General features: G+C 38.6%; 11 protein-coding genes and 2 long non-coding RNA genes across 21 annotated transcripts; 7 read left to right on the top strand and 6 right to left on the bottom strand.

Annotated features, from left to right (window-relative positions):
* Positions 1-4747: 4747 nt before the first annotated feature.
* selenoe (selenoprotein e) lies at positions 4748-10059 on the top strand. Its single transcript, XM_040051097.1, has 4 exons — positions 4748-8534; positions 8767-8843; positions 9107-9185; positions 9879-10059. The coding sequence occupies exons 1-4, from the start codon at positions 8427-8429 to the stop codon at positions 10020-10022; spliced, it is 408 nt and encodes a 135-aa protein (XP_039907031.1). The 5' UTR covers positions 4748-8426; the 3' UTR covers positions 10023-10059.
* Positions 10060-10182: 123 nt separating this feature from the next.
* Positions 10183-12952, top strand: zgc:112294 (transmembrane protein 17A). The gene is made up of 4 exons (XM_040051096.1): positions 10183-10728; positions 11105-11211; positions 11619-11732; positions 11978-12952. The coding sequence occupies exons 1-4, from the start codon at positions 10602-10604 to the stop codon at positions 12296-12298; spliced, it is 669 nt and encodes a 222-aa protein (XP_039907030.1). The 5' UTR covers positions 10183-10601; the 3' UTR covers positions 12299-12952.
* A 19887-nt stretch (positions 12953-32839) lies between these two features.
* LOC120745771 (calcium-binding protein 7) lies at positions 32840-59289 on the bottom strand. Of its 3 annotated transcripts, XM_040050916.1 has the most exons (5): positions 58007-58115; positions 40085-40228; positions 39826-39938; positions 38235-38385; positions 32840-35694 (listed from the first exon to the last, which is right to left on the bottom strand). In XM_040050916.1, exons 1-5 carry the CDS (start codon positions 58113-58115, stop codon positions 35564-35566), a joined length of 648 nt encoding a protein of 215 aa, XP_039906850.1. In that variant the 3' UTR covers positions 32840-35563. The 3 variants fall into 3 exon arrangements, with proteins under 3 accessions (XP_039906850.1, XP_039906849.1, XP_039906851.1); XM_040050915.1 differs by lacking the exon at positions 32840-35694 and having other exon boundaries at positions 36237-38385; positions 58007-59289; XM_040050917.1 differs by lacking the exons at positions 32840-35694; positions 58007-58115 and adding an exon at positions 44505-44856 and having other exon boundaries at positions 36237-38385.
* An 893-nt stretch (positions 59290-60182) lies between these two features.
* On the bottom strand, positions 60183-138915 carry nf2a (neurofibromin 2a (merlin)). Of its 4 annotated transcripts, XM_040050691.1 has the most exons (17): positions 138361-138914; positions 138189-138283; positions 136971-137096; positions 136735-136857; positions 133759-133842; positions 123991-124059; positions 123473-123555; positions 121937-122012; positions 121234-121368; positions 120810-120884; positions 120549-120662; positions 120089-120211; positions 119609-119826; positions 118011-118116; positions 116557-116675; positions 111487-111646; positions 107817-108008 (listed from the first exon to the last, which is right to left on the bottom strand). In XM_040050691.1, the coding sequence occupies exons 2-17, from the start codon at positions 138276-138278 to the stop codon at positions 107958-107960; spliced, it is 1752 nt and encodes a 583-aa protein (XP_039906625.1). In that variant the 5' UTR covers positions 138279-138283; positions 138361-138914; the 3' UTR covers positions 107817-107957. The 4 variants fall into 4 exon arrangements, with proteins under 4 accessions (XP_039906626.1, XP_039906625.1, XP_039906622.1 ...); XM_040050692.1 differs by lacking the exon at positions 107817-108008 and adding an exon at positions 60183-63756 and having other exon boundaries at positions 138189-138915; XM_040050688.1 differs by having other exon boundaries at positions 138189-138914.
* A 1171-nt stretch (positions 138916-140086) lies between these two features.
* fbxo21 (F-box protein 21) lies at positions 140087-148632 on the top strand. Of its 2 annotated transcripts, none has more exons than XM_040051160.1 (12): positions 140087-140342; positions 140910-141045; positions 141422-141516; positions 142132-142253; positions 142894-143040; positions 143317-143453; positions 143562-143698; positions 144434-144613; positions 144895-145027; positions 145278-145468; positions 145605-145762; positions 147006-148632. In XM_040051160.1, exons 1-12 carry the CDS (start codon positions 140119-140121, stop codon positions 147245-147247), a joined length of 1902 nt encoding a protein of 633 aa, XP_039907094.1. In that variant the 5' UTR covers positions 140087-140118; the 3' UTR covers positions 147248-148632. The 2 variants fall into 2 exon arrangements, with proteins under 2 accessions (XP_039907094.1, XP_039907093.1); XM_040051159.1 differs by having other exon boundaries at positions 140088-140342; positions 141407-141516.
* Positions 148633-148758: 126 nt separating this feature from the next.
* On the top strand, positions 148759-156253 carry tesca (tescalcin a). The gene is made up of 8 exons (XM_040051164.1): positions 148759-148969; positions 150483-150552; positions 151162-151242; positions 151863-152002; positions 153891-153952; positions 155245-155352; positions 155436-155483; positions 155584-156253. The coding sequence occupies exons 1-8, from the start codon at positions 148909-148911 to the stop codon at positions 155674-155676; spliced, it is 663 nt and encodes a 220-aa protein (XP_039907098.1). The 5' UTR covers positions 148759-148908; the 3' UTR covers positions 155677-156253.
* A 171-nt stretch (positions 156254-156424) lies between these two features.
* On the bottom strand, positions 156425-178182 carry fbxw8 (F-box and WD repeat domain containing 8). The gene is made up of 11 exons (XM_040051157.1): positions 177707-178182; positions 177515-177619; positions 176469-176633; positions 175728-175816; positions 170210-170367; positions 169743-169939; positions 169122-169340; positions 163152-163279; positions 158459-158632; positions 157881-157997; positions 156425-156863 (listed from the first exon to the last, which is right to left on the bottom strand). The coding sequence occupies exons 1-11, from the start codon at positions 178154-178156 to the stop codon at positions 156698-156700; spliced, it is 1968 nt and encodes a 655-aa protein (XP_039907091.1). The 5' UTR covers positions 178157-178182; the 3' UTR covers positions 156425-156697.
* Positions 158235-183804, top strand: LOC120745938. The gene is made up of 4 exons (XR_005698721.1): positions 158235-158248; positions 166008-166013; positions 181669-181672; positions 183629-183804. It is a non-coding gene; the product is annotated as an uncharacterized LOC120745938 (long non-coding RNA).
* LOC120745937 lies at positions 178417-180643 on the top strand. Its single transcript, XR_005698720.1, has 2 exons — positions 178417-179089; positions 179597-180643. It is a non-coding gene; the product is annotated as an uncharacterized LOC120745937 (long non-coding RNA).
* On the bottom strand, positions 180526-192901 carry rnft2 (ring finger protein, transmembrane 2). Its single transcript, XM_040051161.1, has 10 exons — positions 192773-192901; positions 192619-192696; positions 191247-191758; positions 191085-191161; positions 190335-190435; positions 189857-190010; positions 185681-185830; positions 182432-182497; positions 182220-182321; positions 180526-181489 (listed from the first exon to the last, which is right to left on the bottom strand). Exons 2-10 carry the CDS (start codon positions 192663-192665, stop codon positions 181355-181357), a joined length of 1344 nt encoding a protein of 447 aa, XP_039907095.1. The 5' UTR covers positions 192666-192696; positions 192773-192901; the 3' UTR covers positions 180526-181354.
* Positions 192902-192943: 42 nt separating this feature from the next.
* spring1 (SREBF pathway regulator in golgi 1) lies at positions 192944-197456 on the top strand. Its single transcript, XM_040051166.1, has 5 exons — positions 192944-193559; positions 195620-195776; positions 195874-196025; positions 196285-196398; positions 196922-197456. Exons 1-5 carry the CDS (start codon positions 193464-193466, stop codon positions 197003-197005), a joined length of 603 nt encoding a protein of 200 aa, XP_039907100.1. The 5' UTR covers positions 192944-193463; the 3' UTR covers positions 197006-197456.
* A 4606-nt stretch (positions 197457-202062) lies between these two features.
* Positions 202063-227471, bottom strand: castor1 (cytosolic arginine sensor for mTORC1 subunit 1). 3 transcript variants are annotated; one of them, XR_005698719.1, is made up of 11 exons: positions 227107-227471; positions 221121-221191; positions 217175-217368; positions 216454-216589; positions 213077-213200; positions 212443-212553; positions 211207-211289; positions 210483-210577; positions 203278-205932; positions 202916-203064; positions 202063-202263 (listed from the first exon to the last, which is right to left on the bottom strand). XR_005698719.1 is itself a non-coding variant. In XM_040051162.1 (9 exons), exons 1-9 carry the CDS (start codon positions 227262-227264, stop codon positions 205861-205863), a joined length of 1044 nt encoding a protein of 347 aa, XP_039907096.1. In that variant the 5' UTR covers positions 227265-227471; the 3' UTR covers positions 202063-205860. The 3 variants fall into 3 exon arrangements, 1 of the variants encoding a protein (XP_039907096.1); XR_005698718.1 differs by having other exon boundaries at positions 202916-205932; XM_040051162.1 differs by having other exon boundaries at positions 202063-205932.
* Positions 227472-229408: 1937 nt separating this feature from the next.
* nipsnap1 (nipsnap homolog 1 (C. elegans)) lies at positions 229409-238592 on the bottom strand. The gene is made up of 10 exons (XM_040051163.1): positions 238348-238592; positions 235996-236123; positions 235336-235381; positions 234902-234996; positions 234507-234577; positions 234082-234222; positions 232874-232905; positions 232659-232753; positions 230636-230719; positions 229409-229968 (listed from the first exon to the last, which is right to left on the bottom strand). The coding sequence occupies exons 1-10, from the start codon at positions 238392-238394 to the stop codon at positions 229904-229906; spliced, it is 804 nt and encodes a 267-aa protein (XP_039907097.1). The 5' UTR covers positions 238395-238592; the 3' UTR covers positions 229409-229903.
* Positions 238593-250536: the final 11944 nt, after the last annotated feature.

Below are 250536 nucleotides of genomic sequence, written 5' to 3'. Positions count from 1 at the left end.
GAGATTTTTCTTACTCTTTTTTTCTCTTCTCTCACATGGAAGGGTGTGCAAACAGTTGTCTGGGACTTCAAATTGCCCTGAATTTTCCCCCTTTGTCAGCATAATTTAAAGGAACTAGCATATTAGGGGAAATGGTTTGGATGGCTAATAAAAAGCAGATCAGTCAGATTCTTTTTTTTTTTTTTTCATTTTGTTCTCTTTTTCTTTCTTCTTTTTCACAAGCTCTTCTTCTCTTGTATTTGTGCCCATAGCCTGTTTTCCTTCTCCTTCAATTACTCCTTCCCCTTTCTCCCCTTCCCCCTGTCCCATCTATCCACTACCTGAGCAGTAAAGTGGGACTACAGACTTCATAATATGGTTTGGGGTTTCAGCTTTCACATAATTCCACAGACTGACCCAAAATTTTTTGGGTTTTTTTCCCCTCACTGCTTACTCAGTTCATCATAGAGCCGCAAAAAAAAGAGATACTGGGATGGAAAATGAGCACAAGACCCATTGTGTCCGCCCAAACCCAAGGAAAATAAACAGATGGTTTATGTTTTTGTGCAGTGAACCCCAGCTGCCCCGACAATCAGTCCTGTCTGTGACCAACAAACTGTACAGCTTTGTTGTTTGCGATGCTTTCTCTCCATTTTTAAGTAAATGCAGTCACAGGAACAGGCCTGTACCCTGCAGAAACATTTTCCCATTTTACAACCCCCATCAGATTTGTTTTATGACATCTTTGTTTTTGTGAGTCAGAGGCCAAGTCACTGATACTGGCACCACTCTTATCCAGTTGGATAAACACACTTTAGCAACAACCTAAAAAAAAAGAAAGAAATGTTCGCCTAAATGGATGTCAGGATCTATTTACTTTATGTGGCTGCAGTTAGCTGGCATGTGAAAGGAAGTGTTAGCTGTATATTTTCCATCATTCTGACTTTGTGCTTGTGTGTATACACATAGGTGACACACATATGTGACCCTTACAGCCTTCTTCTACTTCATGGGACAACAGTGGAGTCATTATAGGGAGCCATGTGTTTCTGATTACTGAGGCACAGATTAGAGGGAGGGGAGCAGTGCTTGCTGTTTGCTTGCCCACCAGCTCCTCTGATGTGGCTAGTAACTGGACATTGATCGGGGCAAATCCTTTCACCACCCTCACCCCATTTCCCACCTCCACGACAAACCATTTCCCACATCAGTCATGATTCCTCTACCATCTATCACTTTATCCGGTTTCCAGTTGAATTATGCAAATACAAGAGGGACCGTCTGTGAAAATATACCTACTTGACCTACTTACAATTCCAAAAGCTCTCAGTACTTTATTCTTGAAAATGTGTTATTGTTGCTAAATCGTAAACACAGTTGTCTTTTACTACAGAGGACAACAGTATGATGTTTTTGTTGCTTCGGGAGTGTGATATTTGTTTGACCTCCACAAGGATTTTTGTTTTTGATTTCTCCCCCTCGAGGGAATTCAAGGTCAGACACACAACACTGTGTGACAAATTAGAATGATTATTCTCAAGGACACCAGTTTGAATAAAGTTGTATTCAGAGCTTTACATAAAGTCATCATGGGCATGAATATCATGGAAATATGAGGTATTTAATGATGTTTGTATAGTATACATTTTAAATGTCTTTAAGACATTATTCTTATTCATTTTCTCTAATCCACATAGGTGGATTATATATATATATATATATGCACACACATATATACATACACACACACACACAAGCTCAAATATATGCAGATATCCCCACTAATATTTAGCAAAATGTCTCTGCCGTTGTAAAAGCAGACATGTCTCAAAGATTGTGTCCAATGTACATCCAAAAACAGGACCATTAAACTCAAGAAATAGAGAGGTCACAAATAATGATTGTAGCATTTCAGTAATTAATCAAGCTCCATTTGCCTCAACAGTGGTTCTCAGTTCCAACAAACCAATGAAAAAAGTTTTCACAGGAAATTCCAAGACGATACTCAACTCAGCTCTACTTTTCTTTTAATGACTTCAAAAGACTGTACTGAAACCAAGTAATAGAGAAATGCAAAACTGCATTTCTCAAATACAGACTCAATTTATTAAATTTCGACTAAATTAGTTGTATTTTGGACATTTGTCAAAGAAAAGAAAGAGCTTTCAGAAACAAATTAATGTGGACTGCCAGACATTTTGGGGAAATGTCTGAAGAATATGAAACCATATGCAGCTCTTCACTAACAGTTTCACTTCTACATAACTTGTATTTGCAAACAGTTGTTTGAACTGATTAACTTTGAATCTGCACTTTCTTAGAAATGGTCCTAAGAGACCTTCCTAGTTTTCTTAATGTATAATTCTGCTTTCACGTTCATATTTTCTTGGACTTTCCCACATTGTCCTGCCTATTGGTCAATCCAGTGAGTGCTGTCAAAAAAAGCTAATAATTGTAGCCAATCACAATCACCAACAAGACAAAGCTGAGGGCTATTAACAGACAACCAGAAAGTTCAGCACCAAGTGTGCGTATTTGAGCCCGTATGTATACTTTTAAACTTTCTGTGGATTTGAGAAAATCCTAAATAATTTCAAAAGTGTGCACTCAAGTCTTGTTTTTAAAAGATTTGTGTTGTACAATCATTCCACTCTAGAAAACAAACAATTCAAAAAACTTATTACAAGCCATGGCTATAACATTCATGCCCATGATGAGTGAAGATGTTGTCACGGTACCTGACCCCAAACTGTGGGACCTCAGCACTTAACCATTGACCAACAGGCTACACGAAATACACAAGGAATTCATCATCCATCACATGGGATTTTTTTTAAAACAAATCTTTAAATGACTGCATCCAAAAACACAGAGAGAAAAAATGATGGTGTTATTATCTTGACAGATAATCAAACAGTGTTGGCAGTTTTTCAGCTTTTTTATTTCCATTTTCGGCCAGTGGAGTTTGAGTTTCTGCAGGTGTGGATGTTTTTTTAAGCTTTCATCATCCCATCTAATGAACCAGATGGTGTTTAGATGAACCCTTTCCCCCTGATGCATCACAGAACTTTTTCATGAAAGGAATGATTGAATCTTCATAGAATCACCAACATCCAGGATACTAATATGTCCTGTATGTAACACCACCACAAATCAAGGGGAGTGAAGAAAAAAGCAAAACTGTTTCTAATTTAAGAAACAAATGAGGCAGATGCTAATTTAGCTGTATAAGTGTATAGTTTATAAGTTAAAAAAAATTATAAACACTGTTTTAGGTATAAATAATGGGATAGCGATTTGGTGACAGAGCGCTCATTAATGATGTAACCAAGTCAGCTAAGTGAAGCAATTATGGAAATGCCTTGAAGTGCAATGCCACCATTTCAAATAGACTCCCATTCAATAGTCCCAGTCAACTGCTTCATGAAATTGTAAGTAATTTTCCCTACATGTCAATAAGATGTCATTAGCTAAGGTCACTCCTTCCAGTGAGTGTACTAGCTGTCTTCTTCAGAGGAGAGACATATGTTCCCCCAGTCACGTTTCAAGTGTTGCTCACAGTTTCTTCTTCATGTCCAAATACAGCCAAGTCTATCTAATGGAAAAATAAATAAATCAGTGGAATGCAAAATAGGGCAATGCCCACAATGCCAATCTGCTCCAGAAATGGGTGACGTCATGGTGGCTACTTAGGGAAGTAGTTCAGCTTTCTGCTAAACATGCTTATTATCCTTTAACCTTTTCTGAGTTAGATGTGAAGATTAAAGGCACGATCGTATCTGTCCTTTACTTGAAAACAAACAAAACAGTTACCCTGGCTTTGCTGAGGCTATAATCTATCACCACATCCAGACTTCACTAGTTAGTTTATGTAAAAATAAAAAAATGAGACTTTATAAAAAGGAGTGGAGGAGTTCAAGTACCTTGGGGTCTTGTTCGCGAGTGATGGGAGAAGGGAGCCGGAGATCGACAGACGGATTGGTGCGACGGCTGCAGTGATGTAGACGCTGCACCGGTTTGTCGTGGTGAAGAGGGAGCTGAGTGTAAAAGCGAAGCTCTCAATTTACCGGTCGATCTACGTCCCTACCTCACTTATGGCCACGAGCTGTGGGTAGTGACCGAAAGAACGAACGGCGGAAATGAGCTCCCTCTGAAGGGTGGCTGGCCTCTCCCTTAGAGATAGGGTGAGAGGTTCGGCTATCCGGGAGGGGCTCAGAGTAGAGCCGCTGCTCCTCCACATTGAAAGGAGCCAGCTGAGGTGGTTTGGGCATCTGACAAGGATGCCTCCTGGGCGCCTCCTGGGGTTGGTGTTCCGGGCATGTCCCACCGGGAGGAGGCCCCGGTGTTCCCCCGGATAAGCTGGAGGAGGTGGCTGGGGAGAGGGAGGTCTGGGCTTCTCTGCTTAGGCTGCTGCCCCCACGACCCGGCCCCGGATAAAGCGGATGAAGATGGATGGACTTTATAAAAACAGAAAACACTATTGAATCTCACATTAAAGTTTTGTGTGCTTGAAAAGTAATATTATGCAGTAAGTAATCACTTCTCTTTATGGCCTTTGTATTTTATATATTTTTAATACTGTTTTATATTACCTCTGCAGTGAAGCAGAATTTTGAGGGTTACAGCTGCATATATTTACAATTCTAAATACTGCACTGTTTTATTTAAAATGTTCATTTTCAGAGCATTTTTATTCAAAATGTCTTATTAAAAGTATATTAAAGTTGAGCTGCTCAGTAAACATCCTTGAAAGTTTAATTCAATTTACTTGAATAAAAGTATTTATCTACACAGAGAGTGTACATTGTTCAAAACAGTCATTGTCAACTTGTAAACAATTAGTCAGGTATTAAATACTCAAAAAAAAAGCTCTTACTGAAAAGCAGCCATCCTATTTCACTTTCACCATCACGCAGCGAACAAGCTCCATGAACCGTCCTTGTATTTCATGCCTGTACAAGATAGATTCTCTGCCAAGGCCGGCAGCTTCGCACAGCCTTTTGTGGCCTCCTTGCGTGAAGAAAATTGGAGCCACTTATTTTAGGTCGTAGGTTCAAGCTAAACCACAAGCTAAATCAAACTCGGTGACTCCCTTGAGCCGTAAATTTGCTTACAGTTACTGTCACGCATAGACATTTCCCTAGGTTCTCCTGTTTTTATTTCCTAATTCCCTCTTATAGTTTTTAAATTGAACCTTTAAGTTGTGTTAAGCTGCCCAGCGGTAATGACAGAAGCATCGTGGTGAGCAAGTTCTGCCAAACTATTTGATGCTACTGTACAGCAAGGTTATTGTATGTTTGAAGTGGAGCACACTCATTAGCATTATAATCTTTTTAAAAGTCCTCCACATCCTCCTTCACTTCCTTCAATGCTGCCTCTCTTTTATAAGCTGACTCGAGCACAGCAGGCAGGCAGACATCAGACTTTGCAGCAGCTGCCCCACGGCACCAGACAGATAAGCACACACACACACAGAGAGAGAGAGAGCAAGAAAAGACAGAGCTAAACGTTTAGAACTTAATCAAGATACATTTTTAACCATCTACTTTGCTTATTCTTGAACATACTTATAGATATTAGCATTGGAGCACAGAGGAGACACAAAAGTCAAACATTTCTCACAAACACCCACAAATAATTGTCCACATCATAAGAGAACAGACACACAGAGTAATTGTTGGTTGCCGGCTGGTAGGCAGCATCCGGTGCTTTGGAGAAAAAGGAAGTGTGTATCTTTATAACAAGCTCTCTGAAGGAGGGAGGATTGCAGTGAGGTGTTGTAGCTTTTGATCTTTTAACAGCTGCTAGTGTTGCAATTTTTAAAACTCCTACTGGAAAAAGTTGCTCAGTGCGAACTTTGTAAATGTTTTCATCATCTCCCGTCTAAGCTCCATAACCTTCCAATTATTAATGACTGTATTTCCCCTTTGTCAGCAGAGTAATAATAACAACAGCCCCCTTTTGGCATGCACCATGTGATGTAAGCTGAAACATGCTGATTGTGAACACATATGGTATGCATCCACACGTATAGACTGAGGAGTCAGCCTCGGCAAGCTCTCCCCACCCCCACCGCTCATTGTGTGCTTTTCTCTCTCTCTCTCTTTTTCATGTGAGCCATCCTTTTTCTCAAAATTCTTATTTCTCATTCACTTCTTTTGGGTCCAACTTTCATTGTGAAAGAGAGACCTGGAACAGTACGATACAAAGATGCAGACGTAAAACTGCTGCAAGTGTACAAGCCTGTAGATTTACAACAGCTGCCAAGGGGAGGAAACCCTGTTAAAAAAAAGAGGACTGTTTTATTGCCGTTTGACACATAATCCCAAACAGTACATGCAGAGCGCAAGACTCTGAGCTGCAACGCTCTGTGTCTGGAAAAGACAGAGACAGCAAGATGGTTTTCGCTTCAGCATTCCAGGCAGGAATGGTTTATTTTTGTTGGAAACATAATTGTCTGTGGCTAGGATTTGGAAGTACACGTTACCCGCCAAACTGCCAGGAAGTGTACATGTGGGTGTTACCGCCCTCTTATGGTGACCTAATGAATTGGAGTTTTGCACAATACAAAGCAGTAGAGTAAACTTGGAGGGCCGAGATGTTTTCTTCCCCCCAGGGTGTTGACACAGTGCAAATGTGCTATGCTGTCACAAGGCCTGATTTCATTGAGAGAGCACAATGGAATTAAACATTGCATAGAAAGAAAGTTAGAAAAGGGAAAGTCAGAATGAAAAAACAGTGGGAACAAGCCATATACTGCTTTCATGGATCAGAATAGAGCTAGTGTTTTGTTCAACTACATAACTGCAGGATTTACAAAATATGACTTAAGAAATGTGTGTCAAGAGAAACATTCTGTTCAAAATCCTAAACAATGCGGAATAAAAGGATATCGCTGAGACTTAATGGATTAGTCCGATGTTTTAGAAAATATACTTAATAGCTTTTTTGGTGAGAGTTACATGTGAAGATCCCTAACACTGTCATGTCTGTGCAGTAAAGCTCCAGAACTGAACGGTGATAGTTTAGCTTAGTACAATGACTGGAAGTAGGGTAAGGCAGCTACTCTGCCTGTCACAGATAAAAGGATGTATTAAGACTCCATACAATCCCAAAGTGGCTAAAACTGCATATACAGCAGGTATAATGAGCATTGAACACAATACCAAATCCCATGCAGACTGTTTTTGTGTGAAAGAATGGGCCAGTGTCACACCTGAGCAATGCAGCTTCATATACAGTAGGCAAACAATGTAGCTTCTTCTTACAGGAAGCTGTCATCACCAACAAAGGCTTTTGTACAAAGTATGAAATACATTTCAGTAAATGTATTCAATATGTTTTCCCTGCGTCTTTTCTCATTATTAGACATAATTTCTAGACAACTATGATTTGATTTCTTTGCATGTGTGGATTTGATGGGTTGTTAATGACATTCGATGAGAACTTCATGCCAATAGCAGCTTTAGAAATATATTTACTCAGAAAATTGGTGATGTTTTCAATACTTCTTTTACATGCTGTAAATTAGAATTTTTCTCTGTGTCGTTTGAACCTATGCATAGACAGTTGCATTGTGAAACCTTTTACACATCAGATTGAATGGATGGATGCTTTGTCAGTATCAGAATTTTTGCTGCTGCCCCCAAATAGTGCAAAAAGTTGTACTGTATCTGTAGCAAATATACTCAATATTTGGCATTGAAATGTTCTGTACACTCAGTGATCTTTCTAATATTTTACTGTATTAGCGGTTATATTCGTCTTCTATGTAAATGTAATTATAAAGCTACATTACTTGGAAAAAATGTGACATGTGGAGGCCTTTCTGTGTGTTTCGGTGGGTTTTTTTTCTCTTACAAGTCAAAGAAGTGCAAGTTGGGGTTATCAGTTATTTGAAATTGCCCATAGATGTGAATGTGATCATAGGCTAACATTGTCATGTTCTTATTCCTGCGATGGCAGATGGTTTCATGAAGTTTTTAGTCATGAACCAGTTTAGCTGTATTGGGGGAGTGAGTCGGTAGTAACATGTGGTTCTCTGTGACCATTAACCACCTGCAAGTTTACTGCATGGGAAAAAATGATAAGAGTGCAGATGTTCTGTGTTCCCCCAATGACATTTGATCTGGAAGAAACTATAAAATATAAACCTGGGGGCCCCTTTGACATATAGAAAAACACCCTAACAGCTGACTCTGTTGCTGAATAAGTATGTGGTGGTTACCTACTTGGTAAGCTACCAGCCTAATTCTTATACTAACACACAATCTATGACAGAAAATCACAAAAGTGAGATTAACAGCTCAGCCCAGGTGTGCATTGCTCCCCTACAGAGGTGGCCATGGTCTTGCCCACCCTGAAAAAACTGTCCAAGAGTATTAAAGGGTCACTTATCAGTGCTTCAACTCAGAAAAAGGAGCTAAAGATTTTGCCATCTAGTAAAAATGTGGACCTTCTTGGTGCTTACTCTTACCCTCTCTCTTAGGCTATCCGAAGCTAACAATGACACAGTAGGTGAAGAAAAGCTCGTTATAGCCAGAGCTAAACTGCTGGTAAGTATAGAGCAAACTCCTGTGAAGTGAAAAATTAAATCTACACATAATATTCAAAAAACAAGTGAGGAAATAGTGTGCATGGTGATGGATAGGTCTTGTGCTGTCATGGCAGTTTATTTTCTGCTGTAATGTGACACCTTTTTTGTCACCTTTGATCACATAAAGAATGAGATATGTACACTCCTCTTTGTCATGCTGTTTTAACAAATGTCTCTTGTCATCCCTGCAGGCTCCCAGTGTGGTCGGATGAAGCATAAAGAAAATGCCTGAGCTCTATCATTTTCTCATGGAGCGAATGGCTTTATAGTATCCTTGTATTGTTTTCGTGTTCCTCAGGATTCTTTGCTAAGCTGTGAGCTTTCCACAAAAATCACTACTGATTTTCTCATGACCTCTTTTGTAAACAAAACAGTATTCCTAGCAAGCTGCCAAGTTCAGTGCCAGCTCTGTGAGCATTCCAAGTAAAAAAATCATGTTAAGTGAGCCTAAAAATAGCGAAACAGATGGATATGCCTTGTTCTTCACAACCCCTCCTACCTGTTTTCCTTGATCTGCTTTTTCCTGTGTAGCCACAACTTGGAATATGATTCGTCGGAAGAGAAGAAACCCCGTCTGATATTCTACAATGAAAAGGATGAGATTGTTAAGGTGAGAAGTGAGTACAGGGACCTTTTATTCCGCTGCCTTGTGATGGAGCTTATCAAGAGATGTCAAACAGGATTCATGTGGGAAAGTTTCGATATTACTCCATGTGATATCAGATCATCTGTCAGATACCAAGAAAGAGGATGTACTTGAATGAGAGTTAAAAATAAATACATACAGTATATGAACTTGGGATTCTGAGAATGGAGCAATATTTTTTGTACCGAGACAGGAGAGTTGATGTGACTTTGAAAATTGTGTGCCTTGAAAGCACTTCTCACATGTCATTTATTTTTCCAGGGTAGAAAACCCCCCGTTGCAGTTATTGCCCAATTAGCCTCTCCATTAAAACCAATAAAAATGAATTTTCTTAATGCTGGCCTACATCGAAAAAGAGCCAGGTATTACTGCTTTCTTGAGTAAAGCCTTTTAAATTTTCCATCTAAAGCTTCGTTTAGAGGCTAAAGTTTTTCTAATGTGGCTTCTCTGGGAGATTATAATTTGACTTTAGGTAAGGAGAAACAAAAAAATAGCTGGATCCTCTAAATCTGTAGTGGCTAAACACTTCCAAGTAAAAACAGGGGTTTAGTAAATCATGTTATATCTACATATACAGCTAATATACAAGCATTACTGCCTTTAACCACGTTGTGAACCAAACATGTCTGCCCTCCTGTGTATGTGTGTGTGGATCAGACTGTTTCTGTGAAGAAAATGAAGGCAGACGAGATCAGCAGCTTGTTAGACTCACTCGGCTTCTACAAGAGGTCCAAGAAAGGGGAAGAGGTGCCAGAGGAGTTTCAGCATTTTCCCCTGCGCGCACCCAGGGACGAGCTGTGATGACACCTTGTGGCCAAACTCTGTCTCTGCACCATGGTCACAATAATGACGAGTGAGGCCCAAAGGCCAAAATAAGCCAGGCACCACTCTGATGACTCGCTGGCCGGGTGCATTGAGCAGTGTCTTATGTCATTGTGTTTATCTGCAGAATTTAAATAAAAAGACTATAAAATACACCAAAACCTGCCAGAGTGAACCTTCGCTTTAAATATGTGTACAAAGAATGTAGAATTTTCAAACATACTGCAAAGAGTACGTGCAACTTTATCTCTATAAAGTTTAAGTATCTGCTGAATTCCCTAATTAGAAAATCAAATTATCATCATAGATGGACACTAACTTCAAGTAAGCATGCAACTGTTTCAGGCTAATCTTCAGCCCGCCTCCTTCACAATAATCAGATTAGCAGTAGCGTCTGCCAGCATGTGCCTTTATGTGTCCACTTGTATCTCTTCTAGCCTGGTATTGTGCGATTGTTTAACTTAAGACAAAAATGAGCAACGGATACTGAAAACATATTTTTGGAACTGTAAACCTCCTGACTCCTTGGCTCTGTCATGATCACCACCTCTGTCAACAATGCCTGTGTTTTACTCGCCTGTTCCCGAAAACCTGCCGCTGGGTCTGGTGTCTATGGGAGGTTCTGTGTTCACAAACAACAGGACAGCAGACAGTGACTTCACCAGGGAGCAAGAGGATGCATCTGGTTAGTTTGTGCTTCCAAAGACTGTTTGGAACTTTAGTTTAATATGTTTACTATACAGCACAATGCTATCTCGTATTGGAGAATGTAAAGGCAGAGATCAGAGATTGGACAAGACATCCTGTGACTTAATTCTCAAGTAAATCACAGTGCGCATAATCAAGGATTGCTAAAAAAAAAAAAGAAAGAAAGAAAGAAAGAAAGAAAGAATCTTTTCAGTTTCTTAAGGTCGATAACAAAAATGTTTTCAAGCCTAAAACTCAGATTGCTTCTTTTTAGATCTGTTGTAACGTCAGCTATTAAAGGTTTTTCTTCGTTTGGTCAAATTTCACTTCAGTTTTTCAACTTAATGTTTTGTGCACTGTTATTTGTCTTGCAGTGGTCAACGAGCTGGTTTCTCACCTCCCCCTTCAAATGCTCCTGTATTTCAATATGTTTTATTTTCCCTGTTGGTGGTTTTCAGCTGTGTTCATGCTGGAAGTAAAGGTTAGTGCCAAAGTAGTCCATGAAACACACACAAGAGAATAGAAGTATTCCTCTTGAAGTCAACAGTTCAGGTTTTGATGAACCGAATCTATTTATTAAGCCCAGTGTATCAATTGGAAAACGTTTGACTTTGGCTCCATCTAGTGGTGTCTTCAAAATGAACACTAAGCCTCCTCACATAAACTCAGAAGAGGCACAAGCAGTGAACTCAACATCCACTGTCTTTTTGAAAAATAAAACTTGTTTCATCAATATTTTGAAAAAAAAAAGTTTACATAAAAATCTAACATGTCTGTGTACACACACACACACACACACACACACACACACACACACACACACACACACACACACACACACACACTCCTTGATCATGCTCATTAATTACAGCCCTTCACTTTTGCCAGTTCTACTATCTTCCTGGGTACTATCAAGCTCTGCTCATTACTGGGATGATCCTACTAACGGTCATCGAAGTGGTTCGACTTTATCTGGGCTACACTGGCAACCTCAAAGAAAAGGTATTTCAAATTTATATCTTGCACTGAACTACATGAAGCTCTTTTATGAACCCTGAAAAAACACAGAGGAGGAAACTGCGGAGTTTTCTACCTGCTTGTGGCTACAAGTGCCTACTGAGTTTTAGTGAATGTGTGTCTTTGCTTTCATGTGGATTCAACCAGAGCACTTGATGGATGACTGCTGCATCTTTTCATCGTTTGTGCGCGCCAACCCAAATTTTCTCTCTTTTCCTCCCTGTCATCAGGTGCCAGAGCTGGCAGCCTTCTGGCTCCTGTCTTTCATGTTCCAGCTGCCAGTGCTGCTGTTCTTCCTGACCGATGAAGGAATTATCATCCTGCCTCTGGAGAGAGCTGTCCACTCCCTCTATCTCCTCTTCCTGCTCGCCCAGATCCTGGCCTCCTTCTTGGCACTTAGAACCATGACCCGAAAGCTCACCCTGCTCTTCCATCTGCGGCAGCTTGGCAAGGTGGAGAGCTTCCACCACACAGGGATGAGCCCAGTATATGGGCTTTCTTATCACCGCAGTGTGCTGCCAGTGTCAGCCACCCAGGATATCTACAATTAAAGCAAACATCCATCCTTTCCTAATAACATAGGTATCAAATCTAGTGTTGTAGGAACCACATATTTGAAACTTTCCAGAAAATCTTCAACAGCTGCCAAAGCATGAGTGTGAGCATTCATTTATTATTTAAAAGAAAGCATTTAAAAACCACCTATTTTATAAAACTCTGCTGTGCGGGTCTGCGTTTATTATGACTGCATAGAATTCAGAACTTTTTAGGCCACTGTTGTGCTGAAATTTGGGTGCTCCAGATCTTTCTGTATGGCTTTTGATGGTGTATAAAATGACAGACCTTTGAAAAATAAAATAAAAATCACATACTAACTCTGATGCCACATTCTGACATTTACTGATGTTTTTAAAAGATGAAAAACAACATTTTAGCCCAAGCCTCAATGTCAAAACTTGATGCCACGTCAGCCAAACTGTCATGGAGTGACACATTTACAGGGGAGTAAGGTAAAACACACTATCAAACAATAAAATTAGATCAGAAATACAAGGCAGTAAAGTGCTTGTGGCTGCTTTCATCAGTATTATAGTGTTTCCGTTTTTTCCTTTCCTTTTTTAATGATGATGGATGATGGAGCCTGTAGTGTTGGTGGAACGGAATTATTTTGCCGAGGCAGATTACCTTCTTGCCCACAAGAAAAGTTGAGTCTCTCCCCAGGTATATTTCAGCCTATTTCTGGGAGGACTGTGATACTTCAATAAAAAAAGATTTCTAATTTATCTCAGTCATGGCTACAGGATGCTGTATTACAATCTGATAAGTGGGTTGCAGGAATCAAATTTTTTAAACCTTGTACAGTAAAAGAGTGTAAACTGAATTGCAGCAGAACTGTGTTAAGTATTTATGACCACATAGTGGCAGTCAGTGACCAAAAGAGGGATGGGGGATCATCTGACAGTGTTGCAAAGTCCAATGAGTATAGATTATTATGCACCACATGTCCTGATCAGGAAACCCTCTGGCAGAGAACTAAAGGTTAGCCCTGTCTACGTTCGGAAATGAGGTATTTTTTTTAATCGTTTTTAACTCCAAGTCAAGTATACGTGAAAATCAATAACATCGTTTTAATTGTAACCTCTTAGTTCTAATTGTCATTGTATATGCCTGACTGGTTTTTAAAATAACATTGTTGTGTGATTTAATATTTCTTTCCTGGTGAGAAATTATTTAGGGAGTGGTGCATTAAACAGATAAGAACCCGGTTACTTGAGAGACACAGTTTCTGTGATACAACATGCTTATTCCGCTCTACTTTACATTCAGGAAACAACAAGCTGCAGTGGTTGCTGCATGGTTCATGGAGAGGAGGAAATAGAAAAACCTTTAGAGGGTGGGAATTATGCACTGTATGCAGAAGCAGATGCGTAAACGATACCCTAAACATAAGCTTGCATATTACTGCATTTTTTTTAAAAGGATTTGAACCCCTCCCCCCCTCCCCTCCCTAAGAATTCAAGAGTTAGTTGAACATAAACTGTAAAGCCATAAGTTGTATTTATGTATTTATGTAACTTTAGAGAGTTTAAGGAAACAGCCATTAGTACTGATAAGGAAACAGCTTGGTGTGGTGTTTCCACCACAACAGCAAAATAAAGTAAACCACTGATAAAAACAGAAAAAAGTAGTTTAGTCATGATTTTATTATTAGCAGCAGAATCTAAACCCATAAAAAGGAAATAATTTAAAGCTGCTGTCATCTGCAACAGCATAAATATGCACCACACAAGTGATTTATGGCCATATTTAAACATGGTAAATGGCCTGTATTTGTATAGCGCTTTTCTAGTCCCTAAGGACCCCAAAGCGCTTTACACAACCAGTCATCCACCCATTCACACACACATTCACACACTGGTGATGGCAAGCTACATTGTAGCCACAGCCACCCTGGGGCGCACTGACAGAGGCGAGGCTGCCGGACACTGGCGCCACCGGGCCCTCTGACCACCACCAGTAGGCAACGGGTGAAGTGTCTTGCCCAAGGACACAACGACCAAGACTGTCCAAGCCAGGGCTCGAACCGGCAACCTTCCGATTACAAGGCGAACTCCCAACTCTTAAGCCACGATCGCCCTTAAACATGCAAAAATGTGTCCCTGCATCTTTGTAAGCATCTACCTGCACAATATATTTACACACAGTGTTTAAGTGGGGATTCTTTTAAAGACTACAGAAGAAATAATTACCATGTCAACCCTCCGGCATCTTTCTTTTTTAAGTCTAACCAGTGACTTGAGGGGTGATGAGTGTGTGTGTAACTGAAAGTTGGAGCATAGGTTTTTGATAGGAACGTGCACGGACATCTCCACTTATGCCGGGTTGTATCATTAGTCTCTCACTTCATCACCTGATTAGGTTCACCTGCCTGCCTGCCCAGCTGCACCTTGGAACCCATTAGTTTTTCTCAGTTTTTATACATTGGGTAGTGTTCGGTCCCAACTGTTTGAACTAGTGATGCATCTGCTGTGATTATGTGTTCCAGCATTCACACCTCAGACCATGTTTCGTGCTTTGACATTTGAACACTAAAAGTCACTGTCATAAAAATAATCGTACATGAATTCGTTGTGTTTGGCTGAATGATTACAGTGCTGAAATTTGTTTCCTTCAGCACTAGGGAAAAAAAAGAGTTTGAGTAATTTGTCATTACTTTGAATTCCTCCCACATTAACTAGACAATTGTAGAGAGTAGGAGCTGATTGTGGGCTCTATGCTGTTTTGAGTCAGATTTTAAAGAAGAACTACTGTATTACTTCATAGCTTTATAGAACAAGTCAATTCATGTGCACAGTGATAAATCATGTTTATTGTCTTTATTCTCCTCAGTAAAGTCAAAGAGGGACAAAATCATTAGAGAAAAGGTGGACTGAAACTATTAAGAGCTTTTTTTCAATGTATGTATTTTTGCCACAAAACATTCACTGTGGCTACTAAAAGATGTAGTACAACAGTCTTGTTTTCATCTTTATTTTAGCATCATGTTCAGACTTTCCATTCTCCAGAGAGTACTTCATGTTCATCCTACTTCTCTATATATCTGGTTTTAATTATGAACTCCTATTAGGTGCTGCAGAGTGAGATTATTCAGCTGGTGGGGAAGAAATGAAATAGAAATCACCCCCCTGGAGACACAGTGGTCACATCTGAAGCAGCTCCTTGCACCTTTTCCCTCATCAAATTGCCTTTCTTTAGCACGCACCGAACAATAGCCTTTAATAGTCCTGTTGCATTTTCTTTTTCGTCTCACTAAACGAATTGCTTGCCTCGTGCTTTTTATGCTCTTCTGCTAAAGTTTTCTTCTTCCCGTCGTGTCCAAAATTCAGCAGCATAGCTCATCGTCAGCCGTGCATTAGTGAGAATGTCATCACCTTAATTATGATTGGGTACAGCTCAGAGGTAATCACAAATGTGACTGACGAGACTGTGCTAAGCACCAGCGGGAGGCAATATCCGAGACATCACAGGGACATCCTTATGCCTTATTTCAGTAATCCTTCATGGTGGAGAGCTTGCCAGTGCTGCCAAGATGCCTGGAAGTGTTCATGCCCTCTCAATTCCAGGTGCTTATACAATGAACCTTACCCTCGCAGACTATTATAGTCCAGCTTCAATATAAATTATGATGAGAAGTTGTTAGTACCAGTTACTAAATCGTTAGGTTTTTTTTGTTTCTTTTTTTATGCTAATTATTTTCTATAAACATTTTTTGTTGTGATGAAACAATAAATGCTTCTTTGGCTGAAAATATTTTAGTAAAAAGGCTCTATATACTGTTGTTTAGGTAATGTCTGCTTGGGTTTGTATTGAAAGGGCAATCAAAACTCTTCAGCCCTGTTGGTGTTGCTTTCTGAATTAGAGAAAAGCTAAAGCAAAAAAAAAAAGTTTGGGACCTCTATTCAGCACTGAATTTGGTTCAGGTATTACACAGACAGAAATGCCACACAATAAAATTTTCAACTTGAAAAGCAAATCCAGCATATAAAAAAAGGAGCTGTCTCATAGCCTGAGAAAAACAAACCTTTAAAGAACTTTCAAAACACTTCAAGTTTCAGGAGAAATATTCCTCAGAAACAGCTGAGGACAAGGACTTGCAGGTGTGGCTTATGAAGACTGCGACACACTTAAAGTACTTAAACTGTTTTTTCAATTTTACTCACTTTTTTTTTCACGTTCTTGTTTAAAATATTAAAATGTTTAACTGTCTGAAGCCTTCTTGTATTTTGTTTCCCCCTTTTTTTAAAGACTTGTTAAATAAATAGCACATTAGCAGCCGACCCTCCTCTAGAGCACACCGCTATACCTCTGTAACCTGTTTCCATTAAAAATTGAGGGGAATTTCTTTCAAAAATATACAACGTCTAACAGGGGCTCAGTGGTAAATCCTCTGGGACATTTTTCAATCTTGTTTTTTTTTTATTCATTTTCCTAGATACAGTTGGTTAGACCTTAGTGTCTGCAAAGAAGGGGCAATACGATAGTTGATGGAGACACATGTATGGTTCTGTTATTTGATGCCATTGTGATGACCCAGCTGCTTCACCAGTCAAATCAGAATAAGCAGAAGACATTTTATAGAGGACACATATTGCTCAATTACTGACTCTAAATGATATTGGGCCATGAAATTCAAATTTCATTCATAAGCCACTTATATTGTCTCCACCTTTACAGCCTGCAGGAAACGCGACATCACACTGGCAGGCAGGGAATATTGAAACTGGACTGAAATTGGCAGCTGGATATTTTCAATTTGGGGTCTGATTACCTGGGTGAGTGGAATGGCAGGGCAATTCACTTCTCCCTGTGGTTTAAACGGATACTCAGCATACAGTACAGATGGAATATTTTATCTATAGCAGCAGTATTAAATCTGAGGGTTTGATGACATGGGAGAATCTATTGCCTTGAGTGTAAATCGAGGGGCGCTGTTTTTAACAGCCTTACTAAACACTAATTTCCAGCTCTATATTGTTATATCTGGATTCCATTAGGAAGTAAAAAAATTAAATAAATCCTGCCCTCCTGTGATTGGCTGCCCCTTCTCTGAATTCCTATAAGCAGGACCCGGTGCTCTAATGTGAGCATCTTCACTTCCAGATTAAGATTTTGAAAACAAGCTAAGCAATAGTTGCTTGTTTTGAAATGGCTCTTTCTCATATCCATCCATACATGTTTGCATCTGAATTACATGTGATGAGAGTGGATGGTTATCGACAACCAAGATTACAGCAGGGTGTCTGCTGAGTAGATCTTTAAATCTTCTAAGACGATAGTGAATTTTAGATAGTCCAACACTCTTCACTGCTCAGAAAAATGTAACTCTTACATTTGCCAACCAACAGCTGAAATGTTCAGCAGCAGAAGTTGTAAATCCTCTTTCATTACAAATGATATTTAACTACACCATTGAAGCAGTCCATCTGCCTGCCATATTCCTTGCCCTTAGTGTTGTAGTAACAACTGAATACCTCACCATCTGACACACAAACATAAATACAGACGATCTGACAGATGCATTAGCTGCGATATGGTTTGTTTGTTTTTTTGTTTGGAATGGTGGCATAATAATGATCATTGTGGGAATAAATAAATACATAAATAACTGATCTGAGATTTGAAGGCAAATATCATGCGATGAATAGTCCCCCATGCTCCCATATTCAACCACATGTATCTATTGATTTCTTCTGAAACAGCCTAACTTCTTGTGGATGCTGAAGATAATATGGGGAATTAGGGCAAAAATTCCAGGTATGTTCTTATTGCTAAATCTATTTTCACAGCACAATATATTGACAGTATTGGTATTATCTGTGGTCCGAAGAAGCTGATCCAACCTTGGTCCAAATACATTTCCACCCAAATCATATGAGGCGGAGAAGCTTCCTTGATATATGATCCAGTGGAATGAGTGTGATGTGAGGTTGCTAGCAGCACATCTGCAGAATGCAAAAATGCTGCTTAAAATCTGCAACAAAACTTTCAAACCAACCTGGTATTTGTCCCTTTGGCTCTCTTAGTGCTAGACTAGCCAGACAGGTAAACAAAATACCGTGTTTTGAAATTGCATATATTGCCATATATTGTCTGCACAGGTTTTCCAGCTGTTCTTTATCTTTGTTGTCAGCAATTTTCTTTCACTCAGACAAAAGGCAGATGATATTTTTATTTTTTTTTATAAGCATTAATATATATATATTGAAGTATAAAGGGAACGCACCATTAACTGATTTCAATGTCATTGAAAGCAGCATGCTGCCACTTGTATTTTGCAACTGTTGAAGGAGTCCTCAAAGACTTTTTGGCTAACAAGAATGAACTTGGACTGGGGCGCATGACAGCAGGAAGTTGGGGAGTGAATTGAGAGTTACACTCGTCTGGCACAACCTGGGGCCTCACTAGCTCAGCTGTCTTGTTGTATTCACACATGGTGTGACTGGTGACATGCAGCTGCCATCAGGATCCTGGTATGGCTGACAGACTGCTGCACTGGAGGGAGGAGGTTTTGGTTTGTGTTATTTTACAGATTTTCTCTGGCCTTACATGAGCCAAAGCCAGCCAGCCTTTTTTTCCTCCCTTAGCAGACAAAATTCAATAAAAAGCACTCAGAGCCTTGATGAAGGTGAGTGGCTGGAATCCTGTCATATTCATTTTTGGCTTTATTTGTTATAATTCCAGATTTCCATGTTTTTCTTTCTTTCTTTTTTGACCCGGGTTCTAGTTACACATGATGCATGGAAGTACTTCATTTCATTTCTAGAGCCTGCATAACATAGTAGTGTTAATACATGGTCTTCCATATGACTTTCTCAGTTTTGTGTCACAAGCTGCAACCTGTGTAATAAAGGCCCTTGGGTAGTACCTATATTGGAGCTTTATGGTAATTTGCTGCCACTTCTACAAAGTCCATTTAATTTGTAAACAAAGTTATTCAAAGTTATTTCGACAATAAACACCTACAGTGAGTTTGGTTTAAACAATAAATGAAAAGAGGACAGGAATGTTACACTTGGGCAGATGCGAATTGCAGCTGAGCCATTTAACTAATCAAAGGAGCAGTCAACTGATGAGGGTTAGTCATCTCTCTCAAGGGCACTTCCGTTTGACACTTCATGGATATACTATAGTCTTGGCTGTTGAAGAGACTGTACAAATGCACTATTTTTGCTTTCAAGACCTTCGATATTGTCCTGCTCCAGGGAGGTGCCTGAAAAGAAAGAGGTGTAATTGTAAGTTATTTTTCTTATGTGCTTTGTCTGTGTGTGTGTGTGTGTGTGTGTGTGGTGGGAAATGCTCCTCTAAGTATAGGTGAATACACTACCGTTATCAGTGCTGGAAAATGCAGTCTGCAGTTATCCTGACTTTTTCATTATATTAACTTGTGCTTTCTTTCTCCTTCGTGAACTTGAGAATTATTCCCTCTCAACACAGAGAATTTTTCAGTGCTTTAATTGCACCTGGAGGAGTGAGGTGCAGGTTTTAGGAGGAGCTAAGGGAGAGCAAACACTGCTGTAAGTCTCAAATCTCATAGCATGTAATTTAAATGCTGCAACTCCACATTACACTGCAAAATAAACAGATGTGACATAATGCTTTCTAGTTTTGTGTACGTGTATATATGGACCAATAAAGTATTACTAAGATTTTAGTAATTAGTAATACTAAAATCAGTGATGATCATATCATTAATATTAGAAGGCACATGGTGCAATATGAAGCAATGTAGCCCTCTGTCGTGTGTGTGTGTGTGTGTGTGTGTGTGTGTGTGTGTGTGTGTAAGACAACAAATATCATGTAATTAACAGTAGCATTACAACAGGTGATCCAGGTGATTGATATATGTATTTTTTGTCTGCTTATTTTGTTGTTTTTTGGTTTTTGCCCTTTATCCCCGTCCCTCTTCCCCGCTGTTTTTCTTTCCCTCTTTCTTTCTCCCCTTTCTTTTTCCCAGTCAAATCGGTCCTGTATTTAGCAAGTGAAAATAAAATAAAATAAACAATAAAAGGTGAATCAAATAGACCATTACGGCAAGGCTGGGATGGTCCATTTGGTAAAGTAAATTCGTTGGGCATCTTTCTTCGCCTTTAGACAATAATTCTGATGGCAAAAGAGCCAAAACGGGACAGGCAAAAAAACAAAACAAAAAAAAAAACCAGTAGCATTACACAAATCTGCAGCTGGTTTTCATTTGTGTGATGGTGTTTTGCTTAACAACAGTCTAGAAAATCCTAACAAATAACTAGGATGAATAATGTGCAAGTATAATCTTACGAGATAGCTTTCCAATCCCTCCAGATTTAACTATATCACAGTGTGCATGCTGTGAACATTCTTTAGCGTACCTGTAGTGATCCCTGGGTTCTCTTGTTTGGTCTGTGCTGGATTCTTGCTTTTTGATTGTTAGCTTATATATTCCAACCTTAGTTTATTTGTGGTGTTTTGTTGTTCTGGTGTTTGAGGTTCTAACTTTTTGTTTGAATTTTTAGATTTCCTATTAGTTTAGTTTTCTGTCAGTCTTATTCTTGCATTACAAGGTCTTTAGTTTTGTGTTTACTTATTGTGATGAGATTTGCTTTGTGTCTATTTTTATTATAATTTAGTAGAAGTAGCCTCCCCAGCTTTTCTTTTTGGCCTCGCTCTGTCTCATACTGTGTTTATACCTTGGTCCCTTTCATTTCTTTGTCTCATAAATCTTATTTAGTGTTAGTATTATTGTCTCCCTTGGTTATTTTCTGTTGTTTTTCTGTTAGTTTTGCTTCTTTAGTGTTTTCCAATGATCCCCAGATTGTTTTCACCTGTTGCTCACCTGTGTTCCTCTCCATCCTGTTTATCATTAATGAATTGTCCTCTATATGCATATATAATAGTGCAGTGTGTCCTTTTACCCTTGTCAAGTTGTCCTTGGATGTAGGCTGTTCATGTCCTTGGAATTATTTTGCTGTTTGTTTTTCCTGAGGAATCTCAAGGCCAGATGAGATCCTTCCAGAGAGTTCAAAGTAAGGCGCTCTGGAAGCATAAACCAACCAAGTGAGTCATCAGAGACTCAGACTCCAGCTCTTCACTCCATCTGTACAGCCACCTCACACAGATAACAGATTCATAGTGTTTGTATTTGCAGTCTCATTGTTTTGGTCAGAACTCACCATAGGTGAGGGCTGGATTATAGATAAATCGAAAACCTTACCTCCTGGCTCAGGTCCTTTGTCATCACAACAATCTAGTACAATGCCCAGAATACTGCAGGTGCTTTCAAGACCTGGTTTTCCATCTCACATTTTCTTCAAGCTTAATCTTCAATTTGATATCAGCTATGCAACTAATTTTTCAAGATTTTTCAAAAGTTAAATCACTGTCAGCTCTATTTTCTCAAACCTTTGATTTATATTACATATTCTGTATGAAGTTATGGTTCTTCAAATAAATCTCTTGCTATAGTAGCATTTGACCAGCTCTTCCTTTGTTCTCAAAAGAGAGTTTGATGATATGAATATGAGGCTCATTTGGGCACTTGTATTAAAAAAACTGAGCAGCAGAGTTCCATTTCCAAGCTGGGATGAAACAGTTGCAGGCCTGCCAGTTTGATTCAGGCTGGGCTGGTTTCTGTTTGAGGTGTTTTCAGACAAAAGCACTAAAGTCTTTGGTCTGTGAGATTCCAGGAGGATAAGAGCAGTTAAGCTAATTGATCGACAGTATGAAAACATTTGGTGTGCGCGTGTGTGGGTGCGCTTGTACGCCCAAACACAAGAAAATGCTAATTAATTTTTGAATAATAATAATAATAATAATAATTCATTCACAAAGCATGATTTATTTCCCAATCTCCCCTAAAGTGGTTGCTTCTGAACTCTATTTTCTGCATGTTTTGCCTCTCTGTTTTTGTCAGGAGGCAGCAACAGCAGAAACTGGAAGCCACTGAGCTTCTTAGAATTCTCCAAAGGCGCTTATGGGAAAACATGTTTCAACTGTGATAGTTAGCCGGATGATCGAGCTGCCTGCAAGCTGACAAACAGCTGAGGGAAAAACATATCAGAGGGTGCTGACAGTTCTTCAAGTGAGTCCCATATGTATACATATAGTATATGCATATGCATATGCATACACAGAGCTGAAAGACACGCTCATGAAATAGTCATGCAAGCATAGAATATTGATTTGTTTTTATATGATTATTTTTTCTGATTCTGATGTCATGCTACACTTAGAAGAAAAAATATATTGGCACAGTACTGATATTCAGTTGCTATTAGCCTCTTTTAAGCCTCCAGTTAATGCACCCTTAACCGTCTCATGCTTATTCTTAATGCCCTGCTTAGTCATTTCTTTCCACGGACCACTGGTAGACTCCTGGGGAGAGCGGCTTCAATTCAATTAAAACTTGAAGTTCTGTGACTCTTGATCCAATCAAGGTCTTGGCTCTGGTCCATAAGCATGACGTGAATGATAATGACACTGAAGACAACTACAGAGAAAGACAGAAGCAAGACAGTACAGAATCTGGCATCGTGATGAAAACTTATAGAAATGAATTTTTAAAAACGCAAGCATATGCCTGTAAGTCACTGCTGTGTGATGAACAACTGTCTAAAAAGAGACTGTGTTTTACTTCAGTGCTGGAAGAAAAGTGTTTCATCCAAGGCTGTTTTGTGGTTGTGCTGATGTAAGTCCATATTTATTTCCAGTGCTAATGATGTGGAACTATAATCAGAGGAGGAGAAACTCTAGAGTCTGTGAAGCATCTCAGTCATCCAGGTCATCGTAGTCTAAGGAGCTTGGAAAGAAAAGCGTCCAGACGAAAGAAGTCCAGACGCTTTTCTTTCCAAGCTCCTTAGAGAAACTATTGAGAACATTTGCAGAAAACAATAACTAGTGGTCAATAAATTGAAAGAAAAAATGCTGACTTGCCAGTCACAGCTGGTTGATTGCTACAGTTACCTTAGTTTAAGTAAATCAGCGACAAAACTAAATCCCTAAAACTAGCATTAGGATAATATTTGTACTAGTATTAGGACAAGTTATTTGTAACACTCACATATAACTTGTCTTTTAGGCTTCCACTCAGGGAAAGAGAACGATTGTACACTTTGTGCAGGGCCACTCAGAAGGTAGAGCAGGTCATCTACAGGGAGTGCAGAATTATTAGGCAAGTTGTATTTTTGAGGAATAATGTTATTATTGAACAACAACCATGTTCTCAATGAACCCACAAAACTCATTAATATCAAAGCTGAATGTTTTTGGAAGTAGTTTTTAGTTTGTTTTTAGTTTTAGCTATTTTAGGGGGATATCTGTGTGTGCAGGTGACTATTACTGTGCATAATTATTAGGCAACTTAACAAAAAACAAATATATACCCATTTCAATTATTTATTTTTACCAGTGACACCAATATAGCATCTCCACATTCACAAATATACATTTCTGACATTCAAAAACAAAACAAAAACAAATCAGCGACCAATATAGCCACCTTTCTTTGCAAGGACACTCAAAAGCCTGCCATCCATGGATCCTGTCAGTGTTTTGATCTGTTCACCATCAACATTGCGTGCAGCAGCAACCACAGCCTCCCAGACACTGTTCAGAGAGGTGTACTGTTTTCCCTCCTTGTAAATCTCACATTTGATGATGGACCACAGGTTCTCAATGGGGTTCAGATCAGGTGAACAAGGAGGCCATGTCATTAGTTTTTCTTCTTTTATACCCTTTCTTGCCAGCCACGCTGTGGAGTACTTGGACGCGTGTGATGGAGCATTGTCCTGCATGAAAATCATGTTTTTCTTGAAGGATGCAGACTTCTTCCTGTACCACTGCTTGAAGAAGGTGTCTTCCAGAAACTGGCAGTAGGACTGGGAGTTGAGCTTGACTCATCCTCAACCCGAAAAGGCCCCACAAGCTCATCTTTGATGATACCAGCCCAAACCAGTACTCCACCTCCACCTTGCTGGCGTCTGAGTCAGACTGGAGCTCTCTGCCCTTTACCAATCCAGCCACGGGCCCATCCATCTGGCCCATCAAGACTCACTCTCATTTCATCAGTCCATAAAACCTTAGAAAAACCAGTCTTGAGATATTTCTTGGCCCAGTCTTGACGTTTCAGCTTGTGTGTCTTGTTCAGTGGTGGTCGTCTTTCAGCCTTTCTTACCTTGGCCATGTCTCTGAGTATTGCACACCTTGTGCTTTTGGGCACTCCAGTGATGTTGCAGCTCTGAAATATGGCCAAACTGGTGGCAAGTGGCATCTTGGCAGCTGCACGCTTGACTTTTCTCAGTTCATGGGCAGTTATTTTGCGCCTTGGTTTTTCCACACGCTTCTTGCGACCCTGTTGACTATTTTGAATGAAACGCTTGATTGTTCGATGATCACGCTTCAGAAGCTTTGCAATTTTGAGACTGCTGCATCCCTCTGCAAGATATCTCACTATTTTTGACTTTTCTGTGCCTGTCAAGTCCTTCTTTTGACCCATTTTGCCAAAGGAAAGGACGTTGCCTAATAATTATGCACACCTGATATAGGGTGTTGATGTCATTAGACCACACCCCTTCTCATTACAGAGATGCACATCACCTAATATGCTTAATTGGTAGTAGGCTTTCGAGCCTATACAGCTTGGAGTAAGACAACATGCATGAAGAGGATGATGTGGACAAAATACTCATTTGCCTAATAATTCTGCACTCCCTGTATTAATCAGCAGGTCGGTGGTTTGATCTTTTTAGTGTGCATTTTGAAGTGTTCTTAACTGATTCATCCTTTGGATTGTGAGTATGATATTAAGTGCTTAAAGGCATGAAGTGAAGTGTTACATGAATATAAGTGCGAATGGGGAATAAAACTGACTTAGTGGATTCCACTAGGAACATACTGTAGATATTCCAGCTATTGTTATATACACCTGGTTTTTAAGACTTGAGAGAATGCATTCAAATCCTTCTTTTTTGTTTTTGTGATCTTGGGAAAATTCCATTTATATCCTATATATTTTTGCTCATTAATATATCTAGAAGTTATCTATAGTGATTAGGTTATAGAAGCAACATTACAAGCCAAACAGAATGGATAAAAAAAAAATGGAGAGAAAGATTGCTTAGAAAATTTTCAAATCTCGCTAACATAGCTCGATCGCGGGCAGGATTCAACTGCAAACACTAAAAATATTTCTTGTCAAAAACAAATACACAAAAACCAAACCATGAAGAGTAAAAAGAAATCTTGAATAGGACTAAATGTAGCGATCCAGCATCGGCAGTGAACGCTTCATCTGCTATCAGTGTTGACACTGATGGCATCGAATAGGTCTCCTAGATCCTCACTCACACAAGTAAACTGGTCTGGACCTTGGGGTCGACTTGATTGACATCTCTCCTTGGCAGGAAATGCAGCATTGTTTGATTTCCTGAAAGTCTTCTGATTGCTTTATCTCCTGAGCTGTGAACATGCTGGATGAGGCCGGAGGAGGGAGGAAGTGGCTGGCTTGGATGAAAATACATGTTGTTCCAGTGAAATCTAAGTGGAAGTTGGCTGAAGATGAGCAGCTTTCGTGTTTGGCTGTGTGAAACCCTATTATATAACTTCTTTGTTAATTTTCCGCTGTAGTTATTTTACTAAAAAGACCAGACTTATTTCTTGTGAAGATAATCTCCTTGTGTATCTTTTCTGGCTCCAATAATGTGCCATGCTAAAGTCTTTTTTCTCAATAATAAACAACTGCTGCATTTTGCACTCGACCCCACAGAAGAAGGGTTTCCGACTTATTGTTTTCCCCTGTTTTCAACTTTTGTGCATTTAAAAAAATTGATAATATCAAGAAGTAAAATTCATTTACAACATATGTTAAAAAACAAATATTTCAAGCACTTTTTGCTTTAGTTTTGATTATTATGACTAAGAATCATCCAAATTAAAACTTCATGGAGTATGCTGGCTTCACAGTTGTCCAGATGATGATTAATATTCTCCACAAGGAGGGTAAGCCACAGAAGGTCACTGCTGAAAAGGCTTGCTGTTTTACAGAATGCTGTGTCAAACCATATTAATGAAAAGTTGATAACAAGGGAAAAGTGTGCTAGAAAATTATGCATGAGCAAAAGGCATGACTGCAGTTCCTACATTCCTAATATCAAGCATCTGAAGCTGACACAACATCAGAGACATCTTATCTGGGCTAAGGGGAAGAAGACCTGGACTGTTGCTCAGTCCTCCAAAGTCTTCTTTTCAAATGAAAGTAAATTCTGCATTTCATTTTGAAATTTATGATTTGATGTGCCATATCATATGCTGGTATTGGTGGTAGCTGGTAGATGACAGTGCAGTCATCCACAGGAGTGCTTCACGCTTCCATCTGCTGACAAGCTTTACAGATATGCCAATTTTCTTTTCCAGCAGGACTTAGCAGCTGCCAGTGGCGCCAAAACTACTGCCAACTGGTTTGCTGACCATGTTATTTCTGTGCTTGATTGCCCAGCTAACTTGTCTGATGTGAACCCCATAGAGAATCTGTGTGATAGTGTGAAGAGGAAGAAGAGAAACATCCAACCCAAAAATAGAGATAAGTTGAAGTCGTCTTTCAAAGCAATATCGGCTTCAATAAAACCTCAGCGCTGACATAAGCCAATAGCTTGTGTGCCACGTGGCATTACTGAAGTAATTTGTGATAAAGGAGTGCTAATCAAGAATTGAATGAATAAATGAACACACTTTACATAAGTTTGACATTTCTGTAGTGTAATTTTCTAATCATTTCAAATCATAGACTTTAGATTTTTAATTTGCTAAAAGCCATAATTATCAAAATGAAAACATGTAATGAATATCAACATGGTTATTATAGTTTAATATTTCTAATTCGTTTTTTATTTTATATCATTCTAACATTTTCATTACATTCAATTTAATTTCACTTAGTTTCCATAATAGGTTTGCATATTTAAGTTTAGTTGTAATTTAGTATTTGTTAGCTTCAGTGTGAGTTTTAGTGTTTTATTATATGATTTCAAACACAAAGACAGAAACTTAGACTCAAAAGCAGCTTTATTGCTAGACGCCTAACTAAACTTGAAAGTACAAAATAAACTAGGCAGGCGGGCAGACAGAACACACAGCTTGGTGAGGGTACAATACACCACAGCAAGGAAAACACAGGGCTAAAATACACAACAAGGGAATGGGAGACAGGAGGGAAACACAGCTGGGAGATTTCAGAGCTAACAAGACAAGGGGAAGCAATCCAGACACGCTGACATGAGACATGCACTTTCAAAGTAAAACAGGAAACACGACAGGCACAGACTTGACACTGAACTAAACCTATGCTAAACACAAGTAAGAACAAGAAATCACAAACCAAGAAGAACTGGAAAGCAAGAAATACAAAATCGAAACCAAAAACACCAGTAGTCAAGAAACCATGATCAAATCCAAGATCAATAATAATAATAATAATAATAATAATAATAATAATGCAAAAAACTAAAACACTGGGTCACCGACCCAAGACCATTACACCTACTGTCTGTTCAGAGAGGTGTCAGGGAGGACAGCATACTGATTTTATTTTTAATAAATATTTGATCTTGATCTTTGATCTGATTTTATTTTGTCTGTCAGAAAGCCTATTTGTTCCTAGACTTACGGATTTCTCAGACAGTTTTGAAGGAGGCAGGACTGCGGTGAGAGGTTTCGGGTGTGACTGGGTGGCACTGGCAGTTCACATACAAATTAAGAGACACACAACACATTATTTTTCTGTTTTCTAATTTATGTGTGATCAGTGGGGAATTAGGGGATAACTTTAAAATGAGTTCAAACTACTTTTATAGGACTTATAAATAAGCTTGAGCCTAAAGTAAATCGTGTTCTGCACACTGCAAATGTGTATTACAGTTCTGCCTTCTACACCTTTGTTTACTGTTGGCTGGTCTGGATTATTATGACTCAGAAGAAGTATTTAATCATTTCTAATTCTGGTCTTACTAAAATATGGAAATAAAAAAAACCAAAGACTAATGAGCCTATCCAGGGTTTCATCTATGAAGGCTAAACAGGCTCATCAGTAATAGATGAGAAATGTCTCGATTTTTCTGCTGCTGTGAGAACCAGCGCTTTTAATCACTTGCACTCTGTGAGAAATATTGTGGCCTGATGTGACTGCTAATGTCCCTGTTAAAAACAACGTGATCAGATGTTGCAATATGCACTGATATAATTGACAACGCTGCAATTTCATAAAGCTTGCACCAGTAATCTGTATGCTGTATGGGCAGTCCAGTTTTACAATGACTGGCAAACACTACAGAGAGTCCCCTGACAATGAATTTAGTTGGATAGTTTAAATGTGTTAAGCACAATATTGGGGAATGATAATGACCTGTTGTGTACTAAAGGGAGTAGGGTATTTGGAAGAATTGGCTGAAACAAGAATATCCACTTGAATTTAGTATCAAATTCAAATACAAAGAGAACAACACTGTTTGACATTGTTTCCAGTGAAATATCAAAACAAATAGGGAATGTTCCTGCAGTTTCACTCATAGGAGATCCAGGGAACAATGCCAGTCTCATAAAATACAGGAGGTATGTTACAATGTCAGGAGACTGTCTCTGTAATATGTTGCTGATACTGATATGATACTGTCACCAAGGCAAGAGGTCGAATGTGAAGTGAAGCCATAACTAGAAACATTACATGGCTATTATTAACAAACACTATTTAAATGTGTGTTCCTCCAAACAAACCCTATTTAATAGTTTTGGGTTTTCAATTATCAGTCAATACCAGACATTACCAGACTGACATGTTTTTATTTTCTTTTAACTGAAACAAAGGCAAAGTCTTTAAGCTTTCACAAGTTTGTGCCTCAGAGCAACAAAGACACTAGTGATATGCAGAACTTCAGTGAAATCCCCTGTTGGACTGATGCAATAAGAGCTTCTTTTTGCACTGCAGTTGAGCGATAATATTACCGTGAGTCACCAATCCCATAGTAAATCTGCGATAACTCTAGCTTTTCTCTTAAAGGGAAAAAAGTTGGGGGTTTTTAAACAACAAAGCTTCTAACTTTAGCACTGCACCTTCAAGTAGAAACTGAGGAGTGCCTCTTCTTTTTCAACCATGATTTGTGGGTTCATGTGCAGCTTCATTTTCTGACCTCCACTGATCATTAGGTCACAATAATGGTTTGTTGCTCTTCCACTGGTTTGTACTAAGGACTATTTCTTTTCTGTGTCTCGAAGGTTTTTACGTAGCACACAGAAAAGATGAATGTCATACCGGTTATTTCCTTTTGATTACCAGTGTTCACCTTGAGGCATTCGGAAACTGATTAATGTTGAGACAAAAGAAATGAAATACTTTCCGATTTCCTCCCCCTCTGGGATTGACAAACCTGTTACTCACTCAGGTAAGGGCTTACGCTGCTATTTGCTATCTAGTCGGGTTGTAAAAAATGTGGACACATTATAAACCAGTATTAAAACAGTATAAACCTTATTAGTGGAAATGCAAGTCCACGATGGATTAACAAGTGAAAAAGCACGTACATTATTTTGTTTAATTGTGTCTGTAGAGATTTTTATATTTATTCCCCTTGCCTACACATACATTTCTACATACAGGGGAAAAACATGTATATACAAGGATATTCTATTTCACTACTTATATTGCTGTATTTAATAATGTTGAGTATTTCTCAGTATTATTTAAAGTGGTAAGCTCTGTTACTTTGTTTATCAATCATGATACTCCTTTCCTGTTCCAAGGGAATATAAGGCCAATGTCTTCACACATTATGTGCCCTTTATGTAATTTCATAAACACAACTGACATTTGAGAGTTTTTCATGCCAAAGACAGAAAAAAAATCTCAATTTAGGAAACAAAGCCAATACATTGTTATTTAGAAATGAGTTTATTTGAGTCTACTGACAAATACATCCAAGAATGGCTCTGCAGACTAGGTAGTTTGCTAAGGAGCCTATGTCTTCACCAACCTGAGCTTACAAATGAGGCAGAGATCCAAAGTAATTCAAGTGCAGCTTCAAAAAAAGACATAAATTAAAAAATAAAAAAAAAGATTTAATCTGGTCTCCAGCAAACAGCATTACAGTAGGCAATGTCGCAAACACACAAGTATTGCAACACTGAGCATCACTTGTTTCTTCGTAATCGGACAACCATCATACAGCACACAGAGTCATAAATAAAGAAAAAACAATAGTCCTTCATTGTAAAATAAATCGCAGAATAAAAAATATAAAGAATTCTCTTAAAACTTGAAACTAAAAGTTTCAAATGAAGTCAGCGGCACCATACTTATAAATATCTATGTGTGTGTGTGGGGGGGGGGCTAGCATTAGTTCTGTGGGGAACAAAAAATAAAATCCAGTCAGCCTGTGACCCCGCCCACCTTCTTCTTTCATGATTTGTTTAGTGTTGAATGGGTCGTTAAAGGCGAAGTCTGAGTTTCAAAAAAGAAAAGACAGACAAGTGAAAATAAAGCTCATAGCTAAGTCCACATGAAAGAAAGTGCTTGACTTTCCAAGTGTTTGTTAGCTTGCTTTATTTCTAACAGAAATGTTAGCACCAAGCGCCTCTTGTGAGTGTTTTTTTTTTCTACACACTGTTTTTTGCAATCATGCATTATCATTATAAACCACATAAATAGAGCAGTTTTCGAGAAGTGTGCATTGCTCTGCATATAATTTGCATGCTGCGTATGACTGTTGCAGGTGGTGAGAGCTTTCTGAAAGTTAAAACACATTACAACCTATTTGAGTTCCACAGACTCAGGAAAGAAAGGCATTTTACTTGGATATACTTTGTTTAAAAATTGATATCCACAGGATTATTTAAGTTTTATTTGCCAGTACTTATTATTATAAATAAGTATACCATTTTATAGATGAGAATTTAAATGTATTTTGATTCAAAAAGCTAATGTATATTATATTTGTATTTGGTAACAATCAGTGTAAAAAAAAAAAAAAAAATCAGTTCTTCCTCCAGTGAAGCGGCTTTTTCAAAATTTTGGATCTGCCATGCTGAAGATGTCCATCGGTAACTCTGAAACCCTAACTGCGAGCCGCTCCAGGCTAGTTTGCACAATTCAGTTTATTTATTTTTATATAGTGCCAAATCACAACAACAGACTGCCTGAAGGTGCTTTATATTGTGAGGTAAAGACCCTACAATAATACAGAATTGTAAACATACTTCCCTTTTGCTGGAAATCCAATGCGATTTAGCATAAGAAAATGTCAGCCCTAGTGACAGCAATGAAAGAAAGTTTTCTTGGCAATCAGTCTTAATGTTGATAGTGTCATTTTTAAACTGCTATCAAAAGCTGAAACAAAAAATACATACTAATGCATTTTAAAATTTTCACCATCCACAGGGTTTTTTGTTTGTCTTTTTGCAAAAACATAAACAGTAAGTCATGTGGTATTTGGATAGGTTTTGCATCTCAAGATGTCTTTGGAATTTAGCTACTTTACATTGTTGGCTACCTTACTTTACAGACAATTACTGACGTGTCAAAATGATTCAATTGTATGACATGCTGCCGTTTTAGTTATTCAAGACAGTCTTAGATAGAATTGTTTTAAGTCATACAGTAATAGTACTGTAAGTAATTCAGAAAATTCTATTATGTGCATATAAGCCAGCAGGTTATAGTTAGTTACTGTTAGAAATAGTATCCTCTAGACTGCTTGAGATTAGGGCAGCCTGACTATAGCTCTTGGAAATATGAAATATAAAAGGTCATTTTGTCGGGATAAATGTGACAGATGGGGCCAAAACACTCTAAGCCAAAGGGTGTTCCCAAATAGAATAAAGCAATCCATGGATTCAATACACCACAAAAAATCCATCATTTTCTGTGGATTTTAATCTGAAATGTCAGGATGTCGATCAATACCACTGAAACTGATCCACACCATGTCATAGAGTTATCCCGTGGTCTGTGATTGAGGATTTGACAAATCGAAAATGATTTCAGACACAATGTAGACACAGTTGTTATATGGTTTATTCAGGTGAAACACTATTCCACAGACATAGAAGAACATCAGGTGGAGTCAATGAACAGATATCACATGTTCAATAAACATTTTTGCAAGATCCAAAGACAGGTATAAAGTACAGTGCAATGCAGAACATTCAGTAGACTACCAACATGTTTGTACAGTTTTTTTTCACCTGTTAAAAGAAAATAAATATTGGTTTGTACATTTTGCTCTGATGATAAATAATACATCCATGTCTGATGGATTTCTATGTTTGTGTACAATGCCAAAATGTCTCAGAGAATATGGCAACAAATCAAATTAATAACTTTATTCCCCAATGACAATGTTCCCTCGCTGGTAATATAGGAAGTGAATGCAAGCATCTTTTGCCAGTCAGGTAATAATCTATTCATCACATTCTAGTAAAAAAAAAAAAAAAAATAGATACATCTATGGTAAAGTGATTCTTTATGTCTAAATTATTTTTGGAAATTGATGAACAATCATGGCGGTGAGCTGTATTTGTGCGTTGCAGCACATGTTAAAGTGCAAAATGGAAACAAAGGTTTGTCTGAATAAATGGACTTTTATCGTTTTTGTCTGTGTTCCCCTAAGAGCTGACACTTTTGACAAATTGCTGAGGTGCATGTGATAGTCCTTACCCTGCCTGGCTCTGTGAGATAGTTGTGTTTTTGATTCCTGTTTGTGGTTTTGGCTCCTTTTAGATCCAAGTTTGAGGAACAGCCAATCTCCTTGTTAAGTCTGATGTAATAGCCATTACTGGGTCCAAATACTCCCTCAGATCCCAAATGCAAGCAAACAGTGAGGCACCATTTCAGTGGTTATTGTAGCTGTTTTCCTGTGTAGTACAGGCACCCATGAAAAAGAGGATGTATAAGGTTGAGAGAAGTTAGAAGTTGAGTATTTTTAAAACAAAGTATTAGACAAAATATAGATCAGCACTGCTATAACTTTGGGTATTAACAAAAATCAAACTGGGATTAAAGTTAGGCTTTTGGACATACAATTTCATGAAAGTAGCTGCAACTCATTTGGCTAATTGTTGGTGAAATAATTCCTCTGCAAGTGCCCGAAAGCTTAGAAAACACCATCTATAACACAAGGTTAGTCATGATTTCCAAGTTATTGCAATAACGACGTCTCGTCTGCCAAAATAATTTATATAGACATTGTTGTTGAGCAGTATTAGATCTTTTTGTGAACCATTTAAATAGTAGTGCAGGGTACAATGAGTTAAAAAAAAAGCATAACTTAAATGTATGCTAAAAATGAATTTTGCTAATAAGAAGCTGGCAGTGGCAGAATGATGATTTTTTTCCCATTTGACTCAGATCTACTGAATGAGGGACACAGCACTGCAGCACTTAAAACACTCGCATCTCAGACAACACAGTAGAGGCTTGGGCAGAAAACAGTATCATCAAAAGGTCAATACATCACGACTTAACAAGGGATATTCATAAGATCTGTCTTTATATAGTCTTTTTTCAGGGTACTGTGGAGGGCTTTTTTTTTTTTTTTTTAATCTTTGGCTGGTGTTAAATACAAGTTTATAAGAGACTGCAGCATTTCTGATTTCTGTTCAATAATTCAAAATGATCAGATTTCAGAAATTGTGCCCTTATGTGGCCCAGTTCTCCAGTCACAGATTCCTCCTTAGCTTTGGTAATGTTGGCTTATATGTACAATACACATTAATAACAACAGACCGTACCTAATTGCATGCACAACAATCTAAACTACACACTTTGTGTGTTGTTTCACATGTTATTATTTTATTGCAATTCTTTGCCATCCAGCCCCTGTTAAACTTTAACTCAATGGGCAGCTTCAGACATGCAGTCTTCTCGTGCTTGAGCTTTCCATCTCAATGAATAAGACAGTAGTTCCATTTTCCCTTGAACATCACCAAATATATCTGCTCTAGAAGTGCTATAGAAAACTAATGCAAAACAATTTCAAGGATTCATGTCTGTACTGAGTTTTGTGTAACGTCTTGTGTCAATTTCACATACAGTTATTGCTCTTTAGCAACATGTCCAGACATAAAAACACTTAAAAAGAACAAAATACATTGCTTCACATTTTTCCCTATTACCAACCAGATGCATATTCTTTAAATACTTGAGTGATGTGTTTTTTACTCAGTTACTGCCCCGTGAGTGTGTGATGACTTCAGGCCTGGATGTCCATAGCTTAGCAATTCCAAAAAAAGACTTTTTTTTTTTTCCTAGGAGCATACTGTATATTACCACAGCCCTTCTTTTTCATGCAGTTGTATGCTTTATATTTGTTGTGAATGCTGATACCCTGCACCACACACAATTGCTCACAGTTTTCATTAAGGAATCGAAAACAGCTCTAGTACACAGTCATAACAATTAATACATTAAGAAGAACTTTTACAAATGTGTCAAGACGACTGTTTAAATCCATGCATGTCATGCATAGATGATGATCATTGTCTCAAGCCTGCAAAGCAGACAGAGTCGAGTGTTTACTGCATGACCAGTTATTTTCAGCCAGTTGCCTGTCAGTTCAGCATCTTCCCCCCGAGAACAGTTAACCTACTTCACCCTGCACCATCCTGCTAAGACCAAAGCCCCACAGCCTGTGAATGAATGGGAGCATCCACACAGTCACATCCACCGCCCTGCAAACCTATTAAACCCTATAAACTATTATCTCACTTTCTTACCAAGCTATTGTTATTCCCAAGTGGTTTTGAACAATGTTGCACCCCATACAATTTCTGCAGAGCACCGTGCACTCCAGACCTTGCACACATTGACACTTCCCACAATATTTCACAGATTCTTTCTATTTAATATTAACAAACCCCATAGTACACTGAACAAATACAAAACTGGACAGTCACTAAACTCTCTATAGCTGCCACCATACTGAATGCAACACTGCTCAAATGCACATAGCTAATGAATACTAAATGTTGTGTTACGAAGAGTGATATGTGTAGTTAGTTGTCCATTATAAGAGCGCCACTGTTTCTTGGTACGTAAGGTCCAGGTGTCCTTGGAACTGTAAGTTGTCGGCATGTATTTGCCACCAAGACAAATGTCTGTGTCCTTGGGGACTCCAGTTTTTGTATTCTACAGTCATGTTTTATTTTACACGCATGTGATTGTCTGTATTTGTTTTTGAGTTTCATCTTCACAGTCTTTTATGGTAGCCAGTAAATGCTGGTCAAGGCAGAAAACGCCTCAACTCTTATTTCATGCCACTTCGCAGCACCTGATTAGCTGCGATGAGCATGACGCTGATGATGAAAGCAATGGCAAAGGCGCATATCAGGCTTTTGCGCACACAAGTTTGCTTGACTTGCTGCGTCGGGCTGGAGCCTGGGGAAAAGGAAGTAGGAAGAGACACAAGGAAAAGCAAAATGAGCTGAAGGTCCACTGAATCTGATATTATTTAATGGTTGAAAGACATTTGATTGTTATTTCCAAATGAAAAGCTCACCACAAAATCACACAACTACAAGAACACAAATGAAGGGGAGAGTGCACAGCCAAGAAAATTTGCTTTCACACCTGTATGCTACATAATTACATCTAGATTGAAATGTTAATTGGAGTTTTGGAACAATAAACCAATGAAAGGGCACCTGACTGGCATATTAAAGAACAAAACATCATCAAAACTATTGTGAATCAAAGGTGTAATTGTTTAGGTCTAACGCAGATGCAGAATCATCTCCAGTAAAGTTAGAGTTCATATCTGTTGCACCTTTTACATCTCCCCTTCCCCAATAAAAAATAAATAAATAAATGAAAATAGATAAAATATTGTTTAAAAACAATTTACATAGGAGAAAACATCAAATTACTTTTGAGAGAAAATCATCAGCAAATTTCATGTATCTAATAATAAAGAGGCATAATTTGTTTTTTTTGTTTTTGTTTTTTTCCCCCACTGAGTGAGAAGAAAGACAGAGGGGAGTAGAAATAATGTCATATTTTTCATATTACAGAACAGCAGCCTATAAGAGCACAGCAGTTCACTTACTGCTGATAAGCACCTAGAGCACATTTTAATCGAGTGAGCTTGCTGATGGGAGAAACTGGTATCTCCAGTTCTATTCATGTGAGGGCTGAGTTTTGGTGTGTTTTTTTTGTTTGTTTGTTTTTTGTTTTCAAATGCGATTGTGGGGAATTTTGAAGTATGAGAACTTAATCTGAAAGAAATAATAATGTATTCATACTGTTCGACAATGTAAATAGTTGTTACTGTATTATTATTATGATTTGGGACAATATAAGTACAAGCAAACTGAATTGGATGCTGGAAGGCGGAAGCTTAATTCAAAACAAGTTGATTAGTCCAAAAATACAAAGTCCAAAATTTCAGGGCCAACTCGGGAAGGAAGCCAGTGATCGAAAAGACAGACTCGCAGGGAACCAAGCAAGGAGATACTCAGCAATGCAGAGAAGAGAGCTGAAAGATACAGCTATGAGGACATCACAGCACTGAACGAGACAAGATTACACACAGGTTCACAAGTGGAGAGCTAACAGGTGGGATACACAGCTGGAGACACAATGAGAGGCGGCGGGGGGAAGTTAAGCTCAACACACGACACAGAGACCAACAGTTATAAAATAAAACAGGAAGTGTGACACAACAGAATAGGAGAATTGGATTAACTTGACACGTGAAGAAGACAAGAGGACCAGGTGAACACAGAAAGACAAACAAACATCAGACAAAGTGAAACACAATGGAAACACAAAGTGAACTAAATGAAGTTCACTAAATAAACAAGGCTAGAAAATAAGCAATAAAAACCTATACAAAGCAGGAGATAAACAAGACTTAGGACACAAAAGGGAATAACAACAACAACGGCATATATAGAAAAATAAACACTGACAACCAAGATACACAAAAAACCAGAGATAACCTAAAAAGTAGACCTTTAATACTAAGCAAAAATTTAGACAGAGGTTGCTGGAAAGATATAATAATTAACAATATATAGTAAAATACAAAAAATGTCAAGAGAAAACAAAAAAAGAAAAGAACTTGAACATACATTTCTTTACACAAAGCCAAAGGAATTAAACATTTAAGAAAGAAAAAGTACTCAAAGACCCAGAGACCATGATAGGTTTAGCAGATGGTATCGCATTACACAATCCTGGCTTACTTATTGTTGACTCCTTAATCATTCTAGAATTTATCTTAAGATTTTCCTCACTGAAGTACATGACAGAAATACTGACCCCATATAAGCCAGTTTGCAGCTTTGGATCCACAGGTGGAGGCCTCTTGGCTTTTTCAAAGTCAAAGTTTAAATCTAAAGGTGGCTGTGCTTTTTTAGCAGGGCCCCTTAGCTTTGGAGTGACCTGCCTGGGGAGGTAGGGCTCTCAGAATCGTGACTTCTTTTAAATCCCTTCTTAAAAGCCCCATTTTTTCCCAGACTTGCTTTTATGTGTTGTTGTCTTTTCATCTTCTTTCTATGGTCCTTGTTATTGTTGCTTTTAGTGCTTTTACTATTTATACTGGCATTTCACCTTTCCCTATAATTCGAAATCTCATACTTTAGACAAATACATAATCATAGAAAAGGACAGCAGAGCTTGCAAATGTGATGTCATTTACAAGTGAAGATCATTTGTGAAATTAAAAGCAGATATCATTTACAACAATTAATAACCATTTGTGTGTAGAGAGTGTCTGTGATTATCAGCCCAGATTATTAACAGCCCAGAAAACCTTGTGCTTTGTTTACAAAGACATTGTCATTAGCATAAATAATACATTATTATATGTAGTGCCTTGTAAATGTCATATCTTTTAAATACACCATGAAGAGCTATACCATGTTTCATATAGCTTGAGGGACCTATAACCTGCTGAAATATAGGAGGTTCCTTACTGTCTATGTCCACCTGGCAGTCCTCGGGGTTCTCTATGTGATTCTCCTCAGTCATTATGATGTTTTCGATGTCTTTCATGGAAAGATGATCACAGAAGGTGTCATACAGTAGCCTCTTCAGCTCCTCCACTGTAAGCTTCTGCATGTCACACTGGGGATAGACACACCTAACATTAACGTGGACACAGGCTGGAAGGCACAGTAAAAACATACAAATGCAACGACAGAAATCTATAAACACACACAGGCATAAAATATAAAGAGAATGTAAGTGCATAAATAGCACTGCTGTCTTGTAATTTAAAGAAAATGTTTTCTGCAGTGTAGGCTTTACCAGAAGATGGAAAATATGAGTGATATGAATGTGCATTTTAGATTTCTAAATGAATGACATTTAGATCAAAGGAAAATTTGAGTGAGAGATTCCCCAGGTGGATCTGTTACTCAACAAATCCTATTTCTGATTTGAGTGCAAGCTCCTCATTTTAGGTGGAACATGTGCCCCAGATCTAAAATTTTAACCTTGGGATTTTGTGTTTTTTTTCAGTAAATAATAAATATTAGATTATCTTAAATATTTCATAAAATGGAAAACAAATGCAACATAATCGCTGAAGTCAATCTAATAAAGGTGAATAAGGCAGCAAAAAAAGTATTTACTAGCCTTTATCACATCTATGCCACAAAGAATTAAGGCAACCCGGTGCTTGCAAGGTCTACCTAATTAAATGTCTGATGAGTGTAATTACTTTCTAAACTACTATTAATTTCTTATTTCTCATTTTTATGTGCACAGAATTGTAAATGAGAAATTTGTTCACAGAACAATAAAACCATTCTGTATTATGTATTCTTAATTTGACTAACAATGTTTTATTTCTTAATTAGTGATCACTGGTCAGTCTCGTCAGCACCCTGGCATCTCAGACACATAAATGACCCTTTGGTGTCAATATTGTGCATCACTGCACAGACACCAGTCTCACTCCCAGCTTGTCACATATGAATTGAGCTCAGCCTAAGCTCATCTCGCTGTTGTGACTGAAGGCACTGTGTGATCAATCCAGCAGCACATGCTTCATACTAGTATTCTGTTATATAATGTTACACAATGCTATGCAACACTCTCTTGGGCTTCTCGACTCCCTCAGCAGGTGTGATTCTTCTTTTGTGCGCTGAGCATATGAAAAACTCACATTAATTCCCTTTCTTTCAGACTCAGTTTGGAACCTCATTTTTTTTGACAGGCATTTCAATGCTATTATCACACAGCTACAACAAAACCAACCCTGACATGAGCTACATCCCCACTAATTTCTATCACACTGTCAAAATGAACAGCTGATTGTCTAATGAGGTGTCTGTAAATAAATTAATATCTATTTTGCATGAAAAATTGACTTGACTAAGTGATAAGACTGCCGCCACATGCAAACAAAGATCCGGGATTCCATTAACAAATCAGTGGATGTAACAATTTAAACAGCTATTCCTTTAAAGAACCTAAATGTTTAATAGCTTTGAAGTTTACCAAATTAATGATGTCTTTGTCTCCTTTTAATAACAAGAAATAATGTTTTATAATGAGCACCTTCCAAAAAACTGAGTCAAAGTCAGTGCCATTGAATTTGTCTGGTAACCCAGCTGCTGTGAGCTTTGGACCCAGAAGAGTAACAAACTCCTCAAAATCCACCTGGCCGTCACCTGCAGAAAAGAGGAACAGTTAGTGTTCATTATAGCTGATTTTTTCTTTTCTGCAGTAAAGCCTAATTTTGTGGGCAAAAGCAGAACAAAGCATCTGCGCTTTTGTGATTTAAAATAGTAAAATCCAATCTGTTTGCTGGCCTCACCATCCATGTCCAGTCTCTGGATGATGACTTCCAACTCCACCTCATTTGGCATGTAGCCAAGGGAACGCATGGCCATGCCCAGCTCCTGCTTTGAGATGAACCCATTCCCATCGCGGTCAAAGACTTTGAAGGCCTCACGGATCTCTGCAGAAAAAGACACACACACAAACACACACACACACACAAGCTGAACGAGGATATGAAAGTGGGAAATTTTCCACACACCAAAGACACATTTGTTATGCTGCATCACTGCTTGAGTCATAGTTATATGGGGGTTGGCAGCTCAGGAGAACACAAGTTAACTGCCAAAAGAGAGTCAACAAAAAAAAAAAAAACCTTGAACACAACGCAATGAGATCAGGACAAACTGTAAGGGCAGTAGTCTCTGCCTTGTATTTTGATAGGGATGATTTAAACTTATTAAATAACAGAAGTTTTTTTTTTTTTTTTTACTATCTAAAAATAGTGTGTAATTCTGCCACACTGAGAGGGAAAACAGAGACATTCTGGTAAATGCTTTCTGCCAATTCTTTAATAAATGACAGTCAGGTTGAAATGAGATTGCAAACTACCAATGGACCAGCAACTCAAAAATACTGTAAAACTTCTCTGTGTAAGGAATGGCATCATCAGATGAAATAAAATCACTCACTGTAATGTGAAGGAATTGCTACAGTAAAAGTGATGAGCTGATTTTAAACTAGCTCCACAGCACAAACACATACTTATCATTTTGTTAGAAATCTAATTATTGTGGGGTCCAAAGAGACTTGAGATGTTTGTGTCAAAACATTTGGCAGTCCAAATTGAAAACATCTGTTGGATGTGTGGCTTTTTTGTATTTGAGTCTGTTTTGTTATTAAGTATCTTAACAAATGATCAGTTACAGTTTGTATCCAAATGTATGCACTGTCTGTCATCAGTTGAAGAAAAACTACAAATTCAAGTCACATTAAAACCAAACCTCAATTGTAGTATGTTTGGAGCTGTTTCTGTGGAGGAGGAGCTTACCGATGAGACAAAAAAAAAATAATCTTATAAATTCAATACCTTGGATCATGAGACTACAAATTGTTAAGAGCCAGTCTGCATTTCACGCTGTAGCCATGGAGTTTGAACAGCATGGGCCTTTATGAGGCAGGGATGGTCTAACAATGAGATCTTATCAAGATACATCATGGGAATAAGCATTGCTTAAAATACTTTCCCTTCCTCTTTTTGTACGTAGAGCTTCGAGTCCCCAAGCTGTCTAGTTATTTTTTCAGTATTACTAAGAATATTTAGTTGTCACTATAGCTCAGAGTTTCTTGTTCTAAAATCAGTGTTCATTGGTTTATTTTCTCTTTTGACAATTTTAATCTTTTCACTGAAGGAGAGCTGCATTTCAGTTTATGTTTTCACTGTGTATGAACCTGAAACTAGAACAGAGGTCTTTTATTTTTCATTTATCATTGAAGGGTGACTTATTGTAAATCCCAATTCTATATTTCTGTTTGGGTTTCTTGCAGCCTTGCATTATCGCAGTTCCGAATAATCCTTAATCTTATACCATCCCTTGGTATATTCAATTCATCCACTGTCTGAAATGACCTGTTTTAGCTAACCTCGCTTTACCCCTTTGAGCCGGTTATCGTCTCACTGGCTGGCCCTCACATACAGAAGGTTTGAACTACATGTTGGCTGGTATGACTAGAGTAAGGATATCCCCTCCCCACATAGCAAAATTGGTATGGCCCGGATCTGGCCCACACAATGTGCTTACACGTGGCCCACGTACGGCAAAGAATGACGGCCCTTTGGTGGCCCAGATCTGGTTTGCCAGATGTGAAATGCAGACTGGAGGAGCCAGGGATCGAACCACTAACCTTGCGATCAGTAGGGGATCTGCTCTACCGCATGAGCTACAGCCACCCAGTGGTAAACATGAGTAAACCTCACTAGGTTTTGGATAAAGTGTACACTCACAAACCTGTCAAACCTGCATTTGAAACGCTGGCTACCATAGCAGTACAGTATTGCAACATGGCATGTGGATCTTCTAACTAAAATAGGAAAATAGGAACATAAATAGCGCCATCATTGCCAGACCTGGCATACATCTGGTTGACATACACTCTGCCATGACACCAGTCAGTCAGAAGTGCCAGCTTGATGGCAGATTCGGGCCAGACCTGTTTTCTATGATCCACATGACATGTTGCAATACTATACTGCTATGCCACATAACCCAAACCACAATCAAGTCAGATATTGCATGCCATCACATAAACAGCGCCATCATTGCCAGACCTGGCGCACATCTGGTTGACATACACTCTGCCATGATACCAGTCAGTCCGAAGTGCCAGCTTGATGCCAGATCCGGGCCAGACCTGTTTTCTATGGGCCTGGGCCACATGAACGAAACCACAATCGAGCCAGATATGGCATGCCATCACATAGACAGTGCCATCTATGCCAGGCCTGGCCCATATCTGGATGACATACGTTTTGCCAGAAGTCAGCCAGCAGTGCCGGCTTGATACCAGATCCGGGCCAGACCTCCTTGCTATGTGGGTCTCAAGGATATCCCGTCCCCTCTTACATGAATCACATGCAGATTCATGTAATCCAAAGCTTGAGTATTTGGCTCATAGAAATGATGTGTACACAAAATGACCTTATCATGCAATATTTTTAATATATTTGCCATTTTAAAAATGTAATTATAAATTAATTTTAATATAATATTACGATTTTAACATGAGCATCCACCACTTTAACACTGTACAAATACAAATACATGATCAAAAAGCTACCGTTTCTTCTGATTTTTATGATTTTGGCGTACAAAATCTCTGCCTTTTGCTGGTTAATGAAACCATCCCAGTCTGTTGGATCCTCCACTGTGAGTGTTTGGTTTTTAGTGTTTAGAGCAGTAGACGACATACAAGTAGGGGCTGATGAGTCCCTTAGTTTTTAATCATTTCTTTTGATGTTTTTAAAATGTTAACGTATCAAATCTCACCTCCACTGACCAGTATTAACAACAACAACAATGATAATAATTATAAAAATAACAATAATAATAATTATTAGTTTGATAGTGTCATGATCTTGGGCCATGTTGACCCAGCATTCTTAGTTTTTGTGCGTTTTGTATTTTGTTCCTTATTTATGCCTCGGTTCCTAGGTTGTTCTGTTAAGATGTTCCTTATTTGATTTCCCCTTGTGACTTTACCCCCTGTGTGCCCCTCTGTGTATCGGTGAGTCCTCGTCTCCCCTCCTTGTGTTTTATTCCATGTTTCCCCAGCCCGTTATGTCTGTGCTCTCCCCGTGCTTTCTCTCTCCTCCTGTCTGCACCTCTGTGCCCTTCCTGTTTTACTTTGACAGTCTCCCGTCAGTGTTGTGTTTACTCCTGCCGTGTCTCGTTATGATTATCAGTGTCACCTGTGTTCCCCCACTTCCCTCGTTAACCCTCTGTGTATTTATGTCCGCGTCTCTCTCAGTTCTGCGTCGCGTTCTCCCTTATTCATGGCTGTGTGTTTCTCTGTGTTATAGTTTCCCAGTTTAGTTTGCATGGTTTTGCTCTCCAGCAATAAAGCTGTGAATTTTGAGTTCATTCCTGCCTCCGTGAGTTTGCGATTGGGTCCCCATCCTGCCTGCACACTGCCGCATTATGACAGATAGTGTTCAAATTAAGTGCAGCTGAGGCTGAGGTACTCTAAGTGTTTTTTTCCCCCATCACAGACAACTAGAAATCCACACTACAACAGTAAGAAATCAGAGTAATGTGTGTTTTTTTTTTCTTTTGTTTTTAGTATTATTTTTACAGCACTTACTTTAAACATAACAAACAAACTCGACAGCAAAGGGCATTAAGTGTTACTACTCTGTGTCAGCAGAAAGCTTCTTCTAAACTTTGAAACCTTGAGTTCAATCACTATGGGAAATCTTTCAGCAGTTAATTGCTCCTCTTTGCCCCACTGCATATTTCCCTTCATTCTCCACTTGTTTACCTTTCACGAGGGACTGAATCCCTTAATTTATGCAACAACATCCACGACCGAGTCACCTACAATTTGAAACTTGTCACATCCTCGTCTTACAAGCCTGATTAGCACACAAGAGCAGAGCTGGAGATGAATCTTAAAACAGAGACAATACATAGTGCTCAGGAAATCACATGTCAGATTGGCAGTATTTGTAATTCGTTTGTTGAGATGAAATGTATCACTAAAGACCGATGTGATCAGCTACACAGGGGTAAGTCAGTCCATTTTTTTCACTTTATTAGTTTGCTTTTCTTCATTAATATAATTCATTAATCATTTGGTTAAACCTAACACTGATATTATGAGGCGCGCACATAGTAGCATTGTGTGGTTTTTCTAAAATGTTTTGTTATATTAATTATGTTTCTCTTTCTTTGAGTTACCTGGGTTTGGGCGGTGGCTGTTTCCTGTCTGGGCAAAAGGCGTGGCTGAGGACTCTGGGAACAACATGCCTGCTCAGCAGGACCAACCATGGGCTTACCAGGAGCAGGGGTGTTTTAGGTTTAGTTAGGTTATTCTGTGCTTAGTTAATATTAGTGTGTGTTTTTGTTTTCCCCCCTATTGTGTGTAAATGGTTTGGCCAAATCATTATAAAAGCTACCCTCATGTGTCTTTGTAATTAGGTCAGTTTGTGAGTTAAGTTGTGTCTCACTTTGTTTTGTTTAAGTTTCTGGAAATTACTTTTCGTAAAGTTATATTTAGTTGACCTCTTTTATGGGCCTGCTAAATATGTTTTTGAATTTTGTTAATTTTGGACTTTTTGGGGGTTAAAATAAAGAAAACCCTTTTTGAAGATACTTTTTTGCCTGTTTCCTCTTTGCTTTGGCTGCTTGGTCCCTCACAACCAATGATAAATCTCATGCGGACTTTGTAATAAGATTCAGGAACATTTAAATTCCCCACACGTCTGGGGAAGTTTTAGATCAGGTCAGAGTAAAGACAAAGATAATTTAGGTGTGTAAATGAGAAAAATGTTGAGTAGGTTTGGAATGAATAATGGAAACAAAATAAGTGAATGCTGCTACTAAATAATACATAACCTGTCTCTATTATATGATTTAGTTCCAATAAAAGCTTTCTGGGTAAGGAAAATAAAATTGTTTTTTTAAAAATACTTTTCAGCTTGCAGCCAGTAGCTGCTGTTAAATTACTGAACTCTAATGCTAAACGAGTGTACATCATTTGAAGCAGGGTAATGAATAGACAAGCCTAAGGTAATATTGACAGTGTGACAGTACAACAAATTTCTCAGCAGAAAAAAAACAACCATAAAATGTCAGTGATGGTAGAAAAGAGCATATAATTGTGCTGTACTGTATAGTAGTAAATCCAGGAAATAGTCTGTTACAATCAAGTAAGTGCATAGGATAGAAAAGAAACTGCACGAAGGGGACAAGGCTACTTAAAAAAATCATGTTTTTCAACAGATTACATCTGGATATGCAATTTATAAAGCCAAGTCTGGTGACATTCACAGCAGCTGTTTTGACATCAATTTCCACTGCAAAATGTCTAACTGAAGATATATTCTGAATCACCGAGAGCCTCCAGCTGTGTTTTTTCCTTCACTGGGTATGATGTTATTGTTTATAGAAAAAAATAATAGCTCAGTATCCACCTGAGGACCCTGCTCCATCTGTTTACTTTAGAAAGAGGGGCTTTCCAGCAGACACTTGCTGCTAAAACATGTTGGTGCCTCGCAGGAAGCAAGCACATTCTCAAATGAGGTGCCAAAACTGTTTTTGCAAATGATCTCCTTCATGAAAGCCTTTTCATGGATCAAAGGCCAAAGTAGCAGTGTTACTATTAGTAGTTATAGTGTATCATTATATTTGTTATTTAAAAATAACCTGTTGGAGGATGATTTTACGTGGTGACAAACATCATTTACAGAATACTGAAACTGTTGTGTTGTACAGGCTTGAAATATAATGAACGGATTATCGTGTCCTGTGAGATACATGAGCATAAAGCTGGAAAATTTAGAGTTAGTTCAAATATTTTATCAAAACCACTTGGTTCCACATGAAACTAGGCCAGAGTGCTACTTGAATGAAGTAACAAATCTCTGAAGTAAAGAAGACCATGTGTAATCTCCATAGGCTGACTAATCAGTCTCTAAAATAATTAATTTTTCTATTCTTGACCACATTCTATCCAGATAAATAAATTCTCAAAGAGATAGCACTATATCTTAATTTTACCCAGAAGATACAGCTTTATTCTTTCCTTTTAATTTTATTCTTTTGCCCAAAATGGACTGGATTCATATGTATCATGTACTAACTGTACTGTAAAGAAGACACTCTATCTATAACAATAATTAAAAAAAAGAAAAATCAATTAATTAAATTGCACTGCACACTAATCAAAGAGACAAATACTTGTTTAAGTTGAGTATAACAGGTTTTAAATGCTCAGCCTAGCTAGCCTTTAAAATGGCATCATTGTCTCTGGGCACCAGTGCCAGAGGACATTTTTAATGGGAAGATGCAGAAGATCGTGAAAGCTACCGAGCCAGAAGCTCGTCCTTACATTCACCCACTTGTACCTAGTCATGTTTTCACTTTTTTCCTTTGTTTAACTTGTTAACAAAATTCATAAGAAAGCAGCTTTCTGAAATCAGCATATCCTCCTGAGAACTGAGAAAAAAGAACCTTCCCAATGAACTTTTTTGGGAACTTTTTTGGGATTTTCTGCCTCTTTGGAGGCCACCCGAACACATGAAATATCAATGGAAAGCCCAGGATGTCCTCTATTTAGTACATCAGGATTTTGTAAGGTCGCTCATATAAGTCAAAAGATATAGACCAAAAACAGAGGGCATAAATGAATAGGCTGGTTCTCAGGATATGCATAATAAATTTTAAAGATTTAAAAATGAGAAAAAGTTGTTTGTTAATGTCAAATTTGACTTGTTCAAAAATCGACCAGAGGCCGTACAAGTGACAAGCAGTTCCCTTTAAAATGCCATGTTTTTACAATCCCAGCTCAGAAAAACTTGGGAAACTGCATAAAATGTAAATAAATGAAGAGAACATATCAAATTTATGAACTGAGAAACTGTTCTGTATTAAGAAATTTTGAATTTGATGGCAGTAACAAATCTCAAAATGCTGGGATGGGACAATAAAAGGCTTGTACACAGGTCTAAATAAAAGCAGCTGTAGGAACTTTTTGCAACTCATTAGATTCTGAATCACAACAAGTCAGTAACATGACAGGATACGAAAAGGAGCATCTTAGAGGCAGAGTTTCTCAGAAAATGGGCAGATGTTCACCTATCTGCAAAATATATATCTATATTTCTACAAAGTGTGAAACATTGTTCCTCAACATAAACTGTTAATATCTCATCATTAACAGTTTAAAGTATCATCAAAGACTATTAGAATCTAGAAATTTCTGTTCACAAGGCATCCGAAAATTAATATCGGATGCCTGTGATCTTCAGGGCCTCAATGATTTTGTCATGGACTCAGGGACATGTATGTGGACACAGTTCACCATGCTATCCACAAATGTATAGGTTAAATGCTATGATGCAAAGAAATGGGCGTATATGAATATGATCCAGAAACACCACAGTCTTTTCTGGGCTGATCTCATTTAAAAGTGGGGGCAAAGTGGAAACCTGTTCTTTGGTCAGACAAATCTAAATTTAAAATTCTATTTGGAAAATATGGACATCACATTTTCTTCACTAAAGAGGAAAGAGACCACCTGACATGTTATCAGGTCCCTGCATATCTGAAGGTATGGGTTGTGTATTATTGCTTATGGAAGATGCTCACACACATTGAAAAGCACAATAAATGTTGAATGGTTTTAGAGCAACACATACCCCCGTAAAATATTAGGGTCTGGGTGCTGAACCTGGCTTGCAAGCGCTCGAGACCTTTCACCAGCTGAAAACATTTGGCACATCATAAAATGAAAAACACTACAAAGGAGACCCAGGACTGCGGAGCAGCTAAATTCACAACATTCCTCTCCTAGAAGTCCAACAACTATCCTGCAGACTGTTGTTAAAACAAGATGGGATGCTATACATGGATAAATACGCCGCTGTCCCAACTTTTTTGAACCATTCAAGTGTGCCAGTTTAAAAATGTGATGTTTTCTACATTCTTTTGTGAATAAAATATGGGTTTACCATTGAATTGTGTTTATTTATATTTTACACGGCATCCCAACAGTTTTTATTTTTGCTTCCAGCCTTTTAAATTCCGACTAATGTAATTGTCAGCTTCTGCCTTATTAATATACATCATTTACTCGATTTTTTTCTTTTTAAAGCTGCCTCTTCAGCTCTGTTTCTGGGACCATAGCTTCACCAGGGAAGTGTGAATATTTTCGCTGAAAGCATGTGATATTTGCTTTGATGTACAGAGGTGCTTGTTGGCCTTCAGATGCAATGCCACATAGTCCCCTGTGGTGTGATCTGACATAGGATGAAACCTCAAGTTAAGCTCAGCGGCTGAAAGAGCCAAGCTTCTAAAGCAGAACACCCACAAGAGAAAGGTGCAGTGCACTCCCTTTTGCACTACGCTCCCTGTATACTGCTGTTTATCAGTGAATTGAGCTGCATCCTTGCAGCAGCACGGAGTTGCTAAACAGTCTGTACACAGCTCTAAACAAAGTGAGGAACCACTTAGAAGTGGAGCTTATTCATGCATATAAATGGAAAAGGCTCGACAAGGCTCGCAAGTTCCACTTTCTCTGCAATGTTTTCCTTTAAGCAACACTGGGACTTTTTCTTTGACAGGTAAAAGTTAATTAAGTAACATTAATGTCTAATTTATTTTAGTACTAACAAGTTAAGAAATTGATATTAACAGTTGCTATGCTACAGATCTAATATGAGATAAATGGGCCAAAAATAAAGACTTGTTTCCCCCCCTTTGTTTTTTGCTTTTATCCTGTCACACACATTATAGTTTAATACTAACCAAATACACAGCATATTAACATATTAAAGTGCTAAGACAGAAAAAAAAATCAGAAAATAGATTAAACATTGAAAATATTTACTTGAGAGTTTTGAGTGTTTTGGTTTTAACCATTTTCAGGATAAATTTAGCTTCACTTAAAACTTTTGCCAATTACACATGGTGGTTTTTTTTAGCAGAGCAGACTAATGCCAGGGCTTTTGTAACAGCAACGCATCCGTGAACCTAATCCAGGGCTTGTTTTTCAGAGCCAGGGATCCTCTTTGCCTCATTCAGACCTGCATCTGCTTAGGGCTGCTTTGGATCGGTAATTGAAGCACACCCACTCTTTATGTGAGACCTTATCACTGTGAGAAAAACACTGCTCTGCTCTGTGTGTGCAAACCTTGGGTGACTATTTTTAAGCACTCATAGCAACCTTAATCCATCTTTAGCTGGATATGGGCTGACTTGGACATCCAAAAGATTTAAATATTACCATAACAGGCTTCTAATAAGGCTCTTGGGGATTTGAAAGGAGTATATGGTGAAGTGTAAGTTTGTGTGTGTGTGTGTGTGTGCGTGTGTGCGTGTGTGCGTGTGTGTGTGTGTGTGTGTGTGTGTGTGTGTGTGTGTGTGTGTGTGTGTGTGTGTAAAGGGAAAAGCTCGTCTTTGTGTTTGAAATGAAATTCCACCCTTCATTAGAAAATTTAAAGTGCATTAACTTTGCCAATGCAGCACTGAAGTGACCACAGGGAAAAACTTTTTTTGAATGACTGTAGCCAGTGACAGGCAGTGAAATTTTAGTCTGATGTTCAGTTTTTCTTTTCTGAAAAGGGAAAAAAACATGAAGATCTTTCCATCTTTCTTCTCCCACTCTTATTCTTTGCAAAGCATAAAGTTTTCAGTATCACAGATGATGCCAAGCTGAGATGGGCTCGATAGCCACAACACAAAAACCCGTCAGAAGCACTTCAAGCATAGGTCAGTCAGGAAGAATCAAAAGCCTCCACTACCCCCCCATCAGTTCCACCAGGCTAACAGTGCACACTCACTTATGGATGTTGTTTTTCTACCACTATTATTGTGTGATAAAGACTTTTGGTGTATTGTTCATCAAAGGAAAGGAATATTACCCTGGAGAAAAAGCACTTCACCTCCCAGAACTCATCACAGTTCATTTCACAGGTAATAAAGTCTGCAGGATTCACTTCTTTGTGGCAATCAATCAAGATGGAAATAAATGACTTAACTTGAAGCCACCAGGCAGCCATAATCAAAGCATTTCATGATATTCCCCGTTAGTCTGCAGCACATGTTTTTCATCAAAACCCATTTTGGCGTGATAGAATGCCATACCAGATTACACCGACTGATTAACTGAGAATTTATATGAGTATATAGATATTGATGGGATCGAAATGTCAAATAACTAAACTATAACAAGGGTCAGGAAAATAATAAATGTCAGTGTCAAGACTTTAACTTTTTCTTTTCCTCATTATGAAGAAAAGATGTATGCAAAGAAATGAAGACTTGTCTTCTGCTTAGGTAATAAATTGGGGAAAATGCTTTGTTTGTCATATCACCACAAATATTGCATAGAGGAGGTTTTGTTCAGAGAAAAAAATATATATCTGAATACCTCAAAATCTCCCCTTATTTTGTTGATTTATTCAAAAAAGTGTGAAAACAATACATCAGAGTTTTGAATGGAGATGTGATCCAGTCACCTCCAGATAAAGTCAGGCCCATTCCCACCCTGCTTTATGCTTGCTGTTTATGGTACTGATATAAAATTGCTTTTCAACTCCATTACCTCAAAATTAAAATTCTCTTAATCAAATTAACCTTCATATATTTTTCTGGTAGACAATTTTCAAGCCCTTTAAGATTTTTTTGTGTGTGTCTGTGACCTTGTGGTGACACCTGTGGTGCTGGGGCACTTTGCCCTCTAAGAAGAGGCTCATTTGAGGCTCAGTTAACATCTTTTTCACCATCTATGTCAAGTAGAGCTTTTCCATCCAGGCAGGTGATACATTTATGAAATCCATTTTCAAATCCAGTCCTGTCTGCCTGCCTGTTTGTCTTACAGGCTGTGTAAGATGACCCTGCATCTACGCAGAACTGAGAAGAGATGGGAAGGAAAAACAAAGTGAGATTTATTATCCTCAGCCTGATTACAAACAAGGATGGCGCTTTAATGGCCGTCCCAAGTGGCACGCATCTGTCACTTGGGTTTCTCTCCTAAAATTAATTATTTTAATGTTTTTGTCTTGCTTGTGTTTTTTATATATCCTTTTTTATCATTTTTTATAGTAGGCAGGAAAGAGTTTTCCGTAAGATTTTTCTGCAGGTTTTTGATCTTTCTTCTAAACTTACGCAACATTATCTCACCGTCCTTCACTGGTACTCACAAATCCATGTGCATAAAAAATCAAATTCATAATGAATTTGCTGGCTTTATTGGCTTTTTTAAAAAAAAATTTGGAGCAATTGAAAAATTACAGCAGTCTGTGCTGCTGTGCGTCCTTCTTCTTTGTTAATCAACAAAAGCCCTTTTGAGCTTGAGCTTGATGTTTGGCAGACTTGTATCAATGTGAAAAGGACTTGATTTGTGAGTACAAGAGCGATGGTTTCAGCAGTAGAAAGACACTTCATTTATTAGCTTGATTCACTTTATTGTTAATTATTTTTTTCAATATATTTTTTTTAAGAGAAAGTGTTTAGATAAAAACAAACTCTTCTGCAGGAGGGTATGAAAGCATTCATCTGTGGAAGAGGATGCAAGCCATGTTTTTTGGGGGGATCCAATTTAAGGGTAAAACATGGTGTTTTTTTCTGAACGAGAACAATAATTGAGCTAATTTTGGCTTCCTAGGAGAGAGCATGCAAATAGCAGTCGATAGCTGACGTGAATAGGAGAGAAAAATAAGTGTTTGGTTTTGGTAAACACTTCTGGATCGTTTGCACACTCCACACTCCTGAAAATGAGCCAGCGTATCTTCATCTATCAGCACTGGTCATTTGTTATGTCCAAATCTTTTTAGCAATATATATGCTTTAAAATGGTCTCAGTTGACCCCTTAGAAGTACACCCCCGCGACGCCTACTGATTCTGCACCAGCAATACGTTGTACGCATAATTTCTGTCTTTCCGAGCAGATGCCGGTGTCTTTAAATATCTTCATTTGTATTCATGTAAGTATTTCCAAAGGAATGGAAGTCAACCCTCCACCTCAGGGCAAAGAAATGAGTCAATGTTGCTGCTGCAGCTACAGTAGGAGTCGAGCAGAAACATCAACAACGCCTCACAGGCAGTTTATGCCATTAGAAACACAGTGGTGTCGGTGGTTTTTTTGAGTAGCTGTCAGTCAAAACGATTTGCAGTCACAAAAACTCTGCCAAGGGAATGACTAAAAAACCTGAAAAAGAAGCCCCAGTAAATGTTAAATGCCTGGTACTGAGAGGAAAACTCATTGAATAAACTAAATCTGAATATTCAATATTCTAAATGCATTTTGATGAAGTAAACAAGCTCTGCAGTCAGTCCTGTACACTACCACAAAAACGCTGACTTCAGTAGTTTCATCATCCAAATAATCAAAATCTGCTGGTTGTTTGAGGAAGGTTTTACATTCACATCCTCTCTCTCCCACCAGAGTGTCTTTTTCTCTGGCACAAAGCTACATATAAAGCTCCATTTAGTGATATTGTTGTAACCACAAATATATGAAGCAAGTGGTAAATTCTCACCATCATTTTTTTTGATATTTCATAAAATAAAACTAAAAATGTAGTATCTCTAAATCCAGCTTTCAGTCTCACTGATTTCAGTCTCATTGTTCCAGTCACTTCCCGTTTGCACCATCTCGGCTCTGTGCCGCGGGAGGGGTGCAGACGACAGTCGAATCTGTGTTTGATCTTGAGACGAGGAAAGCCCCCTCACTCTGCCACAAGTGTGCACAAATGGAGAGATAACTTTGTAGGCTGCACTGATTTCAATTGCTGTGTAGATGGTTAATTGGTGAGTTTAAAATGCTCCGTGAGAGATTTGTCCCTGCTGGTGCTCTGTGACAGGTTGGGGTCGGGATATGCTTGCATCTTTCCGTAACGGTGATTAAGAGAATCTTTTTCAATACTAATACCAACACAGTGAAAGTAGAAATAAAGACAGGTTTTATTAAAATCTTCAAATACAATGTCTATTCACTGTAAATTCTATGCAAATTATGTCAAATACTGTCTGCTTACATTTCTATGTTTATTTTGCTGCATGTGCTGAGTAATAATACCTGCAAGCATATGAAATAGCTGAAACTAATATGCACTAATATTTTCCTTCTGGTAGCTAGACATGTAGAATATAATGCTAATGTGATATTTAGTTATTTTTGTTATGAATTCATTTACTCCTTCCATAAATAGCCATTATAATGGTCTTGCTTTTAGGCAGAAAATGATGTTATTAGAAAACTGGTGAGTTATCCTTTTGTTTGGCTTTTTGAGCAGTTTGCATAAGTATGTCAAATGGATTAATTTGCCTTAATGCCCGAATTTATTTACTACTGATGAATACATTTAATTTCCAGAGCGTTTTTTCGGGGCGAAGCTTCCGGGAGTCTGTCAGCAACAGAGGAAATTTGGGGCTGATTTAAAAAACGATACAAAAGCACATTTCCTTCCAAAGATGTCCTCACGGTCATAAAACAGAGGGAATGAAGAAAAGATGGAACTAAAAGTTGTGTCAGCAGATGTTTCCTTCAATGTTCTTGTGTATTTCAACAGTGCAGGGGAAAAGGCGGAGGAGATTTCAACTGCAACAATAAACAAACTGTATTATCGCAAGTTTGCTAAGAAAATGCAAACATTTTGCTTCTCTCTTATCGTTTGCGTGTGTACCAGCATCTCCTGGCATCTGTTTACATGAGCCTTTCTCTGGGACCTGATACAAATGCTTAAAGCTCAGCCTTGGGACTATTTTGAAGCTACTTCCAATAGTGCTGTTGTTAGGCTGTGTGGAAATGGGCTACCCACTTAATTCCACCTGCAGTGATATTGACACTGAGCTGTGTGTATATATAAATGTGTGTGTGTGTGTGTGCGCGTGTGCGTGTGTGTGTGTGTGTGTGTAGTGGTGGAGGAGGTCTAAACTATATTGAGCACCTGTAATATGACCAACTGGTTTTTTTCCTCTTGTGTAGGAGGGGAAATGGACAATCTGGAGTCCAATTCAAATTATGGTCACATTACTGTACATTAAAGTAGTTGTTACCACCTCTAAGTTTCTCTCATGCACACACACACACACACGCACACACGCACACACACACAAAGCATTAGAAAAAAATAGAGTTGCTTTTTCTTTTTTTTTTCAATTATAGCTTTGACAGCCTTCTTGGTCAAAAAGTTTGGTGCCACTGGTCCATTCCCTTGGGTGTCCAAGCCAGTAATTGAAAATCAAGTACTTGGTTATGTGTGCCAATAGGGCTTTAGCCTCCTATGCCTCTACATGCGCTCACATACACATATTCACTAATGTGCTATTTCATTTTCTGACAAAGTCTCTGACGGCCAAGCTGATGATTGTGACACCTCACACTTCCAGCCAATTCTCGTCCCTCTCTAGAGAAGAGCCACAGGGTCGCTCGGGTAATGCGTTCCTCATTTACAAGTCATTTCTGAAACGTCACTGCTGTCAAAATTTTATCAAAATATGTTTAATGATGTTACTATATATTTTAAAATTTTTATGTTTTCAATATTTGCAGTGTCTCCAATTTAGGAAATACTTTATCACTGGAAGTTCAGTTTGTTAAAATTGCCTGTAAGTGCTAGTAGCCATATTATTCCAGATATCCATATTTAGGGTTTGGGCATTATTTTTGATCATAATTTGTTAGTTAAGATCCAGAATGAAAATCTTGTCTCCTCGTCTTTCACTTAAAATTTGTCGTTACATAAAGAAGAAAAATTTTTTATCTGTTATTCATTATATAAGCTGCACCCAAATGTGATTTTGTGTTAAAATATGTCACACATAAAAAAATCATGTTTGGCATCTGGAGCGTACCACTCACCAATACTGCAGTGGCATCTTTATACAATATGTATGTCTGTTTTTAATGCAAGAGGTCCTACGACTTTTATTCTTCCTCTTCACTTTCTTGCTACTTTTGACAGCAACATCTAGAAAATAAGGGCGAGTCTGTGCAGTTGTCAGCTGCTCCAACAGTCGTAATAAATTCCAACTTTGGAATAAGACTGAGCGCAAAATGCACAAGCCTTTACGTCACATAGAAACCTCCATCTGAGATGTTTTACATAGGTTTTCTGGCTGTGTGGAAGACGAAGGTGCTCAGCAGATTTGGATTAAGAATATAAACAGAAATAATTTATATTCCTACTAACAACAGGACAGAAGTTGTTTCTTAATAACAGACAATCTCATAGTGACTAATATGAGTAATGAACAAAATGAGCATTAAGTTATATTCACAGAAAACTGAAACTGGCTTCACTTCTTAGACTCAGAGGCTGTTTCAAGCTTTACTGTTCAGTTTATGGGTGAAAGAGGACTCAGAAGCTATGCCCATCTTTTATATACTGTCTACAGCTTAAATAGGAAATGAAGCTATGTTAATACTGGCTAATACACTTTCTAGGGGCTGCAGTGGTTGCACAGAATAAATTAACTCCAGCTTGCGTTACTGCCTTCCATCTCTGCGACACTGAAAACAATAATGAGAGTAATATCAATATTGTTTCCATAGATTTAAAATTTAGTTAACTAAAAGTAAGCACCAATACTGGCACATAACATTTCACATTCTTTTTCTGCTATTATTCAACAAACCATTCAGCCCTGTCATGTTCTATATTATTCTCATTTTGTGCTTTCTAGTGGGAAAAGCTGTGAAGCTGTCACTTGACAACGACAACAACAACAATGTCCAAATCCCTTCATTGACGCTGGCTTAAAAGTCTGCCTCTTTCGCTTTCTCTAAGGCATCCCTCACACAGCATCACAACAGCTGCAAAAGGCTCTGTCACTGCTGTTAACTGTGCATTACCACAGCCTTCTCCAATCAAACTGCCACTATAAGTTGAGCTATAAAACCCAAATGGCTCACTTTGTCTCCTGATACATGTGGCAGATAAGTGGATTTGACTAATTGCAGCTAAAATGAAGTGTTGTTTGTTTATTGCATCCAGAGCTGACAGTAAAGTGGTTGGGTGGGGTGAAAAGAAAACTGAGATTTGTCAGTCTCAACAGTCAAGAGCTACTTCTGAAACCTGAAGTACACATGTTTGACAATAAAGCACTGTGATGCAATGCTAAAATTAAGAGCATAACAGCATGCAAGGATCACTTTTGGCATTGACATGTATCTCTTTGATCTTTATTTTATTTTATTTGTTTTTTGGATTTCAAAGCAAAAAAAAAGAAAGAAAAGAAAAAGGCAATAAGCATTAAATGAACAAGGGAGATGTGTATTGCGTGTCTTAGCTTTTCTGGATATTTCTGGTGTTTTCTGAAACAGAATGTTCAAAATGCACTGGGGCTGTTCTGCCTTTGAATACCCTCTGGGAGTCAAAACCAATATATATTTGGCCTCTTCCACTCAGCTTTTATAATTAACATCAACCTCAGTGTGAAGGTGCCAACCGTATTATGTGTTTACATGTGGTTCTTTGCAAGTATTGCAAATGCAAACCTGTTTATGTGAGACAAAATTTGTGCACCTGCAGGTAACATTAGCAGTTTGCTTCTAGGTGTCTGTGCTCCAGCACTCACAGACAGAAATTTTTCACAAGACCAGGCTTGTCTGTACTTCACACATATACATGAAATGCAGCTGTCAAGAAAAGCCGCATCACTTTTAAAGGTTTGTGTGCCCACTCATCTCTCTGAATCTGTCCAGCGAAGGAGTCGAATTTGTCAGAAATGTGTTTGTCCTTTGTTTTTCAAAGAAAGTGCGTTTAATCATTATGGGGGGGAAAGGATCAGAGGTGCAGGGGACGAATGATTTAGCATTAATATGTCAGCTTACAGCATAAACACACTGAAAACATTGCAGCAAAACAAGAACTTCCTCTAATCACATCCACTTGGGGACTTCAGTCATGTCTCAGGGGCTGCTGTATGATAATGTGCAGATGTCACAGGTTCACATTGCAAGCACTCCTGGCATAAACGCTCTCATGATCCTGAAATACACATTGTCCTGTGTAGCTGTCATTTTTCAGCATGCTTCTTGGTGTTGATATTTAGTGCTGTGGACGTTAACTGTGTTTTCTGATGTTTCAGATGTATTCAACTTTTTTAAAAATGATGGGATTTACCCTGTTACTTAATTTAATAATCTTGCAGATGTGGGACAAATGCTTCACAATCTTCAGGAAAGATGGGGATAAGATACATAAAATATCTCTAAACCATTCAGTGTCAGTGTGGCCAGGTTTAACAGGCCAGTGAATTCCAGCCCTAGCTTCTGGTACTAGATCGAGCCAATGCATCACTAACCTCACAGAGCAACGTTTTATAACAAAATTCCTTTCTTAAGAAATCCTGCTTTGAACTTATGGAAAATAATGATGTGATAATGTGAATAGACTGAAAACAATTTTTTTTTTTGATTCAATCAGTGAAAAAAATCGAAAATGAGGATTATTGTAGCACATTCTGTTTTATATAACAAGATAAAGAAAGGGAGCTGTGAAAATAAAAACTGCCCTTAAAATCCAAATCACTTCTAGTCTCTATACTTGTGTATTAAATCAAAGCTCTCCGAGCGCTGTCCAAGGTCCTGACCGCGCGTCAGTTTAAAGGAACTCCACCGCAGGAGCTGACCGCGGCCACATACACTGCCGCTGCACAAAGTAACACCTCCCGCATACTCACAAGTCCTGATAACATTCAGTTCTATGTGAGCAGGTATCATTATTCTCACCTTCTACTTCGTCTTCAGGCAGGTTCACCGGCGCGCTGTAGGAGAGGATGTCAGGGATGGTGCAGATCCCCCGGTACATCAGCGTGGAGGTGACTGGATGCATCGGCATGGCTGCGACCTCTGGATACCACCTGCGCCCTCGTCATACAGAAATGTCTACAGAGAGGATCCTAACTTCCCCGCTCAGTCACCGACGGAAAAGCAAATCCATGGATGAGGGGCTGGGGGTGCGAAGGGAAAACGTGGATTCCGCAGCGTGTCCGCCTCAATATGTCTTTTGGTCAATGAATGAAGAGCAAGAAAATGTGTGTGGGGGGGCTCTTACCTCTCTGCAGTTGTTATATGTTTAGAAGGAATAACACACAAAGTCAGTAAAAGGAGCAGTGCAGAACACCGACAAAATGCGCACATAGAAACATCACCATCAGCTCAGACAACCTCCACATCTGAGCTAATTAGCACGCTTTCCGTCTCTGCTGTAAACAACAATTGTGATAAAATTGCGGGTTATGAATCCATCGATTTCTTGTGTTTTTTTTAGTCCCGATGATTGTCTGCCGTGATGAAACACATGCATCCACTTGTTGGATACATGCGCTAACTTGACGCACTCCGTCCTCAGGCTCCAGCCAGCTTCATCCACAGAAACGACGTGTTAAAAATATTTTTTTAATGATGAGTGAATAGCATAAAAGATCTAAATGTGTGTCTTAAAAGCCCGATATGATGGCAGGTAAAGTAGGGCGCATCCGGATCCTTACAGACAATAATTACTCGCTGGCTCTTAATTGGTCGTGAGCACTGGGCGCAGTGCAATCCAGTTGTTCAGTCTTCAGTGTTTTTGTGAAAGGAAGCTCTCTGTGTGGATCAGATATGTAGTCTCTCCCTTCTCTGTATCGCCCCCGTCACTCTGTCTCTCACATACATACATGCGCACTTACACACACACTTATACGCTCAGCGTGTGGACGCAGGCAATCCCACAACACAGCACATAAACGCAATACACCCTCCCTGCCCTGTCGGTTTCTCTGATCTTTGTTTTCTTCTTTTTTTCCTTTTAATTACTCTCACCCTGAGCATTCCGGTTGCTCGCCGACATTACACTAAAACCATAAGTGTGATTGATTACCGTGTGAATGGTGGGTGTATGGTTGATTTCCTTCTACCGCTGGAAAGCCGGGGGGATGAATGGCTTGCAACCCCAAATGCCTAAATTATAATCCATAAGGCTGAAGGCATAGCACTTATTATGCACTAGAACCTTTGTAATGACGCAAAGCTGCATACACAATACTGCCAGTTTAGCTGCTCAGACTGCGGTCAGTGTGTAAATTGACACCTGGGAAAACAAGAGTAGGAAGTGATTTATAGTTTTTAAAAGAGAAAGGGAGTTAAAAGTCACTGCAGCTTTTTTGTGTCATCTTCTCCAGTTGGATACTCAGCTGCATAACAGTGCAGAGTGATCCTCTGAAATGAACAGCTGTAGCTTAGCAGTTCTGTGGTGGTTAAGATGTAGCACAATGCTAATTGCTATTTGATTATTTACTGACTCTTTTTTTTTTTTTTTTTTTTTGGTAGAATACCTCAGGTAGGTTTCAAATGCGTTTTTCTTTCTTTCTTGCACCTTTTTCTCGGTGCATTTGAAAATGTTCTTACTTTATCAATATATGTCATTGTACTGTATAGCGTTTATTTATATAGCATTTATTATTAATTTTATCATTATTATTGTTATCAAAGAAAAAAATTGCATTCAAAGTTCACAGTAACTGTTTTAACATTAGTTTTCATTATCATTTTTTTAACCAGACCCTATAATAACAATCCCTATTATCACTGTAGGGGTGGCTAAGAAAAAAAATTACAAAATATAAAAAAAAATGGTTGAAATATTAATAGCTGACTACAAACTGATTGCTTTGTATACTTTAGGACAAAGTTGTTTAGGCTTATGTAGCACTTCCACTGTCCTATAAAATGACGCAACAGTCTAGATAGACATGTTTGGCATTTGGCAGGGCAGTGCTGCCTTTAAGGTGCTGTCAACACCATCAGCAAGCAAAGAGCAAATAAACACGTACAGTAGTTAACCTAGAGATGTGGTCTTAGACACTGTAATACTTCCAAGTTACCAATATTTCCAAGTGGCAACTGACAAAGAGTGACAAAGGTGTTACTGAACTCCACTTTATTAAGTTTATTTCTTTGTGTATCTGCTACGTTCAACCTCACTCGTCTTATCTTTTTGTGTTAAAGTTATAAATACTGTCTGCACCCTTTAACCAACAATTAAAAAAACCATTAAAATGGCGGTGAATGCATATTGTAGCAGTTGAAGAAGCACCTATTTTGGGTCAAAAGACACCTGATCAATTGTAATCTCCAAAGTCTAAAATGTTTCATAAAAGTTGGGACTCCTCCAAACTCAGTCACTCCAAGTGCGCATATAAAAATATCCAAAGTGCTGGCTGGCATTTTCAAATGTTTAACAGACCATTGGTCAGTCTGACAGAGTCAGCAGTGTCCACGAACCACTGGCTGCACACAAAAGGGCACCGCCAACTTTGTATCCTCAGGTGACATGTGGCACCTTTTATTTCTGCAAAAACAGTCCACCTAAAGCTCTCTTGACAGGGGGAAACTTTGAAGGTCAGACCACTTTCAGATCCAATAGCCACAATTTTCTAACTCCAATGCATCACGGGGCTCTTTTGTCACTGAAAATGTTTAATGATTACCCCCTATAAGCTAAGGTCATTCATACACTTTATACACTTTCTGGCACAAGATGTCAGCTGATCCTACAAATCCAGCACCCTCTCACTTTGGTTTTTAAGTACTGCTGTGGATGCGAATATAAATACATGTAAGAAAACATAAATATAACAAAACTAAAATGGGTGCTGTGGAAAAGTTTTTTGAACTTTAACTTCTTATCACCCATGCATTACCATAAGTGAGACTGTTATGGCTCTAGCTGAGCAGGTCTTCAGTGGGCTGTGTGGGTGTGCCCTGTTTCTACCACAGACTCAACTGCCACCCATTTCTCTTGAGGAGCCAGTGCACAGCTGGCTCCACTCAGTAATTAGCCTCCCTGCAGTATAAAAGCTGGTGAAGAGCCATTCAGTCTCAGTGTGGGCCATCTTTAAGAGTAGTGACTTTTAGTAGTGTGGTGTCAGCTACTAGTGAGCAGCTAGTGCCTTTTTCCAGCAGTCTTTTTCTTTGGTTTTCTCAAACATCTATTTTCTTTTCAGCATATTTTAGTCTGTTGGCATCTTTTGCTTTATTACCTGTGGTGGCACAGCTGTCCCTTTAAGTTAACTCCTTTTTAATAAAACCTGCTTATTTCTTTTAATAATCTTCTGTTCAGCTTTTTTTTTTTTTCACCCAGTCTTGTAACTACCTTCACCCTAGCCCTTCTTTGGGGACAGAGGTGTTTGATTATCATAAAATTTAATTCTGTAGCATGACAATGACTCTAAACTCTGTCGGTCAGTGTTCTACATAATAAAGGGGGGAAAAACTCTTAACAGTCCTGTTTTTTTCCTGTGATTTCAGTAGCTTGTAGAACCACCTTTAGCAGCAATAACTTGAAGTAATCATTTTCTGTGTGGCTTTATCAGTCTCTCACATCTCATTAGATAAATTCTTGCACATTCTTCTTTAAGACATTATTGCAGGCATTAGCTTATGCACAGATCCCTTCAAGTCTTGGTAGAGCATTTCAGTGAGGTTGGGGACTAGGCTATGACTGGGCCTTTGCAACATTGTGATTCTTTTTGTTTTCAGCCATTCTATACTAGATTTGCTAGCGTGCTTGATCATTGTCCTGTTGCATGACCCAATTTGGGCAAAGCTCTATCTTTCAGACAGATGGCCCCACATTTGGCTTCTGCAATACTTTAGTAGAAGAGCTCATACTCAACTTTAAACAAGCCCCTAAATCATCACCCCTCTGTTACCACGGCTGGCAACTAAAATAGGGTGTTTGGTTTTGGCCAAACATAGTATTGTGAGTTATGACCAAACATCTCTATTTTGTTTTCATTTGTCCAAATGACATTCCAGGTTCCTGGTGGGAACGCTTGCATACATATTCAATCTTTTTCTAATTGTACCGCCATGAACTTTAACATTTAACATGCTGAGTCCTGTAGAGTCTGTGATGTCGTTCTCAGTATGGCATAGTGTCCTGTGAAAAAAAATCTTTTTTTTCATGACTGTATATCATTTTTGTCAACTAGAACTTTTTGTTCAGGTACTAGGCCTGTAACAGATGGCATGGTTTCCTCTGAATCCCAATCTCAACATTAATGTCTCAGTCTATGATAACAAGATCAAATCCGAAGAGATTCATGCTTGTTCCATGCTTTGAAAATTTCTTGGACCACAATACTTTCTAATTACCTTGAGAAACAAAAACAGAGGAGAGCTGGTGCTGCACTGAGACCTAGTCTTGAAAGCAAATATCAGTCACCCCACGTAATGATTTTTGTGGTGGTGTTTTTGGCACATTATCTTAACAACCAAAGTCCCCGTTTGAATCAGCTGAACATGTTCTTTCTGAGTTCCAAAAGTGTATAAAATGGCAAACAAATGAACCTAAACAGTTTGGCATAATTATCCAAGTCTTCTGAAGCCAAATGATTGTCCAATATTTTCTTCATTAAACCCCTGAATTCTCTCATTCACCATGCTTTACCCTACAGCAGTCTGCCCCTGCTGCCTTCATCTGCTGATAAGCAAGACTGAGAGCTGCAAAACACAAGCCTAAATCTTAATGTGCATTCAAGCACATTTGGTTTCTGTAGAAAGATTTTCAGTGTCATTCATTATTCAATGTAAAGTTTATAACTTGCACTTGAGTTAATCATTTGAAACAATAAAATTCTGCATCCCGTTGCTTAAGGAACGCTGTAGGACCGAGAGTGCCTGAGAATTTCTCATCTTTGATAAAGAAGAAAATGAACAAAAAGAGGAATACAATTAGTCATTGTTTTCACAAATTAACCATATAGAGTAGATTAAAGATCTTTATCAAAGTGGCCTGAAAATATAGTCAGTAGCATTAAACAGGATTTAATTTCCAGATTAGTAGTAACTGATTATGTATGCATGTTGGTAACACAGTAAGAAATAGGCTACTAAGATTGCAACTGCCTAAAGTCAGCAAGAATCTGGTGCCTTTGCTACATTTATCCATCTGGTCAGAGACATAAAGTTTTTTTTTAAAAGAAGACGAAATAAGTAATTAAAGACAAAAATAGTTAAACCACAAGACAAAAAAATCTGATTTTAGATGCAAATTACATTTGTCCATGCCCCATGGTAGCTGTTGGTCATGCTTTTGAAATATACAGTATTAATATGGGATTTCAGTTTATGCAGGCTGCTCTGCCTTCTGTTTTTTCTATAACTACATAATCATCCAGCAGACTTTGGAGCAAATAGATGAGACAGTAGTCATAACAGTACAGAAGGCTAATACAGATTATAGTCATTTGCCTTAATCATGCAAAATCAGAGGTATAAGATCTATTTAAAGCTTTGCTACCACACACAACTGTGGTATGGCTTACATTTTATTATCTGCTACACAAATGGTGTAATGTTACCCTGAGTAAAATCAGGTATATCTTACCTTGACTGTACACCTCTCTGATTTCGTTGTTCTCGTTATTCCCAGCTCACCTGACTGCAATGGAGCCAAATTGAAATCCTCACGCTCCTTTTCCACACATCTCATCCTCAAATGAGCAAAAAGAAAGGCATATAACAAGGATAAAGCACAAGGAAGAACCTGGGTGCACACACAAGCTGCCTGATTGAATTGTTGCAGATTAAAAGTAAATGAAGTGAAAGACTGCAATTCCATGTCAGGCTACCTGTCACAAGTTATTACGTCTGAGGATTTACCTTATCTCCTAATAAATATCAAATAAATAAATGTCTTAAATCACCTGAGTGACAGGGAAAAGGGACAAATAAACAAACCAAGATGCATGTGTAAAATGTGGGCATCCTCGGGCACCATTTTTTATAAGTTGAGGGCTTGTTGTGATGCTGCCCCTGTGGTCAGATCCATCTGCTCTCGTGAAAGATATAAACTTTTCAATTCCGACTACGTCCTTGGCTATTGACCGGCACACAGAAAATGTATTGGAGTGAATAATGGCCCATATTGCAAGCCATTGAGCTGGTCTAGGATTATATGCATGGAGCCAGAGACGGCTAGACACTGAAGGGAATAGATGGAGAGAAAAGCTTTTCCTGTCTGTTTCGGAGAAACAGGAAAGACGAATCTGGTCATTTCTGAAACCCTCTTAACAGGCTTATGTCAATAAAGCTCTGCATTAAAGCCAGTTTATGTAATTAGGTTAGGCATTTTCAAGATGTATGAATGACAAAAAAAGTTCTTTTGGTTGCCTTAAATGCTGACAAAAGTCTGACATTAGTGACTAAGCATTACCATGGATTTCTCCTCCACACTATTCATTCGCACTGCACCACACTGAGATGTTGCATCAGCCTTCTTTGGAGATTACGTGTCTCCCCACGACCAACGTTGTTGGCCTGGTGTTGCCATTCTTAAAAGTTTCTGTGGGAAGAGGAGTTCCAATCTGCGAGGGAATTACGGCTCTCTCAGTAGGCGCCTGCACTGAATCCGCCTCTGAATGAAGCTACAGGATCAACATAAGCTGCACTGCAGGCCCAAACATGTATTCCCAAGGTGTTTTGGCTTGTATCTATCATTGCGTCACACCCTCTTCTCTTTCTTTCCCTAACTGGACAGCCCCAAGCTGGACCCTGTCAACGGTTTTTTGGATGTTGGCGTCTGTTTGAAGTGCTGCTTTGCTATTTGGGGAGCTTCCGCCGGGAGGAGGTGTAGGAGGGGAAAAAAGATTGGATTTAGAAGAAAAGAAAACCTCTTTATTTGTGGAAGAAAGAAATAGCAACCCCTGGTGGCAAACAGATGCAGGCTGGTTCTTCCCTGAAGTAACAGGCTCTTGATGATCCAACTAAAAATCGTGCATTTGAGATGCTGTCATAAAAGACAGGAAATAAAGTCATTTGAACATGCAGAATGGCATTATTCGAAATATTTCACATCTTGTACTATGCTTTGACATTTATGTTTACCTGTCCTGTATTATCTTGTTATTCATAAAGCCTGTTTATGCAAGGAGAAAATATTTACTGATGAATTGGTTTTATAAACATAACTTTATAAATAAAGGCATCAGATTACATGTTTTTTCTGTTAAAAATTACTGTAAAATACAACAACTAAACATACCTTTTCCCTTCATTATTGCTCAAAAACTGCCAACTTCAGGCAATCATGTTGTGAAATAGAGATTTCACATGTCACATGTTACAAAGTAATACAAAACTGTGAGGAACCTTGGTGTGATTTTTGACCAGGATATGTCCTTCAACGCACATATTAAACAAATATGTAAGACTGCGTTCTTCCATTTGCGCAACATCTCTAAAGTTAGAAATATCCTGTCTCAGAGTGACGCTGAAAAACTAGTTCATGCATTTATTACTTCCAGGCTGGACTACTGCAATTCATTTTTATCAGGATGTCCAAAAAACCCGCTGAAAAGCCTTCAGTTAATCCAAAATGCTGCAGCAAGAGTCCTGACAGGGACTAGAAAGAGAGAGCAGATTTCTCCTGTTTTGGCTTCCCTTCATTGGCTTCCTGTTAAATCCAGAATTGAATTCAAAATCCTGCTCCTCACATACAAGGTCTTAAATAATCAGGCCCCATCTTATCTTAATGACCTTGTAGTACCATATCACCCTATTAGAGCACTTCGCTCGTTGTTCCTAGAGTATTTAAAAGTAGAATGGGAGGGAGAGCCTTCAGTTTTCAGGCCCCTCTTCTGTGGAACCAGCTTCCAGTTTGGATTCGGGAGACAGACACTATCCCTACTTTTAAGATTAGGCTTAAAACTTTCCTTTTTGCTAAAGCATATAGTTAGGGCTGGACCAGGTGACCCTGAATCCTCCCTTAGTTATGCTGCAATAGACATAGGCTGCCGGGGATTCCCATGATGCATTGAGTTTTTCCTTTCCAGTCACCTTTCTCACTCACTGTGTGTTAATAGACCTCTCTGCATTGAATCATATCTGTTATTAATCTCTGTCTCTCTTCCACAGCATGTCTTTATCCTGTCTTCCTTCTCTCACCCCAACCGGTCGCAGCAGATGGCCGCCCCTCCCTGAGCCTGGTTCTGCCGGAGGTTTCTTCCTGTTAAAAGGGAGTTTTTCCTTCCCACTGTCGCCAAAGTGCTTTTTCATAGGGGGTCATATGATTGTTGGGTTTTTCTCTGTATCTATGAAGCGCCTTGAGGCGACTTTTGTTGTGATTTGGCGCTATATAAATAAAATTGAATTGAATTGAAAAGACATCCTCAATACTGATTTCGTATTGGATGCTTCTATAAGTTTAAGTTAACATCTCGATTTTGTGTTCTCTCATTAGCCTTCAGCTGAAGTTTAGTTCATAATGTGTGTAAAACACTCAGTTTTTAAGTTTAGTTTAGTTGCCTGCAGCGTCTTGGCCTAAAAGCACAAATTTTGTGTAATATTAGTCAAAGCGTAACAATATTTTTTCTAAACTTGTCATTATTGTTCTAGAACCTTAACTACAAAATAGTGTTCATGCACAGATATTTTTTAAATGAACTTACTTGCTTTAGGGTTTGAAGAATCGAACACTACTGTGTGTAATTTTGTGGAAAAGTAATTTCACCATTCAATTTCTGTTGAATCATTTTTCAGTACATTCCAGTATTTGATTAGTCTTTTTAATCACTAGTTTCTGAACTATGATACCTCAGGGCTTACAATATTGACACCAGCTGACTCCAAGCTAAGCGCAAGAGGCCAGAGTGACCAGTTTTAAATGCATAACTAATACTCTGCATGCATTTTATTACCCAGGCCACTATTCGTAAAAATCAGGAAACCTGTGCTGCCAGTCATGGAAGGGTTATCCCCCAGGCGTTTTATGAAATTTAATGTTCCATTAAGAGTACATCAATCATATTTTAAATGGTTTGGATGCCCATTAGTCCTTATAAAGCCCCAGAACTGAGAGTAATGCAGGTGTTATGATATCGGAGAGATATCATCTTTTGAAAGGGCAGCACATATTTGTCCTCCAGTTTCTCAAAAAGGATGTCTGATGTCAGATTGACTGTTACCAGCAGCCAGAGGCAACTAAACAGCAAGAGAATAATCAGAAGAGGACTCAAAATTTGTGACGGACTGCTTTAAGCTCCTAGGTTAAGGGAAATCAGATCAACACAGCACGAAGCTCACCCTCCCTCCAGAATGTTAATGCCATCTCCCAAACATCAAAGTTGTGGAAACTAGGGTAATAAAGCCTCGTCATGTTTACCTCCTGAGTGAGCTGCTGAGTGTTTACACACCTTTTCTACAGGAAACGTTTCGACACATCAAAAACGCCCCAGTCTGTTTTCCCTCTCATGACCCAGAAATGAAAGACAACACTGAAGGCGGTGGAAAGAGAAACCACAGGGGAATGTAGCCTTTTGAAAAAAGTTAAGCAAACTCCAAGTTCAGTAAGAGTGAGGTGAAATCTGATTAGATAACCGTGACACCAGTGAAAATGTTCTTTGTTGTCTTTTTTGGGGGGTTATGTTTTTGCTTATTTATTTCTTTTTGCACCAGTTATCCTGAGGGCATAAAATGTTCCAGCAAAAGTCCTTAAACATGGCAATATTCTGATTTCTTAAACATTTCTGGTGCATATCATCTACTTAGTATATTGCAAGCCTTGCTTTAGTACCGTGTTACTTTAAATGTTGACATCTAAGTGAACGCGATAAAATTTCATTCAGATTTCTCACGGAAACTTGATATTATTTCGCAAATTCCTCGGGGGAAAAAATCCTAGGCCTACAAAGTGTACTTTCTCAAACTTTGGTGAAGTGTTGCAAGTATCAGTCAACTATTGAATCACCTCCTCGAAACTCTCCTCTATATGGAAATGGGGGGGGGGGGGATGCAAACGTCTCCCTGGTTAAAATCAATTATTCACAGTCATCTCAAGGGATGTGGAGGCCCCGGTAGTCTCCTAAGATGATTCAAAGTGTGTAAGTGTTTGAGTACGTGAAAGGTTCGAGCTTGGCTTTATTATAATGTGAGTAACATTTGAGATGAAGAGTGAAGAGTGTATTTGGGAAAACCCTCTCTGCCACTACCATCTCCTCCATGACTGAACTCCGCTGAGAAAATGGGCCTCTCAGACAGGTCTGCAAGAGCAGATAGGAAAAGGTTACAGTGTCTCTTTAGTGTAGAGTCTTCCCACTGCTGACAAGTTGTGAATCTTTCATAGAGAATGGTGGTGCACTGTTTTTTCTGTGTGCTTTATGACTGGAAGTGTTTCCTCTAAAGCTTCCTCTTTCTCTGTTGTACCATATGCCTCCATCTGGAATTATTAGCACACATCTAATGTTATATCAGCTGACAAGAACAAAATTTTACTATAGTTATTGCTAAATGGTGACAAATTTAAGAGAGAACCTAAACCCTGAGCCTCTACAATAATGGGATCCACTGGCTCTGTTATTTTGTGGGGAGTTTTTGGCTTCGTCCAGAGAAAAAGATACACTTAAATTGTTCTGGTCTCAAATGTTGCCCTTAAAAAAGACATGTATACTACTAAAACACCTAAATCTGAACTGTATGCACTGAATATATTTTCAATTCTGTTTGAAGATATATTCAATTCTGGGATAGGCTCCAGCGCCCCCCACGACCCTGGAAAGGATGAGCGGACAGATGGATGGATGGATAGCTTCCACATACATTAGGGCTTGAAAATGTACTATAGTCCTATAGTTATCTTGTTCATTTTCCTCCTCCAAATTTATTAACCACTCCAATGAGCAGTCTGTCCCAACACAGCCTGTAACCAAAGTCTGAGGTAACTGCCTATTATATAAAGACACCCCACAAATTGGATAAGATGAATTTAGCCAAAAGAATAAACAGAAATTAAATTGTTAGATGACATAGAGATGTAGTAGCAGTGCTGTCTCCAAGCAAGAATATTTTATATTCAGCCGAGGCCTCTCTGCGAAGAGTTTTAATGCCTTTACTGCAAGTAAAGAACTTCCAGGTTCTCCCTGTGCCTGCACGGGTTTGCTCTGCATGCGTTGGCTTCCTCTGCAAGAATGTTGGGTTAATTGGTTAGTCTAAATTTACCACAGGTATAATGTGAGCATGAATGGCTGTCTGTCTTCGTTAGCTGTTGGCTGAGTCTCACACAATGTCAGCCATGTTTTGTGCATATCCCACAGAAAAAACTCACTGTATATATATGACTTCAGAATGTGAAGTTCAATAAATGACCATACACAGATGGTAAATTGTTGTGAAGTGCCACATAATATGTCTGAGGGTACTTCTGCACTTGCTACTCCATACATAAGTACATTTAACCCTTAAGTTCAGGATGCTTAATAAGCTTGAACTACATGTCTGCTGACTGTACTACATTTTCAAACACTCCCCCAACGAACTCTTCTTGCTAGAAAATCCCTCACTTAGAAGTAATACAGTCCAGGGTTCTTTTTGACTATGTAATAAAGTTAGCTCTAGCAAGTACATAAACTGGAAATTACTCTAAGTTTGCTTACACATGGGATATTTGTGGTGGTGGTGGTTAAAACCAAAAATTTAGTATTGCATGAAAACCTGGTGGAATCTTGGGCTACTTCAAAAGGAAAAGGAAGGCATTTGGTGTATAAATGAAACCAGATGAGATATTTTCTTTGAGCTCACTTTTGTCATTTTCTAATAATTCTTCAATTAAGCTCCCAGGAAACAGTCTTTCACTCATCTCAGTCTGATAACAGTTTAAGATCTTAAAATGCTTTTTGATTTTCATCTTACCTCACCAATCTTTATTTGTCTGAACTAATCAGTGATATTCAAAATAAAACTTTATTGGCTTATAAATGAGACTCCACAATAGCTAATATTTTTTTTGCTCAGTTATCAAATTCATGGCTTAATACTTTATCTCCTGTTTTTCCCTTCTTTCACTTGTTATTCTCAAACCGTACAGTATAATTTGTTTTAAATTGATTTATTCATTGCTCACTATTTCTCCTAAGGGAAATTATAAGAAAAACAGGTCAGGAAATCCCCCAAAAAGAGATGATTTATTACTGACTATGAGTTAACAAGAAGACTGTTGTGTGCAGCAATATTTTTCCTCTAGGTGCAGACATCAAATGAGGTTGAGTTTCTCCATAGACTCTAAATAAGATTTATGTTAATTTCTATGCAGCAAACCAACAAATATTGGCTCCTTAGAGTAAGATAAGTTGTGATTTTCAGTTCCATTCCATATTATGTAAGAGCTTAAAGTTTTTATGGTTTCTATGCATTATGCTAACAAGTATGGGTTTACTGGGTTTCTCATTTACAAATGCGAATTTCAAATACAGCTGGAATGCTGTGTAAGATGTAAGTAAAGACACAATGTAACCACTTTAAATCTCATAAGCTTACTGTTTATTTTCTTCACAGTAAAACACAGAAAACTTATCAAAACTTGTTTACACAGAGAAAATGTATCATTTTAAGTTGGTACAGGGCATGTTTACCACTGTGTAATCTGCTCACGTCTTTTAACAACACTTTGTAAACATCTGTGAGATTAATGTTGTCAAGTTCTTGTCCGATACAGGAGTCTATTCGCTCAACAGTCCTTGATCATCTTTGTTGTAGTTTTCTTTTCATGACCAGAGATGGGCAGTAACTGTAATCCCATTACTTTTTTCAAGTAACGAGTAAAGTAAGGGATTACTATTTTTTTAAAGTAATTAGATTACTGTTACTTCCCCGGAAGCATACTGCATTACTGAACAGTGATTTCGTTTGTGAGAGTGTCTCATGACAATGACGTCAGACGTGTGTAGATCAACAATGGATGGAGTGCGGGAAAGAGTACGACCGTGCAGCTTTTAAAGCTTGGAAGTACTGACATTACTCTGACATAAAGATTAGCGTCCTCTGTACACTCTGCGTGGGAAGAAAATGTCTTTCTACAGTGAAAAATTAAACTTCAAATCTGAGCAAGCACCTAGCACGCCACCCCGGGAATGTGATCCTCCCACTGACATGACCGCTGCAGCACCGGGCAAACCTCCAGCAGCCTCACTCAAACTAAACAGGTGAAAATAGATTTAAGAGCAACAGGACTCAGTGCCACTGAATATTTGATTTTATTTATTTATTGTTGTGTTTTACTTGCATCTATTTGAAAGAGTGAGTGTAAACACAAAAAAATATTTTATTTTGTAGATTAAAACTAATAAAACAAGTTTTAAAAAGAGACTTTTTCATTTGATTCAATTTTATCTGATGGATTATGCAGAAAAAATAGAACTCGGCTGAAAGGTCTATTGCTTTATTACGTATTCAGGATGTGTATCATGTTTTTAAAAAGTAACAAAGTAATAAGGTAAAAAAATACTTTTGGATATAAGTAATCAGTAAAGTAATGGGATTACTTTCTTGGAGAAGTAGTCAGTAATTAGTAACTCATTACTATTTTCAAGTAACTTGACCAACACTGTTCATGACACACTAAAAAATGTTAATTAGCGACAGCTCTCTACTTTAGGCCACTCTGTTCAGGAAGTCTGCCTTGTGTTTAAGATGTAGTATGTGGTTTACCTTAGTTCTGGGTTCAGTATGCGAGGCCTTCCCTGAAAAAAGACGTCACCTGAATGGGACCGTAAAATGTGTATTTACCTTTCAGCACAGATGGTGCCTTTCTAAATGCGCAAGCTACCAATTCCATAGACTCAAAGAAACCCCCATGCCATCAGAGATGCAGGCTTTTAAAATGTGTGCTGATAAAAAGAGTTGATGGTCTCACTGCTCTTTAGCCCTGAGGATGTGGTGTCCATGTCTTCCAGAATTTCTCTGCTTTGCATAAAAAAGCTTTGACCTGCATTTGTGGACGGCACCGTAAACTCTCTTCACAGAGAATGATTGGAGGAACATGCAGTGGCCCATTGCAGAATTCACATCTGCTCGTTGTGACGACGCCATCGAATTCACGATGAGCTAATCTTTTTCGTGAAATAGAAAAAATGTTTGAGTTTAAACACTTGCTATGTTTTCTATGTTCCACTGTGAATAAACTATTATAAGATTTAAAAATCATTGCATTTATTTACATTTTACAGTGTTTGACTGCTTTTGGAATAGGGGTTGTAAAAGCCATACAAAAAAACTACATAAGCCCCCGGGTAACATTAGTAATTGGCTTGCAGCATAACTTTCTCATTAAAACACTATAATACAACTATATTCAGAAAAAAATGAAGAAAATCTTCTTGCCATATTAATTTATAGATCAGAACAATGACCTACAAAAGTCATTTATAAGTGAAGGTGGATGTAGTATAATAATATCCAGTATTATTTTTTGTTGTAGACACTGAAAAATGGAAGGAACTGCTTATTGCTTTTGCTACTGTGGTTATGTATGAACGCTTTTAACAGAGAAATCTGTCAGTTTCTTGTACTTCGCTCCTAATCAGCTTAGCCTCTCTGCTTTACTCTTATTTAGAAGTAAAGCATGTTTTATTTACAGTGTAACCCTGAGGTTGATCACAGCAGTCAATAAAGCCTGACAGACACATACTTTCACTTGTTTGCTTGCTGTCAGTCCTCTCCACTTCACCGCACAGGATACCAAACCTCCTGAATACCAAACCAGTGATGCTCTTCTGCTTCTTGCGTCAGTATCTTAATGGTACATTATTGCATTGCTGCATGACCAATAAAGCTAAAGAAAAGTGGATCTGAATGCTAACCTGCCATGGAATCTTTTTTTTACGGCCTTTCTTAAGATTTCCCGACCCCCCCCTTCCTGCTCTGTGAGGTAGAACCAATAGACCGTGACAAAAGAAATGGAAGAGAGAAATGGTAGCTGATGGTTCTGGTTCGTGCCAAACATAATGGTATGCAGCTCACCTGTCAGTTTATTTTAATGGACATGAAGGAAGATAATTGTGTGACTTCATTGCAACATTTATTTTTGAATTCCGTATTTTTTCTTCTTATTAAATGTCATTTTCTACTCATTTGTTGGTGAATGATAGTCATCATTAAAATAATAAATTCATATTGTAAGTAATAAGGCTGTCACATTTATCTTGCTTTTATGAATTCATTGTTTTACCTGTGGTTGTAAGGTGATGGTTGGAATAAATTAAGCCCAATGAGGATATTTTTATATAACTCTCTTTATTTGTCTTATTTCCTGTTAGAGATACACCCATAATATCTACTTTGCAATTCTGCTACACATAGTGAAATCTCCGGTTAGATTACTCCAGAGTCCTGCATTACTGCATGCATACATTATGAAAATTTAGCTGTAAAATGTAAATGAGCCACATAACTCATTTAACTCATTTCTTTAATGTCTTTCACATTCAGAAAAGTATGAGTAATATTCCTTTCCTCTGACTGCCATGAGAAGACTTTCACTGCAGTGATTCTATTTTTACCTCCTTGAATTAGCTTTGTTGAATCATACTTGGTGATTTCATGACGGAGAGGTACATATGTGAAATCACTCCGCACTCAAAGGTTTGTGAGGTTCCTGTCGGAAGTGCAGTCAGAGAAAAGAAACTCTGCTTTTCCCCACACTGATGAAGGGCATCCTGGTGTCCTTGGCGTGGCTGGATGTGTTGCCAGTAGCCAAACTGGAGGCAATAAAGGCAGGTATGACAGACAGCTGGGAGTGCCACCCTTAATTCCTGCTTGATTTTACAGATGCCATGACACACCATATGCAATCACACCTCCGATGCAAACACTTCTAAAAGAGCAGTAGTTCAAAGGAGCCGTTCAATAGGTCCTGTCTATCAATCTGCCCATCCTCCCGCCCCAAGTCTCTCCTCACAAAAGCATTTCTTCCAAGTAACAGCTTGTGGTCGATACTTCCCTGCTGTGAAACACTCTATTTGCCTGTGACACTACGAATATATGCTCACACTCAAGTATCGACACAGATGGACCCGGCGTTATCTTTTTTTTCCATTACTTGTAAATTGTTCTGTGCTGGATAGTAACATGTTGTGTAACTGTGACACATTTGGCCCCGCAATCATTCATTACATCACTGTCATGACTTCATGCTGCCTGTAGTCTCCAAAGAGTGTTTTGTATTTTTTTTTTTACGCTGGTGAATTTGTTAATCAAATTAGAAGTGAAACATACAAGTTAAGTACACATTAGAAAAAAATGCTTTGTTCTCCCTCTTTTCAAAATGGTTTTAGAATCATGGCAATCATAAAACAAACTCAAACTGCAGAAACAGTGAAAGAATCCAAAGTGTTTCTACGGAGTGAAAAGAATACCCGTTAATTTCCCCAGAGAAACTTCCAAAGGATCAAAGGCTGCATTCACACAAAGACAGCAGGGTGTGTCAGAGTCTTGCCCCATTTATAAAATTCCAGGTCAACGTCTTTGCTTTGTTTTCTAACTTCTTTTTATTCCACCCTAGAGGTCACGGGTACCATCGTTTCTTGCACTGCTATAGCAGCAGTCAGTTTTTTTTACTGACCATAGTTTTTGAAGAGGAAATAAATCTTAGCAAATGCTTGCACAAACATGAACACCTGTAAAAAGGCAAATACCTGTTGCGTAGATCCTTTTTCTTGTTCGAATGAATTTGTCACAAGGGAGCCAGCAAACCTCAGATAAGAGCTCAAGAGCCTTTCATTTGTCTTCTATACAGATGGATGACAAATGAAAAACCTTTTACAAGGTTTCTTTACAGGGTGATGGTGAACCACAGATTCTGTGGGCTGCAAATGGAAATTAGCTGGTTGCTAAATCTGGCACAAGGCAGCTTTTGAGTTTTTCTGTGTGGTGCCTGCCAAAAAAAAGAATAAAACCAAACCTACAATGTAAGCACTGTAAAGTTATTGGATGGATGAATGCAATCGTAGATCCTGAATGTTGAATGTAAACATTCTAGTGACACGATGCTCAAATTCTGATGGATGACATAGAGAAAACACCATTTTCTGTGTCTGCTGTATATCTTTAAGAACAAAAAATGTCTTTACTCCTGTCACTGTCAGTGATGGCGAGGACAAGACCAAAGCAAAAACTACAAAAACAAAAACACTTAAATACGCTGAGCTTCAATTTAATCCTTTGATTGAGCTACTTGTTGTGGACACATCCATACACTTCTACTAAAGACTTTTGACACTAGACGGCTCTGATGTTTCTTGTCTATGAATGGTAACAGCAGCAGAAATATAGTATGATATATCAGTCTTTGTGACTTCTGTTGGAAAGGTGAGAATATGTTTGCATGCATTGTGAATGTACACTACATCATAAGCTTGTCATTTCAAGAGATGGATTAAGGGACTGTAGAGGGATTGAAGAGTCCACATGACCCGAGAACCTTATCAAGATTGGCTTTACAGCAGTCATGATGAGCGAGGAAGATAAGAGAGCAGGAACAGTGCCAGAGTCACCAAGGTCAACAGCAGACTAACGGTCACATCTTCAAAGACAAGCTGAACATCAGACAAACACAAACCTGCCTTTGGGAGACATGATAAAATTGTCCTACGTGTTGGCTATAGTAGTTTTTTTTTTTTAAATTTAGCATTATTGCTCTGAAATAATAATACAGAAACAGAATAATTAACTGGGAAAGAAAAGATTACACATAAATTCGTGCCAGCTCGAATGCACACAGTAAAACAAATTTACAGTGAATACTTGATGTAATACCCTGTTTCTCTTATTACTCTCTCTCTCTGTGTGTCAGGTCCTGTTTGTGGTGCTGCCCTGCTATTATAACCCAGCGCTGATTGTAACCAGTGAACCACAAACATTACTCAGGCCGCATACAAATATGTTATGCTAGCTGTTGAAAGGTGGCCAGAAAATGAATCATAAATCTTCCCTTATCTACTGCTGTTCAAATAAATCACTGAGTTAGGAGACGAAAAAGGGGTAATTTTTTTCATATTATGGCCCTTTATGGATTTTTAATGCCTGGCGTTTATTACCATGTGATGTACTATTTGCATCACTGAAAGGGGTAACTTCAGATGTCAATAAGAGGTTCACAATAAAGGAAAAGTGTGGGATTCTCATTCAATCCTGATCCCACTATGCTCCCTCCACGACTCCATGTCTGGCTGTGTTATGCTGTCAAATGGGAAATGGACAGACAGAGGCTAATGTAGTACTGCCTGTTGAGAAATATCAAACTGTGTCCACTGCGGGAGGGTAAAGAGCCTTCTTTAGACTATTTAAAAAAAACTATCCCTCATCTTTCCCAGCAACACCATCTGAAATTGGCAGTCCTCTCCATGCTTGAGAAGAGATTAGGGATTCCACGGCTGGAGGATTCAGGTATCTGATAATCCTTAATATTTTAGGCAGGCACCTCTAAAGTTAGATATACAGGTTTGTATCAGCAAAGGTTCTTATTAAAGATGAGCAAGGGATGTGTTTGCATATAAATACATCAGGGAACTGCCCCAAATATGTCATATCTTTGCCTAAGTAGTATATCAAAAAGAAGAGATCAGCGAGAAATATAAAAATGCTTATTAAGTTAGCTACCGATAAAGACAAAGGCAATTAGACCTCATCAGTGTGAGGCATCCTCATAAAGCACATAGACTCATAATGATAAGAGAGAAGACTTGATCCCACAGAGTCTAGAAATCTGTTGGTGGTCAAGTTAGTAAAGAGGAAGGATAAATTCTTGAAGGTACCAACAAAGCAGTTTTGTATTCATCATTAAATACATATTGATGGTTTCACCAACCACAAGTTTTCCATAATTAATGTCAACTTTAATCATTCATTACCAATTAATGTTAAATTATTGTAGTGCGCTATTATTGTAGTGTCATTGTAGTGTCTTTACCTTACTAACAACTGTTGTTGTGATTTGGCACTATATAAATAAAATTTTATTTAATTCATTTCAATACAAATACCTTTTAAAAGTCCTAATAAAGTTTTATGTCTTTATATGAAAGTATCATGTGCTTTGGAATTGCTTTTCAACAAATGTAAGACTTCCCTTGCTATTCAAGGTTTCGATAGTCATCTCTGGCCACTGTAACACCTCAACAATAAATCCTGTATTCAACAATTCATACCAAAGAATGGAATAGAAGCAGAATGTTCTTCAGACACCTAAATTGCTTGTTCTTCAGAAAGATAGTTGTAACTCCTGAAAAGTTAAGTTCTTTTGTCAAAAAGAATTGGGTGATGGGTCCTTAAAAATCTGAGCAATCTTACTCTTTTGGGTAAAGGATGAAATGCATTAAAAGGGTTAAGAAGGCTACACTCATGCATTAAATTTATGAATCAAATCATGGTGTGAAAATTACAACTAACTAGAAATAACTGGAAATGGCAAAAAGTGTAGAAAAGTAGGATAAAGCACAATGTTTCTCTCCCAAATGTAGAGGAGATTAGGTTAAAAAAGACAACATTAATAAAACTGTTTGCCTACTTCCCTCCATTGGTTTTACCAGCCCCAAGCATCGATTAGCTTACAGACGGGGCTGAACTGGTAATCTCGAAAACCAGGTATTTACCCGGTGGGCTGATCCACTTTTGGGCAGATGGGCAGACCTTTGCTGTGCGCTCATGCACCATGTAGAGCAGAGTAGTGTGGAAGAAGTGATGAAAAGATGGAGCTGAAAAGCTAAAGGATTTGAAGAAAAATAAGCTAAAAAGGCTTAAAACTTTCCTTTTTTGATAAAGCATATCGTTAGGGTTGGATCCTGAGTCCTGCCTTAGTGAGTGAAAAAGCTGATTAAAAAAGAAACACTCAATGCATCATGGATTCCCCCAGTAGCCTGCACTTGACTATATCTTTATACACCTCCACATTTAATTGTTAGTTTTTATTCATCTCTGCAAACTTTTGGCAAACTTTTGTTATTATAAGCAATGTCCTCCCACGACAATATTAATGCATTAATGCAATCCCTTGTATTTATCCTTTGTGTCTCTACCGTATATCTTTGCCACAGTACATTGATATTACTGCAATGGAAACATTCTGCAAACCTATCACTCTTCACAAATAATTGCAGTGTTGCACCCAGATGAACGTAGCTAGTTTCTAATCTTCTTATCTCAAACAACAAACACTGATCAATTTTAAAAGCAATACAACTATATATCATGCTACTGCTGTTGTTCATGGTTCCTTCATGGGTGGGAAACATAGTTTAGAAGTTCTGGTAAATTCTCTAGCTAGCAAGATATTAGCTGCTTTTAATATTATTAGAATGAAGTCATGTCAATAACTTAGTTCTAGTGCGGAAAATGCATTGGATCCCAACAATGTTTACACAGGCCTTTCATCCCGCAGTCAAGTCAATTCTCCATCTGACAAGTCACCTGACAGCCATGGTTATGGAGCGATGGCCTGAGCTGGTCATGCCTAAGTGATCTTGATTGATTTGATTCTGCCTACAGTCAATGTTTCAGTTCCGGCGTCAGAGCCCGCATGCGGCAGCACTGTCAATCACAGCTTGAGACAAGGCCTTTGCTAAGTTTGCTGCTGCAAATCAATACAACATCACAGACTGGTATCATGGGATAAATGAAACCCTTGTGAGGAAGTAAGGAAGACAGAGAGGGATGTATTTGACATAGTAGCTTTAGTCTAGCCACGGGAGTGATTATGTTGACATATGGGAAGATTTAGGTCCACTTCCTGATACCAGAGGAAGCGTCGTTTGGTGTTGAAAATGTGGAAAACAAGTCAAGATTTGATTCCAAGAAAGAATAATTTAAAGGAAAGAAGATGAAATATTGCTAAAGTTTTGACATCCATCTTTGAAGCAGAAGAGGCAAATGCTGTCGTCCTTTCTTCAGAAAGAAAACAATGACTGTGACTTAGTTTCAGAAACAGACATTTCTTTGTATTTGCACTACTAAAGTCTGAAATGTAATGTTGGACATACTGCAGAAGCAGCTTTGTCTATTCATATATTAACAGATAATCAGATAATCAATGCACAAGTCTGGTTAATTTTTAACTGTTGCCTGTGAAGTGTTTAGTTGAAAGCTAAGTAAATGATGTGTTTTTGATTATGCATATGCTGAAATTCTTGGCTTCAAAACTTAATTATTATATTCTTATATTATTATTTTAAAACGTATTACTTATTGTCCAAGATGTTGTCCAAGATAAGGACAATACTGGACAATACCTGCTACCCATCCACAATGTGCTGGCCAGTCACAGTTCAGTGAGAGATTGAGGTTACCCAAATGCACCACTGAACAACATAGGAAATCATTCCCTGTACAACTCCCCCATCTAATGCACCATGCACAGTGTAATAGTTACACCCTTTTACACATTCTCTACAGTGAAAATAACAAAATAAAAGTTTTACAGTTTACATTTTAGAGTAAAATGTCAACCATATATATCTCTGTAATATTCTGGATATTTATAATTGAGCTATATATTAGAGCTTTTTTGTATATTTTGTAACTTTGTAAAATGTTGTATTATTAAATGTAGTTCAGTCTGTTACTGTTCTTATTGTCTTAGAGCAACTTGAACCACATAATTTCCTTAGGATTCTGATTCTGATTTCTTAGTAGATAAATTTCATTCTAACAATGATCACAGTCATCTATTCATAAATTCCGAGCATCTTAAATCTTTTCTTCACAAAGACAAAAGCTTTTGAAAAGCTTGCAGAGTAGAAATTAACAATACTTTTGGGACAAAAAGTAACCATTAGGAGGCCAAACTACACAAAGAAACATTTATGGTTAATTAATTTAATGTAATACATCTTAAAGCATATTATATTATCCTGTAATATTTTCATGTATAATATGCTATTATATATCATGTACTGATCCTATATTTGCAGAAAAAAAACACAATTTGTGCAAATCACACATTTAATTTCACACAGTGTGTAGCTGATATTACCCTTAGTGTCATAACTGTCGTGCTGTGAGGACTGATAGCTAAAGGTTATTTTAGACAGAGTTGAAGATTGAACAGAAGAATGTCGGTGTTCAGCTGTCAGTTGTTCTCCTTCTGATTTAAATTTGCAAAAGATTACTGGAAATCTCTCCTTTACAACGATTGTGTCTTATACTATTTAAAGCCAACTGGAACAAACCGCTACTATATCAATGACTGAATAGCATAAATCCTTATTAGTAAAACCTGCAATAGCTTTGGCCTTTTAAAGCCATCTTTTTTTTTCTTTTTTTTTGCCTGTCCTGTTTGGCTCTTTTGCCATCAGAATTATTGTCTAAAAGCGAAGAAAGATGCCCAATGGATTTACTTTACCAAATGGACCATCCCAGCCTTGCCGTAATGGTCTATTTGATTCAACTTTTATTGTTTATTTTATTTTATTTTCACTTGCTAAATACGGGACCGAGTTGACTGGGGAAAAGAAAGGGGAGAAAGAAAGAGGGAAAGAAAAACAGTGGAGAAGAGGGACGGGGATAAAGGGCAAAAAACAAAAACCAACAAAATAGGCAGACAAAAAATACATATATCGATCACCTGGATCACCTGTTGAGAATGAAAAAAGAGAAAACAAGCAGAAGAAAAAGAGAGCAATACAATAAACAACATCACGATAATATATGGGAATATAACAGTAAATACTAAATATTAAACATTATTGTGCAGCACGTAAGATCGACAGCGCACAGTGTGCTTTGAGGTAGGAGCCAAAAAGGGTGTAGTTTGTGTGTGTGAGCACCCGTGTGTACACCTGTGAGCATGAGCGCGCTTGTATTTAAAAGGTTCCTTCATGATCTGCTAGAGGGTGTGGGGGAGCCACAGCCCCGTCCTCCAGGGCATGAAGCAGGTATGGAGGAGATCAAAACTCCAGACATCCAGAGGCCCTCAGAACACAAGAGACCAAGGAAGACCAACAGAGGGGCAGCCGTGCCACTATCCCAGAAAGAGCTGAGGAGAGTCCCAGATGAGGGGTCACTCAGCAGCCGCGGAGCAGAAGCCAGGGGGGGTTGCAGTGACGTGCCAGTGAGCTCCACCGGCAGCCAGCTGCGCCAGAGTGACGGAGCCCCAGGCCGAGAGGCTGAGGGCACCCCACCCCCGAAGTGGCCCGAGCGAGCCCCAGGCTCCAGGCCCCGACAAGCTGCCACCAAGGAGTGAGCCAGTGTGTACCTGGACGCCCATCCCCGGACACAAAGAACCACCAATGCACCGATGTCTGAGGGCGTCTGCCACTGGCAGGGGAAGTGGTGGTAGGGGGAGATAGGCCTCCATACCTTGGAGGACCTGAGATGTCCCTAGAGAGGTGGCGTCTGATACCCAACCTGACATATAGACACAGACATACAGGCACACACAGATACAAACATCCATTCCCACCCTCATGCTCTCGTATGCAATTAAATTTTAAAGCCATCTTTAAACCCCGAGAAATTCGGAACTTGAAATTTTGTGCTCTTTATTTTCTATTAATTGTGAGTCTAACTGCTTCTGAAGTCAGTGTAGCAGTGAAGCTGATTTTTATCTGCTTGAAGAGTACAGGGAAAACCATAAGTCTAAACAAGATAAGAAAAGAGACACTGATGTGCATCTTAGACTGTGAGGATGTTATCACATCTGACGGCTAGACAACTGACCCACCACACCAACATCTGTCAGCGGGATATTACACTTTAGGGGAGCAGTCGCAAATTATCTCTGGCATGAGAGTGATACATATTATGTGCTTTCCCAATATTGTCGGATCAAGTTAAAATGTTTTTTCCTGGTGTGTACAGCACCAACCAGCATTCACCAGCTGGATCACAACAACTTCAGCTAGGCAAATGAAAAAGACACCTCTTCCAAACTCATTATAATGGAACAGCTGTTCCAGTGGGGACTTTCCAAAATCAACAGTCACTTCCTGGACAGCTTGTGACAGCCACTGCTTGGTCTTGTAAGAGAGCTGAAGACACTCTGGCACTGCCTTTTCTCATTCTTAACACATCTCAATTTGGCATGCTACTGTGGTATCCTACTCTCATACCAGCATGTGTAGAAAGTTGGCAGTTCTTACTAATGTTTTATGGCAGTGACGACGGGAGGAAAAACAGCAAATTTGAACTGATGAGGTTCTCGTTTTGTGGTGCTGGAAACTAGAGCGCAGTTAGTTTCTTTCTCCCTGGGGCCACCTGTGCTGCAATTAATGCACATGACCACCTATCCAGCAAATGGGACATGTATTCTACTGAGAGTTTGCAGCCTCATGTTTATTCAGTCGCCTTGCTGTTGCATGTCATGAATCAAACCATTACTTGACAACTAAATCTCATTAGGGGGATATTTGTTTGTTTGTGTGTGTGTGTGTTTGTGTGCATGAGAGAATGACTGACTGAGAAAAAGATAAAAGGACAGAGTAAGGACAGTCTGGCAGCCTGGAGAGGGATAAGTAACAGTGGGATGGAGAACGTGGCTTCCTGACAGATGTTCACCATCGCAGTTGTCCAGGTCAGCTAGCACAGCCTAATGGGTGTCCAGGTGTTGTGATCGGTTCTCAGTGGACACACATGTGGGAAAGTAGGCGCACAGATGTCCAGCTCCAGTTTGTGTTGATTTACACCCAGATTGAATATAAGAAAAGAGGACAGTGTATTATGACAGTCATGCTTGTGTGTGCCAATGAGCTCTAGTTTGCACATACATTTGTTACATACAGTATGTATTTGTCCAGGTTCTGTATACATCTGTAACATGTGTGGCTGGGTAGGGGAAACTATTTAATGATCCAACACTTCAAACAGGTTACTAGAAATCTGCCAATATTCAATAGAGCTTCACAACCAGGGAACCAGAGATGATTTGTGGCAGCAAGATTGTAATGTATGAATGTAGTCATCAGTCCAGCAGAGATTTACCCACACAATGCATTTAATTAAATGAAGTCCTGCTCAGTTTGCTCCAGGTGTGGACAACTTTAATTTCTGAGAGAAATATACGGAAAAACCACACTGCAAAAATAATACACAGAGACATTAGCGTGCACTGCTTAGGTAGATAGTAAGCTCAGAAACAATTGACTCTTTTTTTTTTTGTATTCATTTTCAATTGCTACCTAATCAGTGCTTGCTGGGTAGTTGCATTAATTCACTAAAACAATGCATTATAAAAGGCGCCACCAAAGGGAATAGAAAATGGAATATTTTTCTGTCCAAACTTTATAACATTTCAATCACAAACTCATTGCACCTGCAGTATGAATAAACTTGTAGCTTATTATTCAGCGAAGATTAAACTTTTTAATTATTTCTATCCTCGGAAAACAGCAGTCCGTGTATAAGTGGTATGTATCAGTCATATGATTGGAATTTTCTTTCGCTCAAGAACGAACTCATAAATAAAAAAAAGTGTGTGTGTGTGGGGGGGTGTATCTTTATATTCATATTTCTTCTTTCTCGTTTACTTTAGTTCCCCTTTTGCATCCAGTCAATTTCTATTCTGAGTCTCAATGTGCATATGTGTGCGTGAGGGTGTGATGTTTAGTTTTAATTCCCTTGTCTTGTCAGTCACATTCTATTCAGCTGTGATCCCCCAGGTGTGTCCACTCTGCCCTAATGCCCTTCTGTGTATATATCGTCCACATGTCCCTCTGTTCTTTATGTCCTCCCTCATTGTGGTTGTAGCTTCTGTCCATCAGTCTTCCTGTCAGTCAGTCAGTGCCCTGTTATAGTTTTGCTTGTGTTTTCGTCACCTCTAACTAGCAATAAAGCTGTGATTTTGAGTTTAGTTCCCTCATTCCCCATTTCACATGACAGTATGCTGATCAGATATTTTTTTATTTTAAAAGGCATACAATGTATACAGCAGTCGTTCACTCATAAAGTAGGAAACAATGTTTTTTGCTTATATTTGTGTTCTAGCTAATTAGGAGGTAGAAGCACTTCTAATAAGAAGGACCTCTTCTAGTTTAACTTATATACAGTACTCAAGCGACCTGTCTAATTACCTCTAATATCATCTCAACAGGTGTCCCTTAATCCCCCCCACTCTGTGGTCTTGTGACTAATTGTTGCTTCCTTTTCAATCTAAACAGCCTAATATGTCATTATGCAAATATGCACTTATGAATGTGTTTGCCCTGCAACGTTGTCAGGAGTTCCTGAATTCCAGCAGTCAAGAAGAAAATGCCAGCAAATTTATCAATGTGCAGAAATAGAATTCAGTTTCAGAGAGAGGAAAGCGGTGCTTTCAGTGCTGTCACACTTCTGCCTTATTTACAGGAAACTAAATCTCTCTCTGGCTGCAGTTTAATGAGGCGATGGAAATATTTTTTTTTTCAAATAGTGAAATAATTTTTGTATTTCTGAATGGATATACTGATAGGTCTGTGCTTCATAGTTAATTTCATTTTTTTAGGTTGCATAATTAAGTAAGGCAATCTGTTGTCTGTGATGAAAAAAGTGTCATAAAATGAGCTAATTACATTTTGCATTGATTTTTTTAATTATTATTATTTGTATATTTTTAGATAAATATACATAACCTCTATTAAAAGTGACTGAGTTACACTGGCAATATTAATTTAAATATCTTGCAAACTTTAATTACTTTTATAATTAATGTTTTAAGGGCCTTGATAGTATAAAATTATTTACCTGAGAACAAAAATGTTATTTTGTATCTGAGGCAGGTATAAGTCAGGACAGCTCTTTGAATTATGTATGTAGCCTCCCACAGTTTATTCAGCAGCTCCACCTCAGCCATCTAGACAGCTTCACTCCCTGAGTTGTTTTTGCTTGTTATTCAAAGCTGTCTCTGATTGTCGGCATAGTTAAAATTGTCATATAGGGCCCTATTTTAAATTTGCAATTGCTTAGGTATGTGGTGCACCAAATAGTGCTGTTCATACACTAAAGGTGCAACTTCCCCAGAGTGCTTCTCAAAAACACTCAGGGGACATGTATTCAAAAAATGCTGATGTTTCTCAAACTTTAAACTAGCTATGTCACTGTTGTTAGTGAATATATCTTAATATGCAATCTATAAGATAGCTACTGTGAAAATATATTAAGTGCTGATGCTTGTATGGAAATCTTAAGCCTCCAAGCCTCAACATTTCATCTCCTAAGACCCTTAGCTACCTACTGTAATGCCTCCTTGTGACAAGTAACTATAAGTAGCTTTAAAAGTAGTTGAACAAACTAATACAATATTGAATATAAGGATTGTTTTTAATAATTGTGTGAAAATCCTTTACAATCAATAACTACCTGGAGTCTAGAAGCTATAGACATCACTAAATGTTGTTTCTTCCATCGCTGCTTTTTTGTGGGTCTTTTTACCTTCAATTGGCTTTTACTAACCAAAAAGCATGCTGAGAAACTCCTGGGTTGCTTTTCAGTTTGCTTTAAAGGGTAATTATCCATGTTCATTGTGTGACTACTTCATTTGGCTGAACAAGAGTTGAGAGTGTAGCCATATACAACTCAGAATACATCCTGTGATTTTTTTGCCTAGAGTTATATGGGGGGCATGCCATCAAAACAAGCAAATTTAAAAATTAACATAAAATGTACCAAAGTAAAGCAATCTCTCTCCTTTCACCTCAGGCAGCACTGTCAAAAAGTGCCATCTTGTGGCCACAACTGGCTATTGTTGCTAAAGGTTTGGCTTGTTTTGTATTCTTAGGCAACTATAGCTCTCTCCATTTTATATTCACTCATCTCCCATTAATAATAGCTTGAGCTGGGCAGGCTGGAAGGCTACCAGCTTTTTTCTGGTGGTTCGTGCATACGCATAAACTTCTAGTCTTTCACAGTAAACTGACAGGAGACCAGCATGTGAGGCAAGCTGCTGCGTCCTCTGCTTTCACTGATTTGAGATCAGTTACAATCTGCACTTTGTATGGAAGCATAGCTAGCCTTAGCAAGTAAATAAGCTTCATTGATTTATCATCATATCAGATGAGCTAGTTTCCTTATGCTAACCACCTTGGCCAACATGTGTGATGTAGAGAAGACAGTATATAAAAGCTGTTAATAACTCCTCCAGTACATCAGAGGGGAAAAGCTTTGGTGATGATAGAGAAGAGACGGCAGCTCTATGTCTAATAAAACAGGCAAGTTAACCAGATGCAGACTCAACCTGTACTTTGACATTAAGATCTATGATAAATTATTTAGTTGACTGAATGTAATAAATTTAACCAGATGTTTTGCTAACATTCCACCTTAATCTGTCATTAATAATGTTTAATATTAATAATTAACATGCTGCTCAAGCCTTTTAATTCAACTAAAGTTTTCTTTGTTATTAATCTATTTGAACATACTTTTTATATTCTTACTTTTTACTCAGGCAATACAGTTTTGTGTGTAGTAAATGGTTTCATAGTGTTTTATTGTTTCCTTTCCTAAAAGAATATTTTGAACATCTTGCTGTAAAAGTCACCATACACCCCTAATTCAGATCATCAATAAGCCCTAGTGACCCAGTTCCATGTTGTGGTATGCTTTGGATCACAAACTGTTTCTATTCTTCTCTGTGCTTTTCTTTTTCCATCATTAAATACAAAACGTGGCTTTGACTGTCCAAAGAACTTTTTTCAGAATCGTGCAGGCCTGTCAGTGTAATGACTGCCCTCCCTCTTACGGTTCCCTCTTTTTGGCGTTCTTTTCCCCACAGTGCATTGCAGTAGTTAAGAAATAGGGAAAAATGCCTGTAAATAACTAATATGAAAAATTCCTTCACATTTATGCACATTGTACTGTATTTTTATGGATTTTTTTTTACAGTATAATTTGTCATACTTGCATGTTTTAAAACATCGAAGAACCAATAATAACCAAAATACGAAATGCATTTTTTTAAATAATAATTTCATTTATTAAGGGTGAATAAAAACTTTTCAAAGTTACCTGGTCCTATGTGGAAATGTAATCAGTCTTGTTTAATCAGGAATTAACTGTGATTCAGTTTGACTGGCCAAATTACTGCTAGACATGTTGAATTAATAGTACAGAAAGAAATATGGAAAAATGTTTTATTGTCCCAAATCCCATAGAACAGTTTAAAATTTTTAAAAGCACCACAGTTTTTACATATCTCTGTAAAATGATATGCATGAAGTTCTTTTCTACTGCTATAAAAAAAACATAATTGCGACTGTATGAAAGAAATTACAATAGCTATATGTTAGTTAATTTATGTAGCCCACTTAACAGTGCTTATGCTCATTTTTTAGATATAGTTGTATACCAGCTTAACATAAGCTGATAACAAGTGATTTAGACTACACAGCAGACACTTCAAATGACAACATTTATATATTAAAGTGGGACACAAAAGCAAATAAGTCTAATTTGCAAAAAATCTCCCCTGTTAGCAGTTTAGTTTTTCTCAGGATTATTTCTCCTTAATAAAGTGGGTCAGAAATTGTTAAAAAAAAAAATCTTTATTTGACTAAACTAAAATTATTTTAGTGAGAAAACACCAAACCCAACTGTGACATTTAGAATACAGACTGAATATACTGTATTTTCTATACTGTTCCAACCTTTGGCTGCTGCAAATATTGGAAAATTGTCTTCGAAAGCAAGTGTTTGAGTTGACGTTACAATTCCCATACTGAGTGACTCCCAACAGTGCATGCCAGTGCATGTTTCACTGTCGACTGATTAGATAAAACCCTATCTCTGCTGGCCAAACAGCAAAAGTAATGCGCTATCAGTAGTAGATAATAGGATATTGATTGATTAAATTGCTGTCAGCACAATTTCTCTCTCTCTCTCTCACTGTCTTGCAAATATAAATACACAATTTGAGAAGCATGTTATCTGCTTCATCTGCTTCAGGGTGCTTTCCCTCCCTGAGTAGCTTAGGAATGTGTAAGTGTTTATGTATGCGTGTATGTGTGTGTAAGTGTCCTTTATGTCTGAGGATTTGGATGGAAAATCCCCATATCTGACAGCAGAGTCCATTAAGATTCTGCACAACACGCCTGTTGAGGTTTCACTCAAGGGTGGAGGGGGTATTCTCTAGCTTACTCGGTCTCTCTCTCATTCTCTCTATTCTCCACCTTGCTGCTCTCTCTTCTCCCTGCTCCCTTATATTAGGTACACACACACACACACACACACACACACACACACACACACACACACACACACACACACACACACACACACACACACACACACTGCTACAGTCTACTACACCTTCCCTACCCAAATGCCTTCTCTCTGTTTCTCTCTCTTTCTCTCTCTTTTTTATTCTCTCTCTGCAACACACTTGTTTCCAACCTGTCATTTGAGCTGCAATGGTACTGCAGCACAGTCAACTAAGGAAATGTCTTCACATGCATACCCCTACCCAGCAAAAAGAAGAAAGAGAAAAACCTCTGGCATGGCGGCACTGGCAACAGAGAATAAAAGAGATGGCAGCAACATGGAAAAGTGAGGAATGCATTGGAGAGAATGGACACAGAATGGATGCTGGGAATTTATATTTTACCCTCATGCGTTGTTATTTATAGTCAAAAATACAAATCACGTTCCACTTGCATGCCTCGATTCTATACCTTGCCACTTTGGCCTAAAAGCTCTGTCATTTTTAACTCTGACCTTGGCTGACAGAGATCTTTGAATGTACAACTAAAAAGATAACAGCTGGCATCAGGATTACTATGAAGTGACTTGCAATTGAGAAAAAACTTTAACTCTGTGTGTCAGAGTTCAAAGAACTGTGAAGCAACATCATTCAAGAAAATTATCTTGAAAAGGAGAAATAGTAGGACATAAATGTATGTGACTTCCAAAAAAAAACTTGTGCACTTGACCTGTTTAGTAACATCAAGGTATTATTTGTAGCTCACTTGTATTACCTATATTTGATATTTTAACTTGCACTCTGCATGCTGTCTTTTATGTGGATTAGGGCCAGGGCACTACAATTGGTGTGCCTGAAAATGTCTTTGTTACTTGATGAGTGATGAGTGCTGTCATCACATAATCACAGAACAACAAAGGCAGCAAAAAAAATCAAAAAGACCTCTTTTTATTTGGCCCCTCAGTCACCTTCAGCAACAGATTCTCCTCATCTTTGTGTGCAAGGTATGCCTAATGAACAAATCTACATTTCACATAGACTTACCTATCACAGAGTTGTGCTGGTACAGCATTACACAAAAATGTATTGATGTTCACTATCTCTTGGTATGTCTCTCTGTGTTAGCCCTGCAATGGATTGGTAAGGCTTTATGCCTCATATGACAGCTGGTATATCCTCCAGCTAAGCTGGACAGGCAGTTGACAGAATTGATGAATGACATCGATTTAACTCAACTTATTTATATCATTGTACTGATTTTAACATATCTCCAGGATGTTCAATGTGACCTGGATTCTTGCCTCTATGTTCATACCACTAGATGTCATGAAAAAGTTCAGTATAGGTCTGCTTTTTTTTGACAACCTCTCATACACATCTCACACATATTTGTGAGAAAAGCAAATTCATGATCGCAAGATGTTACCTCCCAGGGTTCTGGCGCGTCACCATTCTCAGGGACACGTTCCTTTTATATATTTTCATCTGAGGCCTATCCCCTTGTTGCCTGATGTTTTAGGAAGGGAAATATTTATTGCATTAAAAAGGCAGATAAAACACTCCAGGGTGCCCCTAATTGGTAGTGGATAATCGTTTAAGATAATTTTGTCACCGTATGCTCAGCCTTTGTTGGGCCCAGGAGTCCAAGATTTCCACACGGATATAAATACGGTCTAGCAGTTTGGATTAATAAACAGGAAGCAGCTAATGTAGTGCCAGAGAAAAAATACATTTGGGATTAAAAACTAACTATAAAAATGTAAGAATTCTTCTTCTGTGGACACTTTGCTAACCAGCCTAACCATAAATATAATTGCCTCCAAAATCATTCAAGTACATTTTCTATTTTAATAAGGCCATTAACAAGGCAATATTATAGACAGTGCATTTGACAACATGACTCATAAGATGTGTCACAGTAGAGAAAACAGTGGTTTGAGACTATTGCATGACCAGAAATTATTGCATGCTTTCATTGTGTGCTATGAATTTGTGATCTTGCTGCTTCCAAAAATAAGAAACAGGTCTGTGACCATTCGCAGTCACCTGGTCATCAAAGTCTTGGCTCCATTAGCAGACTGACTCTGTCTTATTGCACCAAGTTTGCAATTACATGCAATCTGTTTGCAACAATACAGTGATTGTCTTTGATAAATCAGTGACAACTGTAAATCTAATGCCATCTAAATACATGTAAAAACCACGTTAAACATGAATTCACATTCATTGCTTACATTCAATTAAAGCCACAACCGCATCGATTTTAAATAGAAATTCCTTCACAAATAGTGACAGAATATAACCAGAACACAACCAGTTCTTAGCCAGCTAAATCAGCTCCCCTGTTGGTAAGAGATGTACCACAGATGAGTTCTATTAATGCAGACTCTCTGCATTTACAAATTAGATGTCAACCTTTATCTGTCTTAGAGTGACTGCAGTCGGTCTGAGTTGGGCCACAATTGTATGGAGACAGGTTGCATCGTAATAGGTAACCTGTGCAATCACCTTGCGATAGGAAAAGGTCGCCCAACTTTTGTGGTCAAACTGCAGTCGGTCAGTGAATACAAAAAAACAAGGTGGCTGCAGTCATATTTTGTTCTCTAGTGGGACTGAACATTAGATGCCATTAACCATTAGATATATTTTATTGACTTCACCTGTGTTTTGAATGTTGTGGCTCATTATCTTTAATTGAAAAATTGTGCTTTTTTGTTAGAATAAATGTTGAGTGCTAACATTTCCTAGTAAGAACAGCCTGTTTTTACAACATATAAACGAATGCAGCAATTTAGAACCATTTCCCACTACTGATCCATCTATCAGTGGTGCATTAAAGGGGTAATCAGGAGGTAACTCTTTAGACAGATGTCATCCCTTTAATTCACCTTGAACACAAAACAAATTACAAAAGAACAAGTTACATTTTTAAATCAGGGACAAGGCTGTAAACAAACATGTTGTTCTAACCGGACGCATACAGTACATCACCACACAAACCAAGAAGAGCGCTTCTGCACTCATTCTGGCTCCTGTTAGCAGGCAGTGGAAAGATAAAGATGCCTCAAGGCCATATCTATCTCTCTGATATCTGCACTTCAGGATCTTCTAATGGCATCGCTATGCTTTCCGTGCATAACTTTAAGTGCAAAAATATCCTCAATATGTTTGCTTTTTAAGGATCTGAATGTTTTTGGCAGTCTGCACTACAGTGAGATGAAAGCTTCAAGACACGTTGTGAAACATATTATGCCAGCAGATGGTAACAGAAACAATTCCTGGGACTATTTTGTCAGCATAAAGAGTATACCAAAACTCACATGAATCTCAGAGACTACTTAGCTGTTCTGAAAAACCCTTATCAGCTAATTAGGTTTTAAAAATCATAGAAATCAACCATAAATGTCCACATTCACCCAAATATGTTTCACATCACAATGATATTTCACAGCAGTCGTCAAGTGAGTGATAGTGTTGCATGAAAACTACGACAACATAACTTCATTATGATTGTGATGAATTAATTAGCTTTACTCCTCAACATGAGCAAACAGCTGGAGTGTGAAATAGACACAAACACATCTTAATCCTTATTTAATTGCGTTTCCACATCTTTCCCCCCAAAACACACACACGGTATCTATTGTTTTTGAAATTAGACACATGGCATTTCACGTGCAATGATTGCTTGGTGTGAGGGGAAGAAAAAAAAAGTGTAGAAGGACACAAAAGGACACTTTGGGCCTGGAGTGCTTTCTGGAAATGTCTTTGAAGTCAGATATCTTTGTTAGAGAGAAGTGAAAGCTGCAAAAAAAAAAAGGTGGGACTTACAGAACTTATGTAAGTCTCCCAGATGGTACTGACTGCATTTGATCGATGACAGTGAGGCTATTCTGGAAAGAAATTTGTGATACGAGTTTCATCACAAATATTGCTTTGTTGTCACACTAAAAAGAATATTTATTACTAGCTCAAGACTGTGTGTATGTTTTAATATTTTTATATCTGGAAATCTCGTCACAAGGACATCTGCATATGTATTTTCACAAATCCACAAATACATGCAGATGCATACACGGTGTCAACCTGAGGATTTTTGATGCAAAGCCTAACTTAAAACAAAAAAAAAAGAGAGTGAAAGAAAATAAAAAGAACAGCTTCACACATTTTCTGTTAAAGCAATGTTCACCCAACCATAGAAGCCGGACAGCAGGAGCTCCTTGTAACACCCCTTCGGCTTTGTCTTTTTCACCCCGCATTCTCATTCATCTCACCTTGTTTATTTTTCCACTAGTTCTGAGGGTAATGGAAACAGGCAGGAGAGCCAATTGTAGACGATCCCAATGAAATTACCCCTGGAGAACAAGGCACGCATCAGTTCCCAAGCCGACTAGGTCTCGGTATTGATAGCCCCAAGATGAAACTGCTTCCCAATTAAACTCACTCATGTGTTAAAAAAAAACAAAACGTGAACTAATACAGTCCCTTTTTTGACAGACCCGCACGGGCCACAGGGAGGTAAATCGCAATTTCACCCAGTGCACTTTTTTCTTTCTCTTTTCTTGTCTAGTTTTACTCAGAGGCTTGCGGTGAATAATTGACTTTTGGCATCGGTTAACAAACAGTAAGCCTGACTGCGAGAAGCAAGTTTCACAGGACAGAAACAAAGATGCCCTGAACAAAATTTGTAATGTGTATTAATGATGTAATTAGAGCCGCAATGATTGAAGAAAAAATTGCCTCTTTGTAAAAGCCGTTTTCACTGCATTAAATATGCGTAACTCTTCCTCTGCTAAAACGTATTCCAACTTTCTCACACACACATTTTTCAACATGTCTCAAAGTGACTAAAAATGAAAACACATATTTCTTTTTGTTGGAATAATTTGATAGTGACACAGCTTCCAAACATAAGTTATTATAATCAGCTGTCATCTCAGACCCAACCCTTGTGAGAAATTACTCAAATTAGTTTAACTTTGTTTATACAGCAGTGATGAATTCACAGAGTTCAACGAAATATGAAATAAATACTGTGTCATCTACAAATATTTGTGTAAGGAATGACATTGAAGAACTTGTTACTAAAATCTATGACTATAATGTCATAGAGAGGCCATCCAATACATAACAAAAACACATTTTTAATCAATGTAAAGAAGCCTCTGGTAGTAGAAGTTTGAAATAACCTGTATAATAACAGACTGTCAGTGCAGTTTTCTTTCTTTTAAATTAAATATACTGTAAACATAATTAACCCATTTACCATCTGCAGAAAATGTGTCACGCAGAAATCTGTCCATGTATATAGTCATGTCAAAAAGAAAATCTTCACAGAACTCTATGTAGTCCTGCTAAAAACTACATACACCCATAAGAATTCATGGGGTAGGCAGCATGTGTGACCATCTCTATTAAAGCAGACATTTTAGCAAAATGTTAACACAGTATTACAATCTTCTGAGGAATAGAGGTCCCAGAAAATTCATCCTAGTGTCTGACCAAGCAATGTTCAGAAAAACTGCAAAACTCTACAAAACTCTACAGGTTGCAGTTAGCATGTTAACTGTTCACATCATGATGGCATATTAAAAAAAGACTGACCGATTGCTTGTCTGGAAGTGATGCCAAGCATCTCTAACAGCATGACTTAGGTTTGCAAAGTGGCATCTGAAACCATAAAACCTCTGGAACAATGTACTTGGACAGATGAGCGAAACGTGCATATGTCTGCCCATAACGCACAGATCCATGTTTGGCAAAAACTAAACACAGCATATCAGAAATCATACCTCATAACAACGGCCCAGCATGGAAGTGAAGGAGTTATGATTTTGGTGTTGTATTGCAGCCAATAATGAGCCAACCATGAACTTCTCTGTAGTCAAAGAGTCAAATATGAAGCCATGTGTCTGACAGCTAAAGCTGAAATTTGGTCATGCAACAGGACAATGATCCCCAGCAATAAACCTACAACAGAAAGGCTGAAAGAAAAAAAAAATCAAGGCAATCAATGGCCAGACCTCAACCTGATTAAAATGCTTTGACAAGAACTTAAGAGAATTATGCATAAAGAAAATTACAATTACAATGAATGTAAAGAAAAAACTACACAATAATGTGGGAGACTGATAAAGTCATACAGAAAACAATTGTTTCATCTTATTGCTGATAAAAGCTACTTAATCATGGAGTGTATTTAGTTCTCCAACAGGATTCCCAGACATTCATGACAAACCAATAGGTAAGCAGAAACCTGAAAAGGTGCCCCTGGCATCAAATGGCTGGACTATCGAGAGCACCTGCTTCAGTGCTCAGTGGGCATGAAATTGAACAGAATAGTAGTGACACAGGGTATCATCATGCATCCGTTTATTTTGCCAGAGTGTTTTTTGCGTGCTTCCATGATTTTGTAACTGTGAGCAATGTTCCCCTGTGACAATGTGCCAGGGCACTGGTGTTTTGTTTTTTGTTTCTGTTTGTAACCAAATTCATATGTGAAGGGGAAATGAAAGAATTGCTTCACAGCACTCATTTTCTGTGAATTTTCCGCTTTTGACCAGCTTGTTGATGAATACAAATAATCCAGGACTTGGCAATGGAAGCTTCAGGAATTTAAAAATACAAAAAGTTCTGTGAGTTGTATTGTGAGTAATATTGGGTTGTACCGAGTGACCCACTGCCAGGTTCACAACGCTCTAGGAGGTTTAATGCAATTAAAAGTTTCGCTGTTTTGATTCATTTCCCAACAGTAGTCTTTCAACATTCTAATGCAAAAATTAGAGAAAATCTATAGTATAGTTAAAAAATATATGAGCTACTGGGTGATACAATTTCAGCAAATCCTTAACTTCATGCTTCGTTTTACATTTCAAATAACAGTGGCTTATCCAATTTCTGTGGTCTTTTATGTCTATCCAGAATTAATAGCCCAGAGGACCCCTCTATAAATGAGCGACCTCCTTATTAATAAAACAACAGTGCTGCTCCAGTACTCAGGAACTGAGATGGCACTCAAATCTCACTCTTAAGAAACCTTGGAAGACTGTAAATATGAGCCAAGGGGGGTTAACCATTTTCCTAACATGCTTTCATCACCTTTATTAAAGCTGCATTTGGCTTTTTTTCCCTTTTTTGGAACCTGTACTGGAATATTGCCACGCCAATAATTACAGTATTCCACTGAAATTATAACCCATTTTCTAAAACCCTAATCCCTCAAAGAAATTGTCCAAACCTAGCTCAGTAACTAGCCACTGTAGCAAAGCACAGCAGGTTTCTGGGGTTTTCTTTAATGTATTTGGGGAATTTTACACTTTCAGAACTTCTATTTTACCCAAACTGTAGAAATTTTAACCCGTACTCAAAACAGCCTTTTTCTTTATTACACTAAAAGCAAAAATATAGTTTTGAATTGAATATATATAATAACAACCTTCTTGAATTGCCATATTCATTTTTTTTATTGGTCATGTTCTTTAATTTTATATCATTAATTGCACTCCTTTGTAACAGTTATTTAAATTATTCCACGTTCTGCAATACTTTCATACTGGTAGACCAAGCTGCCAGTACCTTAATGTACATTAATTAGCCAATTTATTAGGTCAGCCTAATGACCTTCTTGTTAACACAGATATCTCATCAGCCAGTAACATGACAGGAACTCAATGCATTTAGCCATGCAGACATGACAAAGATGGCCTGCTGAAGTTCAAACTGACACTGAGCATCAGAATGGGTGGAAAGTGGGATTTAAGTGACTTTGAACATGGCATGGTTGCTGGCGCCAGACAAGCTGATCTGACTATTTCAGGGAATCCTGATCTACTGGGATTTTCGCAAACTACCACCTGTACTGTTTATAGAGAATGATCTAAGAAACAGACAATATACAGTGAGCAGCAGTTCTCTGAATGAAAATGCTTTATTGACGTCAGAAATAAAAGGAGAATAGACTGACTCCTTCAAGCTGACAGTAAGGCAACATTAACTCAAATTACCACTTGTTATAACCAAGATATACAGAAGAACATCTTTGAATGCAGAAATACACATCATATCAGCTCAGAACAGGAAACTAAGGCTACACTTTGCATAGGTTCACAGAGAAGACTAGGAAAATGTTGTCTGTTCTGTTGAGTCTGTGTTTTTGTTGTAATATTCAGATGGTAGGGTCAGAATTTAGCAGTGTGAGGGATATTTTCTTGGCATACTTTGGACCCAATACTACCAGTTGAGCATTGCTGCTGAGCATGAGGGTCTCTTTATGACCAGATCATCTCAGACCCTTGAGTGTGACAGTGGGCTCTCATTGTGCTCAAGTGGTTTACACAACCAGTAGATCTCAGTCCAATAGAAACCCTTTGGGATATGGTGGAACACGAGATTTGCATCATGGATATGCAGCTGACAGATCTCCAACAACTCTGTGATGCTGTCATATCAATATGGAACAAAATATCTGAGGAATATTTCCAGCACCTTGTTGAAGCGATACCATGAAGAATTACAGACGTTCTGACGGCAGAAAGGTGTCCAACCCAGGACTGGCGAGGTGTATATTCTCTATAACACTTTTGCAGTTGAGACTGCAAAAGTGTTTACCGGTCAATTCTGGCTATGGTTTTATATAGAAACCACACAGACTGAGTAATGAGGTGTCATCTATGACATAGACATCTATGCAAATCAGTGACATCTGTAGAAAGCAAAGAAGTGACAAGCCTGAAAATGTTACACTCTCAGAGAAGTAGGTCACGAAACCACAACCTAGAATGTGGTGGAGGGGGGGGGCATGATTCACATCACAGACAAAGGGAAGAGAAAAGCTGAAAAAAGGGACATATTGACAGTAGCTGCTGAGTCAAGTAATGGCTACGAGGGGACAGTCTAATTATAACACTGTAGACAGGCTCATGCTACTTCACAATGCATGTTTTTGTTGTGGCGAAGTGAGTCATATGACAATTTTTAGTGGCATTTTTTCTTTGAGGTCTTTGTCTAATTTGCTGTTTTGGTGGCCGCAGAGAATTGGGCAGCAATGGGGAGAAAAAGAACAGCAGAAAAGAAGAAAACTCACAGAAATATGGAGATGACAAGTCTGAAGGACGAGAAAGATTCCATGCACAAGTATAGATTTTAGACAGAAAGGGAAATGCATAAAGCAGAATTGAAATGTGACGTTTGACTGCCAGCCTAAAAACAAGGGCTCAGTAGGAGCACTTCCAGAGCTGACAGTGTTTTGAGTTATGTTTCTTTTGTTGTTAAGAAACAGAGAAATATGAACATCAAGAGAGAAGAACCCTGTGCCAAGTGTGTGAACGTCTTACACTCAACGAGGGATATTGGGATGTCTGCCACAAGGGTGTTAGAAGGCTAGCAGCTTGGAGAGACAGAGTGAGGCACATGAATGAGCAATGCAACTCACATAACTCCAGTGCAACACAGCCTTCTGCGCTGCATTCTGCCCCAATCTCTGCTCGTTACATAACACCATATTACATCCAAATTCCCCAGAGTACAAATGAACCAAAATTGGCATACTTGGATTCAATAACACTTTCTTATTTTTCCATTTTGATTTCATACCAAAATAGAAATCAGTCCTGAAAGGATTGGGCTGGCATTTTTATTTATTTATTTATTTTATTTCAAAGACTCCATGGTAAAAGACAAAATGTTAGCTTGTTTCTCCTCTACCCCAAAAGCCACAAATTCCTTCTGAAACATATCATTTAAACATGTCAAATAAAAATTAAATAAATACAATATACTTTAGACTTTTATAATACACTCTCTTTGTAAGGCATTGTATATATAAATATAACAGGATTCCCATCCATGTTGTCAGCCTATTATTAGATGGCCAACCGAACACAGCAGCCCTGGCTGTAGGTTTAATCAAATGCAGCTTTTTAATGTGTGACTTCTAAAGTAGAACTTGCCCTACATTCTAAGAAACATCCACTACACCATGTCTGAATGCAAGATTTATATTGCTGTCCTTTAAAGACTGGTGGGAAAAATCAAGGTATAGCAACATAACAGCTGGTATAGTCACTTGTGTAGAAACTCAATTCCAGAAATGTTAGGACTAAATGAACTATATTATTGCAAATCTCATAAATCAATACTTTATTCAAAGACATAGAAAACAGAAACTGAGAAAATGTGGTATTTTATGAAAAATATGAGCTTATTTGGAATTTGATGGCAGCAACATGTCTAAAGCAAGTTGGGACAGGGCCATGTTTAGCATCAACTCTTCTGTTAAAAAGAGTCCATAGAAATCTGGGAACTGAGTTTATGTACTTTTGGGAGGGAATAATTGTCCATTGTTCTTGTCTGGTGTAGGATTGTAGCTATTCAGCAATTCAGGGCCATCTTTATTTTATTTTTTATATCATCATGTGCCAAATATTTTCAGCTAGTGAAAGATTTGGGCTGCAGGCAGGCCAGTTCAGCACCCGGACTCCTTACCCTGACAAGTCAAGTTGCTATAATAGATTCAGTATGATGTTTATCATTTTCTTCTCCTGAAAAATACAAAATGTAAATGAGCATATGTCGCTCTAAATCTGTACAGTATATATCTTCTAGCACTGATGGAGTCTTTCCAGATGTGCCAGCTTTCAATTCCATAGAAACTAACAAACCGACATACCATCAGAAGTGAAGACTTTTGAGGTAAATAGTGATAATAAGCCAGATGTTTGCTCCCCTCTTTGTCTGGAGGTTGTACTGTCTATGTTATCCAAATAATAATTTAAATGTTTAAGATTGACTGCAGAACAGTTTTATACGCTTCAGTCTATTTTAAATGATCGTTGGTCCAGAGAAGGCAGCAGTGTTTTTATATCATGTTCAATCTGGTTTTTTATTTGAATGATTTGGTTTAATGTGCATTCGTAGATGGCAAGGTGAACTGTCTTTCTGGTGTGTTCCTGAGCCCATGCAGTGATTTCAATCATGCCTGTTTTAATGCAGTTCTGCTTGAGGGCCCAAAATTAATGATCCTGTATTGATTTTAGGTCGTATCCCTCACACACAGAGATTTCTCCAGATTCCCAGTCTTTTGATGGTTTTATGTACTGTGAGTGATGATATATTCAAAATCTTCCCAATTTTGCATTTAGGAAAAATTTTCTGACACTGTTACACAATTAGCTGTTTACTATGAACGCTTTAAACTGAGGTATACATCAACAATTTACAGTCTTTTAAGCATATTTAGGTTGTGTTGGGGAAAAAAGGAAATTTGTCAAGTCCTCTATTTAGCTGCTGTGCAACCTTTTCAAATGCAGAGCACAACATTAGTTGCCTGTCAGCCAAACAACAAAACACAACAATAGAGCATCCCTCCTGGTCAAATCTAGCACCAACAAAAGAGGCGACAATTAGGTGACCGTGAGTCTGCCTAACTGTAAAAGGTGCCTCACTGCAACTTAATCATGACACTTTTTTTGGCACAAAAAGTAGCTGCATTCACACACACACGCGTGTGTGTGTGTGTGTGTGTGCGCATTGACCTTTTCATTTCAAATATCCTAAACTGCACTTTCATTTGTAGAGCGAGTACAATGGATACCTGCAAACAAATGCATCTGAAAATCTACCATTTCAGACTCCTAAGATCCACTTGCTTTTACTCCAAGAATTTAGATTTAGGTGTTTATAAATTTTGAACAATTCTTAACAGATTTTCATTTGTGACTATCTGCTTATATTTTATGTGAATAGCCATGCTTCCAGTAACAAACTAATATTATTTTACTAGTTGTTAGCTAACTTTATGAAATACCACGAGATTTTTAAAAAAATTTAAAAACAAGGGGGGAAAAAATTACTAGAAAGAAATTGAATTAAAAATGTTGTTACTGTAGGAAAGCTCCTGAAATAGCTTACGTCTGAGGGTCAGACTGTTACTGATGAGATACAAGGTGAGGTGACACGCTGTGAAAAACCAAGTACACAGTGAAGCCAAAAAAAGGCCTTAAGCAGGAAAACAAAAACCTGTTCTCCCAGAGCACAACTAATGCATGCTCTGCAACACCATAGCAACCAGGTAGAAGTGGGTCAGACAAACAGGTCAAGATAGATGAACAAGTGAAATGTGGTTTCTCTTTTACAACCTAATTAATACCTCCAATACTTGTCTGGACGCCCACCCCACCTCTTTTGGCTAGTTTGTGGGTTTAAAATCAGACTGACAAACCAAACAAGCCACTAGTGGCTAATCTGAGCAGTAGACGAAAGGCGAAAGAAGAAACAAACTGCGAGATGTACTGAACAGCATCTTGGGGTGTGTACACAAATGATTCGTTTTTGGAACTGGTGAAAGAAATAATACAATTTGTGTTCTATTTAGCCTCTAATATTTACAAATTCTTTATTTCTTATAAATAATATGCATCCATAGTTGGTCGGCCCTCCCTGAGTCTGGTTCTGCTGGAGGTTTCTTCCAGTTAAAAGGGAGTTCTTCCTTCCCACTGTCATCACAGTGACAGTCATCTGATTGTTGGGGTTTTCTCTGTATTATTGTAGGGTCTTGGCCTTACAATATAAAATGCCTTGAGACTGGTGTTGTTGTGATTTGGCACTAAAAGAAAAATAAATTGACTTGACTTGTTATAGACTCATTAATAGTCTTGCTGCTTAGATATTCTTTACAGGCAGACACTCTTTTACTTTATGCTCGAGTGCAGAGGGAAGTGTTGAGCATGGACTGATTATGATGTCCACTGACACTCACAGAAGCACTGGAGCGGACATGGAAAGCAGATTTATTTTATTTTAAAAAAGATAACTGATAAAGCAAGAAAAGAGAGTGGATACCTCTCAGTTTGATTTATCTATATCATGATGAGAGAGACAAGCAAATATTCATAGTATAGATTAGAATGGGCAGCGACAACTAAAACAGAGTTTATCATTATCTATCAGTCAGAAGGAAATTTATTCGTAGCTTTTCATCAAGTAGTCTAGAAATGTAAAAACAGGTAGACAGCAGCACTTCATGAGTCTAACAAGTTGATATGTTGAAAAGGGAGAATTTATTTATTTATTTCTTCAGCCTAAAATACCAAACTCATTTCCATTCCTGCTAACTGCAGGAAACATAATGAACCCAATCATGGCGATTTTCCACAGGTATTTCACTGACATCTGCATCCTGGAATGAAAGAAGATACTAATTTGGCTGGAAGGACCGAAAAGAATTTTTTGATTCTATGGGTGTGTGTGAGTAAGTGTGTGTTTGTCAGAGTGTGGGTGCATGGCTGTGAGAAATACACAAACTCCAGCAAGTGATGAAGCAAGGCGAAGCTTCCAAGTCTTTTATATCCTATACAACCCTCGCTGCTACCATACAGAGCGCCCAGGGACTGGAAAAATTTAATCACGCTAAACATATGTGTAAGGCGAGGTGATGCACTATCAACTGAATACATGCATGAGGAAAATCAGAAAAGAATAATGTCAAGAAGATTCATACTCAACATCTAGTAAATAAGACACGTTCCCACAGGACCAGTCAGGCTGCTGCATATCACCCCCACATGCTGAGGCACAGTGAGGAAGCATTTCATACAGAAAAACTCAATGGAACGTCCTCAATTTGGCAAAAGACGCTGAAAAATAAATGTTTTACTCAAATATGTCAATATATACTGCAGATGTACAGTATATGTGTGGATATTTAAATGATGTTTCAAAGTGTGGTTATTCCGTTCATAAATCACAACTCTAATGCACTGACATGACTTCTAAAACCCACTTAGAAAAAAAGCCTTATTGAGATTCCTGTGTAGGCAAAGTTTACACCCACATCAGACCGAGATTATTTCATGAACATTTTTTTTTTAAATCTCTACACTATTCACAAAATATTTATTTGTTTTTATTGTAATATAAAGAGTATTTTCTTAACTGTGATGGAGTCACTTACAATTCGTTTATTGACACACCAGAGCCGAAAACCAGTACTATCAGGCATTTTCATATGCTTGGAGCACACAAGCATAACTTGGCACCGAATTCAGTCATCCAAGCTAAATAACAGAAATATGATATTTTTAGACCTACAAAACCCTTCCTTTGGCTTATTACCACACAACCAACTGGAAGGCTTTGATTTGCAGAGCTTGAACATTAAAATATAGTCATGGAATTCCGCATTTTCTAAATAGTTAGAGATGACTCACCAAAACAAAGTTTCTCAGACATATCTGAGACAGGCATGATAACAGTCAATTTCACATCTAACAGCCAAAGGGCCCCTTTTGCATGGGTCTTGCATGGTCTGCTTGTGTGCACTCTCTCCAGGAACTTTAGCTTCCTCCCAAAGACATGCATGGGTTAGATTAACTGGCAATTCTAAATTAGCCATAAGTATAAATGTGAGCAAGATTGGTTGTTTATGTCTTTGTATTAGCTCTGCGACGGACTGGGCACCAACACCAGGAATGCTTGCTGCCTCTGTCTTAAAATCATAACATTTCTCAGTTTAAACACCTTCTGTCCTGTTTTCGGTCACTTCTGTGGTGAGAATATGCAGCTAAAAGTACTCGATTAGGTCTGGATCATCTACACAATTAAAATTGGCAGAAACCGGCTCTGATGCCAACTTATGAAGTTGATAAATGAGTGTTTTTATGGCGAGGACTGCCTGAATATAAAATGTATAGGAGACACATGAAGGTCAGGCAAATGAAGTGACCTTAGAAGATATTGACACCTGGTTCATTATGAGACTGAAAACCAAAGGGCGTGTAGTAGAGTATCCTGCACACTGTCTATATTTCGCCTCTATAAGTGTAGGTAGGGCTTATTTAAATCCATGAATGGATTAACAGGTTGTTAGGAGTAAGGTAGGCAGGGATACTGAACAGATGTGTAGGGATACTAAACATTGTGGTAAACCAAGTGAGAAGTTAAGAACTAGGGTTCACACAAAGGGGAATATTTATGGAGTAAACTCCCCAAGAGATAAACTGGCTAGTAATGGAAGAAATGCATCAATGGGACAAAGAAGCAAGCTGGGTTGGACCTCCTGAGGCAAAACGGTCATTGGATAAAATGTGAATGTGGAGTGAAAATACAACTTGCGGTGGGAGATTTATAATATGGAGACACTGTTTAATTCATGTCTTTAGCATAGTGAAACTCCTTAAAAACCCACCCTAACCACCAAATCACTTTATAGATAGGTGAGATATTTTTCTGTCATTTCTGTTTAGTTATATAAGTTGTCTAAGCATACCAAGACAGCTAACATAAAAGCTCAAGTAAAAAAATCGCTCAGGAAGAAATAGATTTGTCACCTGATTTAAATATACTGCTGGATTTGTCCATAACAATATAAAGGGGAAAGACTAAAGGATTTCATAGCTGGCATATTTTAGGACAGGTATGGGTGGGAAGAGATTAGAAAATGGGAGTAGATTTGAGGAAGCAGTTGATAAGCCCACAGGATGTAGCAAGCCCCACCATAGCTGGTGCAGATAAAACACACAATGGATGGTTTAGTTTGTGGAGCTCAAAATGTCACGGGAGGACACGGCAGATGAGACGTGAAAGAAAATGCTTCAGGTTGGGATAAACTGGTCACTGAAAGTTTGCTAAAATGTTGATGGTAGTAATAACCTAACAATTCCTGAAACTGTTAAATATGAGGATTAATAATATATTAATATGAGATTTTTACAAGTATCTTTGGCAATAACATAAACTGGAACTAAAACTGAGGAATCCATAAACACATTTTCTGGACAATGAGCCTCTTGTTGTTCTCTTGCTTGTTTCCATGATAAAGAGCCACTGATCAGCAGGATTATTTCACACAACAATAGTCTAGAGGCGTTTTCTGCTTTTGTGCACTTCCTATTTTAGTACGGATCCTATGCACAGTTTTATAAATGAAACCATATTCTCTATTTTTCTGATGCCTATGCATTTGAATTAGGAAGCTACATAACAACAGTACCTATTTGGTTTTTTACCTAAGCTACATGCAACATCATTTAGTAAAATCAAAATAAATGAAAGGCATTTTTGATTACTTAATTTGTACATGCTTGAAAAAAGGGTTGAGCTATATGTATTAAACATCTTAAGAGTTCTTGTGAGTTTTCTACTAAATCTTTTGTGTTTGGTACATAAAAATAATCGGTGCATCTACCCGCAAAGTAATTTAACGGTTCAATTCAAAATTTAATTAGGCACTGGCAGTTAACGTTTATTACATGGCTATATCCTTACATTTACATCGTAAATTGTAAAAGTATAATAAAGATATTTTAATGGTTATAGTAGCAGCCAATAAAACTGCTACTGCATCATACATTTGATCCATGAATTGGTTCCCTAAATGCAGGCTATCCCTGGATTATGTGAGAAGGGTTTTCCCTTTCTATTGTTTGTGCTTGTGCTAAATTCAAGCACTTGGCAGATTCAGTGCAGTGCTCGTCAGCCCTGTGGTAAACTGCAAACCTTTTCCAATATGCTGCAAGTTGTGTATTTGTGTACTCACATCGCTGTGTGCAGGTGTGACATTAACTGTGATCCTCTGAGAATGGATAAATGACAAAAGATGTGATCCTCCCCATCCCCGCCCCTTTTCACTCTCCCTCAGAGACATGTTGAGGGGGAGGCAGCAATGAAGAAGAATCTGTGTATCTGTCAGTTTGTCTGATAGCCCTGCACACTCTCCACCCTTGTCCCTCTGCAGGGGCTAAGCTCCTGAAGACACTGCTTAAAGTGTCACAACACTTACAAACCAAAGGTAGCCATACTTCAGTTGCAGACCAGAGGAGGCATGGTTATGGAGAAGCCCCTTGAACTCGGTGCAAGTCATTCTGTCAGAGAGTAGTCAGACTGAGAGACACAAAGCCACAAGCAGAAACATACATTTAAGGGTTAATGCGGTGACACACAACACACAGAGGCATGAAAATGACTGCAGGGGCCATGCATCACACGGTGCTCTCCCACACATCCATAGGCATACAAACACACATACGCAAGCACCTTGTCACTCAAGGAAGCAAAGTATGTGATCTGGCACAGGAAGGAGGGCGCTTACATAACACTTGATTTTTTTAAAGGTGTAATTGAATGTCTTTTTGGGTTAAGTGAAAATCATCTGGGTGCACCAGCCATATCAAAGCTGACATTCATCAAAGTCTGCCATAATAAGAAAAAGTCATTTGATGTGAAAAGAAATTCACAATACACACAAAAATCATACCTGATATACTTTTATTTGATATGCAAAACTTACAAATCTTATGTTTTTATGAAAATGTATAGATACGTAAAATAGATACTGTAACTTCACCCAGTTTCATTAAATACTGCTTATTATCCTTGCTAAATGCAGTCAGAAGGTGTGTGTGTGTATATATATATATATATATATATATATATATATATATATATATATATATATTTATTAGGGGTGCAACAATACTCGTATCGATATTGAACCGTTCGATACAGTGCTTTCGGTTCGGTACGCATATGTATCAAACAATACAACAATTTTTATTTATTTTATCAACTTTTCTTCTGACGATGCTGTCTGTGTTGAGCGCTCAGTGGATCTGGGTTCGACTACTCCACCTAGGCTGCACTGTGGAGTGCAGATCCACTGAGCGCAGCGCAAGCTAGCAAGACAGAAGCTAAGCTCGTTGCAACATGGCAACTCCCTCAACGCTACCCGAAATTGAACCTCCCCCACCCTCATTCAGAGCTGGCGTTTGGTACTATCTTGGTTTTCATGTGAAGCATGACCCTGATGGTAAGCGCGTCATGGACAAAAGTAAAACAGTATGTCGGATGTGCCACGCAATGCTCAATTCGTGGGAACTAGTGCATTAGCACAGTTAGCTTGTTAATGTGTTGACGCCGTCCAGCCCCATGCACGGCGCGATCCGTGGTAGCTCGTTAACGGAGATTTGCCGCGTTATGGCGTTAATGTCATTTTAACAAGATTAACGCTAACAGCACTAGTGGGAACACAACGAATATGGCTGCACATTTACGCCGACATCATCCTAGTGCAAAGACAAGTGGAAGCAGACAAAAACAACAAGCATGCATGCTACAAACTTTACCCGAGTCATTTACAGCCGTTAGCACATGATTCTCCTTATGGGGACCTGATATGTTTAATATGCTGCTGAGAATATAGCCCAGAAGAAGCATATAGTATAGCTTTTATTTTGGAAAGAGCCATTTCTCTGTAATAAACTCTCTTTTCCAAAGATGAGTGATTTCTCCATCAGATAGATTTATTTTTTTATTACTTTGTTGTTTCAGCAACATTAAATTTAAAAACTGTACTTTTGAGTTAAAATATATATTTATAATTTTAATAAATGACAAATTAAAAGAGCATGAACATTTTTTTGTATCGAAAAAATATCGAACCGTGACACCAAAGTATCGAACTGAACCGAACCGTGAATTTTGTGTATCGTTGCACCCTTAATATATATATATATATATATATTTGTCACATTATAATTCTCCAGAATAAATTGCTTTCAGTGGGAAAGAACACATTAATTCAAAAACACACATTAATTCAAAATAGATGCTAATTTATGTTTTTAAAAAAGTGGTTGTGGTCACAAAAAAGTAAAAACAAAAAAAACAAAAAACAGAAAATACAATAAAAAAAAGCTGAGATGGATCTCAGATGTGACAAAAGCTCTCATCTAAGGTATTACACTTCCTTGATCCAGTTTAAATTCCAAGAACCACCTAGTAAAAATGACCATTTCCTCATTTTCAAGAGTATAACACAATGCACCCGGTGCATTATGTAAGGACACAATAACTATATGCTCAAGGCAGCTAGAGATACGTAGCGTGACATCTCTATGTATACAATACATATATGTAGGTATTGAGGCCTCATGATTAACACATGGACATGCTTTCTGAGACAAACACTGCTCACACAATACAGCTAAGGCAAATTCCTGGTTATAAAGATACATTTTAGTGTTGAGAAAAAGAAACCACAGATCATAAAATAAAAATGGCTCCCTAAATGACCAGTATTTAATGGTCAAACATTCAATTTCAACGGCGGAATCCATTGGGATTATCAGTAAAGTTGACTATAACAAATGGTCAGTGTTGAAGCAGCGGGCAGTTTAAGATCAGTTGCTGTTTACAACACTAAATATTAAACATTTGCTTCAAAGTGGGATCGATATGTAATCATCACCTCTCTTGCTCAGATCTGTTCACGTTAATTTCTTCTTGAATTGTGAAACAGCTCTGCAATCGGACAATACAGAGCTGGGCAAGATATAATAACCAATTTAAGCACCACAAATATAACCACATCAGACTCAGAGTCGAAAAGGAACAGTGCAGTTTCACTCCCTTTTTCACTGTCAATGCTTATTCTCTGACAATAACAAATCCCACACACAAGTTCACTTCAAAACATTCCTGGAGCTTGAGCTGTATGAAACACACTCTCACTGTAAACAAGCACTCATTTTAAGAATGAATTTAAGATTTAGTGCAGGAACAGGCATGCATTCTTGTCTGTGCACACGCAAGGCACGAAGATTTGGTGCAGATTAAGGCAGTGGGCATTTTTTTTGCTTTGTCTTTTTGTCCACAGTGTTTTTTAGGAGGAAGAAAACCATAAAGCCTTGCAGGGTGATCTGTCTTTTCAACTGACCAGGAGTGCATATAGAAGAGGTTCTTGGCAGTTGTTCATCCTCATCTCTGCAGCTCTGTTGTTTAAAGTTCCTCAAAGAAGGCAACCCTGGACTTGGTGCTCTGTAGTGTAAGCTGTGTAAGAATCAATAACAAAGGTGTGGTGAGGTTTTATATGAGGGGTAAAAATAAACACAAGAGGAGGAGTATTCTGGCAAGCAATCAAAATAAGTAAAAAGACAGAAATCTTTATTGGAGATTCTGATCATGAAAGTCATCGCCTGGCCTTTCCCTTAGCCTTTTTGCCTGATCTAATCCTTCCGTCTATTCCCAATACACACAGTGTGTGCAAGACCCTGACTTTCAACCAAGACACCATAAAAAGAGTGCAGCGTGCAGATGGTCAGCATGCTTATACATACTGACACAATAAGAAATGTGATTTGACAAAAAATTGGTTAGCAGGTAGCTGTAATTCTGAATGTACACACATGCATGTGTAATCCAATTATTTCTCTGATGAAGCACTTTTAATTAGACACTAGAAAAGCCAAACACATAATCTGACTTGTTTCCCTTGACTAATCAAAAGACTAAATGATCACAAGAAGAGGATAATTGGAGATTCTTTGGCGTGTTTACTGCAAATATACCCCGAAGGTTATTCTGATTGTAATGAATCTCTGATGGTGTAAAGGCATGCAATGTTGTTGATACACCCTACATAGATTATAATATCCAGAAACTGAAAGAAAATCTGCCTCTATTAAGGTTTACAACTCAATCAGGGTACAACACAACTTTGCAGGTTTTCCAGCTCTCTGCTACAGACAATCAAACAGATGAGGAGAGAAGTGGGAGATCAATGCCAGTCAGAGAAAAAACTGTTAATTGTCTTTCTCTCCAGGTTTAAATGAGCTGGTGATGGATTAATTCGGGTCACTGGCTGTGCTTTAACCGTTCAGGTGAAGCTAACCGTTGACTTATCTAATACTGCATAAGATCGCACCAAGGCAAATTGGCTGGGCAAACTAGTTTCTCTTTTTAACATCTGCAGGGCAAAGGGAATTAAACCGACTGCCAAAGTCAATATTACACGGGGGATGAAGGAGGACAGTTCAGGAAATCCAGTTTTTTCTGGGGAATGTGCTGATTGAGGGACTTAAGCAAATCCAAACAGATAATGTGTGGGAAGGGGATGGATTAGCAGTGTTATGTTTACTGATCACCTTCTAGTGTCCCTGCTGACAGAAAGCCTGAGCTATATTTGTGTGTGTTAAAGTCTGACCGCATGCTTATCTGTATCTAACTCTCGAGCATTTTTCTCCACACTGGCCACAGTCTCCACTTTAGAAAGAGCAAAAACTCTTTCCTCGATGTTCCAGGTATTAGTGCTATGAAAGACACAGCAGCAAGATATTTCCAGAAAAGAAATGCTTTTGTACAATAGCTAACCTCCTTTGTCTGCCACTTCATACGGTCTGAATGGACTGCCACATATAGCATAAAAAAAGCCCTGCCTCTCTTAAAGTTCACACAGAATCTCTAAAGCTCTTGTATTGAGACTTATTTACAGAGAATGAGCTCTCTGTAAGCCCTGGTGCTAACAAAACAGAAACTGTGGCCTGGATGAAACGCAAAGGCACTGTGCCGTGTCAAAGGAACGTTCATTAATCATCCAAAGGGGGAGAGTGAGTCTGGGAGGAGAAAACTTTGCCCGGGGTTGCAGCTGGTCCTGATGCTTTGGGCTCAGTGATCTGTGCTTCGTTCCACATTCCCTCTGCTCTTCTTTTCCCACCGTCTCCTCCTCACCCCAACCACCCCCTGGTCACTAACTTCACAGTGCATTCTTGGAACTTATCCGTGACTCAGCCTCCTTCAAACTCCTCTTCCTTTTTAGTGCGCCCCCCACCTTCCCTAAACTTCTCACCTCTTTTAGCAAAGCTGACTTAGCTTCCTCACTCTTGATTTCTTTTCCCTTCCCCCTGCAATGCCACGAGGCCTGGCCCCTTCCCTCACTAACAAGATAAATGCCAACGCCTCTGGTTCAATTAAAGCAACACTTTTAACTCAGCTCCTTTTCCACTTGCATGCCAGAGGTGCCCCCATCAATCCAAATGACTAATCACCAGGCAAAAATCAATTAGTGCTCCCCCTAACAAGCGTATTTTACACTCAGAGACAAAATGAAGGAGGGTGGGCTCTTTTGTTACACAATGTGCTGTGAACAACCCAAAGTTTTATTTGATACTTTTATTTAAATTAGAGAGATACTGGAGTGGTAGGATAAAGGAGAACAAGTCTAATCTGCCAGTTCATCAGAGGACAGCGGAAATATAATCTTTTTATAACAATGCTGCTGACTTTGACCAATCAATTATGGAATATCCCACAGGCCAAGAGCCTGCCACATCTACTGTTTTTATATCATTACTAAACCAGAGACTGGGTGAGATGAAATCGCTAATACTAATGGAGTTGCTATAAGATTAATGCAAACGCACAGATTTTCACAAAGACTGTACATAAAAGATGGACACAAGTAGGCTACTGTGACGTCACCTGTTGTTCCAACGTGAAGCCTTGAGCTGACCTCTTTATCTGGTGCAATTTTTGTCTTTGGAACCAGATGTGTCACAGCAACAGGTATATATGATTTGGAAGCACATCGCACTGCGTGCTCATGGCTGCCTGTCAATCACAAACATAACCCCTGTAGCTTACCCTGCTTTAACCTTCTTTTTGACTCAAATGAGCACCATAATGTACAAAATGGCTCAATAAGACTTGAGTGACTGAGACCATAAATTCATGAATACTTGTTTTTGCACATATAGTCGTTGCCTTGCTACTAGAAACAACTGCTTTATTTTTTTTAGACCTGGTTGCTAAGTTCATCTTTTATATACAGTTGTTGTCGCTACAATAGGAGGGGGCCATCCAGGAAGTATTGAGAGTTTATTTAAACTTCATAATACTGTAAATGTGGCTCATGTAAGCTCATTGGATAGCAGTTGAATGGCTTAAATAACTGTAAATGTAGTGATGTGTTTCTCACTTCATTAAATGTTTTAGTGCTCATTTATATTCATTTATAACCATGAGAAAAATATCCGATGCATTTGCTTCACTTCCAGAACCACTTTATGATTCAAGATTTGCTGTTTTTAATTAAAATAACGATCACATGTACCTGGCATCAGTAGCAGTTTGCCTCCCCCTAAAACTAAAGTCAGATTAGCTTGAAATAGTAGTAGCTGCTGAGACAGCTTTACTCACACTTTCTTATCTCTTCTCCTCTGCAACTGCACTGCTAGTGCCCATGCACCCACTGACATCTTGAAATTTTACTTTCAAAATTCAGAAAGATGGGTTTTTTTTGTCAGATGTGTGGGTGTTTATTGATGTAGTGTAATATCTGATTATTCGTTTTTCCAATATATAACCTTGAGGTAAACAGCAGAGGTAATCAGATTTCTGTTTTGGATCTGAAGGCCTATTGAAAACTATTTCTGTGTGAACACAAATATGGACAGACAAGCCAAGGTTACTGGGAAACATCTTATTTTTTAAGGACTGTGTATGTTTATGTGGCAGCTGAGCTGGGAGTTACCTTTTTAAAGTTACTGTGCTTGCTGGTCCCCTGTTCTGTGTTCTGATTGTGAATGATGTCTAGAGAAGTCTCCCTCTCTTTCAGCTTCAGACTTTCAATCTCCGTCTTCAGCTCATTCAGCTGTTCCTGCAGGTGCTTGCTCTTCTCCATGTACTCAACCCTATGCATGAACAAATTGCCAGTTGAGAAAAAGCCATTATTTCCATGGTCATTAAGAATAAACACAGTGACAATAAGGTTAAATTAAGTCCAGAATTACACCATATGATTTCATATCAAATAGGCCAAAGGACATATTAAAAGTTTGGCTTTAAAAGCGGTATAACACTATAATATGACATCGTACAAAAAGACAGAATATGTGGATTCAAGTTTTGATATAAATTCTGTTTAACTAAAGATAAAGACAGAATGTCCTTTTCCATTTGAAAATGTACTGCCAGCAGTCTGTAGGAAGTAGCTAAAGCCTGCCACAGTGACATCTCGCGGTAATTAGCATATCCATGACATCACTGTGTCAGCTGTCCTTCTGTCCTTGCATATAATACCCAAGAAGGCTGTTTTCATCACATAATTTTCAGTTTCTGGTATCAGACAATAGAATGAGCATGAAACAGTGACTGTTGACTGTTGACCAAGTTGATGTTTTGATAAAATCCTTATTTTCCCACTGTGATGTAATCTGACAACATCGCTACGTAGATAAGCTAAAGGCAATAGCTAACCTTTGATTTCAGCTATATTCGCATTTAAAAATTATTATATCTTCAAAGATCTAGTACGTTTGCATCTGCAGCTCATTCTGCTGCCAAGTGATGAGCTGAATGTGCTGCTGGGAGAAAAAAGTTTGTAACTTTTTGGGCATTAAAAAATGGGCGCTTTGAAAAAAAATCACTAAAAGAAGCTTATGTGCAAGTTCAATAAGGAAGATCTGTATTCCCACATTTGCCTGCATTCTTGGGAGTCTGTGCTGCTAGTCTATCCTGTCCATGACTTCCTCTTTCCCACACTTTCAAACTGAATTTTGTCATCATCGCTCATTTCTATCACCAATTTTTATTCTTCTTTCTTCCTGTCAGCCAATCAGCTTGTGTTCTGTGTGCTTTAAACCTCACTGCTCCTCTGTCATTCTAACTCTCCGACTCTCTTTCCTGCAACCCACGTCCTTCCCATCTCAGCTTCCACCTGCTTCATCTCTGCCACCATAAACATGTGGACTCCGGGGGGTCCTGTCCTACTTCCTACCATTGCCACACTCTGCTCTGCTATGTAGCTTCATTGAAGTCTAATAGTCAAATAGAAACCCAAACTCTCTTCTTCAATAAATCATGTTCAGTCATTTTAAATGATCTCTTCTTATTGTAATAAAGTTGGCAACAATGTGGAGAAATTTTAATCAAGTGGAGCTGGGTATGCGTGTGAATGCAGAGGGGGAAAATGAGCTGGAAAAATGTAATAAATAATTTTTATCACTTGCTACTTTAGCACACTATAGTAATGGTGAAACTGCTGAAAACACACACATCAGGCACAACAAACCAGACTTACTAGCAGTGTGTACCATTGTTAAAATGCTACTGCCTGTACTTACTAAAGAACTGAGATGTGTGGAAAGGAGAATTTTTGTGCATATGTATTTACAAGAGTTTACTTTTCAGAATGCAACATTTGGGGAGCAACTTATTTAAATGAATTATGCATTACATGAATAAGATTTGCAACACATTGTTTCCTAGAAATTGTACATTTCTGTATTTCTGTTCCAATCAATAACACTGGTATTTTAATGAAACAGAGCAGAACTGAACTGAACTTAACATGTAATGTCAGAGGGAGGGAGGAGAACCCCCCGATACAAAAAGTATACATGCATGCGTGTTTACATTCTTCAGTGTTTTAGCTTTCAGACACATTTCTACACAGACATTGGAACACAAAAAAAATCTCTGCATGGGTTTTGAAAAGTAGTTCACACACATCCTGACTTCATGTACATTCTCATTTTTTTCTCTTCTTCCTTCATTTTCTTTCTTTCTTTTTTTTTTTACTTCTATCAGGGGCAATTTAATACCATATTGAAATGTCTGTCAAAATGCAGATATTAATGGGACCTGAGTTAGTGTGTAAGATTAAATTACTACGTACCCGGAGACCCACTATTCCTGCAGAAAAAATAAGAGCAGCACATTCATTTCTGCACGAGGCACATTAAAAGTACCTCCATTAATAAATCGATGACCTGTCATTTGACTGTAACTAATTTTTTGTGCTCTACACATCGTACAGGTCAGCTATTACAGGGAGTGCAGAATTATTAGGCAAATGAGTATTTTGTCCACATCATCCTCTTCATGCATGTTGTCTTACTCCAAGCTGTATAGGCTCTAAAGCCTACTACCAATTAAGCATATTAGGTGATGTGCATCTCTGTAATGAGAAGGGGTGTGGTCTAATGACATCAACACCCTATATCAGGTGTGCATAATTATTAGGCAACGTCCTTTCCTTTGGCAAAATGGGTCAAAAGAAGGACTTGACAGGCTCAGAAAAGTCAAAAATAGTGAGATATCTTGCAGAGGGATGCAGCAGTCTCAAAATTGCAAAGCTTCTGAAGCGTGATCATCAAACAATCAAGCGTTTCATTCAAAATAGTCAACAGGGTCGCAAGAAGCGTGTGGAAAAACCAAGGCGCAAAATAACTGCCCATGAACTGAGAAAAGTCAAGCGTGCAGCTGCCAAGATGCCACTTGCCACCAGTTTGGCCATATTTCAGAGCTGCAACATCACTGGAGTGCCCAAAAGCACAAGGTGTGCAATACTCAGAGACATGGCCAAGGTAAGAAAGGCTGAAAGACGACCACCACTGAACAAGACACACAAGCTGAAACGTCAAGACTGGGCCAAGAAATATCTCAAGACTGATTTTTCTAAGGTTTTATGGACTGATGAAATGAGAGTGAGTCTTGATGGGCCAGATGGATGGGCCCGTGGCTGGATTGGTAAAGGGCAGAGAGCTCCAGTCCAACTCAGACGCCAGCAAGGTGGAGGTGGAGTACTGGTTTGGGCTGGTATCATCAAAGATGAGCTTGTGGGGCCTTTTCGGGTTGAGGATGGAGTCAAGCTCAACTCCCAGTCCTACTGCCAGTTTCTGGAAGACACCTTCTTCAAGCAGTGGTACAGGAAGAAGTCTGCATCCTTCAAGAAAAACATGATTTTCATGCAGGACAATGCTCCATCACACGCGTCCAAGTACTCCACAGCGTGGCTGGCAAGAAAGGGTATAAAAGAAGAAAAACTAATGACATGGCCTCCTTGTTCACTTGATCTGAACCCCATTGAGAACCTGTGGTCCATCATCAAATGTGAGATTTACAAGGAAAGAAAACAGTACACCTCTCTGAACAGTGTCTGGGAGGCTGTGGTTGCTGCTGCACGCAATGTTGATGGTGAACAGATCAAAACACTGACAGAATCCATGGATGGCAGGCTTTTGAGTGTCCTTGCAAAGAAAGGTGGCTATATTGGTCACTGATTTGTTTTTGTTTTGTTTTTGAATGTCAGAAATGTATATTTGTGAATGTGGAGATGTTATATTGGTGTCACTGGTAAAAATAAATAATTGAAATGGGTATATATTTGTTTTTTGTTAAGTTGCCTAATAATTATGCACAGTAATAGTCACCTGCACACACAGATATCCCCCTAAAATAGCTAAAACTAAAAACAAACTAAAAACTACTTCCAAAAACATTCAGCTTTGATATTAATGAGTTTTGTGGGTTCAGTGAGAACATGGTTGTTGTTCAATAATAACATTATTCCTCAAAAATACAACTTGCCTAATAATTCTGCACTCCCTGTACACATAGGTTTCAGGTTTATACAGTGGACAAGTTCATAATAATGCAGTTCTCTTCTGGATAAATCAGCTGCCTCTCACTGACCTGAATTGCTATTTTAGAGAGAAACACATACATAAAAACCTGAATTTACACTGTAAGATTTTTTTTTAGTACATTACTCTCACCCTCTCGCTCCCTCATCAGATCTGCTCATTTTTGACCCACAAGTTTGAGCTGCTCTTGGCAGGATGCTGGTCATTATTGAAATGAACCGATGCCCTTGTTTATAAATTACCGCACTGTTAGTTCTGCGATTGCAGCATCACGCTAATTTGGTAAAACTGGTGCTTAGGCTGAATCTCCCCCAGAAGCAAAACGCATTGACAAATACTTAGTGTGTATATTGTTAAATGGGGAAAGGGCTGTGACCAAAGGAGAGAGATGTCATAATGATGACGGTCTGAAAAAAGGCAAGGGTTACTTTGAAACTAACAGGAAAACTATGAGAGTTGATTTTGTCAATATCATGAACAAGATCAAATCACGATCCTTCTTTTTTTTTTAGGTAGCTCTAGTTTTCTAATGGTATTCTCTTTGTTGTTCAAATATTTCACTTTTACATGTATACAAGTGTTTGTTTTTTAATTATTATTTTAGCTACCAGAAATACTTAAATGAAAAACAACAAAAATCAATCAGCTATTTTACAGCATGTGTCTCTCAACTCCGCTGCAGTTTTCTGGTTTTGTGAAAAATTACCAGCTAGCTGCTGCCCTGCAATCCTACTCTTTGAATAAAAAAAAAAACCCTAATTACCTAATTAGATGACAACTAAGACCCAGGTAATTTACCCAACCGTACAGTCAGGGTCACACTTGTCAAAATGTACTTTTTCCTGTCTGCAAACAGTGACCTACAAGAACTACTGAAATAAAATGGCCAAATGCGGGCAGCGGAACAACTGCAGTTAATGCTGAGGGTCAAATATTCACCAGAGCCCTGAATTAAAATGTGCATATTTAAAATGATGGTGCTCCTGGACCAATTTAAATCTTTCTCAAGCATATTCTGAGGTTATTCAAAAGCACTTAAAATATGTATTTCTTTTCAACTGATTAATTCCTTCCAATGACAAATGCAAATAGGTGGAGCCACACAACCAGAAAGTGAGAAGGTGCAGTTTTAAGTCAAAATAATAAGTAGGATCAGCACAGAACTGGCTACTTACTTCTCCTTCTCGATCTCCATGGATAGACGTTTCATGTCAGTATCTTTAAAGTCAAAACTGAGGTTCTCTCTACTGAAGCTGACATCTTGAGGCATGCTGTCAGGTGTCAGTCCTGGGGACTACGATTGAAAAAAACAAACAAACAATGAGGTAGAGGTTTATGACGTGACAGTAATCTTAAATTACAAATAGGGGGGGAAAAGGCATTACTTACAGACATAAAAATGATAGAAAGAGAAACAAAAGAGAGCAAGACAGAATAAAAATATGTGGTTTTTGCAGAGTGTATGAGCAACGATGTGTGAAAATATGACACAAGGACACAATGGTAACAGACAAAGTGAAGAAGGGCACATGAGCTGATAAAAATGTGCTTTTAGGGTTTGATTAAATTTTTTGAAATGCATATGTCACAACCTAATACACCAAAATGTAAATAGTGTAATGTGTAAGTGCAGCAGTATGTCTTTATATATTTCTTTAGGATCCTCATTCATATTATATCAATCACCAGTATCTCTGTGTGTGTGTGTGTGTGTGTGTGCGCGCACAGGCTAATGAATGTGGAATGTGTGGGTTTTTAACATGTTGAAAGCCCTTGTGTAGGCTGCCTGATGTGGTGCCTGGTCTTGTGCAAGTATCTCCTGTTCTGTTTGGCTTTGTGTGAAAACAATTGCATGTGTCAGTGTGTGAACATGTGTGTTTTAAGGAGTCCAGATAAAACTGGTAACCCTATATGCTCATGTCATATTTAAGACCCGCAACACACAATTTTCCTGATGGGGATACATTATCATTCTGTAAAACTACACTGCATGTGCACCTGCACCACCATTTGTTGATGGTTTTCCACAGAAGATATTTTCTGTCTGTGTCACTTGTTATTTTGCTATTTTTTATGGATAATCTTTTTGGAAATTATACATAAAGTATATCAAAGAACTATGGAGGAAACAATCTTTAGAAATATAAATAACAAAAAAGTATATTACATTTAGAGTGATCTTTATAAACACAGAGATGCAATGAATGGTGTATTAGTTATTTTTCAAGCAGACATTCCTTTAAACTCTCAATAATGTACGATTATGCTGCTTTTTTGGTTTTGCATGCATGTAGGAAAAGTGTGTTGGGGTTTGTGACATCATTTTGTGCTTTAGGATGTCATGAAGGGCATATCTTTTATCTTTTCTGATCCTCTGTACACAGATCAAAAGGTAAAATGGTATAACTGAGTCGGTAATATGACAAAATATATGGTCATTTTACTTGATTATTGGCTTACTGATGTATTTCTGAAAACAGATTGTGAATAGTTTCAGCCTCCCTGTTTGATCGTGAACACTCATATCTGACCTTTTCAGATACTATGTACTGCATGAATTACGTTATCTACCTATGCGTTTGAAGAATATGTGAAGATCAAGCCTGTGTGTGTGCCTTGGGTCAGTTACCACATAGACAACCTTGCTGGTAATCTCCAGCAGCTTGTTTTTTGCTCTGCGCTCAGAATCCCTGGCTTCCAGCAGGTCCTGTTTCAGCTGCTCAGCCTCCTTGGCCCTGAGGTATAAACAGACAGAGAGATTGATACTTTATTCTTTCGTTCACCTCCCAGTCCTTCCAAGGAAACAGAATTATCTAAACCAAATCCAAAAATTATCTTACATAATTGGTACATTGGTACTCAGTGAACCTGGAATGTCACTTTGTTATTACGTAGAGAGATTGATGTATGACCCCAGAAGACAATCATTCCCGACTCCATTATTTCACCATTGAGTATCCACACAAAGATATAAAAGTGTTACATGCGAGAGATTACATTTCTTTTGATTGTGTTCCTGAACATTCGGCAGTTGTGGGGGAGCTACGTGCCTCGAGGGTTTGAGTGGACAGAGTCATTTACATGTTGAGTACCACAGGTTTAAATTTTCTCTGTTGCAGAAAAGTGCTCATCCAAAAATTCCAGTTACTGAGAAGTGGTTAATGGTATCCATTTGAAATGATTGCCTAATAAACTGTGAAGTAGAGGCTGTAAAGTGATATTCTTAGTATGTATATTGTTTTTGTATGGAAATGAATTGATCGGCATCTATTAAGTTTTACAAAACCACTCAGTCAAGTCCCACTCTCTTTATATCCATCTGACTGCTACCGAAATAAGAAAAGTCAAGAGCGCACGGTGTACTTGATTGATTTTATCTACGTCAGGAAGTTTAAAAAAGAAAATGTCAAAATTGCTTTGCAAGGAAGAGATAAACCCAGATCAAAAAATACACTTTTAGTATTGTAGAACTTACAATACTACGGTGTTATAAAAGAGACTCTTTGACAGGGACTACCACCATCACTTGGTATTGCTACTATCCGTTAACTAGCACAAATATTAGTGCTTCTAGTTCAGATGACGTGCCTCAGACCAAAGGAGTGCAACAGAGTGACTCAAGCTGCAGTGCAGAAACAAAGCCTTTGAAATTAAAATTTTAAACAAGTTTTAAGTTCTTATTTTTTGATGTGCTCCTGGGCCACTCAAGACTTAATTGTTATTCCAACTAGAAATTTTAAAAAAGGATTTATGACTGAATGCAAATTTGTGTAGCCATGATCTTGATAATATCTTTCCACAAACAGACAGGCATATAAAAACCTAACAAAGTACTCAAAACCGCCCTTTTGGTTGTTTCTGCGACACAACAGGTGCCTCAAGGAACACTGTTTACTATGATGACATATACAACATATGCACGTGCACACACACACACAACCACAGACAAACAGGCTTGCAAAGTGACAACAATACAATCCTTGCTGTTGCAGCTGGCAATAAGGAAAAACAACTCTTGGGAAGTTAGTGAGATGTGGGAATAAGTTATTTATATCTGAAAATTATGTACTGTGTGCAAATGTCTGATGTGGATACAAAGAGAGAGGATTTGGGTGAAATGCTGCTTATTGAGCCAAAGCCACAAAGCTAAACAAATACACTGTATAGTCTCCACAGCAGGACACACTCTACATTTATCCACCCAGCCCTCCTCCTTCTTCTCCCCACCTCCTTTCGGACTCCTCGGCCATCTTGAGGGCTACCATCTTTGCCTCCAGCATCTTCTGTTCCATGAGTCGCCGCTCTTCCTGGCCACGGATGGCAGTCACTTTGATACGCTGCATCTCTGTCTCAGCCTCGGCGGCTTTCTGGGCCAGCAGCTTGGCCTCCTCCTCTGCGATCTGGGCCTTTTCAGCCAGCAGGTCCGCCGTCTGCTCCGAACGCAGCTGGAGAGAAGAAGGAAGCGCAGGAAGAAAGGGCAAACACATGCAGAAGATAGAGGACAAGATAAGTTAAAAACAGAGAGAAGATATGTCCAATGAAAAACTGTAACGGGAGGTACATGCATGTACACTCGGAGGAAATTACCTGTAGATATTGTTGATGTTGAGAGAAAATTATTTTGTTTTAAATCTGGCATATACTGCATGTGTCACAGCCATCAACACAATGGTAAACTCCAGAACGATCGAACCAACTCAATCTTACCAGTGCCTCGTTGGCCATGTGAGCTTCATCCTGCAGCTGAATTAGTCTCCTTTTCAATTCGTCCCTGGCTCTCTCCGCCTCCTCCCGCAGCTGTTTCTCCCTTTGCAGACGTTGTCTTTCTACCTGAATTATACATATATATATATTTAGCAGTGTGGTAAAACATAAGATTACATGGTGGGGGAAAAATGGAAACATGTAAGAAGACAGATTAAAAAAAAAGATCTGTTAACATAAAGGTGGAAAGGTAACTGAAGTGGAAAAAATGATGCACAAAAAGACAATGTGACAAAGCCTTACTGAAATACACCAAAGCAGCAAAAACTATGTGATGACATGGTGTGACCACGCCATTTTTATTAGAGAGAAATCAGGTTCAAATTTGTGTTTGTATTTGACTAGAAATTTGGAAACAAGTTCAACCCATTCTTCTGTTTCTGTGCTTTTCTATTACCGGTACCTGTTTTCTTGCCCTCTCTTCTCTGGCCTGAGCCTTCATCTGCTGTACTTCAAGCGAGTCCCCCCGCCGCCGGCGCATAAACAGGTCGTGGTTCCCAATGCATAGCTGGAGGATCTACATAACAGAAATGGTTTACAAAACTCTAATTTCCCACTAACTACTAGTATTTGTCTTTATGTTTTTCAGACTACTCAAGTGTTTTGATGAAAAGCAGTACTTACTAATCATGGTCAAAACAACTTGAATCTCAGCTCAACTCACCAGCTTGTTGACTCTTAGCCGTGAAGAGTTGAACTTGAAAACATTGGCTTTCTTATCCAGAGGTTTGATTGTAAACTAAACATTGAAGAAACAAGAAGATGTATTATCAAACATCAATAATAATTATGTATCGTCAAATGACAAAATAAAAAAAAAACACACCTGTTCTGTAAGACAGTTTCTTTGGAATCCATAGAAACACAACAGGGAATTATTATTTTTTTTCCTATTTTAACTGATGTTTTTTATTGTAATGTATTATCAATTATAAACTTAGATAACGTAAGCTTAACATAATTCATTAAAAGATTGAAAACCGACACTGAACAGTGGTAGCTCTCACTCCTATACTCCCATGACTTCAATTACCTTCTCTTTTGTCCAAATAATCTATATCAAGACGTTAAACTGCAGATTTTCCCACCTCTTTGTCGCTGTATGAGATATTGCGAATCTCATTCCAAGGAAAGGAGCACTTGGGTGTCAGCTTGTTGTCTGGCTCGTATATGTGCAGCCCCAGGGCATCTACTCCCAGGAGAAGATCTGTTCCCTTTTTATTCTGAAGCATATCAGCAGAATAAACAAAGCTTTTTTATTACCCAGCTGTTCAGGGCCACTGGCAAGCAGCTGTGAAACCACCCTTCCGGCCACCATTTATTTGTACCTGCATTAAACAGTAGTGGCTTTGTGATGCTCCTGCTTGCCAAAACTTTTTGCTAGATTTGTGATAAACAATGCCAGTTGCTAGGTGTATATATGCAGTCTGTGTTTGTTAATCTGAAAAGGAATGCTTGAAAACTATTTACTTAAGTCGGGTTTTACTTTTTGTTGATACTTCAAAATGTCTTGGCTTTTAGTGAACACACTGATAAAGGCCATAGCCACCACCAGTGGATTACTTTGTGTTACAGGGTTGTTTTTGTGATGACTCACCTAGAAAATACAGAGCTAAATAGCACTATATTTAACCTAAAATATACCTATTTCTTAAAATATAACAGAATCAAAAGGCAATCAGTTAAGTCAGGCTATTCTTTAATTAATAGCAACATGGTGAAACTGACACACCTCCAAATCCCTTATATCACCTGCTTTTGCGATGATAGAGCGAAGCAGCATTGACTCACCCTGATTAAAAAGTAATTTACGCCATACATGTCCAGGTCCTGAGCTATTTTTAAATACTCCATCTCAGCTTCATCCCTAGTTCAAAGACAGAAAGAGAGAAAACGATTGAGAGGGATCCAGAGGAAAGAGAAGAGAAAGACAGAGGGTGGGAGGAGAGGAGGTGCAGAAGTAGAGCGAAACAGGAGATCAGACCTTGTTTCTTCTGCTTTTGTGTGTGGCATCTGTCGTGTTTGTGTGATCTATAAAAACTCTGCCACGCAGCTCTTGCGAGGGTGAAAACATAACCACAGTGCTGACACAAAACACAACTATAATTCCCTAACAGGCTTAAGAGGTCATGCTTGATGGCAAACGAGACTTATTCCAATGCCTCCAAGACTCTAAAACAAATGCACAAAACTCTTCTCTTCTCCCTTTCTTTCTACGGTGCTATTAGCAAGTCAGGGTCAACTCAGCAAAAAAGAAAAAAAAAAAAAAAGAACATTAGCATACTTTGATGGCTGAGCAAAAATTAGGACAGACTTAGCCCTAAACTTTTAATAGTGTGCTGCATGATATGGGTGGTTGGGAAATTGATGATTTAAGCTTCATCAAAGTTTTAACAGGAAAGAGAGAATTATGCCAAGTAAACAAATTTTAACTAGGTTGGACACTGAGGATCTGAAAAAATAATATGGGAGAGCTTGATTTATGAAAAAACATGTAGAAGCACATAACATGTCAATCGCTTTGATGTGTTTATGCACTAACTTCACGGCTGTACTGAGTTTTTAAAGAAACAGAAATACATGCCAAATCAACCAAAGCAATTGCCTTAGTGGGAGTTCCGGCTATAGCAAGGGTCTCCAGGACGACATCGTGCTGGGTGAGGACCACCAGCTTCCCTCCCACTGATTGGGTTGAGAGGGTTATTGATCAGTACCAGTGACTCAGTTATTACTTTTCCAAGTGCTGAGGTTTATGGCTTTTAGAAATCACTGTCCAGCATTGAACTCACCACCCACAGAGTTGTAAGACACTCCACATCCCTCACACTTGCTCCCTAATCATTTTCAGCTTAGCTCAGTTTAGCGGTGGAGCAAAGTGCAATGGCACAAAAATAGATTTTCATTCTCCTGTCATTTTAGGTTCACTGCAGCAATTAGGGCAATGCAATATCTACAGTGCAGTATTTACTCTTAAAATAGCTACATTCATTTTGCTTCTTATGAATGTAGAGGGTGTTTAGCTACACTTAAATGATGTAAATTCATAAGTTAATGGACTTTTTAATATTAATATTAATAATAATTTTAATTTAATGGAATTTTTTAATAGTCCATCTAGTAATGCTGCTGAAATTAAAAAAAAAACCTCAGTTCAGAGACAACTGCTATGAAATCCTTTTTGCATTTCAATGTAAGCCAAGTCCAGTTTTACATAAAACATTTCTTGCAGTATCAACTTTTAGGCACATCCCGTGTGAACTCAAAACTTAAATAGTGCTGATGACTGTGGAACTTCACAGCAGTCCAGTTCAGTGCGGCAGCTTTTACCTAGTCCTACCCCTGTGCTCCGCATAACATGCTGTGATCCTTTCCTCCCACATTTCTGGAGTCATCTGGTACAAGTTAATCACCTGAAATGGAGAGGAACAGATTTAAATACAGAGGATATAACACATATTAAAATGGCCACGTGACCCGACCTCGGATAACCAGAAGAAGGTGGATGGATGGAAAATGCTAATAATGCAATAATATAACAAATATGTCAATCGAGAGTAAACTATCACACCAGATACTTCAGTTCACTTATCTGTAAATTGGCCTTCATTTTGAGATCAACTACTCACCTGTAAAGCCTTAAATTACTGTAATTGTTGTAATCCTATCGAGTTAACAACATCTATTCATAGAAACATACATTGCTACATCAAGTGTCTCCAGGACCACATTTTGCCATGATCGCACACGCACACCGCCTCACGAGGTGAAAACAATATCAGCTATGCTTTTGTGAACGGTTACAATATCAGCCTCTCTGTCACAGCCGGTAAATGGCCATCACTCACCCTCTTTGGCAGCAGTTCCTCCTCAGCCAAGAAGCCAGGCTTGTGAACAGCAGGGTCATAATCTCCGTACTGTAAAATAGACCAAAAGTGCCCCAATTGTTAAAATCACTATCCACCTTTCATCCAATAACAGCCAAGACAATATCTCTCCTGGGAGCTGTTCATAAGTTAGAACTAGAGCACCTTTAAGAAAATGGTTTCCTGGACAATGAATGTCATTCATATGCACTGCACATATCAGAGCCCAGCTGTTGGGAGATAGTGTAAATGATGTTACAGTATTAGAAATATCTCTTGGACAACTGAGATCACTTATCAGCATAGATCTAGGGTGCAAATTATATCATGCATGTTTTAAATAGAGATATAAATGGATTAGGCATCTCCAACTGAGGAGTTGTGGGAATTTGCTCTGGGCTACAGTAAAACAGGTAGAAGGATGTGAATTATACATGCGGCTATAGTCTGAAAAGTGGAGATTTTTTAAAGTAGGCTAATATGAACACTGACTTTCTTTTCTGCACAGCTGTACATTGCTATATGCACTATGCACTTTGTGGTTGATGTAAGATGAGTCTGGTAATGAGGATAACAATTTTTAATCCTATAGTTTATATTTTTGGGAATTACACCAAGCAACAAATAGACTTTACTGTCCCAAAATGTTGATTCTGTTCATCTGGACGTAGTGTTTTCAATGGGAAACATTTCGTCGCTCATCCAAGTGACTTCACGAATCAACTTTCTGAGATTTCCTTACCTGGATGATTGAGCACGCATCGAGACAGTTCTTTATTGTGTGACTACCAACTCAATTTTTAATATGAAAATCTAACTCCATTTAAAAGTTGCCCTTCAACAGTTTTCTGAATCTGTAATCCATCATGCTAACTCACTGATGAGCTGCATCTTTTGTGGTAGACCGTTATAGAAAATTACTTTTAAGGGCATCTTAAAAGTGCATAAACTGAAGAGAGAAACCATCAAAGTCACCTATGCAGTTCCTGAACCTTGGTGAACAGTACACTGAAGACGTTCTGGGAAAAAGAAAACAAAAACACCCGTAACTCGCGGCTCTGCAGAAATCAAAAATTGAATTTGTCCCGTTTCTTCTAATTTTCCACAATTGATGTATGTTTACATTTCGACTGTTATCATTGTAAATATAAGTCAGAAAGGTGTTTTTTATTTATGACATTGTCTTGGGGTTTTCCACTTGAGACTGACTGTGAAACTACAAGCCTTTGAAACCCTGTTCAACCAAATATCCAGTGACAAGTGCACACCCGGTCTAGCTTGATTATAATTGTTTGCTGCATGGCTTTGTGTACGTTGACGCTGATGAAGGCAAAGTGTAAAAACATTTCCATCACACAATTAAAGGTTTTAAATTAATCAGTGTGTTCCAGTCCCCTGTTTTCTTCTCTGGAAGTTTTCCGTTTCTTGTGTTGAGTAGTGTCTGATCCAACTGAAAGATGACTGAACAACTCTGTTTTTAAGTATTGTGTCTGTATATCTCTTCACATAGATTTCAACCATTACGACTAGTGAACCTTTTGATTATACCTTGGTGAAAAACAGGTGCTGTACAAGACTAATTTATTTCCTTACTCTGATTCTGGAATCTTATTCTATATAAAGTTAAGGCTGCTCAAATCTGTTTACTGCTATTACTGGTATTGTGTTGAAAATGTAATTGAGTCACCTTTAGTTAGTAAGTAAAGCAGAAAAATACACACAACAAAGAAACTAAGAAATGAGGAACCAAAACCATGTACTTTGATGTTGCATTCAATAGAAAATACATCCATAAACAATGACATGAGCTTTGAAATGCAATTTTCAACGCAATGATCTTTTGCACTTTAAGTGTCTATCTTTTGACCATGTGTCTGTCTATAACAAAGTAAAATTAACAAATACTTTGTTTGGTTGTGATTAAAGCTTTAATATTGGTATTTTTATATTATTTTTTGCACAATAGAGTGAAAACAGTATTTAACAGACCTGAATGTAATATGCCTGCAAATCCTGAACATCACTGCAGTGACTAACAGACTGGTGAAGCCAATGGCCATTTAATTAGATCCCTTTATTTCAGTTTCCCATCTTCTCACTTCTGCTCCCGAGGTTCAACACCTGCTTGTTTGTATTTGCTTCATAATTGATGATATATAGACTTATTAAGGTTTTGTGGCTCCACTGGGCTTCAGCTCAGTGACAGACACGGTGATATTTTGCCAGTGACAATGCTCTCAGATACGTTCTGATTACTTACCTTCCAATTATTTCAAAACAACCCCAAACTACCCGTGGTAATCGACTGTCCAAGATAGCTTTTTGTCAATATCTTTAACTGATGACCGCCAACGGCAGCTCTGCAGTCTGCAACGGCTAATTAATGGACATTATATTCAATAAACCCCAAATACAACAGAAGAAGGGAATTTATCACACTATTCCATGTAAAGAAAACCAATAAAAAATGAAAAATACAGATTTTCTCACACCAGCAAAGCAAATGTTCTATGGATTCAACAATTCTCAGGCATTTCTGTGCTAAATGGCAATTTTAAGATGCTTGCACAAAGAGATGGAGAAAATCTTAAACATTGCATTTACTTTAATTACCATGTAACAGTAAGTAGGCCTCAGTATTTAGCTCAAATTACTCATTTACCTAAGTCCAGGCAGTCATTATGATCACATCTTTTTGCCACCCAGCAATTATCTTGGCAACAAAATAGGATTACATATCGACCACGCAAGTGCAATATTTCATGACATCAACATGCTTGTGTCAGACCGCTTCAAACTGCTCTCATATTAGTAAATTAGCTTGATGTTTCCTGGTATAACTGTTTACACTCACTGAGTAAAACCCTACCAAACACATGGAGCACAGTCAGGTAGAGAAGAAGAGTGTTACTCAAATTAGAGACAACTTGTTACATTACTACAAGTGCAATAAAAGCTTTACAAAACGGGTTTATCTGGCTGAAACAACAAGGGTTGAATCTCACTCTGTCTGGCAAAAGCAAGAAGCCAACAGGGAAAGGCTTTGTTCATTTACAAGTCATTTAAGTCATCATATTTAAACATGCTTCAGCCTAACCCATGTGCACTACAGTTGGAATAATATAAGTAACAACAATGACAAATAAATAAAAAATACTTTCTGGTTTCATAGCTAAGCTTTTCCAGTTACTTGTTGCTACAGTGAACGACTGTAAAAGGGGATTAACCTGATGTGTTTCACCAGCTTGTTGTCTATATCATTTTTTCCACAGTTCCCTGCCTCATTGTCACAAATGTTAATGCTAGATGACCTGACTGTGGCAGGATTACCCATTATAACACTTTGGACAGGTAGAATTTTAATACTCTCAAGGCAAAGCTGACAACTTCCAATGAATACTGAATAACCAGATTGAAACTGAAAAAAGCGACATATTTGAAATAATTGTATCTGTCCCATAAAACCCAGACTGGGATACAACTACAAAGTAAGTAGATTATGGCTCAGGATTTTCAAAAAATATATATTAGTACATGTTTTGTGAAAGCCACCTGTAAAACAGAGCTATTCCCACCTGTGTCTTTCATGCCTTTTAGCTTCTCATATCCCTCCCCACTCAGCACGACACGTATTACAAATGGCCGAGTGATTCAGTCTCATTCCCTACATACCCTCTGTGCCAAAATGACTGCCTGCACATTTTTCCAGGGTGGCTTCTTGTTGAAATTCCATGTCAACAATCCCTTCTATCACTGCACTTGCTTAGGATATAAAAAAGGACACAGTGAAACTTCTGCAGACCTACAAAGGCTGAAAAAGTAAGACTATCCTATGGACACTGCTGGCTTTGCTGAAAGTAGAGCTGGGCGATAGAACGATAACGATATGTATTGCGAAATAACTTTTCCTCGATAGAAAAGTTAAACTATTGCTATAGGCCTCATCTCTCTTGTCCTCTTTAAAAAAAAAAAAGAACAACACCCAATCCAAATTAAGTAGCGCAGAGCCGAACCAATCACAGCCGCAGCGTCACGTCACGTGACTTGTTACGTGCCGCACATGTGTATTTGTTTGGGAAGCAGCCAGCGGTAATGGAGGAAATGACTGACTAGAGAAAAATCAACCAAGGTTACCGAAGAGAAAACAGATGATGGTTCCAGTGCCCGAGAGATTGTCGAACGGAAGAGCCAGAGAAGTTCCGTAGTGTGAAGGTATTTCGGCTATTTCAAGTCTGACAAAAACAGAGTAGCGCGCACTGTAAATTGTGCCGAAAGCAAGTCTGGAAATACAATAAACCGGTGCATGCTCAATCTCTGACTGGAAGCGTTAATTTGTCATCCGGCTTTTGTCAGACTAAAGTAACTGTTAAAACTGTTTGAAAAGCTCAGCTATACAACAAGGAGAGATTGAGAATTTCCTTTTAGTTCTCAGTTTATTTGATAAAAGTTAGTCAAAAGTTAGTCAATTTTGTCTGATCTTCTGTAAAACAAACTAAGATTTATTTTTAAAATTAATATTTTGTTTCTAAGTGGAATTGACAATTTAGTCTGTTTCGTTTGTTGTATTTTGAAACTTAAACGCTTTAGCGGCTGCTTTTGTGTAGTTTGCAATATTTGCCTTTTATTTATCTGAAAAAGTCTCATGTTCCTTAAGTACATCTACCCTGTTGAACTTATTATGGGAAATAAATATTTAAATCAAAACAAGCTGCTGATTATTTCACATTTTACTTGTGAGCAACGGCACATTTAAATCTTACAAATATAGTTATTTGGCTTATATCGTGATAGATATCGTTATCGCCTGAAATGAAAAAAACATATCGTGATATGAAAAAATCTTATATCGCCCAGCTCTAGCTTAAAGTTTTGGAAAGGCATCGCATCAGATACAGAACCAAAAGATAGAGGGTATTTACATGAACGCAACCACATAGAAAATGAAATTTTCCAGTAATCTCCCAATAAAAGGTTCAGGTTACTTTATTTGTACCCGTAGGTAGGTCTGGTTTGCAGGGAATCGATGATTTACAAATCATCGATCCTCACATGCACACTCTCAATACAGACACAACAGACAACAGATAAGCGTAGTACAAAATACTAAAAACTAATAATAGTTTTGAGCATCATGTAATCCACAAAGTAACAAAGCTATAATTTATTCATCTGTGTGATGGCTGCTGAACAAAGCTGTTCTTAAACCTTGTTGTTCAACATTTTGGGACCAGAAACCTTCCTCCAGAAGGAAGAAACTGAAACTGACTTTGCAAAGGGTGCAAAGTCACCATGAAAACTCAAACCAGGCAACCGCTGTTAAATATGAATACTTTTAATATCTGTGGAAAGATTTAATACATAAGCTAGGATTGTTCCCTTCACCAGGAATCATTTCTTAAAGTCATTTTTGAATAATTGCCCACTGTTTCTGACAACAGCTTTGGATATGTGGTCTCACGTTATCTTTAAGTATGTTCTGATTTGATGCAGAATTCAAAGCTGAATCAATGACTGCAAGCTGCCCAGTTCCTGAGGCAGTGACTCAACCCCAAACCATTTTCATCATAAAAGGCTTTTTTCCTGGCATGCCTCCAATGCAGGTCAAATTTCTGCAATCTCTTTCTGGCTGTATACACATGCACTTTCAAACCAGCCAGCAGCTGTGAGAATTACCTGCAGATATTGAGGACATTTTGGTGATCTTACAGACATTAAACAGTGTACTTTTGGGCTGAATACATTGGGGCAACCAATTCAAGACAAGTCTTTTAGATGACTTTCATTCCAGACTCACAAGATTCCACAATCATAGAGTTCTTTAGATGCTGGCATGAAAACATACCACACTTCAATAACAAAAAGTTGTCACTGGCATCTAGTCTGAACCCTCTAAGTTTATTTTAATGGATCCAAAAAATGTAGAGGTGTACTTACTTTTTTGTGCAACTTATCTGTTTTCTCTTCCCTCATGAAATTCTGAAAATGACCAAAAAATCTCCAGGGCTATTTTCATCAGTTATTATCTAAAAAATAATTATCATGGTCTTGGTCCATGGTTCATCATCAGATGGTCAAAAATATGCCCACCAAGGTCATGTCTTCAATTTAAAGACTTCTGATTTTTCCCACAATCGTAGACTTGAATCTTTCACTTAGATGTAAAATATGTGGAATATTTTTTCCCTTCCAGCTCATTATTCCATTACTCAGGCCCCTGTCGTTCCCTGATAAGATGTTTAGAAAATGGATACAATAAAGAACATATAGAATACACAATGTACAACTGTGTACAATTGGAACCAACAGTAGATATCCCCAAAGTTCAAAGAGGAATGTTGTCTTTATCATTAAAAAAAAGTTTATTAGAGACTAATTTATGCTTATTTTCTTATGGAATTTCAAGAATATAGTTTTGTTAGCAGCAAAAAAAAGCTAAAGGTTTATATATTTATAAGATTTAACATTTACTCTCAGTTAACAAAGTGAGCTTTCAAGTTCACCGTTTAATGACGATACTCCGTCAACAAATTATATTACGGATCAACCTCTTGAATGCATATTGCATTTCTCTATTTCTCTACTTTCTGATATTTCAGAACAAGTTTTTTGAAATGTTATATTATTTCTTTTGAAATATCATTCACTGAGTTGAAAACATCAGACACTGACATAAAAGACTGAAAACCCTGACAGGTTAATATGTGCAGCTTAAGAGATGATCAAAGTTTAACTTCTATAAAAAAGAACCATTTCCATGGAGTGTACTGAATTTTTCACAACTGTAAAATCCACACACACACATAAGCACAGGGCAGCAGGTATAGATCTCAAATCCAGTAACTAATAATTATTTTATACATTTTCACATTTTTCTGATCTGTATGCGAGTGTAAGGTGGAAACTTCTATAAACCATTATATGTATTCTACATCTAAGTGCAAGTCATGACTGTGAAACAATCTGAAGTCTCTTACATAAGACTTCACCTTGGCCTTGATTAAATTGCAGTGGGCATTTTATTGACCATCGGCAAGACCATGATGAATGTTACTGTCAGATTAATCACTGATGAAAATAGTGCTGGTTATTTATGCCTTTGAGTATTTTATTATTTTATATTCTTTGAATTCACTGTATGAAAGTTACTCTGTGCCCATGCACAGGTGAAACAGTTGCAAAAGAATCAAGAGTCTCTGTCTACACACAGATTTCGCCACCCTCTATTTTCTGCTCTATTTGCGCATTCTTTACAACTCATGCATGGTAATGTTAGCTTTTCTAGCTTCCCACTGCGTTCACTGTGAGTTATACAGCACTTTCTACTAACCTTTAAAACTGATTACACAGAAGAATTCTGTGTGACCTAAACAGAGCTATGATCCACATTATAAAGAAATTCTCTTTTAAACATTAAAGCGGTCTTGAATAAGCCTTTACTCTCCTCCTATTGCTGTCTTCAGAGTGGCATAATCATGATTAAAGATGTGGCAGAGCACCAAAGTAGATCCCACTGTGTGATATACTCTACTTCACTGTCTGCACAGTGGTTATGGACAAAAAAAGCTCATGATGAGAGAAGGAGAAGGGAAACGTCTGCCAAAACCCTCTCAGCAGCTGCACTACTAAACAAGTACCTGCCTCTTCTACAATCCCATTTTATTCGAACTGACACTAATCAAAGTGGACTGCTGATTAAATAAAAAACAGATTGTGGACCAGTATGTTATGTTGTTGCTGATACCGGCGAGCACAGGGATTGTGCGGATTTGCTGACTTTTCTTGATCCACACAGTTTCTTTTAACCTAGCCCTGTTAAATTGGCATGGAAAGGCAAGTCTCTGAGGCCTCTTGGGCAAATCTTTGAGGTAGCAAGCAAAAGCTGCACCTCAGTTTCCCGATCATTTTCTTGCGGGTTTAAGAGAGATGGGATCCTTCAACCAAGACGACTAAGATCGCTTGACATTTATTAAGTGTGCTCTTTTCTGTGGAATGATTTCCATAGCCTACAAGTAACATATGTGATCCTTTACCAATAGATCAAAGACATATAAAAACAGAGCACATTTCATACAGGGCAATGCACTTTATAGAGATAATATGCCTACTTTCATGTAAAGTACTGAAAAAATAAACAGTGAAAAGATATTGACTAGCATACACATATCACCAGCTAACAGACATCAAAGTAATTTTAATAATCTTAAGTAAAAACAAACTAAATTAAACCCTAAACCTAACCCTTGGCAAAAGCCACTCTGGAAAGGTCAGTTTGAGCTGGCATGAATAATCCACCAGTGCAATTAGTTGCATTTTCTTCCATTTTGGGAATCTTCAATGATTCACATTGATTGCATTCTAATTTCTCAGGCTTTAATTTGTTTAAATCAACATTATGCAAGTCTAGCAATCTGAATGACTGTTCAGCCAATTCCATAACCGGCTCCTAGACAAATGGCTCTACTACAAGCTTCTTCCATATTAGTTAACAACATTTGTATTTTTATGTATATTATTAGTTAGAACTAGAGTGTACAATAATTATTGAGGATCTAAAACTTATCTGGCCTATAAATTTGCTATTTCCCGAAATATATCCATTTCTGCATTTATAACGACCGATAAATGAACTACTGAATTTGAGTAAGAGACAGAAGAAACACCTTTCAACCATGTCATGAGTAAGTGTTACATAGTTTGTCCACCAGAGGTCAGTCTGCAACTTCCTTGTTGGCAAGTTGTTTGGAATGTCATAAACACAACAACTAACCACGTAATCCATCAGTCACCCTATCGATCTCATGCATCATCATAGTCTTGCCTTTGAAGAAGACCTCAATATACCCAACCTCCTTCACTTTTGTAACTGAGACAGCAGCAATCTGGATCAATTAAGGGTGATTTATGACTTCTCTGTCGGGAAACCATTTGCTGCCAACTGCAGGATTTTTCCACAACAGTATTGCATCCTTCAAGGTGATAACCCCTATTACTACAAGGTTCCTTGTTCTTGTTACAGCTTGTACACCTTACTTAAAAGAGCAAAATGCTAAAGCCAGGAAACTGAACAATGGACTATTCTTTCACACCTGTTTAGTAACAAATGTCATGCTACTGTTTAATGAAAATGGATTGTGCCATTTTATTTAGCTGAGATTTCCTGCTGCCTCCACACCTGCTGGGTGGCTGCAACACCCAGCTGGTGCTTTAGGAGTGTAGCTAATTCTATGTTTTAGAACACTTATTTAAAAAAATAAGCTTGCAGCTAGGTTCTTGGTGTGTATATTTCATCTGAGGTTGTGTAGTACCTCATGAAAAAGGCAGAGCTCTAATATCCTACCACTATCCTAAAGACAGTGATCTCTCAAGGAGACTTTTTTACCAAGTTTCTTCCTGTTCATAAAATTCCACCTCTTAGTTTTGTAAAAACAGCCAAAAAACACTGGAACTATCAAGGGAAAATGAAATATGCTCTTCTGGTCCTTATCAAGAACTGAACAGCAGCAATCTGGATCCACATTGGATGATTTATGGCTTCTCTAGGCGAAGCCAAATATGAGAAGATTATAGAAGTCAAACCCACAGTTCATAAGAGTAAACAGTACATGCAGTACTAAATTCAGGTACTGAACAGAGAAAATGCCATTTCTTCTGAAATCCCATAAAATAAATCCATGCTGTTTAAAAGTTCATTCAGATCTTAGGAAAGTTTTTAGTAAGCTGCATCCACAAAGTCCCAAAATCAGTACTTACCTCAGCGTGGACAGCATAGGAGGCCAACAGCACAGACGCCTCAGGGGGGCAATGAATCTCTTCATCAAGGATCTTCTTTTTCACCTGAGGAGTACCGAAATATAACCAGCTTTACTTTTTTCCTCTGAAGGCCATAGAAAGCTCTTGAGATCTTGGTACATACAAAAGAGGGCCTGACCCTGGCTATGTCAGGCTTTTTAATCAGACAGTTTCCATTTTTAACTTCAGAAAAAAGTTTCCATTCATTGGTACTAAACCTGGAACCACAGATTCTAACTTTATAAATATGAAGCTGTCATAAATAAAGGTGTGAGCTTGTAAGACATTTTCTGTTTAGAGTAGATTTTTCCATTTGATAAGGTCTCAGTGACCCGACAGCTCAAAGCCTCAGAGAACAGTCTCTATTCATCTCTTCCTGAGAACCATCTTTCTTACCTAATTTTGTGAAGAGAGGCATGGACCTTGCTTAAATAACACTTGAAATGTGTAGAACGAATGAGTATAAATATACCCTGACAGAAATAGCTTTCACAATTGGGTAGCAGTACATCATGTCAACACATGCGACCATCTTTGCTCTCCTTGATCTTCTGAGTCTCTTCCTGCATGATTCAACCTGATTTCACGAGATTCCCACAATCATACTTAGCAATTTCTTGTGACTCATCTGTTTTATTTCAATTATGACAAAATGTCAATTTTATGTGTCTTTGAGCATATTACCATTATAAAGGCAGTGCTTCAAAGCAGATTATGTGTTTGCTTGATCAAAGATGGTTAAAAACAACAGTGCCAAGGGATGTATTTATTTCCTTACATAAATGCATAGTCTTCAAACCAGGTAACTTAACTTTCAACTATCACTGCTACAGTGTTTGGTATTTGATCACTTTCGAGAGAGGTCTGGAAACAGGATGAAGTGTGCCAAATAAATATTGTAAGACTTAAACATCATAGTCACATAGGGACCTATTAGACAGAGCCAGGAACTATGTACATAAAACAACACCATTTCATATGATCATTAAGATGCCCTAGGAATACCAGCTTAGATACCAGAAGAGGCTAATGACAAGTCCTAAAAAAGCACCAAATGATAACTAAAGGAGAACCACCCGTTTTTATAATATGTGTTATTTCTGCATCTCCAGGATTAACTGTTCTGTCTATGAATTCACTCTTTTCAGTGTCAAGAGTGGTAAACAGTTTGTAGCTTACAGAAAGACCGGTGCATGTTTAGTGTTGACTTAACTGTCAAGGATCACAATATTAATATGACTTTTTTTAATGGGCATGAATCCCCTATAACAAGGTCCCTCCTGATAAGAGTTCTGCTTCTCATTAGGTGTCACTACCTGAATAGCATCACCTATCAAACTAACTGAGTTTCATGCTTGCATAACTGCATACTGAGCACAAAATCTAATGGTAAGGTTAGATGGTGCAAACATACTTCAGCTGTACTTATATAAGACAATTTTATGCTTTTAACCTCATTAATTTGCAAAGCCAGTCATGCTGTCTTCTCTTGTTTTTGAACTAACAAAGGTGTGGAGCCAGAGGTGACAGCCCCTAATCATGGCAGGCACTCAGAGGTTGACGCTGGAATCTGGTTTACAAATGAGACAAAGTTGTTGCTAAGATTACAGGCTGAGGTGACAAAGATGTGCATGTGTCTGTTTGTGCGAGTGGTCTAAAGTATGTGATAAGTGTCTATGTGTGTTGTGTGTGTGTGTGTTTCTATACGGGTGGGTGACCATTTCTGATAAGGACTAATCCACCTGACATGCCTGTGACACTAAACAGAGAGCACCTCTTGACATTATAGGAATTAATGAGAGCAAAGTAATAGGAAGACAAGCGACGCAATTCACTACACATTTGTATTTATTTCCCCTTGTAGCTCTGCACTTCTTGTGCACTGCTGTTATTTCTTTGCTCTTGTCTTTTTTTAAGCAAGGTCTTCCCTTTGGAATAAATAAATTACTCCAACTACCTTTATACGGATTAAGGACACAGAGAGACACTTTATATGCCTTAAGTAGATAAGTGCTCTACCCAAACACTGGAATGCACTGCAGTTGAAAGTCACGTTAAACTAGCACATTTGGCTAGATATGATGGGAGCGTTAGGGGAGATAAACATTCCATAGAGGATATGTTATTAATTGGGGCAATAACTGAGCCTTTAAAATCTAACTATTAATTGATAAACGTGGCCGGTGGCACTGGACGACAAGCGCACAGTTACAAATCCTATCTTGTGCGAGGGGAATGGTGTGTCAGGCTCTGCGGGAAATCCTGGAAGAGTATTAAAAGGATAGAAAGGATAGTGGTAATATGTTGTGCATTGATTCCAAGTGGCCACACACAATCAGACCTAGAGAACAGAAAAAGTATATTACAGAGCCTTCTGCTCAAGAACCTAGGGGGAAAAATATAGATTCAGAGGTCCTGTTGCCACTGGATTAGAAGAGTAAGAAAGTCACAGAAAAAGCACATTAGCCAAATGCATGTTGTGCAAATGTGCAATGGATAATCTCCGTGTTGCAAAGTATTTTCAAAGCTTTAGGTGCAGGTTTGTTGGGGGGGGTTGTTTGTTTGTTTTTTTTCAGAAAGTTCCTCCTCTGATGTTGTGTTGTTTTAAAGGCACAAACATGCCCACACCTGCACTGGAAAATGTAGAGAGAAAAAAACGCTCTTCCCTATTACCCAAGTAATAATCCAAAATCCACGGTTCTTCCAAGACAAGCATGTTGTGTAGCTAATATCCTGCAGTAATTTTGACTTATAGAGCAGCTGAGATAACATAATGTCAGAGACAAGCAAAATCTCCATAGCAAACCCAGAGGCCAAAGAAAAATCTGTTAAAATCAAATATTTCAGTGTGCACTACATATGTCCTGACTTACACTGACAATGAGAGAACAAATGTCTAAATGTACAAAATGATGCACATAAACAGCGTATAGTTACTTGTAGAAAGAAGAGATGTTGTGTGATATCTTGCACTAGCTCCTCCTCTGCATTTTCAGGGTAAAACTTGGCCAGGAAGTGAAAGGTGATGGGTTCTTCTTTTGGCACCTCCTGATCTAGAACCTGCAACAACAAATAAACAACTTTTTTTTTTTATTGTCATGACTCCTATATCTATATTAACAGCATTTACATAGCACATAGTTTTTTTTAAACAATTTAAGTGCAGCAGTCACCTTTTTGTCCATTTTAAGCCATGCAACTGTGTCCTTGATGTTATACCGGAGACCAAAGAACCATGTCTCTCTCAGTCCAAGAGTTCGGCACACCAAGTCAAAAAGATCTTTTCCTTTCCACTTGACCTGTAACACAGAAAAAAATAGGAGGGAATTTTGCATTCATAATATCCTGCATCTTTGTTATCTAGTCATACTGGCATTTCTATTACAACACTGGGTTCCAAGCAGAGAATCATACATGTTCTCCTCATCCTGCTGAGAGCTAAGAGGGAGGCATATCAGGCACACATATCCAATTTAGATTGGCTTTCATCTCTAGCCTCTGAGTTAACTTGGGTTGCAAGCTACTGTCAAGTGCTTCCAAGGCTGGCATGAAAAAATGCCCTAAGAACCGCAAAAGAATAGGATAAAAAACTCTCCATGCACAAGGAATGGCAACCTTGACCATGCAATACTTCTATGCAAGGCTGAAAGAACACTGTCTATATGACCAATACTTATTATGTGGTTCTTCTTCAACCCATAATTGATACAATCGTCATCCTAGCACAGAAAATAGAAACCTGTAACTCGGATGACGCTGTTATGTGTAATTACTATCTCTAAAGTTTAGTGGGGTTCCTCCCTTGTAGAAATTAAAAAAGGCATGGTGTCTGCAAGTCATTTTGAAGTCTTTCAATTCTCACATATCCCCAAGTCATTTGATAAACCCAAAACACCACACAAAGGCCAAAATTACATTTTAAAAAGCAGCATAAATCTCTGTTAGCAGATAAACTTCAGCAAACCTTATAATGCACTGACTTTTGCCACCAACTATTTCCCTGATCACATTGGTGCAGAAGACACAGATAAACATATAACAGATGATTATCTGTTATATGTTATATGTTTATATATAATATTATATATAAACTGTAGCTGATATCACCATAATATCAGCTACAGCTGTTCAGTTCATGGGTCACAGTTGACTGCTGCCATCTAGTGTCGAAAAGTGCTAATTGTTTATCTTAAAAAGGAATGGACACCTGTACCCATTCAGTTACTGTATCCATTAGATTCTTATCAAGCATTAAGTGCAGTTGTAAATACATTACAATGCATAGCAATTAGTAACTAGTCGTTATTAGCTGTACCTGGCGTTGTGGCCACGGTCACTACAAATGTCGAAAAGTCTTGGCTCAAGCTGAATGGATTTAAGATTAGTCTCACCTCGCAGCTGAACTCCAGGTCCGACTCCATTGTGGAGATCCTGACGTTGAAGGTCTTCGCTTGTTTTCTCATCAGCGAGTTAAATCCCATTTTTGCTGCAAAGGCACTTGCCATGGCGAACAGTTCAAAAAAAACTAACAATTCAATTGTTCAAAGTCGCTTCTACACTTACCTACAAACTGAGTGCACGGTCAAGCCATTTTGATTAACTTTTTTAACTCTCTGGTGGAAACAGAAGACGAGTCATCCGGCATAGTTGAAAGATGAGCACAGCTGTGCATGTGACTTTCCAGACTTAGTATTTATCGTTCATCTATCGCTGGATGCTCAAACGAGAGTTACGTGAGTTTTTAAGACTCTGACTGGCATGTTATTGCTCTATTGTTGTCCCGCAATTACGTATTTATGTTATTTTTCCCTTTAACTCCCAAAAAGAAAATTATCAATACATTCATCCCAAGCAGATAAATACAGCGTAGTGTCTTAGGCTTGCTATTAGTAAGCTAACTAAGGTTACATATAATATGAACCCTTAAGTGGCGACAACTTTAAATAGATCCGTAAGAAATACGATAATGTTCACATTTATGCGTCTCACCCAAATCATTCCGTCTGGAGACGTCAAAACACTTAACTTGTTACACATGAACTACGTTAAAAAGGAAGCGAAACACCAGCTAACCGCTGCTAACCACTTGTTAGCCATCTCATCCAATGATGCATTCGTGTACCGCCCAAAATGTTGTAATGACAAAGTAGTACATAATAATGGCATTGACATAAAATGCCATTTTATTTTATGGCAGAATGCTATTTATAGCTTAGCCATTATAAATGAATACTTGCATGCACTTCGCTTTCTTACTCTAAGACAAGCTCAAGGGGTTCACTTTGTGGTGACTAAATCCACAACTATTCTGGTGATCAATAAAAATGTTGTTGTATTTTTCAGACAAAAATGGCAGACCTAATTGTGTTGTGTCTCAGTTATGAGAAGCAACTGCTTTAGTCTGTGAAATGGGATCATAATCTGAATATATTTGATTTTAAAGTGCTTGGCAGTAAAATTAATTAATTAATTAACATTTAAATTAAAGAAAAAACAATATCAGCTCATCTTGGGCATTTGAGCAGTGGATTCTTGAAGAACAAATGCATCTGTTCTAAATACAGGATCTCTTTCCTGGAAATCAACACCAGTAACCCACCAGTACCACATGCAATAACTATCTACCATAAAACTCACAGAATATTATTATTAGTAGTAGTAGTAGTTGTAGTAGTAGTGGAAGAGAGCGTGGAGATGTGAGAAGATGGTACTACAAGATGATAGTAAGACCTGTTATGATGGATGGTTTGGAGACAGTGGACCTACAAATAGCCAGGAGGCAGAGTTAGAGGAGGCAGAGTTGACAATGGTAAGATTTGCAATGGGAATGATCATGGGCTGCCTTAGAAATGACTACACCAAACGGTGTAGTCAATACACTAAGGGTGAGTTTCGAGAATTTAGAGATGCTTGGTTGGCGGTGGCTTGGACTTTTTCAGAGGAGGGACAATGGATGTTATTATTATAATTATTAATATCTTAACAATTGTAACAAAATAATTTCTCAAAGGGTAAAATGTTGTAGAATATATAAGTGAGACCTGTTAATTACATCTGACACTACTTGCCTATTAAACAAGACTTGTACTTTTTTTTAAAGTTTCCTTTTATATTTTTGACTTGCCTGTAGTTTGTTTTGCAAAAAATAAAAATAAAACATAAATAAATAAAATAAAATATATGCAGAATTTCCGATGGTCAGTGAAGGCAGCACCGCTTTTTATTTCCTCTTGAGTGAACGTGGCTCCACCCTCGGCCCGGCCCCCTGCGCCATAAAGGGGCGGCGAAAAGGCAATGAGGTAATCGGGGTAAACAGTAAAGATGGCGACGCCTGTGGATGGAGAGGGACAGCCAAGTCTAAATGGGACTATTCCCGACCCCCAAACAAAAAAACTGACAGACCTGCCGACCGAGTTGCTCGAACACATCCTGTGCTTCCCTGTCCTCAAACATGTCGACATTTGTAACGTCTCCTGTTGCTGCAAGCGGCTACACGACGTTTGTCATGGAAGGGGGAAGGTCTGGGGACACCAGTATAAACTCAGGTGCTGTTTTTTTGTGCTGGCTTCTGGTGGCTTTTTGTGCTATCTATAGAAATGAATCTGACTCTTTTGTTATTTATGCGTAGTTTGGGCTATTAATCTCCAAATGTCTGCTCTGAGGTGGGTTCGTTTACTGCGAACTCACAGGCAGCTGTCAGCCGTTGACATTGTGCTGATGCACCAAATTCATCATCACGCCATGCCGGTGGCTTCCCTCCTGCAACAACAATGAGGCTTATAATTGTTTACAGCTTTTGCAAGTAGCGATTTATTCTCCATTACACCAAATGAATTCATTCACAATGAATTTGTATGACCTTGAATGTTAGCCTCTGATCTGCAGAAGAGTGAAGCTCTTGGCAAAAGCTAGTTACTGTAAGCCCTCCTCCTGAGTGCCTTGGCTGACAGCTTTGCTCTTTTTTTTTAAGCAGAGCAAAAGACACCTCTTCATCAAAATGATAAACAGTTCTAGAGACTAACATCTAATGCTTGAGGCACCATGCAGTTAAATAATTCAGAATTTTTATTTGTTTTCCTGTAATAAAATAATTACACTGCCTTTATTAACAGATGGCCAAGACTGCAGAGGTTTTATCGTCAGAATGAGTCCTGTGACTGGCTCAGAGAATACAAAACACGCCATAGAGTTGGGATACAAATACGAAGGACTGTGGAATCGATCTCAAAGAGATTCTTCACAGAAGTTGTGAGTAATCATTTTCATCAGTGTTGTTTTTTTTTCCCGTTATCTGTTTTAGTGTTACGTGTGACTTCAATACCTTGTGATAGACTGGCGACACGTGGATCAGTAGCAGTTATACATATTTCACTTAAGATACAACATTTGATCTTGCCAAATTAAATGCATGTTTGTGAGAGATTACGTGGGATGCGTCTGAATTTTTTTATATTTCTTAACACATGCAAACTGTACAGGTTACAAGTCTAGTATTTAGCATGGAAAACACAGATATAATGGTCTTTGTTTGGTTTTTCATGCGCACATATTTATGCAAGAAAACCTGAGCTTTCAGTGTTCCAAACTAATCTTGAGGTCTGTAACGCAGCCTTGCGTTGGTCAGGTGCTGGGAGACAGCTTTGCAGAAATTGAGTCACTTGGAATGCCTGAGCACTTCTGTGAAGATGAGCTGCTCTTCATACTCAACTCTGACAAGAGGTGAGAGCAGCATTGTGTTTATACTACAATCTCAGTACTTGAAATTCTTGCTCTGTAGCTGCACACCCACTGACCTCTGTATTAGGTACACATGTTCAGTTGCTCATTAACACAAGTGTCTAACAAGCCAATTACAGAAAATCAATGTATTTAGGCTTGTAATGATGACCTAATGCAGTTCATCAGCATCACAATGGGGGAAGAACAGTAATTTAAGGGATTTTGAATGCAGCATGGTTGTTAGTGCCATACAGGCTGGTGTTAGTTAGCAGTTTCAGAAAATGCTGAACACCCAACATCTCAACACGAAACTGGGATCCATCCTGTCTTGTATCAGCAGGTAAGGCTGGTGGTTGTAGTGTATTAGTGTGGCTGATATTTTCTTGCACACTTTTATCCCTTTGAACATGACTGTGAGTTCACAGCACTCAAACGGCTTTCACAGTCACCAGATTTCAGTCTGATAGAGCACCTTTGGGATGTAGTGGACATTCAGCCAAATTGGGTGTTGATCATGTTAATCCTCTCTAAGACCTCTGTGATTATGATAGCTTTTGTTTTGTTGCATGCGCTCTCCTTTGATCTACCATCTCTCCATTCTCGACTCAACATTAGGAAAAGCCTGACCCTGAAGTACTATGCAAAGAAAATCCTTTACTTCCTGAGACAGCAAAACATCCTGAAGAGTCTGAAGAATTTCCTGGAGCAGCCCACAGAGCAGCAGTCAGCTCTAGAAGGTGAGGCATCTGTCCCGATAATACAAAGTTATTATACATTTATGTAGACTTATAAATCTCTATTATTATAATGTGTTAATAATTTATAGCTACTAATTTTGCTACTAATTATAACATTATACTGTGCTTAACTAATTATTAGTCATAAAAACAACAACAACTACAAAAAAAACACAAATATTTTAGAAATCTGTCAAAAACCTTTTTTAAAACTAAAAATTTCTACTCAAATTTCAGCCGGCAAACTTCTGAGTTCTGAGAAGTCAGACATTGATCCATGACAACATTCAACCATTAAAATGTATTTTTCTGTTCAGAAATGCAAGTAAATGCCTGTAATTTGGCATCTTGAGAAAAAATAATGTGAGTTACTATTTTTCTCCCACCTTTTTTTAAAAAAAAAACCAAATAACAGTAACTTCAATCATTTTATTTTGGCATAAAAAGATACAATTTCGATTGACGAGCTTGTGCAAACTGGTGAATTACCCATTACAGAAACCTAGAAAAAACGAGTTTAGGCCACTGTGGTGGTGGTCTAATAAATTTGTTATACACAATATATTGAAATAACAGTGCATTTAAACTTTCCGCCTTTTCCTTATATAATTCCTGTGGTTCCTCTTTTTTTCCTCCTTAGGTGCTGTACTAGTTGATCAGTATTGTAACCCACTGGCTGATGTTACACTTGACAGCATATCAGCCCAGCTGGATGAAATCACAGAGAAAGTCAAGAAGATGCTGAGAATCAAGAACCCATCTCACCCCAGCCTGCGTATTGCCCAAGGTCAGCTTTTAAGTCTCACAGAACTTGAAAAGAACATTTGCTTTCTTTTCTTTTCCATTCTTTTCTTGTCTTTTTCCCCCTTTATTATGTTTCTCCAAAGATTTATCATCAGTTGATGCCTAAAGCCTGAAGGCTTGAGCTTTCCATTTCTATTGCATTCTAAAAAAGTCCATATGAGCAAATCTGTTTGGCAAAGGTGGCACAGCTGCACAAAATCCATAACCTTCACTTTAATGCAAAGTTTGGTTGATGTTTTATTTCTTGTGTGTATTGCAGGTAACTGTTCTGTTGTAGAGGACTTTGAGCTCCAGAGACAGGTCATTTGTGCCCTTAACTCTGTCCTGTATGAGCAGCTTCAATACAAAGGCAATGAGTGTGACTACTACAACCCCCTCAACTCTTATATCCACCAGGTAGACTTTCCAGAAATCCTTTATCTTCAAGGTGTCAAGCTTTTGAATAATTTTCAAATTATTCTTCTTTGTGGAATATTTTCACTTATCTTCTTGGTAATTGTGCAGGTGCTACTACGTCGTACAGGCATTCCCATAAGCCTCTCCGTTCTCTACATGACATTGGCCCAGAGATTGGGTGTTCAGCTGGAACCCGTCAACTTTCCCAATCACTTCCTGCTGCGCTGGTGCCAGAAACCGACAGGGTACAGCTTTCATTTAAAAAAAAAAAAAAATTCAGATCCAGTTACTGACTGAAATTTAAGCTGTTATGCACGAAGTTTATGGAAGGGAAAGCATGGAGGAGAGGAATAAATAATCAAGATCCAAGCTTTTTATTTTGTTTCCCTTGAGTCGCATCCATTTTCAGGGTTTATGCACACATAAATCAGTAAATCAACCCTCATCAGCATTCATCAGCATCAGCTTTAGGAAGTGGGAGTTTACAGTTTTGCTTTTGATTTGTTTTTTTGTTTGGGGGCGGGGTCATCTTATTAATGACTGCAATTTGTGATGTTCATTTATTTTTTTTTATCTTTCATTTGATTTAAGCTACCACAGACAGTCATTTGCCATTGATTTCCCTTGCTGAGATTACCTGTAATAGACACAAATGATAAACAGTGATGGCTGCATAGCAGAGGTATGAAATGCAGCTACAGTAGTTAGAACAACCATTCCTAATGGGATTTTGGAGTATGTTAAATGTATGCCAGTGTGTTTTAACAGACACACAGGAACATGTGTAAACACATTTCTGCACCTTACTCAGAGATAAGGACAAGCAATTTTTTTTAACTTTCTTTAACATTCTTAAAACTCCTAAGCTAATTATCATTTATGTTTTATAAAATTATACAAAGCTAAACCTGGCGGCAAAGTGTGTGTTTAATGTGAAATGTGTATTTCTATGACATTAATGGAATTTCTTTTTCCTACAGGACTGAGGATATCTATGACTTTGTCTACATTGATGCCTTTGGAAAAGGCAAGCAGCTGACAGCAAAGGAGTGCGAGTACCTCATCGGCCACCAGGTTACAGCAGATTACTACAGTGCCATAAGCACCACAGAGGTGCTGCTTAGGATGGTGGGAAACCTGCTTAACATCGGCAAGAGAGGGTAAGGGAAATTGAACACCTGACTCTACAATCGCTACAATCGCTTAGAGATAAATGGAGGGCGGATCAGTGGATGATAAAACAAAGAGGCTAATCAAGATTGTTGCTCTAAATTCCTGCTTATCTTTTTGTCTTATGATCTGACAAAATAATTATGGCATTAAACAGTCTCAAAGCAAAATAAATGATTAAAATGGATTTGATGTCTGTCAGATGAATAAATTAATAGCATCTTCTCTTTACTATTTTATTTCTATTTTTTCTTTTTTTCCCCCTTGTCAGTGAGGGCAATGAAAAATCCTACCAGCTACTCCGAGACTCTCTGGACCTCTACCTCACAATCAACCCAGATAACGTGCAGTATTTGCTGCTGCAGGCACGCCTCTACTTCCACCTGGGAATCTGGCCAGAAAAGGTCAGAATAGCCAACTATCTGTTAAAAATAAGTCTTGATTTTTAGACTACTGAAAGTAGTTTTTGTATTGTTTTCCTCATTCTCTACCTAAATTAAGTGTTAAATATTATAAAAAAAACAATTAACATTGTACTGCTCTTGCACAATAGTTTAATATGTAACATAATGTGCAGCTGCATAGGACAGCTATTCTCAGAGGTCATATAACTGACATAAACACATTGTGGATTGACTTTTATCCTTTTCCCAGGTGCTTGACATCCTGCAGCATATTCAGGCACTGGATCCCTCCCAGCACGGAGCGGTGGGTTACTTGGTGCAACATACGCTAGAGCACATCCAGCACAAGAAACACCCTGTGACACCCGAGGTGAAGAGGCGTAGTGCTCCAGAACACCTGGAAGTCCAGTATTCAGTCGGCCTTATTATGAAACACAAGCGGTAGGTCACACTGTAATGTCATTCGCCATGCATCATACATGACAAAACCTAAAATCCTTTCTGATCTTTCTCTCTGATCATACCCTGTATATTTGATCACCTGAGCATTTTGGCTCTTTTCCACCTGTTTTATCAGGTCTGGGTATAACTGTGTGATCTATGGATGGGACCCTAAATGTACAATGAGTCCAGAGTGGATCTCCACCATGAGGGTCCATCAGCTGTCCAATGGGGCTAATCAGCCTTTCTACAATGTACTCGTGCAGGATGGGACTTGCCGCTATGCAGCACAAGGTTTGAATCATATACAATAGTGTGGTGATGGTAACTATTAACATCCCCTGTGTACAGGTTGTGTGATTGAAAACAAAAACGTGTAAATAATGTATATACTTGGTAAATTCCTTCACCTTCAAGGTGGCATATAGCTGTTTGTTTGGTTTTGTTGGCACTTATAATACACATTAATGGACAGAGTCTGATCAGTGCTCTGCGTATGGCTTATTTACTGAGTAAAAAAACACACAACAGTGGCAGTACAGATTGAAAGTTTGTAGTTTTACTAACTTGGGGTATGTGGGTCTGCTCTGACTTTGAGTGGGAATTCCAAGTTAAAGGGGCATTCCACAAAAACAATCAGACTGGGAACGCTGAATTTCCAACTTTAGACTTGTTTAAGAATGCAGCATTAGCCAGTCTCTGTGTACTGCTCTGGTGCTTATTCCACTTTCCAGAAATGAACAAGACTTTAATCTGTGATGTGAAAATGAATTGAATTTGAAATTATCTTGATGAACTTAATTTTTCTTTACACAATTTTGACATATTATTTTGTAATTGTCTTCTGTGCAGCGCCACAGTGGATTTTAAAATCAATCAATCAGATGTGATTCGTGTCACTCTTTCAGCTTCAATTTATGAGGTTTAACAAGTATTGCATTATTAAATACCCATTTTTTTGTACATAGATGCCCATTTTCAGAGGCTCAAAAGTAATTACTCCATTTACTAACATTCAGTTTCATGGCCAGACAAGGTCAGTTCCCCCAATATTGCAGTAAGAAATCCAGCAGATAAAGGATTTGGGGCTAATTTTAAGTGTTAAACTTGCATTTGTTAGCTGTTCACTGGCACTCTGAAGGGGCCGATAAGGATGTAGAGGCCATCGTTGGGCTAAAAGGACAGATTACACCGTGCCAGAGAACCTCTAAAGCAGCCTGCAAAGTTCTGGAAAAAAAATGGATCCAATGTTGATGACATTCTTTGGACAGATGAAACCAAGATGAATTTATACCAGAATGATGGGAAGGGAAAAGCATGGAGAGGGGGAAAGAACAGCTCATGATCCAAAGCATACCACATCAGTTGTCAAACATGTATGGCTGCCAGTAAAAATGTGTCACTAGTATTTATTGAATACTGACAGCTGTGGTTTAGAGAGGTAAAATTACAAAAACATAAGTCCTTGTTCAAATACTTATGGACATGTCACATATACTCAGTCCCACCTGAAGTATGTTTTTCCTTTGTTCTCCAGAGAACCTGGAGCCTCACTCAGCCCCCCTGGAGATTGGCCACCCAGAGGTGGGTCGCTACTTCTCCGAGTTTGCTGACACCTACTATGTTGCCAATGAAGAACTGCAGACACGATACCCAGAGGACATGGATGAAACCTTGTGTACAGTCCGGGAGTTCTATCACAGACTGACACCCAGTGCTGGGAACCAAGAAGAAGCTCCTACCACAGACCAAAACAACCAACAAGCCATGTCTATGTAGCAAGTAGCGCTGTCTAGCACTCTGCCAACCCAGGCTAACAGCTTACAGGTCACAATTAACTTAGCTGGTGCTTTGTTGTCAAAACCAGAGGGGTATACTATGAAGGAAATTCAAGAAAGCCAGGCTTTTGTTGCCTTAGCTGGCGTAATGGACCCTAAAATCCCAGTTGGAGATGATCGGTACCATGACGGTAGTTGTCAGCGTTCTCTATTAAGCTTTCTGCTTCAAACTCTGTGTGTGCTCACATAAAAGAGGGGAGTTTCACATGACATGCAACTCTTCTTGCATATAAAATGACCCATATGAGTGCTACCCTTTCCAATCAGAGACATTATATGATGATGATTATAAAAGGTGATTAAAATCTATAAGGAAATTTGAAAAATATAACAGTAAAATGCAATACTGTTTACTCACCAGATCAAAGTGAAATCAATTTGACTGAATAGGTATAAAAAAAAAAGAAGTATAAAATAAATTATACATTTTCAGTATCACCAAATTAATACATTCACCTTCCTGTGACAATGCAAAGAACCTTTATTCAGTCACTTTGGCAATGTGTGAAAACCTGGCGCTTCCAGATGATTTTCAAACTAAAAACCAGAACATAACCAGCTCCTGACCAGGTTACAAGAACACTACAAGTTACCATGGTGATTTAGCCAGTTAAGACGACCACTTTCATGACACAGAATACTTTATACTGGAAGTAGCTTGCTAAGCCATTGAAATTACTTCGTAGTAGACCCCTCTAGCCGTGTGGAACAGAGAGTTTTTGCTTTGATACATCTGTCCTAATACCCGTGTATTTGTTGTAAAATCAAGGTTCAAATTGTCAGACAATGATGTATGATACTCATTTAGCAGGGATGTATTTTTCACAACCCAAATACCTTCAGAGAGCCAAGTTGGAAAATTAATCAAAACCAGAATAATTTAACTTTAGAAACCACTAGATTTAAAGTAAACAATTAAGCGGACAAGTAAATATCAGAATGAGTGTCCACGTGCTGCAAATCCCCAAATCCCTAAAACCAAGGAATGCTCTTTTACCCACAACTCCAGCATCCAGCACCAGTCTTAAAACCATTTACCCTAAATCCCCAGTACATTGACACCCAGACGACTAACTTTGTAAATTGACTTTTGCTTTTATTTCTCCGTATTTTAATGGTGACACTCACTTATGAAAGTCTAACTTTCACATTTCTAGTATTTTTTTTCCTGTATATTTACAAGTGAAATAAGTAGGATGCCATGGCTCATCAGTCTTTAATGAAAAAAACAAAAATAAGTGGAACCAATAAGGACACCAACTACTTGAAGCAGAAATGACTGAGTTTTGAGGAGACAAAAAGAATAAAGCGTTCCAGGTTGTAATACTTACTTTCTGACTCATTTCTCTCGCTAAGTGTATTCATTGTTTTCTAGTTCACAACACATCACTAACTACATCTGCGCTAATGAGAAACGTGAAGCAGCAGGTGGTTTATCCGCACACTGTGTGGATTTAGGACCTTGAGGACGCCAGACGTTCCCAGGACGCCAGAAGCAAATTACACTTCTAGTGTCTTGCAGAGGGAAGCGGGTTAATATTGCAACGCCACAGAAAAGTTCAAACAAAGTATGCGCTCTGACGGAGCGGTGAAGCAGCAAGGATGGGAGCTTCGCAGACGCGCCCCGAGCACAACTACGACGATCTGACTGACAAAAGTGGATGTAAGTAGGAAGATTCTCGTTTGATGCCGTGCACCGTGCTGTTTGAGTTAAGTGCTTCACTTGCATCGTGGAAAGGCTGGTAGCTGTGATACGCGTCGTCGAGGAAACGAAGGGAGACTAGTGATTAACAATTAGTTGATAGCCGTGCCGACCTGTTTTTCTAGTGTGCTGGCTGATATTAAAACCGCTTAATGGTGATGAGGTCAATAAAAAGGAAATACAACTGTGTGAAAACTACTGGAATTAAATGGAACCATGTTGCGCTCCTTATTACGCACGTAATCGGGGCTACAAGTTGCCCAGCGTAATTTCCCCTACTGTTTAATTCTGAGTTAATAACATCTTAAAGAGGTCTAAATGGTACATGGCAAAAGTAGGTCAATTTCGGTTTAAGGCGGAAAGAGGAATAACCGCATTTTGTTCCAATGTTTTTCAAACGCCTATTTTTAAATTAAAAACCTAATCTCAACGGGAAGACGAGTGGTTGATTGCTTACACGGAGTAGCTGTCAAAGAAATGAGACGGTCCCATAACTTTGTGTAAATGGGCTCGACATGTGACACATGGTGTGACAGGTGTAATATTTACGTACTTAATATGCAAAAGAGGATCTTTAAAACGATCTAATAGAGATAGTTATGACTAACAGACACAAGTTTAAAATCAGGTCTACTGTTCAGTGCGATTGTATACATTGTTGGCGCATTGAGGCACTCAACACTTTACCGTCTGTATGTGGAAGAGTGAAATAAACAAGTTAAAACACTACGGAAGTAAGAGTTTTGTTTTTTCGTCTTCTTTTTAAAGGGCGAGTCTCAAAGTAGCGGCATGCCAGTCTGATAAACGGGGATTAGATTTGAATCAACTTTATGGCTTTTGTATGTTTGAGACTTTGAACTATTTTATTGCCTTCATTTCTTCAAGGTGCGTCTCTCTCTGGGCTCAGCTGGAGAGCTTTCTGGACTTGAGTTCTGCGCAGTTTGATGAATTGATATGTTTCATTGCACCCACAAGTGTGTGTGCTTTTTGTTGAGCACAATACCACAGATTCTTCTGTTGTTGTTGTTGTTGCTGCCCCCCCTTTTGGCTTTGGCTAATTGGTCCATGAAGTTGAGTGTTTGTTGCACCACCAACAATGACTAACAAACTGGTTTGTATAAAAGCATTAATTTACATGCTCTTGGGAAACGGGGGAAAGGTCACAATAAACAGGGGTGTTGTCCACAATGATTAGAAATTCCAAACTAGTTTGATAAGGCACCAGGTAGAACTAGAAAATCATGCTTAAGGCTTCTGGTATGTGATTGTAGACTTAAAAAAATGAGTGCTGATTTAAGTAACCATGTGAAATTGCTTAAAGGTGTTCAGTTTGTTTGCACTGCCATTAGACTGATAGCAAAGCAGCACCCATACAATTTGATTAAAAACAAAGTTAAGTGAATGTATAATTATGGGTATTACTGTAAAAATCTTTACAAATACATTCACATTGTTGATGTGTGCTTCTTTACAGTTTCACAGGAGCAGATCAAAAATCTTTACCAGAGATTCCAGCAGCTGAGTGGAAATCATGAAAAAATAAGGTAACATGTCTTGTTACATGGGGGTCAGCTCGCAAGTGGTTTTAATGGAAACACCTGGGCTTTCTTTGGCTGATATAGTAGTATGGCAGTTGCAGACTGGCAGTTCAGACTCACAATGGAGACGTTGCAGTTGCTGCTAAAAGATGAAATACTGTATGGTCAGGCTGAGGAACTGTGAGGATTTCTGGCTTTTCCAGCACAGACAAAAACAAGTAATGTAATGGTGATACAGACACACACCAAAAGAGACATTAGGCAAATATAACATGCAGATAATGATGCATTAGTAATACAGAGCAAACACTTACTGTGCAAACACACCACTTCATATATAGACATGCCACATGATCACAGTGGCCGGGTTTTGGTTCCTTATTTTGAAAAAGAAAGGGGGAATAAATGTTTGTCCTGGTAGGTTGGACAGATAGCACTATTCACATTCATTACCACCCTCTAATGTTATTTAAATTTGTCCAAAAAAAAAAAAAAACCCAATCTGACTGTGTAGTAGACTGGAGTATAGTGAACAACAGGTGCCTTGAGTTGACAGGTTGCGATTTGGTACCACATGAATAAAACTGAATTAAACCTTATCCTGTCCCACTGCAGCCGAGATGACCTGGAGCGCATACCGGCCCTGAACAACAACCCAATCAGAAAGCAAATTATTACTGCATTCTTTGATAAAAGGTGAGTACAATCAAATGACACCATATTCTCTCTGTTACCCGTATGGTTAATGTCAAGGTCACTGAACTCTTTAATCAGAATCAGTTGTTTACTGTCGACTTCTGTGTGTTTTGGCTGATGAAAACAATAGGCTGAAGAGAACCTAATATGTGGAAGTAACTGTTATTGTTGGGTTCAGTCTTCAGCTAAAAGAACATCCATACACTTTGTGAACACACATTATCCACCTGTTCACATGAAGCAGCAGCTTCGAAAATGAGGGTTTTTTTGTTGCTATTACAAGACAGTTGTTGGCATTTTTAATCATTGTGTCATGCTTTGGAGGGTGGAAAGCAGCAGAACAAACCACAATGAACCGCATAATAAACAAGCTGTCTGTGAATGCATGTGGCTTCTGCTCACAAGCAAACAACTCTTGTGACAAACTGAATAAAAAAAAAAAAAATGTTTTATTTTCCCACAATATGGAGATATTTTCATCCATTGTATCAAAATGAATATTTTAGGATAATCATTATTTATAGTTATTCTTTTTTTTTAACCAGAAAAGGCAGGAAAATGCAGAAATTGCATTGGTTAAAACAAGCCTATACATTGGTTTGTTTTTGATTGTGATACAGGAACCAGCATCAGAATGATGTTGGCTCCCTTGACGAGATTGGCTTTGAGCAGTTCCTCATGGTCATGTCCCACTTCCGCCCTGTGAATTCAACAGCGACAGAAGAAGAGAAGGTGACTGTAAGAAAACAAAAGCTTCGCTGTAAGTATCAGGGTTTTTTTGTTTTTTGTTTTTTTTTTTTTTTTTCTTTTTTCCCCCACTGCTGTCTTCACTTCTCTTTGTGTGTATCTCAAGTTTAAATTTAAAAAAAAAAAAAAAGAAGTGTGCCGTGCTTCTGGATAAGACTGTGTGGTGATGCTTACACATAAATGACAACTGAATTCTTCACTGCTTGTCCAGTACTATATTGAGAGCCACAAAGGTATTTATGACCAGACTGGGAATGTTGCCCAGGACAGCCACACAATGTCAAATGTCACAAGTATAAAGGTATGATTTGTCCTATTATAGAAGAGTGAGACTCATGACATTCAAAAAAATGCTGACGTGAAATCTGTGGGAGAGCCTTGGACCCAAAACATGGTTGAAGTACAGTTTAAAGGGAAAGAAGGCTTTTTAAAACCAGTTTGTTTTTTTTTTGTTTTTTTTAATCCTTCTAAGCAGTTGTCAGATTTGAAGTGTGTGTGTGTGTGTGTGTGTGTGTGTGTGTGTGTGTGTGGGGAAATAAATTTGGGATAAATATAGTATCTTATCTCTATAGGAATAGATAATAATTAGTCAGAGTGTTCCAGTAGGCACTACAGTCTACATTTGTGATTTCTCTTTATTTTGGACTCACTTTCTTTTTAAGCTACTTGTTGTATAGTGGGACAAATGCATCTAACACAATGTTAGATGATAAGGAATATTTAACATTTGCAAGTGACAGCAAATTGTGGGTTAGCTGAGTAATTTGTGAGCACAAGTGTGTCTGTAAATGAATTGAGTCAATCCTCAACCTGCAAAATTATCTTTAGCAGTACCGGGTTCTAGTGCTTGGTTCTTAGTTTTGCACGGGGGCAAGGAAGCATGACACAGTATGATACCAGAAGAGCTCAAAATGACAGATGCATGATAGGATCCAGTTAGTTAGCCTGCTTGTTCGATCCATGGGTCAAAACCTGAAGCTACAATAGCAGATGTGACTCATGGTTCATACAGGCAATTATTAATTTCTTTTAACTGCCCTAATTTGGTGTGGTCCTGGCATATTCTTTCTGTGTTTAGTCATAACTGATGAATGAATGTTTACAGTGTATATTGTGTAAGCCTTCTTTGAAGTCTTACAAAAATATGCCCGTAAAACTTGACCTTAAAGCTAATTTGTCTCCTTGCTAAATGTCTAATTTGATAAAACATGAACAAATGTAATTTGAAAAGTTTTTTTTACTATTCTTGGCAGTTTGATTCCTCTTTAAATTCTAAAGAGAAGAAATGGCATACCACAAACATTTTTAATGTTAACACAACCATGACGAGCAGGAAGGGAGGGATGAATAGAAAGGTAATATAAGTTTCAGTCTCTGACAACCTTAAACTATGGAGGCGTGCAAGTGACTAATGTGACTTCTTGTGTACTTTTGGAACTCCTTTTAAGAATAAATGACATTTAGAATAACAAGAAGAAGGGAAAAACAGTTTGCTCTCCAACAGTCAGTTACTTGACATAAAAAGAAAGGAATGCTTTCTGTGTTGTCACCTGTTGTTTCCGAATATTTACTTCCCACGTTTTATTTATTTGAACTTTGGGCAACTTTTAAGTTAGCATAGCCTTCCTACTGTCACGGTGATACATTTGTAAAACGGAGGCAATGCGACATTAAATCTCAGATCAGCAAAATAGTCAAAATGTCTGGTTATTAGCAGAGAGTAGTTTATGGCTGTTACTAGTAAATTTGTTATGGGGCTACAGTAAATAGTCATAGTACTGTTATTCCAGTATCTTCTTAAGCATACGTCTAATTGCTTCTTCCTCAACTTTCTCTGTGAAATCCTGTGACTTGATGAAAATCTGATAAACCCATTTTTGCTTTGTTTGTGTGTTTTATAGTCCTGTTCAACATGCACGACACAGACAATGATGGCATTATTACTCTGGATGAGTACAGGACGGTAAGAGAAATTAACCATGCACACACTAGCATACACAATAGCTGCTGATAAGAAGCCTTAAGTAAAAATTCCAACACAGGAACATTTAAACGGAGGACATAACATAACAAACTGAATTATTGTAAACATTAAAGTCACTTTAATTACTTTAATATAGCTCAAATTATTTATAGAGCATTTTAAAAAATGACATTATCACAGGAGAAAACAATGTTACACAAACCTTTTTATTACAGTGGTGTAATGTTCAAAGTTCACCTGTGGGTTCAAAATAGGGCAGGTAAAGAATAATACTTTTATTTAATCAACAATTACATTATCTGTCCTGTCAGTTATGTTGACTGATTTTGTGAACAGTCGACTATTGTGTCACTTTGAATTGTGGGACAGCGTTATCTATTTTCCTATTATAAAGGATGACGTAATCAAGGGAGATTGTAAGTGAAGCACATTTCTTAATGGTTTATTAATTTAACTAGTGCTTACTATGGCTATGATGTAGCTCCTTGCGTGTAAGAAAATCTGAAGGGCTGGTTTTCACCAGAACTTACAAATGCATTTTTCCTCAGCAGTCCTGATATAGTACGTAAGTGCCCTTGAGGAACTTTTTTTAATTATTTGTGTTGACATTTTTTTTTTTTTCTTCAGGGATTAAGATAACCAGACTAGGTCATGTACTCTACTGAAACCCAACTGGCCCTTGTTTTAAACACTAGGCAGCATTATAAAACAATGCCACATGCACATAACGTGTATGTACTTTAAGTATTTTGTATTAAAAGGCTGGACTGTGGAAATGTTGATGACTAAATGTACATCTCAGGTTTAAAAACAGAAATCTCCTTGAAATTATATTTAAGACGACTCATCAGCTAATGTTGCAAAAGATTTAAAATGCCTTGCACTGAAAGACTGACTGAACCAGTCTGTACACACCCCCTGGCCCCACAGCATTTAATCAGCCAGCACATAAAGTATAAATACATAGCCATCTCACCATTTCGTAAAATACGGGTGGCACATCTTGACACATCGCGATCTGCAACCAGTGCAGAACAGTAGAGTTTATAGCTCAAAAGCGTTCAACTTGCAAGACAACCAGGTATGGGTAAGCAGATTTAAATAATTTTACACAGACCGTTAATATAACCTGGGATTTTTGGGCACTTAATCGAAGTGAGCTGATTGCCTGCGAATACCATTCTTAAAATATAACAGCTGAGTTTCTTACCTCTGCTGTATTTGGAAATCATCTTGTGGAGTCGACTTTTAATGTTCTGTTCACATCCAAGGTGGTAGAGGAGCTGCTGTCTCAAAGCGGAGCCATTGAGACCGAGGTTGCCAGGTCGATAGCAGATGCTGCCATGCTGGAGGTGGCAAGCACAAATGTGCCCCACATGGTAAGAGAACTCACCAAAGCTGAACTGTTACAAGAAATTTGCACATGTGCAGCGAAGTAACACAGTCACTGGTCTCATTCCAGGCCCCGGATGATTTCTATGAAGGAATCACATTTGAGCATTTTGAACAGGTTTGCACTTACCTTATATATGCAGATATATCTATATATTAGATATAGATGGATAAATATATTTTCAATGTAAGAAAAACATTTTGTTTTCTGCCCACAGATTTTAAAAGGCATTGAAATGGAGTCCAGGATGTCCATTCGCTTTTTGGACATGAACACCGCAACAATGCGTTGTGGGAAATTAAGCTCTTGATTGGGTTGTTGTTGTAAGGAAACATTTATGTTGCTGCTGTTTTAGCACAGTGTCACCAGTCCTAAAAAGGAATGAAGCCAGCCACTTCTGATATAAATAAATATATAAAGACAAACAAATATATTTTTGAACAGGGAAAAAATGCTAAATAAATGTAACACACTGCTGTAAGTTCATTTTCATGCCAGTTTTAAAGACTGCATGTCACTTGTGCCTTTCTAGAGTTCTTCAGTTAAGCTTTAAGAATTCAGTTTTTATGTTTTATTATCTGAAAAATAGCTAGTATGAACGAATACAGTGAGGTTTATATTTAGGCTTTGGTCACAACACACACCAGTCTCTCAGCACTACAACTATTCTACAAGCTCCACTGCAGTCAGCAGGTAATGTGAGGGTTTCTTTATACTAGAGAGAATCTTCACTTTAGCTTAACTCAGTGGCTACTCTGGCATTCATGGGTCAACTGTTATGGCATCCAAAGTGAGATGCTGCAGGCACACACAATTTCCTCTGTAGCTCCAGAATAGCTCTTTTTGCTGTGTTCCTCTGTGTAACCAACCACTACTGATGTACTGTAGAAAAATGCACTATTTTTGATTACTGGTATATGGGAGAGTGTACTTTCTCTAAGGTGAAATCTGACAGCCCTCTCAATTAATTCTATTAATAAACAAAATAAATGTGAAGAAAAATGCTTGTGTACATTTTTTAATAGGAAAAAATATTCAAATGATTTGCATATAGTAAATGAGGTAAAAATGACTTTATTCCTGTGGTGTTGGACTACATCAAACCCAGTGTTTCATCGGGCAGCTAGATTCAACAATAACATAGAGATACCTATGCAACAGTTATATACAATACACCGACACTACTACATTTTAATAGCCTTGATTTGATCAGGATGATGAAAGAGGACCTGTTAAATAAAAGGACAGAGTTTAAAGGTTCAAACTGATAAATGTTACTGTCTTTTCAATTGCAGTCAATTAAGTCCATTTGCAGTCTGGAAAACTGCGTGTCATTGGGACGGATGTGAACCAGACAGCCTGTCGTAAGGCACTGCTAGGCTGATGTTGTAGTTGTAGCCATAAGACTCTATGTAGTCAGACCTGCAGATGGGCAGGATGTGATCCTGTGACAGGGCGTCCTCAGAGAAGTCATAGTGGCAGATGACTCCTCTGTGTCTGAAATTTAGAAAAACAAAACACTGACATCAGTAACAAAAACAGAAACTGTGTCTTCTAGACTTTGCTTTAGAAGACTGAGACAAAACGGCAGACGTGCAGTTTAGCTCATTTATCCCCTAAATGCATCATCTCCAGAAAATCATAAATTACTGTTTTTAAATGTGGATATGGGATAACAATCACTTAATGATTGTTTGTGTGTTCAGGGCAGACTGTAGCTTTCTGAAGAAATGCTTATCCAAGCAACATGAATGAGTGACTGAAGGAAGCCACAAGAAGCCAAAGACGTTACAAAAACATGTCTAGCATCTCTTTGATTGTGACTGAACATTGTAAAACTGTTTGTCCAGTTGTCATTTTTTCCATACCCATTCAAAAGGCCTGTACGAATTAAATTTATGTTAGTTTGTGACTACATTAACAGCGAATCTCCTCAAAAAAAATAGCCCAACAAACGTGCTTGTCTGAGCGACGCAGCCACACAGCAGTCATTTTTGGGGAGATGCTGGTAACACGCTTTAGCTCAAATGTGAAAAATGCTCATCCTAACAAAGACACAGGGTGTGTGTGTGTGTGTGTGTGTGTGTGTGTGTGTGTGTGTGTGTGTGTCCACTAATAGACCTACCAAGAACAGACAGAAGCATAGGCAGACAGATTTCTCAAATTACAGGTAAGGTGATGAGTAAGGTCTTACTAAAAGAAGGTACTGTTGTTCTGTACAAAAACATGATCTCACCTAAGGATTTTTGCTACCTCTGGTTACAGTGAGACTACCTTCTTGCTAATGAAGGTCCTTAGCAACCTGTTTTTCAACAGGTTGCTGAGGACTCAGAAATGACAGCTGTATCGCTTTTCTCAAAAGGAATCAACCATCCATTCTTTTCTGCTTGTCCTTATCAGGGTTGCATAGTGGCTGGAGCCTATCCCAGCTTTTGTACAAGAGACTTATAGGAGGTAGAAGAATAGAAGAGATCCAGGCAAAAAAAAAAAAAAGTGTAGGAGGGAGATCACGACCTGCGATGAGCTGTTAGGTCATCATCTGTGATGCAAGCTCCCCGTGGCGACTTGTCATCAGGGATGTTGGCTGTTACCAGAGTGCTGGTGTTGAAGCGCACATGCCTTACAGGATGCCTGCAGCAAAGATGGATAACACCTTGAATATTAAATATATAAATCGCATTCTTGCCAGCATGTGTTTCGCTGATGGATGTATCCACTACTGTAGCATCTACAAAAGATACCAGTTAAGATGCTGAATGTTTTCTACGCGGTGAAGGCGCCACAAAAATGACAGTTACTGCTTGGAGATGTGAGTGTGATACTAAACTGACTCCACAATATTGTCTTAAGCAATTTAATTTACATGAAATAAAAACATTTATGTGAGAAGATTACGTTAACTGTGGCACAAGAAACTGAAATGAGAAGAAAACAGAGTAATCATAATCACTGGTTAAATGTGTTCGAATGAGGAACTACATTTACTACAATGTTAAAGTCAAATACCATACTCATAATGTGATACAGCAGAAATAACATGTTTAAAAAACAATTTTAGTGTTTCTGACAGTTTGTACTGAAAACAGTCCTACCTGTTGTGCATCTCCCATAGCTTTGCTCCCATCCTCATCTCCCAGACACACACCAATCCCTCGCCTCCGCCGCTCACAATCTTCCAGTCATCCGCTTGCACAGAGGTGACCCCCAAGTGGTGGGCGTACAGAGATGCGACAGAAGAGCCGGATCTTATGTCGAACACCCTCACCCTGAGACATAGTAAGGAAAAACCAAAACTAATATTAAGTTATTGAGAGAAAAGTGCTTACTTTTGTCATAAAACTACAGTTACTTAAGTCAGACATCCTTCACAGGCCACTTTATTGTTGGTATCCTTGATAAAACTCCCCTGACGATCCAGCGTAAGACCCATAGAAAAATAAGTGAAGTAAGTACAATAGCACTCTAGCTAATTTTGGATTTTTTTTTAACAAAAGTGGACATCTAATACCAAGGGAGAGCCACAGTTTATCAAAGAGTGCATTCATTTGCAGACAAAAGGACTCTATTCTCACTTCTTGAAGGAAACGTTTCAGCACAGATGGCCCACTCCAAACTTTAGTCCCAGCTTTATTTGTTCTCGCATCTGGACAACTATTTCATAATTTGATTCAACAAACCAAGATTATAGTAGTTATTTAAACATGACTACCAACTAATAAGTAACTGGAATACAGACAGAAATCCAAAACCAACTAAACAAGGATCTAAACAATATTCAAGAACGAAGCAAAAAAAGAAAAACACAAAGGGCGAGCAAAACACCCACATGCACAAATGTGGAATGAAAAGGCTGCTGTTGTGCAGATACTGTAGAAAATAAGAAGGAATTCAAAGTGTATAAATATATTTGACAGCACATATAGGGAGTGCATAGTGTGCACTGTAAATAAACAGTTCATATGTCGAACGTGACAGAATGAACACGACAAAGGATACTTTCTCTGATCCATTTTCAAACACTTATCTTTGTCACCTCATGTTTTTAATAAAGTGTAGCAAGTTTTACTTCATTTGTTGTACTTTTGTTCACTTTTGTATTCAACGTTACCGTTTTTCTCTTTTAAAGTTTGACAAGGATTTTCTTTTAATCTTTTCTATGTTTCTCTGATCATTTCTGTGTTAAAATAAGCTTTTATGATGATGTGATAATTATTATTAATTTGCTGGTATATCTGAGGGATGAAAAGCAATAAGAGCAGGCTTTTTACTCTCCAGGTTTTATCAGCAACATGAGCCCAGGGGACCCTCAGCTCCATCTGTTGTCATTGTGGGTTTATTGCAGCTGAAAGCATCCAGGACATGACTCTATCCAGGCCCAACCTTCTTCCAAGACCTCATTACCATAATCAAATTCACTTTGGGGACTCAGACAGATTTCATTTTCCCTTCCAAACTTTTTAAAAGAATCAGCCTTAAATAGCTAAATGGGCACTGAGGACTTGTTGTCTGCAGTTAGTTCTGCCTGTTTAGTGGCATTACGTGATGGAAGCACACGTTTAAACAATGAGGACTGACCATTACTGCCAGACCTTGGGGAACCATAAATCTAAAGCAGAAGGCGGCTCTGTCTTCAGTTAACTGTCACTGGCTAGGCTCTTCTTCATTAATCAAGGGGAGCTCTCCCTAATACGAGATGTGTGGGAGAAGTGCAGTTAACCCCTGAAAAGCTATTTACCTAACGCTGGAAGAAGACATCAATCATTGCGCCCTTAGAGAGGCAACCGATTCAGTGGTGTGATTGGATGATTGCACCAGTCTTGTAGTTTTAGCTAAGCTTGATATTCCGTAAAAATGGATGTCTTAAAAACTGGGAATAACTCATTTTGGCTCCTACAGTTGAGTAACAGTGTTCAAATAATTTGTTAAGTTCATTTTGTTTTGTTTTTCCATTCAAAGTTATGGGTTAAGTATTAAATGATCAACAATAAGATGGAGATTTAAGTGGAATAAACCAAATTCCACCACAATTTTAAAAAAAAATTGATCGATTTTGGAGTAATACAATGTGCACAACTGTGGATGCTCCCCTTAACGTAGAATAAACTGCTAGTTTGTGTTGCGTGCCAGATAATGCTGTGCCACGTATAGCCTGTGCACCGAAAATGTTGTAGCAAAAATATTCATTTGCATATGCAGTGGGCAACACCATCTCCAACTAAACCCATATTTTCTTGTGCGTTTCTCGAGCAATTTTTTATTCAATTGAAAGCCTGCTATTTTTGGATTGAAATATGCATCTGTGGTTTGTGAAAAAAGCATGCCACAAAGCAAAAATCACTTAGGTTTTCGTATCTGATGTAAAGTGCTGTTGTTGATGTCCTTTAGTCTTTGATTATGGAAAACACAGGGACATTCATTTTTTCAGAAAGATTGATGGAAAAAAGGCTAAATAAGTGATTGCATTCTGTTACAGAGGCGAGCCCAGACATGACGTAAGGACATCAAATTTCTTTCTTTTGTTTCGAGACTAAGCATGCTAGCATTTTCTAATTAGCACAAAGTATAGCTGAGAGTGATGTTAATCCTATTAGGATTTATTTATTTATTTATTCTTGTGGGAAACAAATGGCGGTTTGGAATTTAATGCCAAATGAAAACCACAAATATCAACCGCATTATTTCTCTAGAAGAAATGTTCAAGGACCACAAAAGAAAGTAAATACAGTTTTGGTCAGAAGTTTACAAGCACTCATCATGGGCATGAATGTCGTGGTAATTTGGAGCTTTTAGTGCATTGTGCATCTGTAATCCACATACTGTCTAAAGTATACTTGCTCAAGTAAATGTCCTGTAGCAAGTTGCATCTTGACCAGGTGATTTTGGTAGTGATCAACAAGCTCCTTCATTCATAATTCAGGCTGGATCCTTCACCACTCTAGGTAGAATTGGAAGAAGTTATTTAAATTGGTTGGTTTCCTCGCATAGACTCGACTTTTAAGCACAGTCCAAAAATATCAGTAGGGTTGAGGTCAGAGCTTTGGGCGGGTCATTACATTAGCTTAGTGTTATCCTGTTTAGTCCATTCCAAAACCTTCCTAACTTGTATATCTACAGTTCTCCTTCTTAGACCTTCCTTGGACTTTCCCTTTGTCCTCAAAAGATTTAAGTGAATATATGTATTTAAGTACATGGATAATTTTGACCGCGTTTGCAAAAGAGAAAATCCAAAATATTCAAAATTCAAGCTTATACACCCAAGTCTTCATTTTTTTTTTAAGATTATTAAAGATGCATGCTGTACAATCGCTCTACCCTGAAAAATCAACAGTTTAAAGAAATCATTACAAGCGTATGTAAATGTCTGGTCACAACAGTGTCTGTGAAATATTTTGGTCCAAACCATTCAATAAAACCTTAACTGTTTCACTGTATGTCAGAGATGTTCCTGGTTAGAATGGACCTCTGTAGGTTAGCATGATAAGCCCATGTATAATCTATCAAACTTCAAACTGGCATAGCTGTTCATGAAGCCGTGCCACAAAACATTTGATTGAAGGATAAGTTTGCCAGTAAAACAGTCTCAAAGCTGAACACAATATGTGCAGTCCTTCTTAATTGTAACAGTACTCATTATTTCTTCAATTTCTAAATATATGTAATATTTCCCTTTGTTACATTGTTCCTGTTTACACAAATATGGCAAGGTTTTTCCAGACAGCCATCATTTGGACTCCTCATGTGCTCCTTGGATCTCGCAAAAAACAAAGGGACAAAACTCATTTGGACAAAAAGAAGGGATGCATTAGGCTCTGGCCTTAAGCCACCCTGTTGAAGGGCCAAGATTTCAGACTGTCCCTCAGTTTCCCAATTTCCATTTGTCCTCGGCTGTGCGCTGCATCAGCTGGGGCCAAAGTGGAAGAGCCAACCTGGTGTGTGTACCTCTCTGGACAAAATCTGATCAGAAAGTCCAAGAGGAAATCACTGAATTATTCATTCAAAGGGTGCTGTTGAATATTACTATGAAAATCACAATTCTGTGACACTTGACAAAAGATCTTTAGTGGAGCATTTCCTGCTTTTGTATGAATGTCAGGAGTCATAACTAGTAAGAAGAGGGGGAAAAAAAATAGAACCTAAACAATACGATGTGGTCTGTCTTTCGCTGTCAGCCAACTACTTAACAGCCAGATGGATTTGGTGCTGAATAGAAACAGCGGGGGCAGCTTTGGACAAAGACACGCCAGGGATTTTTTTCTTTCCTGCCAGCTCATGCACTGTAGCACCACTAACAAGTAGAGAATGGCTCTTTTATGTGTCCTTTTCTCAACTGGAGAGCCAGGTTAGCAATGTGGTAAGTGTGTCTACATGAATGAAGAGAATCAAGATAGCCAAATTTTTCTCTTCTATAGTATCCCAGGTACTGGAGGAGAAAGACAATGAAAAGCGAGATATTTGTCTATTTAAGACAAAGAACAGAACATCACTCTTCTAAAAAACTGTTAATGAATTAATTTTCATCTCAAAAAGCTTTTCAAAGCCTTGTTTTTCCAACATAAAAGGTTGTACTCTAAAAAATTCACAAATTTAATCAAGCCACGTCTTTCACACATTTTCAAAACATCTGTTATCCACTTCAAGTAACCTTAGCTTTCCAGCCTTCTTCATCATCAGGTGTCGCTTTGAGAAAACAATTTCACAGGCACACTCCTTTTAGCTTGCATTCTTGGCTCAGGTTTCTGATATTATGCACGATTTTACATCTGTATGTGTGTTTTTGTGTCCTACCTCCTGTCTTTGTTCCCACACACCAGCAGATGAGGAGAGCTGTCTCTCAGGTTGATGCAAGTGAAATCTCCCGGCGAGTTGCCGACAGAAACTGTCGGTTTGCGCGTCTCCAGGCTGTAGATGTGGATCTGAAATTTGAGACAAACATTACTCTTTTCATATATGACAGTTAGTCAACTTCCAAGACTGTCACCACGTGCATAAACCGTACAGCAGATTTTAGCTCTCAATATAAGACACTACAGTGGAAGTGTGAAACCAAATCAACTGAAATAACAGCATCCTACTGAAAAACTAGAAATACAACAAAAAGCTCCTAAAACCAGCAAGCATGCCCAGCTGAGTGTCGCCAGGGAATATATAAAAACTGCATAAGGGTGCATTGTCAGTGGGTTGCACCGTTACAGAGACGGTTAAAGAGAATCTATTGTATATAACAACTTTAACTGTTTTTATCGGTGTTAATCATCATCATCTAGTTATATATGCTAATAAAATTTTGTGTAAAAAGTGTTACAATTCATAGATTATCTGATCTGCGCACACACAGTCAATAAGGCTACAAACATTTTCCTGTTACCTAACAATGGCTGCTTCATTTTGCATCTAATTTAAGTGCAGCAATGAAAGCACAGGCGAATAACTATTGTAATAGTTTAAGTCCTGGGATTTTCAAGAGATATTCAAACACACATTAATATGTTTATCTCCATTAAAATATTGTTTTTAAACTTTAATCACAAATCTCCTACAAGGTGAAAATGTTACAGGAGATTGACCAAAATTCAGAAAGTTCAAATAGCAAAAGCCTGAATCACAATGAATGATGCTTAGATCATTCTGATCTACTTTGTTTTCCTCAAATAAATTATATACACACACACACAATATGTAACTACACCTCAAAGTAAAACTTGTGATACTGGATAGATGGTAATACTGCACCAACTTACTGTACAATTGACAATTACAGGTAACTGCAAACACCCTCGGCCAATTATGTGAATGCATGAAGATGAACTGAGGGGGGGGGAGACCTGAAGGAAAACTTCAATTACAGCCTTTCCTGCTTTTGGCTTGATGAAGGCAATAAACTTTCCTCATACAAGTTACAATGATGTCATCTGGAGCTGGCCTAATTGGTCAATTAGCGGCTGGTGTTTTCTCATCCAAACGAGACAGAACAAACAGGATAACCGGCTGGCAAAATTGTCTTTGAATAATTAAAACGACAAAGAAATTAAAGCGAGAAGGGAGGGAGAGAACGAAAGAGGGCCAAAAGGAAAGGAGGGATAGAAAAGGACAGACAGAGAGAGCGAGAGAGAGAGAGAGGGAGGGGGGTAGAGAGACAGCAGGAAACATAAAAGAAGTTTCAAAAAAGGAGAAAGATGATGTAAGCCTTGAGGAGGTGCCAGCAGTTTTTGTGTGTCCCTTATTTGGGCCAAGCAGAGCTTTAATTGTGCACCACCCCGGGGCAAAACCCAAATCACACCGGACTTTGAAATGACAGCTTGATAGGATTTGGACAGCAGAAAAGAGGGAGTACCATGAATTGAGAAAGGAGGGGGGGGGGGGGGGGGGGCACAAAGCCTGCTGTTCACAATGAATCACTGCAGATTCTGGAAGATACTTCTATTAAATATCTGCCTACCTCACCCACTAAAATTATCGCTGAGGGAGGCAAAGGAGCTGTTTAGTGATAATATTACAGGCAGTTAAAAGAAAGCAGCAGAGAAAGGATAATCGTATGGCGACAGAGAAGCTGTTAGGTTAATGCATTAGATGAATCTCCATTGAGGCTTCCAAACAAAAGCAGCTCTAATAGTTGCTTGTATTGGGATGTTTATGTAATTACTCTGTATGCTTTTAAAAAGATGAAAAGCTTAGTAATTACTACTACATCTCAAAGAAAATCTTTTATGCTTTGATCATCTGTACAAAAGCGCAGAAACTGGCTTGGTGTGTCATATCATAGACCAGCAATGGGAAATCATCCTGTGACATGGAAACTCAACCTTCTGTTGGTTTTTGTTCCAACAAAAGAATCCATCGGTTTAAAAAAACCTACAGACTGCTGGCTTTTTTACTGGACCACACTCTTTTGTTTGGATTCAGCTCTATATTTGCTTTAAATGGATGTGAGCGCATCGGATCAAACGCATATTGTTAGGTTTGTTCCAGCCAACACTTTCTAAGACTTGCACTTTACATTTCACTTTGTGAACACTTACAGTGTCGTACAGAGGGTTGGGATTGAGGCTGAATTCTCCATGGACAAACAAAAAATTTACATTTATACGTCAGATGTCGCGCCATGCTGCTCTTTTTAGATTTGCATACTTACAGAATATTTACTTAATCATGCACAGGTGACTGAAAATTGCTATTGGGCTCTTTTAAAAACTTTATTATTATTATCATTATTATTATTATTTACCTGGGAAGGAACCCATTTCAGGTTTTATTGAGCAATTCATCCCTAATGATCTGATTTCTGTCCTGACAGATTAGTAGTTCTCTATATAAATATAGAAAACCCACATTTGTACATGCTGTACAAACACAGCCCATCTAACCAGCCCTCTGAACTTTGGGCAACAAGCAGATGACAGGTTTTCAGACAGCACTTGAGCTCAGCGGTAGATCCACTGCAGAGGATTGATAGTTTGCCAGTGAAGAAGCCAGCCTGTGCTGAATGCAGTGCCACAAGCTGGGCAGATGCCAGGGTGCCCCTAGTCCAATGGCAAGGGGAAGACTAGTAGTAATGAGGACCTGGAGAGTAGCTTCAACCACACACGCAGAGACACACACACAAACGAGGGAGGGGAGATTTACAAAAAAAAGAAAGAAAGAAAGAAAAAGGTGCAAGCTAAAAGCTGTTGCAAGCCAACGTGTGAGAGATAATCTCTGATGTGATCGACACAAAACAAACTTTGATTTTCCAACAAAACTTCAATAAAGTCACACAGCGAGTTCTAGTCAGCTCAACAGAAACGTGGCAGCACGGTTAGTTTTATCTGGGTCAAAATGCTGTAAATTGAAATACTTCACTCTTCTGTCTGGAAAAAAAGGTGTTACATGACTTCCTTGGATGCCACCTCCATGTATCTTAACAGATTTTAATGAACCATATGTTTTCTTACTAAAGGCATAACTAATAGCTGCAGCCAAGTTGTGCTTTGTCTTCTTCACGGTATGAAAATTGCTGATAGACGCGTGACAGGAGTGACAGACAAGTTAATTAAATTTGTAAGATATTTTAATTAGTCATGCCAATCATGAATTGGCATAATTGAGATGGGATACCAAAGACCACATGTATCTGATCTGCGAGTGAAATTAATCAGATCTAAAAGGCAGTGCACACTGGGAGAGGAACCTTTGATTTTCATTTTTAACCAGCTTTAAAATTTTAACCAATTTTAAAGCTGAAGATAAAAAATATGATCTCAGTTGGACTGTCTGAGACTAGCTGTGTTTACGGAATAATGTTAGAGCTGGGGGGGGGGGGGGGGGGTTAGAATCAGAGGCAAACCCAACAATGTACAGTACTCGGGATAACACTTTAGGAGTAGGGCGCCAACTACAGCCTCAACGATCCACTTAGCTGTCTATAATTTTCCAGTAAATATTTTGTCACACTGTCTATGAACACCAGTAAATTAGGAAACAAATTTCATATCTGGTGCTATCTGATTTATGTCAGTCTCTATACTATTTAAGAGCATCATCATATATTAAGGTTTCACTGCTAGTCTCTCTTTGGTCCACTATGTGGTGCTTTAGTGCTGTCGCTGAAAATGTGCTGCAGCGTTCCAGCTGTGATTTCTAACAGGAATGATGTCAGTGTAGTATCTTTGCCAAAAAGCAATAAGTCACCAACAAACTGGTGTGTGCACTCACACACACAGTGGGTATTTGCAGCTCTACAGCTACCACTCCACCACCACATTTAATTGAGACTGCCTTCTTTGAATAAGCAGTTTACTTGAATCTTTATCATCATCACAGAAATACATGATTTAGATGAAGTGAACCTGACCACATAATAACTGCTGACTAGTTGTCACCAGATCCCAAAAGATGAGTTTGTCTCATGGCTATTTGTAGTCTCTAAGTAATGGCTTAAGAGTCAATTAGGTACATGGAGTCCTTAGAAACACAGTATTATTAGAAGCAAACAGATACAGATCAAGGAACAACACTCCACAAAAGGTGCTCCTAAAGCTCTAGTAATTAAGAGCAGAGGTCCAGAGAGGGTTTGCATTATTTAGGCTAGCTATTTATGCTATAAACTAATCCCCTACAGCCACATGACATTATTTCTAAAGGGACCCAGGGGGTCTAAAGGGACATCAAGTAATAGTGATCACACCCGCAAGAAAGTTTACACACAGAGCAGAGCACCTAAAAACCAGAAGCAGTTGTAAATATAGACCAGATTTAAAAAGGGAAAATGAATCTATTCCCAAAAATGTTGTTCTTTTTTTTTTCTAAGAGAAGATTGGTATTTCAGCTACAAGCCAGTGATTAAAACTGACACTGGCCTAAAGCCAAAACTTTTGTCCTCACTGCTTTTCACTCAGTAAATTATATTTGTGCAACAAAACATGCATCATTCCATTTAAACAAACCAAATTATTTACCCCGTACAACTTCCCATTTTTTCATTACGCACCTGCTGTGAGCACAGCTGACCTTGTTAACTCTGATGGAAACCTTCCATTTCAATTAGCGAGGTCAAGGTAGCTTTTTATACATTTAAAATCCAGCTGCAGAGTCCAGAGGCCTTCCATCTAGTTGGTCGACGTTCAAGGTTTTGTTTAGGTTTATTTGTGTTTCGCAGTATTTTCAATTCCACCCACCACAAAACCTTGATACAGCTCCATCAATTCCATTAACATACAAACACTAGATTACAATCCCACATACATACATACTGGAGTGCCCTTCATAAAGGCTTAAATAATCATCATCACAGCATGTAAATTAGTAGCCAAAAAACAAAAAAACAAAACTGTGGATAATCACTTTATTCCCCCCCCCAAAAAAAAAAAAAAAATTTAAAAAATGCATATGTACCATTATAACAACGTGCTTTATGTTGACTTTTATAGCTTTTACTGAGAGCTTGTTTTTGGGCAAATGAAATTAAACTTATAACAAAAGTGTGTGTGTGTGTGTGTGTGTGTGTGTGTGTGTGTGTGTGTGTGTGTGTGTGTGTGTGTGTGTGTTTTTAATGTCTTGGTGGGGACCAAAATCTCAAATTTACTACACTGGTGGGGACCAACAGCCCTCATGTGGACCAAAATCCAGGTGCTTATGGGGTTGAAGGCATTTTTCACACTCAAAATGTGGTTTTAGTGTCAGGGTTACAATTGGGTTATGGTTAGGTTTAGGGTAAGGCATTCATTTTTGATGGTTAGGGTTAGGATAAGCAGCTAGGAAAAGCATTATGTTAAAGAGATGTCCCCACTAACTAGCAACGCCTGATATGTGTCCATGTGTGAGCATGCATAAGCTTTACAAAAACCCCATGTGTTTTTATTTTTAAATGTCATAATCATTGTTAATGCTGGTATATCACAAAACCCCTAGAAAATTAAACAATTAAACCGGACTAGAAAATGGTTCATTTGCCACTATCAGCAGACGAATAATTCCCTGTTCATACTACATCATCACAGTCAAAAACTGGACAATCATGGCCAGCTGTACTGTTTATTGCTGATTTCATCCACGAGCAGACTGGCAGCATACGACTTCCTGAAGCTTTGCAGTGCTTTATAAACATTAAGGCCTACTTAACTTTGATTTTTCATGTGCCACATACATCACATAGCAAAAAAGTGCCAGGGTTCAGTTTTAGGTTTTCTGAAGAAACTGTGTAATTACACTGATTAAATTAAGGTACTTTTAAAACCTATGTGTTCATTTTCTATGGGAACTGTACACAGAAGCTGAACCCACCTTGTTCCCTCCGTCATGCATGGCCCAGCCTGTGCGCTTCACCCCAAATGCAACATGGGATTCTGAGGCATCCAAGCAGGTAACAGGATGACCATAGACTGAGTGGAGCATCAATGGCTCCTCCTCCCGTGGGTCCAACAGGTACATGGACTCTCCTGCTGCCAGAGCTGCCAACGGACATTGCTGGTCCCTACCTGGGACTAAAGTCATGCTCTCTACCTGTGAGATTAGACAGGATGGAGCACAATTTTTTTTTTACATATACATCAGTATAGAAAGTGACTTTATTAAGTATAAAACTGCATTTTAGTACATTACTTGCACACTTATGTACAAGTCATTTAATCACTGCACTTTTTAATTCTTTGATCATGTCACCTTGGTCTTTTTTGTCCTTCCCTACCTGCCACATAAATGCCTACTACTATGCCTGTGAACTCAAACTACCAGGATACTAAATAAATAACCAGTACTTTAAGTGATTTCCTCCACAGTCCAAACCCCAACAAAAGCCAATTTCCAACTTGATATTCAGAGAAAAGCTGAAAGCAACAGTCTAATAATTAACATAATTGCACATTGAAATGTGTCATCTGATAAAAATGAAGAACTCTGACTCACAGTCTTGGGTAGCTGAGTCTGGCATACTGTCCTCCAGTAGCCACAGTCTTTTGCGCAGTCAAGCCGAACATCTGATCCAGTGGCGGAGATCAGGACAGGACTGTCAGGGCTTAGGGACAGGACCTGGATCCTCCCTGTAGTCTGGTAGTGGTAGATGGGTTCCCCACCTGTCTCTGTGCTCCACAGGTCTACACAGCCTATCCCAAAAACAGTCCCCAAGTCTTTTACTGTATGCATTTAATGTATGCATTTATCGCATAAGGAAAAATGATAAACAAAGGGCATCATGTACAGAAATTACAAGTGCATCTAACCGTAGGTTTCCAGGCTTGATAAAGAAAAGTTGATTGAAAAGACTAATGATTGCCTTGCTTTTGATTAGAAGTTATACATAGTGTGTATTTGGTGTGGGCAATGCTTTGCCCAAAAGATACCACTGCATTACACATATATACACAAACACTGACCATCTTCATACGCAGCAGCAGCCAGCGTGCCGTTGACCTGGACGTGACTAACATGTGGTCTCGGCTCAGTGTTAGCAGACAGACTATTGGCCTTCAGGTACGAAGCCGTTGAGTCCCAGTGGAGGGTATCCCACAGCCTCACATCACCAGACGTGTACCTTAAATCCAAACACGCAAAAAGTTCATCAGTGTAAGGAAAGTTTTGTTGACCATTTTTTTCACAGCACGTTGAAAAGTTTCCACCTTCGAGAACACCTGACGTCACCCTCTCACCGCTGAATCATTTCCCCTTTCACACCCTCCTCCTTTGCTCACTCTGACTTGTTATTTTGTTTTCATCCTTTGTTACACGATCTTTCGACAATTACGATGGTGTTGTTTGGGCGACACAATAACGAACATTTCGCCCCATTTTCCAGGACAGCTTGCGCACCACGAGTTTTCAGTTCCTTTTTAAATTTTTTATACATCACAGCTCTAAAACTTCTGTCTTACTACAAATGAAGTAATATTTGATCATTTATTTAAAAGTATACTTTTACTGAGACTGGGATATGCACACATACACAGTGATACACACTGGACCTTGATTTTACTTTGGGTTTAAATATTGATTTTATTTGTTCTGATGACATTTTTATCTCTGATCATCACTGTATTCACCGCTGTATTCATAAATTCCTCGACAGCGGGGACTCTTTTTAGATGCTTTTAATGTAAATCTATCCCCTCAAAGCGATGCCGATTTCTTAAGAGATCTATTTAATAAGCATTGTCTTTCCATTTTGGATGAAATTTGTCCAGTTAAAATGAGACAAGCTTCTGTTTCTTAGTCCTCACCTTGGCTAAATGACAGTATTTCCTGCTTAAATCGTGATTGTCGCAAAGCTGAGAGCTTGTGGAAGAAAACTAATTGAAATGTTCATCTCCTTTACTTCAAGGATCTGTTAGTTTCTTTCAACAATGCAATTAGAGATGCGTGGGCTGCCTATTTATCTTATCTGGTTGCAAAGGGCAGAGGTAATCCTAAGGTGTTATTTGACACTATTACTGACATTATTACTCCTGCTCCACCTGCTGCCCCCATTTATTCAAATGAAGACTGTGAAAATTTCCTTCCTTCTAGAAAAAATTAGTAATATAGGAAATTATTTTTCCCCATCAGCTTATGCACTGTCTGATCCTACTCTAGCTTGGTCTGTTATTTTAGAACATTTTCTACCCATTTCACTACCCGAGCTGGTAAAAATAGTTAGCTCAATGAAAGCATCCTCCTGTTCACTTGACTGTTTGCCTGCATCGCTATTCAAAAGTGTCTTCCATTCCATTGGTCCCTGTGTGCTCATCATAATTAACACCTCTCTGACATCTGGTAAAGTCCCTGCTTATTTTAGAAATGCTGGTATACAACCCCTTTTAAAAAAAACCTAAGTTAGACCTTTTCTTACCAGCAGTTACAGTTTTAGACAAACATAATATTCTTAACAAATTCCAGTCTGGCTTTCGTAGAACCCATTCTACTGAAACAGCCCTTCTTAGGGTCTCCAGTGATATTTTGTTGCAAAACGATGCAGGAAAATGTTCTGTTTTGCTGATGTTGGATCTCACGTCGGCCTTTGACACCGTTGACTATCACATCCTACTTGAAAGACTAAAATACTGGGTCGGTGTATCTGGATCTGCCTTAGAGTGGTTCTTATCATATCTGTATGAACGTTACTTTTTTGTGGCAGTTTCTAAATACAGGCCATCTTCGACGTCCCTGTACTATGGTGTGCCACAAGGCTCTGTGCTGGGGCCTTTATTGTTCTTAATATATCTACTTCCCATCCAGCATGTTTTGAGCCCCTTTGAGGACATCTGTTACCACTGCTACGCAGACAATATCCAGTTATGCATTTCTTTTAAGCCCCAAGATGTTTCTAAGCTACAGATTTTGAATGAGTGCTTAGATTCCATTAAAGTTTGGATGGCTGACAACTTCCTCCAACTTATAGAAGCAAAGACTGAAGTCCTTGTATGTCCTCCTGATAGACACGTACCTAAGATAATGAATGCTCTTGGTCCCCTTGCAACATTTGTGAAATCGTCTATCAGGAATCTAGGGGCAATCTTTGACCCAGCTTTCACTTCGGATGTTCACGTCAAATCTCTGGTTCGGTCCTGCTTTTATCACTAAAGAAACATTTCTAAACTAAGCCCTATTGTATCTCGTACTGAACTGAAGATTGTCGTTTATGCTTTCATTTCTTCAAGACTGGACTACTGTAATTTACTGTTTAAGTGTTTAAACAGACTCTTTGGAGCGTCTACAGATTTTTCAAAACGCTGCAGCAAGACTTCTGACCAAAACAGCTGCACTGGCTCCCCATTGAATTCAGAGTCCATTTTAACATTCTGGTGCTGACTTATAGAGCTCTTCATGGACAAGATCCTGCCTACATCATTGAACTTCTACAGCCCTATGTCCCTAGCAGGTCGCTGTAGGTCATGTAAGCAGGGTCTACTTGTCATTCATTATACAATGCTGAGAACTAAGGGAGACAGAGCTTTTGCCACTGTGGCTCCCAGACTGTGGAACTCACACCCACCGAGCTTAAGATCTCTGGACTCAGTAGCTTCTTTTAAAAAAACAACTAAAAACACTTTTTTTTAGAATTGCATTTAGTTAACTGTTGTCTGTTTTGTTTTATACTTTGTTGTCGTTGTGTGAAGCACTTTGTGATCTTTTATCTAGAAAGGTGCTATATAAATAAAGTTTTAGCTTACCTTATAATACATAGAGATGCATTATATATTTAAAAAATGAATAATAAGAAGAAGAATATGCATGTACAATTTCAGACACATTAAAACAAAACTAATTCAGACCATGTATGAAGTTTGGCTTGATAATTAATTGGTATGCAATTTACAAATTTACAAATATTAGAGAAATTCTCACATTTAAAAACTTTTAATTTGGTCAATTGGCTGACAAATTACTTTACCAGTTTTTCTTCAAAAGTTTTAATGAAATACATTTTTTATCTATCAACAAACTAATTAATAACCCTAGACCAGATGCTAAAATTAAGCTTAAATTTGATTTCGGTGATTTTTTTCCTCCACTTTTAGTCTTTCAAGGAAAAAATAAACCAAAAAAAGTTTTTCTTTCATTTTCTTTCATACATTTGATGCTGTCTGCCTAACTCGGGGCCAAACCAATCTAACTTATCGGGAATCCAATCAATAGGTCACACCAATGTAGACCTCAGGGATTAAGTTAACATTAGTTACACAAAAGTGAATTTATTTGCAAGGATGATTAATTGATCATAAAATACCTCATGCAGCTCACTCAAAAATAACATTTCTAGTAGCACAATTTCCTCAACAGATTGGAACATGACCTTCTGTTCATGTCATGTCATTTCACCAGACTCCAAGTTAGTGGAAAAGCCCTAACTATATCCCATCACACCTAAAACTCTCAAACCCTCCTCTTTCCTGTTTTTTTTTTCTTTTTTCGCCTAAGCCAATGAGCTCTCTCTACAGGAGACAGCAAACTGCCAAAGTTCCCACCTCCGCGGATACCATCATGTCTGAACAAGTGTGCAGTCGCAGTGTGTCATGCAGTCACAGCAAGTGTGACACAGGGTGTTCATGCGAGCACCCGTTATTTGCATGCATGACTTTGTTAGCGGGGTTTGGCAGAGAGTAGACAATTGGGACACACACACTTTGACTTAATTGGTACGTCAGCACAATGCCAGCTATCAACAGGAGGAAGATGATGTTGAATCATATCCAAGGAACTCATCAAAAACTTTGTACAGGAAGACTTGTGCACTGATTACTGCAATCTTCACGCAAGCCTCGGGAGATCCGGCCTCTATGTTACTGTGTGACTTTAAGAACTGTTGGGTTAACGAGACAGCATCTTATGTTGCTTTTTAAGTGCCAAATCTCATTTCACTGGTTTTCTAATAAGATTTAGTGGAGACAATTGAATCACTTCTGATTACTCTTAACGGCCATTGATTCCTTTCTAGATAAACAAATTCAAGTAGTTGAATTACCTTAGTTGAATTAACTTTTAATATAATGGGAAAAGTATTGATGTTGTTAATTTGTTAATAGCAGTAGTAAGAAAAAGAACAATTTAACAGCATGTTAACATTGTGCAAGGTGCCTTATTTCATAAATGCAATTTTCGTTGTCTTATGTGTCTTACGTGTGCTTTTTATCAGTGGGACACAGCAGGACTGAGGGGACTCTAATCACATCACTCTAAAGAGATGCTCCAAATTTCTGAGGCCTTATTGGGTCCCTTTGGCCACTCACAATCAATCACTGTCTCAGCCAACTAGTTCAAAGCAGTTGCAGTTTATTTAAACTGCAATTTATTTAACCCTTCCCTCACCATAGGACCATAAAGACACTCGTTTTGACTGAATCACACATTATCATGGCTCTTTTAACTTGGCCTTTATTTTCATCTTAACCACATTTGTGTGTAGTTTGGTGACTGCGTCTTGATGTGATGGTTTCCTAACAGCAAAATCTGTTAACAGACAAAGTACATAAAACCACCTGCACCTGTGGGTTTCTCTAGAAAGACATTCAACAGTGTCAAAATGTGACAACAGACTTGATTGCTGAAATTTCCAGAGTCACTTTGCAAGTTTTCAAAAGAAATGGAAATGGAAAAGGAATTAGAAGATGGCACATAGAACGTCCAGTAACAGTTTAGCCCCCCTGGCAACTAACCCTATGGGAGGCTTTAAGGCTTTTTTGTAAATGTCAGTGCTGTGAGCTATACGAATGATAATTGTGGACATCACACTCATGTGGGCCAATGGCATGCGACTGAATGTGGCAATACATTTGGATACTTAGGGCATCCGTCTGTGCACGTTCTTTAGTCTCAAAATCTTTTGCACCACTTCAACTCCACCCTCTTTCTCTGAAGCTTCTCAAAATTTGGGGTGGTGGTGGTGAATGTCAGCAAAGTGGAAAAACTGATCTCAACTGTAAAAATGGAACAATAAACGATATTTGATAAGTACTGACTTACGTGTTAATTTTTGGTAACAATGTTAGAAAATCATTTATTTATACTGTTAACTATCACATGTTCCAAATCTTTGACCAGAAAATTATTACCAGCTTATAGTCTTAAATTCACCGCCTGTCTCATCCCATGAAATTGAAGTCACTTAAGTGTTACTGCAAGTACATTTCTAACTGCTTCACTTGATTCTTCAATTGACTTTAAATGAATTATCCCCCTAAGAAGGGAAAACCAAATGTGTTGGACTGTCAGTAACCACTGCAATAAGACATATAGTCATACATGTTTAATTAAACACCCAGTAAAGAATCAGAAAGGTTATGATCAAGATTAATTTACACCAAGACACCTGACAAGAAAAAGAGACAGAAGCAGAACTGAGTATATGAGGAGTCAACGTTACAGCTAACATCGTTACTAATCGGCTGTCAGAAGCGTCCTACATGCATCCTTGATACTCACCCAGCTAAGACGAAGTTGTCATAGGAGCTGACGTCACAGAGCACCTTCCCCAACTCGAACTGCAGCTGGCTGATGGATCCCACTCGATTCTAGGTGAAAATTATAGGCTGGCTGAAAACTGATATATTTTATTAGATGAGAGACGCGCAGCTGGTCTACTGTCAGTTCTGCACTAATATCAGTCTGAGAAATACAGTAACAATTAGTATTTCCCAATGAAGTGAAGCAGTGATGCTTTACAAAAGAAAGCTTGTAAGGGCCTTGCTGTATAGTGTCCATGTTCTTCTGCCTGTGCGGGTTTTCCTCTGGCTACCTCACACATATTTTGAAGGTAGGTGCAAGTGTGAGTGCATGTCTGTCTGTTAGTTTTACCGATACAATTAGGGTAAGTCGATGTCCCAGTTTATGTATGACAGCACAGGATTTTCATCCTCTGTCCCAGTATCACAAATTGACATAATGTCCCACATTTTAATGGGCCCCAGTTTTCAATAGTAAGTGCTTCAGGAGACGCTTTCCCAAAGTCTGCCTTTTTTCTGAGAAAGCAGGAAAGGCAGTTATCTAGGTCAACTTGTCACCAGCTTTTCCAGTTGTGCAAAGTCCAGTGAGGAAATGCAGTGAAAATGAAATCTTTGTGAATCTGTAGGTCATTCAAAGACTGTCTTTTGACTTATTCTTCAATTTTGCACAGCTGCTGGATGGAAGCATCTGTTTCGCCACAGTAAAGTAGTTCAAGCTCACCTTCCAGTTGAAGCGCACCGTTTTAGAAGAGTTCCTGCAGTCTCGCAGCATACTCTTCCAGCAGGGCGAGTCAGACATGCTGGCATTCTGATGGTAACCATCCCTCACGCACAACTTGAACCACAGAACAGAGTCCTCTGCAAGGACTCTCCATGCCCTGCTCACCTGAGAGAAGATTAAACCGTGTAACTGTGGATTGAGTCAGCATACATTAAGAGCTTGCATCACTTATTTCTATTTAACAAGCTCGGCTGACTGCCAAATGGACTCGTCACATGCGGGTCTGGCACACAAAATGTAATTTATTAATCTGTACCAAATTAAGTCGTGAAAGGCAAATAAAGCTTCCCTAAGCAATTCAGTATGTGTTGCTACAAATGAAGAACTTAACTTTTTAAATCACACACATCGCTATTGTATAGCTGGGGTGCGGTTTTGGCCATGAAGATTTCTGGTCCCTGTGCAACAAAATAATTTGTTTTAGCCTCAGAGTTGTTTTAATTTGAATCCCTCCCAGATTGTAACGCTTGTCAATGTGCAACTGTTCTTCTAAAGTAGAGGTTCAAAAACCCTTTTTAGAATGTGAAAGATAGATACTTGCAATAACCCCTTGATGTTATCCACTCGCTCACTTAAGCAAGACTTAAGTCACCAAGTAGTTCAATAAAATAATGATTTATTTCTCTGTTGCCCATTTAAACACATTTTAGAGCTCTATTTTCACAAGAAAATAGCGAAGAATACTCACGAGTAACCAGATAAGCATATGTCCATTCCTGTCCCATTAATTGAACAATTTATTTTATTTTGAAGTGACTGCCAAAACAATGTCCTATTTATGTAAACACTTTTTTCATCAAATGAATCCCTTCTGTTGGCTGAAAACTACAGTACCAGGGTTTTCCATCAGTGAATACAAGGCCTTGCAACGTCGTCTTGTGAAAAACCTGATTAACCTCTAAGATTCATTCTGGAGCTGGTGGATGAAAACACTGACCTGTACCCCTGAGGTGACGTTTGTCCAGCCTCTTACTCAGACTGCTTACCTGGGCACATCGGCCTAGTTCTGCACAGTTGAGATATTGGAATATCTTCAAAGCTATCTCATACGGCAACTCAATATCAAAGAAGGGAATGTCATTGACTTCATTCTGCAAAACAGATCATTAAACACACATTATATACCCAGCTGACTGTGGTCAAGTACCATCTGACGGTGTGCATTATCGCTCTCATACCAGATCCTGAATGAGTTGGTCTACCAGCTCTTCTTCTTTCTTGACCTTTCCCTGAGGCTGCTGCTGCAAGGATGAGCTGCAGACATTAGTCATGTTATGATATTGCCTCTTTCTCCTGCTCCTCTCCTCCTCAATTCTGTCCAACAGAGGGCTGGTCCTTCCATCCAGCAAACTACTTGCAATGGACACATACTGAGGCTGATCCTCTGTCTCTGCGGCAGCAGCAAGAGCAGCAGGTTTTCCCCCTACACGAACATGCTCAGTGCAACCACCTTCTTCTGGCTTTGAATGACTACCGGCCTTGTTAAGGTTTTTTAAGTCTCTCTGGCCTAACTGATCATCAATATCCCGGGAAGAGGAAGGCGCACAAACCAGTCTTTGCTCCCCCTTTTTACTCGATAACTCTCGTTTCCAACGCTCCCTGAACGCAGCAAGATCGTTCTCTGCCATATTCTTCTGTCATCGCTGAAAATCTAACTTTTTTTCAACATTACAAAGTACAATTTTGTAGTTTTACAGACGAGTTAAGAATAGAAACAGAACGACACCGACAAAAAACAAGCACGTCCTCCTGTATAAACAGTCCGAAGAGGGAAAGCGAGCAAATGTGCAAAAGTTCCGCCAACTTTTAATTCCGCATTTTTATTATAGACGCGTCGATTGCAGGGGGAGATATATTGTATTTGTGGGCAATGTTTTGGCAATTTGTTTTTATACAAAATTTATTATTTCGTATTACATAGTTATGTGTACAGGATGATCACATTTGAGAAAAAGTGCAATTTTTATTAGAACTTTAAAAGAATTTAAGCGTGCTAATGCAGAAAACTCCCCAAGATAAAACCAAACAGGAGCGATCCAAGAGTTAATCATTGCATCGCTCTTTTGGGAAAAGATGATGTAAACCCCACACCATGTGACACTGTAATGAATAATACAGTAGTGAGAGAGGTGGGGGAGAAAGGGGGGACGCAAACACTGTAAAGGTTTGCTGAGAAAAAGAGAAGGAGGGTCCTGTATCCTCAAGACTTAAACTGAGTAGACCGTGCGTTTTGCCGCGAAGACGAGATGTGCTGGCTGCCGATAGACCATCCTCTGCTGCTTCCAGGTGACTCAACCTGCAGCTCCCGTCGACCCTCGCCGTGCTCCGTGGCTCAACTGCTCGCGTCGCGCCTACGAAGGATCGGGGATCAGCTGGAGAAAAGCTGGGCGACCGAGCGGGCGGACGTCGGCTACAGCTGCGGGGACAGAGGGACGGTGGTGGTAAGCGGACGGGGTCACCTGAAGGAGGGCTTCCTGTGCGTTGCGCTGCACTTCACCGTGCTCGTGCTGTTCGTCGCGAGGCGACACCTGTAGGGCGCGAGGCTGCCTCACCAGCAACAGGTGAGTAAACAGAGTCACGTCACCTGTTCGAGCGCGAAACCACTAAGCCTATCTCAGATTTGGATGAAAATTCATTTAGGCATATTGTCAAATTGAAACACACACACTAAATAAATACAAAAATGCTTCTTCTTTTTTTGACGCAGGCCAGAAGAACATTTTCTTTACTACTTCCATCAACTTTTCTTGGCCTTTCCCAAATGAAATAATCAATTTTAAGATATAAAAATACATTTAACCTCTCAATATTTGCACAACAACTTTCATCAAGGGACCATAAAAACTGGATAAATAAATTTGGCGATAAAAAATGTTTTAAGTATTAGGTAATTATTAAGAGTCGCACTTCTACAGAAAATGAGATGAAATAAATATTAGGATAGAACTGATGCCATTCTCTACATTTCATTTTCAGACGGTGCTAAATAGAAATTATAGCTCTACTGTAGGTTTCACGTTTCTTATAATGCGTCTCAATAAAGTGCGTGTATCTCTATCTCATCATAGACGGTGCCTTTAAGATTATGCATGAGGGAAAGCAACGGGCTCTCATCATTTGCACTTAAAGCAAAGGATGGAGGAGAGTCGGAGGACGCGGTGCAGGAAGAAGTGTGCACAGCGGGTGGAAAAGCGACAAACGAGGAAGCGGGTTAAATTTGTGTTTCAGGAACGGAACTGCGTTTCTGACTATTCTGCATGTGGCATGAAGACTAACTCAGGTCGGATATGGATGCACTATACCGAGCTGAGACGACACCAGCAGCCCTGCAGTCAGTCAGCGGCTATATCTACCCCTACGTGACTCTCCAATTCTGTCATCCCATCTACAAGCCGGTGATGTAATCTTCCCCTGGTAGAGTGGAGGGAAAAGCTTACTAATAGTACGCCTTTAAAATTTTCACCTCCCACAATGCGAGTGCATCAGTGAAAACTGGGGTTAAACTCATTAGACCTTCTGTATCTAGGCTACAATTAGTGCAGCAATCCTTAATAATGCACTGAAATGTTTCCAAGCTTCATAATGCACTGTACCTTTTCTTTTTTTTAAACATAAGCTATAAGTGTAAGCATGTAAATAATGAGAGTGGTTTTTACAGGTGTTTTCTACAGTGTTTAGATGATGTTTACACATTACTCTGCTTTTTTTTTTAATCTGTTGGGGGGAGTGTTATGTGGCTTGTTATTATAAAGAAAACTCCTAGGAAGCTATGCTGTTATGCTGTCTGTGATTTCTGCAAAAAAGAAAAAAGCTTTTTTCCCCCTAGTATATTTAATGTAATGTGGGTAAAATTCCTGAAACGGTCTTTTATAAAGTGTATGGTCTTTATACTTTTAAAACATTTCATATGAATTTTTAGCAGTCCTGATAATAAAAAAAACGTTTACTGAGATATGTTCTTTGTGTCATTGCATTTAGACAAGAAATACACCTGATATTTGAGCTTAAGTGCTTTATTTCAAAACCAATGATCTCAGTGCTGCACTGCGCATTTTCCATATAGTCCTAGAGTCTATTAAGCAGCCCGAGGAAAATTATTCTAAATAAAATACACAGTAACAACATAAATGAGGAATAACAATGGAAGACAATTTACAGTGTGGACGATTATCAGATATGTGCCTCTGATGTCAGTGACAATGTACGTACTACATATCAACACTTTTACAATGCACCGTTTATGGTCAGGCTACTTAAACGGCACACACCACCTTGTTCCTTATTCAGTATCTATATATGCTTATGTTTTACCAACCACAACATCTTCTACCTAAAGAGTACAAACTGATTTTCCATTAAGAATCATTCTGAGACATTTCATTTTCAAATAAAGTCATTTGTAGAACTAAATCGATACATGTGATGAAATTGTAAAGACAACTCAGAGTGTATATTCAGTCACGTTTTACATTATAACCGCACTTAAAACAAACTTTTATATTAAAAAAAGTCAAATAAAAAGTTACCCATAGATTACAACAGTAGCGAACCATTGAAATTGAGCTCAAGTTTATGTTCCTTTACCACATTGATCATTTCTTTAAACATGTGGCCTCAATCACCAGCTTTATAGGAGATGATTGTTTTTAAATATATTCGATTATGGCCTTCTCAAATGCCTATAAATTTAATGTCCCCAATATATCATGTATTACCCCAATTATTCCTAGCCAGATTTATATAAGACATTTACAGAAACATCACTGTTTACCTGGCTTCAGAGTACAATCACATATCTCTGGATGCTCATGATATATTATTAGAACTTAATAAATTTGGAAGTGAGCTGAGGTGGTGCCATCCTTCCAGCATCTCAGGGTCTCAATGACAGTAGACCGACACAGTGGACACGTTCTCTCACGATCGAACCACAAACACAGGCATTCCTCGCAGAACACGTGCTGCAGAATAACAAAATCTTCATTTATTTGATGGCAGACGTGTGACACATACATAGCTAGGATATCTTGCTAAAAATACCAATAAATAAGTAAATTTGTCACTCAAGCTACTCTTGTGAAAACTGCATCTAAAAAAAAAATGGACATAGTCACCATGAAATCATCACGGGTTAATGAAGCCTTGTTGTGAAACATTGAGCATACTTGACCCTCCATATAAGCACTTCCGAAACCAGATGTCACAACTGCAGGGAACATCTGACTGTGAAACCATGTGACATAACCATGGAAACAACAAAAGCAATAATCACATGTTAGGCTTGTCCTGCATTATTGCTCTTTTGGATGAAGGGGGCTGTAATTTCAAAAATTAACATCAGTCACTGAACCTAGTGACTGAGCCCTTAAGTATTTATTAGAGGATCAAGGAATCTAAAAGCTGTTTGTGACCACAGAGCCACCCTCTGCTGGCCATTAGAAAGAATGCAGGTTTGGTTTCAGACCCAGAAACTATGTCCATCTTTTATAGAAGTCTATAACATAATTGTTATTTACAGATGATAACAGAGCAACAAAAGTAGGTCATATTAACTTTTAACCACACCCAAATAACAGTCAGTATATAGTGACATTCAGTGACAACAATTTTGACTTTAAATGAGCCAAATAATTTGCAAAATTTAGATTTTTTTTTTTTTTACCATTTTGTTACCAGTTAATGAACCCTTACCTGACAGAGAAGTGCAATGGGGTCTCTAAAATCAGCCTGACAAATAGCACAGACATCACCTGCCTCGCTGCACTGCTGACTGCCAGCTCTCACTCCATAACTCTGGATGACATATGCACAAACACACAAAGGAGTGAAATCTTCTGGATACTCATTTAGATTTTTTATAAATTCTTGAAAAAAACCAAAAAAAAAACAAACCCACGACTGACCTGGGAGCTGCAGAGCATGACCAAGGCCTTGTGTATTGCAGATATACGTCCGCAGATGTCAAAGGACTGCAAATCAATCAAGATCAAGACAAAGCACAATTATTTAAAAAATAAAAAAAATATGGAATTACAGCATCCCTCAGGATTCCCCATTTCATCCAAAATCAGAAAGGACTTAGTTTACAGACATGCAAACAGATTCACAAGTCCATATTTGGGCACACCGCTGCTTTGAAATGAAAACAAAGAAACAAAAATCTATTTTACATAACTGTTCATTTCAACTCTAAAACAACAAAAATGGATTCATTTTAGGGGCACACCTCACTAACTTAATTCTTATCTCACTGTCTTTATATGAAATAAAGCCATTACAAATTGATCAAAAGTCCAAATTGTTTCAATTACACACAAACTAGACCTTTGATAACTTCCTCCACCTACAGCCTTCTGGTGTAAGCTCGTTTCTTTGAAGTTCATTCAAATGTTGCCCAGTCATTCAACACCGTTATGACGACAATGACTCAAAGAAGCATTCATATCAGCATGCTGTTATACTAAAGCAAGCCTTGCTTTGCCTGATTCTGGAAAACACCAGTGTGCTGCAACTTGTACATGGAGTACGCACATCCAGGAGATTACCCACGAAACTCAGTCGAACACCCCCATATTTAAGAACTACAACATCTGAATCACTGTTATATTTAAAGAAAGCAGGTCAATAACTGTAACCACACATTGTAGAATGAATAGTCTCAGAGTGTAAATAATCTTTGCATCATCCATAGACTTGCTCATTCATGTTCCATTAATTTTCACTATTTCTGTTCTCCCACAGAATGTCGTGTCCAACTTTTAGTGAGTCATTGCCCAAGAAAGTCTATTTTCTGAGTTTTGAAGTCTTTTTAAAGGCTGACCTTCCTGTGACCATTGACTAAGTTTTCTGCCTTCTTTCTTCCCCTGTCACGGGTCCATGAGCTGAGGTGCATTCTTACTCTGAAACTAGTGTTGCTTAAAAACACGTCACGGACACTGTGACATCATACATCAGTTTCTGTGAAGACGTGTGTGTGTGCTTCAGACATTGACCCCCAACACACCTTCCACCTCTCCCCCCTTCACCCTGCCCCTCCCCAATCCAGACTCAACGACCTCCACCACACCTCTCACCCCCCTTTCCTCCTCCCTGAAACTCAGAATACACACTCAGGATGTGAGCCGACTATTCCAGAAACAGAAGCCCAGGAAAGCCCCCGGACCAGACGGCGTCTCACCCTCCTGCCTCAAAACCTGTGCTGAACAGCTGGCTCCCATCTTTACTCGCATCTTCAACAGATCCCTGGAGCTGTGTGAAGTTCCCTCCTGCTTCAAACGCTCCACCATCATCCCAGTTCCCAAGAAACCCACCATCACAGGACTGAATGACTACAGACCTGTCGCCTTGACGTCTGTGGTCATGAAATCCTTCGAACGACTGGTGTTAGCCCATCTGAAAGAGATTACAGGCCACCAGCTGGACCCTCTGCAGTTTGCCTACCGGGCAAACAGGTCGGTGGATGATGCAGTGAACATGGGGCTGCATTACATCCCGCAACACCTTGACCGCCCGGGAACTTATGCCAGGGTCCTGTTTGTGGACTTTAGTTCGGCTTTTAACACCATTGTGCCTGTACTTCTCTCCTCCAAACTCTCCCAGCTCAGCGTGTCACCAGCTACCTGTCAGTGGATCACCAGCTTCCTGACAGACAGAAAGCAACAAGTGAGGCTGGGGGAGATCACCTCTGAAACCCGGTCCCTCAGTATTGGTGCCCCTCAAGGATGTGTCCTCTCACCACTACTGTTCTCCCTCTACACTAACGACTGCACCTCCAAGAACTCGGCTGTCAAACTCCTAAAGTTTGCAGATGACACCACTGTCATTGGCCTCATTCAGGATGGTGATGGGTCTGCATACCGGCAGGAAGTTGAGCGGCTGGTACTCTGGTGCAGTCAGCACAATCTGGAGCTGAACACTCTTAAGACTGTAGAGATGACAGTGGACTTCAGGAGACATCCCTCAACTCTGCTCCCCCTCACCATATCAGACAGCCCTGTGTCAACTGTGAAGACCTTCAAGTTCCTGGGCACAACCATCTCCCAGGACCTGAAGTGGGAGACCAACATCAACTCCATCCTCAAAAAGACCCAGCAGAGGATGTACTTCCTGAGACAACTGGGGAAGTACAGTCTTCCACAGGAGCTGCTGATCCAGTTCTACACTGCAGTCATTGAGTCTGTCCTGTGCTCCTCCATCACAGTCTGGTATGGAGCAGCCACTAAACAGGACAGGAGCAGACTGCAGCGGACTGTACGGGCAGCAGAAAGGATCATCGGCGCCCCCCCCCTGCCCTCCATCCAGGATCTGTACCTCTCAAGAACCAGGAAACGGGCAGGGAAATTCATCGCAGACCCCTCACACCCTGCACACAGACTTTTTGATCTGCTGCCCTCTGGCAGACAGTACAGAAGCCTGCAGACCAGACATAGGAACAGTTTCTTTCCCCTCGCCATCTCCCTTCTTAACAGTTGACCTGTCACACTGCTCCCACTGCCAGACCGCAGCTGCACCTTATGTACATTATGTAGTATTCATTCCACCTCATTCATTTCTGTATTTTATGTATATAAGTTTAGATTCGTTATTTATAGTTGGTTTACACAGCTTTGTGTGTGTATGTGTAATGTGTATATATAGACACGTGTGTGTGTGTGTGTGTGTGTGTGTGTGATTTACATTGCTGTGCTTGAGAGCCACCATCTACCAGAATCAAATTCCCTGTATGTGTCTGCACATATACTTGGCCAATAAACACGATTCTGATTCTGATTCTGAAATGTGACAATGCTGGGTTTGTTTTTTTTTTGTTTTCCACCAGTTTTACAGAAATTTGCAGAGGCATTACCTTTCCATACTGAGAACAGCAGACTAAATGGTACTAATGACTTACAATTATTGGGGAGAAAAGAATGGTTGAGGAAAAGTCTGATAATTTTAAATGACCCCTCATCTGGATTCCCCCTCGTGCCAAAATTTCCATGATACCAATACATGACTGAAAATAATGACTGAATTTTGATGATTTTTTTGCAAAGGAGCACCACTAAAATTCTACCAGAAGTCTAAAAGTAAGTCTTTAGTGAAAACCTTCCATGCAAAACCTAAAAAAAAAAAAAAAGGACAAAAACAATTTTGCCCTCAGGTGCTGAAACCTTGCAGAGGCTGTAGATGATGATGAGTGTAGCTCCCAGGAAGTAACTGTTAGAGGGGTCTTCTCCCATGATGTACTTGTACCACAACTGGATGGGAACGAGAGCTCGAAACAGCTGGCTCAGCTCCTCGATCAGCAGGTAGAACTTACCCTGCACAAACACACACAATATTAAAAACTACATCAACAGCTGAGACTTCAATTATTCAGTGTCAGTGACTATATGTGGCCATGTAAACTGAATGGCAGCACTTTTGAAAGAGAAACAAAAAAGACACATAACACAAGTTTCAAATATAAGGAAAAAATATATATACCCAGTGGAGACAATATGTATTCTTTGTCTGATCCACTCACTAGCTGTCCAAAAAAGCAAAAAGGACTCAGTAGCTTCAGGGCACTCTTCTATCTAGTCGAGAGCAGTGTGGTATTAAAAGCTTAAAACAGCATGCCTCCAGCCCAAATGTGGCCGCTGTCCAGATCTCAGCAGTTTCACAGCAGTACAAGCAATTTCCTCACACTGCAAGGGAAACTGGCAGCGGCTCTTTCCACCTGCTACCCAGTGCCCACATTAAGCTCAGCCCTATGGGGGCTCGCTAGCTATCTTTAAAGGGCCTCCCTTCCGTAATCACAGAGTAGAAATGTACTTCTGTCTCCACTGCCACAAAGTCTGTTAAGTGAATTGGGGACGGTTAAAAGCGGGGGCGAACAAAACGAAGGCAAACTTGATTCCCCGATTGCCCCGGCTTGCATAATGACTTCCTGGATGATAGCTGACAAAGATTGATGACTGTGGGTAAAGAGGCACAAGCAGCTGGGTAGGCAGGGGAAGTAGACCTCTACTAGCTACTAATTCATCTTCCTTATTGTCCCCTCAGTCTGGCATCCCACAGTGCCCATCACGCCCACGTAAAAACTGTCAAATTTAAAGTTTGGAGATGAGCCAGCCAGTGTGAGTAGCAAATACTGCTTGAGTAGTCCTTAGCTTAGCCATTACTGTACATTTTTATCTACAAGACTGGAATTTACATTACTCAGAAAGGATTGACAAACAAAACGTGTAGTCGGTTCTGTCATAGCTTATTCTTACTTCCTTTGACTGGCACATTGTGGGTCATTCTTTTAGGGCTGTTGCAATATCCAATGTTATTTTGGACCTCAAAACAAAAAAGGATGCACTAATATTATCACAATATGAATAAAATAACAGTAATAATAGCGTCACTCAGATTTAGCTATATATAAAATACGAGTGTATGGAGGTGGTAAGAAAGTTACACAAGAAGAACAATTGCAGTGACAGTTACACAGAAACTGCAAGCTGGACAAATCGTATCACTAAAATTAGCCAGTTTTAGCCAATTAGTTTTCTTTGGGCATTGGCAGCTTTGTCGTGCGGTCCAGTCTTTGTACTCGACCATTTTCAGTTGAACACTTTTCTTGTTTTTTTTTTTTAAAAGTGTGTGTCCTTAAAAGAAATGAGGAAATGAGGAAAAGTGAAGGACAAAAGAAGAAGTAAATGCCCTAAAAATGATCTACAGTAGATTACAGTAGCTGAAAGTCATGTTCTTAAGAAATAGAGTAAAAAAAAAAAATCCAAAGACTCTGTGTCAGGTCTTTGATATGCATACCTGCGATATGCATTTATTTTATAGTAATTTCTCTACTCTTGGGATATATTAGGTATAGCTTATGTATTTAAAATATATTTAACTCCATATTAGCACGACTGAAATTAGCGACAACTTGTTAACACTGAAAATACATGTTTAGTAATTACCCATTAAATAAGACTCAAGCAAAAGCAGTTTTATGAGTCTATGCCTTTAAAACATAACCGTCATGGAACTTCTGATCGCATGCCCGTTATTGCTTGTGCAAACTTGTGCTGACTGCAGTGATTATGTGGAATCATTAGTGTATCCACAGCTGGACACAGTAATGAATCCAAAAGGCAGATTATATGACTTCATGGGGTTTAGAACAGACAGCACTGTCTGGCTTCAATGAGAAAAAAGCTAAGAATTGATGATATAATTGGGGATTACCAAAAAATTTAACGTGTCCCATCACAACTGTGAAGCTTCAATCCGTGTGTATATTTGTGTGTTTGTGAGCGGAGGATACAGGTAATGGTCCAGCTCCAGGGAGGGATGACCTCACCTCTGCAATCCCCTCGAGGGCAAATGAGCTCAGTTGCTGGCTGGTGTGGTTCTGATAGGCCTCTAGGTTTGTTTATCAGTGGAAAATTTAATCCTAATACTTTGTAACTCCCCCCTCCTCTACCTCCCATTTAACGCACAAGCACACAACGGGAATACAAGCTGCACCTGTATGGAAATCAAAGTGTGTGTGTGTGCGTGCGCATTTGCAGTCATACTTTGTCGCCTCAGGCCAGAAAAAAACCACACAAGCAGACACCCGCACTCACAAGGCTCACCTAAGGAGTACCGTTTAAAACCTAATGAATACAAAACAGCTTCACACTGTGACCCTTTAGCACTTTGTTCACTCAGTGGAGTATTTCATCATAGTTTAGCAAATTTTCTTTTTTCACCTCATGAACCGAGCTTAACAACTTTAAGAGTGAGCACCCTGTAACTTGACATGTTGTGAACAAGCATGAATACTGCCTTTTGACAGAAACTTGGCTTAGATGTCTTTCAAGTTTGCTATACAATCTTACAACATATACAACCTGGTATTTCATTAATGACTTAAAGAGAAAGAAAGGTTTTTGATCAAGTTGTTCTAAATCTTAATAATAATAATAATAATTCGCAGTGTGATAATCGAAGAAGAAAAGAATGACATGATCTGGAAAGTAAAGATGCTTAGTTTTGCTAAAGGCCTAATCAAAATTAATCAGTTGTATGGCCAATAATTATAATCTCAATTATTTGATATTTTATGATTTTTTATGAACTTTAACATTTTCATTTGATTCCCTTTTTTTCCAAATACAGGATTTGCTTGGGTTTTAATTAGAAATCGCATGAAAAGCAAACGTGATCAAAGACATAGGTCATCTGGTTGTGAGTTTATGACCCTTCCTGCAAAGTCACCTGGCAGTCGCTCCCTGCCTGCAGCCTCCACTGCAGGAGGCCTGCAGATGAAGGCAACAAGACGACCGGGCTGAATGTGCTTGCAAAGCCAGCGTGGTAGCCATGGGGAGAGAGACTGAGAACATAAAGCCAACAAACAACTGACCGCCAAAAGGGGACACTGTGAGAAATCCCCTGAGACCTTGCAACCATTAAATTGCCTTCCACAAGTTTACCTACCGAAATCTTTTATGTCTATTACTGCTTGTTAACGAAATACTCTTTTTCCATCATCTTGGTCTTAAATGAGCTAAATAATGAGTAAAATTGAACTTTTAGGGAGGAGCAAAAGAGGACTGCTGTCAAGGAAAGGAGTGCGCTTGATTTTAAAACAGACAAAATGACTGCTTTACAGTGAAAATCAAGGCAAAGAAGAATTCATTTTTATCTGTTATATCTGTTCACTGCATCACTATCTGATGAAGAATTCTACAACACTCTTACATCACTCTGACCAGACCTGATGACAGAGTAATGAGCACAGAGTTTCAGATTAAAGCCGCTGCCCAGTCACAGTGGAAGGACCTGGTTGAGATGATTTAGCTATCTGACTATTATACCTTCTGGCCACATTCTAAATGAGGTTTTTCAAAAATGTGCAAAATCTGGACGTTTCTACTGGACATCGGTCTAAGTGGAAGAAAATTAATGCAGTGATCCCCAACCCCCGGGCCACAGACCGGTACCGGTTCGTGAGTCGTTTGGTACCGGGCCGCGAGAGTTGATGTTACTCTCAATGTCGTTGGCGCATTTCAGGAGGACGCTGCTAATAAAGTTACACAATTACACAGTGAATTTGCATTTATTATTATTTTTACAAAATACCACAGTTTTTTGTCTTGGTCGTATGATCCTCGATACCTTAAAGGCTGATACGTGAAAACATTGTCTGACATTAAACCAGTCTGTGGCGCAAAAAAGGTTAGGGACCGCTGAATTAATGGATACTTATTTCTTAATTTACACTTTCACTGAAATCAAAATGTCGTCTTGGTCTCTGTATCTTTTTTAACATGAAAAACGTGCATTTTCTGTAAAAAGCTCTAGAAAATGAATGAATCTGGATTTCTTACCCTGGATTTGAATGCCAGGAGAATCTTAGGCAGGAAGAGGACAAAGCATTTCAGGATGATGGTGACGTACTTGAGTACAAAATCTGTGATGCCCACTGCCCAGATCAGATCAAAGAAATCAAAGCTGTTGAGGATGGGCTTGGCAAATATGAGGCTAGAAGAGAAAAACAAAATGAATCAGCGACTTATTGTCAAGGATGGTGTTGCTTACACTTCGTCTAATGACAAACAACAGCAAGAAAAGATGTCAGAACATGTCAGAAACTCTGTGGAAACAAAACAACAAAACAAACAAAAATACTCACAGGACAAGATCAGACAAGAACGGGAACACTGCCTGAAGGAAATGGAAGTAAAAATAAAACGCACAACATAAAAATGAATGGGGAAAAACCTAAATGTATATGTAGAAAAAATAAAATAAAATGACAGGCAAAGAAACACAGAACTACTAGAAAAATCTTTGCTTGTACACTACCTGTTGTGCAGCTCTTCATGACTAAATGTGTAGTAGATATACACGATGTTCCCTCCAAGGAACATGATGAGCCATAGAGCAACAAATACAGAACGTTCCTCCTGGTAACAGAGACACATAGAGGGATTTCAAGCAACATGCACCATACATTTCTTCTAAATGTGCTGTAAGGTGCTAGTATTTCAAATAATGCTGCAAACTAACAGAATGCTTGGTGTGTTATGAGTTTGTTTGAATGTGAAAGAGCATGTATACATAGACATCTCTCACATAAAAAGTCCATTTTAAAAGGTATTTCAGCGATTATACACCAAATTGATTTATCATGTTTAGAATAAGACTTATTCAGCGCGTATATTTTTCTTATGCTCATCAAGACCAACGACGATGATGAATTAATCCACCTACAAAATCTTCTGTCTACCAAAAAAGGATTACACTTATTTATTTATTTTTACAATACAGCTCTGTTGTAGTCCAATTGTTATTGAAACGGCACTACGTTACATTTAACACACAATATCGTCAAAAAATGGATCAGTGCATTCTGTTTTAACATCACTAAAAATATTATTTAATAATAATAATTACTAATTTAATATCATTTAACAGTTTTATTAAGTATAATAAAGAGAAATAAGGAACATAATTACATCTTTCAGTAATAATTGCTGTGCTTGGAAAACGTTAGCGTGAATCTGATCTAAGAATAAAATAGCTATACTTCTTGGATTTTGTTCCCCCCTTTACCCGTAATGATACTTGGTGCCTTAAAGTGGAATTGGCATAGGCAAACGTGCTGGCCATCCCCACGCAGACAGCAATTCCTGCGAGAGAGGTGCAACATCATCAGTGCATGAGAGGTACCGTTAAACAATCTTAGCCACATTAGTCCTCCACAAGCTGAAATACCTAGTTTATGCTGAAAGCAGACTTTAGCCAACAAAATAAGGATGAAGGGGAAGCCTCTCTGTAGCCAGGTGACCACTGCTTTCAACTCAGACAAAGCTGGGGCTGGGGTGGACTGGTCTTCCTGGGCCTCCTCCCTCGAGCTGTGCCTTTCTGAGCCAGCTGCTGTGGTAGCCTGCTGGAGCAGGGACGAGGTCCTATGCTGAAGGGGCTGGTGGTGGAAGTGGTGATGGTGATGATGGTGCTGAGGTGGCCGAGGGAGAAAAGGTCCACCCTCTGTGCGATGGGGCCCCCCTTCCTCTCTGGATGATGCTGTCATCTGGATAAAAACTTCAGGGGGAGAGCCCAAGACTAAGCCGGCTGCCTGGAATTGGGCAGAGGAGACAGAGCTGGAGGGGACACCAACAAGGCCGGAGAAGATCTGCTGGGGAGAAGCGGGTGATTCAGGCTTCAGGCAGTCAAACACACCACCCTCATCCAGGCTGCTTTCCGATCCCAGAGTTTGGCTTCGGCTCCTAAATGGAGAAAAATTGCACGTAGTATAGTATGCAGTCTTTGAATAATCATCAGCATCTTAATCTGTGTAGTGTGTTCTCCAATTATCAGAAAACCTCTGGGGACAAAGATGCGTTTTTCTTTTATTCCAAGTCACAGATATTAAATTGAGACTGATGATAAAACTTGATGAGTTTGGCTTTCGGTTGCAGTTTTTCTTAAACAGGGGTTAAATGAAGAAGCCTAAAGCTCCCTCTTCAGAGCCACGTCCTCTAGCTCTTCTGCTGGGGACACTGAGACATTCCCAAGCCAGCTCAGAGACATAATCTCTTGAGCGTACCCTGGGTCTTCCCCAAGGCCTCCTCACAGTAGGGGATGCCCCAAACACCTCACCCAGGAGGCATTCAGGTGGTCCAGATGTCAGATGCCCAAACAACTTCAACTGATTCATTCATTGCAGAGGAGTAAAAGCTTTATTCTGAGTTCCTCCTGTATGACCGAGGTCTTCAGTATGTCTCTAAAGGCCGGCCTGAGCGCCATTCATTTCCGCTGCCAGTATGTTGCTCACTGAATTATTGAACTAAACGCAATTGTAGCTCCAATTTTTTATTCTGGCAAAATGAAATGATGCTGGTCTATAACACCTTGCAGTAAAAAGGCTTTAACTCCTTTTTGTTTTGTGCTGAGAGTAATTAAGAGTTATAAGGCAACAAATGGAGGAAGGCCAAACTCAAAGTGTTGCAACAATGTTGGAAAGCACATATAACCTACAATTGCAAATATGTGGCCTTGCCAAAACTACCAAGAAAGCATACAGGCGGTGCAGGCAGAAGGGGTGACAAAAGCATCTGTGCATTTGTGCAGCACCTCCTTTCCCCACCTTTCAGAGGGCATGCCATCCGTGTTGCTGCTGTGTCTCCTCTGCATGGCATACCGATCATCACCACATGGTCCAGTCCTGTAAACGCACAAATCCACAGTATCATCACCAGTATGTGATTCACAGAAGTGACCAAAAATATAAACCACTTTACCTGAATTAATGCGGTGTACTGGACTACAGCTCTTGTCATGGTTGTTGTAAATGGTTAGCTAGACAGCTGCTGCTGCTGCCCAGACGATCCGCTCGGGAAACTTCCGGTGTGGCGTCACTAAGACCGCCATCTACCAATCAGCACCTTCTTTCCGACCACACTACATCCGTGCTGGGGATTTGTTTTGCTGATGCTGGATGTCAGATTTTGCTGAAAAAAAAATCCCACCGTTTCTTCTTACTAGACATAATTTTGGACATGATCGAATTATTATCTACAGAGGAGACGAAGAAGCGTTATTAAACAGCGTCATAGCTTATTGGTTATCGCTCCTCATTATTTATCTAGCAACACCGAGAGCAGACGGCGCTAGCTAGCAGGCTAACAAAGCTGGCATTTACAGTGAAACACTTAGCTTGCATGTCCAGCGCGTAATTCGGTAGTTTCAAAGCAGACATTATATTTAAAGGTTGCTATTGTGAGTTTAAGAGTTAAAACATGGGTTAGCTAGAGTTAGCTATTTTCCGTCTATGTCCTATATTTGCATTTTTACCACCAACTGAGCTAGCTTTACATTATTTACAGTTAGCCTTTTCATATTCCTGAAAATTGAAGACAGCCAGAGAACTGCTATCCGTGGAGGTTTGATGTGTTGGGCTGTCACTTGCATTTCCCCAAAGCAAGCCATGCTATGATGGTGCTACGGCGGCTACTGAGAAAGCGCTGGGTGCTGGGAGTCGTCTTTGGACTCTCCCTCATCTACTTTCTGACCAGCACACTCAAACAGGTACAGAAACTCACACTGAGATAAGTCGATTACAGAAAAAAACATGCAAGAGGGAAAAAAAGATCTAGTCACTTTCTTTTTTCTTTGCTTTGTAAAAACAAAAAAAAACACACTACATGCCAATTCTAAGTAGGAAACCAAACATACACGCATTAGTAGGGAGCTGTATATCCAAGCTTCTACCTTGTCCAAATAACTATTCTTCTGAATAATCACAATTTGTGGCATTATTTTTTGAAAGTGTAGCTGGGTCTAATATTACAGACTTTTACCAGCATCTAAACAATAATTTCTGCCCACTTTTTTGACAGATTTCTAAATGAAAATGTTTGTGCTTTCTGTTTTGTGTGTGTATGTGTTCCTCAAGCTTGGGTCCTCTACCAGCAGCCTGAGAATGTGAGGGCTCTGATCTTAGCTGTTCCTATGACTGCACTCTTCTGGACAGGCCTCTGATGGTCAGCCTGCAATCTGCTGGAGCCACTATTCAATTTTGGGGTTTACAGCTCGTATCACTGGGGCCACTTGACTTTTCCTTCCACGTCTGCTTCAGTTGTTCCTTCAGCTTCTCAGTTTTCTCATGCTTTCTTTTTGAAGTTGTTGTCCCATGGGATAGAGACATTTGCAGTCTCCTGCTTTTTGTCAGCCACCACTTTCTGTGTGGCTGGCCATCAGCTTCTTCTCTATCCTGAAAGTCCCACAGGGTCTTAACCCTACAGTTTTCAGCCAGCAGGTATTAGTAGACTTCTAAAACACATGCGCATAGATATTCTCGTACACTATCCCAGCCACTTGATAGGTCCTCTCAATGTATGTTGTCCCTTCTTGCATCTTAGATTCTGCCGCAGTGTGCTGGATAGTTCTAGGAAGCCTTTGCACAGTCTGCAGCTTGGCTTCTGTCAGCTGTGGTAGACCCCTGCCTCTATGGATCTGGTGCTTAGGGCCTATTCTTGTGATGCCATGAGCTGCCTCTGTGCTGTCCTTTAAGTCTCTAGCCACTGGTAGGATTTCTTGATGCCAGCCACTTCCTCCATCTGTTGATGGTACACCCCATGTAGGGGCTTGGTCTTGTATGATAGCTCCTCTTGTTCCTCATCACCAGCTGCCTTCAGCCAGCTGAAGACCTCATAGAGCAGCTTAACTTGGGGGCTCTCTGTCCGATGCATTAACGGAGGCTCCACGTTTCTTCCTGGATTGTGGCTCTGACACTCATTAATCCTCTTTATTCCTCTCTCTGTTGCTCATAGAGCCTCAGGGTGATGGTCTTTAGATGGAGAACTCATCAGTGGCACCTGTGGCCCTCTCATTATTATCATTATTATTATCATTATTATTATTATTATTATTATTATCTGATGACTACCATTAAGTTGACCGTTCTGCCTCCTGGCAGCTCCACCTCTTCAGTCCAGATCACCTTTACTCTCTTTCTAACCATTCAGCCACACACTCACTCAGTCTGAATGACACCTTAATGTCTAGAGTCTCGGATTACTGCTGCACCAGTAGCTGGTGCTTTGACCCAGCTACTGGTCAACGTACCCGTTATTTCCAATGCTGTGCTCATGTGCGGACTCATGTGCCTATTCAGTTTGGTTGCGGTGATGCTGCGCAGGATCTTTGCTTTTCCTTGAACTGCACTTTTCTGGACAAAGATGTCGGTTTTCATTCCTGGAATCTGCTTTTTCACTGCCCAGAGTGTTCAGATCATCAAAGTGACCACTGTTCCCCTCTCCTTGCACATCTTCTCTGGCTCTTCTCTCAGCCCTTGGTATTTCTCAAGCTTCTCGTGTTTCTTCATCCTGATGTTGCTATTGCTTGGTATTGCTACTGCTGGGTATTGCTACATCGATCACTATGGCCTTCTTACTCTACTTGTCTTCTTCATTGTTGAAACAGTGGCTATAGGTTCTCGAAACATTACTGTTATTGACAGATATTATCTGTAAGAATAATAATATAGTGAATTTAGAATAGGATTATATGCTCAACCATATTCTGAAATTTATGTTGCTCTTCATTAGCTTTCCATGACCCGTTTCTTGTATGTGTGCATTTTTCAGGAGGAGCGGACCATACGAGACCGCACACTCTTAGAAGTTAGAGATTCAGATCATCGCATCCCCTGGAAAGTCCGCTTTAACCTGGGGAACAGCAGCCGACAGATCACTCAGTGTAGAAATTCCATCCAGGGCAAGACACTGCTTACAGATGAACTTGGTGAGTAATAAATCTATTACTCACCACCATACAGTGATAACACATCGGATGTAGCCTGTAACCAATGCTTATCATAATCTGCATTAATGTTTTACAGGATATGTCTGTGAGAGAAAAGACTTGCTCGTTAATGGCTGCTGTAACGTCAATGCTCCCAGCACCAGACAGTACATTTGTAAAAGTTGCCTGGCCAATGGATGCTGTAGCATCTATGAGTATTGCGTGTCATGCTGTCTCCAGCCCGATAAGGTAATCTGTCACACCAAGGGCCTTCAGGATCATCGCGTTTAACTTTCATCGGAAAAGGCATATCTGCCCACATGCTGCATTTCCCAAAACCTTTGCATGCACACATTTGAAACCAAAGATATAATTTAAAATTGCATATTGCATTTGCGTTTTAAGCAAAGCAGTGCATGCAATGGGAACAGATAATAAATCTAAGTGATTATAAATCTATACATGTTTTTGTACATGTTCAATTTCTTATCTTTCTATTTTTGTTTAGCAACTTCTTCTTGAGCGCTTCCTGAATCGTGCAGCTGAAGGTTTCCAGAATCTTTTCACTGCTGTCGAGGATCATTTTGAGTTGTGTCTGGCCAAGTGTAGGACATCTTCACAAGTATGTTAAGTTAAACAGAAGAAACAAACATGAATTGTTAGATTTTCCAAACCAGTTTTAAAGTGTTGACCCATACAAATCACAATAACAATAACTGTAATCATTTGGAAACAAAGGAATAGTGAAATTAGTAGTCTGGCGGATATGCAGCAACACTCACCCTTATCTCTTGACATTCAAAGTCGATATTTTGCTCATACATTTATCTGTATATTTTTCAGACAGTTGTTGACAAAAGATATGCGTTCATTCGAACTTGATGCATCACTATGACACATACTGATTTTCTCATGAATTTCCTGAGACAGTTGGTTCATTTAGAAATTTTAAAAACTCCCCAAAATAAAAATAAATAAAAAACAGAAAGAAAACTGATTCTCGGCTAATCTCATTGTAAATCACTGAATCTGCACAAGCTTTGAATATTTTCAATACTGTGAAAGTATTGAGAAGAGCAATATAAGTGCTTTGTGAAAAAAACTTTTTAGTTTCTTTTCTCATTTCTATTTTTCCCCTTCTCCAGAGCGTTCAACATGAAAACACGTACCGAAACCCTCAAGCAAAGTACTGCTATGGTGAGAGTCCTCCAGAACTTCTGCCTGTATGAGCCTATTTGACTTGCTTCTGGTGTTTAGTAATCGAAGAGCAATGGAATAGCAATTGACAAATAAGGGTGCTTGTTGAAGAGATGGTGCATATGAAATGCTTGGACAATTTTGCAATATTGTGGCAAAGAGATGAAGGAATGCAAGACCAACCTCAAAAAGGACAAAACGCTGTATGCTTTTTTTTTTTTTCTTTCTTTTTTTAAATTATTTACACTTCATAAGTGCATAATACGCTTTATCCGTTCATCCGTGATGATCATCAGGTCTACTTAGCAGGCAGCTCATCCATCAACATTTGCTTCAAACAAGTCATAAAGTCATGTCATGAAATCAAACGAACCTTTCTGTTTTGTTCTGAACATTTTAAAATGGCAAAGAATGTGTCCTAACCTCTGTGTATAGTGCATGCAGATGAAATGCTTATTTAATAAAAGGGACTGTGAAACTGAATGAGTTTCTGCTTTTTTCTCTCTGAATGGTGACATGTAGATTTTGTAGTAGTGTGGTTTAAATGGCAGTTTAACTCTCTAGCAGGTTTTATTTAACTGAAATAACAGTGGTAGATAGCAATGTCATGCATTCAAATTTTATTAAGCTTGTGGGTCTAAAGCACCAGGAAGAAAATCAAACAAGACATCATTTTGAAATAACAGCTGTTTTGTTTTTATTTTTATTTTAAAAATTAATAGTTATGGTGAATAAATATAAGGTCCACAGAAAAGAAAGATAATGCAAGGAATTTCAGTATAAATAACAGTAAAACTTTGATTAAAAGTTCTTGAAAATATAGAAACATTTAATATAACTTGATTGTTTTTTATGTGGAGTCCAAACTAATAGCTCTCTGTAAGTTATTGCTATCTGTTTCTTTCTACCTCAGGCAATGTAGCCCCCACACATGGGATAGTTGGTCAGAGCAAAACAATTAATCAATGTGAAGGCTGAGGAAAACAAACTGTCATAATTAGGAGATGTATTAGAGCCATTTCTCATTTTCCTGGTTGGCAAGTTGATTAATTACTGCCACAAGGGAACATGTTGATTGCTTTGAGCTATCAGGTTTGGAACAAAGACATTTCCGATAACGCTTTTATGGTAGCAACATGACGTTTTGGTAAACGGAGATATTTGCTTTATTAGAATTTGTTGAGATGGTTGTTATCATTCACACCTGTGATATCAAATGTGAAGCGTCAAATAGCAGCCAGCTAGAAAAAGATCCAGCTGTTAGCGCAGCAGTACTGGGGTTTACATTTGTTAAGAGGTGCCGATTGGTGGATTTGGGTGATAGCAGACAAAAGCAGCGATTTTCACCTTTTTTTTTTTTGTCTGTCAGGTTTAAGCTTGGATAATTGCTTCCCCAGTTGTGCCTTACTTATGTTGTCGATTAGACATTTGCATGTACTTTCTCATTTAACATAATAAGAACAGCTCAATTTTCCAAAATGTCAAAGTACACCCTTCATAAATTTTATAAAAAAAAAAAACCCTCTTTGGCTGTTTTAACCATGTCGGTTGTTATGTTTGTACTGAAATATCAGATATATTATAGAGAGAGACACTGTAAAGATCCTTAATGCATAACAGCATACTGAATGCATGAAAAATTAGCATTTAAAAGTCTTGGACGGGGGTGGGGGGCTAAAGAAAAGCTGCCACAAACTATAACCGCATTTTCACCACAAACTCAGCTAAACTTGGTCATAATCAGAGCAGGTATCCACTCCCCTCCAGGTACTTATGAGGCTGGGTCTTTGTTACTTTACCTTTCCCCATTTTTGTTCCTTTAACATATGAAACAATCATTTGCTCCAGCCATACCAGGTAATCCCCGGCTGCCTTTAGCAGGGTATGACTCCACTGTTTCCTCTCAAATACTTGTTTAGGCATTTTAGGTGGTGATGGCTTTGAGGGACATGTACTTTTAAAGATGATGTTTATACAATTTGCAAGCATTTTAATCCTGGCAATGGTTTCCTCTAGCTTCTTGTGAAGTGAAACGTTTTGAGGATTCAGGTTGTTTTTCTGGTCCTCCAAGATGTCATTTAGACCTTCATACATGAAGCGCAAGCTGCAATGAACTTTTGACCAATTAGGAGGAAAGCTCTTCTGGACGTGGAGCTGAGGGAAGCCAGGTAACCAAATACCAAGGTGTTTTCCATTGGCTTCATCCTAAAAGAAAAGACAAGAGTGAGGCGAGGAGATTTTGAAGACGTGTGTTGCTCATCCCATGAATACGCAGCTAATCTCTTAAACTGCCTCTGAAAGGTCACGCAAAGCATCTCAGCATGAATCTATACCACAGCAAAAGAAGAAACTTAACACTAGATTTAATCAAACGATGTGTTTTTAAACCCATTATATACACAAAAAATCTGTGTCTCCTGAGATTATTCAGGCAATAGAAATAACGACTTTTTTTGTCCTCACAAAAATATTCCTCCAATCCCCTACAAGGACATGTCTTGTTTATTTTGTAAGAACCAGAAAAAAATACCCAGTTAGTTTAGTTAGTTAGTTTTCTGGCTGATGCGCTTTCATAGATAAAACTTGTTTAATCTACACCTGAGATGTAATTCTCTTAAAAAAAAAAAAAGCAGACATCTTAATAGCAACAAAGTGCAATTTAACTGAAACTGTTTCAAAGAATGACTACAGAATTGCTATGGTACTGGCACTAAAAGTGTCTTAATCTGGAGTAACACACTCTAGAAATGAAGGCCGTGACACAGCACTACTCAGCAGAGCTTTGGGAGCTGCACTGTTTTTGCGAAATTTAAGTGATAGAAAAATTCAGACAACCTCCCCACAGCTATTGCGTCATCCAAGCACGCTGGCAGATTGCAAATAGCGTCACAAAACCACTTCTCTGGGTTGCACTGGTGAGAAAATGAATAGTTTTAAAGTTACTTACAAAGCATCTCAAGCTTTCATTGACCAGGCTTTCGGTCAGGGCTGTCAGGTGTTTGGGACTGCACGATGCACCTGCAGCATGTTTCTTTGGTGCAAGTTGTGCATCCAAGCCGTGCATCAGAATCGCCATCCAGATACAAGCCAGTTTCAGAAAACCTGTAAACCAAGTGTACAATCACAACATTTTAAGTTTGGTGTACTTTCTCATACAAACTACTTCACATTGTTGCATGGTATACTGTACCTGCTCTATATTCTCCCATTGTAATTCTCCTCATAGTTTACTGTGACAAGGGCAGTAGGTGTGTGAAATATAATTTTGCCCTATCGCTTACTTAACCATATCCTCTGATGAAGAAAGTCAACCACTGAACCAATCAATTCAGTTTCTTCTGGCAGGTCACCACCTCTTCCACCAAAGGAAATTACTGATGATGATGATAAGTATTCTCTAGACTCTAGAACAGTTAGATTATAGAGTTGAAAACTAAAAAAAAAGAAAAAAAGAAAAACTGATATTAAAAGAAATGGGTTAGTTTCTCTGCAAAAATTTAAAGAAGGAGACTAACAAACTAGGTTGTAGATAGCAAGGGTATATTTTAAAAACTGGCTGCTATTTATCTTATATGAGCTACATAACATAAGTGAAATTGCAGTTTGTGTAAGTGTGAAATGCATGATTATTTTTTAGTTTTTAAATGAGCTTTCTTTAGCTTACGTAAGTAGTTTAGCAAGAATTCTGTGATGACATATGTACTCTATGAAATATTCTATAAATGAGTCATACAGTACTGCGTAGATGCAGCTAACCACAGCCCAACAGTTTTGACTAGTTTCATGTCCTGACTAAAATTTTAACTCAACCCTGTTGGTTGATCTCACAAGCAAATCAGAGGGAGAAGAATTTGAAATGCAGCTCAATTCAAAACGCTGAAGTTGGATTAAAAGTAAAATTTTTGTATTTACAAAACACAAACGACTCTTTCCCAGCGTAAGTTAAAACAAAACAAAACAACAAGCTGATGAATCTGAATTTAATGTGGGTCGTAAGGTTTAGTTAAAGACTTTACAGAGGTGAGGTCATTGCTGCACTTTATATAAACCGCAGACACCTGCCTCTTGTATACAAAGCAGTTGCCATTTTCAAGAGATAAATATATAATAAAAACACTAAATAAGTTAAAAAAAGAACTGGCTGGAAAATAAATAAATAAATAGGTTACAGAAAATTAAGCTTCAAACAGAAAATCAAAACAAAACTAAAACTTGCAAGTTATGTAATACTCTCCACATACAGTATGCATTTCAGAAACTTATAGAAACATCATATTTCAGTTGAAGGCATCAATTCACATAAACAATTTTCTGTTGGTATTACATAATCTCTGGGTACACATACACAACCCACAATTTCAGTAGAAGGTTGATTATTGCAGAAAAACTTTACACAATTTGACAAGTTCCTCTGTTTTAAGAGCACACTGGTTTTACTCATCACTGATCAGAAGATTACCTTAAACAGGATGTGATAATAAATACACACACACCAGCACAGCACATATGCACACTCGAATAATATTAAGTTATAAATAAATGACAAATTAATGAATGAACCTTTCTGAAACACTGGAACAATTAAATAATAAAACATATTAAGATATTGTTAACACTGCGACTGGTATTATATTAACCATAACAAAATAAATAAATATTCTCAAATATAAATAATTTTGCAAATTTAAGCTACATCATATTCACATTCAAAGAAATAGATAAATAAAAACAAGGTACCAGTAAATAATTAATATATGGCCAAAGAGACCATTCTGAAATGCACAACTTTGAATTCCCTGTCAAAACATCATCAAGGGTTAAAAAGGAAACCTTAACCGTGACAGGAATAGCAGAGAGGTGGCGGATCCCAGATAACAGAGATATTTTCTCAGTCTTATTAGTGACAGAGTGTCGGATTAACTACCGTCAGCACTTGTTTGGACCATTCCGTCAGTCTGACTGCAACACTCCATGCATAAATTTTTCGTTTGTGGTTATCGGTTAACTCTCGGGGTGGGGTTGGGGGAGTGAAATCGAATGGTCCGAGTATAGTCTTTATCATAATGTTTACATTTTCTAGTGTTTTTTCAACGCGCTCTGTTCTCTTAAAAATTTTAACTGGGTCCCTCAAAAGTATTTGGAGATATTTTTTGGCTTGTAAAACGTGTAACTTAAAAAGCTCATTCTTGATATAGATGTTCTGCAGCTTCTCACAAGTGCTTTCACCAGATATCTGGGTGTCAGGAACTTCAGGTCGTATTGTCTCACTCCTTTCTCCATATTTTATTATCTGTAGGTAAAAAAAACAGGTAGAATTCACCATAAAACTTGTAAAATTCTTATTCTCTATTCAAATAAGAACAGAGCCACTTGATGCTTCAGCCTTGCACTGAGTTTTGTGACACGTTCATACAAGTAATAAGAACAGTCATGAGTGAATAAATGTAACTAAATACACTTTGGAAAAAATAATGTGCCGTGTACGTCGTCAACTTGTCTATTTTTGTGCTCACAAACAGCAGATTCACAGAGACATGACGGATTCATGTCATTCAGCATTACTAATTTAAGATTTATATTTATATACTTCCATAAGTTGCAACCCCAGCAGGTTCTTGCACTAGTAGTTTAGATTAAAAGCACACAAGTAAGACACTAGGCATTTACACTGAGGGGCCTTTGAGAGTACTGTTATGTATTGGCTACTTAAGCTCTTACTGACTACATCTGTTCATGCAAACATCCACTATACATCAGTGAGCATTTTAAACATTTTCGACAGACGCGTTTTAAATATTACATGAAGTAAACTTTAGAGTTTAAAACCATTTTAAACAGGCTTTCTCTGAGGACAGACATGAGGTGAAATGTCATAAAATCATGTATAGTTACAGCAATCATGCAAAGAGTATATGACAGCAGATTAACTAGATGGTACTTACAGATAAATTCAGTAGCTCAGTTGCTTCGAATTCGAATAACTTGGCAAGGTCATTGGTTCTCTTCAAATGATCACGGGAGTTATTACATGGACAAATCGGAGCAGAAAACACAGGACTCCACTGAACTTCCAGGAAGATCAAGAGGATTGCTGAAGAAAAACAAAAACAAATGGAATTGGACAATGTTCTCTTAAACAAGAAATTGTAAAATTACCAAAATAATGCAACCAGATTAAACAAGTAGTATATGAGGCTTCCTGATGTAATGATGAAACTATGTAGTATCAGTTGTATTTGTTGATCAAATGGCCTAACCATGTCAAATTTGTGTTTGTTAAATAATAATAAAAATATATATTTACCATAGTGCAGGAGAGATCTATTGAGTTTACAACCCATAGTAGCAGTACTAACTCTTATCCTCAGTGGTCTGTGATAAACCATACAAAACAGCAACATGCAACTTTGCTTTGGCAGGCCGGCTTAAATTGCATTTTAGGTACACCCACATTCACCTCATACAAAGGAATTCCATGACAAAAATTTTTTTTTAACATCACTCACATTATGACATATTATTGGATCATATGATTTCATAAGAGGTGTGACAATGGTCAGATAGACCTCAGATAACTAAAATCCTCAAAATATATCAGAGCATGAAAAACATTCCATCTGCATGCGATGTGGCTTGCATTATATAGGCCAGTTTTTTAAACAGAAGTTGGATAACATGGATAACGCTCAACAATAAACCATTTGAAAGTTAACACAGGAAAAAGAAAATCCCATTTAATTCAAATAATATATTAAAACTTTGACAAAGACTCATTAGTACCCACTTCTGTTTAAAGGGGACACAAGTCAGAAAGGTAGGGAAATATTGTGTAAATAGGTTTGATAAAAAAAAAAATTAATTAATTTATGTCTTATTAAGGACATTAACTGCATCCAGTATATGTCAAGTAAAAAGAAAATCGTATTTGTCTGTTATGTTTTTCCGATATTACCTGCCCATCATGGTTTTATGTAACTTCCAACCACAAATTTCCCTTTATGACTGAAGCTTTAAGACGTCACGCAGACGCCAACCTGTCAGACAAGAATAGACTTAGCCTGCTTTCGCAGTAAAGCATGGTGCTGTGTTTGCGGCTATGTTGCTGCTGGTGTTCCTAATAAAATCTCTTACAGAGAAAAAGAAAAACCTTAAAGAGGTGGAGAAGAAGCTCAAAAGTTGTCTTAAGCAAAATTGTTGTTTCTTTTGTCGCATTTTCTTCAACTTTTCTTACAAAAACAGTAAAGCAGGTGTATAGTTCAGTCAGTGATTAACAAAAATGATCAGAGCAAACCTGCAACAGACTCTCTCTCTCTCTTTTTTTTTTTTTACCTTTTTGCTAGATCTACAGATCAGCCTTCTTTTATTTCTTAAGGATCCATTCTGGGACCTCCACTTTTTGTCTTTTAAATGTCACTTTTGGACAATCAGTTTAATAAATATTATTGTTTATTCAAATACACACAAGCTATGCTTTGGTTTCATCTTTGGAATTTGAACTCAGCGATGAGCATTTAAACACCAATTTCCTGCAGGTAAACAGTCGGGATTTTTGCCCAATAGCCTTTTCAATGTTGATTTGGGTTGAACTTCAGAAAATCTTCAACAAATGTGCTTAATAAGTAATTGCTCCTGTTACAGCCACAACAGGAATATCACTGATCTGAGCCCTACTGCACCTCCAGCTGGGAAGAACTTTTTAGTGTGTTGGTTTAGGTTTGTTAATACTCTTAAAATGAAAACCAAAAGAACACCACATTTCGCCTCTCAGCTGTCTCAACTGTTTCTTCAAAAAGAAACCCCCCTCCCATAAATAACTATTATCAAAGCTACTTAATACAGGCCCAGTTGCATCATGTAGGACAAATGACAGCAACATTTGTTGTCAGTACTTGTTAGAATGACTTACACCAAAGCCAACATGGAACTTATTTTGAAGAACTTTTATTAACTGAAGCAGCACAAAAAGAATTTTACTTCAAATTGTATAAAATGCATTTGTACCACCGAAAAACGATCTAAGTGATATTAGCTAGATACAAAGTTTATTGTGCAAAAAAAACAAAAAAAACAAAAAATAAGACATAGTGTTATTGACCTCAGGTTAAGAAATGCTGACCCATTATTTATTTATTTATTTATTTAAAAAAGGAGAAATGGTCGCCCCCTACAGAGATTGTGGTAGTTTTGACACAAGAATCAACATATTTCTTCTCAAACCAGAACAAGTGAGCTCTGTTGTCAAAACCAAAAATTTTTTGCATGATAATTACAAACGATTGTTTGTCACCGCGTTGCGTTTCAAGCTACACACTTCCAGTTGAACACAAATGAAAACAGCAATACTTTGCAAATGGTCTTTAAATGAAAAAAGAAGAAAAAAAAAAAATTCCCCTCACAAACAAAACAACTGTTGCTTTGACATGATATTATAATATAACACCACACTGGAAGACTAAGATGTGTGTTGAGTGTATTCTGGTCTATGCTGCAAAACAATTCATCTTCTGACCATACATGTCTATTATACACGCTCAAGCCCAACTTTCAGCTTGTGAAACTGAATGCTAAAGTGTGGTTGTGTCCGTTTTCAAGTGTTTGTGTACTGTGATGTGCATTTGTCAGCTTGAGGACCTCCTAAGGCTCATCCTGTGCATCCTGCCTCGACAGGTATAACAGGAGGCCTCGCATACAAACTGTGTGCACGCACCACAGAAAAGCGCTTGCGGTGTTCATGGCAAATTTGTAGTAGTTAATACTGCTGGCAATGCAGTCCTAATCTAGGCACAGAGTTAGTCTCCTTCTCTGCTGGCCTGACACCTCTAGCTGTTAGAACTGGAGCAAGAGGACAAAGAGCCAAGATCATCAAGAACTATCAGTCCTTCAGAAATCAGCTGGTGGCTGGTTCGTTCCTCTGGTGCTGAAGCATGTCTGTCACTCTGACTATGTCCTCTTCAGGGACCTAGAAAAAAAAATTTAAATACGTATTATTACATTTATTGCTTGGCAACTTAAAGAACAGCTTTATTGTGTTATAATCTTATAAAGCTGACATGATGGAAATACTGTGGTTGCTTCTGTTATCTCATTTAAAAAAAAAAAAAAAATCTGGACTCACTTTGTACAGTGTTTTCTGCTGGGCAGGTAGTGCAACAACTGTTTTATTACAGTTAAATTAGCCTAATATGGATGCAGACAAGGTTAATCACAGTGCTAAGAATCAACCAAAACAGTAAAGTTACATTTCCTAATACCAAAACATTGAGCTTACACAATGATTAACTTCCATGAAATCAATTGACATTTACTGGCCCATCTACTTTAGTTAAAGATAAAATGATTGTGATAAATTCACTGAAAGGTGCTGACCTACCACCATCTCATATGCACATGTTCTTTCACATGGTCTACTGACGTACAGTGCTTTGAAAACACCCCTCTGATTAATTGTTTTTGGATATTTGTCAAACTTGTTTCAGATTCAATCACATTTCAACATTATGCAAAAATAACGCAAGTAAATACAAAGTGCAGTTTTAAATGATTTCCTTTATTAGGGGATAATGCTAATAATACATAATGATAATCATGCAGGAACACAACTATCTGAAAGGCACCAGGACCTCCACTCTGAATGGCTTTGGAGCGGCCTACTAAAGTCTTAAATATGACCTTATGCTTTGGCTTGACTCGTGTTCGAAAACCCTCCAGTGTATTTGAATTAAAATGATTTTGCTCTACAGCAATGTGAAAGAGTCACTGCACCTCTTGCTGTGTTGTTTAACATGACTTTCAATCCTTTTCATCAGTGTAAAAAAAAAAAAAAAAATTCTTAAAAAAAATAAATAAAATAATAAAAAAAATAAAATGTAACGATGGCATTACCCCACTCCCCATCAAAACACCCTCTGTTTGCTCCATATAAAGGGTGCCCATTGGCAAGAAATACATCTCAACTACTACAACTGGATGACATAGCAGAAAAATATTCCAGGATTGCGATTATCTACTAATACAAAGAATTTCTCAGAAGTGCACACGTCATTGTGACGTCACAGCAAGTGTTTTTTGTTACTTTTTTTCTCTTAAACTTGCAATTCTTTGCTATTAACAGAACAGTGTGGTTATGGTTCACGAGTAAAGATAGCACCTGATTGCAGTGACAAAACGGAAAGCAATAGTGTTCCGTGACTAAGACTTTGGTTATTACTCCCGTCATCCATACACCCATCCATGTTATATTGAAACATTGTACAAATATTTAAAATTTATAACCCTGTTTCATACAGAGATGGGACACTGTATAAATCATACCATAAATAAGAACAGAATAAAGGGATTGTAAAGTGTCTTCTTCAAAACCCAAGAAGTTGAATCCTTCACTGCTCATATAAACACTGGATAAAAACATAAAGGTCACCAGGGAAGACAAAGGATAACTGTAGCTGACCTGCATTGGCTACCCATAAAATACCGCATCCAATTTAAAATACTGCTGCTTACGTTTAAAATTACCAACAACACAGCACCGAGCTACCTTAAGAAACTCCTTAAATCGTATGTTCCTGCCAGAGCATTAAGATGGTGCAGCCTAGATCTCGGCTGAAGTCTAGAGGTGACCGGGCCTTTGCCCTGGCTGCACCAGAGTTGTGAAATAACCTTCAGATTGTGATCCGGGCGTCCGATTCCATCCAATCTTTTAAATCACGGTTAAAAACCTATTTGTTTAATCTCGCCTTTCCTGCTTGTTAATGCTCGCACCTGACTCTCAGACTTACTCTATTTTTTCTTATACATATTTTTTTATGGCTTGTGCTTTTATTATGTTTTTATTTTGATATGCATTTTATATTACCCCTGTGTATTAGTGGCATTGACCTGTCAGTATATTTGATACTTTGCTAAGGCCTTATAATACTCGTGTTACTTCTCTGTCTCTTATGTTAAGCACTTTGGTATACCGCTGGTTTTTAAATGTGCTCTGTAAATAAAGTTTGTTGTTGTTGTTCTTATTTGCCATTCCTGGACTGTGCCGTGGGCATTGAAGGGAACAGAAACGTCAATCCTGAAGTTTACTGGAAGCCCACAGACACGGACCACACACTAGTTTCAAAATGAGTTTGCGCGAAACCTTGGCTGATTATGACCTACACCAGTTTTCACACCTTGGCTCATGTGATTAGGTAGAGGATCATTAGGACATCCTTTGTGCCTCTGTTGGGGGGGGTGTACACTCGCATAGTTGACCCTTTAGAACTGAAGAAGCTTCTCGGATGAGAGGTGAAACTTCAAGCAACTTAAAGAAGTCCGGACACTTTTCTTTCCAAGCTCCTTAGACAACGTGTCTAAATGAAAATTAGCTCAAGATCGCTGCATTTTTCTTTGCCATTCTTTAAATTTGATCCTGTGTTTGTGGGAGGTATGAGATTTTTTTTTTTTTACGTTTTTCTAATCCATGTATTGCAGGGGTGGGTAACTCCAGGTCCCAAAGGCCTGTGTCCGCAGGTATTAGTCATCACCCTGGGTCAACACACCTGAATCAAATGATTAGTTCATTACCAGGCCTCTGGAGAACTTCGAGACATGTTGAGGAGGTAATTTAGCCATTTAAAATCAGCTGTCTTGGATCAAGGACACATCTAAAACCTGTAGGACAGCGGCCCTTGAAGCCTGGAGTTGCCTATCCCTGACGTCCTGGTTTCCAGAACCAGATCTTGTCTGTTTTAATTGCTGTGCTGCCTAAGCACCCAAAGATTGCACCTCTTCAATACCTTTATTTTAAAGGATTTTAACTAAAATAAATAGTTGAGAACTATTTATTTCATTGGTGAATTATTCACCTATGCAGTCTTCTACAGAGTAGGGGGCCTCTCCACACCTTTAGTCTGGAAAGACTGAGTCAGTTTATGTATTTATTTTTTTAAATACCCAGTCATGTTACTAACCAATTTAACTAGTTGTTTGATATTTGGCCTTTCACCATATTTCATTAAATTAAAAACAACACTTTGTTGTCACACAAGGGGCAGGGATAGCTCAGTAGGTAGAGTGGTTGCCCCATGATCGGAAGGTCGGGGGTTCGACTCCACTGAACGGCTACCCTGAGGTACCCTTGAGCAAGGTACCGTCCCTACACACTGCTCCCCGGGCGCTGCATTGGTGTATAATATTATTATTATATTATTGTACTGTTCTCAAAGATTCTTAAGGTTTTCAAATCATTTCATTTACATTTTATACAAGACAGCTACTTTTTTATTTGGATTATAGCTGCAGATAAGAAGTCTAATATTGCAGTAGAGAAATGCAATATCATACGTGGTTTACCTCAGATCTCTCTACTCACTTTACAGACACCATGAGAAAAAGCATTTCTTGCCTAAATGTAGAGGGGAAACTTGGTTTTGTTGATTCACAGGCAGGTTTCTCGGAAATGGCAACAAATGAGCCAGATAAAGCTTTCTTAGTAATTTTCAAGATAATGCAGATAACTTGCTTACCAAGCTGGCACATACACAATTTCAATGCAACCGATTTTTGACAGGCACGATTAATGTGCATATCAAAATGAACCTTTGAAGACACATCAAATTTTGATGTGCTATCAAACCACATGGAAAGTACAGAGTTTCAGCATCATATTTGGAGTCAATTTAGCTACCATCACCTTCATCTTGGTAAGGTTCAGGTGTGTGGAGGCTAATACGGCAGACTGAGTAAGGGACAGGTAACCTTACATGTACATTGAATTTAAAATAAACTGTGGAGGAAAGAAAAACAAACTTGCTTTGAGAGTGTAATATAGGACTTACCTCTATAAATTTCACTTCAATTTAAGCATGCTGAGTAATGCTTCCACAAATGACATTTATGTGACCAACACTTGGTTTTTATCTGTGCATAAAGACACAGGTCCAAACCTGAAGTCTTTAGACAATAAAAATGATACTGAGATATAAAACTGAGTTAAGTTTCACTTTTTTTTTTAAAGCATCCAAAGCAAAAAGTGTAGCAGCCTAGCCTATAGGGTTTGGGATCTGACCCTACAATAGTCTTTTAGGATGGAATCGTGGTCCATAGCCTGAATAACGATTCACATTATAGACTTAGTTGAATCTATATGATCGAATTATTAGCAGCATATATGACTGACTAAACACAAAGTTTGTGACTTCAACTCGAAAGGCAAACATCTGCATCCTGTTTTTATGCTTAATCTTAACTCTGACAAGAAGTGATTTGCATTTCCACTGATTTGCTGATTCGATTTCTCTTCAGGAAGTTACCCAATCACGTTAATCTTTTGACCTCCATGCTGTCGTCTAATAACAGAATAAGTTAAACCTCCAGTATACACATTACATTTCCCTAGTTGCGTCATACTTTTGCTAAGTTTGTGTGGCGTATTTATCTATTAATCACAAATGTGATCTGTTCGATTTATTTGCATAACCCATGACATGTCAGATTGAGACTGTTCATAATTTAAGGTGATCAAAATGCTGGACTCACCAGAGCATGGTCAAAGCTGAAGGTGCTTATGTAATAGGCAGAGATGTCACTGTCGGCGAGGGGCTGCGATATCTGGGCAACTATACCACATTCATCTATGAAACATAACGAGAGAAGGAGAATAAGTAGCACAATCATAATCAAGCGAAATAAAAAATAATAATGAGGGTTTAGCTGTTTGTAAATTTAATGAGCATTTTAATTTAACAGTTTCCACATCAACTGGCAAGACTGGATATTATTTAGTATGAAACAGAAAAAACACAGTGTTGCCTGCTCATTTCATTCTCCTGTTGACAGAACAAGTTTTTGGTGACAAAGATGGTAAATCAAATCAATCATAAGTCTGTTAAGCATTTAAAAACCTGATAAGTAAAAGTGGCTTCAACCATCAGGTATGCTAATTTGGTCAGCACAGTAAAACATCCGTTTGGGGACAATTAAAGGCAGGGTTTTTTTCCCCATAGGTATAATTTATATTATATTACATTTATCCAACTGCCTGACAGGCAAACTACAAGTCGCTGTGAAAGTGTGATAGCATAGTAGTCTTTACTTCCACCAATCACCAAGTTCCTAATTACTTACCTGCCAAATCGGAAGTGGACTAGATCTGCGGTTGTCGAGATAAGTGAAGACGGATACAGCCAAATGCATAGAGTTACCTCTTGATAACACATATGGCTGATTTTGAAACATTTGAGGAATGAGTAAAATATCGTACCGAAACCCAGCGGTTGTCCTCCTATGCGAACCATTCTCCACAGCTCCCCGGAAGAGCTGGTAAAGAGAAGATCGGCCGGAAACCTGGAGCACACAAATCAAACGCTGATTTGTTATGTCAGAAATGTAGCGGGGAAAAACATCCTGTAGCAATCACCAGATAAAATACTGCAAAAGCAGCAATGCAGTGAGCTGAGAAAACATCAAAACAACTGCTGTTCAGTTTGATATTCATTATTTTTTGGACTCAATGAGGTTAAATTGTCCACACTTGGCTTAAAACGCCTGCATTAAAATGATCACATAGAGCAGCGTCAAACAACATGAGCTGTGTTGTGCCTGAGACATTAAGAAGACAGAAAATCTGCTATGAACCCAAAGCAGCCTTCAGTGCACTCACTCAAGTAAGCAAACTTTTTATGTGGCACCTATTCATGTGCAGCTCAAAGTACTTCAGACATGAAGCAACTTGAGCAACTTATAAGCCAGAATAAGACTCAGTTCGAAATGTCTGGATTCATCAAGCATGAGTTTACTTATGTGGGGGACTGAACCATGAACTAAGCTTTGTCTCTTGCCAGAGAATGCTCTGGCTGCCACCCGAAGATTAAACAACAAAAATATACTAAAATAAGGATTTTTCTTTTTAAAAGGGCTCTAAAATATTTTTTGCCTTCATGATCTGTAATGAAATTATTTAGACAATTTGTAAAATGAAACCTAAAACCTCTGAACTTAATCCTAAAGACTTTGGAAAGTCATAATAGATTTAACAATTCAAACACTTTATAAAGGCAGGTGACTTAAGAGTCATGAAGACATCAGCAAGCACTAATAAATGTTCACAAAGGCTCCTCAGGCAGATTTATCCAGACTGACAGTAACTAAAACTAAGGTCAATTCCTGTCTATTTTTATTTATTTTGTCTTTTTTCTATTTTCATAAAAGCATTTTAGTTAGTTGTAACATTTTCTTAAGTGTATTTTTATTTTAGCTAGCTAAAATGGTTTTGACTTTACTTTAGTTTTATTCAACTTTAATAACCTCGGCTCTCAAGTCCTCTGACTGTTCAGTGGCAAAAACATATGACTTAAAGATTTAACCCAGAACTTTGGAATAACTCGTGCCAGAGAACCTGAGGGGTTATAGCTGTTCATACATCGTAAGCAAGAAAGTCATAGATGCCAGCAAAGAACCATGAAGTAAATTAAGAGTGTGGGAAATTTAGATTGCTTACTGTCTCTGAGCCTCAGTGTCCATCACCAGTGAGATGTATCCATCGATGAGGGAGAAGGAGAAGAATTTAACACAATCCTGGCTTGGACTTGGCTGGGGGTCCTCTTTAGGACTGAAAAGGAGGAAACACATTAAACGTGACACTAGAGACAGAAAGACAGTAGCATTTTTTAAATTTTTAATAAGGACACCATAATAACAAACTGCGTCAGCCACACATTTATTACGGTTGTCAAGCACAGAGCAAAAAAGCAAGTCATAAATAAAAATGCTGGTCTTACTTTAGGAGAATTATACGTGAAAACATGTTAAACAAACATATGTATGCAGAATAAAAGCAGTCTTTATCAGCCTAGATTTAGTATAAAATATGTTACAAGTGTTTTTTCGTTTCAAACGTGTCCTAAAATTAATAAAAATACTTTATAAATTTTCACTTTAATGGTAATATAAACACAATCAAAGCAATGCTGCAAAGAAAAAAATGAAATAAATTCATACTACCATCAATAAAACAAAAACAAAAAAAGCCTGAACTGACTGAACTGAACTCTACTTTGAGTCTTCTGCTGCCACCTTGTGCTTTAAAACAGGTATTGCAGTGAAGTGATTTAAAAACAAAAACAAAACGTCACCTGCTGGAATAAAAGAGAACATCGATGAGTGTAGTGGCAATGGACGGCAGTGTATCGGGATCCAGGGACATGACACAAAACTGGTTCTTTGGGATCAGAACCGGATGAACTGTAGGCTGAATGGCTGCAAGAACAAGCACAGTGTTAGCCGTAAAAATGGGAAGGATTGGAATGGAACTACTACAAATGGGCATTGCACACAGGTTTTTCAGATTTTTCTAGACAATAAATTGTCTTTTAAGACAAAAATCCTTTTATCAGTGGATCTTTGTTGATCTATGGATCTACTCTGTTACTGTTTTCTATTGTTAAAAACAAAAGTAAAAAAAATAAAATAATAATGTGGTAGCTTTTCAGCTTCTACGTGTATATTGACCTTCAAGCTCATTCGTATTGTACAAACTCTGTTTTTGCCTAAAATACTGTGCATGTTTTAATAAATCACTGCACATACTTCACATTTTCCTAGCAAAATATAAGGAAATGAATAATAATAATAATAATAATGATAAATTTTATTTATGAGCGCCTTTCAAGTCACCCAAGGACACTTTACAATAGGATAAAACACTTAGTAAAACAATGGCAGAATAAGAACAATAAAATAAAGCACAAGATAAAATGAACAAACAGTGGATTCACAGTGAATATGCAGTTTTGAACAGATGAGTTTTGAGTTGGGATTTAAACTGGGGGAGAGAACCAATATTTCTTATTTCAGGGGGCAGAGAATTCCACAGCCTGGGAGCAGAGCAGCTGAAAGCTCTGCTTCCCATGGTGGTGAGGCGGAAGGAAGGTACAGTAAGCTGGACAGAAGAAGAAGAACGAAGTGAATGGGCAGAACAAGTGGTGGTTAACAGGTCAGAAAGGTAAGAAGGAGCGAGGTTATGAAGGGCCTTGAAGGTGAGCAGAAGAAGTTTGAAAATTATCCGGAATTTCACAGGGAGCCAGTGAAGTTCCTGAAGAACAGGGGTGATGTGCTGGTAGGAGGGGGTTCTGGTGATAATGCGAGCAGCAGAGTTCTGAACCAGTTGAAGCTTATGGAGGGATTTTTGGGGGAGACCATGCAGAAGAGAATTGCAGTAGTCAATACGGGAGGTAACAAGACTATGTACAAGAATGGACGTAGACTGGGTGGAAAGAGAAGGAAGCAATCTGTTAATGTTACGTAGATGGAAGTAGGCAGAACGGGTGAGGTTATTGATGTGTGATTTATAAGAAAGTGTACTGTCTAGGATGACACCAAGGCTCTTAACCTGAGGAGAAGGGAGAACTGTGGAGTTATCGATGGTGAGTGAGAAATGGTTTGCCTTCAAAAGGTTGGATTTGGTGCCAATAAGGAGGATCTCAGTTTTATCCTCATTGAGCTTTAGAAAATTAGAGGTAAACCAGGATTTTAACTCGGATAGACATTCTGTAAGGGAAGAAGGTGGGAGGGAGGAATCAGGTTTGCAAGAGAGATATAACTGGGTGTCATCAGCAAAACAGTGAAACTGAAGATCAAATTTGCGGAAGATGGTACCTAGAGGGAGGATGTATATTATAAAGAGAAGAGGGCCTAAAACTGAGCCTTGGGTACCAGAGGTGACGGGGAATAGACGAGAGCGGAATGATCTTAGTTGAATAAACTGGGAACGGTCGAGGAGATATGATTGAAACCAGGCGAGGGGTGTGTCAGAGATGCCGAGAGAGGAAAGTCTGCTTAGAAGGACAGAGTGAGAAATGGTGTCAAAGGCTGAGCTCAGATCTAAAAGGACGAGATGGTGAGAAGACCAGAGTCAGCTCCGATTAAGAGATCGTTAGTGACTTTAAGTAGAGCAGTTTCAGTACTGTGACATGAGCGAAAACCAGATTGAAATCTCTCATAGATGTTATTATTAACCAGGTGTAAATGAAGTTGAGCTGCAACCACTTTTTCGAGTATCTTAGAAATGAAGGGTAGATTGGAAATCGGACAGAGGTTGTTAAAGTTGTTAGGATCTAAAGAAGGTTTTTTCAGTATAGGAGTGACTAGAGCAGTCTTCAATAAGGAGGGAACGATACCGGTGGTGAGAGAAGAGTGAATGATAGCACAGATGAGTGGGAGTAAAGAAGAGAGGCAGGATTTCACAAGCCCCGTGGGCATGGGGTCAAGATGACATGTGGCAGGTTTTGATTTACATATTAACTCAGAAATATCAGATAAATCAGGAAGATGAAAAGTGGAAAACGGCTCAAAAAGGAGAAAAGGTTCTGGAGAGGGCGTAGACACAACATTTGATCTGAGTTGCTGGTGGATGTTATCGATTTTTGTAGTCCAGAACAGCATCAAGGAGTTGCATGTTTCAGGGGAATAGAAGTGCGGTGGTAAAGCGTTGGGGGGTTGAATTAGTTTGTTGAAAACTGAAAACAGAGTCCTAGCATTACCCTCATAAGAACTGATAATACCAGAGTAGAAGCTTTGTTTGGCCTTGTTAATGGAGTCTTTATACTGAAGTACATGGTATTTATAGATTTCTGAATCAACAGTTAAACCAGATTTCTTATATTTACGCTCTAGCTGCCGAGCTTTGGCCTTCAGAGCTCGGAGGTCAGAGGTAAACCAGGGAGTAGAGCGAGTGAAGGAAACAGAGTGGGTTTTTACAGGAGCCAGAGAATCAAGGACAGTGCGTAGACAATTATTATAATATAACAACAAATCATCAGGAGTAGAATAGAAGTCCGGAATCTGAACATTGTCCAAACTGGTAGTGAAAATGTCCATATCAATGTTCTTGATGTTGCGGAACGAGATGAGACGGGTTGGCTTGGTAGAATGAGGGTTAGTCAAGGCTTTTGCACAGCGCTGTAAGTCCCAGTTGGTTGCTGTCTTTTCAATCATGACTTCGCTTCTCTCTGTAGCATTTTCTCTTTCTTCAGTACAGCATCGTGGCAGCACTGCTGAGTTATAAAATATCAAAGAACAGCAGTGATGCCAGCGCTGACACGGCTGCATCAATAATGACTTTGCATGGGCTCACATGGCTGCCTTACATTCAAATTGAGTTGTGTAAGGTTGCACAAATGTTAGTCTGAGAATGCAAGACCGCTCACAGCAGAAGCTGCTACAATATTTGCAGTGTAGTCACTACTGCATGTGTTAGACTTTTCTAAAATAAGATGCTTGTGGAATGAAAAAAAAAACAAACAAAAACAAAAAAACTGCTTTTAAGTACTTTTCCATAGATAAAATCATTCTTCAGTTGTCGTTTAATGATTTGTGACCTGGACTGTAAAACAGTCACCTGATGACACCGGCCTTAGTGAACGTGGTGCTCTGGCATTTTAATGTCCGTACTTCCTCTGAGACAAATTGGATCAATGAATAAATCCATACTAAATAGCCCTGTGACCTGTACCTTCTCTGCCGTTCTTGTGGAGGCCGTTGGAAACATCCTGACAATGCACAGGAACAGACTCTCCTCCCTCCTCCTTATAGATATTGAACTCCTCCTCTAGTGTGCTGACGACCACAGACAGGTCTTTCTCTTTCACCTACACAACAAAGAAATTGTTGAAAATAAACATCACTAGTAAGACAGCTTATCGATTAAACATATGCAACACCTCCTCCATAAGCATTTCATTTGTCTATAATGTCATGCTGTTTCAGGATACTACACTCGCTCACTTTAAGGAAATACCTGAGCTCAAGCAGCATGTGAGACATTAATATACTTGCTGACACAAACATCTGTCAAGGTGTTATGTATTTGTGCCCACTTCACACTTTTCACATCTAATATGTAACTTTTTAGTGTCCTCAGCACAGTTGAGGATTAATCCCTTAACTGCCAAATTGGTGAATGGACAAAATGCAAACACAGGCTTCTTTTATCTGGCAAAACTCAGTAGTAGCAAAAGGTTTCAGTGCATAATTGCAGGGTGACTTTTTAAAAAAAAAAAAGCATTTAAAATTGTATTTAGAATATAAAAAATTGATCCAAATTATACAACCGTGAATAGTTTAGAGTGGCTAATTAAACAAGATGTGGAAGCTAATAAGACTGGAGTGTAATCAAGCAGAATAAAAATGGATAAAAAAAAAAATGTTTGCAGATTTAAATAGATGGTGCTTACCAGGATAAAGTCAGTCTGATAAGTGGAGAGCATGAAAACAGAGACATGCTGCTGGGCAAGGGGTGCAATGACCGACTTGGCAATCTTAGTCACGCCAACAGCCTGAGAGCTGCTGGAGGCACTGCCATTAGAGACCACGTTGAGTGGCAGCCAGATGGCGCTCTCTACCTGGAGGTGCTCAGAGGGCCGCAGCTCTAAGGGTACAAATAAGAGTAAAGATGATTGGTAAGCAAAAAACAAAAAGATGCATAGATTAAAAAAGAAAACAAAAAAAGGCTAATATTAATTGAATACCCTTGGCTACTGTTTATTTCAATGTCCAGCAGGACCCAACTACATATTAATACTGTTAAAATGCTGCTGATGTACTACTCAGGCTGGGAAAATGTTGCATGTTTCAGTATTCCCTTCATGGCGAGTCTAGGGGGGGGGTTTCTGTAGATTGAGAAATTTGGGGTTGGGATGAACTGATAGGATGCAGTGTTGGAACTTTTAAGCAGAGATTTCAAAACTCAGGACTGCCTTGGTGCCACAGATTTTAATAATTCACTTTTTAAGAAAATCTGTCCTACTTTTGTGGAAGTGCTTTGACTTAAGAGGCCTAGATGCTGTTTAAAAATTGCCAACATGGTGGCTTCCATTTACATTTGTTGCCATGTTTTTGTTTTACCAAAAAAAAAAAAAAAAAAAGAACTTATCTATAAGAAAATAATAATGATGCCACTGTCACACTAATAGGAAACCAAGCAAATTTTCTCATAAAGCTCAATCTGCAAAAAAAGTGCAAAACTTTCAGAAGTTGCAGCTGGCAGCATAGCCGTTGAAAACACACTGAGCGAACATGTTGTGTAAATATTTTACATTTGATAAATATTCAAAATTCTAATAGAGCAACCGCACAGCTTCTCAGAGGATCAGTCATGAGTTCCACAAACAGTAGCAGTTTAATCTACTTTAGGATCAAGTGCAGCAAAGTGGATTCTTAAAATGTTGCTGCTGTTGATGTATCTGTATCTTTGTGAGGCTGCAAACGAGGCGGTGTTAAAAGATTACTTCCTGTTGCTTTTTCTGCTCTGTACACTGAACCCACACTTTCTCTCTCCCACCTGCTCTCTCTTCCTTTGCCACAGAGACCTAACATGTCCCCGCTATTTACACCGCAAACGGCCAGCAGTGAAATAAGATGTGAGCAGCACTACAGCAAGTGCTTGATCATAGAGTGGGAGTTGCTACCAGTGCTTTTATGGGGCAAAGCTAAAATAGATGATCCCTCGCAACGCATGTCTGTAACTTAACTGGTAGTGGCAACCTCTGGGGCTAATGTGGAAGTGCCGAAAACCGTAGCAGCCACTTGAGGCGGGGCCCACACAATTTTTACAGCCCAAAAGTTTTACTCTCTAAAGCTATTTTGCAATTATATCAAAATTAATATGGCTTGCCGTATGATCAGCTGTCTAACAGACAATCTAATAAGTGTTTGCTCCAGTGGAAAACTGTATTTCCTTTCATTTGTATGTTACTTAATGCTAAAAAGCAGGCATCTGTTTGCGCAATGCACCCATCCAGGCTTACTAGCGATAGCTCATAAGGAATTCATCCTGTTGTTCAAATATGATTACAACCCCCTGCAAAAAACAAAAAGAAGGTGGAGGCGATCATGCAAAGGGCTTCAACAGTGAGAATAAAAAACAAAAACAACAACAACAACAACAACAACAAAAAGCCCACCTTCATGGTTAACTACAACCATCTTTTATATACAATCTAGATTTTTCACAAATTCACGCTACCCCTGAAATTTTCTCAACATTATCACAATGAGCTTTATGCAAGATCACATATATCCAATGCAGTTAGATCATACGCTAAGTAGTCTTTACTTTCAGTCCTTGCAACGTTCTTCCCACGTAATAGCAACATTAAATGTCAGAAGAATTCACAGCAACTCTGCGGGCACGCCTTACCCAGGCAGCACTCTTACATAAACCTGCTTTGTGACAAAAAGCAACTGAATACAATGTCTTGACTGCCCAGAGTTCATGTGCAATAACAGCTTAGGCAGAGATACTCAGGTTACAAGTTTGGAAATTGCATGTTGTAACTTTTCATCTTTTATGCCAAACCTTTCATAAACTATTTATAAACATTTAAAAAACAAAAACACATCCATGAATGCTTTTTGACATGCACGTTGATTTGAACTTCGGGAAACCTTCACAACGTAAAACATTACTAAATGTTGTCTACCTCCTGCAGTGAATATTCCCCTTTCTGCTTCTTTATACCCTTCAAAAGAAGCAATGTTCTGGTCGCCATAATTTGTCACAGGAAGCCCCTTGCGGCTTCACTACACCAGCTTTAACCTCTTAAAATAGGTTTTCCGTCAGAAGGAGAGCAAGAGAGGAGAGTAATGGAGAACCCCGAGGCGGTACATGCCTTTAACAACTACATTTGTGTTAAAGGACGAGACAAAAATGGCAGCAAAAGCACTGGATGGGATCAGAAAGTTGTTTTTTCCAAATGAACTTCAACAATGTTGCGATAATCGGGTCCAGGCATTGTCTAAAGTTGGATTTTCTCACAAGTAGAACACAATGGGAGGTTTTGTTTTCACTACTTGAAACACTTCACATGGTTTAGCTGAGAGGTGGTGCCTAGGTAGAGCATGTAAGAGGCAGGACACATGACGTCCATTTGCTTGCACTGAACTCTCTGGACAACTGGTCTATTCACAGATTCACACGGGCTCTTTCTGACATTACAAAGACTTTGTACTAGAGATGGCAGCAGGTGCTGTCACACACACCTTCTCTGCGTGATGTCTGGAAAAGTTCATTGCTGCGTTTCCTTTTTTAATTGCTCTAACAATTTATTTTACTTTTTACACAAGATTCTACTTCTTCTACTAAGTTCAGCAAAATTAAGCTGAACTTTTTTTCCCCCGGAAAGTTGCATTAGACCACTGTAGGTTATGTGGTGCTGTGCATTTCATCATCAGATGGTAAGTGTGAGGCTCTGTGCAGGCATCTAGGCAAACCAAAACGACGACTCGTCCATGGACTACCTGTCCGTGTATGCAACAGATTATACTCTGCACAAAGACAACAGCCTTATGTGGTGGAGTGGTTAGCACTGTCGCCTCACATCAAGAAAGTCTCTGGTTTGAACCCTGGCTGGGTTCCTTTGTGGGTTTTCCTCTGGGTACTCCTGCTTCCTTCCACATCCTAAAGACGTGCATGTAAGGTTCACTGGTAAATCTAAATTGGCCGTGGCTGTCGGGTTGATAAAGTGCTTAAAGTGAGTAGAATAAAGTGCTATATGAATGTATTGTTAAGATGTGGCAGGGAGTTTAAAGCACTTTAGTGATGCTTTATACTGTCAGTCCTTCTTTCCTTCACTGATATCAGAGATAAATTAGATCATCTCTTGTGAAACTGGAAGTATGGCAAAGTTGCATAAGCTCTTTGGGAGGCCACGAAAAACACTTTTTTTGCTCGATTGACATCATTTAAGTTTACAAGACTTGTTTTCTTCTCATTGTATCTCCACAGTTTTAAGTCTACAACCATTCTACCGTGTGATATCTGTGAGGCTGAACAAGAAAGGAAGGAAGCAACATTAGACCGCTAAAACAACACAGCCCTATGTTGTGGACCAATTCAAGAATACATACTAATTCCAAATCGTGTTTTTACTGGAATCGGCAGTAGCTTCCTTACATTATTTATCAGACAGTGTCTGTGCGTTTTGCCTCTTTTTCTCCTAAATTTTTACATTATTGGTAGATTATTTTTCTTCTGATAAGGCTGGCTGACAAACAGATATGCTACAAAGATTAGACATAGCACACATTTATCGATATCTGGACACAGTGTTCAGTTGGTACTAAAATGTGGAAACATAACCCCCTGCCAAATAGAAATGCAAAGGAACAAGGGTATTATACCTTTGAATCCTTCCTCGTCAAGGACAACTGTGTAGTTCTCTGGAGTCTCAGTCAGACTAAAGAACTTGCATCTGAAACAGGAGAGGAGGCACAAAATTAGAAAAAATGAAAAGTAGGAGATGAGAAGAGGGGAAAGAGAAACAGGAAAATAGGCCATGTTGTTCATTTGCAACCAACAAAAGGAGGTTCAATATATTCCTTTAACAAGTAAATGGAATTTTTCACCAATATGTACATGGGGTTCAGGACTGGATGTCCTTTAATTATCACAAGCCTAAAGCTCTATATTATGCTTCTATCACTCCATTGTCTATAGCAAATGGAGGGGAAACATACCAAACTGGGGCACTGCTTTGGCTGACAAGCGCTCCTTTCAAATAATGTCTGGGCAGCACAGTTTAAAAGGAGATATGTGAGCTTATAAAAGTCACTAGATTGTTTATACACATCTATAATTAAATCTGTTTTTCACAACTGGATGAACCATAGGCAACAGTTTACATCTTTATGGTCTTCTTGAAGCTTGTTTTAAAAAAAGTGTGAGTTTCATTAAATGTTTGAAAACGGTGTCGTTTTGCCTGCTGATACAGCCCAACAGGGTTAACAATTTTTGAAGAAAAGAGCAGCTGGTATGAAACAAGACAGAGCATTGATGACAATTTATTATAATCTCTTCACCAAGCTTTGAGCTATTTGTTGTAAAAAGGCAGACTCAGTGGCTCATGTTCAGTCCTACTGAATGGTGTCTCTGTGAAAAACAAACAAACACTAGGCCAATAGGATTTTGTGTGGTTTGACAGAGGAAAAAAAAACTCAACAATCTGGTACGTTCTCAAAGAACATACAAGTAAAGAATACAAAGGGAAGCTGATAGAACTGATCTGTGCATAACTCTGTCTATTGTCTACTTAAACATTAATATGAACTTTGACAAAACAAAGCAGGGTTTAGTTTTTCACTGGCCAGGCTAGACTTAAGATTTGCACTTCTTTAAAAAGAAAAACAGCCACAGTTCACACTGCTGATGTGTTGAGTTTAAACTGTTGTCATTTTGTTTCATATCTGGTGCCATTCTGGACTGGAGGGCTTCTAACACTTACAATCAAACATTTCTGAAGTCAAGCTTGACTTGGGGATGGAAACACAGGTAGCCTGGCTGTGTCCTTCAAAGCTCAGCTGATGATGTTTGTCTCACAGAATGTAATGTGATAGTAAACACAGTCTTCTAGACTGCTATAGATAAACTTGAAACTTCATACTGAAGAGCCAAATCTTGGCATATATATTTACCAACCATTTTATTAGGTACACCTTTTCAATTGCTAATCAACACAAATGTCTAATTAGCCAATAATTTGGTAGTAAGTGTATGCATTTAGCAATGTCATCAAGTTCAAACAGAGCATAAGATTGGTGATTTATGGGATTTTAAATGTGAATATTTCAGAAACTGCTGATCTACAGGAATTTTCCCACAACGCTCTCTCCCAGAAAAAAAAAAGAAAAGAAGAAGATATCCAGTGAGTGGTAGTTCTTTGGATAAATAATGGCATAATTTGGTGTAAACAACATGAAAGCATGGATTCATCCTGCCTTTTATCAACAATTCAGGCTCATGATGTTGGTGTAATGGTGTGGAGAGTGTTTTCTTGGCACCCTTTGGGCCCCTCTACTACCAACTGAACATCATTTAAAAACCACAGCCTACCTAAATATTGTTGCTCATCATGTCCATCCTTCTATGACCACCAAAGCTCAAATAATTTCAGACTCGTTTCTTGAAAACTGAGGTCACTGTAATCAAATGGCCTCCACGTTCACCAGATCTCAATGCAACAGAGTGCTCTGGAATGTGGTAGAACAGGAAGTTCACATCATGGATGTACAGCTAGCAAATCTGCAGCAACTGTATGATGTTATCATGTCACAATATGGACAGAAATCTGAGGAATGCTTCCAGCAGTTCTGAAGGCAAAAGGGACAAAGAGGTACACCCAATGAAGTGCCCTATGAGTATACAAAGCAACAAAGGATTAGGGGTTGATATTTCTGGAATTTCATTAAACACCAATATTATTACTGATTCTTCTTCATAACACTGATTTTTTAAAAGTCAATATTTGGTCCCTATTTAATGTCCTGTGTTGAAAAAACAAAAACAAAACAACAAAAGCAAATGGCAGACCAAAGCAATTGATCAATGACCTAAAAAAACCCAAAAACTTCAGGTGTGCAAATTCCACTGCCACAGGTCAGATGTCATTATTTTGTGCTCCTCTGCAAGTGTCAGAAAAGCAGCACTGAAAGGATTTGATAAGCTTGAAAGCATATGATTTAGACGGACTGGCAATTATGGAACCAGATTTTAGCTAGAACTAGTTAATACTTATACCCTTAAAGGGAGATATCTGCTAATAACTGGTGGATTAACAATGGGGGATAATAAACACGTTTTGCCAGAAAGAAGTCAGGCTATAGCAGGGGCCTCATTAGCGAGTGTTTTTATTTTTAGTGATGGAGAACCTAAAAGCAGTTTCTAAATCGAAGATCTCTTTGTTTCATTTGAAACCCTAACAAGGAAGTGCGATATTCCTGTATTCTTACAATGTCGCTGAAGATACATTCCTCTTCCTCTGCTTATCAGTCAGCTTAGACTACTACAGCCAAAACCTGAGAGAGACAGTCTAACTCCTGAGTCAGCAAAAAGTAATCCCTGGCATGAAATGGGACAATCACGCCACATAGACAAAGAGAGGCAGAGAGAATGCTGTTAACAGTAACTACCGGCTTTGCTAGCAAGCTCAGCCAGCCAATTGTGTTACAATACATCTCTCATTTCCTGTTGACCCCTCACCTTCCCTAGCAAGCAGTTTCCTGCAGCTAGTGTATGTCAAGCAGCTTTCCTGCAAGTAAAAACGGCAACGTTTAGTGCACAAATGAATGTGCTGTGTCGTTTGGAGCAGAGGGTGAAGACTGACTTTGTACATCCAAGTAAGCCACAGCTCAGCAACATTCTGACAGTTGGAGGGAACTATCTGTGAAACAAGTGTGCATATTTGGTTTCCTGTTTGCAAAGTACATGCAAGACAGATGTTTCACCTATACATCTATGCATTATAATGCACTAAGAAGAAAGCTGGAAAACCGTTTGCACTGCATTGTTTCTGCGGTCACATGAAGACTGCAGAACTGCAGTCAGTACAGCCAAGGACCTCTTATGAAGTCAAAAGGAAGATCCAATTTGACGTCTACTGTTGTAGAAAAAGTAAAAAGTATATTTTCTTTCAGCTTCCTTCAAAGAATAAATCTGCTCAACAAAAAGAGTTATTGCTGTTCATAACTTGGTGGACACCAGTGGCACAGATGCATTTGCAGGCTTGCCACTGTAGATTCAGGCAAAGAATCTACAGTGGCAAAGCAAAGTCAGCGCCCCAAACATGTTTTGTACAGCATCCAGTAACATGGGTTGGAAAAATAAGCTTCTGTTGAAGTAGAAGGAACACTGAGAGAAGGAGATGAAAATAACTAGAAGAGATGAGGAAGCAACGGGTAGCGAGGGAGCGGCCAAGTGGAGAAGATGAAAACCAAGCACACAAGAGGTTGGACTTTGATCCAGCTGCACAAAACAACGGGTGGTAGCAGCACTTAGGGAGTGAGGGCTGGTGACGGCACTGGGCCTGCAACTGATGCTCCAGCTGAGAAAACATGATAAGCACACAGAAAACTGATGCTCAAGGGCGAGGAATGAGCCTCAAGCGACTCAAGTCCTATGATCACAGCACGACAAGTTGTCTACTACCTTAGCAACTTATGAAAACAAGATTCCTAGTTTTCTCTCGGGCTTCCTCCCCCCCCCGCCCCCAGTTTCATAAAGGCGGGTGGGTATGGGGTGTGGGAAGTCCTCCTGTAAACAGGAGGAGCGGGAGCCCCAACCTTGACGGATCACTGAAGCAGACAAGTGGAAAACTCCCAACCGGGTTTCTGGCTCGGCTGAAGTATTGTTCCAACCCATGCTCTTGTTAGTTAGCCGCCAAAGAGAAGAAAGGAGGACTGTGTGGAGCCTGCGGGGCTACATCCACAATTCAGGAAGAACAATATATTGAGCTGATGCTGAGCTTTGTTTATTACTCTACCTACAAAGTGTAAACAACTACTAAAGACAAAACCAGAATACTAATAAGACTAGAATGGCTTAGAAGCTCAAGGTGCACATTTTTTCAGCCATTCTAGGAGAATTCACTGATAACTTAGATATTTTATATTCTGCAAAACAGAGTATTTGACATTTATGTTTAAGTTGGTAATGACACTGACATTTACAGAGTAATATTGTAGCTAATAGTGCACACTTTATTCCATCATATGAATATTTCTTTGTAGACAAGGCAAAAGTGTTCCTTTCACTACTTTTAGCCTCTGCACTATAGACATAGTAAGCTCCAACGCGAATGGACGCTGAAGAAAAATCCGCTATGCCACATGTGATTACCTCCTTAAAATTCTGCTCAGAGCTGCGTTCAAATCGCTTTGCACAGGGAGTTGTTCACAAATGAATAGCAGAGGCCTGAAAAAGGGAGATGGCTAAAAGTGTCCCGGAGCAATCAGGCTTGTTTTTGCTCCCCGATTGAAATCAAGCAACTAAAAACAAACTTCTCCACCACTCCCCATTACGCATCACCTAGTATTTGACCAAAAGGTGGAAAAAAATCAAAAAAAAATCCCTCTTGCTCATGGAAAAAGAAACAGGAAAAACAATGGTGACATAACTCCAAAGCATGATCAAAATGCCCTTTCTGGTTTATTCAGTGCTTCGCCTACTTTTTAAACATATACTGAATGCTTCACTAAACCTGTTCAAAAAATGTTTAGACCTTTCAAGTGAGTTTTTAAAAGTAACTATATATTTATATGGATTTTCTTGTTAACCGGTTGCCCAATGCCTTCCTCACACAAATCCCACACATCTATGATTATTCACAGAGACATGTTATTTACTTTCTACAGTACTGTAGAATAAGTCATCATGACACAGTGTGTCTAGTTTGAACATGTCAAACTTATTCCATTACCCAATACTCAACAGAGTACAGATGAAATCAATCGAGCATGTACAGAGATGCATTTGACATATGGATTTATGTTAGATGTAACTTCTCTATGGTCTTGTAAGAATGCACTTTTACTGCCCATCTGCCCCAAATGATGAAAAAGTTGCTCTCTTTTTAAGAGGAAGCCAAAATAAGGTACATCATAAGAACCTTTCAGAGTATGGTGTGATATACAGACTTCAAAATCCAGAAAGGCGATGACATAAGGAAGCGCTTTCTAGACAGTCGTTTACAGGTTCTTTGTTACTCAACACGAGAGCTGCAGCTGAACCCCGCACGGCCTATATCACGGTGGTCTGAAGACAGATGCCGATCTCTTCTTTTGGTCATTTATATGTGGGCCAGCCGCAAGAATAAACAATTGCATAACAATGGAGGGATATCCAGGGATTAGCTGAAAACTGGTACTAATGCCTGGGTGAGATCAGAATAATTTGCAGACTGAACGTTGGTTTCGAGCGCAGGATGTCATGTATTAAGTTTGTTTCGGAGAGACGGGATCCAACCAAAATACACAACGGTACTGCACGCTTCTGAAGTAGTTTGATTAAAGCTGATTTTGTGCCCACTGGAAGAATCGCGTATTAAAGGTATGCAGGGCACAAAAATTCAGTTTAAATGCTGCAGATTTTTGTGCAAATGCAACTATAAAACAATGTCTAAAAACAAAAGCTACTGCAATTCTTTACATCTACATGCACTGTTGTGAATGATTCATGGAGGCAAAGCATGTGCAGGCAAATCGCCCAGTAATAGCTCGGCCACCCAATGAATGAAAAGGCGCTGTAGGTTATCTCATATATCCGTACTGGATTACCAAAGCTGATTCGTAAAGCGAAGCGACATGACCATCTGGCCCGATCAATGAATCTCCTTACCGTGTCCTGTTCCGGAGAAATATCAGCTTTATCAGTGGGTGTGTGAAATTCACCAGACCATTCTTGGATATACTGGTGACCCTCAGCCTGTGGTCCAATATGTGCAAGTCCATATTTCTGGTTGCGAGCAGTTCCTCTCCACTGCTCTGTTTCTGCATGAGGCGGAGAAGACGCCTTCCTAGCTGGATGATATCATTCAAATGTTAAAGAGACATAGGTCATGAGTATTTCCGCCGAATAAAAAAACCCACGTCACGCTGGTGCTTCACTCAGAAAAGAGAAAAACATGCGACGCAACCAGACCCCAGCCCCGCTTAACTACTGTATATTCAAATAAAGGGACAGCCCTAGAAAAGACACGCCCCCTCCTCTTAAAGCTACAGGTTTATGCCGATGCTTGGCACATGCACGCAGGGTGTGTGTGAAACGAGCTGTGACAACTTCCGGTTTTGTTTTCAAAAAAATAAAAGCCATCAAATATTCTCATAATAGTTTCTGTTCATTTAGCGGATTTGAATGCACAACTAAAACAAAAGATTACAATAATTATAACTATTACTATTATTACAACTATTTACATTTTTTTCATAAGAGTGTAAACAAAACAATATCAGTATCATTCTAAATATAATTACTTGCTGCTTTCCCCCCTCCATCAACTACTCATGCTGAAATCTACCAAAGTTCTCTAATGACTCTGCCATAGCAGGCCTCATCAAAGTTGAGGATGACCCAGAGTACAGACAGTGGCCTGGTGCCAGCAGAATCATCTAATCAATGTAGGGAAAACCAAGGAGCTGATGATGGGTTTCAGATCAACCACACCAACACTAGTGAACATCCAGGGAACTAGCATTGAGATAATGGACTCTTATAAGTACCTGGGTGTACCCCTACCTGAACAATAATCTGGACTGGTGTCACAACGCTGATACTCTTTACTGGAAAAGTCAGAGCAGACTACCTGCTGAGAAAACTGAGATCTCTTAGAGTGCAGGGTGTGCTCCTGAAGAGCTTTTTTGACTCTTTGGTGGCATCATCCATCTTCTGTGGTGTTGTCTGTTGGAACAGCAACTTATCTACAGCTGGTAGGAAGTGGTTGGATAAGCTCATCAGGAAGGCCAGTTCTGTTCTAGGATGCCCCCTTGACCCAGTGCAGGTGGTAGGAGGCAGAAGAACTCTGGCCAAAATAAATCAATCTTGGGCAGTGTCTCCCACCCCATGTATGAATCTGTTGCAGAACTGGAGAGCTCCTTCAGTGACAGACTGCTGCATCCTAGCTGCACAAAGGAGCGTTATCACAGATCCTTCCTCCCAGCAGCTGTTAGACTTTGTATCCATCACTGATCCCAATGAACACAATAAGTTGTTTGCATCACTGCTGTTATTTGCAGTTTTTCAATTTCCTGTAAAGTGTCTCTCTTTGTTGTTTTTAAGCACTTTTCACAGCACTTTTTGTACTTCTGTAAAAGTAAAAAAAAAAAAAACCATCCTACTCAGCTGCACATTTCTTTGAGCCTGAGTATATTTTTAATAACTATACAGTATTTTTTTTCTTACATTGTAAATTTGCCCTGTGCTTTCCATTTCTTGTTTTTTATTTTATATTCTTTACTTTTGTGAGAATCTGTATCTGCCTGTCACTTTGTTGCTGAAACATGTGAATTTCCCCAATTAGGGACAATAAAGGATATTTCTATTTCTGTAACATTGCCCAAAGGTCAATAAAGAAATGCTTGTTGAACCTGACCTCTGAGTAAAATTCTTGCGACCTTAATGGCCATAGACTACAGGTGAAGTCACTGACTAGTTTCTTGATTGATCTTATCTTCATATTTTATTGATTTGATCTTATATGATAAAGTTTTCATTTATCAAATAATTGCAGCTGTTACTTTCATAAACAGAAAAAAGTCAGTCATAAACTTGCATTTCAGGATTAATCCAGTATGTAGAGAAGAATTACTCAAGATAAAGAGATGCAACTCTAATGATGTTGCTCAGGGTGACATGGTTTTTATGACACTTGCATAGCTAGGCTATGAAAAAAAAAAAAAAAAGACTACAGTATGGTTTTGCATACTTTTGTTTTTCATCATTCTAAATGTTGATTCTAAATATTACAAGAACCATATTTTGTGTAGGTCACCTATTATTTAAAAAAAAAAAATCCCAGATTAATGTATTAATTTATGTAACATCTTTACACATTAACTTTAAATTATAATTGATTTTGCAAAATTGAAATGTACTTAATTTTCAAGTACAATCAGTGAGGCAGGCTTTTGTTTTTATTTTTTTAATCAAATGGTTGTTTTACATTCACTGTTGCAACTTAGCATGATCTCATTCATTAAGTCATTCATACACATTTAATAGTACTATCATAAAAATTTTTATTGTGGAAAAGAAAACAAACAAAAACCCCATGTGTTCTGTTACATCAATTAATGATCAAAACAGAGCAAACACACCTCACTCCACTAAATCAGAAGGTAAAAATTCCTCAATAACACCGTAACGCACAAACACTTTTTCTCTTGTGTTTAAACCCCTTCACGTGTTTTATCTAAACCCCTGTAAATCTTGGTTTTTCATGTTCTTCATACTGAATGTGCTTGGAAATTGTACAACTACTTTTGACTTTGGCAATATCACAAACATGGAATCAGAAGTTTTACTTCAATGCTTTTAGTAACAACACAGATCATACAAAAGAAATGGAAACTACAATTAGTAAGACCAAAAAGTTAAGTAAAATTTGGTCATTGAATTATTTGCAGTCTCAGTCGCTTTCTCATTGTAAAGGTGAACTCTTAGTTGGAATCATTATTCTTGACTCCATACTTTGCAACAAAGGCACTGAGGACAGACAGAAAGACACATGTTAGAAAATGATATACCTAAAATTACAATTGTAATAATAAACAATCAGGAAAGCAAACAACAAACATACAGCTCTTAAAATTCTTCAAGCTGGGCAGTATCATTTTATAATTTGATGCTCACACTGGATGGCCAATAAATTACGATTTAAAAAAAAAAAAAAAAAAAAAAAAAAAAAAAAAAAAAAAAAAAAAAAAAAAAAAAAAAAATATATATATATATATATATATATATATATATATATATATATATATATATATATATATATATATATATATATATATATATATATATATATATATAATTACTGCAATCCTGTCAACTCCATCGCTAACAACAATGGGGGAGGGGAGGCAGCATTATATAATTTTCTGATTTTGTGTCAAAGCATTTAAAGAAAAAAATTGAAGGTTTATTTTAGCCCTACTTCAAAGAAATACAGATTTCAGATCCAGTACACAGACCACATTAAACATTTCAGCAGAAAATTGTTGGGAGGCATCTTTATGATTAAAAGAGTTTTGTGATCTACGAGTCTCAACTTTGCTGAATATAATTGCAGGTAAAAATAATCAGCGAGGTATAAAGCCCTGACAAAATCATTGCGTTTTTAAGGCATCTGGGTCAAGCATTTCTTTCTTACCTGTATAATACACGTTTACGTCCCATCCTTCTTTCCGCCAGGCAGAGTTTCTTGTCTCTTCTCGGGACTGGAGGCTCTCATAAGCTATGAAAAGACGGCAAAGAAAAAAAAATTCCAACGAAAAAAGCAAAGCAAAAAACCCCACCACACACACATATTACATCGCATTATGTGTGGATAAAATTTATAGTCACTGGCAACTTTATTAGTTACACCTTGCTAACATCAGGCCGAATCTCTTTTGCCATCAAAACTCAATTCTTAACTACACAGATTCAACCAGGTGCTGGAAACATTCCGATCCATTTTCACATAATAGGATCGCACTGTTACTGCAAATTCATCAGCTGCACGTGCAGTACATGATGTGAATCTCCTGTTCTACCACATTTCAGGTACGAACACGTAGTTCGTGGGTCACATATGGGCAGTGTTGGGAAGGTTACTTTTAAAATGTATTCCAGTACAGATTACATGCCCCAAAATGTATTTTGTAACGTATTCCGTTATGTTACTCAATGAGAGTAATGTATTCTGAATACTTTGGATTACTTAATATATTATCATGCTGTTTACAACTACATGAATGTACTATTGCTGTGATTTATTACTGTTACTGAAGGTCCGCGGCTCCGAACCATAGTAAAGGGACCTCTGGCTAATATGTCGGGTTCCGTGTAGGGCTCTTAGCCGAAAAATAGCTTTACTTTGTTGTCTGGGTCAAGTTTGAGACAGAGAGAGGCGTTGAAAGGCTGCTCCAACAGAACTTATTGTTTCGGAGGAAAACACGAACACAGTCGAGTCTTAATAGTTTACTTACAACTGGGCTCGTCAGGCACTCTTCTTGGCTGCAGTGGTTATTATTATATTTACATGCTTCCAGCTCCCGTTTCTGCTCAATGACAACTTGTACTTTTCCACTCTCCTTTTTCTCCCTCCTCGCGCTCACAGACACATAACCGGTATGGCAGTCCATTCTCCCTGCAGCACGGACTGCACTGCCGATGAAGCTACATTCTTTAGGGCTATGCCTGTAGCATTCTGCCTATTAGCTTAGCACAACAACAACAACAACAAAAAGGCGCTCTCTCACCCAGGAAACACACAGTCGCAGAAAGAGCGCGCGTCACCCTGTAACCATGGCAACCATAAGCTGCCGCCTGGAACAACAGAACATAACCGTCAAACAAAACCCAAACAGTCCTGACCCGCGACAATATGAAACAGGAAAATACCGCCGTGTAATCCATTTATTTCAACAAAGTAACTGTATTCTGAATACCACCTTTTTAAATGGTAACTGTAACAGAATACAGTTACTCATATTTTGCATTTTAAATACGTAACGGCGGTACATGTATTCCGTTACTCCCCAACACTGCATATGGGTCAATTTGATCAGAAATGTCAGACCACAATTGAATGATAATGTAAAAAAAAGCCACCCAAATATTTCTTCCCGTGTGTTTTGAATTTCAAGTATTAGTGCATTCTGTCTATCAGTGAATAAAACAGCCAAACATGTCATATGGAAAATATTTGCAATACAACAATATGTCTCAGTATTTACTCATGCTATTGTCATTTTAAAGAAACACACCGACATAGCTCTTTGTCTGAATGCCCTTAGTTCATTGAGATAATACAGGCTTCAAAAATTTGTGAAATTTATGATTCTAGCACAGAGGCTTGAACCAGAGTTCAGATGATATTAAAAATATGGACAACCACTCTTAAAACACCTTTAATAATTCGATTGACTCGCTTCCTGTTCCAAGATGCAATCAAAAGTCCAAATGTTATGTCGAGTGTAAAATCATCCTTTGTTGATGTTTGACACACCCGGGCTTATGTTGGAACCGTCACACTGAACTTTAGTGATTCATTAGAATACAGAATGTATGCAGGAGCATTCAGTTAGCTGAAATTCAGCCAGACCAAACTTGTCAGACATTTTCACATACAGCAGTCAATCACCTCATCTTACTGGCATGTTCTAAGTGTAGAGTGCTTAATTACTCACCCCACAAATGATGAACAACATAGAGTTGGCCAATCTGTGTGAAGAAACCGCCTACTGCCTCATCGTTTTCTTGTCTATGTTTGATTGCCCTCGCCCTGTTGCAAAACATTATCTTATTTAGTATAAAGATCACTGAAACACTTCTGATATTTTCACTTCCACTGAAAGAGATTCAGACATATGACATATGTTTAAATAAATTCAACGTATCTCACCAGCGATTGCCCCATTCAATCATGGTTCCTGGCTGAAGCACAAGTATAATATTAATTAGAATAGGTTTGAAACTAGATTATGACATTACCACCATCATATTTCCATAGAACTGAAAGACTGAAAGCACTATTTATCTATTATTCATAGCTATGTTTTTTGTTGTTGTTTTTTTTAACTGATCAGAGAACTCTGGGTGTCACAAGCCTGCATGCAAGAAGAACTGGAGCACTGAGTAAACAGATTTTTATCATAGCTGTTTTTGAACTTCTCTCCACTTGTGACACTCTTCAATTCAGTGAGTCAGGTCTGAATAAGTGAGCTGAAATTACGCAGGAAACCTTGGAAGGGCAAAATTGTAGAACAGGCCAGAGGTGAAAAAAATATGACTACTTCAAACAGATGAGAATTGGATTACTTGTTCAAGAAACGCAGCTGAAAAATATGGAAAGAAAACATCGAGAATAAGAACTATGCTAGTTATGTAACAAATTTATAAAAACTGTACTGACAGTTATACAGGATTACCAAAGTTATATTATTTCTGTTTGAACAGCACATGAACAGTACACTAATACGTCTAGATTTTGCTAAATGTGGACCCTGCCATGCACTTAAAAATAGTATACAACATGCAGATGTGTATATTTTTTGTAATTTTGCCTTTGTAAATCACAACAGGAGATTTCAAATCAAGTAATCAGGATATATCTAAAGAGCAGATGTCATGTTCTGCCAGGCCTTTCCTGCTGTCACCTTCATTTGCTTCTTGTTTCTGGGTCTCTCCGTCTTCAGTTCTATCTTCAGTAGATAAAAAGCATGCTTTAGCAGGCCTACATGCCCATATGCAAAATTGCCTCCACCATATTTGACAGACAACGTGGGATGATTTGGATGGTGAGCTGTGTCTTTCCTTTTGTACAATTTTATCCTCCCATTATTTTTGGAGTAAAATGGGAACAGGCCTCACCTGGTCATAAAACTGCTCGTCAATGAACTGTCCAATTACGTTTGAGCTTCTGAAATGGAAGACTACGTATAAAAATAAAACTGAAGAGGCTCACTCGCTTACTGAAGATAAAAGTGACGTTAGGGAAACCCAGAAACAGACTGCTTTGTTAGTTTTCCTACAAATCAAACAGTATTTATGTTGTATTGGTCACACATGTTCAAGCTATGCATTTTAAAAATGTGTAGCATAAATAGATACCTTAAGGTAATAGGTGCGCATTTCATAGAGGTTTGGTCCTTGTCTGGGAAGGGGTTCATTCCAGAAACTGAACTCCAGAAGAAGTTCATTTCGTCTTGAAAGCAACATTTTGGCCCTTTCCTTCCGAAACTCTAAGTACTCCTAAAAAGGGATAAAATGTTTGTTTATAACACTAAAAAGTGAATATTAATATTATATCTTAAAAATCAAACAAACAAAAAACAGCACCTCTGAAATGCCTTTTCTCCACAGAAACAACACATTAACATTTAAAGAAAATTATTACTTAAAAAAACAAGCAAACAAAAAAAACCAACAAATTAAAACAACAAAATAAGCAGTTTTCCCCTGGAAAATCAAAGGCCTTGTATGTATTGTATGCAATGTTGACTGAATAAGAGACGTTTAAAAAGGTCACAGCATGCCTTGTTAGCTCTCAACTTCTGCAGACAATCAGTCAAAGCTGGGTAGCCTCCTCTGTATCGCCACAGATGCACTGCAGAAAAACAACAGCAGATGTCACTGTAGCACTGCATAAGGTCTGATGCCACCCACACAACTAAGAGATAAAGAACCTCCATCACCATGCAATTACTTTTTATAGTTACTGACTGCTTTTTATGTATGCAATGCACTTAAATGATCACGTTAATTTATCATATATGCAGAAGGTGAAGTGCTGGTTGTGAGTCATCAGGTAGCATCTGTGTGTCTGCAAAGCTTTGCAAAAAGTCAGCCACTGAAATTGTGTTTTATGGGAACTTGATAGAGGAAAGCAGCAGTGATCAGTCAAAGGTGTCTTTTTGCATTTACTGCTTACCAGCCTGATCTTGTTCTCCATACCAGGTATTCCAGCTTCCAACTACCTCACACGGGTAGTCCTGGTCCTCGTGAAGTCTTTTCTGCACTTCAGCCCTAAAGCCAGCAAAAAAACAATAAAATAAAATACAAGTTAATGAAGGTGTATGCTGTTTGGAAATGCTCTCACTTTAGCTTAAAAACCAACTAGAGGGCAGTCAGGAAGCATAAAAATCCATCCAAGATATAAACTCAGCTGTATCTTCACTTCATTTTTTAAATACATTTATGTCATGAAGCTCATCTGATTTTAACTTTGTTCAGACCATATCTTGATTAATTAGTCCAGCACACTGTCTATTGCACTGCTGAAAGAAATCCAAAGAAAGTAAAGCACTGAAAACGTAACTTGACTGACAGAGATGCAGGAAATATTTCAAATATATCAGTACATACTCCAGACTGTTGTATGCTTCTAGGCATTCTGGTTTGACGTCATGAACTGAAAAAGAAAAAAGGCAGAGAGAAACCTATCAGAAATGGATGCATTTAAAAAAATAAAAGCAACATTCAAATTCTTCAACAAAGTAATTTCACACTCCGATTCAGCAAAGACTTGATATACAAAACTGATTCACTTGCAATAGGTTATAGGCAACGGCTGATAGAGTGTTCAAATTGAAATCCCTGTGCGGTGTGATGTACGCAACACAAAAGATCAAAGCCCCGAGAGAATGATAGATTTCTGTTCGAGAGACAGAAACTGTTACGTCTGCAGACTAAAAGAAAACCAGACAAATTGTTCAGATGTCACTAAAGTTTACAGGCATGAGACATCATCTCATCTTAGAATTACTTGTTGCTGTCAGTGTTTTGTGTATGCATAAGCTGTTGCAGAGGAGCCAAATTTTCATCTCTCATGTTGTTTTCAGTTTTCTCTGAGGTCATATGGCCTTCCATTTAAATGATTTATTTCACTTTTGAGACATATACAGGATCCATGTCACAATAATGTGATGTAAGTGTATCGTAGGCACTTGTCTTTGGCCTTCTGTAACCCAACACTTAAAGAAACTAAACCCTTGCTTTTATGTAAGTAAAAAGGTGTAGGCCTACATTGAATCTTATACAAGTTGCTGGTCTCCTTCTTTGAAAGCAGGTTGGAGTGAGCATCTTTCCTGGCATCGACTTTGTGCACAAATAAGGATCGGAACCAGCCTTTGTCGCTGCTCTCTGAAAACCTCCTACACAGAAACAAGATGAAAGAAAGTTTCACAAAAGCTCGGAGCAAAAACATAAAAACCCAGAAGTTGTCAATATAAAAAAAAAACTTAAAAAGGAACATGGAGATGTGCATGACATATGGGCTAAAAGATAGTCATGCTAATATTCTTTGATATGAAAAATATGCATACTGTATGAGTGAGTGGGCTGAATGCTACAGCTTGTGTCTTCAACCATAAAACTTTTTTATTTCACCCACTCTGGAGTGGATAAAGGGGGAATATTATTCACTTTACAACTATTGGAACAATCCAAGAGGCTCCAAATGGTATTTGAATATTAACCTAGCCGTTTCTTGCCCCACATAGCAGAGAAGTAAAACTTCAATCTGTCAAGTGTTAAAGCTGTACTTTTAGAAGGTGTTCCAATGAAAAGAAGAGAAGTACAGGTGATATGAATTATTCCAAACAGTAAAACAGCAGTTTCATTAAGAAAAGTGACAGTAAAATTGACAAACATACTTAAACTCAGCTACATTTGAAATTCAGGGACCTTTGTAATTCTTTATAAAACTCCCAATTTTAATACAATGTCACATTAACCTCAAATCCTGGATTTGCCTCATACTGTATGGCTGGTGTATCCCCACTAATGGATTAGGAAGCCATATTATGTTTCAAGTTAGTACTTGCAAAGTCATCTGCTGAGTCTTTTGCTTTGTTTTGTCATTCTAAAGTCCTAAAACTTTCAAGGTCAGTGGGACGTTTCTTTTAATAACCCCATGGGCCAATGGCTTTAATTGGAAGCTATAATTAAAAATGCATTTCCCATGGCACCCTATCAACAATAACAAAGCATATAATAAGCCAAAGACTTGTTTTCTGAATAGCATTTCAGTCAGTGACAGAGCAAATGCGTACTGGATGGAGGCACAAAAAAAATATGGTAACCCGTTGACCCACTTTGTGTGGAACTGCACAACATTTTCATCCCTTGTTCCCCATCCCACATAGTGAGACAACATTTTCATTGGCTCTAAAATCAATACCGCAGGACAGATCATTTCTAAAATCTGGCTGTTATTGAATGGTTCTGATGAAAGGCCGTCATCATGGGTCTTGTGGAGGTGTGTTACCTAAGGTAGAAACTTGTTAGTAGCCACAAAGTTTTGATGGATAAGGCTGAAAAATGGCCAAGAATAAAAAGAAATCAAATTATAATGTTAAATGAAATATTTAAATCATATGCTAAAGATAAGTTGACCAATCCCACAAAACTACATGTGGTAAAAACATTGTGTTTGTGTGAGACAATGTGGGGCATGCCAGAAATGTTGGGGAAACTTAAACAATTTAAACATGCAATCAAGTGTGTAGGTTACCAGCTTAGCTTTTAGCATGTATACGCTGAATAAATTATATTTAAATGCAAACTTTCCTACTTCGTTCTAAGTAAATACAATAGAGGATTAAAGCTGAAGTTTGTTCTTACGTCTCGTGCTTTATATACTCCTGTGTTCTCTTTTATTTCAATAGCTATTTAGCTGCTGTTCTATCTGGTAATGATCATTGGATTTCAATAGGGATGATATTCATAGGTTAGCTTAAGTTTTTGAGCAATATCTGACCATTTTAGCCAATTATGACACACAAATTGCATCCAGACAAAAACTGTATTTACCAGAATAAACTGTCACTTTATTTTCTTTGAGGTACTTCCCACCATATTTTCCAAAATCAGCAAAGCTTAGGATTTCTCAGTGGGGCACTGGCTCAATGTGTGGGACAATGGATTAAAAAGAAAAAGAAAAGAAAAGGGGAGAGCTGTGCTGTCCAACATAAACAGAGACATCTGATCATCCTACTCTCAGATGAGTACGTGTCATACACAACATGCTATCGGCCCCATGTTCAGTTTGCTGGGACCCAGTTATCCTAGTGGTGGTTACGTAACCCTATAGAGGCAAAAAAAGTTCAGACAGGACAAAGTTCAGAGGTCCTCCAAGTGATCAAACCATGTTTGAAAAACATAAACGTATCATAGGAACATAATGTAGAGATACAATATATCCATATGCAATATGTCTAAAAACATAAAAGATATTGAATTGCGAAAAATAATGTTTAACCGTTTGCCATTTGCTGCTTTAACAATTCATTTATTTAAATGGGTCCACATGTTTTCCTATATCTGCAAAAACTGGTTTACCTGCTGGTTCCGTGCAGATTGACAGAAATAGCTTACCTGTACAGCAAATATCCTTTAGCCTGAACAGACCTAGTTGTCGCCATGTTCTTCTTTCCAGCAAAAAGTTTCTTTAACACGCAAACAACTTGTGCTGGTTAATGTTTACCTCTGTGTGTGTGTGTGTGATATGACCGCTAGTCACGTTAAAGCTACTGAGTCAGCTAGCCACAAACTGAAAAACGCACGTGAAAGAGCGAGCCAGTGCACATGCACAATCGATCAGACCCAATTAGTTGATCCTACGTCACACGCTACGTTTTTAATCCAAAAGATCAGTGTTTTATCTAACATCCAGTAGATCAGCGTATGTTGTGCTTTAAATGATATATGCGTTTAAATGAAGAACTAAACGCATACAATAAAACTATAGTCACAAGTTAATAATTAACGAGGTACTTATCTTCCCTGTATTTCAGGATTATTAAAAATGAAATATACATTACACCAGCCACTTTGTTTGGTACACCTTGACGGTATCACACAGTTGCTGCAGATTTATCGGCTGCACATGGGTAATGTGGACCTACTGATCCCCCAAGTCTCAAAGGTGCTCTGGATTGAGATGTGGTGATTGTAGAAGCCTTTTGAGTACAGTGAAGTCACTATCATGTTCAAGAAACCAGTCTGAGATTATATAAAGTTTGTAATATTTTACATTGTTCTGCTGGAAGCAGCCATCAGAAGATGGGTACACTGTGGTCATAAATTAGGATGACCAACCCTCCACTTTTTTTGCACTTGTTGACTTGTAAAAGCCTATATGACATTTTTTATTTCACCATTCACATAACAGCACAGAGAAGGCATCGTTTAAATATGTTAAAGTTTTCTTTAAGCAAACAGTATTCTTAAAGTTCTTCGTGACTGGGCCAAGTGTCCTCTTTTTTGGAAATCAAAATATGGTCACCCTACATAAATGCATGAACATGGTGGGCAACAACAGCCTGTGTGGTTTTTGGGAGTCTTTTCCACCAGCTGGTGGTCATTTGGAAATAAGGGGTCCAGATCTTCCACAACACTGCCACCAGCCTGAACCGTTGATATAAGGCAGGATTGCTTTCATGTTGCATATGCCACACTCTCAGACCAGACAATGTTTTTCTGATCTTTAGTTCAATTTTGGTGTTTAGTTTTGTGTTTTCAGGAGTGGCATCTGGTGAGGTCATCTGCTGCTGTAGTCCATAAGGTTTAACTTGTTATGCAATTCTTAGACGCTCTTCTGCATAGCTCAGTTTTATGGTTTTTTCCCCCAAGAGAACTGATGCTCATGAGACGTTTTCTCTTTTTCCTGACCATTCTTTCTGAAATCCTTAGGTTATACAGAAAAGTTCCAGTGTAGTTTCTAGTCTGTCTGGCACCAACAACCATACCACGTTCAAAAACACTTAAATCCCCATTCTTTTTCATCCTGTTGGTTGGTTTGATCCTCACCAGGTCATCTAGACCATGTCTACATAGCTAAGTGTTGCCATGTAGTTGGTGTATGCATTAAGAGCAACTGAACAGGTGCACCTAAAAAACTGTAAAGAGGTTGAAACTCCTGTAGCAACTTGTTGTATGAAGAACAACTTTATTATTTATGGGTTTCTGTCTGTGACCCCCAACAAAAGCTTCAATCTCTAGACTATCGCTCCTCTCCATGTACTTTGGAAGGAGGTGAAGTTGTGCCAGTAAGTGTTTATCACATATGCAATAGTTCTACTGATTTCAAAATCATTTTATGTTGTATGGAAGAGATGCATGCAGCCAAATGATCAGAGGGTTTAATGCGTTCTATGATACAGTACATATGTAACTAAAGTAGTAATAGTAATAAGTATTGATTATTTGTTAATGAAAAAATATGCAAATGTAGTCGTAAGATGACCCAAATCCCTACAAGCTATTAAAAAGCCCCAAAATAAACCAATTAGTTGTCAAATGTATTCAAATGCATATACATTACATATTACATACAGTGTTCTGAAATAAAATAACTTGGCTTAAGATCATTTAGTGGTGTGTGGGAGAGATACATGCATACAAATGACAGCTCACTGTATGTATCTAACACAGCTCGAGTTGTCCTGCCTCAGTAAACAGGTCTCTTATCTAATAGTGGACTGTTCTTTCAAAGCTGGTTTTTCTATTAGACTAGTCATGCAGTACTTAAATCCTTTTTGTGCAACCCACTTTCACTTCTTTTCATACACAATACAGTGCTCTCTGATCCTCTCCATCATTCTACCCACTGACATTATATAACATCAAATCAGATCATATCTAAAAAGAATCATACTCAATACCTCTATTTTATGCCTATTTTCTATGACTTCATCAAATAAATTTGTTTTAAACACTACACACATGGTGTTTCTACTGGAAAATGAGCATCTGAATTGCCTTTATTTTCAATTGATTGGGTATTTAAGAAGTTTTATTTATTCACAGTGCATTTTATTCAGAAGGATATGCTCTCATGGCTCTTTAACAACAAAAAAAGACATCTTTTTAAAAGTTATATTTTTGCAGGCATGCATCCTTTGGTTTATCTGTTGATGAAAACGTCCATAGGGCTTTGACAAGATTTCTTCCATCTTTGCTGGCATAAAAGTACAGCAATTACAGTAACACTTTTCAAGCTTTTGCTTTGCTGAATGTGCCAAAGCGGCCCCCATGATTTACTCTAAGCGCAGGGAATATTTCTTTCACTGCTGTATACAAGTCTTCAAAATCCCGGCTTACTGTGATGTCCTAGAGAAAGTGATACACAGAGGAACTAGTGAATAAGAGAACACTTGGAAAAAATGTCAAGGACCTAAGACGTGTGACTTACTGAAAAGTCTAAAGTCTCCAAGGCTGAATCTGGGTTGTCCTGTACAGATTTAAGGATCCCATAGCATCCAGCATTCAAGATGGGGTTCCTACCAATCTGGTTACACACAGTACACAAGAAAAAACAGCAAAAATTGTTATGTTCTGGATAGGCAAGTGATGAAGAACCTTCCTATTATTGACTTTAAAAAAATATTTCTACCCTTCATATCATCATATCTCCTCAGTGAAGCTAGTTCATCATGTTTTCTCATTCTGGTGGAGATTTAAATGCCAAAATCCGTACACTTCTCACATCTGTTCAGCTCCCGTGAAGTTAGTCAATTAACTTAGCCAAGTCCAGCCAAGAGCACTTATGAAATTCAATAATTAACTAGTTGAATGCAATTTTTTTTGTAAAAATGATAATTAGCTGTTTATGTGGGTTCTGGGAAGGAACCAATAACTTCCTGGAGTCTTTGCTGTTATACCGCTTAATGCCAAGAAAGCTGTACTTGTAATTCCCATAAAACTGGAAACTGTTTTTCCTTACGCTTTAGTTTTTCTACAGATTAGACAAACTACAACACGTCAGACAGTGTTAGGCAGACTGTGTAATCACAGAGCCACTATTTTTCAGTGTTTATACTCCACTAAACTAACCAGCTGGTAGAGGTAGACATTCATTTATATCTACGGTATGTCCCCAAATGCCAGCTTATAAAAAAAATAGCTTACTAAAAAGAAACATCTGGAAAAACTGAGTACAGGTCAGGAAAATGATTAGGTATGAAAAGAGTATCTTAGAGCAGCACTGCCTTTAAAAACAGACAGGGTGTCTATCAGGGAAACTGAACTAAGGAACACTTCCAGAATTCTGTGACCACAGTTCGCCGTGCCATCCACAAATGCAGGTTAAAGCTCTGTGATGCAAAGATATGTGAACATTATCCAGAAATGCCATCTTCTGTCAGCCAAAGCTAATTTAAAATGGACTGAGGCAAAGTGGAAAACTGTTCTGTGGTTAGACAACTCAAAATTTGAAACTCGTTGTGGAAACCATGGGCCCTACATCCTCCAGATTAAAGAGGAGAGGGACTGTCTGACTTATTATCAAAACTTAGTTTAAAATCCTGCATACCTCTGATGGTATGGGGGTATATCAATGCCTATGGAAATTGCAGCTCGTGCCTCTGGAAAGGAATCATCAAGACTGAAACAGATTTTATATATTGGGCAAAATATGCTGCCATCCAAACAACATCTTTTTTAAGAAGGTCTGAAAAAGACAATGCTAAAAACAATATACTGCAGCTATCAAAACAATTGCTTCTTAGAAAGAGAGTACAAGTGCTTAAATGTCCTGCCGGCAGCACAGACTTTTCACCGCCTGAAAGCATTATAAGCTGAAAAAAACAAAAAATAAAAAACAATGACAAAGACCACCCAGGACTACTATTTCAGCTATATTCACAATTGGGTTAGTGTGCTATCATATTAAAAGAAGCAACTGCTGCTATTGTTGCTTAGTCTGAGTTTCTCACAATGATTTTATTATTTTATTGTGAACCTTTATGCTTTCAAACAAAGTATAATTTGTTTCAGGAATATTTGGATGCTTCTCATATCAAAGAATTTTCAATTGATTAATCTTCAAGGATTGTTCATTAGTTTGCGTACATTTTAAAACTTGCATAGGCTATGAAAGATTTCGAACACAGGAGCGCACAAGCAGTCAGTATCCGACTGGCAGAATTTAACTCAATTTAGCATGTTCTCTATAACTTTTTCAGTCAGCTGAGCTGAGCACCTGACAATTCAGCTTGAGCATTTACATTAAAATGAAGTACACTGATCCATTTATTTATCCTATTTTATCCACTGATGCCCCCCATTGCTCTTGAAGCTAGAACCAATCTCTTTTCAGCAGCTTACATTCAGGGATTTGATTGTCTTGTTTACTTTGAGGCCCATGGCGAGGTGGATCGCTCCTTCAGGGGGTATTCGGTTGTTACTGTGGCGAGAAACAAAAGCAGAAAACAAGAGTGTGTGTTGGAGTGTGAGGGAAGCAATCATAAAGTGTTACTTTTTTAAATGGCATTATTCATCCAAGTGAATTTGTAAAGCAAGCTCTTTTTTACTAAAAAAGTTAAGCAAACGGCAGGGGAAACTGGATTATTTGATTTCTTTCTTTAAGAAAAAGGGTAATCACCATTTAAGATCGATTAGAATCAGTCTGGAAGAGTAGTTTGAACTCGCCAGGAAGTTTATAAACAATGTGAAAGATAAGATTGTGAATTCTAATTTGTGAAAATGATCGTGGCTTGAGCTCTCAATTTCTACTCACTAATCTGATCATTCGATAGTAACAGAACAAAGACACATACCTGATATTTAACTCTTCTAAAACATTGTTCTCTTTAAGAGCCTGTCCTAAAGCACTGGCTCCTTCTTTCCCAAAGCCATTAAATGACAGATCCAGTATTCTAAGAATTCTAAAAACATTTTCCTGAAACACACAAAAGAATGTATCAATACTTAAAGGGACAACTTGAACAAGTTCTCTAACAAGATTAAATCTCAACAAAAGAAATATCTTACTTTAAAAATGACAGTGAAGTATAGATTCTGAATTAAAAATCCCTGCCAGGGTGTGAATCAATCACACCTGCCAGTGATCAGGGTCCACTTGGCCATGTTGGTCAATAAGATAGGGAAAGGAAAACTACTGTATAGCTTCTCTTGCAGTGAGATGCTTGATGAATACCTGCCTGGGGGGCTGCTTCACAAAGCAGGATAAGGGAGTCAGCCAAGATATGAGATGTCGTCTGCAATTAGCAATTACCATATTATTAATCTTAATAGGTTTTGATGTCAGTGTAGCATCATTATGATGTTGTTATAATTCTTTTACCAGATAAGTATCCCTGGTTTGGGAGTTTCCACTCCACTTAGCCAAAATTTCAGTCATTATCAATTCAGATAAACAGATCGCTTTATGTATAATATATTGTCAAAGGTGGGTGGCCAAAGGTACAGCTCACAAACGTTTTTTTTGTACTTTCCTTTTATTGGATTCCCAATTTTTCAGTTCAAGGCCATTTTAAAGAGGGACTTACTTTCATGTTTTGTTTTTTTTGTTTTTTACTGGTTTCATTGGTTACAAATGCAGATATGAGGAAGTTATATAAAGCCTTTCATAGCTTTAGGGAAAGTTGTGCAAAATCTGATGTAACGGGGATGTGGAGTTAGAAAATGGAGGGTTACTAGATTCAAGTATACATTTTTTGGTTATGCACATGAAGTTAAATATTTTTACTTGACTGGTAAATTATTTATGCCTAACACCAGATGTGATATTTTTAGCCACTTTCATTTGACATACCGCTATTTTAACTTAGGATAATTTGTTATTTGATGGCTTCAACTAATCAATGTACTTTAGTCTTATTTTTCACTGTACCATTAGATCTTCTTTGTCTTGCATAAGGTCAGAAAGCTAATCTAGGGTTTACACATTCATGTCCAAGTGTATTACCCCAAGACCATTGGCCAGCATTACTGCTCCTTTTTGTCGAATGCAATTCCATGCCAGGTTTAGCGATCTCAGCCCGGTGTTCTCAGACAGAGCATCTCCCAGGTGTTCCCCTTGTGAAAATAGAAAATGAACATAAGAATAATTCAGGGCAATCTGATAAAATAAATAGTTGCATTATTGCATTTTTAAAACAATGAAATGTACTCATCCTCATATAAAGGCTTGTTTAGAAATAGTGAGTCTGTTTATTCATTATTCATGAATAATTATAATGTGTATCTAATGTAATATATTAGATACACATTATATAATATAATATAATATAATGTGTAAAAATGGTAACAAGATAGTTTAGACATGTTTATGAATTATTATACATAATCAGAAAAACGTTTTTTTTTAAAAAACAACTCTGCTCTTCAAAGCACTGTATCATCTCCACTATATTCCCTTAACGCTTTACTGAGTGACGACTATAGAGGTAACTATCCTGGACAAAAATATATACCCCTCATCATGTCACTGACATTTTCCATAAATGTAAAAAACTGCATGACACTCGGTGGTTCATAATCACTCAAGATAATGTGCTCAGCTGGAAAAGCCATAATGCCATAGCATGAATGTCAGTGTGTTTGACTGGTACACTTTTGGTACATGCTAGAGTGCGCTTAAAACACATAAAAATGTACTTTGACATATCAGTAGACGCATTGAGGAATACAGAATAGAGCATGTGGGGATGAATCATAGCGATAAGATATGGTGGTGTCCCCTTTCCCTCATGTAGATTTATTTTCAATTATCTATATCAGATGCTCAGTGCTCTGGTCTGCCATTCTTCCACAAGGTGCCTGTCACAAAGCTCATCCGCATGATAATTGAAAGAGGTTTTAATGAAGGCGAAATGTGCTTGACCTTTGAATGCCACAATCTGCTGCTGCATGCTGTCTTATGACTGCTTGGAGATAAGGCTGCACCATTATGGCAAAATCTTTTATGACAGCAGAACCCCTCTCCCACCCCCCTTCTGCTTACATGCTTACATACAGTATAGTCCTAATGTTAAATAAATCTGCAGTAATAGTCACTTCACAGGCCTTTATTGTACATTAATTATAAATGGAAAAGAGAGCAAAAATAGCATATACGATGACTTCAGCAGCTATTGGCATATTGAAAATAATCATTGATGGTATCCAACCAATTTATGGGTGGGCTGATACAAAGGCCGATATTACTACTTGCTGATCTACAGATATCAGTATTTATAACGTGTGATTTAAAAAAAGTAAGTAAGTAGTGGGAGAAACATTCTTTAGCCATGTTATGAGTATTGGCATTACATAGTTTGTCCAACAGAGGGCACTCTAGACAAATAACTATAGATAACAAATGCTAGGAAATCTGTTTATGTTTTGTGTGTCTGAAAGAAAAACGAATACTGGCTAATATGTATATACAATTTTCTGTATTGTTATCTCTTGGCCTTAAAAATCCTATATCAATTTTGTTCTACTCATTTATGTACAGATAAAAAAGAAAAGTAAACACAGAATAACGTTGATTTTAGGGAATAAAATCCTTAAATAAATTATTTTGCTTGTCTTTAAAAACTATCTTCAAAAGATGGAAAGGGAAACTATGCACCAATGAGTGTATTTAAATAGTTGTGTGCCTTATATTTTCAATGGTTTTATCTACACTGTAAGTGAAATTACAGGACAATTATATAGGAAATTATAGTAGTCTACACTAATATTTTGGACTGTGCTCTCCAGTTTGCCCAGTTAACCCTTTAATCCTATCTGGCTAACCAAAATTAAAACTAGCAGCTACACCTTAGGCCAACATTAGTAATGGATCTTGTCTGTGCCTTCTAATCTCTGCTGCTGGTTTCTCGTGGAAATCAGGAAATCAGAGGGCAGATTTTTTTAAAGGCCCAAATTAAGATGAAAAGCAAAGAAAAAGAATTTACATCCTATTCCCCACACTGCCTTAATGTCTTTTGCGATTTATTGATGCAACATATAATTTCTGGGTCCTGAAGTTCAGTTATCTGGTGCTGTTAATGGAAAATATGTGAAAAACTGTATCTCTTGCACAAATCTTTAATATCATCTTAATAAAAACTGGAGTCATGGGTACTGTTTCAATCTTTGAAAGGCTACAGCCTTATAGAAACTATGAGACCTTTACAAAACTAATTACTTTGCTACCTGCACTCTCCCCCAGAGCATTGTAGCTGAGGTCGAGGTGCTGTAGTTTGGTGTTGGTGATCAGCGCTGGGCAGAGGTGTTCAGTGGACCGGTCTGTGAAATGGTTTCCTGACAGAATGAGTCTCACCAGGGTGCTGTTCTCTTTAAGCATACCAGCTATGGCTTTGGCCCCATAAACCTCTAGATTGTTATTGGACAGGTCCACCTCTGGGATTGACACACAAATTGAAACATCATGCAAGGTGAAAAGAGACCAATAAAAGTGGCAAGTAAACTAAACACAAGAAGGTTCCAAAAAGACCAAATAGCACTCTCAAAATGTTTTTGAGCATTTGGTAATTGTCATTATTGCAGTACAGTATTTCACAAAAAAAGATGAATCATTTCCTCTGCTTTATTTTTTCTGAATTTCACATATTTCTCACATACTGTCTCTATTTTTGGAGTAAATTTCCTTTGGGAGGAGGTAGAGGAAAATTCAGTTTAAATGCGATAGGTTTAGCTGGGGAGTGCATTTGATAAAGCTTTTGAATCTGAAAAATAAATCACTGTTTTTAGATACTGTCTTCTCACTACTACAGCAATGTGTCTGAAATGACCTTCCTAGCTATTGTATACTATTTAAGTTAATCAACTAATTTTTAAATTAAAAATGAATTAAGTTGGATTTTTTGATGGCTTATCCCCATCTGAAAACACAAAACACAAAAGTAACTGAGAAATGATGCATTTAGTATATAGTGACAATGTGCATTTCAACTGCAGCAAATCAACTGGACCAGCAATTTGGTTCAAGATTACAGGCATTCCTATCCCCCCCGAAACTGAATTATAACTACTTCTCCTGATCCCTAATATTTTATCTAGCACCAGCAGCAGCTGCAACATGCTTTGGCTTTTACTGAAACAGACTGGATAGACTGCTCTAATGATGAATCCCAATAAGCTAGTTTTCTTCAAGCACCACCCTTAGGTCAACATTTGTGTCTCTCAGTAAAACATTTTGTAAGTGTGCACATTTACAGACATTCACGCTGACCTCCACCATTATCTTGTATTGAGTGACACCTTCACTTTCTATAAGTCATCAGGTCAAACGTTCTGTTTAAACCAGTTTTATACTTACAACAATTCTGCCAGCCTCAACAGAAAAAGATTATTTTTATCGTTCACATAAACATGATAGAGTGGTCAATGGAGTTTGATAGCCTGCTGATGATAACAGCATGGTATCACTGGCTTCAGTGTTTTTCAGTAAACATGACTCATTTACTTTTCATATCCATCTAAAGATTAATTGGGCTTGTTTTTTGTTTTAATCTTGTGAACACATGACTATTAAACCTCCAATCTATAGTACATCCATGTAGTCCTGCTCCCATTCATTCCAGGCCTGGAGAAGGTCCTTAGGAAGGTTGGGGTCATCCCAGTCAGTCCGTGAAGCCCACATCTGCTGAACGATAATCTTAGCTCTTGTGGTGTATGGCACAATGTAGCCAAGTCAGTCGTACTGACTCGCTAAAACCTTGTAGACTGTGCGCAGGGTCACTTGAGGATGGTCAACAGTGTGGAGCTTGTAGTACAGCCTGTCTGATGAGCAGTGCCAATGGAGCCCCAGTGCAGCTTCTTTCTGATCAGGTTTGCCATGTGTGATCCAGAGCTCAGCGCTGTCTGATCTAAGCTCTGGGGGCAGGTGGCTGATGATTGAGGGCTGGTTACTGGCCCATTGTCTTAACTCAAAACCTCCATCAGCCAGAAGCTTCTGTAGTTTCTCCACAAGTACTTTAGCTTCTACCTCTGTCGCCAAGCTCTGGAGGCAGTTGTCGACATAGAATGATTGCATCACAGTCTCACGGACGTCTTCCCCAAAGATAGCGCAGCAGGGGCTACATGTGGTGCCGAAAGGGAGTACTCTCCACTCCTATACAAAAGGGGGGTCATCACGTTTACAGTCCCGCCAGAGGAATCGGAGGAGTGGCTGGTCTTCTTTTAGTAGGCGGACCTGATGGAACATCCTACGGATGTCGCTGCTGAAGGCGACGGGGTGCTGTCGAAACCTCAAAAGCACTGCCAGGAGGGTTGGCCCCAAAGTAGGTCCAGGGAGGAGATGGTCATTGAGGCTCTGCCCCTGGAACTGGAATGAGCAATTGAACACAACTCGATTCTTGCCGTTATGCTGCACCATTTGGTGTGGGATATACCAGCTAGCAGGAGTGTTGTCAGCTCCAGGCTCAAGCTTGACAACAAAACCTTCACGTTGTAGTCTCTGAATCTCAGTTGTGTAGCAAAGGACCTTCTCTGATGACTTTAACAACCTCCGCTCTGTGCTGCGGAGCAGAGGGAGTACTGCCTCCTTTGGCGCAGACAGGGTAGGCATGTCAGGAGCTCGTAGGAGTGATGTTGCATACCGTTGAACTCCCCCAATCTCTACCCTCTCTGTTTTAGTCTCGAGAAGCTTAATACCGTCTTGGTCTTGTCGTGACCCTGGTGCTGACTTTGGTACTGCGCCAGGGTAGCACATCCATTTGCCAAAGTCTTTCTACATCTCGCAGCAGGTCTACACCTGGGGACTGACAGGTGGTGAAGTAGCACTGCTGCTCTCTCAACTGCTGCACTACACCTTGAGTTGGCCCACGTAAAGTCCAGCCAAGGCGTGTCTTGACACCTGCAGGCCCACCTGGGGGGCTGAGTCAGACTGGCTCCACTGGGGTGACCAAATGCGGGTGGTCTGATCCTATTAGCAACACTGGTTTAGCGTTGTCAATTTCTTGCAGCGCCAGACCCCTGAAATGATGATATTTCCGCTTAAGGGCATCCACTGGGTGAGTGTGCTCTGCTAGCCCAAGTGTCTTGGCTGTGAAAGCTCGGTTGATTTTGAAGGTCCGTCTTGGCTGGGAGGCAGGAGAAATGCTGAAGGAGACAGCCTCCCCTTGGAGGACATGGATATCTTGTCTCACGGTTCTCAGCGGTAATTCTTCAGGCTGCCCCTTTAACCCTAACTGCTGCGCAGTGGTGCTGAGAAGGATGGTCCGCTCAGACCCGTCATCCAAGACAGCATAAGTCTCTAGGACTCGATCGCCATTCCTCAGTAAAACTGATTTTCAATAGGACTTTACATCCTCCTAGTGGTTTGTCAATGTACAACTCTTCCTCTCCCACTCGTGTAGTACCTGAGCCTGTTGTTGCAGAAGAGGCCTGGGCGGCTTGGACATTTTTAGCGGACCTGTCATTGAGTTTGTGGAGGACAAGGAGATGTTGTTGGTTGCATGTCTTACAGCGCATCTTTAGATCGCATTCTGCAGCATGGTGGGTCCTCCCACAGCACCAGCACCGGTTGTTACTCTTGATCCAGTGATGCCTTTGTGCTTTGTGTAGCTGTCTGAAATTTGAGCAGTTGTTTAAAGAGTGATCGACGCTGTTGCAATAAGGACAATACTTCTTCCCATTGTGTTTGGCTGCTGCCACTGTTGGAGCGGCACCAGATTCTTGGGGCTCAGTGTTCAACAGTATTGTGGTTGTCTTACCGGTGAACTTCCTCCTGTCCTCTGCCATCAGAAACGCTGCTCTCTTTGAGCTGAACCATGCCATGTCGACTTGCACCTGCAGCTCATATTCAAGCCAGTGTGAGAAGTCAGT

Source organism: Simochromis diagramma, unplaced genomic scaffold (genome assembly GCF_900408965.1).
Source record: "Simochromis diagramma unplaced genomic scaffold, fSimDia1.1 OVJJ01000131.1, whole genome shotgun sequence".
NCBI lineage: Eukaryota > Metazoa > Chordata > Actinopteri > Cichliformes > Cichlidae > Simochromis > Simochromis diagramma.
This window is presented reverse-complemented; position numbering and strand designations above follow the sequence as displayed.

Bases quoted from the DNA above. Each gene is read 5' to 3' on its own strand.
- zgc:112294 (XM_040051096.1), top strand. From the start codon at position 10,602: ATGCCTGTGTTTTACTCGCCTGTTCCCGAAAACCTGCCGCTGGGTCTG. The intron at 11,212-11,618 runs GTTAGTGCCAAA...CACTTTTGCCAG, and splicing joins TGTTCATGCTGGAAGTAAAG to TTCTACTATCTTCCTGGGTA. The intron at 11,733-11,977 runs GTATTTCAAATT...CCCTGTCATCAG, and splicing joins CTGGCAACCTCAAAGAAAAG to GTGCCAGAGCTGGCAGCCTT.
- LOC120745771 (XM_040050915.1), bottom strand. From the start codon at position 58,115: ATGCCGATGCATCCAGTCACCTCCACGCTGATGTACCGGGGGATCTGC. The intron at 40,229-58,006 runs GTGAGAATAATG...CTTTTTCTGCAG, and splicing joins GCCTGAAGACGAAGTAGAAG to AGATCCGTGAGGCCTTCAAA. The intron at 39,939-40,084 runs GTGAGGCCAGCA...TCTTTTCTGCAG, and splicing joins CCAGAGACTGGACATGGATG to GTGACGGCCAGGTGGATTTT.
- nf2a (XM_040050688.1), bottom strand. From the start codon at position 138,302: ATGGCAAGTGCCTTTGCAGCAAAAATGGGATTTAACTCGCTGATGAGA. The intron at 136,858-136,970 runs GTGACTGCTGCA...TTGTTGTTGCAG, and splicing joins GGCTTAAAATGGACAAAAAG to GTTCTAGATCAGGAGGTGCC. The intron at 122,013-123,472 runs GTAAAAGCTGCC...TCTTTGAACTAG, and splicing joins GAGCACAGGGGTAGGACTAG to GGATGAAGCTGAGATGGAGT.
- fbxo21 (XM_040051159.1), top strand. From the start codon at position 140,119: ATGGCGACGCCTGTGGATGGAGAGGGACAGCCAAGTCTAAATGGGACT. The intron at 143,454-143,561 runs GTAGACTTTCCA...GTAATTGTGCAG, and splicing joins TCAACTCTTATATCCACCAG to GTGCTACTACGTCGTACAGG. The intron at 144,614-144,894 runs GTAAGGGAAATT...CCCCCTTGTCAG, and splicing joins CTTAACATCGGCAAGAGAGG to TGAGGGCAATGAAAAATCCT.
- tesca (XM_040051164.1), top strand. From the start codon at position 148,909: ATGGGAGCTTCGCAGACGCGCCCCGAGCACAACTACGACGATCTGACT. The intron at 152,003-153,890 runs GTAAGTATCAGG...TGTGTTTTATAG, and splicing joins AAGAAAACAAAAGCTTCGCT to TCCTGTTCAACATGCACGAC. The intron at 155,484-155,583 runs GTTTGCACTTAC...TTCTGCCCACAG, and splicing joins CATTTGAGCATTTTGAACAG to ATTTTAAAAGGCATTGAAAT.
- fbxw8 (XM_040051157.1), bottom strand. From the start codon at position 178,156: ATGGCAGAGAACGATCTTGCTGCGTTCAGGGAGCGTTGGAAACGAGAG. The intron at 175,817-176,468 runs GTGAGCTTGAAC...ATTTTCACCTAG, and splicing joins CGGTGCGCTTCAACTGGAAG to AATCGAGTGGGATCCATCAG. The intron at 158,633-163,151 runs GTAGGACACAAA...ACTATGTCTCAG, and splicing joins TGTGGGAACAAAGACAGGAG to GGTGAGGGTGTTCGACATAA.
- rnft2 (XM_040051161.1), bottom strand. From the start codon at position 192,665: ATGCAGAGGAGACACAGCAGCAACACGGATGGCATGCCCTCTGAAAG. The intron at 191,759-192,618 runs GTGGGGAAAGGA...TTCTCCATTTAG, and splicing joins GATGGCATGCCCTCTGAAAG to GAGCCGAAGCCAAACTCTGG. The intron at 190,436-191,084 runs GTAAAGGGGGGA...CTCTGTTACCAG, and splicing joins GGCACCAAGTATCATTACGG to GAGGAACGTTCTGTATTTGT.
- spring1 (XM_040051166.1), top strand. From the start codon at position 193,464: ATGATGGTGCTACGGCGGCTACTGAGAAAGCGCTGGGTGCTGGGAGTC. The intron at 193,560-195,619 runs GTACAGAAACTC...TGCATTTTTCAG, and splicing joins TGACCAGCACACTCAAACAG to GAGGAGCGGACCATACGAGA. The intron at 195,777-195,873 runs GTGAGTAATAAA...AATGTTTTACAG, and splicing joins ACTGCTTACAGATGAACTTG to GATATGTCTGTGAGAGAAAA.
- castor1 (XM_040051162.1), bottom strand. From the start codon at position 227,264: ATGCAGAAACAGAGCAGTGGAGAGGAACTGCTCGCAACCAGAAATATG. The intron at 217,369-221,120 runs GTATAATACCCT...TTGTACCCTTAG, and splicing joins TGACGAGGAAGGATTCAAAG to AGCTGCGGCCCTCTGAGCAC. The intron at 213,201-216,453 runs GTACAGGTCACA...TTGTTCTTGCAG, and splicing joins CCACAAGAACGGCAGAGAAG to CCATTCAGCCTACAGTTCAT.
- nipsnap1 (XM_040051163.1), bottom strand. From the start codon at position 238,394: ATGGCGACAACTAGGTCTGTTCAGGCTAAAGGATATTTGCTGTACAG. The intron at 234,997-235,335 runs GTATGTACTGAT...TGCTGGCTTTAG, and splicing joins GAAGCATACAACAGTCTGGA to GGCTGAAGTGCAGAAAAGAC. The intron at 232,906-234,081 runs GTATCTATTTAT...CTTGTGCTTCAG, and splicing joins TGCGCACCTATTACCTTAAG to CCAGGAACCATGATTGAATG.